The sequence below is a fragment of the Zalophus californianus genome, chromosome 3 (genome assembly GCF_009762305.2).
Source record: "Zalophus californianus isolate mZalCal1 chromosome 3, mZalCal1.pri.v2, whole genome shotgun sequence".
NCBI classification, from domain to species: domain Eukaryota; kingdom Metazoa; phylum Chordata; class Mammalia; order Carnivora; family Otariidae; genus Zalophus; species Zalophus californianus.
Genome location: NC_045597.1, coordinates 168,712,967 through 168,977,022, shown reverse-complemented (window position 1 = coordinate 168,977,022; position 264,056 = coordinate 168,712,967). Strand labels below are relative to the sequence as shown.

Below are 264,056 nucleotides of genomic sequence, written 5' to 3'. Positions count from 1 at the left end.
GCAAGCACTTGAATATTTTTCTTCTTGGTTTCTTTAGTACTATCCCCTAGGTTTATCCCAAGTATTGGGTTAAATCTTTAGTAACTTCCTGTTGCCTAGAGGATAAAATTCCAAGATTATCAAGACACAAAAGACCTTTTAGGAACTTTATCAGTTTTGTCTCCTGGTATTTCTTCTTAATTACTCTTCCTCACAATCATGCTGAATGGTACAGTGCGTAAGAGCTCAGACTTAGGTTTCAATCCTTTCTGTCACATCCTAGATGGGTAACTTTGATTATACAGTACATAAAATGGAAATACTTAGGAAACCCTGCTGTGTGAATTAAATGAGGCAACATATACTGACTATGTAAGAGCTATTTATTGTAAAATATACATAAATGAAATGGTGGTTATTATTATAATTATCACCTCTTAAAACTGTTACGAAAGTTCCTATTTAGAAAAATTATTTTGGGCGCCTGGGTGGCTCAGTTGGTTAAGCCACTGCCTTCGGCTCAGGTCATGATCCCGGAGTCCCGGGATCGAGTCCCGCATCGGGCTCCCCCTTCTCTGTGGGGAGCCTGCTTCTCCCTCTGCCTCTGCCTGCCACTCCCCCTGCTTGTGCTCACTCTGTCTCTCTCTCTCTCTCTCTATGTCAAATAAATAAGTAAAATATTAAAAAAAAAAAAAAAAAAAAAGAAAAAAAAAAATTATTTTACATCGTCTAAGACTTTGCTCACTTAACAGCTCTTCCATTGACCTTTCCTCACTTCATCCACCCGCAAATACCCACCAATGTGTAGCCTGTAGCACCCTATATCTATTATGGTATGTATAATACAGCAAAATTATTTGTTTGCGTTGCAACATATCTGTATCCCCAGAGCGTAAAACAGTGCCTGACACATGGTTGGCACTAAGTAAGTATTTTTAAAAGCATGAATAAATAGATGAATAAAACTACCTCTCATGTCTTCCATCCCCTTAACCTTGAAGGTAAAAAACATGTCCTATTGACATTTGTATCCTGAATGTTTAGTTGAGTAATAAAACTCAATAGGTACTCAATTCATTATAAGTTTAGTAAATGTATTAATGAATTAATGAACATAAGAATGTATTAATAAATGAAAATTCCTACAATTTTAGGTAAGGTAACCCTAAAGTATATAACCACCTTCTAGAACCAGATAGCAAACGGGCGCAAACTCTGATTGGTAGTGTTTGTCTGGAACACCTTTTTTTTAACCAAGATTATGTAGCTGTGCCCAAGTTCAATAGGAAAGAATGCTGTGATTGATTGGCATTAAAAGAATTGTTGTGGGCGCCTGGGTGGCTCAATTGTTTAAACATCTGCCTTTGGCTCAGGTCCTGGGATGGAGTCCCGCATCCGGGCTCCCTGCTGAGCAGAGAATCTGCTTCTCCCTTTGCCCCTCCTACCGCCTGCCCCTCCTACAGCCACCCCCCGCCCCCGTCGTGCTCTCTTTCTGTCTCTCTCTCTCTCTCTCAAAAATAAATAAATAAAATCTTTAAAAAAAAATTATTAAACAAAGAAAAAGAATTGTTGTGAAGTCTTCCGTAAGATAGGTTGGGTAAGTAGCAGCATGCATGCCATGAATTTGCTGCTCCTGAGAGTCTAGGGAGTTTTCTTCATCACATCAGTCCATTTCAATGTCAAATATTATAAGGTCAATACCGAACTGACCACATTTTAAAATTGTTCATTTGGGCCCTGTTCTATCTAGGCACATCAATGAACAAAACATAAAAATACAGCAGTCCTCATGGATTCACATTCTGTTGGTGGGAAAATGAACCAAATATGTAAATAAATAATATAGGAAGTTAGAAGGCTATTATAATGCTATAGAGGAATCTAAAGTAGGAAAGAGGGAATGGGGGGGAGGACAAAGAGAAGGGGAGGGCTGGGGACACAAAGACCAGGGAACACCCGAGAAAGTTGAGAAAAAAGCTCAGAATAGGTTAACCCAATGATTTCATGTCTTTAATTTCAAAAAGGCTTTCTTCTCCGTTGACAACTAATCCAAATTACTGCTGTATTTTCCCTTGCCAATATATGAGTGCAGAATTTATCTGTCAAATTCCTTAAATTGTAACCCCTGAACATCACATGGCAAATAAAACCTACTAGTACTTAATCCTGTAAAATTAGCGCATCTCTGCAGTTGGATTTTTGTCTCAATATTCCAAGTTCAAGTTCTATCAGTTTTAGCAAATCAAACACAATAAAACTTTATGCTACAAAATATACACACACACTCAAAAGGTTAAGAAAGAGGTGCTATTGATGTTTATGTAGACAGATATAATAATGAGATTTTTGTTTGTTTGCATGTTATCTTTATGTAGGCATTCCTAACTTTGCATAGCAGGGGCATATTGCTTTTGTGATTAGTAATTAAAAACAAAATAAATGTTTCTTTTAATTTTGAAATCACATAATGGTAGTGGAACTAATGTCAAAAGGAAGACACAGTAACAAAAACACCTTTAAAAGACAGTTTACTTGCAAAAAAGATTGCAAGGAAGTTTAGATTTTAAAAGGAATGGGTATCCATCTAAAAAAATCAATATTTAATGAAAATTTCCACATAACTACCAAATTACCCAGTTTTCATTTTTTAGTGGTTTATGGTTAAAAAAAAAAACTGCCACCACAACAACAGCAATTTTCTCCCATGATTTCAAAAGACAGGGAGGAAGCCATTTCTGTTAGGAAGTACTTTGCAAGGAGGTTCGTTTTCATGTCTTTTGAGAACTATTGCTAAACAAGGGGTTCCAGGTTTGTTGGTCTCTTTGCTTAGCTCTTGCTCTCATAATGTGATGTGTGCACTATCCGAGATAAAAGTAAAGTATCAGACTGCTTTCACGTAAAACCATTTGATCTGCTTTTTGCCTTGGCAGTTAGGAAGCTCAGAACAAACTTAATATTTTACAATTCTCCCCATATAATGATTTTTTTTCTCTTCTTTACACCTTTTTTACCTCAATTTTTACCTTTACTTTTAACTGCCCTATTGAAAGTGCTTTTATTTTAAGCCATATCACTCTGTTTGGAAAGACTGGTGGCATAAACTATAATAACCATATTGATAGACTTCAGGGTTTCATCTTTCCAGATATAAACTTTATTTACTATCCATGAAAATCAACTTCCTGGATCAAATAAAAAGATGATAAAATGGCTCATAAGGTTTCTGGACATCAAGCATTTTCTACCAAATAATATTTCAATGAATAATGTATAACGAAATCAGAAACAGATTTAATTTCCCTTGAAATTCACATGGCTTTAGGCTAAGAGTTTCACACATATTATTTGCTGAGTTTGCCAAACCCAGATAAAAAGAGAATTAGCTGAAGTTTTCTAAACAACCAAAATTCTAATTTTTTCCTGTTCCAACTGAAAAAAAAATCAAAATTGACAAGGGTCATAATAATAGAATAGAAATTATAAAGACCCCCAAGAGAGTAATGATGACGATAAAATGGACTCTCCTACTGTGGGTGTCCTTACTTCAGAGACCAAACTGGCACTTGAAAGTCCGTTTATAACCACCTACATGTAACCAGGATTGAAATTAAAATCCCATGCCCTCTTTCCTTGATTGTGGCACCATCACCTCCTCATGTGTGCCATTTCTCTTTTGAACTATGCTAAACTTGGATACAAATTTAAAAAATCCGTACCTAATACAAACTTGTTTCCAGACTCTTAGGTAGGCTTAGAAGTCAATCTTGCCTTTGTGAAAAATGTCCGTACTTTATTAGAGAGCTTGTAAAAAACAAGAAACAATTACCCCCATTGACGATACCTTTCCAAAATGGCATCCTCTTGACTCTTAAAGGGAGAGACATTAAGGATTCATATACATGGGTTTTCTCAATAGAGTTTTTTCTAATTTCATGACACTGTAAAGCCTGTAACTGATTTTTTTTTTTCTCTCTTCCATGATCTATGGGACACATTTGCAACCCACTTCCAGCAACTGTGCCAGGACTCTGTGACAAGAGTTTCTGTGTATGAGTCTTTGAGGTTCAACTTTTATACAACTTATTGTTTTTAAACACTATTCAGTGACATTCTTTAACCACTTCTCATATGCTAAATTAATGGGGTGGGGGTTTTGGGGTTTTTTGTTTTGGTTTGGTTTGTTTTTGGGTTTTGGCCACTCGTCAAATGGCTGTCTCCACTTGTCTGTGTCATTTCCTACCAACTAACAAGTTTACCCTTGGCCGGCAACACTATCTGAGTTTGTGCAGTGGACTGCCTGCACCTTTGTCTTTCTGGAATTATTTGTATACTTTTTGCATTTTGTACATATTCTATAAAAATGAGTTCAAAACTGAAAACTCAAAGTGTTTATGATATTGATAAAAAGCAGAGGTTCCATAAATTTAATACAAACCAACAAAGATGGAAATTAGTAAGTACACCAAAGCAGCAAATCAGCCTCAATTCCATACTCATGTGTTGGCTGACTAGATATTTGATTATAAAGTAAAAGAACATGTTGAAATACTGGAAACTAGTACAATGCAAACACTGTGACTAAAAGGCAAGGAACATTCCTTTTATTATGTAACTCTTTTGGGTCCATGCTTGCAATATGTATAGCGTTTGCACACACTTTATAGTAACTTTATCTCTTTTGATTCACCTATTTTGCTTTTTTTTTCCCTGTACCTAGTATTTTTTTTTCTTTGATAGCCTATTCGGTTTACTATACTGGCTTTGATAAGCTTCCTCATCCTTTCTGGAGTGAGGTAGAATACACAATTATAAATTAAATATTTATTGAATAAATGATGGCTTGCTTACTACTAAGGAAAGTTATTTGCATTTGTTTTGCTCTTTGGGCAGGCTGTTGTGTTAAAAGGTTATGGGTTAAAAATCCAGAAAGATTTAGATATGAAATTACAGGCAAGCTACTTAATCATGCTGAATTTCTGTTTCCTTTTCTATAAAAACAGGGATAAAACTACCTTCCAAGGAATGGTGAGGCTTCCGTGATCTTGTCTGCATTTGGCATATACAGTAGCTTACACTTACAGTAATTACTCTGTAAGTGTAAGCTACCATTCTGATGACCATGTGTGGCTTATGGCTCTATGTTGTACATTTTGCTTTAGGTAATACATGTATGCTTTATAGGTAATATAATATACCATATCATATAAATATGACTAGAGGGCAATATATATCACAGCAACCAGCTCTAATTTCTCCGGTTAACTTTTCTTCAAATATTAGTGATGAATTCTCTCCAAAAGCTCTCTTTGGATTTGAATATAAAACATTTTAGGGCATGGGGATGCCTGGGTGGCTCAGTTGGTTAAGCGCCTGCCTTCGATTCAGGTAGTGATCCCAGGGTCCCGGCATCACCCACATCAGGCTCCTTGCTCAGTGAGGAGCCTGCTTCTCCCTCTGCCTGCCGCTCCCCTCTGCTTGTGTGCTCTCTCCCTCTCTGACAAATAAATAAATAAAATCTTTAAAAACAAAACATTTTAGGGCATGAACTATTGTGGCTTTTACCTTACTCACCCACATTTAGGGAGTCACCAGATGGTCTGTCATCCTAAAGATACATGTTACTATACTGACAGAGATAAAATAATTTTGGAAAGGAAAATATAAGAACTGGGGCGCCTGGGTGGCTCAGTTGGTTAGGCAACTGCCTTCGGCTCAGGTCATGATCCTGGAGTCCCGGGATCGAGTCCCACATCAGGCTCCCTGCTCAGCAGGGAGTCTGCTTCTCCCTCTGACCCTCTTCCCTCTCGTGCTCTCTATCTCTCATTCTCTCTCTCTCAAATAAATAAATAAAATCTTAAAAAAAAAAGAAAATATAAGAATTGGCCTCTTAACAAATACCTATAAAGGCATTACAATGACCTATGTGAAAACAGGAAGAATTGAAGTTGGTATCTAGAGACTCAGCGTGGTATATAGCAACAGAGCCGAGCTGAGCTTGCAGGAAGAGCAGCGGGCAACTCTCTGACAATGTCATTGCAATGACCCAAGCCTTTGAAGTGGAGGAGAGTGGAAGTGGCATTAGCATGTTTCATAAAGTAGGATAAAAGCCCTCCTCCTCAAAGGAAAAAGTCCCAATTTACTTAATTACTGACACTTATTATCTCACCTTGCAAGCTCTAATTATGTAAAGCAAATGCATTGGTGGTCCTCTTTTAATACTGTTATTTTGGAACAGGACAACCATTAAATAATTTATAACTGGAAATGATCTCTATTAGGAAGACTCCTCTGATCCAGTGCACATTGCCTCAGACAGGGACAAAGTCAACAAATGAAGGGATCATTTTTCACAACTTCCGATTTCCTTGTTCATTTAACTAGACCACTCATGTTTTGTGTAATGAGATGGAGGAAACTATATTTGGTAGGATTTTTCTTGGGAAGAGTGCTGTATATGCTTTTTGCTTTAATATACTGACTGAAAGTAACAGGAATGTTTTTATTGCATAAGAGGGGCTGGAAAATCTATCACAAGTGGAGGATTTGATCCAGTAGGGAAGCCCTTCAACAGAGAGACTCAAGAAGAGTAGTGAGGCTGAATGAAGCTGTCTCCCACTTGCACCCCACCAAGGCCAACCCTCTCAAAAGCATGGTTATTTTTGGACTGTAATTCCTTGTTATCCTACCTCTTTCCCAGAAGACGACGATGATGGCTGTGTAGCTAGGCCGGTGCCTTTGTACTGAGGCACGCCATCTCTTTGCAAAATTAATTACTAAACCAAATACCAAAAGAACTTTTCTAAGTGATTTTCTCACCTCCCAAAAAGTCATTTTCCTCTTCGTTGAATTTGACCAGTCAGTTAAATTCTAAAGCCTATTATTCGTGCATCACTTATGCAATGAGCCCCCCCATCACCTCCTTGTCAATTTGCACCTGTTCAGCTAGCTTGCTTTTATTAAAGTTATTTATGGGGTGTGGAGGATCATTCCTTCTTATATTAAGAATTAATTACAGGATCAGTTGGATATGGCTTGTACAAAAGTACCAAGCCTATCAAATTTTCATTCCCAGAAAAGAAAAATATAATATTCCGGTAGGAATGAAACTGGGCCAGATATTTTTTCTAAAATTCTTTTAATGTTTGGCCTCAAGCAAAATATTAAGGATGAGCTGCATTAAGGAGTGTATCTCTAATGTTTTATTTGTGTAACCTAAGTTACTCCAGGCTTCTCAGCAGATTGTGGGAACAGATGGGCAGGCAGTAATAGCAAAAACCCAGATATCACTAATGTTTCCTACCCCCCCAATCCCCACGTTGTTAAGGCAATACCTCTAAGCTCCTACCCAGGGTTCTGCCTTACTCTGCCTTACTCTGCCCCCAGCAAGTGCTTCTGGAAGTCCCCAGGACTTTTTCACAGATATGCATGCAAGTCCTTCCTGCTGAGCTTCACCACTGCCTTACTGAGCACCTAGTACAAAGCACCATGCAACTTAGCTTGGTGGCATCTGCTAAATACTACCAAATCTGTTGTGTACTTGCTATTTTCCACAGGTACCTATTGGGCACCAGTCTGTCTGTTGGACACCTACAATTTGCCACTGTGCATCTGCTGCATTTGGCCATGTCTGCTGGGCACCACTATCCCTTGCCCCCACTGAGTCACTGAAGTCTCTTAATTGTCAATGCAACCCGTTTTCTATTTAGAAGTAGGAGACAATGCCACTCTCCCCTTATGTTAAGTTCTATTTAAGGGTCCCGACACACTGCTGCTGATATGGTCAATATTCTGTAGTCTAAATGAAATTAGTTCTTATTATAACCTCCCCAAATAGGGCCTGTATGGGGGACTGTATAAGAGAATACAATTTGTGCCAAATGAAGAGTTAAGTAGGGATTGTTAGAGCAGGCATTTCCGACCAAGCTATTGGTAAGGGACTATATCTCCTTGGAGGATGAGGAGCCTATTTCTTCCCACAAAGGCTATATCACCTTGCTGAGCTGCTGAGCCTTGTCCTCCTGGGGCCTCATCTGACCACAGGAGGTACCTTTTCCTAGTTTGTACAACAGTGCTACAAGGGCTGGCAGCAGCCTGGGGCACATGCGTCTATTTATAGTGGGGGTGAGGCAAGGAACAAAACCAAGTCAGTGACACCAAGCAGTTTCAGAATCACCCTTCCCTCCACCTTCTCAGAACCAAAAATCATGGCTTTTCTACTTAATCAAACTTTCATAACCACAAAACTTCCTCTTGCTACTCCTTTATAACCACTCACTTGTCCCCCCCGTATCTCCAACCCTCAATCTCTATAATTGTGTTATTTCAAGAATGTCATAAAAATGGAATCATACAAGATTGGCTCTCTTCACTCAGAATAATTTCCTTGAGGTCTATCTTGTTATATGTATCAAATTGAGTTTAAAATCCAAATGAAGTCATCATTCTTCAGATGTCTCCTTTGAAAGTCAGTCCATATAAATATAAATGTTTATCCTCATTTGGTAGAAAAAAAATTCCTTTTAGATGAGGCAACTATTTTTCAGATGTGATCCTATTATTTCTGTCTTATTTTAAGTAATACTGTTCTTTATCTATTCAGATAATTATGCTCAGAACATCTGACTAGCTACAAAAAAAATCTTATTTTCACGCAAGCTTTCTAGATCAATTGGTTCCATGTCTTACATTACAGTTTATTAGGGTATTCAACTAAACTTTCTATTGCCAAAAATCTGTGCTTCATAAGAAAAATATAGGTTACTTCATAAACATTTCATCTGAAGTTAATGTAGCAACGATGGACAGCAACATTCTCAAAACAGTTTGTGATAGAATGAACTGTTAATCCCTTAAAAGGAAATGCATTTGGGGAGGGTGAGAAAGTATATCCTCAATCCCTTTAAGCTCCCTTCATCTTCTTGCTCTAATCAAAATTTGACCTTCCCCTGAGAACACTATTTCCCTGCAAGTAGTATCTATTTTCTTTCCACATTGAATCACCTATACAAGGTCTACAGACGGGGTGAGCCACTTCCAGAACATTCTCTCTCTACCCTAGAACACTCCAGCTTTTAAGTTCTTGCTATCAAGCCATGCCAGCTGCTGTCTCTCCTTGCTATAGTCATCTACAGATCCCTAGGTCACTCCCTCTCACAAGTATTGAGGATTCATATATCTATTCAAATGATCCTTCTAACAATGTGACCTCACAGAATCATGGTCCTTTCCATGCCAAAGATCTTGTCCTCTAACACTGTCTCAGCCACCTACTCATACCAATCACTTACACACCCTCCAAAATCTCAAATTCCAACTTCCTAGCCCTCCCTAACTTTCTACCTCACCCTCTTTGGTAGCTTGACCCCAACAACTCCACAATCCACAGATGATATTTCCATTTGATTTTCCATTGTCTCTCACCCTTTCATGTCATCACTTCACACTTTATCCGGTTTAGCTTCCATGATCGCCATCTCTCTGCAAAATTAATTACTAAACCAAATACCAAATATTTTTTTTAAGATTTTTATTTTAAAGAGAGAGAGCACACACAGATGAGCAAGAGCAGAGGGAGGGGCAGAGGGAGAGGGGCAGAGAGAATCTTCAAGTAGACTCTCCACTGAGTGCAGATCCCAACGTGGGGCTCAATTCCAGGACCCTGAGATCATGACACTCAACCGACTGAGCCACCCAGGTGCTCCTCCATGATTTAGAATTATAATTACACCCCTGCAGACCTCTTCAATTTCCACACCCTTTTTGTTGTCTATAGTACTTACATGGCCAAACCTCAATCTTGGTGAAATACATCACTCAGCCTACTTTGTGACACCTTGCACAGTTGAGAGTGGCTGGAAAAACAGTGTGGTGACTGGGCTCAATGTAAATTCGTACCTACATGCCCTTGGTTTAGCAAAACTATTACATTTCCCTCACACATTTACTTTCTCACTCTTCTAAATGATTGTTTCACACTTCTTCCTCTCCTCTCAAATCTGGAACACTTCCTACCTCATCTCACTCTCAGAGAATGCCTTTGCTTCCTATTTCACTGACAGAATAGAATAAACCAGAAGAGAGCTTCCATAAGCTCTCCCCTCCTTTCTACCAGGCTACATGCATCTGTGCCCATACACTCTGCCTTCTCTCCAGTTACCATGGAAAAGCTCGCTGTGGCCCCTTTATTCACTTGTACATGGATTCCATCTCCTCTTGACTCCTCAAGGACATAGCTTCTACAATCCCTCCACAACTGGCATTATTAATATTCACTCTCTACTTGATCATTTCCATCAATACACACACTTGTAATATCTCCCATGATTTGTTCTGTTGTTGTTGTTTTAAGATTTTATTTATTTATTTATTGAGAGAGAGAGAACATGAGCGGGGGGTGGGCGTGGCGGCAGAGGGAGAGGGAGCAGCAGACTCCCCGCTGAGCAGGGAGCCCGACGTGGGGCTCAATCCCAGGACCCCGAGATCATGACCTGAACCGAAGGCAGACGCTTAACCGATTGAGCCACCCAGGCACCCGTAATATCTCCCATGTTTTTAAACAACCCTCCTGATCCCACTCTGCCCTCCAGCTCTTCCCCCATTCTCTGCTGCCCTTTACAAAGAAATTTACAAAGCATTGTTTCCACTCATTGTCTTTAATCTCTCACCTTTAATTCTCCCTTCTGAACCCACTATGCTTTTATTCCCATCACCCCACCAAAACTGCTCTGATCAAAGAAACAATTTACCCTCACTTCATAATTGAATTCTCAGTCCTCAATTTAATTGACGGATCAGTTGCATTTGACAAAATTATCATTCCTCTTTCTTGAAACACTTATTTCAGGACTCTGCATGCTCGTGGTTTTCCTTCTAGCTCCTAAAAGTTCACATGTTCTCATAATCTTAGTCATTGGTTTTTCTTCACTCACCTCCTAGGGGATCCCATTTAGTCTTATAAAACCCTAACTTTAAATACCATCTATATGCTAATAATTCCCAAATTGATTCTCCAGGCCAGTTCTCTCCCCTGAACTCCGGGCTCATATATCTAAGTTCTGGTCAACCTCTTCATGCGGATGTTTCACAGTTACCTCAAACATGACGTATCCAAAAATAAAATTCTGATTTCTCCCTCCAAAGCCTCCTCCTCACACAGTATTCCCCATCTCAGTGAAAAACCCTGGAATCACCCTTGATTGGTCTTTTTCTCTCACTTTTTGCATCCAATCTATTAACAAATCTCATCAACTCTATCTTCAGAATAGACTCAAATTCTGACCTCTTATCATAACACCTTTAATGCTAGCACCCTGGTTTTCAAGCTACCATAACTCAACTGGATTATAGCAATCGCCCCTGAATTCCTCTACCAACTTCCATTCTTACCCATCTTATAATCTGTTCTCCACAACACAGCCACAATTATCTTTTTTTTTTTTTAATATAAGTGAAATTATCTCACCCCCTGCTTCAAGCTCTCCAATCCATTTCCAGCTAACTTGGAGTAAAAGCCAATGACCTTACAAATACCTTGTGTCCCACTTCATCCCTTAATAATTTTCCTTTTTTTGCATTCTCTTCTTGCTATGCCGGTCCCCATGCTGTTTCCTGAGCATGGTAAGTACATAGGGTCTTTACATCTGTTATTCCCCTACCTGGACAGCTCTTTACTAGTTACATTCTTGGCTCACTACCTTACTTCCCCTGAATCTCAGCTCCGATGAACCTTATCCCTAACCTTGACCACCTATCCTTTTTGTTTTGCTTCATTTATCCCTTTAAATCTCACCATCTTCAGATATACCGTCATTTGTTTATGAATTCTTTCAGCACCTCCCTCCCCCAGCAGAAGTTAAGCTTCCTAAGGGCAGGGACTATGTTCAGCACTTTGAACAGTGCCCAGCACAAAGTAGATGGTCGCTATTTACTGAAAGATATTTGTTGTTTTATTTATGGTACAAAAAATATAATAGCCATCCAGGTTAACTTTAAATATAAAAGAAATGTGTTTTATTGGCCTTTTGAGTTAGAATTTGTTTGAGTTTTAAGGAATTTTAAAAGAAATTTTAAGAGTTAAAAGTTGTAAGACTTTTCAGGTGGCTGGGTGGCTCAGTCAGTTAAGCATCTGCCTTAAGCTCAGGTCATGTTCCCAGGGTCCTGGGATCAAGCCCTACATCGGGCTCCCTCTCCCTTTTCTCTTCCCCCTCCTTGTACTCACGCACACTCACTCTCTCTCTCTCAAATAAACAAATAAAATCTTTTTTAAAAAGTAAGATTTTTAAATCATATTCATTGACATTCATGGAAATTTATTTGGGCATTATCCTCAACACAAAGAACTAGAGGAAAGATACTTATATCCCAGATTAACTTTTTAAATTTATTATGAAACAATTTCAAGCCTACAGAAAAGTTGCAAGAATAGTACAAAGAACTCCCATGTATACTTCACTATATTTGTACTCATTAACATTTTTCTACATTTACTTTATCATTCTCTCTCATGCACACACACAAGGGACTAAGTTGCCGCTATCATACTCTTTTATTCCTGAGCACCTCAATGTACATACCACCTTCTCAATACCTACTAATTTCAAATGGAAATAATAAGTAAACTAAAAATACCACTAATTGACTACATGGAACATTACAAACCCACATTGCAATTCTTTCTAACTTTATGAATTCAGATTATTAAAATAACACATATACTGCATTATTGTGACTCAATTTCTTCATGAGCAATGTACATTCTTTACTTTATTCCTCTTATTAAAAAGTATAGAGGGGTGCCTGGGTGGCTCAGTTGTTGGGCGTCTGCCTTCGGCTCAGGTCATGGTCCCAGGGTCCTGGGATCGAGCCCCACCTCAGGCTTCCTGCTCAGCAGGAGGCCTGCTTCTCCCTCTCCCACTCTCCCTGCTGTGTTCCCTCTCTCGCTGTGTCTCTCTCTGTCAAATAAATAAATAACATCTTTAAAAAAAAAAGTATAGAAATACCTAATAATATGAACTAACTTAATGAGCTTGAGCAATAAAAGGACATGTCCTGTAGAAAATATTTGAATTGGAGCTGTTAGTCTTATATATTCATATTGCTACCAGAAAAATAAGTACAGATAGCATATTTTGGAAGCAGTAGGGGGCAACCACAAAGTTCTAGGGGGAAAAAAAACAATAACAGCAATCCTTATAGGAATTTCCAAGTAGAGGAAATTATGTTGTGCAGAGGCAAAGGGGATCAGAAAGAAGGAAGCATTTGAGCTGAACTGAGTGGCTTGGGTTTAAATAAGAGAAGGAGAGGAGGCCACAGGAGGCCACAACTCACAGAACACATAGCAAGAACAAGGGCCCAGACACCTGCACCCCAATGTTTATAGCAGCAATGTCCACAATAGCCAAACTATGGAAAGAGCCCAGGTGTCCATCGACAGATGAATGGATAAAGAAGATGTGGTAAATATATACAGTGGAATACTACTCAGCCATCAAAAAATGAAATCTTGCCATTTGCAATGATGTGGATGGAACTAGAGGGTATTCTGCTAAGTGAAATAAGTTAATCAGAGAAAGACAATTATCATACGATCTCACTCATATGTGGAATTTAAGAAACAAAACAGAGGGGGCGCCTGGGTGGCTCAGTCGTTAAGCGACTGCCTTCGGCTCAGGTCATGATCCTGGGGTCCTGGGATTGAGCCCCGCATCAGGCTCCCTGCTCCACAGGAAGCCTGCTTCTCCCTCTCCCACTCCACTCTGCTTGTGTTCCCTCTCTCGCTGTCTCTCTCTGTCAAATAAATAAATAAAATCTTTAAAAAAAAAAAACAACAGAGGATGATAGGGAAAAGACGAAAAAATAAAACAAGATGAAGTCAGAGAGGGAGACAAATTATAAGAGACTCTTAATCTCAGGAAACAGACTGAGGGATGCTAGAGGGGAGGGGGGTGGGGGGATGGGGTAACTGGGTGATGGACATTAAGGAGGGCACGTGAAATAATGAGAACTGGGTGTTATATACAACTGATGAATCACTGACTTCTACCTCTGAAACTAATAATACGCTATATGTTAATTAATTGAATTTAAATTAAAAAATCAAATCAAATCAAAAGAATAAACTGCCCAAGAGAAAAGAAAACAAAAAAAGAACAAGGGCCAAGAGGTTAAAAAAAAAAAAGGTGAAATGTGTACCCAGGGAGCAGCAAAGAGACCAGTCTGACTGGAACAGGTGTGTACTGAAAAAGAGCAGCACAAGAAAATGAGGATAAGGGAGGTGGGGCCTTAACTGAAGACCCCACATATTGGCTTATGGGTTCTGAACCCACTGAAAGTATTAGTGAAAAGAAAACCACTGAAGGTATTCAAACAGAAACATAAAATGCTCAAAGTGGGGCTCTAGGAATATTTTTAGAACAAGAAGACACTGAAAAGCAATTTGGAGCGTACCACAATGATCCAGCTATATACTAGAGCCATTGGGAAGGCAAAGTATTAGAGACTTGGTCAAACGAATGAGAAGAAATCAGCTATTATTTTAACCTCTTAGTTCTAGATATCATAAAAAGGGTTAACAGTATTATAATAAATCAGGAACCTCCTTAGAGGATAATCTTTATGAGAAAGGAGAGCACATCATCTTTGTTCAACCATGTATGTATCCCTTGTGGCTAGTATACATGGTACCTGGTGATCATTCAGTCCATATGTGTTCAAAAGGTGAATAGGTTAATTTAGGAGAATAATTAAAAGATCACCTCAGGACAAAATAAATTTTTGAGAGCATGTAGAAATAACCACCAGACAATTAGAAATAAAGAACTGAATCTTGCGAGTTTGTCAAACTGAATTGATCTAAAGCTTATTGGATGTTTTCAAATATGCTTAGCTCTAGGGATTAAAAATAATAATAAGATACTGTTTCCCACCTTTGATGTGTTAATGTTTAATAGATTAGAAATCCAAATTTTAGATTGTTTTCCTAGATAGGAATAATCATTTGATCAGATCTTCAAGGAAAGGAATGCACAAAAAAAAGTTGTTTTTTTTTTAAGATTTTCATTTTTAAGCTCTACCCCAACATGGGGTTCAAAGTCACAACTCCAAGATCAAGAGTCACTTGCTCTACCAACTGAGCCACCCAGGCACCCAAGACAGAAGTTTTAGATCAGATCTGAGAGCACCTATTTAATGGGTGAAAGGAAGAAGAAGCTAAATAAGAAACAGACAAAGCTTTTCAGAGAGGTCAGGAGAATGAAGGGAATAGAATGTCACAGAAGCCAGCAAAAGTGAAAGTTTCAGTGTGTATACTATTGAGAAGGCAGCTTATTGAAAAGAAGGCTACTGGTGAGCCAGAAAATGTTAGCAGTAAAAATGGATGCTAGAAGAAGGTCAAGAAACTAAAGACATAAAATGTAAGTTACCCTTTTAAGATACTTGGCAATGAAAGAAAAGACCCGGAAGAAAAGGACAATTAATTTAAAAATCAAGGGAAAGTAACTGCCATTTAGAATCATGCAAAACTGACTTTTTTCCAGCATAGAAGGGATTAAGTACAGAAAAATTGGCAATCACCTTCCTTTTTGCTACTTGTGCTCTTTGCATATTTCCCTTGCTGTCCAAATCACACCACAGTATAATTCGGTCTGTATTTTTGTCTCGCCTTCTTGACGGCACCCCTTGACTACCTCATTCTCTTTTGTGTCCCTAGCTCCTGGCACATCAGGGACACTCAAAATCTTGTAGAGCTTGAACTGCAAATTCAAGACACAAGAGGATCAATTGAAGGAGCATGGTCCTAAAGGAAGCAGAAGAGTTTAAGTGGAGGAGAAAGCCTTGGGGGAGGAAAAAAGGACACATCTGCCTTTGAGACAAGGGGAGAGAACCAGATCTGAGAAGTAGAGGCAAGGTAGAGAATAGAGAGGAGGGGAACTGAGGAAATCCCATCAGATGAACAAGACCTGATTAAATAGAATTGGTCTGCTGAAAGGTACAGGAGGGAAAAGTAAGGAGAATGGAGCCCATTTGCAATAAAGCTAGAGAAAATGGGATGAGAATTAAAAGGACCAAGCTAGAACTGCTATTCTCACTAATAACGCACTCACTAATAATACTTAGTTTAGTCGTTCTCAATCCTAAATGCATATTAGAATCACCTGGAAACACTTTTTTTTTAAGATTTTATTTATTTATTTGACAGAGAGAGAGATAGAGCAGAACACAAGCAGGGAGAGATGCGATACGGGACTCCGTCCCAGGATGCTGGGATCATGACCTGAGCCAAAGGCAGATGCTTAACCAACTGAGCCACCCAAGCGCCCCTGGGAACACTTTTTAAAAGATAATTTATTTTCCTGCCTGCAGAAATTCTAATTTAAGAAATCTGGATAAGACTCTGGCATTTTTAAAACCCTCAAGTATCGATAAAGTGCAGCCAAAGATGAAAACCCCTGGCTTGGTAGAACTTTGGTATTTAGGGGCGCCTCGGTGGCTCAGTCGTTAAGCGCCTGCCTTCGGCTCAAGTCATGATCCCAGGGTCACGATCCCAGAAGTCCTGCTCAGCCGGAGGCCTGCTTCTCCCTCTCCCGCTCTCCTTGCTTGTGTTCCTGCTCTGGCTCTCTCTCTCTCTGTCAAATAAATAAATCTTTACAAAAAAAACTTTGGTATTTAAATGGAAAGCACTTAGCATCAATTATTGGTCTGTCTGGATTTCAAAGAGAGGAAAAAACAACAGGATACAGGTAATGTCACATATATAAAGACAGTGAATGAGATAATTCTACGTACTAAAGTTAATTGACTCTATACTTTAACTGTGATGAAAGAAATTATCAGTAATGGTGCTGATTTCTCTCTACAGTCTCACAGACTTCTATGAAGGCAAGTCATCCTTAATGGTATTTCTCTCTGTGCGTCTCTGTCTTTGTCTCTGTCTCTGCCTTTCTTTCTGTCTCTCTCTTTCAAGTTATAGGTTGGAGCCCCTTTACTGATCTGAAAGCGGTTTGTTATTTTATGCAAATTAAAATGCAAAACTTAACCTATTCCTATAGAGTACCAGATAGCTCAGGTCCAGCAATGGAAAGATCTCTGTTTATTGATATTTTTACTACCATCACTGACACAAATAAAATCACTTCACTTCACACAGTCCTACTGTATAAAGGTATAATCACATCATCAATGAGTATGAGTGGAAATGAGCTTGCATTTACTTGACAAACTGATTAGAGGAGACTGAATGCATTGTGTTAAGGATAATATATCTGGCAAAGAAAGGAAAACACTCTAAATAAAACACCAGATCCTACCTAGTCTGACATAATGGGAATAGTTAAAGTCCACCATAAATAGAAACATGCAACCTGTTCTTGGAAATTTTTATTTCTTCTATTTTGTTTAATTATATACTAATAAGCAACCAAAAATGTCTGACATAATTTAATGGTTAGTATTTTTTTCAAAACTACAGCTGACCCTTGAATAATGTGGGGGTTAGGGGCACTGACACCCCATGCAGTCAAAAATCTGCATATAACTTTTGACTCCCCCCAAACTAAATTCCTAATAGCTCGTATTGACTAGAAGCCTTACCATTAACATAAACAGTTGATTAACACATATTTTAAATGTTAGATGTATTATCTACTGTATTTTTACAATAAAGTAAGCTCTGAAAGGAAAGAAAGTCATAAGGAAAATACACTTACAGTACTGTACTGTATTTACTGGGAAAAATCCACACATAAATTGACCTGTGCGGTTCAAACCTGTGTTGTTCAAAGGTCAACTGTACAAGGCAAGTTTCTTCCATCCAAATTTAGTGGGAAGAATAATAGCTAGCATTTTTTAGCTTCCTATCACATGCCAGACACTGAGCTAAATGTTATTTCATCTAATCCTTACAATATCACCACAAGATAACAGCTACTATTACTCCTATTTAACAGAAGAGAAAATTAAGTCTCAGAAAGAAAAACTTGCCCATAATCACAGAGCCCGTAGATGGTAAAATCACGACGGAACCCAAAGCTTTTGGCAAGCCCAAGTACATATAGTTTATGTTATATTACACCTCAGAAATTAAAGTGAAAGCGGGCGCCTGGGTGGCTCAGATGGTTAAGCATCTGCCTTCAGCTCAGGTCATGATCTCAGGGTCCTGGGATCGAGCCCCACATCGAACTACTGGCTCAGCAGGGAGCCTGCTTCTCCTTCTCCCTCTGCCTCTCTCCCTGCCCATGCTCTCTCTCTCTATCTCTGTGTCTCAAATGAATAAATAAAATCCTTAAAAAAAAGATTAAAAATTAAAGTGAAAGCAATTAATGCAAGTCTCTTGATTGCTCTCCAGTGTGCTTTCTCCAGAGAGTCTTCCCTCTTGTGTTCTTACAGACTTTTTGAAATGAAAACTTGCCTGGCTCAGAAAGGGTCCTGGATATTCTTTTGCACAGAACAAGAGAATGCTGATACTCCATAAGGTTTTATTACTGACTTTCTTTTCTCTTTCTTTCTTTTTTTTAAAGAATACATTTCAGTCTACTTGCATTACAAGTTATTTGCAGGTATTTTGAGACAAAGTTTGGAGAAGTAGTCGATATAAGCGTATTGAAGGACAAAATCTACATGGAACTACATAAAAGGTCTCTGCTGTTTAGATTTATGTTACTCTATTGCCATCTTCTGGTTTTATTCTAAAACGCATTTTATAAATGTTAATCTCGTTGTGCAGCTAGGAGATAATCGCCGTCATAGCATTATGTATTAATAGGACGTGAATTCTGGAGGTTGCAACACAGCATGGCTTTAAATTAAGCTCTTCACCTTATCTATGAGTTTACTTATTTGTTAACATATTAATTAAACAAATTTTAATGAAACTGGGACTGAGCTGAGTAGCCTGTGATAGAACGGCCATGGTCATTCCATCAGGAAAAACCAGAGTCTTAAGAAAAAAAAAAAAGGCTTAGTTGAAGCCACCCAGGTGTTCCACAGACATATGGCTTCCAGAATTTATCAGCACCCAGTTACATGTATTCTTTAGTGTTATATGAAGCACTTAATTAGCACTATTGGAATAGACATATAAAGCAATACAAGAAAACAATATCTTGCCCTTGTCTACACCCTTCCACTCTTACACCGCACCATTCTGCCCTTTGAACTTTATGCCCAGCATTATTGACACATTGTAGGCAGCTGCACACAAGCCGGAGAATGTTACCTATTATCATACTTAAAACACTACAGCTATAATGCCACACAATAAACCCAAATGTATCTACAGGGCTCATTCCTTCATGAAAAATTTTTAAAAACTGAAGTTGTACAGTCATGCTTTGTGAGACAAACCAGTGAGATGAAGCCGGCTCAGACCAGACCGGAGCAGACACCACAACCCACATGAAGATGCTCTTATTCAATACAAACAGCAAAAACGGTAAATGCACTGAAACTTTCTGGGAGTCCTGGCTAGAGTCTGACTGACCTATCATTCTTTTCATACCACCAGGGAAACAACAGAACTCATCTGCTAATGCCAAAAATTGTAAAGCTCTTAATCCAGTTAGAAATGACTACAACTGAGGACCTTTTCTCTAGCTAGCTGCTTCCCCAATTCAGAACCGTCTAGCAGGTTAATTTCAACACTACAGAAAGTTTCCTCTGGCTGGCCGCACCATGGAGTGGTGACAAGGACAGCTTGAATGTGTTCTGTGCTCAGGCTGCTGGACCTCCTGACTGCTTGCACCCTTCTGTGCACCTTGGTCCTGAGCATGCTGAGACTCAGCCAGCTGAGGATAAAAGGGACCTACCAGCCAGTTGAGAGGCATGTTGTTAACAAGATAATCCATCACATCATCTAAAGACTCCCTCCTGTTCTGCAGCTGCCCCTTGCTGGAAATGAGGAGGCCGTCAGATACTTCCTTAAAGGAGGCAGCATTGCAGAACCGTGAGTCAATGTTAACCAGCCATCACCCCCAAGTGACTGACCTGATCTTGGATGTTCTGTGGTAACCTTGGATATTGGACATCAGGGTGTGGCACATGGTCTGGAGCGGCTGAGTCAGGTTGTGGGCAATAGCAAGAGGACGCGACCCAATGTGTTCAGCACAGTGGGATTCATCTGTATCATCGTGGCCAATGCTTCTCTTCCACTCCACTCAGGAGACAGAGAACTTATCCTGAGCACCTTGAATTTTCTGGTTGGCACTATGCACATTCCTCCTGGCAAATTCAATCAGATTAACAGTGGAATGGAGCTGAGAAATGGTCTCTTTGCTTTTTTGCTTGGCTTCCTTAATCCTGTTGGAAGCCTGCTGGTGGGCACGTGAGTGGAGCTTGATAGACAGGGACCCCAGTCTAATGTAATAACTTGGCTTCTGAACCATCTCAAACCCTTCAACTTTTTTTGCTTCTTTTTCTAGTTCTTTCTCAGTGAGAGGGAGGTACTGGTCCACCAGCAATTCTGATTTGGTGAGCACGTGCTCTATTCTGCTGCTCACCAGCTGCATCATCCCACTTCCCAAGACTGTGTTAATGCTGCCACTGACCATAGACTTGGTCTTCTCTACACTGCCAGTGGTGGTGCTGGCCATGGAATCCTTGGCCCCGGTCACAGTAGTTGTCACATCATCTTTTGCCCTGGTCATAGCACCTCTGGCATTGGCAACAACCTGATGTGTTGCCTGATTCAGAACAGGCATTTTCTCTTCAATCCTATCTAGCCCCTTACAAGCAGAGGTACTGGCAACAGCAATTTGTAGCTCTAGCTTCGGGATGATGGGCAGAGCACTCGTCACAGCCACGGAAATGATGGTCTTCACACCCTTCTCTGCCATCTCTCATGCAGACTTCAAGCACAGGTACTGCTCCTTTGTACTGATATAAGCCAAGAAGACGAGGTCGGATGTGGAGCTCACCAAGATGGGCTACCCGAGTCACCACACTCGGCTGTGGATCAACGGCAACAGATGCCATTTTTCTCCCTGGAGAAAGAAATCAACCAACAGCAGCCCAAATGCCAAGGTCCAGCGAGTCCCATGCGGTCCAAGTTTTTTTTCTTATTTATTTATTAATTTATTTGAGAGACAATGAGTGCAGGGGGGAGGTGCAGAGGGAGCCGGAAAGAGAAAATCTCAAGCAGACTCCCCACTGAGTGCAGAGCCCACCAACCAGACTTGATTTCAAGACCCCATGATCATGACCTGAGCTGAAATCAAAGAGTTGGATGCTTAACTAAGCCCTCCAGGTGCTCAAAAGCAACTGAATTTTTAATATCTACCTCATTTACAGTAAACTTTATGAGATCTTATTTCTAATACTTTGTCCCAGCATTCCTGTGGATTTTTTCACAAAGGCAATCTTTATCTGCTAATAATAATAACTTTTGTACCTCCTATTCAATCTTTATAACTTTTATTTCTTTTCCCAATTTTACCATTCTTTTTTATTTTTAATATTTTATTATTTTTAAGTATCTCTACACCCAACATGGAGCTTAAACTCAGAACACTGAGATCAAGAGTCCCATGCTCTACTGACTGAACCACCCATGCACCCCCAAATTTTACCATTCTAATAACTAGAATTTAATTTTGGATAGAAGTGATACTAGAAAGGAAATTAAAGGCAATACTTCTGAGGTTTCAACATGTATTGTAATATTTACTGCAGATTGTATTGTACACACCCTTTAATGGGTTTATGATGTTCCCTTCTTCTGGTGACTAAAAGTTTTTTATCATGATTGAACTTATATTTTATCAAATGGCCCTTTTATTCTTAATAAATTTTTCCTTACTTTGTTTCATATTGATATAGCGTCATTAGCTTTCCACTGGTTCACTCTTAGCTAACATATTTTACATGTTTTTACTTCCAACCTTCCTAGGTCCTTATGTTTTAAGCATGTCTCTTATAAACAGCTTACAGTTGTTTTTTTTTTAATTTTAGGAGTTTATTTTTGTTTTAGTGGTTTTAATCCAAACAGATAATCTGTCTTTCAACTGGCAAGCTTAACTCATTTACATTCCCTAAGATGTTGTTCATTTATTTGTGTCTTCTTTCCATCTTCTCAAAATATTTTTTCTATTGTTTCTTCAAACTACTTGTACATATATTTGCATAGAAAAAAAATCATTTGTTCATATATAGGAAAATTATGCATTTCTTTTCACTATTTTTTCCCTGCCACCTTACTAAATTGTTGTACAAAATAGTTTCTTTAGGTGATTTCTTAGGTTTCTAGATATATAATAATATCTGCAATTAGTCTCCCTTTCCTTTTCAATTTTTATGTTTATTTATTTATTCTTCTCTTGACTCCAGTAAAATGTTAAATAATAATGGCAATAATGGACAGCACTGTCTTATTCTTTTAAATTTTAGCCATTCGTGTGGGTACATATTTGAAACCTAAACCCAAGTAAAGTCAGGTCAATAGTTATAAATCCTCAGGAAAGTATTTTGTTTTGTTTTTTTTTTAAGATTTTATTTATTTGACAGAGAGACACAGCGAGAGAGGGAACACAAGCAGGGGGAGTGGGAGAGGGAGAAGCAGGCTTCCCGCAGAGCAGGGAGCCCAATGCAAGGCTCCATCCCAGGACGCTGGGATCATGACCTGAGCCGAAGGCAGATGCTTAACGACTGAGCCACCCAGGCGCCCCATTAGGAAAGTATTTTTCTCATACCCAGAGCCAGGTTGAGATACAAAAGCTTCCTTATCACCTACCTGCTTGTACTTGCGGATAAATTTTTTTCTTTTTCTTTATTTTCCTTTTCTTCCTTCTCCTTCTTCGTCTTCTTTGAGATATAATTGCCATAGAACATTATATTAGTTCCATGTGTCCAGGATAATGATTTGCTATATGTATATATTACAAAATGATCACCACAGTAAGTCTAGTTAACATCCATCACCACATAGGTACAATTGATGAGAACTTTTAAGACCTACTCTTCAAGCAACAATAGGCATTTTCTTTGCCTTTTCACTTAGCATGGTAGCCCTTTGAGGGTTCCAATTTAATGCAGGATCTCAGTTTCAACTTCCCACCTTTTAGTTAAACACTTAAATTCAAGCCCATAATTACCAAGATTAGGGAAGCTCCCTTCCTACCTCCAAAGGCAACTACATTTCCAACTCCCACTTACTGTGTTATTTGTTTTCCTCTTCATTTTAGATGGCTGGGCTTTCCTTGACTTCCTTGTAATTCAACTATGAATTTTAATTTAAATTTTTAAGATGTGATATATAGCATAACAAATTTTAAATAAGCCATGAAAATTCTCTTACCCAGTCCATCATCCACCCAGTTCCCACCATTACCCCTCCCCACAAATAACCCCACAAGTAACCACTACTGCTTCTTGTATATCTTTCCAGACTTTCTTTATACTTGTACAATCAAATAAAGGTACCATACCATATACATTATCCTGTATCTTGCTTTTTTTCTCACTTAATATATCTTGGGAGCTCTTTCCACATTAATACATATAGTGCTTCCTCATTTTTATATGGACATGTCACATTATATTGCATGACAGAACATAATTTAATTGATCAATTCCCTACATTTGTAATATTTACATTTTTCCCTATTACAAACTATGTTGCAAAGAATAATGTACCTATAGATCATTTACCGGGTATACCAGTATAGCTATTGGATAAATTCCCCAAATTGTATTACGGGGTCAAAAGATATAGGCATTTGTGATTTTGACAATTATTACTAAATTGTCTTCATTACAGGTTGTAACAATTTGCATTTCCCACCAACAATGCATAATCCTCTTAGAGATACTGCTGCTTACTTAGCAAAAGTCCATGGTGGCAAACTGGACAGGCATGATTAGCTCTGAGTTTGGGCTATATACCAGCTTGTGTAGAGCCACTAAAAAGTTCAGTTGGTTTCTCCTCGCCCTGGTAGACTTCTCTGATCACCCGGCTTCCAAGTCAACTGCCCCTGGGGCTAGAAATGGCTGCAGGTCTCTCTGATGTGCTGCCCAGGTTCTCTGTGGCTCACCCCTTTCTCAAGTTCAGTTTATGCAATGTTCTTTATGTCCACAGTTCTTCAAAAGCTCTAAACACAAATACCATTGCTTTTTTGCCTGTTTATCCAGGTTTCCTCATTAGAGATGAAACAAGGGTCTTCCTCTTACATACCCTATTTGAAAGCTTTCTTGTCTTCTTCTTTTTTTTTTTTTTAAGATTTCAGTTACTTATTTTAGAGAGCATGTGTGTGTGCACGTAAGCAGGGCTAGGCGGGGCAGCGGGGGAGGGGGGAGGGGGGAGTTTCAAGCAGACTCAGCACTGAGCATGGAGCCACTCCAGGGCTCAATACAGGGCTCAATCCCATGACCCTGAAATCATAACCTGAACAGAAATCGAGTCTGGCACCTAACTGACTGAGCCACCCAGGCGCCTTTTCTTATCTTCTTTTTGAAATGAAATGAAATACCTCTAGTGCTTCCCAATAATCATGATACTGGTTTGGGGGCTGAGATAGGATAGTTTATAATTTGAGGGAATATCCATCAATCTCTACTTTATTGAAAATTTTTTTATTCATCAATGTTTGTTGATTTTGTGAAAGACCTTTTAGTATACACAGAGAAAATAAGAAGAAAAATTTTGGAATATATTAGGCATTCTTATGCCAAAGGGAGTCAAGACTGAGGATGGTGCCCAGGACTTAATTATGAGGGTGTCAGAGGTACAGAGGAGATTATATCCTCAATTCTGGTAAATCTAACCATTCCCTGATTAGAAAGGACTGAGAAGGGGGTGCCTGGGTGGCTCAGTTGGTTAAGCGTCTGCCGTTGGCTCAGGTTATGATCTCCAGGTTCTAGGATTGAGCCCCACATGGGGCTCCCTGCTCAGCAGAGAGTCTGCTTCTCTCTCTCTCTCTCTCTCTCTCTCCCTCTGCCCCTCCCCACTGCTTGTTCTTTCTCTCTCTCAAGTAAATAAATAAAATATTAAAAAAAAAAATAGAAAGGACTGAGATCCTGAGCATGAGATAAGAACTTTGGTTTGATGCACTCAAAAATACTGCATCCTGGGGAGCCTGGGTGGCTCAATCGGTTGAGCACTGGACTCTCAGTTTCGGCTCAAGTCATGGTCTCATGGGTCCTGGGAATGAGCCCTGCGTTGGGCTCTGCGCTCAGTGGGGAGTCTGAAAGATTCTCTTCCTCTGCCCCTCCTCCTATGCCCTCTCCCTCTCCCAAATAAATGGGTAAATCTTAAAAAAAACAACGGGGTGCCTGGGTGGCTCAGTCGTTAAGCATCTGCCTTCAGCTCAGGTCATGATCCCAGGGTCCTGGAATCGAGCCCCGCATCGGGCTCCCTGCTCTGCGGGAAGCCGGCTTCTCCCTCTCCCACTCCCCCTGCTTTGTGTTCCCTCTCTCGCTGTGTCTCTCTCTGTCAAATAAATAAATAAAATCTTTAAAAACAACAACAAACAACAAAAAACAACAACAACAACACACTGAATCCCAAATCCTCCCGAATCCTCTGGGCCCGCAGAAGTGGCCCACTCTTCAGTTAAAAACACTAATACTTAATGAAAAAGAGGCATTTCTGTAGGCCTGACTCACTGCCCTCCAGCTCATCTACTCTCTCTCCACCCTTCCTCCCTCCTTAATTCACCCTTTATAGCTTCCAGTCCTGCATTAAATCGTGGGGAGTTTACAACACAAGAGAATGACTTTCTTCCTGTGTGAAGAGAACACTAATCCCATTAACTGCTGTTTAAATAATGTCACTTGTTATTTAAGAGTAGAATGACTCATTGAACCAGCCTTACAGACTTAGAATCCACACCAGATCTTAACGGTTCAAGGTAGAAGTGACAAGAAATGACAGATTTTTCCATAAACTATTTCATGGCTATTTCATGACTGTAAAGTGACCATATTTTCAACCACTTAATGAGCCATAGCTTCTATCAATATTCAAGTGAGATGTTGCTTCCACATCTAATCTATTGATGCTGTGGTCTGAATGTTTGTGGCCTCCTCCCTCCACAAAATTCATATATTGAAATCCCAACCCAATGTGATGGTAATAGGAGATGGGGCCTTTGGGAAGTGCTTTGGTCATAAGGGTGGAGCTCTCATAAATGGGATTTGTGCCTTTATTAAAAGAGGCTCCAGAAGGATCTCTTGTCCCTTCCACCATGTGAGGATAGAATGAGAAGTCTGTAACCTGAAAGAGAGACCTCACCTGACTGTCCTGGCACCCCCATCTTGGACTTCCCACCTCCAGAACTGTGAGAAATAAATTTCTGTTGTTTATAAGCTACCCGATCCATGGTATTTTGTTATGGCAGCCTGAACGGACTAAGATAGTTGGCAAACCCTGTCAATTCTATCTCTAAAAATATATATACTGAGAATCCATTCATTTCCTTCCATCCCCACTACATCTGTTTCTGGGCGGTCATCATCTCTCACCTACAAGAGAACAGTAACCTCTTAACTGGGATCCACAGAACCACTCACCAATCCCTTTGCCACAAATATAAAGAATCATTCCACTCCCCTGCTTACAACCCCTCCCTGGCCTCTTCTTCTTTTTTTTTTTTCTTTTTAAAGGTTTTATTTATTTGACAGAAAGACACACAGCAAGAAAGGGAACACAAGCAGGGGGAGTGGGAGAGGGAGAAGCAGGCTTCCCGCTGAGCAGGGAGCCAGATGCGGGGCTTGATCCCAGGACCCCGGGATCATGACCTGAGCTGAAGGCAGACGCTTAACGACTGAGCCACCCAGGCGTGCCCTGGCCTCTTTTTGATCAAATCTTTATCCTGGGTTCAATTAGCAATAATCGCCCTGCCTGACTTGGCCACAGATTGCTGCCCCCTCCCTCCCATCTCACACCACCCTCTCACTCACTCATTACATTGCATTCCAAACACGCCAAATCTTCAAGCTGTTCTCCCTCCAGGCGTTCCCTCCAGGCTTTGTTCCTGCTCTTCTCTCTGCCTGGAAGGTAGAGATGATCCACAAAAGGAAAAACCGTCTGCTACTCTATTTTGTTATCTCATATATCTTTTTACTTTAACCAAGAAATAATGTATCCATTGAGAATCCACATCTCAAAACTAATGGGATAGGTGAGAAAGAAAAATGGGAGGTGGAGGAGGAGTACTGTAGACCATGCTGTATCACAGCAGGCTAATGAGCATGTATTTAGTATTGGATGGGCAAGATAAGGAGCAAGAAAATAAGCCCCTACCCCTCCAGCCTCCTCTTTTTCTCACTTGAGAGAGATTTAAGAGCCGTGAACTACAGGGAACTTCTCTTCAGGCTAAAGTGCTAGCCAATACATGACTGTGCTCCCTCATTTATAAATGTACACATTTTAAAGCTGTCATGTTTAATGTCATTTTCCTGCTAAAATCAATGATGAGACCACTGGTAAAGAAAATAAAAAAAAGAATTAGACCAGTGGTTGGTCTAATAATGGAGTGATTCTAGATGATTCTAGATGGAGCAGGAAACTGAATTAGGCATGAATAGGTTTATTCACAAGCATCTACCTTCCTAGAACTATGTTTCAGGGAAATGCATTACTTAACCCTAATTATTGGATCTTTATAATTCTGACAGCTTTCAAAACAAGAATTCTATAGCTTCATATTTCAGGAACAAAATCTGCATTATTTATTTTCTATAGCTGTAATTGCCGTTTTACTCTTGATTCAAGTCAAAAGAAAGATCATACAAGTGCGGAGCATGAAATAAGAAGGCACACTTCTAGCCTGGCCAGCTTGTTGAGTTCCCACTGAAAATGAGTGAAGCAAGTACCACCAGGATTCTAACAGAATTCTAAATTTTCAGTATATATTAAGCAGGTTCTCCAGAGAAATAGAAACAGTAGTATGTATATCTATATCAATAAGAAATAGGCTCATGTGATGATGGAATAGAAGGAAACAATGGAATAGAAGGAAAAGTAGATAAGCACCCACTGTAGATATTCAGCATTTATTCACTCACGTAGTAAGTATTCATTGAACACTTAACCATACACAAGACAAATGTGGCAGTGAATAAGACAAGACAATGCTGCACTCATCAGAATTCTATTAAAAAAGATACTTTATAAGTATAATGGCTAACATTTCTTTGCTACTGATTATGCACCAGATCCTATGATAAATGTTTTATTCACATGCATTTCTCATTTACTCTTCACCAGTGTAAATTAATCCTCATATTTTAAAAAATTACATGTGAAGGAAATGCAGTAGGCTAAACAATGGCTTCCCAAAGATGTCCCTGTCCTAATCCACAGAACGTGTACATACGTTAATTTATGTGGTAAAATTATTGCAGAAATGATTAAGAACAGTGGATTCTGGATTCCAGGTGAGCCCAATGTAATCACAAAGGTCCTTCCTTATAGGAAGGAAGAGGATCCAACTCATTAGTAGATATAAAGACAGAAGCAGAGTGCAGTGGATGAAGAGGCCACGAACCAAGAAATGAAGGCAATCTTGAGGATGAAATAGGTGAGGAAACAGATCTCTCCCTAGAGGCTCCCATGCCTGTCAACATCCTTGAATTTAGCCCAATGAAATTTACTTGTCTTTGGACTTCTGGAAGGGTAAGGTAATAAATCTGTGCTCTGTTAAGCCACTAAATTTGTGCAAATTTGTTATGCCAGCAAAAGGAAACTAATACAGGAAGACAGAACTTTAAGGAGGTGGGTGCTGTAAACCACTGGTTCTCGATTTGGGCTCTACCTTCCAGTGACCAATTCATGAAATCTTCTATGGGAGCAGGTTATTTTGAATATGTTCCTCAAGTTCCTCCAATACACATTTGAGTAAAAGCTTTTGATGGGTAAATGAGAGCTCAGCACTCTCTCTTAAAATTTCGTGCAGGACATAGACCTTCCAGGCAAAAACAACATTCCACTGCATGCGTTTCCCTGATTATTTATAACTTCCCCTACCAACTGCCTTTAAACATTGTAACTAAGTATACTGAAGAGAAAGTCAAAATTCTAAAAAGTGCAATTTTACAAAGAGGTTTTTACCACTTCGTAGATTTACCTCTTCATAGATCACAGATGGAGGCACATTGCCAATGCAAGTTTCCCCCCACTTTTTGTGTTTGCATTAGGCCACTTGGCTTTTATAAAAGACCCAACATCAGTACTTGTTTTCACTAACTGAAAGAAATCAGAAAAGGATTTTCACTTTTATGATGAAAGGTGAAAAGCGAAAATAGCATTGTTTTGCAGCGAGCTGTGATTGAACAGATGCACACCCCATGCAGCTAGAGAGCTCCCCAAGTTCCTTCCCCAGGGATCACACAGCAGCTCACCATCAAGTGCTATAGATTTGAACTGCGTCTGTGAGCATCTGTGCTTTATCACAATGTATTTTGTGCATCCTTTAGCAAGGTGTGTCCTAAGGTATCAAATAAGCCTAAGAGAGGTTATTTTTGGGGGTTGGGGAATGCTCAAAATTTTTTGCATATAAATTAATAGTTATTGCTTCTATCTCGCTCATAGGAATATGCTATTTTTGAATAGTGGGGGAAACTTGTATTCTTTAAGACTTTTTGACTTTGCATTTTATCTTTTGTACATATCTAAAACTCTCAGTCTTTTTGTATGTTTTTTGATATTTAATTACGAAAAAACAAAACCCCCCTATCTGTATAGGTCCTTCTATACTCCACCTCTGTATATCTCAAAGTCCTTATGAATCCATTCATTCTTCCTTTATTAGATCACTTACTCACTTGGACTCAACGAAATCATCGAATGTTTAGCAAGTGCAAGACTCCCCTCTACACATTCTTTGTACTCGTGGAGATAAACAGACAAATAAGAACTAGTCCTTACCATCAAGAAACTTATTTCCTGAATGGTTTATCTGCAATTTGTAAATACTTTTATAGCTGCACCTTTTACATGAGATTACAATTGTTTATCTCTGTGTCTCTCCTAAGACAGCTCTTGTGGGTAAGGAGCAGGTCATATTCACCTTTATATCTGTGGCATTCAATAACTATGTGCTTTCATATGTTCCTGATTGAATGAATGAACCTAAAAGGAGACTAAGGTAAACACACAGAAAATCCACTCTACACATCAAAGAGAATATGGAAAATCATATTTAATTGGGAGGATTTACCAGATGGAGATGGTGGATATGGCAGTGTCAGGGCTGTAAGGTCACTAACCTTTTTTTTTTTTTTTTTTTCCACCTGAACACAAAGGAAGACAGTATTTTCTAGCCTTCTCAATCTTGATGGGGAGATGTGAGGCCATGTGGGGTCATGTGACTAGTTATGGCCCATGGGACATGAGTCAAAGGAATAGGCTACTCCCAGGCTCAGCCCCTGAAGTCAGTCTCCACTTAAATTTTCTGCTCCTTTTTTTTTTCTTCTTCTTCTTTCTCAACAACCCTAGAGCTCACAAATCAAAGACCCTGGTGTTATAAAATGGAAAGATCTGGGTACCTAAATGTCTGCATGTAGTCAACCGCCTCTCTCCTTACCACTTTCATTAAGAATTGTGATATAAGCAAACATTAAACTTTTATTGTATTGAGCTCTTGAAATGTTGGGATTGTTTATTAAAGTAGTTAGGCTCTGGCTCATACAGAAAAGGATGGCTTTCCAGGCAAAGGGAGCCATGGAAACAAAAGCAAAAAGGAAGGAAAAGATATTAAGTGGTTGCAAAGTTTAAGAAAGAAAAGAGTCTCTCTCTCTCTCAAAAAAAAAAAAAAAAAGGAGGGGAGAGAAGGGCACCTGGGTGGCTCAGTTGGTTAAACGTCTGCCTTTGGCTCTGGTCATGATCTCAAGGTCCTGGGATCCAGTCCAGCGTCGGGCTCCCTGCTCAGCGGGGAATATGCTTCTCCCTCGGCCCCTCCCCCCACTCATGCTCTCTCTCTTTCTCTCTCTCTCTCTCAAAAATAATTTTTTTTAAAAAATCTTTAAAAAAAAGAAAAAGAAAGAAAGAAGAATCAGAAGAAATCAACCCTAATGAAAAACAGAGTCAGATGCTAGGAGGGCTTTGACTGATGAACTAATCTGAAAGAAAATGAAGAGCAATAGTTTTCTAAAAGTGACACAATCGTGACACAATCAAAATAGTATTTTAGGAAGTATAACTTAGCAGCAGTGCAATCTGGATAAAACTTTAAGTTCTTTTGATGAGATGAAATGACGACTCAAGTTAGATTTTCAGAAAAGAGAATTTACTAACTCCCATAGCTAAGAAGTCAGGCATAGCTGGATTGAGGGGTTCAACAAGACTCTGGACTCCATCTCTCTCTCTAGATTACTCAGCTTTCCCCTCTAATGGTTTTATTTGCAAGACATGATGTTCCCCAGTGACTCCAATCTTACTTTCTATTTACATCAAGTCCAGCAGAATGAGATTCTCTTTCCCAACTCAGAAATGAGTTTATTTTTAGAAAGCATGATTAACATGTGCAGCTCAAAATAAACCCTGTGCTTGGGTCCAGAGCACATGCTCTGGGCTGCAAGAGAATAGAAACTGTTGGTGAGGAAAATTTGGGGGAGGAAAATTTTTCCTTTTTTCCCTTCTATATTCTTTGGCTGATCTAATAATTAAACTGACATAATACAGACCAACAGAAGAAAATTTTAATTTCATACATATGGGAGCTCATAAAAATGAGACTCAAAGAAGTAACCAAAGCAGGCAGCTTTTATACCTTTTAGACAAACAATAAACTTGTGAAGAATCAACAATAAAAAGAAGTTGGGGTTTGGGGTAGCACCTTAATGAAGCAGTAACAAGGCCTGTTTATACAGCTTTCTCAGACCTGAATTTCCTACCTCGGACAATAAGGATGCTTTCTGGAGGCACCTTCTGGCTGCAGGGAGGGTAGCCTTCACAAGAGAAATTTATTTCCTGCTTTCAGGGGGGCAAAGGATGGTCAGGGTGTCCTTCTGGTACCAGCGGTTTCAGTAACTTTGACTCAAAATAATCAATATGCTGGGCACCTGGGCAGCTTTGTCAGTTAAGCCTCTGCCTTCGGCTGAGGTCATGATCCCAGAGGCCTGGGATCCAGTCCTGCATTGGGGTCTCTGCTCTGCAGGGAATCTGCTTCTCCCTCTGCCGCTACCCCCACTCATTCTTTCTCTCTCAAATAAATAAATAAATAAATAAAATCTTTAAAAAAAATCAATATGCCAAAGCATATTTAGGGGCAGCCTGCCCTGAACCCTATAATATCCATTATTCATTGCAGCAGTAATGCTGTGTAACAAAGAACTAAAGAGCTTCAAAAGCCTACAATGATAAGCATTATTGCTCACATGCCTGGGGTCTGCTGGGAGTTGGCTGTAGGAAGGCTCTGGTCCTTCTCAAGGGCTTCCATGGCATAGCAGGAGTGCAAAAGAGGAATCAGAAACATTGAAAACTTCTTGAAGCTTTGATTCACTTTCTCATAATTCTATTGGCCAAAGAAAATCACATAGGTTGGGGACATAAATTTCAACTTTATAGGAGAAACCCCAAAGTTACATACTAAAGGGTATAATACAGAGACCACTGAAGCAAACAATCTACCACACCCATGAATATCCCATGGGCAGAGTGGGAGAGAGATGGTATTCCAAGGAAAACATGAATGCTATTAATGGAAAAAGTGGTGGATAGATTGTGGTTAGCAAAGTCAACAGATGACCACTTCTGGCATGATAAAATACAAACTAATACAGAGTTTTTGAAAGTGTGAATGTAAAGAAAGCAATGTCTGAAAAATGTTAGAAGTAGAATCATTAGTATTTGATGACTGTATTTAGAAGTGAGAGAAACTGGGGGTGTCTGGGTGGCTCAGTCATTAAGTGTCTGCCTTTGGCTCAGGTCATGATCCCAGGGTCCTGGGATCAAGCCCCACATCAGGCTCCCTGCTCAGCGGAAAGCCTGCTTCTCCCTCCCCCACTCCCCCTGCTATGTTCCCTCTCTTGCTGTGTCTTTCTCTGTTAAATACTTTAAAAATATATAAATTTTTTAAAAAGTGAGAGAAAATGGCCCACAGATTCACACCTAAGTGGACTAGAGAACATGGCACTTGGGAAAGTTGCAGGGGAAGGGGAGTGAAGGAAATGGTAAGTTTGGTTTTAAACATAGTGAATAGATTGGTGAAGTAAAAGAAAAGAAAACTGAAGTGGAAGGGGATAAATGGAATATGTTCATCTAGCTGAGTTTGAAGTATAAAAACTTTCCTTTGAGTCCAAATTTTCAGAAGTGCACTTTGAATTTCATCTCAGGTCTGTATAGCCAGACCTGAGATGATACTAATCATTTTTATTCCAAAGATACCTTCTGGTATCTTAGAAATGAGTTTCTAGAAAAATCATTAGTATTTTGTTTCTACTAACAAGAACAATTATGCTCCACCAGTATCATAATATCCTGAAGCGCCCAATATCATGTGATTTTTTTTTCAGGATAGCAATAAGAAAATATTTAACTCAATTCAATTCAGCATTCATGGCATGTTTATTTTGTTGGTGTCTGATTCCCTTTAAATGAGAAATCAGGGTACAGATTTTATTGTGAACCTGTATTAATCAGGATTTTTTTTAACCAGAACATCTCTACCCTGTGACCATCAAGATAAGTGGCAATCTGATATTACCTTTTTAAAAATAGATGTCTTTAGTTAGGATAGCTTTCTGCGCATTCTACAGTTAATACTCTAAGCAGTTTCTTGTATCAGATTTTCTTTTCTCTCTTCTGCAGGTGTGATTTCAGCCTCTTCTTTTTAGTTCTACCCTCAAAGCAGTAGATCAACTTGCTTCTAGAGAATTTATCAATACAGGTAGTTCAGAGAGATTAAGAGGAAGAACATGGGATGCAGAATCAGACAAGCTGGGTCACCTGCTAGTTATGTGACTTTAGGGGAATCACTTAATCTTTCTGTGCCCCAGTTGCATCAAAGTACTTCTGCCTTTCATGTCTCACCAAAGGGCTATCAAACCCAGATGCCTTCCTAATCAGCAAAGTGAATATCAGAAAAATATTTTCATTGGTAAAATTAATGACTTGCTCATCATCATAATCATTAATCAGATATCATTGGGAAAATTAGTGGTGTTCAAGATACTTATGGCTGAAATATATCAGAAGTGCTTCCCACACTTAACAAAGAGCTAGCTTTTTTATTTTGTAGTATGAACTGTTTTGTCCTTGCTTGCAAATACATGTTTAATAAATGTCTGTATAAGGGGTAAAATTTTGTCTAAAACTTGCTTTTATTATAATCTATCATCAAAGTGTGGGGAAATGGACAACCTTCACCCACCTCAAACTTTTCCATGGTTACTGTTATCTGACAAAGAGAATGTTAAGGGTTGTATGTGGCCAAATAAAGTCCATTTGCAACAGTAGTTACACTGAGTAAATATTTTCGAAATAAAGTATAAACAATTAGTTTCTAGTTTCAAAAGTCATAAAATAGAGACCATGTTTAGTACCCCCAATAATACTAATTTTATTTTATTTTTTCTTAAGATTTTATTTATTTATTTGAGAGAGAGAGAATGAGAGACAGAGAGCATGAGAGGGAAGAGGGTCAGAGGGAGAAGCAGACTCCCTGCCGAGCAGGGAGCCCGATGTGGGACTCGATCCCGGGACTCCAGGATCATGACCTGAGCCGAAGGCAGTTGCTCAACCAACTGAGCCACCCAGGCGCCCCAATAATACTAATTTTAGATGATGAGCCAATATTTGCTGCTATTGTAATTTTAAGGGACTTTACTTGCCAGCAATTTAAATATATTATTCGTGATCAAAGTTCAGTACAACAGGTAGCATAAATTATTTTAGCTTTTAAGAACCAAGCAAAAAATACATATGGCTAAATTCATCCCTTGACTGTATTCTTGTTTAAATTCTAAAATCTGGGGGCAGGTGGGTGTCTCAGAGGGTTAAGCATCTGCCTTCGGCTCAGGTCATAATCCCAGCGTCCTGGGATCAAGCCCCATGTCAGGCTCCCTGCTCAGAGGGGAGTCTGCTTCTCCCTCTGCCTCTTCCCCTGCTTGTGCTCTCTCTCTCACACTCTCTCTCACTCTCTCAAATTAATAAATAAAATATTTTTTAAAAATAAATTCTAGGCTGCCTGGGTGGCTCAGTTGGTTAAGTGACTGCCTTCAGCTCAGGTCATGATCCTGGAGTCCCGGGATCGAGTCCCACATCAGGCTCCCTGCTTGGCAAGGAGTCTGCTTCTCCCTCTGACCCTCTTCCCTCTCGTGCTCTCTATCTCTCATTCTCTCTCTCTCTCAAATAAATAAATAAAATCTTTAAAAATAAATAAATAAATAAATAAATTCTAAAATCTGGGATCATAAGAATGGGGTATTAACTTAATGGAATAATGATTTCTTGTGCAACTCCCAGGGACCAGGAAAATTGCCCTCCATAATAGGAAAAAAGTTCAAAGGTATTAAAAAAGAAAGAACTCATATTTTTCCCCACTGGAATTCAATTATTAAACTCTAGGGATGTTTTTAGTAGAGCTTTAATTTTGCAATAGTACGCTAGGAGAAATGTCACCTCTAAAGCAATTTTATACAGCTTTGGATCAAGGTATGATATGTCTTATGTACCTTAGACGTTGAGATACAGAGATAGATCTTATTTAATTGAGTGAAACTTCAAATCTAATTACCTTCGTATTTATGGCTTGCTTTATATATCATGAAGATACTTTGCTAAATATCCCCAAAGGTATACTTTAAATTGAGAAACTGGGACAATATTTACCAATTCTTTGACTGTCAGTCTCAGAAAGTAATGTGCTAGAATTTTTATTAGCTGCAAACACCACATATTGTAGCATAGATAATCTGTATTTCACCCAGAAGTAGCTGGGTGAAAATGTCACAACGCAAAGATTATTTTCTCTCTCTCTCTCTCTCTCTCTCTCTCTCTCTCTCTCTCTCTCTGTGTGTGTGTGTGTGTGTGTGTGTGTGTATAATAAACCACTTTTACCCTCTAGATAATCAAAGAAAATCCCTGGGATTTCTCTCTGCTGTTTTCTCCCTTTCAGCTAGGCCTAACAACCACCATCGATCTGTAGATTCTACCCAGTGTGACTGAGACAACAGCAAACTACAGACCTTAAGCAACCAGCAACCAGTCAGAGTTCAGGAAGCTCTCATTAGCGGGCAAGTACAGAGTAACTCCTGTAGCTTATGCAAGCTTTGGGGGCTCTTCTTCCTCCATGAGCACTGCTAATGAAATTTGTCCTGGGATGCCAGGATTTACCCCTTGAATCACAGCAGGCAGCTCCTAGGAGATATTCTTTTATCCATTCTTCTCTCTCTATGCCACTGGCTGGTATCAAAGTCCTTCACATATTCTTTCCTTCTTTCTTCAGTGGAAAGAACCCTAATGTCCCTGGAACAAGGAAGGCCTGGGCTTGCATTTTCAGGCAGGGGTGAGCCGTTTTTTTTTTTTTTTACCACTTTTCCCCACAACAATGAAGTCTTCTTCATCCACTCAACATTTCCAAGCCCTAGCCCCAACACAGGCCATAGGTTCTAAAAATTCCATTTTGGAAGACAGACAGTTGAATGTTAGGAGGCTTCAGCTACCCCCAAAATGAGAAAGTTAAGAAGAAAATGTTTTAAGGATAATAGTGTTTACTATGAGCCAGGTGATTTATAAACATTTCATTTAGCTTCACCAACAATCCTCTGCAGCATCCCTATTTCACAGTTGAGAAAACTGAGATCTGGGATAAGCAACCTGCCCAGGGTTCTACAGATAGTATTTTCTAGAGTAGATAGAGCCCATTCACTCTTCTATAGTTTCTCTTAACACACTCTCCACCTCTCTCTCTCCTCTGTCTTCCCCTCAAGGTCCCCTAGCCCCAATCTCCTTTTCAAAATCAAAGTTCAAGATAATTAAAACAGTAGGTAATTACCTCATGAACAGACACAGGACTTATCTCCATTTCACTATCAGCACCTGATTTACTTTTATTGATTTATTGTTTACCTCCATAGACAAGAACCACAGGGTTAAGAAACATGTTTTTTTCATTTTTGTCAATGAATGAATGGACAAGCAGAATAATGGACTAGAAAGTCTAGAAATATATCCAAATATGTAAGGGAATGCAAATGATACAGGTGGCATCAGTAGAAAAGATTATTATTCAATAAATGGTCCTGTGAAAAATGTTTAGTCATCCGAGGAAAAAAAACGTAGCATTATGACAAAATATAGTTTTCATAGAGATCAAAGATTTACATATGAAGAAAACGAATCTATAAAAATTCTAATGAAAACCATGGAAGAAATTTTCTGGGGTTACAGATGGGGGAACTCTTATCTATTCCTTTAAGACACTGCAGTTCTTTGCTAGTTAATAAAATGGCATTACACTCTATTGTTGGGAATGTGTATATGTTTACGCGTATATGTGTACCTAGAGTAAAGGGAGTGGGGGTCAATCGATAAGTAAAAACATGAGAAAGGGGTGATAATTTCTTGAACAGGAGACAGATGCCTCTCTTAGATTGAAGGGAACAATGAACAGGCATGACAATAAATTTGAGAAGGGACATAAAAAGTTGAAGGAGTTCCCAGAAGATGGAGGTTAAGTGCAGGACTGCCAATTTTATAAAAATAAATAACGTTCTTGAGGGACGCCTGGATGGCTCAGCCAGTTAAGCATCTGCCTTTGGCTCAGGTCATGGGATGGAGCCTTGTGTCAGGCTCAGCAGGGAGTCTGCTTGTCCTTCTCCCTCTGCCCCTCCCCCCACTTATGCTTTCTCTCTCCCTCAAATAAATTAAATCTTTAAATAATAAATGAATAAATAAATAAATCTATCTCTTGATTTAGATGCACATAATTCATGGTTCAAATGGTTTCAGTCCATAAGCTGACACTCAACACTATTAGTTTGCAATTATAGATTAATTTGACCAAATATTTTCTGTTAAGATTCCTATCCCCTAAGAAGTGTATGCTAGAGAAGCAACCTTCCCAGTTTAAGATGAGGCTTTAGCAGAGATATTCTCAGTCGTGATATTCAGGTTTCTATAGGAATTATGTCACATTTATCTACAAATAAAGCTTTAAAAAGTTGTCAAAATGAAGGGCATCTGGGTGGCTCAGGTGGTTAAGCATCTGCCTTCAGCTCAGGTCATGATCTCCAGGACCTGGGATCGAGCCCTGCATCAGGCTCCCAGCTCAGCGGGGAGTCGGCTTCTCCCTCTTCCTCTGCCTCTCCCCCTGCTTGTGCTCTCTCTGTCTCTCTCTCTCTTAAATGAATGAATAAAATCTTTAAAAAGAATTGTCAAATTGAGACCAGGTCCAGTTACTATGGATATATATATTTTTAAATTCAAGTTAGCTAACATATAATGTTAGTATTGGTTTTAAGAGAACAATTTAGTGATTCATCACTTACATATAACACCCAGTGCTCAACCCAACAAGGACCCTCCTTGATGCCCATCACCCTTGATGTCCATCCCCTCACCCACCTCCCGTCCCTCAACTCTGTTTGTTCTCTATATTTAAGAGTCTGTATGGTTTGCCTCCCCCTCTGTTTTTATCTTACTTTGTTTTTCTTTCCCATCCCCTAGGTTCATCTGTTTTGTTTCTTAAATTCCACATGAGTGAAACCATATGATATGTCTTTCTCTAACTGATTTATTTCACTTAGCATAAAACACTAGTTCCATCCACCTTGTTGCAAATGGCAAGATCTCATTCTTTTTGATCGCTGAGCAATATTCCATTATATATATATTATGTGTGTATGTATATATATACATACACACACACACACATACATCTTTATCCATTCATCTGTTGATGGATATCTGGGCTCTTTCCATAATTTGGCTAATGTTGATAGTGCTGCTATAAACATTGGAGTGCATGTGCTCCTTTGAATCAGCATTTTTTAAAATTTTTTTATTTATTCATTTGAGAGAGAGAGAAAGCATGAGCAGGGGGAGGAACAGAGGGAGAAGCAGGCCCCCAGCTGAGCATGGAGCCTGATGCGGGGCTCGATCCCAGGATGCTGGGACCACGACCTGAGCCGAAGGCAGATGCTTAACGACTGAGCCACCCAGGCGCTCCTAAGCCTTCCTAATTTTTTTCTAAGCTCCTCTAGCGCCCAGATCTTTAATTCCCTTCTGCTAAGTCCCAGACCTCCAAATTTAAGGTATATGCCCTAACTGGAACATTCCTTGATTACTCTGGCCCTAATTTACATTTCAACCCAATTAATAAAAGCATGCCAAGGAGAACTCTCAAGTAAAAAATGTGACTTATTCGTGCCAGGGAGATAAAATGACTCAAAACCTTCATGAAACATTTGGCAATCTGACTAAATTAGTTCTGCATTCAGAAGCACGTTTTTCTTATTTCACAAAATGAAAAATACTAACTTATGAAACATTCTAACTTTACAGTGGAGAGACCTGTTGGACACCATCTTAACCAAGTTAAAATATTAAAATTAAGGTGATTCAAATTAACCTCACCAAGAATGGCACAAACTAGCATCGGGGATGTTCTAATGCAATATACTGAGAAGGACATCACATTACTTATGTACCCATTCTGCCATAAGGAAACCTCAAAAACCAAACTAAGTTATTTCTAAAAATACCTGGCTTTTACTCTTCAAAAAATGTCAATGTCAAGAATTATCAGACAAAAGGAGCTGTGCCAGGTGAAAGAGTAGTAGGGAGACAAGATAACAAAATATTCTGCATTAGACTTACCAGAAGTTCAGAAATAACCAAAGCAAAACCAGTGAATCACTGAAGTAATTAGTAAAAGTTTCTTCTGCACACACGAAAAACAGTTCACAAATGGGAAGCACTCCAACCAAAATATGGAATGAGGCTCAGGGATTTCTCACTATAAAGCAGCTTAACAGTAGACACCCCCTGATCCAGTGTCACTTTCCACAGTTTCAGTTGCCTGCAGTCATCCCCAAGATCCAGAATCAGACCATTCTCCTTCTGACAGTTCCTCAGAAGGTCAATAGTAGCCTAATTCTACATCACAATGCCTCCTGTCATTCACCTCACCTCATCTATATTACATAGGAATTTTAGCATCTCACATTGTCACAAGAAGAAAAGTGAGTACAGTACAATAAGATCTTGAGAGATCACAATCACATAACTTTTTTATAGTATATTGTTATAATTACTCTATTATTTTTGGTAATCTACTATGCCTAATTCATAAGTTAGGCTTTATCATAGTGAAAGAGGACTTTAACTGCCTCCATTTTGACCTCAAACTTTCTAGTTGGGTTCTTCTTTTCAGCTTGTCTCTAGGCTCAGGCAGAAGACCCTGGGAGCAAAGCATCTCCTCATGGGAATCCAAACTACCCTCTCAAAAATAAGGACTGCCCTGAACCAGCAAGACCCCAACTGTGATTGACTCTTAAGAAAATGATCATTTGGTTTACACTGCTACCTGCAAGTACCCACCCACATTTGCCCCACATTTTCCTTATATAAACCTGGGAAGTATTTTCAGCACTTTGGAGACAGTCTTTAAGATGTTAGTCTGCTGTCTTCCTGGTGTTGGCTTTCCTGAAATAAATTACTTTGTTTCACCATCACTAGTTTCTCTGCCTTTGAATTTTGTCAGCAGCAAGTGGATGAACCTGGTCTGTTTGAGTCGCCAGGAGCCAAATGCTCTGGCAACCATGCATTCTGGGGTACAATAGTATGTATAGCAAACAAAACAAAGCAAAACAAAAACATAGGATATATATATGGTTTGGTGCTTCCATGGTTTGGGGCATACATTGGGTGGGGGTGGAGATTGGGGGGCTGGGTCTTGGAACGTATCCCTAGCAGATAAGGGGGTTGGGACTACTGTATGGTGAGGAAGCCAGTAATTATTCTTCACAGTGATTAGTTATTAGTTATTAGAATTTTTCTAAATGAGAGGGAACTGGTCTTCATATCAATCTTGGGGAAGTAGTATAAGTAAGAAATGACCCAGGTCAAGTTAGTTTTGCAGAATAAGCTAAATTCAGTGATGCAGAACTGTTGGAGTTTGGAGCCAACATGGCCAAGAAAGAATTCTTGAGGGGTCTTCAGTGCAAAAAAGGTGGTTTTATTAAAGCATGGGAATAGGACCCATGGGCAGGAAAGAGCTGCACTGGGGTTGTGATGGGTGACTGATTATATACTTTCAAATTGGGAGGGGGTTAGGGCTAGCCTAAGTCCCTAAGGAATTTTGGAAACAAGGTTTCCAGGACCTTATGGGGGCTAGCTATTGTTAGGAAAAGGTCATTTATTACTGTTCAGTAAACCCTCAGTCATGAGACCCTTCAGATGAATATCGGTGGGCTTGGAGGATGACTAACATGTATCTTGTGTTGGTAGAGCTAAAGAAAGTTTCCAAAGGAATTTTTAATATGTTAAAGAAAACTTGGGCGCCTGGGTGGCTCAGTTGGTTAAGCGACTGCCTTCGGCTCAAGTCATGATCCTGGAGTCCCGGGATCGAGTTCCGCATCAGGCTCCCTGCTTGGCAGGGAGTCTGCTTCTCCCTCTGACCCTATCCCCTCTCATGTGCTCTCTCTCTCTCTCATTCTCGCTCTCAAATAAATAAAATCTTAAAAAAAAAAAAAAAGAAAACTTACAGGATCCTGGGGTGTTGGGAACATGTTGAGCTAAGATTGCCTTTTGCCCTTAGCAAAGTTTTTGTTTTGTTTTTTAGGGAACGCTTCATGAATTTGTGTGTCATCTGTGCACAGAGGCCACACCAATTTTCTCTGTATCGTTCCAATTTTTGCACAAGGGCTGAGGAAGTGAGCACGCCCTTAGCAAAGTATCAACATCTGGGCGGCTGAACTCCCAGAGGAAAGTCACTCTACCTATTTCAAGGACTTGTCAATGAGCTGTAGGCAGTAAGGAAATTTAATTTTTTTCTTTTGCTTTTATTTCCCACATCATTCAGCTTTGTGACTGAACTGGTTTTGCCTGCTCAGGCAATTTGCAGGTGCATCTCCATTTTTTATTTTATCAGATTTAATGGTATTGAACGGAAATTATTAGGACATTTGTTGAAATTAGAATATGGATGGTAGATTACTTAAGAATATCTTTTTAAAGATTTTATTTATTTGAGAGAGAGAGAGAGGAGGGGGAGGGGCAGAAGGAGAGGGAGAAACAGACTCCCCACTGAGCAGGGAGCCTGATGTGGGGCTCAAATCCCAGGACCCTGGGATCATGACCAGCTGAAGGCAGTCGCTTAACTGACTGAGCCACCCAGGTGCCCCTATTTATTATTTTTTAAAGTAAACTCTACTCCCAATGTGAAGCTTGAACCCACGATCCGAAGATCGAGTTGCACGCTCTATCGACTGAGACAGCCAGGTGCTCAAACCCTGATATATTATTCTTAAATAGGGGTGCCTGGGTGGTTCAGTAGGTTAAGTGTCTGCCTTCAGCTCAGGTCATGATCCCAGGGTCTTGGGTTCGAGCCCCACATCGGGCTCCCTGATCAGCCGGGAGCCTGCTTCTCCCTCTGCTTGTGCTCTCTCACTCACTCTCTCTCAAATAAATAAATACAATCTTTAAAAATAAATAAATAGGACACCTGGGTGGCTCAGTTGGTTAAGCGTCTGCCTTTGGCTCAGGTCATGATCCCGGGATCCTGGGATCAAGTCCCGCATCGGGCTCCTTGCTCGGCGGGGAGTCTGCTTCTCCCTCTCCTCCCCACTTGTGCCCTCTCTTACTATCTCTGTCTCTCTCTCTCTCAAATAAATAAAATCTTTAAAAAAATTTTTTTAAGTAAATAGAATATTATATCAGGGTTAAATTTCAACATTGGATAACTGTGCTATAGCTATTAAAAGAACTCCTTTGCTCTTAGGAAATATACACCAGGAGTGAAGGGGCATGATGTATCCAATTTATCCTCAAATGACTCCAAAAAAAATTATATATAGGGCAAATGGGGCAAAATGTTAACAACTGGAGAATCCGAGTAAAGGCCATATGGGAGTTATTGTACTGTATCTGCAACTTTTCTGTAAATTTTAAATTATTTCTGAGTAAGAAGCTGAAACAATTTTGATGAAAAATTAGTAAGATGACCCAAAGTGCTCAAAGAAATTTAATTTTGAAAAACAAAAAATTAGGGATGCCTGGGTGGCTCAGTCAGTTGACTGTCTGCCTTTGGCTCGGGTCATGATCCCAGGGTCCTGGGATAGAGTCCCGCATCGGGCTCCTTGCTTGGTGGAGAGCCTGCTTCTCCCTCTACCTGCTCTGCCTGCCGCTCCCCCTGCTTGTGCTCTCTCTCTCTGACAAAAAAATAAATAAAATCTTAAAAAAAAAAAAGAAAAAATTTTAAAAAGACACTTCCTCTAAAGGTAGGAGGCTTGGGGTTTCCTACACTGTTGTATTTCCCAGGGATTTTGGCAATAATTCTAAAAGTAGAGAAACCTTGCCTTTGTCATCTACATGGGCACCCCTGGCCCTACTCAGAGACTAGAAACACAGCCAGGCATATGATTTGAGGAGTGCCACAAAGGCCTGCTTGCTTCACATAGCTCCCCCATAGTTCTGCCCTGGCACTGCTAATTCCTCTTGGTAGATAAATGAATTTTTATCTTTTTCAAATCTTCTGCATCTGAAATTTCACTCTTAGAGCTAATTATTTGAATTAGAAAAAAAATCTAAGTTTTGTCAAATTGATTATCAAAGGCATTAAAAGTGACCATCAGGGCACCTGGGTGGCTCAGATGGTTAAGCGTCTGCCTTCGGCTCAGGTCATGATCCCAGGGTCCTGGGATAGAGCCCCGCATCAGGCTCCCTGCTCTTTGGAGAGTCAGCTTCTTGCTCTTCCTCTGCCTTTGCCCCTCTTCCCATGCTTGTGTTCTCTCTCTCTCTGTCTCAAATAAATAAATAAAATATTTAAAAAAAAAAAAAAAAAGATAACATTCTTGGAGTTCTATTCTTCTCCCTGCCTATTAAGGAGTCAGATCATCAACTTTTTTTCTAGGTATGTCTCTCTTTAAAGATTAGGCCCATGCAAAAGGAAACCTGCACTGGCCAGTGGATCAAGTTCAAAGGCATTTGTCACCATCCGGAACTACAACAGCCAAAGTTGGTTCTGGGTGTGCTCCAAGGAGACAGCCTTTGCCACATGCGGGGCCACGGTCCTGGCCCACCTCTCCTCCATAGACACAGAGCAGTGAGGTTACCAGGAGATCAAGATCAGCAAGCCCCACACCATCTCTTGAAATGTGACAGGCCACTGTGTCTCTGCGCTGGCATGCCTCATCCCTGCCCCAGAAGCACAAACATCATCTGGACCCAAGAAGCTGCTGAAGATAACTACTATCGACAACTGCTACACCTAGACTAAAGGTTGCACTGCCATCCGGGGCAACTTAACCAAGGCCACCTTTTATGCCATCTCTAAGATCTATAGCTATCTCACCAAGACGCCTCTAGAAAGAGACCCTGTTCACCATGTCTCCCTATCAGTTCACTAGACCTTCTAGTAGAGACCCACAGCAGGGTCTCCGTGCAGAGGATCCAGGCTCCAGTTGTTGCCACCAGTGTTTTTATACCAGGAAATTAAGGTGAATTAATAAAGCCTGTAAACAAACAAACAAACAAAATCACCCGAGATGTGTTAACTTCACAGAACCCTGAAGCTCATCATCAAAAGTTACTTCTGCTGTGGTTATTCTCAGACCACACTGAGGCAGACTGAAGTAGTATTTTATTATCATTTTTTAGACCCCATACTGGCAGGTAACTCCATCAGCCAATTATCAACTTGAAAAACCAACAGTCTGAAGCTATTAAGTACTCTGGCACAGACTCATAATGGTGGAGGTCCTAAGACCCCCAGGCGTCAAGTCTAGAATTTTGGCAAGCCTGCATGGAGACCTGCGCTCCCCCTGCCAACACATGCTTCTGTTTGGAATTAACTTCCTTTTTTTTTTTTTTAACTTCCTGATATTCTGCATTCAGTTAGAGTTCTTGATTCCTAACGCAAAATCTCGTTTTCAGGCCTTGATAACTGTCCTCAACTGTTAGAATGGCCTGAATGTCCTGCCTTACCTCCTTAGAATTCCACGCCGCAAACTACTTGAGTTCAAAATCCTTCAGAGATTTCCTATCCCTAAAAGACCAAGTCCATAAATTTCAATAGCTCAGACTATCATTCCGTCGAAATGTAAATTATTAAACGGTATTTGATAACTTGAGGAAAAAGGAAATAGCAAGTCAGGAATTCAAATCAAATACTACTTGGTTGGCAACGACTCAGAGAGGAGTGCCACAGCCCCTGGAGACGCTCCACCCGCCTGCCCCGGAGGAGGCGGGCTGAGGGAGGTCGAAGCAGTCTTCAGGCTTCCGGCTTGGCAAAGGCTAGAAGGGCGGTTTTCGCGGGGGACGAGCCAGTAGGACCGTCCGGCGGACAATCGGCCCGCCGGCGCCAGGCCCTGCAGTCTCGGAGGAGTCGCGTCCGTCGCCCCTGCCGCCCTAAGCCGCCGTCCCAGCCATGGCTGCACGCCTGTTCCGCGGCTCCCGGCGCTGGTGGGGCTACCGGTGCGCCCTGCCGTCGCGGCCCGCCGCGAGGTGAGACCCCGCCGGGCTCCAGCTGAACTGCCCAGGGCGGGCTGCGGAGCCGTGGCGGGCGCGTGCGCGGAGGAGGGACCCCGGGGGCCCGGAACGTAGTGGCGCGCGCGGCGCGGCAACCTGGGCTGGGCGGGGCGGTGGGCGCTGGAAACTCCGAGGGTGGGGACTGACCCTCGTCCTGCGACGCGGGGTACTGGATGGGACCCATGTCGACGAGGGCGGATGCGGGCCTAGGTTGTGTCCCCCGGAGTCGCGGGAAAGCCCAATGCGGGGTTCGCCAAAGGCTCACTCTCTGGCCCCAGTCCGGCCCGTGAGATTCTGGCCGCGGGGTTGCGGGGGAGGGGCGTCAAGCCTGGGTGCTCTTACGGGGACTCGGGCTCCTATCTTTGGACCCAGAACCGTGGCTAAAGGCAGCGTAGTGTCCCAGGCGCACTCAGGGTCGTGAACCTGGAGGTGGGACTCCCGCCTCGCAGGTCCGGAGAAAGTGTCAGGCGTCTGCGAGGAAGCCTACGTGCAAGAGTGCCCCGGAGAAAGCAGCCCAGGACAGCAAAGACCTGACCTCAGCCCCATCAGACAAGGACATTGAAATTTATTGAACAAATCCTTTATTTAGTTGTTTGTTTGGCATTTTTTCGGCACAAACTTTATAAAGAACAGAAGAACACTTTTTTTCACAGTGTACTCAGTCCTACAGAGCCCAAGCTGTGGGGCTGGTGCTCTTAACAATCAGTAGAGGCTTCAGACTTTGCCACTTAGCACATTCTCCACGGCTCTGGTTACCTAATCAGCACTAAAGCTGTTCAAAGAGACATTCTTCTCTTGGCCAAATGCGTAGCGGGCCCAGAGTTTGGGCTGCACATCAGAACCCTCGCGGATTAGGATGGGCAGGCCGGGGTTCGCCTTCTTCAGCTCCACATAGTTCCCTGATGCCCTGGCCTGGCTGCCGGGCGAGCAGTGACTCAGGTGGACGCGAATCTCTGCGTTCGCCAACTTTGGCCCCATCCCGCAACTCGCTGCGGCCCGCCGCTCTCTCCCGGGGTGCCTAACTCCCCGCCCTAGGACTTCCGGCCAAGTTCTCCCTGAACAAATCCTTTAATTAAATTCGGAAGAGTTAATAGTTTCTAAGTGGCTCTGTGGTGATGAAGGTAGTGTTTATGAGAGCAAAAGCTTTAGATATAAAATCCATTCATCGGAAGCGTCCAGGATTCACCATTTAAAGAGTAGGACACGAGGGGCGCCTGGGTGGCTCAGTTGGTTAAGCGGCTGCCTTCGGCTCAGGTCATGATCCTGGAGTCCTGGGATCGAGCCCCGCATCGGGCTCCCTGTTCGGCAGGGAGTCTGCTTCTCCCTCTGACCCTCTTCCCTCTCGTTCTCTCTCTCTCTCTCAAATAAATAAATAAAATCTTTAAAAAAAATGAGTAGGACATGAATGATAAATTAGCTCGTTACATTAGTAGAACTCCTCTCAGATGCTATGGGAGCAGAAAAATACCTGTTCCTCCTGAGGACAGTTGTGAAGACTTCACTGAGGGGGTGACTTGACTTTAGGATGCACATACTTTTCTGAGCTCTTCCCTAGAACTTCAAAAGACTGTGGTCCTCAATTTCTTTTGTTATCGGGACTCTTAATTCTCTTAAAGTTAGAGGACACCCAAAGACCTTTTGTGTGTGTGTGTGTGTGTGTGTGTGTTGTATCTATCCATCTGGATATCAATAGATAACTACAAAATGAATTTTACAAATATTTAGTTAATTAAAAGTAACAATAGAAATTATGGTAAGTGAAGTAAGTCAGACAGACGGATACTGTATGATCTCATTTATATGTGGAATCTTAAAACAACAAATGAAAAAAAACTCATAGATACAGACAAAAGATTGTGGTTGGTGGGGAGGGTGTGGAAATGGGAGAAGAGGGGGTGCAAGCTTCCAACTCTAAAGTAAGTCATGGGAGTTTAATGTACAGCATGATATTTCAAATTTGCTAAGATAGTAAATCTTAAATGTCATCACAAGGAAAAAAAGTATACGTATGTGGTGATGGATATTAACTAGACTTAGTGTGTTGATTATTTCACAATATATACAAATATTGAATCAGGTACATCTGAAACTATATGTTATATGTCAATTATATCTCGATAATAAGTAAAAGTAACAATAATAAACCCATTACATGTTATCATAAATATCATTTTTGTGAAAAATAGCTTTTTCAAAAAAAAGAAGAGAGACATCGTTTACATTGTCTGGCTTAGTAGAAGACATCCCAAGTCTCATATCTGTTTCTGCAGTATGTCTATTGGGATAAATTATTTTGGTTGAATTATAGGAAGAAAATCTCATAGAGAATTTTGGAAAAAGGAGAACCTGAGGGACCCTCTGAATAGGTCAGGGACTACAGTTTTATTATGGCAGGCTTCTTAATGTACAAATGAATCATTCAGGGAATTTGTTAAAATACGGATTCTGATTCACTAGATCTGGGGTGAGGTCTGAGATTGTGTATTTATAACCAGTTCCCAAGTATTGCTGAAGGTGCTGGTGGAGACTTGTCTCCCTTTATAATGTAAATGATTTTTTTAAAAAAATAATAGAGCCTGGCCTGTTAAATTAGTAGAAGTTTATTTTTGTTCAGTACAGATTTCCTGGTCTTTATAAGGAAAAAAAAAAGGCCAATTTATTCAGTAAAGTTTTCTTGGTCTTCAAGAAATGGATGTTCCAACATACTGGCTGTCAACTCTTTGGATTTTCTTCTGCTTATTCTCTCTTGAACACTTTTAACTGACCTGAAAATCTTTATTCTCTCTGGCACTTCTTTCACTTTCTATTGTCTTGGTGTATTTTACTTAGAAATATTCCAAAGGTTTCCTTAAAGTAATATACGATATAAAATTTTAAGATAGAGGCAGACTGGAATATAAATTTGCTAATTATGTTGACAAATGATTCAGTGTTTCAGAGCACTGGTTTCTTAGCCTCAGCACATTTTTTTCCTGAGGAAAAATTCCAAGTATGGAAAAGCTATATGGACAAATGTGTGCATAATAGTTTTATTTCTACTAGCAGGAAATTGGAACCAATCATTTTTGTTACAGGATTTTTCCTTTAGTGCTTGCTGTTCTTGATCACACCGCTTGGAAGAATGAAGAGGTAGACCAGACCTGCAGAGTGGTGGGCAGCAAAGCAAAGTTTACTGAGCAATAGTAAAGTTCATTGAGTGATCATACAGGGGTCCCGAAGAGGGAGGGGCCTTGAAGGAGGGGACCGAAGAGGATTGCTGCGGCTGGAGTTTCTAAGTCTAGGGGTTTTTATGGGCTTGTTGGAGGACTGTTTTAATCTGATTAAGCCTCCCTGCGCCTGTCATCCAATCAGGTTTTTATCACATGAGAAACGGTGGAGACCTCCTTCCAGGGTGGTGTAAAACCCTTTTAAGCCTGGTTTCCTCTTAGGGCGGAGGCCCCTTGCCCCTGCCTGCCTTTCTTCCAACTAGCCTTCATCAATTTCAATTATGGGATAAAGTAAATTTTGGCCTATTTGGTATAACAGTATAGTGGTATGTAAGACCCCTGCACCCCTCTGACTTCATCTACTACTGTTTTCATTCACTCCACATTTGGCCTCCTTGCTCTTTATAGAACAGACCAAATACCATCCTGCCTGACACCTTTTGCTCTAATTGCTTTCTTGTCCTAAAATTCTTCTGTTCCAGAAATCTGATTGGCTGTCACCTTGAGGTGTTTGCTCAAATCTCATTCTTCTGACTTAACCTACCCTGACTGCACTATTTCCATACTGCAGCCATGGTCCCTGCCTTGTCCCACACACACATTCTGATCCTTGCTCCACTCTTCTTTTCCATAGAACTTACCATCTCCTCCTTTATTCTATAATTTGCCTCTTTACTATATTATTTATCATTATTCAGTCTCCCCTTCTAGAAATGTGAGCCTGAAGACAGGGATCTTTATTTTGCTCACTCTTGTTGCCCAAGCTACCTGAACAGTGCCTGGTACATAATGGGTACTCAGAAAGTATGTGTTGACCAAATGAATGAAAGAGCCATTAAAAATAATGATTTAGATGACTGAGTAGTAACCATGAAGGCTAAGGCAGACTTAAGTATAAAAATTGTAGTATTACATGTTCATAACCAAAGATTATCATTTAAATGTCATCTCACATGATATTAATAAATTCCACTAAAAGTTGCATATAAAAGATAAACCTAAAGCAAAATGACAGAAAATGCATATTAAGTGTATTACTTAGCTTATGCTGTCATAACAAAATACCATAGACTGGATGGCTTGAGCAACACATTTATTTCTCATGATTCTAAAGGCTACATAATTGAAGATCAAAGTGCTAGCCAATTCAGTTCCTGAGCTCTATTTCTTGCTAGTGGGTGGCTACCTTCTCCCTATGACCTTTCCTTGTTGTGTGCACACAGGGAGAGAGAGAGCTAATTCTCTCTTCCTCTTATAAGGCCACAAATCCTCTTAGATTAGGACCCCACTCTTATGACCTCATTTAACTAATTACCTCCTCAAAGCCCTATTTCCAAATACAATCACAGTGGGAGTTAGAGCTTCAACGTGTATTTGGGAGTGATGCAGCTCAGTTCATAGCATTAAATAAAAATACATAAGCTAAAACAAAATAATTCATTACAGGGGAAAAAAAAGTTGAGACAACCTAATTGCCGATAAACAAAACTGTCTTTTAAACAAAAACACTAAGAAGAAAGAGAGGAGGGGGAAAGGAAAGAAAGAAAAGAAAGAAAAAAAAAAAGCAGGGTCCATCTAAGGAAGAGAGAAACCCCAAACAGAATTTCGTGCAAAACAACCTTTGCCAAAATTTGGATATATGATAAAAAGTTTTTTAGATATGAGGTTGAAAATATACAAAGTGATACACAGATTCTCATACTCTTCTCAGGAGTGCCCCAAGAGGGAAATAAACCTGAAGACCACAGAACTAAAGGAACTACAGAGCAGTCTTATTTTAAGGCTAATATGGGGGGACAAGGAGAAGGAAGGGTCAGTTTCTGAAGATCTTGATTAATTCTGTGCTAATCCTTACAGAGATTCATGGACATTTTTATTTATACCCAGGTTTCCTCTAATATGGGAATAACATCCCCATAATTTATATCTTACACACCGGCCATTTCAAATTGTATGATTCTGAATGAAATATTAATCTGGATTCCGGAAAAATGTTAATATTATCTTAAACATCATAGTGACATGAAAACTTACCAATATTACTCTGTGGTGGTATTTGAATTTTACATAATTTAATTCACATCATGTGACAACACTGTTTTACCTCAGCTCAGACCTGTGGTTAGTCATAGCCATGATGTCCTCATTCTGGGTTTGGAAGTGAAGAGTGAGTTGAATAAAGACAAACTACTTGATCTCATCTAGATGAGGTAGATCCTATCAAAAGTGGTGATGCTCAAATTTGAACAGGTCTGTCAAATTTCAGAGTCTTTCTACTTACCTCTGTAGTTTGTCTATGGGGGGGGGAGGGGAATCAGTGTTTTTCCATGTCGTTAAATTGAACTAATCTTCCGTGTTGTTCAGTGGCACTAATGTGGATATGAAGAGTAACAATTCACTTAATTTTCTTAATGTATATGTGTATTTTTAAGATGTTCTCATTCCGGAGGGGAAGAACGTCTAGAAAGTCCTTCTGCTAAAAAATTAACAGATATCGGAATTAGAAGAATCTTTTCTTCAGAACATGACATTTTCCGGGAAAGTGTAAGGAAGTTTTTTCAAGAAGAAGTGATTCCTTACCACGCAGAGTAAGTGGCACATTTTCCTTTAAAGTAATATGCATAAAGGGAACCATAAGAACCACTTCCTAGAATGCTGCATGTTGTTCTACAGAAAATATACTGTGTTAATTGCTCTATTAACATTTTGCTCTCTTAACTATAACACTATCATACGTAACTATATAACTATAAACTTAAGGATTCTTAAGAATCCTGAGATTTCTTGGGGCACCTGGGTGGCTCAGTTGTTAGGCATTTGCCTTTGCCTCGGGTTGTGATCTCAGGGTCCTGGGATCGAGCCCCGCATCTGGCTCCCTGCTCCTTGGGAAGCCTGGTTCTCCCTCTCCGACTCCCCCTGCTTGTATTCCCTCTCTTGCTGTCTCTTTCTCTGTTAAATAAATAAATAAAATCTTAAAAAAAAAAAAAAGAATCCTGAGATTCTTAAGTTAGTTAGCTATTTAAATAAATTTTAAAATATACAATTAAAAATAAGAAAATTTTGAAAATTTGCAACTCATTCTAAGAATAGTAATTTGAATACTCTGGTTAAGTGGCAGTTAAGTAAGTAGTTACATATTTTTTTTCTGCTTCACGGAAGAATTAAAAAACATAAAAGCTCCACAGGCCAGCATAATGCAAATCTTGGTTGGCAATTGGCCACCTTAAAGTACTTCTACTACTGGATCAGATGTTTATTGATTAACTGATTAATTACTGATTACCTGCTTTGTTGACCAAAAACCTGTCATTTCTATGAAAATAGGATTTTGCTTTATTTCTAAAATTCACTCACTGTCAATTCTTTACTACAATTAAAATATTTTTAAAACATTGTTGGGGGGCACCTAGGTGGCTCAGTTGGTTGAGCAGCCCACTCTTGATTTCTGCTTAGGTCTTGAATTCAGGATCAAGCCCCGCCCCCAGCAGGCTCTGCGCTCAGCCTGGAGCCTGCTTAAGATTCTCTCTCTGGGGCGCCTGGGTGGCTCAGATGGTTAAGCGTCTGCCTTCGGCTCAGGTCATGATCCCAGGGTCCTGGGATCGAGTCCCGCGTCGGGCTTCCTTCTCCTTGGGAGCCTGCTTCTCCCTCTGCCTCTCTCTCTCTCTCTCTCTCTCTCTCTCTCTCTCTCTCTCTCTCTCTGTCTTTCATGAATAAATAAATAAAATCTTTAAAAAAAAAGATTCTCTCCCTCTCTCTCACCTACCCACCCCGCCTCCCCAGCTTGTACGCTCTGTCTCTCTAAAAAAAAAAAAAAATTTAAATACCTTCCAGTGAGATTTTATTAATGCTTTCTCAGTAAAAATGACCAAAATTAGCTAAACTTGATGTCATGACTAGTCTTTGGTGAAAAGCAACTTTCTTAAAAGACAAAAGAAGTGCACCTGGGTAGTTCAGTTAAGCGTCAGACTCTTGATTTCTGCTCAGGTCATGATCTCAGGTTCCTTGAATCGAGCCCCATGTCGGGCTGCGCACTGAGCATGGAGCCTGCTTAAGATTCTCTCTCTTGGGGCACCTGGGTGGCTCAGTTGGTTAAGCAACTGCCTTTGGCTCAGGTCATGATCCCAGGGTCCTGAGATTGAGCCCTGCATCAGGCTCCCTGCTCAGTAGGGAGCCTGCTTCTCCCTCTCCCGCTCCCTGCTTGTGCTCTCCCTCTCTGTCAAATAAATAAATAAAATCTTAAAAAAAAAAAAAAAGATTCTCCCTCTCCCTTTGCCCTTCCCCCCACTCACGTGTGCACACTCTCTTTCTCTCTAAATAAGTAAATAATAAATAAAAATCTTTAAGAAAGAAAGTAGGAAAAAGTTTTGCTCTTGGACAATCCTTTTTGTTTATTGCTTTGCTGATTTGAAACTTTGTTCCACAAAAATTGTTGTGAAGATTTGAAGTAAAAATGATGGAAGTCGACAAATTTTAGGTTAATGATAAAAATATTTCCAAAGGTACTTTAGGCAATAATTACATCAAAACATACATGATAATCAAACTCTTAAAATTTCTTGAGGTATCTGTGTTTGCCTTTAATCAATATCTTCAAAAATATACCTCATACTTACTATATCTAACTACCACTTAAAAAAAAAAAAACAAAAGTTCTCAGATTCTTTATCTCTGACTTGCCATCTCTTTCCTCATTATGCCATTCTCATTTTTTAAAGAAGAAAAGCAGAGGTTGCACAATCTTATGCAAATATCTAATCTTTTCAGTTCATTTGACAGCTCAGCTGGAGGATGCTTTTGTTCTTTTATTGCTCCTACTTAAACTTAAGATTGCCTGCTCTTGTCACCTTTTATATATGCTCATCCCAGTAAGTTCAGCACTTTAAGGAAACATACAGAGGGCAATTGCCTTTACAGGACAGTTGGACAAATTCCCATGACTATATGGCACAACTAAGATTCCATCCTAAGAGTACCAGCTGAGAGAAACTGTACCCATGAATATAAATGGATGTAATTTGCAGGTCCAATGAATAGTCAAGGGAGAAGAGAAGTGGCAAATAGGAAGAAGTAAGAAGAGAACAAGAAGGAGGAGAAACAATAAAACAGATGCAAATAGAAAGTTATGGCCAATGTCAACGACAATTACCTCAAATTAAGGGAACATTCCTACACAATATCATTCATAAGTTCAAATTATGACCATTAAAATAATATGAAAAAAATGTTTCTGATTTTAAAATGTTTGCTGTTTGCAGATGGGAGAAAGCTGGAGAAGTGAGTAAGGAGCTTTGGGAAAAAGCTGGAAAACAGGGACTGCTGGGTGTCAATATTGCTGAGCTTCATGGTGGTATTGGTGGGGACTTTTATTCAGCAGCTGTTGTTTGGGAGGAACAGTAAGTATGCAGACATTTGAAGTGGAGTCTTGTTTCTTAAGCACACTGCTCACTTTTCTGAGAAGATGATAAATTATGCTTTCTAATCTTATAATATTGAAAACAGTATAAACTGTGAATGAATAAACCCCTTATATACTCTTGTGCATTTTTTTTAATGTGGGAAGATAAGAAAATGCCCTTTTAAACTGTTAGAATAGATGCTATTGAAAATTGAAGAGATCCCTTCATTTTTAATTGCTTCATGTTTACTTTTCTCCTTTTAAAAAGCTATTTAAAAAAAAAAGTGGAAAAATATTTCCACCAAATATACTTAAAGTTTAATGTATAAGAAGAAATAAAGATTTCAATTGATGCATGGGCACAGGATTTGAACTAACAGTTCATCAAAACAAAATTCAAATATGTTCTTTTCGATGAAAAAAGTTCATCCTTATTACCAATCAAATGCAAGTTAAATTAGTATCATTTTGAGTATTTGCAAAAGTCGGTGAAAATTCAAAATCATAATATGCATTGCTGACAAGGTTGCAGTGAAAATGAGATACTCATACTATTAGTGGCATTATCAATTAGGTCAATCAATACTTTGGGGATTAAAAATGTGGATACATATAAAAAATTGAAAATATTTCTGCTTTTTGATCTAGGATGCTACTTTGGGGAGTTTATCTTAAGGAAATAATTTTGTAGAAAAAAGAGGCAGTGTGTACCAAAATCATTGTCGTGTTAGATCATAGTCCTCCAAATATGGAAGCAATCTAAATGTCTGGTAGTGGGAGAATGAGTAAGTAAATTATATTACATAAACAATTTTGAGTACTTTACAGCTATTTCATATTATTGTTGTGACAACTGTGTTAAAAAAGGACTTTTTCATGTTGCATAATTAAAAAAAATAGTTAAGTACAAATTCACACCATGACTGCAACTATATTAGAATATATCCTTATGGCAAAGGTAATTTGCCAAAATGAAAATAGTTGCTATATTAGGGTAGTACAATTGTAGGTGATTAATACTTTTACATGTTTGATCTTTTAATTCGTTAGGTAAGTATTCATGGAGCTCTGTTAGAGTACTGTTAATTGTGCTAGAGCCAGAAATTAAAAGATTAATAAAAACAAAGAGAAAATCTTCAGGAACTTACTAGGTTTGTGCAGAGAGAGGCTATTACCACACAATGTGATAAGACTTAATAATTTGTTGTTGTTTAATTGAAAATCAAAGACACTAAAAGCAGAACAAAATAATTTTGTGCTTTAAATTTTCTTCTTTTTTTCTCTTTAAGAGCATATTCGAATTGTACAGGCCCAGGTTTTAGTCTTCATTCAGATATTGTCATGCCCTATATTGTAAACTATGGCTCAGAAGAACAGATTAAGCACTTCATCCCCCAGATGACCAGTGGGAAATATATTGGTGCCATAGCAATGACAGAGCCTGGGGCTGGAAGGTAAATCAGCATTCATTTGGTTTTAAAGTTTTGGAAGCAGTGCCCAACAGCAAATATTTTCTTAGTACTCACTTCATACAACCCTTTGAACAATACGCAAGGAGGCATACGAAGATGAACAAAGCATAATTTACAGCCTAAGTGACTTCAAACTCCAGTAGGAAAATAAGGCCTTATCATATATGAATAATAAAACATTATAATATATGCTGTTTTGAGATATTAATATGAGGTAATGCAAATAAAATGGTAGGATATGACTTGAATTTGGAGCGTGATGACTCTTGGATGTGATGGGACATTCACATGGAAATGTCCAGCAGGCTATTAGAAATAGGAGTTTGGAACTCTGGAGGCAGACTGGGGCGCAAAGAATTGGAGCAATGGGAATAAATAAGATCATTTATTCAGTCATTCAAAGGTTACTTACTAAGTGCCTTTAATGTGCCAGTTACACAGTGGCAAACAAAACAGATGTGTTTGTTGTGCTTACTGAGGAGAATGACAAGAAACACATAAATAAATAGATCCCTAATTATAAATTCTGATGAGTACTATGAAGGGAACGTGGTGCTGTGCTAGAGACTAATGGAGCATGTGTGTTTGTTGGGAAAGGAAAAAGTGAATTTAGATATGAGTGCCAGAGAAGGCCTATAAAAAGTGGTTACATATAAACTGAGATGTGTCAGCTTTGTAATATAACTTGAAGTCTGGAATTGTGATACCTCCAGTCTTGTTTTACTTTTTCAAGATTGCTTTGCTATTTCCGGTCTTTTGTGAATCTGTACAAATTATAGGATTGTTTGTTCAAGTTCTGTGAAAAATGCTATTGGTGTTTTGCTAGGGATTGCATTAAATCTGTAGGTTGCTTTGGGTAGTGTAGACACTTTAACAATATTTGTTCTTCCATTCCATAAGCATGGAATGTCTGTCCATTTCTTTGTGTTGTCTTGAATTTCTTTCATCAGAGTACGGGTTTTTCACCTCTTTGGTTAAGCTTATTCCTAGATATTTTATGATTTTTGCTGCAATTGTACATGGGATTATTTCTTTTTTTTTTTTAAGATTTTATTTATTTATTTGACGAGAGAGACACAAGAGAGAGAGGGAACACAAGCAGGGGGAGTGGGAGAGGGAGAAGCAGGCTTCCCTGATCCCGAGACCCTGGGACCATGACCTGAGCCGAAGGCAGACGCTTAATGATGAGCCACCCAGGCCCCCCCATGGGATTATTTTCTTAATTTCTCTTTCTGCTGCTTCATTATTAGTGTATAGGAATGCAACAGATTTCCATATGTGGATTTTGTATCCTGCAATTTTACTGAATTCATTTATCAGTTTGAGTAGATTTTTGGTAGAGTCATTCAGGTTTTCTGTTATATACTCCTGTCATCTGCAAATAGTAAAAGTTTTACTTCTTCCTTACCAATTTGGATGCCTTTTCTTTCTTTTTGTTGTTTGGTTGCTGTGGCTAGGACTTGCAGTACTATGTTCAGTAAAAGTGGTGAGACTGTATAACCTTGTGTTGTTCCTGACCTGGGGGGAAAGCTCTTGTTTTTCCCCATTGAGTATGTTTTAGGTTTTTCATACAAGGCCTTTATTATGTTGAGATATGTTCCCCCAGACCTACTTTGTTGAGAGTTTTTATCATGAATGGATGTTGTACTTTGTCAAATGCTTTTTCTGCATCTATTGAAACAATCATATGGTTTTTATCCTGTCTCTTACTGATGTAACATATCACACTGATCGATTTGTGAATATTGAACCACCCTTGTATCCTGGGAATAAATCCCACTTGATCATGGTGAATGATTTTTTTAATGTACTTTTGGATTTTTTTTTAAGATTTTTATTTGTTCACTAGAGAGAGAGAGAGAGAGAGAGAGAGAACGAGCAGGGGAGAGAGGCAGAGGGAGAAGCAGACGCCCCACTGAGCAGGGAGCCAAATGTGGGGCTTGATCCCAGAACCTGGAGATAATGACCTGAGCCAAAGGCAGATGCTTAACCATCTGAGCCACCCATTCATGTTGCTAGTATTTTGTTGAGGATTTTTACATCTATTTTCATCAGAGATAATTGGCCTGTAGTTCTTTCTCTTTTTTTGTGGGAGTCTATTTAGTTTTGGCATCAAGGTAGTACTAGCTTCATAGAATGAGTTTGGAAGTGTTCCTTCCTCTTTTATTTTTTGGAATAGTTCGAGAATAAAAGGTTTTAACTCTTCTTTAAATGTTTTATAGAATTTGCCTGTGAAGCTGACCAGTCTTGAACTTTTTTTTGTTGGGAGTTCTTTTTTTATTATTGATTCAATTTCATTGCTGGTGATTGGTCTGTTCAAATTTCCTATATTTTCCTGCTTCAGTTTTGGTAGGTTATATGTTTCTATGAATTTATCCATTTCTTCTAGGTTATCTAATCATTGGTATATAATTTTTCATAATATACTCTTACAATTGTTTGGGTTTCTGTGGTGTTGGTTGTTATTTTTCCTTTCATTTGTGATTTTGTTTATTTGGGTCATCTTTTTTTTTTTTTTTTTTTTTGATGAGTCTGGCTGGACATTTATCAATTTTGTTGAGCTTTCCAAAGAACCAGCTCCTGGTTTCATTCATCTGTTGTATTGTGTTTTTTATTTTTAGTTTCTATATCATTTATTTCTGCTCTATTATTCCTTCCTTCTGCTCTTTTGGGGTTTTGTTTGTTCTTCTTTTTCTAGTTCCTTTAGGTGTGAGGTTAGGTTGTTTATTTGAGATTTTTTTTTTGCTTCTTCAGGGAGATCTGTACTGCTATAAACTTCCCTCTTAGAACCACTTTTGCTGCATCCCAAAGATTTTGAGCTGTTGTGTTTTCATTTTCATTTGTTTCCATGTACTTCTTGATTTCTTCTTTGATTTCTTGGTTGACCCATTCATTGTTTAGTAGCTCCTTGAATTTGTGGCCTTTCTAGATTTTTTTCTCATGGTTGATTTCCAGTTTCATAGTGTTACGGTCAAAAAAGATGCATGGTATGACTTTGATCTTCTTAAATTTGTTGAAACTTATTTTATGGCCTAATATGTGATCTATTCTGGAGAATGATGACTGCCTTAGATCCAGGGTATTCTGATACCAGCTGTGCGATTGTGGGCAAAATCTTTGAGCCTCAATGTCTGTATCAGTGATACTTATTTAGTAGGGTTATTGTGAGGGTCTGAATTCTTGGTAATACTAAGTAGTATATTTTAAAACCATTTTTAATATTTCATATTTACCATTCAAAGTTTTTTTTAATTAAACCACAAACTTAGTTGTGTCATTACCTTTATTACCTTTAATATGTCCCTACATAGAAGTATTATTTTAATAAGCCATGTACAGTCTTTAGAAACTAATATTTCATACTAATTTACGATGAAAAAAATACAATAGTGCACAGCTTTAAAATGTTCTTTATAATCATCTCTCCTTTTACTGAAAACAAAACTATATAAGTTTTTGTCATTTAACTCATCTTTCAAACAGGTGGCCTTGTTTCCAATGTCAAGTGTCCCCAGGATCACCTCCAGGTTCTGTGATTTGCTCAGAGTCACAGGATTCAGCTTCTAATTGTATGCACCACTATAATTTATTTCAGGGAAAGAATACAAACAAAATCAGCAAAAGAAAAGCCTCATGGACTGAAATTCATAGAAAACCAGGAGCAGCTTCCAAGAGCTCTCTTTTAAATGACGTTCCACAGGACTTGTTTAATTCCTTTAGTGGCAAGTTGTGAGAATATGTGTGGAATGTTATCTACCAGGGTAGCTCATTAGAGACTCAGTGCCCAGAATTTTATTGGAAGTTGGTCACATATACTGTTAGTCTAGCATGTAACAAAAGTTGAGACTCCCAGAAGAAAAACAAGTGTTTAGCATCAATCATTATTTGTTCAAACAGTTTAGGTACAGTGCATTACCCTTCTCTGTTCTGGGAATGGTGGGAACCCTCCTGCCAAATTCACAGATGCCAACCAAAACCCAAACTTGTAATCAGGCCTTTCTAAGGATAGCAGCCTGAGACCTATTTATTTATTTGTCAGAGAGAGAGAGACAGAGAATGTGCACAAGCAGGGGGAGTGGCAGGCGGAGGGAGAAGCAGGCTCCCCGCTGAGCAAGGAGCCTGATGCAGGACTCGATTCCAGGACCCTGGGCAGACACTTAACCGACTGAGCCACCCAGGTGTCCCATTTGAGATCCTGTTATGTGCAAAGCAATATGCTAGGTGAAGGGCATATAAACTTGATATACAGCATGTCCTCAGAAGGTTTGAGTCTGGTAAGTGGGGTAGGCAAGAAAGATCAGATCTTTTTAATTAGTCACTGAAATACAAGATAAATGCTCTAAGAGAGTGTGTTATTTTCCTATGGTTTCAGTGGTAACAAATTACCACAAACTTGGTGGCTTAGAAAGACAGAAACGTATTCTCTCACAATTCTGAAGGCCAGAAGTCCAAAATCAGTATAAATCCAGCCCAAATGAAGGTATCAGCAGGGCTGCACTCCCTCTAGACATTCTAGGGCAGAATCCATTCCTTGCCTCTTCCATTTCCTGGTGTCTGACCATTTCTGGCCTTCTTATCTTATCATTCCATTCCAGCCTGCCTCTGTGGTCATGTTGCCCCCCTCTTCTGTCTGTATAATTTCTGTCTGCCTCTCTTTCACAAAGACATTTGCATTTAAGGTCCATCCATCAGATAATCCAAGATAGTCTCCCCATCTCGAGATCCTTAAATTAATCACATATGCAAGACCCTTTTTCTATATAAGGTAACACTTCACAGTTCCAAAGATTAGGGTAACTGATGTAGACTCTTTATACATGATGTTACTCATTGTAGGATATTTACAAAAAATTGGAAACTACCTAAATAGAGTGTTTTAAAAAATCATGATAAATCTTACGCAATGAATCATGGAACACTATATCAAAAACTAATAATGTAATATATGGTGACTAACATAACATAATAAAATAAAATTTTAAAAAATCATGATAAATCTATACAATGTAATTCTATGCTGATGATAAAAAAAGATCTTATAGAAAAGCATTAGATATTATTTAGAGGTCAAAAGCATATAGTTTTATAAAAATACATATATGTGTGTATCTGTTTCCATTGAAAAAAATGATGGAAGGATGTATTTTAGAAATGTTTATTCCAGGAGGTAAAATTATTTTCAGTATTTTTTGGGGGTCTGGGATATTGTCTATACTTTTCATATTTCAATTGTGAATATTTTATATTTTGAAAAATAATCTATTCCACTTTTAGAGCAGGCTTGTTAGAGGAAGCATTTGAGACATAGTCTTTTAATTTTTTTTTAGGAGCTTTTTTTTTCTCATAAATAAAATTTATTTATTTATTTGAGAGCATGAGTTGGGGGAGGGGCAGAGGGAAAGGGAGAGGGAGAAGCAGACTCTCCGCTGAGTGGGGAACCAGAGAGATCATGACCTGAGAGGTCATGACCTGTGCCAAAGACTGAGCCACCTCGGCACCCCGGATTACGAATTTTTAATGCTTGGACTGAAAAATCAGAGGCGGGGTTTTTCATAAAGTTATTGGTCCACCTCTGGCAGGGCAAGGATCTGCCCCTCACCCAGCAAGGTCTTGGGAGTGGGGGGAGCTCCTTCTGTAGCATGGGACAGTGACGCCCCAACCAAGAGGCAAAAAAGCAAGAAGTACAAGGAGCACCCACCTGCCAGGCACAGCGCAAGGTACTTTCAAGTGTTATCTCACTTAATCCCCACACCAACCCCATGAGGTAGGGATCCCCATTTTACAGATGAGCATCCTGAGGCTTAGAAGGGTTCATCAAATTTGTCCAAAGTCCTAAATTTTACAGAGTCATGAAGTCTCAAAGCCGAGATGAAGAAAGCCAGGTCTTCTGGTCTTCCCCACTCTGCCACACTGAATTCTTTCTCTGATCCAGCCTCAGTCTCCCGTAAGAAGTTCACTCTTAACATCCATATCCCTGGTCCCTCTGACTGAGGGTACTCCAGTTTGAGCACGGATCTCTTCGGGCGCTCTCGGGGCAGGGTCAACCTAGGTCCCCCAGTGCCCAACCAGTCCTGGACTACGCTCATTTCCCCAAAGGACACCCCAGTCTGGGCCATGCCAAAGGGTCCAGGGTTCATGCCCAGGAAGAGCTCTTCCTTGGGGCCCTGGGAACAGTGGGTCACATAGCTGTGGTGTGGCTCCCACGCATACTCCACAGAAATGTGGATGATGCCCACAGGCTCTAAGAACTTCAGCTGGCTCAGTTCAGCATTGAGCCACAGCTCCTCCTCCAGGAAGCCCTCAGCCACGCTTCCAGGGCAAGGCTGGGGCTCTATCAGGGCACTGGCAGACTCATGGAGGGGCCCCAGTGGATAAGCCTGGGGCACAGCCATGTCACTGTCACCTTTTTAAATCCTCTTTAAAATGACCTTCTACCAGGGAGTCTTTCTCTGTGGACTCCTCCCATTTCTACAGCCCGAGTACACTCAAGGCTCAGCTGCCCACTTTGCATTTAAATTGTTTCTGAGGGTTTTCCAGGCTCTGGGTGTGTTTCCATCATGTCTGGGCCTCCCATGGGGCAGGGATCAGGGTTATTCTCCTTCATGGGACCTCAGGGTTGACAGAACAGTTTGATCCATCAACCTGTTCTCAGACCCTAGCCTGGTTCAGCTCTTGAGACATAGTCTTTTAAATAGCTAAGTTTTCTACTTGATCTTAGCCAAAAGGCTGAGAAGTGATTAAATAGCGAAGTTTTGATCAATGGAGATAGGGGAAGGAACCAAGGTGAATGGAGGCCGGCAGGTCCATGGTGGCTAATAATCTCAAATATAGTGGGCTTTGAGATGTCATTTTTTTAAAGATTTTATTTATTTGAGAGAGAGAGAATGAGAGATAGAGAGCACGAGAGGGAAGAGGGTCAGAGGGAGAAGCAGACTCCCTGCCGAGCAGGGAGCCCGATGCGGGACTCGATCCCAGGACTCCAGGATCATGACCCGAGCCGAAGGCAGTCGCTTAACCAACGGAGCCACCCAGGCGCCCTTGAGATGTCATCTGAGTCTAATATGGAGGTCTTGAATGCTACTTGGAATTTTTATGCTCTGTGAAAGCTGGCTAGTTTATGTAATCTTAATCAGATACATTTAGAATATGATACATCAGACATGATTTTTTCAGTGCATTTGTGTGAACATTTCTAATATTAGAAGTCAATTTCTATCATGGTATAAGCACTTTGAATTATCACATTATAGACATACGTAAGGTCTTTTTGATAATTCAGTTTTTACCAACTAATGAGTTTCTTTTCATTATTCTTCACTTTTTCCCAATTATAGTGATTTGCAAGGAGTAAGAACAAATGCCAAAAAGGATGGAAGCGACTGGATTCTCAATGGAAGCAAGGCGTGTAAAGAGGGGCTTCCATAGCCCTTCCTTCCTGAGTCGTGCCATGAGTAACAGTGTCTCAACCCTTGCTCATTATTGATTCTCTCAAATCTGTGGACTCACGGGAAGAATTGAGTTCACTTAAGTTTACTTAAGTCGTTTTGTTTTGTAAGAATTCTGCAACATTTGTATTACATGAGATCTGTGCCTCTTCTATGTTCCATTTGCCATGCTCTCCTCGCTAATATGGCAAATGTTTTAGCTTCCAAACAACCCTTATCAAGCCACAAAAGAGGAAGGAAAGGCTTGTATTGTCCAAATATTAGACAAATAATAATTAATAAACTTGATATTCATAAAGAATTGGGATAAGATTTTCTTATAAATATCAAGAAGAGGGGCGCCTGGGTGGCTCAGTCATTAAACGTCTGTCTGCCTTCGGCTCAGGTCATGATCCTGGGGTCCTGAGATCGAGCCCGTGTCGGGCTCCCTGCTCAGAGGGGAGCCTGCTTCTCCCTCTCCCACTCCCCCTGCTTGTGTTCCCTCTCTCCCAGTGTCTCTCTCTGTCAAATAAATGAATAAAATCTTTAAAAAAATAAGAAGTTTCTAAAGTTCTTAGGAGAGAAAGATATCTGATAGAATTTGAGAGCCCTTCAATCCTTCTGAGAGTCCCATCAACCCAGATAGAATTGGAAAGCACTCCAATTAAGGTTACAGAGAGGCTTAGGAGTAAATATGTCCCTTAGAATCTAATATCATGATGGCAGAGGATTTTGTTTACCTAAAGCTGTGTCTAGTATAAACTCAGTAAATATTTATTGTCAACTGAGTGTTAAGTGAACGAAAGATGTTTATCTTTTACACTAAGGCGGTCTTTCCAAAAATTGTTTCAAAGCCTGTTGAAGAACTAATTATGTTTATTTTCTTTGAAATTTTTTTTAAAAATTTCTAATTAGTTTTAGACTAATACCCTCGAATTTACAAAATCATAAGTTTGAGTGTTATACTGTCAAATTGCTGTAAAATTTTGTAAACACTCTTAGTTTCTGTACTTAACACTGTCAAGGACTAAGAGCAGTTTGTGGGCTGACATTGGTCTGAAGAACACATTTTGAGTAGCCCAGTTCTAAAGACCTTTCCATAATCTAGTTTCATAGTTGTTATACAGAAAAACAGTATCTGTGGTGTTAAATAAATTTGGAAAATGTGTGCAACTTCTCACTCTTTGATATGCTGATATACGTTGTGAACCTCTAAAAGTTGGAACCTAGGAAATTCTCTTCATAGATTATCTTGAGTCACTGGTGTTTTTCCAAACATACTTTAAGAATTTTTGTCTAAATTATTCGTTCTAAGGATGATAATAAATATGTGCTGATTCCAGTATATGATCACTTAACTCTGTCCACAGAGGGCCACAGAAGACTAGATACTTGGTCAAAAGTAAAATGAGGGGGCTCCTGGGTGGCTCAGTCGGTTGGGTGTCTGCCTTCAGCTCTGGTCATGATCCCAGGGTCCTGGGATTGAGTCCCACATCGGGCTGTCTGCTTGGCAGGGAGTCTGCCTCTCCCTCTCTCTCAAATAAATAAATAAAATCTTAAAAAAAAAAAAAGAAAGAAAGAAATGGGAACCCATTCTCCTATGACTCCAGCTTTCTAAGCAAGTCTTCTGTGCGAACCACCCAGGAAAGCACCACTGACAGCTACCAAATCTCTATTAGACATAACAAAAAATTGAAAGGAAGCAGAAGTAAAGGAATAAGTAAGTAAATATAGTACACCAATAAGATGACCTAATATGCGCCCATTAAGGCATCGATAGGAAGTTTTTAATGGTATAGAAAAATAATTACATTAAATGAAGAGATCATATTAACACTTAAGTGAAAATGCATATAGATTTCAACTATGTTAAAAGAAAAAAGACCAGAAAGGAAATTCATAATGCTTTCTGTATGATGGACTGATGGAGGATTTTCCCCTTTTTCTTTATCACAATATACCATCTGTGTAACATCTACAATGAGCTTATGTTATAATCATTCAATACCAGAAAATAAAAAAATTAAAAACGATGGCCCTCAGTAGGGATAATCCCAGCCCTATTACAAATTTTGATATAAATTTACATATAACCATGTCCCCCTTCACTTGCTGTCATGTAGACAATGCTAGTATCATTGGCTTATTTCCCATTATTTGTATGTACAGCACTGTGGATTTTAGAACATAATTCTTCTTTAATAGTATAGTGCCACTTAGAACAGATTCCTTTTTCTCATCTGCAACTTCTTTCTAGAATACAGTTTATCCTTTTATCATTTTTATAGATAATTCTGTTTTAGTTTGGAAAGGACATAATAAGCTCTGTTCATTATTATTTATAGTATTAATTGTGGAATGAAAATGTACTGGCTTCATTCTTTGAAGCATTGGGTTGCTTTCCTTGTGTTCTTTAATAACCTCATGTAGGTTATTAACACTGCAGATACTTGGGTAGAGTACAAAGAGAGACGTAAAGAATGTCTTGTCTCGTTTAGTCTTCTTGAATACTTTCCTCCAATCATGACTTATACATGGACCTGATTTATTGCAATATATATATCACAGTATATTTGGGGTTTGCAGGTATTCATCACCAATGGGTGGCTGAGTGACGTTGTGCTTGTTGTGGCAGTCACAAATCGTGAAGCTCAGTCTCCTGCCCATGGCATTAGCCTTTTTCTGGTGGAAAGTGGAATGAAAGGATTTATCAAGGGACAAAAGCTACAAAAAATGGGATTAAAAGCCCAGGTAAGTCACAGTATAAATTATTAATTATAAATAATTGAGTTAACTCAGTTATGCCTTATAGAACTATGTAGTTCTATAAGTTTGATATATGTATATCAAATCATGCCTTCTTATGCCAAATTCCTAAGATACGCTTTTCAGAAATGGTAAGAGATTTATTCCATTTATCTAACTGTATCTCTTTCTGTTACTCAGCATCAGAAGTGAATCAAGGTATTTTGAGTATCTGCTTCAGAAATGGCAAAATTAATTATATGTTAATAGGCCTTCTATTAAATTGATTGAAGAAAATTATGAAGTAAGAGCAGAAAATATTTTTCTATTATTTGATAATTATCTGGTAGTTTTTCATTACCAAAAAAGAAAAACATGTTTTACTTAATACGCATTAGAAACACTTAGCTCTTGGTATGTACAGAACTGGACAAGACTGGACGAGACTGGAGCTAGAATGGCAGTGTGTGGTAGTGAGAAAGCCACGTGTTTTTGGAATCGGGGGATCTGAGTTTGAATCCCTGGTTTACCACCTCCTCGTTGTAGTCATTAACCACCCCAACTTGGCTTCCGGTTTATTTTGTTCTTGCTTTTGTTTTCTTAAATGGAAATAATCATTACCTCATTGGCTTGTTGGGAGACTTAAATGAAATAATTGTGTACTTAATTGTGTGATCCCTTAGGATACTGCAGAATTATTCTTTGAAGATGTCCGGTTGCCAGCTAGTAGTCTACTTGGAGAAGAAAATAAAGGCTTCTATTACCTCATGCAAGAACTTCCACAGGTCAGAGTTATTACAGAGTCTATCTTCCGATTAGCAAATGAAGTCGAATGAAATAACATAGAACTGTGTAAGTTTACGTATATAAAACTGGTGATATAGTCAATCATTAACTCAGGGATATGAATCAATGCTTATAAGTGAGTGGGGAAATTAGGTATTTCATAGCTGTAATATCCTCTTAGAATGATTGTAGCTTCTTAACTACAAGTCAAGAATTCTTAGCTCCTTATAAGGAACTGTCAGCCGAAACATTTGGCAGGATTTTTTTTGTAATACCTGAGAATCAAAGGGGAAGGTGGTTGAGTTCATACCCAATAAGGTCAGCCCTCCATCTGTGTTTTTGGAGTGTGCTAGCTGAACGATCATTGAGCCTCACATGCCAGCATATGAGCATAGGTGCATTTGCCTAGTAACTGCCTCAGCCTGGGCTAAACGTAAAATTGGGGACAAGGCTAGAAACACTGCCACAGAAATCACCAGCAAGATGATTTAAAGTGACTGTGGATTGCACTAATAGAATTTAATCTGTACCCTTTAAGATGTTGATTTTCACAGACCTATTAGGACATGTAATGTGCAGAGATCAATAAATAAAAATCAAGAATTTCATATTTTTCTTCTCATAGATGAATGATGAGAAGAAGGAATGAAATAAACTATGTCTGTATATGTAGTGAAGACAGTCATTTATAAAAATAAAGGATTTGTTTTAGAGAATTATGGATATGTCAAAATATTTTTGTAAATCTCTGTGGGAACATTTTCTCAGAGAATTAAGAAATAAATTAATTTTTATGAGTTTTATTAAGATTATTTATAAGATTTATCATCACTGAAATCATGTGAAAATCACTTGTGGAATTAGAATGATTCTTAGACCTAATTTTGTGTTATAGGAAAGGCTACTGATTGCTGAGTTGGCAGTTTCAGCCAGTGAATTCATGTTTGAAGAAACCAGGAATTACGTTAAAGAAAGAAAAGTTTTTGGGAAAACAGTTGCACATATGCAGGTAAGCTTGTCGTCATAGTTTTGTATTAAGTGACGTCAATCTAAATATGAATATGGAGTAATTTTCATAGAGGTAGTATAGAATCCATGGAGGTAGATGAGACCGTTGAGGGAATAAGACAAGAAGAGGTTCTAGGACAGAGTCCTGAGAAAAATGCAGGATTTACAGGTGGAGTAGGAGGGGAAGAACCTGCAAAGACAACAGAGAATGAATGGCTAGAAAGAAAAAAGCAAATCAAGCAAGTAGTGTCCCAGAAGCCAAGAGGAAAGATTTCAAGTAGGCAGGAGTGGGACCAAAGGCACTTAGAGGGAAACTAAGATGAAGGTCAAGAATGCCTATTGGAAGGGCGCCTGAGTGGCTCAGATGGTTAAGCGTCTGCCTTCGGCTCAGGTCATGATCCCAGGGTCCTGGGATCGAGTCCCACATCGGGCTCCCTGCTCCTTGGGAGCCTGCTTCTCCCTCTGCTTCTCTCTCTCTCTCTCTCTGTCTCTCATGAATAAATAAATAAAATCTTTAAAAAAAAAAAAGAATGCCTATTGGAAGATGAATGGATAAAGAAGATGTGATATAGATAGATAGATAGATAGATAGAATGGAATATTACGCAGCCATCAAAAAGATGAAATCTTGCCATTTGCAATCACATGGATGGAACTAGAGGGTATTATGCTAAGAGAAATAAGTCAGAGAAAGACAGTTATCATACGATCTCACTGATATGTGGAATTTAAGAAACAAGGCAAAGTATCATAGGGGAAGAGAGGGAAAAAATGAAACCAGAGAGGGAGACAAACCATAAGAGATTCTTAATCTTAAGAAACAAAGTGAGGGCTGCTGGAAGGGAGCGGGATGGAGGGATGGGGTAACTGGGTGATGGACACTGGAGAGGGTATGTATTGTAATAAGCACTGGGTATTATATAAGACTGATGAATCACAGACCTGTACCCTTGGAACAAATAATACCTTATATGTTAATTAATTGAATTAAAATTAATTAATTTAAAAAGAGTGCCCATTGGACATAGTGATAGGGAAGTTATTTCTTAAGAGCCATTAATGGACTAGGGTGGGGTGGTGCCAGACCAGAGTGGGTAGAGGAGTAAATGGAAATGGAGAAGTAAAGATATTGATAGCAGGCAACTCTTCCTGAGTTCGGCTGTGAATGGTAGTTAAGAGAAAGATAGTCACTAGGGGGTGAGAAGAGGGTGGGGGGCAGAACTTTGGGGTCCAGTGACATATTTAGAGATTATTAAGTTTTTGTCATTAAGATGAGAATGCTGGAGGCACATTTTAATACCTAGAGAAAGGATTTAGTTAAGAGGGAAATATTGTAGATATGAAGAAGATAATCAGCTGCATATGATATTTGAGAAAGTCTTAGGTTGTGGGTGCCAAAGCACATGGAAAGATAGGCCTTCCCACCCCCACAGCAGAGACCTTTCCCCCACCGTAACAGGAAGAAAAGAGGAGAGGACAGGTCTAGGTTCATTCAGATACTTAGCTCTGTTGGTAGAAAATTGCAAAAGCTCTTTTATGAAGGCTTCCATTTCCCTTAAGTAATATAGGGAGACTCAGTTCTTGAAAAACAGGTGAGTGAAGGGGACATGGAAGTGTCCAAGGAGAGGAAGATTTGAAATACGTCTTCAAATTGAGAGACTGAACTAACTCGAAAAATGTAGTAAAGGCTGCTAGCAGTATTGAGCACTCGGATGAGGTTAATGATCATGGTTTATAATGGTACCTTCTGCTTTTTTTTTTAAGATTTTTTATTTATTCATTTGTCAGAGAGAGGGAGAGCACACACAGAGGGAGAAGCAGGCTCCCTGCTGAGCAAGGAGCCCGATGCGGGACTCAATCCCAGGATCCCGGGATCATGACCTGAGCCAAAAGCAGATGCTTAACCGACTGAGCCACCCAGGCGTCCCACCTTCTGCTTTTTCATGTATTAGATTTACTAGAAGGGTTTAGCCATCCAGGGTCAAGCACAGAGTAGGTGGATGATTGTTTAAAGTTGGGTTTTGCAAGGAAGTTGAAGGTATTTGCCAAAGAACTCAGCATATGGTGGCCATAATCACTAACCATGCCAATCAAATATTAGACTCTAGTTTCCTCTTAAATGAACAGCTTAAAAACAAGGCAGTCATAAAATTGGTTAAACATTTTACCAGCAAAAAACCTGGAGTTGGACATCTACTTGGAACAGTGTGAAGTGGAATGACCTATTAGATGATGGACTTTGTAAAGGGCAAGGCAGAAATGAAACACTTTGGTAGCCTTTTAGGACCAGCATTACAGAAATTAACTTCAGGCATGGTTAAGTCCTAGCTCAGCTACTTGGATCTCCGTGGTCTAGTCAGGTTATATGATGGCTCTCCAAAGCATTTTCTTATTTACAAGATGTAAATAATATCTGTAGCTACCTTATAGAATTGCTGTGAGGATTAGATGGTACACCCAGAGTGCTCAGAATATTGCCTGGCAAACTAACCACCGCCTAAAGTTTGCTATTTTTCCCTTACATAATATATTCCTCCATTTTGTTCCAATCAATGAAGGGAACCTTTTTATCAACTTCTGGCTCCTGTTCTGGACCTACCCCAGGCCATTTTGAGAATTATTTGCTACCTGAATGTTCATCAAGTTACCTTTTTCCTGGGTGCCTGGGTGGCTCAGTCGGTTAAGTGTCTGCCTTCAGCTCAGATCATGATCTCAGGGTCCTGGGATCAAGCCCAGCATCAGGCTCTCCACTCATCAGCGGGTCTGCTTCTCCCTCTCCTTCTGCCTCTGTGATCACTTTTGCTCTCTCTCAAATAAATAAATAAAATCTTTAAAAAAAAAAAAAGTTTTTCCATTCTGAAAAAAACTTCGTATCCTGTCTTATTGACATAAAATAGATCTAAAAATAGTTGTTCTGAATCTGAATCTAAAATGAGGCACACACTTTAGAAAACATTTTTAAAAATGGTGTGGTTTGGGATGCCTGAGTGGCTCAGTCATTTAAGCATCTGCCTTCGGCTCAGCTGGGATCGAGTCCCACGTCGGGCTCCTTGTTCAGCAGGGAGCCTGCTTCTCCTGCTCCCTCTCCCTCTGCTTGTGCTCTTTCTCTCTCTCTAACAAATAAACAAATAAAATCTTTTTAAAAAAATTTTAAAAAATGGTATGGTTTGACTTGCCTAAATTGTGATTTCCTTCAAAGTAAGGATTTTATATTTTATATTGCTTTTCATTTATGTATCATTAATTTACACATCACAGTGATTCTCAGTGATTGCCCTCTTCCCCCCAGGTATTTAGAACTGTCAGGAAGTGGGGTACACAGCAATGGGAGGGATGTTTCATATTTGGTGCTCTGGAGGCTGATACCGTTAAATGTCCTGTAATTCAGAGATAGCTTTGTAAAGCAACTAATTGTCTCACTCAAAATGCCAATATTCTCCCTTTGAGAAATAGTGATATACATAATTTATTCCTTTTTGCTTCATTGAGCAAATATGTATTGATTGCCCTCTAAAAGTTGTATGCTGAAATGTAATTTGATAGGTGTGATTCTTAAAATACACACCATAGGCTCCTCCCAACATGAAGTATTACTCCGTGACTTTCTGAACTTTACCCAAAGTACTTTATAGGCATACCTAGAAAATACTGGCCAGTTCTGTTCCAGAATATTGCAATAAAGCAAGTCTAATGAATTTTTTGGCTTCCCAGTGCATATAAAAGTTATCTTTACACTATACTGTAGTCTACTAAGCGTGCAATAGCATTATGTCTAAAAGGTGTACATAGATATGGGGCACCTACGTGGTACAGTTGGTTAAGCATATGACTCTTGGTTTTGGCTCAGGTCTGATTGCAGGGTCATGAGATTGAGCCCCGAGTGGGGCTCTGCACTCAGTGTAGAGTCTGCTTAAGACTCTTTCTCCCTCTCCCTCTGCCCCTTCCCCCTGTGTGTGTGTGCTCTCTCCCTCCCTCTCTCAAATAAATAAATAAATCTTTGCAAAAAAATAAATGTGTGCATACCTTTATTAAAAAATACTTCATTGCTAAAAATGCTAGCCATCATCTAGCCTTCAGTGAGGGGTAATCTTTTTGCTGATGGAGGGTCTTGCTTCGATGTTGATGGCTGCCGACTGATCAGGCTGGTGGCGGCTGTAGGTTGGGTGGCTTTGCCTTTTTTTTTTTAAGACAACAATGAACTTGGCCACATCAGTTGACTCTTCCCTTAACAATCTTTCTGTAGCATACAATGCCTTTTGCTAGCATTTTATCCACAGTAGAACTTCTTTCAAAATTGGAGTCCGTCCTCTCAAACTCTGCTGCTGCTTCATCAACTAGGTTTGTGTGATATTCTGAACCTTCTGTTGTCATTCCCACAATCCTCACAGCATCTTTACCAGAATCTGCTGAACAACCACTTTTTTGTTCATCCATAAAAGGCAACTCCTCATCTGTTAAAGTTTATTATAAGATTGCAGCAATTCAGTCCTGTCTCCCAGCTCCACTTTCTGATTCTAGTTCTCTTGCTGTCCCCACCACGTCCACAGTCACTTCATCCACTGAAGTCTTGTATCCCTCAAAGTCATCCAGAAGGGTTGGAATCAACTACTTCTAAAACCCCCGTGAATGTTGATATTTCCACGTCTTCCTATGATTCATGAATGTTCTTAATGGCATTTGGAATGGTGGATTCTTTGGAGAGGGTTTTCACTTTACTTGGCCCAGATCCATCAGAGGAATCACTATCTATGGCAGCTACAGCCTTACAAAATGTATTCCTTAAATAATACAACTGGAAAGTCAAAATTGCTCCTTAATCCATGGGCTGCAGAATGGATGTTGTGTTAGTAGGCATGAAAACAACATTAATCTCATTGCCATCTCAGTCAGAACTCGGGTGATCAGGTGCATTGTCAATAAGCAGTAATATTTGAAAGGCATTTTTTTCTTCTGAGCTCAACAGTGGGCTTAACATAATCAATAAATCAACCATGTTGTAGACAGATGTGCTGTTATCCAGGCTTTGTTGTTCCAGTTCTAGAACACAGGCAGAATAGATCTAGCATAATTCTTAAGGGCCCTAGGATTTTCAGAATGGCCAGTGAGCACTGGCTCCAACTTAGTCACCAGCTGCATTAGCCCCTGGCAAGAAAGGCAGCCTGTCCTTTGAAGCTTTGAAGCCAGGCATTGACTTCTCCTTTCTAGCTGTGAAGGTCATAGATGGCATCTTCTTGCAATATAAGGCTGGTTCATCTACACTGAAAACCCATTGTGTAGTGTAGCCACCTTTGTTAATGATCTTAGCTGGAATTTCTGGATAACCTGCTGCTGCAGCTTCTGCATCAGTACTCGCTGCTTCAACTTGCAACTTTATGTTATTGACATGGCTTCTTTCCTTAAACCTCATGAACCAACCTCTGCCAACTTCAAACTTCTTCAAATTCCTCCCACCTCTCTCAGTTTTCATAGAATTAAGGAGAGTTAGGGCCTTGCTCTGGATTAGGTTTTGGCTTAAGGAAATGTTGTGGATGTTTTGATCTTCTATCCAGACCACTCAAACTTTCTCTATATCAGCAATAAGGCTGTTTCACTTTTTTTTTTAAAGATTTTATTTATTTATTCATGAGAGACAGAGAGAGAGAGAGAAGCAGAGGGAGAAGCAGGCTCCCCGCTGAGCAGGGAGCCCGATGTGGGACTCGATCCCAGGACCCTGGGACCATGACCTGAGCCGAAGGCAGACGCCCAACCATCTGAGCCACCCAGGCGCCCAAGGCTGTTTCACTTTTTTATCACTCACATGTTCACGGGAGGAGCACTTTTAATTTCTTTCAAGAACTTTTCCTTTGCATTCACAGCTTGGCTAACTGGTATAAGAAGCATAGCTTTCAGCCTGGCTTGCTTTTGACATACCTTCCTCAGGAAGCTTAATCATTTCTAGCTTTTGATTTAAAATGAGTGGTGTATGACTCCTCCCTTTCACTTGGACCTTTAGAGGCCATTGTAGGGTTAAAAATGGGTCTCATTTCAGTATTTTTGTGTCACAAGGAATAGGGAGGCTCAGGGGATGGGGGAACGGCTGGTCAGTGGAGCGATCAGAACACACACATTTATCGATTAAGATTACCATCTTATATGGGTGTGGTTCATGGTGCCTCAAAACAAGAATAGTAATATCAAAAATCACTGATCACCATAACAAATATAATAATAATGAAAAAGTTTGAAATATTGTGAAAATTACCAAAATATGACACAGAGACACAAAGTGAGCAAATGCTGTTGGAAAAATGGTACAGATAGACTTGGTCAACAGAGGGTCACCACAGACCTTCAATTTGTTAAAAATACAACATCTGCAAAGTGCAATGAAGCAAAGAGCAAGAAAACAAGGTATGTCTGTAATAGCTTTTGCTTCTGAAATCCAACCACCACCAATTTCATGCCTTTTAGCCCTATTATGGATACTATAAAAAGTGAACCTTGGGGAGCCTGGGTGGCACAGTCGGTCAAATGTCCAATTCTTGGTTTTGGCTCAGGATCTTGAGATCAAGCCCCACATCGGGCTCTATGCTGAGCACAGAGTCTGCTTAAGACTCTCCCTCTCCTCCTGGCCCTCCCCACCCTGCACACATGTGCTCTCTCTCTCGGAAATAAATTTTTTTAAAAAATTAAAAAATAGGGACGCCTGGGTGGCTCAGTTGGTTAAGCATCTACCTTTGGCTCAGGTCATGATCCCAGGGTCCTGGGTCTCAAGTCCCACATCGGGCTCCTTGCTCAGCGGGGAGTCTGCTTCTCCCTCTGCCTGCCGCTCCCCCTGCTTGTGCTCTCTCCCTCTTTCTCTCTCTCTCTGACATAATAAATAAATAAAATCTTTTAAAAAAATAAAAAGTGAACCCAATAAGCATATTTTCCATCTCCTTGGAAATCTACATTTCCTTTTATGGAATACGTATTAAATGACAACAAAGATGACCATGATATTACCCAGATTGTCTATAACTCAGAATGTTGTCTGATTTGACATTTGACCATGAAGGAAATAGGAAATTGGTATAATGTTTTCCCATAGAAGGAAAAAAGTTTATAATATATGTATTTCATATATTAATATATGTTATATATTAATATGTATTTTATATAGTAATAGAAAATTTATGTATAGTTTATATATATTTCAAAGCAAGTACCGTTTTATTATTGCCTCCTTTCAAATGTAGTTTACCAAAATTTCACTAGGTGGCAGTAGCATTGCTTCTGCCCGTATACTAGGGCTCCCTGTAGTATGGTTTTCTGCATGAACATATGTATGTTTTCAGATTTTTGAGATATTTCTTCTAATCTTTCTGTTTTATTGAAATAAGTACCTTTGAGTAATATTTTCATATTCAGTCTAGGAATGTATTCAAAGAATATGAACAACCAATATATTACTTTCACCTCCTATTCTAGAGCTGGGTACACTATCGTTCTGGTTATTAAAATGAAATAGAAGACCTTTAAATGTCATATTATACTTAGCCAAATGTCATCTTATGGTCATTTAACTATTCAGTTTCCTTCCTTTCTCTTTGTTATCCTTGAATTTTAAACATTTGGGGCCTTTCTGCCATTTGGATACATTCCACCAAAAAAATCATATTCTTTTTAGGATGGAGACCTATCATACTTAAGTGGCAATTATTACAGGATTTTCATTTCCTTTCATTCATACCCTCCATATTTGATGTCAAATCTTATGGTTTTCTAAAGATTAGATAATAATTAGGTAAAACTCAGATATAAATAATGATAGTGACTCATTATTGCATTGTTTCCATGTGCCAGACACTGTGCTAAATGAATTGTCTCATTTTTTCTTCACAACTCTTTATAAAATAAGTTATATTTACCCTCATTTTACAGATAAGGAGATTGAGGCATGGAGAGGTTAAGCAATTTTGCCAAGATAACACAGATTATAACTCCAGAACCTACACTCTTAACTCACACACACTATTTACTACCCAGAAATTTAAAGTAGATAGACCTTTTTTTCTTTCCCCACTTCCTTCACCCATGGGCAATGAAGTGAAAATTCAATGTTCTTTTCTAAGACAAGCTTTAGTTATTTCCTGTGTGGTATCCTCTTGATTGTAAGAGCACAGAATATTACAAAAAGGAATAGGAGAGGAAAAAAACAGCACTTCTTCTTTACATTCCTCCAAAAAGTAATTACCCAATTCTTAAGACCTTGAGTGGGGGGTTAATTAACTATAAAATTAAATGGCAAACCTAACATGTTATATTTTATTTATATATGTATATTTTTTTAAGATTTTATTTATTTGTCAGAGAGAGAGAAAGCACAAGCAGGGAGAGCGGCAGGCAGAGGGAGAGGGAGAGGGAGACTGCTGAGCAGGGAGCCCGATGTAGGACTCGATCCCAGGACCCTGGGATCATGACCTGAGCCGAAGGCAGATGCTTAACCAACTAAGCCACCTGGGCACCCCAATGTTATATTTTATATTTGAGTTATAATATGTTAGAGTACAATTAATGCTTTTGTTTAAATGGAATGTGGGCTAGATAACCTCTTCAAATTGTATTCCAGTTCCACAATTGTATGATTCAAAGAGTTGTGTCTTTCAGAACTCTGAAAGATACTTTGATTCACTCAGTAGGTTTTGAGGATTTTTTTTAAAATGCTAGCTGCAGTAGTATCTATTAGTTATTAATGAATGTTTTAAAATATTGCTACAAGTGTGTTGATCATTCACAAGAAGCACCTTGCTAATAATGTGTGGTACAATTATTCACCACCATCCATTACAGAATAATTTCTGAAAACATGAGGCAATGTCTGCAGTGAAGAGCCAAGACAAAATCTGTATAGTAATGCCCAAAGTGATGTCTAAAATATGCAAATATTTAATCTCTTTATCCCCAGAGAGTAAATTATGTATTCTTGGAGGCATTAATTTCTTCAAACCTGTGGACTTCACTAAACGAATTAAAGCAAGAATTCTAAATGAGCCCATTCTGATCTGAAATTTAACTTCAGCTTCTGGAAGCTCCCAGCATTCCCAGAGAAATAGCTCTCATGTGAGGGAATTGGGCTTAGAGATCTTGATTCTCTCACATTGTAAATAGTGCATAAATTCTCAAGTGCGCCATCACAGTGGGGAGAGGGCAAAAGTATCTTAAGAATTGTCAGATTCTCAGGGCTTCTGGGTGGCTCAGTCTGTTGAGCATCTGACTATTGATTTTGGCTTGGGTCATGGTCTCAGGGTTGTGGGGTCAAGCCCCACATTGGGCTCTGCTCCCAGCAGGGACTCTACTTGGGATTCTCTCCCTCTCCCTCTGTCTCTCCCCACTGCGTGTGCTCTCTCTCTCTCTTTCAAATAAAAATAAATAAATTTAAAAAATTGTCAGATTCTCACTTATTTTCCAAATAAAGTGTTATAGATAATGTCACTGAACTAAACCAGGAATAGGCTTAGAGGGGATATATACTCATCTGTTTTCAATGTATAGAACAGTATTTCCTCACTTTTTTCCATTTCTTCTTCCATCTTTAGGTTTTCTGTGAATAATCTTGAATGTTTGGGGTGGAAGTGGGAAACTTCATGCTGATTAGGTGATAGAGATTTGGCCTAATTAAATATAAATGAATAGAAAGGGAGATAAACAAGGTAAGGGAAAGAGTGGGGCGGGGGAGAAGGTTTTGATGTGACCCAGCATGTTCTGAATCAGAGGCCAGGATACAGAGGTAGAAAAAATGTGGCACCAATCTTCCTATTGCTTGGTTTTGGAACCATTAGGTGCCAGTCATATTGTTTGTTTCTAGAACAGGATGGAGTAAAGCCAAGCGAAATGCAGTCAGTTGGGTTTTTCATTGGCATGGTAGTTATATTGATACACCTCTGAGGAATCGGTCCCTCATAGCACCTACTCCTCCTGACCCTCAGGTCTTGCCTGGTCCCGGGTCTTATTATATTCCTTTTCTACTCTTTTCTGGAAATGGGAAGTACCCAAACTGTCCCCACAACAACGATGCTAAAAGGTTCAGTTTTGTGGTTTGAGAATTGCCCTAGTCAATAGGAATGGCAGGGCCAGCATCCTCTTGAGAATCTGGTCCCTAAAGCCTTCCTTTTGGGGACTCAATCATGGCTTTGAACTTGCCAGTGCATAGGTGGGGCACATGAATTTCTAGTTTGATTTTAACTGTGCCACTTTGTCACTAACTTCCACGCCTTTTATTAGCCACAGCAAAGGTCTCACTCATGAATTCCATAGCAGCATGATCAAAACTCTGTTCTGTCTGAATTTCCGCAAGGAAGACAGAGCCAGCTGACCATAGCTGGGCCTTGAACCTAAGAGGTCAACTAGAATGGGGTGTATTTTGGGGGGTTACCCAAAGTGGAAGGCTAGTATGTCAAATCCAAGCCAGTTTCCTGAAGGAGTTTCAAGAGTTGGTGCCAAAGAGACCAGATGTAAACTCAGAATTCAAGGTATGAGAGCCAAGAAACTGGAATATAAGAAAATTTGATTGAAGTGAAAGCAGTCAAAAACACTTGAGAGTAGAGAGAATGATTTCGAAGGCTACTATAGGTTGTCTATGGCCAGGAGGAGAAAGTATAAAATATTAACATTGGCCATTCCAGATCATTCAGTTCAAGTTAGAGACTAGCTATTGAGAGGGATCGGAGGAAGGGCAGAGAGAGATGAAAGAGGTTGGAGCATACTGGACTTTGATATCTGAGTGCTCTGATGCTGTTATTCTACATTCTGTAGATCTAAATTAAATACTTTGCCATATAAAATAATGTCTAATAAATATTTTTAATGTTGTCCTTCCAGCTTGTTACTTTATTATTTTACTCCAAGACAAAGAAGCAGAATAGATAAATGTGTATACTTAATTTCATTAATAGAGACAAATTCTTTATAAAAAGCAAAAAAAGACATTCTATATGGATTTAGATTCTGGAGGAAAAAGAGGTGTTTTCAACAGCTGTATTAAAGGACTGTACCACCAGATGGTGCTCACCTATTGAAGCCATTGCTGTTTTTCAGGCAGTTTCCCTAACTGGTCTAAATTTTTTTTTTAATCTAAAACATGAGATGTTGTTTATGTATTTATCTCTTTTTTCATCTTTTAGTACAGATTTCTCTAGCAATGAATATAGTGGGTTTTAAATTTAAGTTATTTAGTTTAACATATGCCTCTTAGAGAGGGGAAAAAAAAAAAAAAGAACCGGTAATTCTGCTTTTGTTTTGCTCTAAAGATCTTCCATTACATAATTTTTGATATACTAGGTGACTAAAAATATGCTCTTCTTCTATGCTCAGTTTTTTCCCTTTCATTTTCTTTAAATTCAAGACAGTGCAGCATAAGCTGGCAGAATTAAAAACACACATTTGTGTAACCAGAGCTTTTGTGGACAGCTGTCTTCAGCTGCATGAAAAGAAACGTCTGGACTCTGCCACGGCCTCCATGGCGAAATATTGGTATGCGTGCTTCAGTAATTAAAATGTGGTGTTTGCACAGACTGTTATGCAATTCTTCCAACCTTACACTCAGCCGTGAGGGTCTTAAAGGAAGAAGGCTGTGAAAATAAAAACTACAGTAAGGATCAACTTAAAAAAAAAAAAATGCTGGAAGGTCCCATGAAGCCTATTTATAATGTGCTAAAAATTACTCAAGTGGATTTAACTTTTAGCTTGCTATTGAAAATAAGATATTAAGATACTGAAGTAGGGTGACTGGTTAGTTCATTCAAGTACTAGTTTAATTTCAAATTATCTGATGAGTAGCACTGTAATGAGACCAAACAAGAACAGTAAGACTTAGAATCCTGAGATTGAATCCCAAGTCTTTCATCGAATAACTATAATTAAATTTAATTCTCTCAGGGCCAATATTTTGATATCTGTAAAATGAGTAGATTGGACTGCATTTTTCTATTTAAAATGTTGTCCAGATCTAAGAAAAACGTCTGAAAAATTGATTGTCCCATCAAAAGTGACACATGCTTGATTGAGTGAAAGGGAAAATGTCCTATTAGCCTTGGAAAGACTTTTCATTGGGATTAAAGATGAGTAGCAATGGTATTAAAGATGAATTAATTGAAAAGAGACTCCTATAAGGTTTTTGTGTATTTTAAGATGCAAGAACATAGTTTAAATCAGATTCTGGAAATGGGTTTGGTTTCCTCTGTTTTAAAAACGAACATTCTCACATCTCATTAGCCCAAAAATAACCTAGAAAAAATTCCTGTCATTATTCATTAACTTGTGTTCAGTTCAATCAGAAATAGAATGGGGAAATATGCAGGATACTTCTTTATGTAATGATTCCAAAATAATAAAACTGCCAGGTTGAAATTGATGTGGCATTACTAGGAACTTGTACTTTGAGGGATACATTTTACATTTACATTTATAGCAAGTTCTTTGACTTATTGAAAAAAGTATAAAAATTTTTTAAACATTTTTAGAAAAAGAGATATTTAGATAGCTATTGACCTTATTGTTCTTTGAAAACACTAAGTTTAAAGACATACTGTTACTTCACATTGAAGCAGAGGAAGCAGCTAGTTATAGCCCAGTAAATATTTCACTAAAATACTTGCCAAATACAAAAATGTATAGAATTCCAAATATTGTTGCCCCCTGAGCCTTATCTGTTAATCATTATATTGTTACTGTTGTATTAGGAACATCCTCACCTGTCCTATGACTTAAGTTAAAAATTATTTTACAGAAGAAAATGTGGTTATGCTTACTTTTGCTTTGTTTCCCACTGTTGAAAAATAGGTTGAGGGGCACCTGGCCGGCTCAGTCAGTAGAGCATGCAACGTTTCATCTCAGGGTTGTGAGTTCAAGCCCCACGTTGTGGGCAGACATTACTTTACTTTAAAAGTTAAAAAATAAGAAAAATATGTTGAAAAGCATTTTGAGCTTATATTTTTATGTTAAGTTGAATAAAATCTCTACGAGTTATCTTATGAATTTTAATGATAGTTAAAATTACTGTGATAAGATCAAGAATATTTCTCAAGTATTTCAGATACTTTGGGAATAATAATGCCCAAATAATCTTTAACAAGTTTCCTAAATAATGGTGCGTACCTTAATAGTAGTCTTCCCTCTTAGGTTTTTACTTTTACTTTCAGTTTATTTCTGAAAATCCCTAAAAAAGTTTTTTCACAGTTACTGAAATTCAGAATTGCAGCCTTCAGGTAGAAGTGATACCTTTGGAGAAAAAGACATATTACAAGGCAAAAGGAAATAGATGGTTGTATAACTATATAGTTACTTAGATCATACAAAGAATCTAAATAAATTAGACCAAATTCAGGTTTTTACTTTGTCCTTTTCAGGCCTAAAGTAACCAAAACCTAATAGTCTATGCTTTCCACATTTTATTTCTAGCCTTACCAAAAACCCAGCCAGAACTAATTGATGAGGAAAGTATTCATTATGTGAAAACTGTCAAGAGATTTATTTCATATATAATTTATGTCAGTCTTCTCTGGTTAGCTAATATGTCTAATTGTAATTGTTTGATAATGTATGTCTTTAAGCAGTCAGAAATAATTTGTTTCCTGATTGTAAAGCACCTCGTGAAAATCCATTTCAAATGTTCCTTTTTTGCTTTTTATTTTGGTCATCTAGGGCATCTGACTTACAAAACCGTGTAGCTTATGACTGTGTCCAGCTCCATGGAGGTTGGGGATACATGTGGGAGTACCCAATTGCAAAGTGAGTATGATGTGAAGAAAAAGGAAAATTTCTTTACTGTACTTTGTACATTGAGTGTAGAGGAAAAAGAGAAGCAAAATCTTTGTATTTGTCATCTGACTACAGAGTGTGTTCAAGCGGATGAAACAGCTTCATGTTATCAGCTCGCTACTAGGATTTTATCATTTTTAAAGTGAAGAGACCAACATAATAAAGTTTGGCTTTATTTGAATCATTATACAGAAGGATTAATATCACTTTCTTTATGGTCGAATGATGCTGTATTTTATTGGTTAACCATAGTCACACAGGTTATTTCGACTCTTTTACTATGAGAATAAATGCTTCAACAAAACACCTTTAAACATTTGTCTTAGATACATGTGTTTTTGATTATGACAGGACAGAGTTCCAAAAGTAGTACTGCTGGTTCAAAAGTATGCATATTTTAAATTTTAATACATTGCCAGATTATTTTCTCTAGTTAGTCGCAACTCATATTCAAATGAAAAAAGTTTGAGGCTAACTTACCTTCCTAAACTATGAATGTTCCTGCTTTTTAAACCTTATGCTAACGTAGTGGATAAAAAATAGGTTATTAGTCTTCCTTTAATTTGCATTGACTATTAATTATTTTATTTTACTGTGGTAAGACCATTTAACATCAGATCTACCCTCTTCACAAATTTTTAAGTGTTCCATACTGTATTGTTAACTGAGGTACAACATTCTACTGCAGACCTATAATTAAACCTATTCATCTTGCTCAACTGAAACTTTATGCCCGTTGATTAATAACTCCCCATTTTCCTCTTCCCTTGTTCCTGGCAACCATCATTCTTCTCTGATTCTATGAATTTGGCTATTTTAGATACCTCATATAGGTGGAATCACAGAGTATTTGTCTTTCTGTGACTGGCTTATTTCACTTAACAGAATGTTCAAGTCCATCCAAGTTGTCACATATTGTAGAATTTCCCTCTGTTTTAAGGCTGAACAGTATTCCATTCCATTTTCTTTATCCATTCATCTGTGCATGGACATTTAGGTTGTTTCCACATCTTGGCTATTGTGAATAATACTGCAATGAACATGTGAATGCTAATATTGCTTGGAGGTCCTGTTCAATTCTTTACAATCAGTACCTAGAAATGGGATTTTAAAATCATATGGTAGTTCTATTTAATTTTTTGAGGAGCCTCCATACTGTTTTCCATAGCAGCTGCCCCATTTTGTATTCCCTCCAACAGTGTGCAGGGGTTGCAATTTCTCCACATTCTTCTCAACACCTGTTTTCCTTTTTTTTTTTTTTTAATAGCCATCCTCACAGATGTGAGGTGATATCTTACTATGGTTTTGATTTGCATTTCCCTGATTTTGGTGACAATGAGCATTTTTTCATATACCTGTTGGTCATTTATATGTCTTCTAAAATATCACTTTTTATTTTACTTTTTTAAAGATTTTATTTATTTATTTTAGATAGAATGCACACGTGCATGTGCGCACACACATACACACACACACATGAGCCAGAGGAGGGGCAGAGAGAGAGAGACAATCTCAATTCAGTATGAGCTAGACACTGGGCTTGATCTCACAACCATGAGATCATGACCTGAGCCAAAACCAAGAGTGAGACACTCAACTGACTGAGCCACCCAGGTGCCCCTAAAATATCACTTTTTAAAAGTAAAAAAAAAAATGGCACTTCAGAAAAAAACAAATATGAAAAGGATCAAAGTTTTCATGTCTTAAATATTTGATTATTCATTGTGCTCTAGCAAATTTTCCTCTTATTTAGCAATATTTTCAGTTTATAAAACTTTCTCAAGGAAGTTTTACTATATGGAGAGAAGTCCAGATGAGTTTTGAATTTGATAATGTGAATGCTATGGGCTTCTAAAAACTTTTTCTATTCTAATTTTAATCTAAATACAGACTATCTGAAAGGGAAAATTATCAAACTAGTATTCAAATTGACTTTCAAATTTATCATTTTGGCAAACATAATTGAAAACATTTGATATACTTATGGTCTTCAATGAGGAAAATTAAACATTTTAGTTAAGTTACATTAAGAACGGAAGCTCCAGTATAGATTTAATCTACTAATTTTCTGTAGCCATTGGGGCAGTTCAGAAAGCTTTAATCACAGGGTGTGTATAATTTATAACCTTTTATAAAAACTCAGCAGCAACTAGGGCTTTTCCCTTCTTTGGGAATGTAGACATGAAGTAACTAAATTATATATATACACACACACTCATATATATACTCATTTTATTTTATTTTTTTATTTTTTTTATTTTTTGGTCAATCCCTGGACTTGGATTTTGGCATATATCCTTTCAGAACTACTTCAAATGAGCCTTAATCAAAAGCAGATTTTTTTTTATCTTTGTGTAGTCATGAAATCAGAAGTAAACATTGAGTTATGCTAGCACAAATTAAATCATCACTGGAATTTTTTTTCTGTGCATTTTCATGTTTTATTCACAATATTAATCCATCTTATTCACAATATTCACAATGTAAGAAAGTAAAATCTATATTCTTCTACTTGACTGTGCCATTACAACTGCTGTTGGAAATGTAGACATGTATTGGCTCAGTGTTTGTCTAGTGTAGTTCAGGTTCCAAGAAAGGTGTATGAGGTGAAGAGTTACCATCCACATAGCCCAAGATCAGAGTGTAGAGTAAGTCTTGCTCTCTGTTTTCTTAGAGGCCATTCCTTCAGGTCAGTAGCAAGCAAATATTGTAGCTTGATGGCTTACTTGAAATGCCTGGTTTCAATTTGAGAGACTTATATTTCCTTTCAGGAATAATAATCCCCTTCTTGGCTGGTTCGTTAGTTCAAAGATTGTACGAACTTTTAAACTAGACTGCTATTTTTCTTCCCAAAGACATGGGGAAAGAACTTTTCATAAGTTAGGAAGAGAGAATAGTAGATAATATCAAAAGGCTGATTAGACACATTAGGCAGTATGCGGTTGCAGTGCACAGATTTTGAGAGAAAAAAATCATTCTGATTGTGTTTCTTATATCCTCGGATTAAGCTGTTTTATTTGTGTGTGTGTGTGTGTGTGTGTGTGTGTGTTTTGGATTTGTTGGGGTTTTTTATTTGTTTTGCTTTTTTGTTTTGTCGCTTTTTATTTGTTTTTTATTTGTTTTTAAATAACTGGTCTTAAGCATATGAATATGTTTCAGTCTTACTCATTAAGCTTGGGGACTTTGAGAAGTGAGGCTTACTGAGCTTTGCCATTTCAAGACTCCTCTGCCCTGCTAGGAGGAACAGCCTGAGATACAGAGCTTTGTCACTGTGTGGTTAAACATTCCTTCTGCTGCCTTTCTCTGTTAATTTTAGTTGATGACTTAATTTAATTAGTAACCTATAAAAGGTCTACTGATCTCTGTCATTACCTACTCCATTGGAACTTATTTAATGTGGGAAAAAAAAAAAGCCCAGTCCAAAAATTTCTAAAAGCATTGCTGAAGTAGGCTGAAATGCTAGGTAAGTTCTCTATGTGCAAGTGCTGGATTTTGTGGGCAACAGTGTAATCTGTTCAAAAGAAGAAATATATTTGAAAATGCAAATGTCTTCATATTTCAAGTTTCATCAAAAAGTAGGTATTGAAACTCTAAAATTCCTTTGTAATACACTAAATCCATAAATATTTACTGAGTGCTCACTGTTTGCAAGGTACCATGATGAATATGTAGTCCCAGAACTGGTCATTTTTCTAGAGAGCCGGCACATTTAATTTGTCTCAGATTAAAAACAAAACAAATTAAAAACAAAAAACAGGGGCGCCTGGGTGGCTCAGTCGGTTAATTGGCTGCCTTGGGCTCGGGTCATGATTCTGGAACCCTGAGATCGGGCCCCGCCTTGGGCTCCCTGCTCAGTGGAGAGCCTCCTTCTCCCACTCCCTCTGCCCCCCACCATGCTCTTGCTGTCTTGCTCTCTCTCAAATAAAGAAAATTTTAAAAATAAATAAATATAAATGTAAATAAATAAAAACAAAAAACATTCTATGCTTGAAAAAAAAAATGCCTTTGAATTCGTCTACTAGGAAAGTCCAAAGCTCATAACTAGTCCTGCATGCCTATACCAATGAAAATATTGTGATAGAATAAAAAAGATACTTGCCAAAGTGGCAAGATACCTACCTTCTCATTCCAGCCTGCCAATTAATTATCTGTTATGTGACCAATAAATAGCAACCATTAATTAGTGCATGTATAACTGCTCTGCACTCAGTTCCTTTACCTGCAAAACAATAGTAATATTTATCCTCCCTGATGCTGGTGTAAAGGATAAAGGATATGAGAGGATAAAATGAGATGAGAAAATGAGAGGATAAAATGAGAGGATAAAGTGGGAGGATAAAATGAGATGAGAAAAGGTAAAAACAACTATACAGTTTCCTGGTTGCTATCATTGCTACCAACAGTGAATTCCTCGTAACATTTTTTCTTTTTTTGTGGCAGTAGACTTAGGCACTCAGTATTTTAATGTCATACATTACTGGAGTGACTATTAACCATTTTCAAAAAATAAGTTACTTGTTAACTTTGTGGGAAGTAATATTTTCTAAAGCATCAATTTATACTCCTGATGGCAGCATTGGTAGTGGGACTCTAAAGGGATGTTAGAAAATAGGTACTTTCTTTTCTCTTTTGTTTCCTGTAAAACCAGTAGATTATAACTTTTTTAAGGGAACATTAACGATAACAAGAAATTAAGACATTTTGTCCATTCTAAACCTGAAACAGCCTTTTTTAGAATGCTGTATGTGCTAAATTTTACAAAATTAAATCAATAAAACATACTAATAAATGTTATTTTGAAATTGCAGTCTCATCAAGCAAACTAAAACAAAGCTATAAAGATGACCAGTATCTTAATAGAATTTTATAATTATACAAATCTGGGATGAATGCCATAATGGAAAAAAAGGAATTTATAAAGAACTTTTATTGTTCGGATTCATTAAATAAAGTAACTAATAATTACCTGGTAAGTCAAAATTTGTAATTTCCAATATCTTTTATTTACTCATTCAGTCATCTTCTGATTTATTTAGAGCTTATGTGGATGCCCGAGTTCAGCCAATCTATGGTGGTACCAACGAAATAATGAAGGAGCTGATTGCAAGAGATATCGTCCATGACAAATAGACATCTGCCCACATCCTGGAATCCTGTTACAACTAATCTGGTTTTAAATCTACTCAAGATAAAATGCAACCTGGCAAGGGAGGAAATGCTAAACATGTTTTTATATGCTCTCTTAAAGAGAAATCAAATATGAAATTAATACAGTGGTAGGAGAAACTTTGAATTCAAAGATTCTAAAATTCTCCAGTACGAGGTTTAACTTTTAATTTTTTACATAGCTAAAAGGCAAACATTTTCTGATTCTAGAAACCTTGGTGTTTGGTTCTCCCTAAAATTCTAAAAAAGCATAATTGCTTTCAAATTGAGGCAGCAATAGTTTTGTTACTATTACTATTTACAGTAACATTAATAATAGTTACAGCACATTGACTTTGAAAGGGAAGAATATACAATGTAAATGCTTTCTACCACCCTCTCCTAAACCTCTCTTTTTAGGCCGTGGAATCATTTCCTCAAACAAAAGCTTATGCAGAGTCTCTGAAATGCTGATGAATGAAGTGGAAGCAGGAACCACTGGATTCCTGGAACCACTAAACTCAAGCTGAGCATTTGCCCAACCCCACCCAACTAGAGAATGTGGTCGCTTCTCTCATCTACCAACACCTGGGCTTTCAACAGATTTTATCCCAGTTCCATTTATAGGAGAACACAGAATAATTTATCATCCTTTAGTTTCAATATATTGGTATACCTTATAGGTATCAAAACAGAGACTTTTATTTTGGAGCAGTGTACTTTTAAAAACTAACAAATACTTTGTGTCTTCTATAAGCCTAACTTAAAAATATGATGGCAAATGAAATGCAAGATCCCTGCTAAGAAGTGAATAAACAAATAAATTGCAACAGATAAAGTAAGAAGTAAATAAACAAAATTTCAAATCATGATAAGTGTAATAATAACAGAAATCATTTAAAATAGAAAAGTGAGGGGCACCTGGCCGGCTGGCTCAATCAGTAGAGCATGCAGCCCTTGATTTGGGGGTTGTGAGTGTAAGCCCCATGTTGGGTGTGGAGATTACTTAAAAATAAAATCTTTTTAAAAAGTAAATAAATGGGGCACCTGGGTAGCTCATTCGTTAAGCGTCATGATCCCAGGGTCCTGGGATGGAGCCCCGCATCGGGCTCCCTGCTTCATAGGAAGCCTGCTTCTCCCTCTCCCATTCCCCCTGCTTGTGTTCCCTCTCTCGCTGTGTATCTCTCTGTCAAATAAATAAAATTTCTTAAAAAATTAATTAATTAATTAAAAGTAAATAAATAAGATAGGAAAGTGAGGAAACATTTGATTTGACACTGAAAAGTAATTATTATCAAAAAAGAAGCCATTGGGTGCCTGGGTGGCTCAGTTGGTTGGGCAAAAAAAAAAAAAAAAGCCATTAATTGAATTTGTAATCTGCTAGAATCATTTCAGTACCTTTTTTTTTTTTTTGCATATACCTGTGAAACAGTGAATAAAGACATTTTAATGGAAACAAATAGAGGTCTTCTTGATAAACTTCGAAAACTTAAAACATTTTATTTGGTGTTGTTGGTATTGTTTTTTATTGCAACCATTACAACTGGGTAGAGCAGAGGGAAGAGAAAATACTTTGATACCATTCTTTCCTAGAATTCCACACCTCTTGGGTAGAAGTTTGTATGATTGCGCCCCCGGAATTCTTGTTCATAGGTATTAAATACCGTGCAAAATCGGTTAAAATAAATTTTTATTAGATTACGGTATTTGTAGTTTTCCCCCCATTACCGGAAACCAATATAGGATTAGACAGACTGACCCGCTGCCTCTCAGACCCTTTTCCTTCCTTTCTCAATCTTACAGAAACTAGATTTTAGGAACATGCACATAAAAAGTACACTGGCATAGTAGGAAAAGCCTACTATGTGGAGACGGACAGACCTAAATTTGAATAAATACTCTACCTTTTAGGAGCTGTTGGATCTTGGGCAAGTTCTTTTAATGTCTCAGGATTCTTTCAGGTGCAAATGACAAAAGAAACCTAATTCGTACTATTGTGAACACAATAGCTTAAAAGGATTGTGGAGAGGCAGTTGGGTAGCTTAGTTAAGTGCCCAACTCTTGATTTTGGCTCAGGTCATGATCTCAGGGTCGTGAGACCGAGCCCTTCATCCACGCTGGGCGTGGAGCCTGCTTAAGAGTCTGTCTCTGCCCCTCCCCCGCCCAAAGTAAATAACGATAAAAGGATTGTGGAGTAGTTCAAACAATCTAAAACAACTATAGGAACTAGGGTCCCAGAGGCTTGATTCCAGGGCTTAGGACTGCCAGCACTTAAACTATAACCAACTATGTTATTTATTTATTTTTTTTTGCAAATGGGTCTAATGGACCCTGTAGAGAAATTTCATTGCACACTCTGTAAAAATGACCTTGGGCTTCTCTGGGCCTACAGCCTTCAGCACGATGTCATTATAAGGTAGGGGAAAGGTGCATTATGATTGACAGTCTCATCAGGAATACACAGATGGGGAGAGGCAGTTCCTGAAGCAAGAGTGGTATTATCAAAAGAATGGGAACAGAAAGTCGGCTAGGAAGACCTAAATCATACACACACAAAGTTATTACAGTCCACTAGAGCTAGGAATAGGTTTTGGTAATTTATATATCTCAGAGAGTCAAAGGATTTCTAAGACAGGATATCTTCTTGGAATAATGTCTAGGATTTTTCTAGCTCCTAAACCAGTTTTTTGTTGTTTTTTTTTTGTCTTGGCAACTTCACTTTTCTTTTGGGCCCCTAAAAGATGCATGTGTTATATCATGGGCTTAAAGCTGAAAGCAAGAAAAAGGGGAGTTCAAAATGTGTTTCTTAACCTTTGATTTAGTTTTCATTTCTTAAATAGCTGATCTTTGTGTTTTGCTTGTGTGGTTTTGATTGTTATCCCCCAGGGAGGGCATTTGTCATCATGTGCTGAGTGCTCAAGAAACGATAAATAATAATAATTCTCAAAAGAACAGACTGGACCAACCCAGCAAGAGAGCCACACTGTGTAAATAATTAATGAGCATCAAAAAGCCTGAGTAATTTTGTTTTTTAGCTGAGGTTTTTAGAATCATAATTATTGCTGTAAAATTTTCACCCTTTATTTCTTTGATGGTGTCATTGAAAATGGTAATATATAAAAGAAGCTGTTTCGATATGCTATTTTAAAATCTAACTGCAAATCTTTACTAATCTAGTAATTTTAGGAGTTTATTGCTCAAGGTGTAAGATTTCTAGGAGACTGTTTTTTTTCCATAGGTCAGTATTATTTTTGGCACACGCAGCATTTATTTATTTGGAGTCATTGGAAAGATTTGACATTGAAATGGAAACCAACAGTAGGCCTATCATGTCTACTGCTTTATAGTAAATGTGGAAAGGAAGTTCTACTCTGTTTTTGAAATCTCATTTCCCGTTTTTAAGAAAAATTACAGAAAACTTCAAACATTCTCAAAAATAGTAAAGATCATATAATGAACCACTAGCTTCCACGTTTGCCAATGTATCTCCTCCACTTGTTTTTCTCAATTATTTTAAAGCAAATCCCAGACTTGTTCCTATTTCACTCATACATGTATATCTCAGAATACATATCTAATTGATGAAGTCTTTTTTACATAACCACAAGGCCATCATCATATTTTAAAAATAAATTTAACTTACACTTCCAAATGAACATTAAAGTTTTCTTGGTTGTATCAAGAATGCCTCTTGTAGGGGCGCGTGGGTGGCTCAGTCGTTGGATGTCTGCCTTCGGCTCAGGTCATGATCCCAGGGTCCTGGGATGGAGCCCCGCATTGGGCTCCCTACTTAGCGGGGGGGCCTGCTTCTCCCTCCCCCACTCCCCTGCTTGTGTTCCTTCTCTCGCTGTGTCTCTCTCTGTCAGATAAATAAATAAAATCTTTAAAAAAAAAAAGAATGCCTCTTGTAGTTGGTTTGTTCAAATCAGGATCCAAATAAGGTCCACAAATTGCATTTTTTTCTCTTAAATCTCTTATTTTATAACTGTTCTCCCTTCTCTCTTTTTTCTTTCTTTTTAAATTCTATTTTTTTAATTAACATAAGCAAATTTGCCTGTTTTTGATATACATACATACAGTAAAATTGCCTTTTTTGGTTCTCTGAATTTAGCATGTAAATAGATTCATGCAACCCCCACCACAATCAGGATACAGAACAGTTCCATTACCCCCCAAAAATACCTTGTGCCCTTTATAGTCACACCCTCTTTACCTCTACCCCTGATCTGTTCTGTTACTCTAGTTTTGTCGTTTCGAGACTGTCATATAAATGGAGGAATATGTAACTCCTCGAGAATGGCTTCATTTCTCTTAGTAAAATGAATTTAAGATTTATTCATGTTGTGTGAATAGGGTGTTCCTTGTTTTAGTGCTAAATAGTATGTCACTGTATGGATATACTGCAGTTTGTTCATTCATTCACCTGCGTAAGGCCATTTGGTTGCTGAGATTAAATACCCAGGAAATGAGTTGGAGAGAATTGTTAGGTCATAAAGGTAAATGTTGAACTTTCTAGGAAATGCCAAGCTGTTTTTCCAGAATACCAGAACCATTTGGCTTTCCACCAGCAATGTAAGAGTTCCAATTGCTCTGCATCTTCTCTAGCACTGTATTTTTTATTTTAGTCATTCTAATGTGTATGTAGTGGTATTGCATTGTGGTTTTAATTTGCATTTCCCTAATGCCTAATGATATTGAACAGCTTTTCATGTGCTTATTTTCCTTCCACATATCTTCTTTGGTGAATTTTCTAATCAGATCTTTTGCCCATTTTTTAGTCAGGTTGCTTGTTAATGTCACGCTTTAAGAGCTCTTTATATATTCTGATACTGTCAAGCACAAGGCAAAACCCTGCTGACAGATTCAGCCAGTAAGGAAACAATGAGCCCTTTTTTGACTCAGTTTACTGTTTACATAGAGTGAAAAGATGAGTAGCTTAAAGGTACCAGCTCTCTGTGGTCTTTGTGTGGGATGGCACTGAAACAAAAGAGGCCAGATGACTGTAGCAGGAATGATGGGACACTCTTGCTGAGGATTCCATTCCATGGTGCTGCTCATCACTTTTACAGCTGTATGTGTGCCTTAATGCTTGTGAGGCAGAAAAGCCTCATACCCCATAAAGTTTCAGAACCCTGAAACTATGAGCACTGTCTCATGACAGCCTCCTGGGTAGATAGGGAAGCCAGTGAGAAATGGCCTTGTAGCCGCACCTCTCACGTCTGCCATGGTCTCATGTTCCGGGAGGATCACAAGGCATTCTATCAAGATTCCGCCACTATTCAAGCCTTGCCTATGTGGTCTATGTGGCAATATGCAAGGTGGTCAGGCTCTGGCTCTTCCCCGATAGATACAAGTCCTTTGTCAGATACGTGATTTGTAAATATTTACTCTTTGTCTGTAGCTAGTTCTGAAATGGGTTTCATAGAGCTAAAGTTTTTAATTTTGATGAATTCAAATTGATAAATTTTTTCTTCTATGGATCATGAATTTGGTATCATATCTAAGAACTTTTTGCTCAAACTCAAGTCATAAAGGTTTTTTTCCTGTTTTCTTCTAAGAATTTTGTACTTTACGCTTTTCATTTAGGGGCACCTGGGTGGCTCAGTTGGTTAAGGGTCCAACTCTTGATCTCAGCTCAGGTCTTGATCTCCAGGTCATGAGTTCTAGCCCTACATTGGGCTCCACGCTGGGCGTGGAGCCTACATAAACAAACAGACAAAAAACAATGTATTGTTCATTTAGATCTATGTTCCATTTAGTAATTTTTCTAAGGTATGAGATTTATGTCAAGGTGCATTTTTTTGCTTGTAGTTGTCTAATTCTGCCAATACCACTTGTTGAAAAGAATATCTTTATTTTCATTGACTTACCTTTGTACTTTTGTTAAAAATCAATCAAACTATATTTGTGTGGGTTTGTTTCTGGACTCTGTTCTGTTTCATTGATCTATATATATCCTTCTTTGCCTTAGAGTGGCTTTATGGAAAGCCTTAGGTGATGGGTATTAAAGAGGGCACATATTGAATGGAGCACTGGGTGTTATATGCAAACAACGAATCATGGAACACTACATTAAAAACTAATAATAATAATAATGTATGGTGACTAACATAACACAATAAAGTAAAATTTAAAAAAATCAGATAATGGGATTCCTCTAATTTTATTCTTCTTTTTCAAAACTGTTTTGGCTATTCTAATCCTTTTCCCTTTCCATACAAATTTTTGAATCAACTTTATATCTATAAAATATCCTGCTAGGGTTTTGATTGGAATTACAGTAAGTCTGTTAATCACTTCAGAGGGATTTGCCATTTTTACTATGTTGAATCTTCCAAATCATGAATGGGAATGACTTAATTTACTTAGATCTTCTTTGATTTATTACTTCAAGCATTTTGTAGTTTTATTTTTTTTAATATTTTATTTATTTATTCATGAGAGACAGAGGAAGAGAGAGAGAGAAGCAGGCTCCCAAGGAGCAGGGAGCCCAATATGGGACTCGATCCCAGGACCCCGGGATCATGACCTGAGCCGAAGGCAGATGCTTAACCATCTGAGCCACCCAGGCGCCCTCATTTTGTAGTTTTAAACATAGAGATCCTATATGTGTTTGTTATATTTACAATTTCTTTTTTCTTTCTTTTTTTTGGGGGGGGCAGCTACTGTAAATTGTAGTGATGTTTAATTCTGGCTTGCAGTTTTTCTTGTTTTTGTTTTAAAGAGGGAGGGAGCAGAGGAGCAGAGGGAGAGGGAGAATATTCAGCTAGGCATGGAGACTTACACGAGGCTCCATCTCATGACCTTGAAATCATGACCTGAGCTGAAACCAAGAGTTAGTAGCATAAACGACTGAGCCACCCAGGCACTCTGGCTTACAGTTTTCTGTTGCCAATATAATTGATTGTTGTTTGTTGACCTTGCGTCCTACGATCTGCTAAAAGTCATCTATAAATTTTAGGGTTTTTTTAGTTTGTTTTTTGGGGTTTTTTGTAGACTCCTTGGGATAATCTACATAGACAATAATGTCATTCATGAATAGGGACAGTTTTATTTTTTTTTAACCCGTCTGTCTGTCTCTATGTCTGCCTTCCTTCTTTCCTTTCCTTTCTCTGCCTTCTTTTCTTCTTTCTTCCTCCCTCCCTCCCTTCATTCCTCCCTTTCTTTTTTTCTTATTGTACTTACTAGGACTTCCACTACAATATTGCATAGTAATTGTGAAAATGGACCTTCTTGTTTATTTCTGATCTTAGGGGGAAAGCATTCGAGCTTTCACATTAAATACAGGTTTTAAGTAGATTTTTAGTAGATGTGCTTGATCAGGTTTAAGTGGTTCTACTGTATTCCTAATTTGATGAGAGTTTTTACCATTAAAGGATGTTGAATTCTGTCAAATGCTTTCCTACATGAATTGATATGATCATATGGTTTTTCTTCTTTGGAGTATTAATATTACGGATTACATTGATTGTATTTTGAGTATTGAACCAACCTCATATTTCTGGGATAAACCCCATATGGTCATTGTATGTTATGATTTTTACACATTGCTTGGTTCTATTTGATATAATTTACTGGGAATTTTTGCCTCTATCTTCATAAGGAATTTATGAAAATTATGAAAATTTATCTCTAATTTTCTTTTTTTTCAAAGATTTTATTTATTTATTTGACAGAGACACAGCCAGAGAGGGAACACAAGCAGGCACAGTGGAAGAGGGAGAAGCAGGCTTCCCGCGGAGCAGGTAGCCCGATGCGGGGCTCGATCCCAGGATCCTGGGATCATGACCTGAGCCGAAGGCAGATGCCCAATGACTGAGCCACCCAGATGCCCCAACTCTAATTTTCTTTTCTTGAACTGTCTTTGCCTGGTTTTATTATGGTAATGCTAACCTTGAGAAATGAGTTGGGGATTATTTCTTTTTCCTCCATGCTATTGATTTGTTAGAAAAAAAACTTAGTCATTTGTTTTGTGGAATATCCATTATTGATTTGCCTGATTGATCTTTCATGGTGATTTTTAATTTATTCCTTTATTCCCTATGTTTCCTATAAACTGATAGAGCAAAAGGTTTGGTTAGATTCAGGATCAATATTTTTGTCTGGAAAACTTAATAAATGGTGCTGTGAATATTCCATTGCATTGCACGAGGAGGCATATAATATCTAGTTGTCTCACTTTTAGAGATACTGAGATTGATCAGTGGATTCAGATAGTACTAGTCTGATACTTCCATAAAATTCCCTGTCAACATTTTACCTAATGGTTTTAATATCCACTGATAATTATTTATAAAATCTATGATTTCATTTGGAGTTGTAAAGAATGATTTTGTAATTTTGAACTCCTTTTGCATTGATTAACTTTCATAGAGAAGAACTTTCATCAACTTTTTGGTTAGTCTCTGTGTGCATTGGGTCCTCTAGTAATCAGAAGTGGAGACAGAGGGCGCCTGGGTGGCTCAGTTGGTTGGGCGACTGCCTTCGGCTCAGGTCGTGGTCCTGGGGTCCCGGGATCGAGTCCCGCATCGGGCTCCCTGCTCGGCGGGGAGTCTGCTTCTCCCTCCGACCCTCTTCCCTCTCGTGCTCTCTCTCTCTCATTCTCTCTCTCAAAGAAATAAAATCTTAAAAAATAAAAAAAATAAAAATAAAAATAAAAAAAAAAAAAGAAGTGGAGACAGAGAAGTGCGAGAGGTTTTTTCGAGAGGTAACATCTGTGAAAGATGAAAATGGAAGGAAGTCATTGGACAAGGGGAAGTCACTGGCCAAGGTCTTAGACCATAAAGCAGATCTGACAGTCTTGCAGAGTCCAGTGAGGAACTCTGGGGTAAAGACTGCCCATTAGAAGAGTCCCACATTTGTCTGAAATGGTCAGCCCCTGTTTCTTATGCCCTCATCAGTCATTGTCCAAGGACTGCCTGGGAAGAGTGTGGCCTCAGCTCAAAAGCTAATGTGGATCCTACAGCTACTACAGCTAGAGGCTCAGTTAACTGTGTTCCCTACAACAAAGAGGCAAGTTCTTTCTTGAAGGGAGATGAGTTGTACCTCCCTTCCATTTCAGGATGGCTGCCACATCCTGAAAAAGAATTTGTAAATAAAAGGCAAAGTAAATTCTTGATTTTTGCTTTCCATTTATCAGTTTTCAGAGTAATGAGTGGGTATCCTAAGAACCTCCAATGTCTTTTTAGTATCAATAAGATTTTGGAAATGTTGATGTATTTTAGTTAATTGCAGTCATTATTCTTTTTGATGTGTGAATTGTTTCCTCTTAGGCCAGTAAGATTTGCTGCAAGGTTGTTTCAAATTTTTTCTTTTTTATTATAAAAAATGTCAAATATATACAAAACTACAGAGAATAGTGTAATGAACCACCATGTATACATCCCCCAGTTTTGACAATTATCACCTCATGACTAATCTTTAGTCATCTGTAGCACTATATACCCCCAACTGTCATAGATTATTTTAAGATTTTTTTTTTTAGAGATTTATTTATTTTATAGAGAGGGAGTGCACGTGAGTGGTGGGAGGGGCTGAGGGAGAGAGAGAGAGACTCCTTGAGCAGACTCCCCGCTGAGCATGGAGCCCATCACAGGGCTCAATCCCAAGAAACTGAGATCATGACCTGAGCCAAAATCAAAAGCTGGTCGCCCAACTAACTGAGCTATGAGCTACCCAGGTGTCCCATGTCATGGATTATTTTATTAATTAAATTTAATTTTATTTAAATTCAATTAATTAACATATACTGTATTATTAGTTTCAGAGGTAAAGGTCAGTGATTCATCAGTTGTATATAACACCCAGTGCTCATTACATTATGTGCCGTCCTTAATGCCCATCACCTAGTTACCCCATTCCCCTACCCCCTTCCTCTCCAGCATCCCTCAGTTTGTTTCCTATGGTTAAGAGTCTATTATGGTTTGTCTCCCTCTCTGATTTCATCTTGTTTTATTTTTCCCTCCCTTCCTCTATGCTCCTCTGTTTTGTTTTTTAAATTCCACACATGAGTGAAATCATATGATAATTGTCTTTCTCTGATTAACTTACTTCACTTAGCCTAATACCCTAGTTCCATCCATGTCATTGCAAATGGCAAGATTTCATTTTTTTGATGGCTGAGTAATACTCCATTGTGTGTGTGTGTGTGTGTGTGTGTGTGTGTGTGTGTGTGTGTGTGTGTATATCACATCTTCTTTATCCATGTATCTGTTGATGGACATCTAGGCCATTTCCATAGTTTGGCTATTGTGGACATTGCTGCTATAAACATTGGGGTATAGGTGCCCCTTCAGATCACTACATTTGTATCTTTGTGGTAAATACCCAATAGTGCAATTGCGGGCGCCTGGGTGGCTCAGTTGGTTAAGCAACTGCCTTCGGCTCAGGTCATGATCCCGGAGTCCCGGGATCGAGTCCCACATCGGGCTCCCTGCCGAGTCCCACATCGGGCTCCCTGCTCGGCGAGGAGCCTGCTTCTCCCTCTGGCCCTCACCCCTCTCGTGTACTCTCTCTCTCATTCTCGCTCTCTCAAATAAATAAATAAATCTTTAAAAAAAATAAATAGTGCAATTGCTGGGTCATAGGGAATTCTATTTTTAACTTTTTGAGGAACCTCCATACTGTTTTCCAGAGTGGCTGTACCAGCTTGCATACCCACCAACAATGTGAGAGGGTTCCCCTTTCTTTGCATCCTCACCAACATTTGTTGTTTCCTGACTTGTTAATTTTAGCCATTCTGATTGGTGTGAGGTGGTATCTCATTGTGGTTTTGGTTTGTATTTCCCTGATGCCGAGTGATGTGGAGCATTTTTTTTCATGTGTCTGTTGGTCATTTGTCTGTCTTCTTTGGAGAAATGCCTATTCATGTCTTCTGCCCATTTCTTGATTGGATTATGTGTTCTTGGGTGTTGAGTTTGATAAGTTCTTTATAGATTTTGGATACTAGCCCTTTATCTTATATGTCATTTGCAAATATCTTCTCCCATTCTGTGGGTTTTCTTTTGGTTTTGTCAGACCATTTCCTTTGCTGTGAAAAAGCTTTTTATCTTGATGAAATCCCAATAGTTCATTTTTGCCTTTGTTTCCCTTGCCTTTGGAGACATGACTAGCAAGAAGTTGCTGCAACTGAGGTCACAGAGGTTGCTGCCTGTGTTCTCCTTGAGGATTTTGATGGATTCCTATCTGACATTTAGGTTTTTCATTCATTTTGAGTTTATTTTTGTGTATGGTATAAGAAAATGGTCCAGTTTCATTCTTCTGCATGTGGCTGTCCAATTTTCCCAAGACCATTTGTTCAAGAGACTTTTTTTTCCCATTAGATATTCTTTCCTGTTTTGTCAAAGATGAGTTGACTGTAGAGGTGAGGACCATCATGGATTATTTTAAAACAGATACCAGACGTCATGTAATGCTGAAACATTTTGACATGACCCTGTTATTTCTGACAGTGTCCGTACTCTATGGCACCACAAAATTTCCCATGCCCATCATGTACAAATTCGGCCTTAGAGCTGAAATCAGCCATTTTTGCAAATATCCCTAGTCTATTTTAGTGAGGTTTTTTTCTAGTTTCAGAGTACTACCAAATTTATTTGTTTTTTTTTAATTTTACCTTGTTTAATAAAATCCATCTTGACTATATTTTGATTAGTAAAAATTGTAGTTTTTCTTCTATCTTTTACTTAAATCTAAACTCCTCAGAAGTTTATCTTAACATATACCAAGAGAGGTTATGTTCCATTTTACGTAGAAAATTATATCAATAGAATATTTTCTGCTACAAGAAACAGAAAACCCAAACCAAATTTGACTTAAAAAAAATGAAGGAAGGGTTCATTAAACTGGAAAGCTCAAAGATAGAACAGACTAAAACTGGTTGACCAAACAGTTTAGTTTTGTCACTAAGGACCCACTTTAGGGGCGCCTGGGTGGTTCAGTTGGTTAAGCGACTGCTTTCGGCTCAGGTCATGATCCCAGGGTCCTGGGATTGAGCCCCACATCGGGCTCCCTGCTTGACGGGGGGGGCTGCTTCTCCCTCTCCCTCTCCATCTGCTGCTCCCACTGCTTGTGCTCTCCTGCTATCTGCCAAATAAATAAATAAAATCTTAAAAAAAAAGGACCCACTTTAATAGTTTCTTTCCATCTCTGTTTCAGTTATTTATAGTGTAGGCCTAATTTTCTTTTCTTTCTTTCTTTATTTTGTTTTATTTATTTTTTTAATTTAAATTCAATTAGCCAACATATAATACATCATTAGTTTCAGATGTAGTGTTCAATAATTCATCATTTGCATATAATACCCAGTGCTGATCATATCACATGCCCTCCTTAATGCCCATCACTCAGTTGCCCCATCTCCCCAATCACCACCCCTTCAGCAACCCTCAGTTTGTTTCCCAGAGGTAAGAGCCTCTCATGGTTTGTCTCCCTCTCTGATTTCTCCCCATTCAGTTTTCCCTCCCTTCCCTTATAATCCTCTGCACTATTTCATATATTCCACATATGAGTGAAACCATTTGATAACTGTCTTTCTCTGATTGACTTATTTCACTTAGCATAATATCCTCCAGTTTCATCCATGTCGATGTAAATGGTAGGTATTCATCCTTTCTGATGGCCATTGTATATATATACATATATATATATATGTATATATATACCACATCTTCTTTATCCATTCATCTGTCGAAGGACATCTTGGCTTATAAAGGGCTGGTAACCAAGATCTATAAAGAACTTATCAAACTCAACACCCAAAGAACAAATAATCCAGTCAAGAAATGGGCAGAAATGGATGCAAAAATTCTCACCAAAATACTAGCCAATAGGATCCAACAGTACATTAAAAGGATTATTCACCATGATGAAGTGGGATTTATCCCTGGGCTACAAGGTTGGTTCAACATCCGCAAATCAATCAATGTGATACAATATATTACCAAAAGAAAGAACAAGAATCATATGATCCTCTCAATAGATGCAGAAAAAGCATTTGACAAAGTACAGCATCCTTTCTTTATCAAAACTCTTCAGAGGATAGGGATAGAGGGTACATACCTCAATATCATAAAAGCCATCTATGAAAAACCTACAGCGAATATCATTCTCAATGGGGAAAAGCAGAGAGCTTCCCCCCTAGGGTAAGGAACGCGGCAGGGATGTCCACTCTCACCACTGCTATTCAACATAGTATTAGAAGTCCTAGCCACAGCAATCAGACAAAAAAAGAAATCAAAGGCATCCAAATCAGCAAAGAGGAAGTCAAACTCTCACTCTTTGCAGATATGATACTTTATGTAGAAAACCCAAAAGACTCCACCCCAAAACTGCTAGAACTCATACAGGAATTCAGTAAAGTGGCAGGATATAAAACCAATGCACAGAAAACAGTGGCATTCCTATACACCAACAACAAGACAGAAGAGAGACAAATCAAGGAGTCGATCCCATTTACAATTGCACCCAAAACCATAAGATACCTAGGAATAAATCTAACCAAAGAGGCAAAGGATCTGTACTCAGAAAACTATAAAATACTCATTAAAGAAATTGAGGAAGACACAAAGAAATGGAAAAACGTTCCATGCTCATGGATTGGAAGAACAAACATTGTGAAGATGTCAATGCTACCTAGGGCAATCTACACATTCAATGCAATCCCCATCAAAATACCACCTACTTTCTTCAAAGAAATGGAACAAATAATCCTAAAATTTGTATGGAACCAGAAGAGACCCTGAATAGCCAGAGGAATGTTGAAAAAGCAAAGCAAAGCTGGCAGCATCACAATTCTGGACTTCCAGCTCTATTACAAAGCTGTCATCATCAAGACAGTATGGTACTGGCACAAAAACAGACAAATAGATCAATGGAACAGAATCGAGAGCCCAGAAATGGACCCTCAACTCTATGGTCCACTCATCTTTGACAAAGCAGGAAAGAATGTTCAATGGAAAAAAGACAGTCTCTTCAACAAATGGTGTTGGGAAAATTGGACAGCCACGTGCAGAAGAATGAAACTGGACCATTTCCTTACACCACACACAAAAATAGACTCCAAATGGTTGAAAGACCTAAATGTGAGACAGGAGTCCATCAAAATCCTAAAGGAGAACACAGGCAGCAACTTCTTCGACCTCAGCCACAGCAACTTCTTCCTAGAAACATCGCTAAAGGCAAGGGAAGCAAGGGCAAAAATGAACTATTGGGATTTCATCAAGATAAAAAGCTTTTGCACAGCAAAAGAAACAGTCCACAAAACCAAAAGACAACCGACAGAATGGGAGAAAATATTTGCAAATGACATATCAGATAAAGGGCTAATATCCAAAATCTATAAAGAACTTATCAAACTCAACACCCAAAGAACAAATAATCCAATCAAGAAATGGGTAGAAGACTTGAACAGACATTTTTCCAAAGAAGACATCCAAATGGCCAACAGACACATGAAAAAGTGCTCAACGTCGCTCGGCATCAGGGAAATCCAAATCAAAACCTCAATGAGACACCACCTCACACCAGTTAGAATGGCTAAAATTAACAAGTCAGGAAACAACAGATGTTGGCAGGGATGCGGAGAAAGTGGAACCCTCCTACACTGTTGGTGGGAATGCAAGCTGGTGCAACCACTCTGGAAAACAGTATGGAGGTTCCTCAAAAAGTTGAAAATAGAGCTACTATATGATCCAGCAATTGCACTACTGGGTATTTACCACAAAGATACAAATGTAGGGATCCGAAGGGGTACATGCATCCCAATGTTTATAGCAGCAATGTCCACAATAGCCAAACTGTGGAAAGAGCCAAGATGTCCATCGACAGATGAATGGATAAAGAAGAAGTAAATATACACAATGGAATATTATGCAGCCATCAAAAGGAATGAGATTTTGCCATTTGCAACGATGTGGATGGAACTGGAGGGTATTATGCTGAGTGAAATAAGTCAATCAGAGAAAGACATGTATCATCTGACCTCACTGATATGAGGAATTCTTAATCTCAGGAAACAAACTGAGGGTTGCTGGAGTGGTGGGGGGGTGGGAGGGACGGGGTGGCTGGGTGATAGACATTGGGGAGGGTATGTGCTATGGTGAGCGCTGTGAATTGTGCAAGGCTGTTGAATCACAGATCTGTACCTCTGAAACAAATAATGCAATATATGTTAAGAAAAAAAAAAGAAGAAGATAGCAGGAGGGGAAGAATTAAGGGGAATAAATCGGAGGGGGAGGCAAACCATGAGAGACGATGGACTCTGAAAAACAAACTGAGGGTTCTAGAGGGGAGGGGCGTGAGGGGATGGGTTAGCCTGGTGATGGGTATTAAAGAGGGCACGTTCTGCGTGGAGCACTGGGTGTTATGCACAAACAATGAATCATGGAACGCTACATCAAAAACTAATGATGTAATGTATGGTGATTAACATAACAATAAAAAATTTAAGGTAAAAAAAGAAATGGACAGAAGACATGAACAGACATTTCTCCAAAGAAGACATATAAATATAGGCCTAATTTTATTTACTTTTTAAAAGATTTTACTTATTTGAGAGAGAGAGAGAGAGCGAGAGTGAGCACAAGCAGGGGAAGTGGCAGGCAGAGGGGGAAGGAGAAGCAGACTCCCTGCTGAGCAGGGAACCCGATGCGGGACTTGGTCCCAGGACTGTGGGATCATGACATGAGCTAAAGGCAGATGCTTAACCCATTGAGCCACCCAGGCATCCCATGTAGGCCTAATTTTAAAACTGACTCCTCTAGTGGTCACAGGAAGGACTTTCTTACTCATGTCTAGAGTGAAGGAATGCACTTCTGCCCAGCATTTTGGTCATAAGAGCTGAAATTCACTCTCATGGAGCTAGTTTTACTCACATGCCCACCTCTGAACCAATTAACTGTTCTAAGGGAAATGAAATGCATTAATTGGCCTAAGCCAATTTGGGCCCACCTTGGGGCATGGAGGAAGGTGCAGATTCATTCAGAGCACATAAGCTGGGTGGAGGGCTCAGTACCAGCATGAAAATCAGGAAAATGTTAAGAAAAGAAAATCATGGAATAGAAACCAAATAGGGGAACTAACAAATACCTACTATGACAACTACAAACTAGACCCTGGTTGTTAGGATCAGTGCCTGAAGAGTGTCACATCTCAAATGAGACATAGTCTTATTTGCTGGTGCCATTTAAAATTTTTTTGATGTGACTCTGGTAGTAGAGAGTTTTAATATACATCCATGCACAAACCTCCTTTCTGGGCACATGAGAAATTCATATTCCCTGGTTCTCTTGCAGGTGGGCAGAGCTGTGTGATTAGTCTTTGCCAATGGATTATGGATGGAAGGGATGTAAGTGTCTTACCCTGTGGCAGCAATTGTAGAAGCAATCTTAAAGTGACACAGATCCAACATATGGAAGACACCTGCAACAGGCTTTGTGTGAGATAAAAATAAACTATTTTTTGGTCTTAAATCATTGGTTTGGGGGTTATTTGTTATTGCTTCCTGACCTAACCTCATCATGACTAATATAAATTTCACATGTTCTTACACATGATACATAACTGAGGAAATAGAACTGATATTACAGTAGAAATGTAACACCAGTGATCTCAACACATGCCATGATATTCACATTTCATATGAAATGAATCAGAATGTTGGGACAGTTTTTCAAGTGCAGTAATTTCTGACCAGTATTTCTGGATATACTTCTTTAGTAAAGACCTATGAGGTTAGTGTTCTGAAAACAACACTTTTGTCACTTCACTTACTTATGCAATAATCTTCAATGGTTCCATTATTACCTACAGAATAAACTTTATATTCTTTAATCTTGCCTCAAAGGCTTCTATATTTTGGTCCTAACCTACTTTTGCAGACTTATATACCATATTCTTTCTAATTGCATCAATGTGTTCATCATTTTCAACACCCCTAGACACTGCTACAGGGGTTGAAATGGAAATGTAGTTCAAAAAATCTCTTCTAGCTGCTTTTTGTTTGACACCCTGCTCCCCCTCCCCCATCACCACCAGCTTTGCTATATTTAGCAGCTCTGGTTATAGACATTTTGCTTTGGGAACTGGTGGAAGCTATTGCCCAACCAACATCAATTTTGCTTTTCTTTCTAAGTGATCCATAGGACCAAATTGGAGAATTGTGGAGAGGCACTTCAGGAGAGGAAGAGAGAGACTTAAAGATCTTGTGTCTTTTCTTATCTGCTGCCTGAGAAGTGGATATGGTGGCTGGAGTTCCAGTAGCCATCTGGGACCCTAAGGCTACTTTGAGAATGGAAGTCAGGACTGAGAATGGCAGAAACAAATAATAGAAAGCAGCCTGGGTGCTTCATGACCTCATGGAGCTGTTATATCAGCTTGGGGCGATCTACGTTTAAACTTTTTTTAAAAACAATACTTCATTAACTCTTAAGGTGCATTATTATTTTTGTATTATTTAAAGCCCACTGTCAGTCAAACTGATACAATGATTTCTTCTTGTATCTTTTTTTTAATTTTTAAAAATTTTTTTTAAAGATTTTATTTATTTATTTGACAGAGAGAGACACAGAGAGGGAACACAAGCAGGGGGAGTGGGAGAGGCAGAAGCAGGCTTCCCACTGAGCAGGGAGCCCGATGTGGGACATGATCCCAGGACCCTGGAATCTTGACCTGAGCCGAAGGCAGACGCTTAACAACTGAGCCACCCAGGTGCCCTTCTTGCATCTTGACCAGGTCATTTTGATTTTAGAAATGTTAAATTCTAAAAAAATAAAATGTGTTTCAGAATCAACAAAATATAAGAGAGATAATTAACCCTTGTATATTTTTTTAAGATTTTATTTATTTATTTGTCAGAGAGAGAGAGAGCACAAGCAGGGAGAGTAGCAGGCTCCCTGCTGAGCAAGGAGTCCAATGTGGGACCTGATCCCAGGACCCTGGGAACATGACCTGAGCTGAAGGCAGATGCTTAACTGACTTAGCCACCCAGGCATCCCAACCCTTGTATTTATTTTTAAGGTATCATTATATTGGGCTTTTGGATACATTTCATATGGATTATCTGCATCCTAGCTAAGACAGACTGGTTTTTAGTTTTTCTGCCTATATTTTGGACCGCCATCTAAGAATCCACACGGCAGATGGAGAAAGTGTAGATTAGGCTGTGAGGACAGCGTCCACTCTGGGACAAATGAAGATGGCTCAGTCCCTCCCAGTGTCCCCCAGTCACCACTCTGTGCCTTATGCTGTCTTCTGTCCAGGGCCCGGCTGGTAGAGTGGCCTCTGTCTGGAACGTGCCAGATAAAGGCGGTCTTCATCTTTTTTCTGCCGTGGACTCCTGGCAATTTTGTGAAGCTTATGGACCCTTCCCAGAATGTTTTTTAAATTAAATTTAAATTTAATCCCGTTAAAGTATATTTCAGTACAAGTTAAAAAAAAAATGCTCCTTGAAATTCCTGAGTCAACTTTCATCAGAGTCCTTGTTTTAGAAATCACTTTTATTGAAGTATAATTCTCACACATTGGTATGTACCTGTTTTAAGTATGTTCAAGGATATGTTGTGACAAATGCATTCACCCATTTAACTTCCACAATGATCAAGATATAGAGTATTTCCAATACCCCTTATATTTATCCTGGTAAATTCCCCCTGCTCCAGGCCTAAGCAACTGCTTTCTGTGATATGTTAAACGTAAACTTTCTAGAGCTTTATTTATATGGAGTCATATAATATTTACTCTTTTGAGTCTGGCTTCTTTTACTCATCATACTGGACTTATCTATGTTGTTCTGTGTATCAATTTTTTTCTTTTTTATTGCTGAGCAGTATTTCATTATATGGATGTACCACCATTTATCTTTTTACTGTATGATGGATCTTAGTGTTGTCTCTAGTTTGGGGCTATTGTGAAGAAAGGTGATATCCATATTTGTACACATTAGGAGTCATTTTTTATTCCCCTACAGGCAGGGGCCAGTTCTGACCACTCTTGTATCCTGTCCTGGTTCTAAGAATCTTATAGCTCTTGCTACCTACCCCTGTTCTTTGTCTGCTTGTCTGTTGACACTGGCTAGTTAGAGCTAAATCTATCCTGAATAGGAATTATCACCTTTTTAGCCTTGCTACTTCTCCTGTCCCACTTTTCAAACGCGACCATAAGAAGAAAAAATTAAATATACTAGAATATTAAAGTGGAGGACAGTTGCCCTGGGCATGGAAATTTGAGGAGTAAATGATACAGGCTTCCAAACTAGTTTTCTATTCTAGGAGAGGTAGTGGGGAAAGAACTCTGCATTTGGAGCTGGGCAGGTCTGTCTTCAAATCCCATGTTGGCCACACTTTATTAGTGTGAGAATTTGGGTATATTATTTAACTTCACTGAGTTGTTGCTTTTTTCTAACCTGGAAAATGAATATAAAAGCCACTTTGCAAAATATGAGAATTCAATGCATGCATGCACTCAACAAATATATGTTGGAAATGTACATGTGCCAGGCCCTATCCTTGGTTCTGGGGATACAACAGTGAGTGAAACAGCAGAAGTTCCTGACCTCATGGAGTTTACATTCTACCAACGGAGATAAGACAATAACAAAAAAGAGAATCAAAATCTGTGTTGTTAGATGGTGGTTAAGTATCACAGAGAAAGACAGAACAGGGAAGGGAGATAGAAAAGCATGTGCTTTAACTCCTCCTTGGCTGTGAGCTGCTTAAGAGTAGAATATGATCTTTTTCCTGTATCACTAGCATTTATCATAATGTCAGCTGTATATTAAGTGCTGCACACATGTTTCTTGAATGAAAAGAGTGACTGAATAAAAACTGGTGTTGAGGAGAGAAGTTTATCTCATGAAATCACTGTAATACTGCTTACCTGGACACATTTATGTGCTTCTCGACAGGTAATAATTATGTCAGCAAGAATGGTGCCCTTCCCTTCTCCTTGTTCTTGCTGGTTCTGTAAGTCTCCTGGCCATTGTTATATTTTTCCTAGAAGTCAGAATGCCTTTAATGTATCCTCTTTTTAATAATATATCCTTGATCAAAAAAAATTAACTATGTGCATTTTTTCAGGCTTTTGCTGAATAAGTAATATGGAAAACAATCTGACAAATGGTTCAGTATGGAAATTTCATATTAAGGGGCTTTGGAATTCTACAGTTTCTGGAAAACCAGCATGCATATGTTACAAATATTAAAATATTTAGGGTAATATTCAATGTCAAGAAATAATAATAATATTTGGTTAACTTGGGGTAAAAAAAAGTGTGCAGTGTCATCTCTCTTTTTAAGATTTTATTTATTTATTTGACAGAGAGAGAGCACAAGTAGGCAGAGTGGCAGGCAGAGTGAGAGGGAGAAGCAGACTCCCTGCTGAGCAGGGAGCCCGATGTGGGGCTCGATTCCAGGACTCTGGGATCATGACCTGAGCTGAAGGCAGATGCTTAACCGACTGAGCCACCCAGGTGCCCCTGCAGTGTCATCTCATACATATAAAAGATTGTGCTTTTCTTCTTTGGGCTTTTCTACATTTTTAAAACCAAACCTGCATTATTAATCATTTCCTATCCCCCAAGTTTCTATTATTTTTGAAGTATCAAAAACTGAATATAAAAGAAATGAGAAAATTGTGTTTCTGTGATGGCTTGATAGATTAAAATATTTATTTAAGGTCTACAAATTTGGTGGGCTGCGGAACTGACTACAAGATAAAAGAATTAACCCGGAGAATTGGAAACAGCCTATCTCCTATGGCTGGTTTTTTTTTTTGTTTGTTTGTTTGTTTTTTAGATTTTATTTATTTGACAGAGAGAGCACAAGGAGGGGGAGCTACAGAGGGAGAGGGAAAAGCAGTCTCCCTGCTGTGGGGAGTCTGATGTTGGGCTCAATCCCCGGACCCTGGAATCATGACCTGAGCAGAAGGCAGATGCTTAACTGAGTGAGCCACACAGGCGCCCTCCTAGGGCTGTTTGATGAACAAACTAGATAATGTATGTAAAAATGCCTTCTGAATTATACTTGTATAATTACAAAGCTCAATGCCTGTACCATCCTCTACAAATTCCACCAGGGCAGGAACTTTATTTATGACTGTATCTCCAATACCTATCACAAAACATGTGTGTGATACATATTTGGTAAGTATATGAATACTTTGTTTTAGTAAGTGATAATTATTTCACGGAAGAAAACTTTATCCTCGAGTAATTTGATGGCACTACAATTCCTTCAGGTTAAAATCTGAATTCCTGTTATTCAAGATTTACTCAATCTAGTTGACATGTACTTTTCCAGCCCAATAATATCATAAACACAACCTCTACTCGAACTCAAACATACTATCTCGTTATTGATGCCATCTTTCTTCTCTGCCCAAAGTCTTTAAAAATACCCAGCTCAAATAAAAAAGTCTTCCTTTGAACTATCTCAATACTGATTTGACTTCTCAGACTGTTAAACAATTTTTTTTAAATGTCTTACTCATTTTTGCTTTTCTGTCCCCAGGGACATGGACAACCTTTTGAATATAGTGAATATCCAGCAAATATTTGCTGATTTAACTATTTTCACAACACATCATTCGCTTACAAATTTTATTCCAATTAAGGTAAATCAATTTCCTGAAACTCTTCCCTTACTCCACATGAAGGTGCAATTATTATTCTGAGCAATCTTCAGAAAGTATACTCTGCTATAAATGCATCCTGTCATAAAGTTATTGCAGTAATGTCGCAATGCACTAGAAAAACCGGGAACAAGGCGGTTATTTTCTAATTCAAGTAATCTGTGTCATGCCTTAATGCTTTGTTATAACTCCAGTTCCTTGGATTCCCCTGCCCGCCTCCCCCCACCATCCTGATCTTACTCACTTAATAAGGTTGAAATAATGGCAATTGTCTTTTTGGATCTAAAATTCTAGTGCGCTTTATTCCCTAAATCATTTTATGTGTAAATTAGGTGCTTAAGAAAGCCTGTAGTACATCATCTAAAGAACTACATTTACTGCTCAGTTTATTAAAAAAAAAAAAGTGCGTGGCGGGTGGAAATGCCCGGGTGTCGTTTAGTGGTGAGTGGAGCCAGGTGCAAGACTCTCAGAAATGTTTTTATGTGTCCCTGGTCAACTATCTCCACACAAAATCCTGTTTATTTATTTGCGCTACTGCAGAACAGAGTTAACTCCAACGCCACTCAAAACAGCGTTGTACGGATTTAAAAATGCCTGAGCGGGCGGCTCCTGATTTCTACCATAAAACGACCCAGCTGGATCCAAAGCAGATTTGTCACCCTATTTCAGAGCCTCTCGGGATTTGAGCGCAGAGCACGTATGCAAGCAAACCCACGAAGTACAGATTTGGCAACTGTAACAAAGCTTTGTTAAAACTTGCCCCTGGAGCCGCAAGGCGGGAGGGTCTGGACGCCAGGAGCCGGCGCAGCCCGAGCGCGGGTGGTAGGGCGTAATGCCGCCTGACTTTCCCCTTTTTGCTTTTCCTGTCACGGTAGTACAGAAATAGCAAAGCAAGGGCGGGAAGTCACACGCCCGTATTTTTGTTGTGCGTATGTGTCTGTGTCTGTGTCTGTGTCTGTGTCTGTGTCTGTGTCTGTGTCTGTGTGTGTGTGTGTGTGTGTGTGTGCGCGCGCGCGCGCCTGTTTCCCCCTAGCAAGGGAAGAGGTAAGGAGGAAGCGAGAACGACCCGGAACCCGCCCCCTGGGAGTCGCCGCGCCTCTGCACCAGGGTTCGGGCGTCGTGCTCCAGCGACTTCCAGAACGCTCGCAGCCGCTGCTGCAGACCCCGCCCCCTGCCGGGGTTTCCCCGCCACCCGCGCTCATTTGCATGGCGCTTCCCCTCCCCTGCTGCCATTGGCTGGCGTTGAGCCCCGCCCACTGCCCCTCCACCACGGCAGGGTTCCGTCCCCGAGCCGCCTGGAGCTGCGGGCAGCGGGCGGACTGTTAAACCGCGGCGGCGGCCGGGGCGGGAGCGGGGCGCGCTCTGGAGACGAGTCAGCGGCGCCCCGGGTGGGGGGAGGCGGGCGGGCAGCTAGAGATCACCTCAGCAGCCCCCACCACGGCCGGACCGAAGGTGCGGCGGCGGAGGGGAGCCAGGGCGCCCCAGCAGGCGAGTGGCCGACGTCTCAGCGGCGGGCTGAGGGGGGTGGGTCTCCTCTGCCGGGGACGGCGGCAGCGCGGGGAGGGGAGAGCGGAGAAGACCGCCGGGTGGACTTGCGGGCCAGGCAGCCGAAGGGCAGCCCCTTCGCCCCCCGAATCCTATGGGCTGTTGGACGCCGGATCCCGGCACAGGATCGCGCTCTAGGGCAGGGGTCGGACCGCAGCCAAATTTAAACGGCTAAACCTAACAGCCTTGGCAGAAGCTGAGGGGAGGGGAGAGAGGAGTGGAGGGAGGGGTGGGGGCGGACCTAGACGTGGTCACGTGGGGGCAGGGGAGGGGCTTGGCGGGCCTCCCTTTTGTTTTGGCTGGCGCGTGCGCAGACGGCAGAACACGTGGTCTGGGCCCTCCCCTTGTTTTAGCGGCCGCGCCTCGTCGGGTGCGGTTGAGGTGTCGGCTGTTTTTGGGGAGCTCTGAAGCGGAGCCGTCTGTGTTGGATGTGACCCTTGTTTACTTTTATTTTATACCTTATTTCAGGCAACGTTGATTGGGTTTTTAGAATTAGGTGGGGTGGAGAGGAATCTAGAGAATTATTGAGGAATGGTGTTTCCAAGTTTGTGTCTCTTCGTATTTCGAAGGGACCGACGTTGCTGGAAAATTTGAGGATATGTGGTCATTGGTAGCAAGAAATAGAAGGCTGTTTTCTGGTCGTTAAAGAAAGGAAGAGGTTAGCTTTACATCCAAGAGGGAAGGCACTGGGATGGACCTTCTTGTCTTTCGCTGTGAGAGGATTAGTTTTTAGTTGGTTCCCTGCCCGCTCTGCCGCGCAGATCCACTCCACCCTTTACCTCGGATCAGCTGTGAGGCGCGGCGCTGGGGGGTGGGGGTGTTGGAGATTGATGTTTTTTTTTTAACTGAGAGAAACATTCCTTTTTGATTCCCCAAACTTTAGTCAGCTGGTGAGTTTTAAGACGGTAACTTCTTTAGTCTTACTCAGTTGGCTTAACTTCGTGCTGAGTTTGGTTCTGTAGGAATGTTTTTAAAATACAGGATGGGTCAGTTTTGTTAACAACTAAGCCTTAAGTGAGATATTTACCAATACTGCAGACAAAACTTTTTGACTAGGTAGAAGTGGCACTAAAAATAATTCAGTATTGGAGAGAAACCTGGTGTTCTGGAATGTAGATTGCTTGAATCTAGCATTGAGTGGTTTCTACTCTTTCCAATTCTTAACGGGCCGTTTCCTTGGGCAAGTCACAACCCCTCTTTTCTCAATGTTTGTTTCGTCTTGTAAATAGTTTCATAATGCTGTCCCTGCTTTAAGAGATTGTTATGAGAATTAAATACCTTGTGTTAGTAAAAGTAGTTTACAATCTTTACCAACAGTGCAAAAATACAGTAATTGCTAAGTGACATGGTTTTATAGTAAAAGTTTTTTTTTTTTTTAAATCCAGCATACTGGAAGATTATAAACTGAATGAATCATGAAATAGGGCATATTTGAATATCTTCAAAATCTATTGTAGTAACTATTATCTTTGATTCTCCCTGTTTCCACCCACTTGATCAGTGTCAGGTTACCATCATTTCTTTGTAGTTTTAATCTAGAAAGATTATCATTACTTCTCTTCCCCAGCCCTTCTAGAGTAAGTTTTTACATGAAATTTTTCTTAATCCAGGCCAATTCTATCACACTTATTTTTTACATTTATCGTTTGCGTGTGTATCATATGTGCCTTTTCAAATAACAATTGCTTATTAAATAATCTTATAAAATGGGAAAATAAAGACGAGTGCAAATAGTTTGTATTTCTAAATATGTGTATTTGTGAATTTTTCCTATAACTGGGTTCATGTGGTATGTTTTCATTTAATTCTGCTTCATAAACGTTTCCATGTCATTAGTTATGAAAAATTATATTTGGCTGCTTAAAATTATATCGTAACTATCATATTTAAAATTTTTCCTATTGGCATATGTTTGGGATGTTTCTATTGTTTTGCTAACAAACTTCACTACAGAGGATTGCCTTTTACTTAAATCTTTGAAATTTTTTTTCCCCTTATTTTTGTAAAAGAGATTACTAGGTCAGAGTCTGGGGTTGTGTGTGTTTAAGGCTCTTGAACATCACCAAACTACCTTCCTGTAACAATTTATACTCATGGTGTATGAGCCAGCCTCACATTATGTCCTTGTTCATCATCTAGTGTTAGTATTGAAACAAAAAACCTTGCTTTAATTTGCATTAAGTTATTGTTCCCACAATAACTGGTATATCTACCTTCTTACTGTAAGCTGCTTCAAGGAGAATATATTTCATATTTGACATGTTGCAAATCACAAAGTGGGTGCTCAATGAATACTTGCCAGTTGGCTTATTAATATTTACCTTTTTGACCTGTGGAAGATCAGGAAATGATGTCTTGCTTTTTTGTCTTAGTTTACTAGTACGTTGTTGGCAGTATACCGTTACTGTTTGATTCATTACTTTGAGTACTTCTCCCTTCAGATAGGGGCCTCACTGATCTCAACAGTTGTCTCCTAAAAAGGTCCAGTGACTTCTCATGTTCAACTGCTGCATCATCCAAAGTTCTATCCAGTTTTTTTATCATGATAAACTATTTCATTTCCTTTATTCATTTATCTAGTATGGAATTCACTTACAGATTTCACTTTGATCATTCTAGTTTCACGGTAGCCTTTTCTGTGTTTTATTTATTTATTTTTTGGTGTTATTTTTTTTAAAGCCTACTATCTAAAGTTCCTTTATTTCATTATTCACATTGTTCCATGTATTACTGCCTATAACACCTTTTACTGCCTTTAATCTACCACATAAACCTTACATTTCATCTGTAATTTTTATTTTCATTTATTTGGTTATTTTCCTCTCATGTCCTTTTGCATTGGTCTGTACAGTTTTAGATTGTAAAGGAGGCAGAAACCCATTTCTTTCGGGTTTAGAATTGTGTTCAGGATTGTTTACCAGTTGGGTTTCACAAGTTATAAACTGCAAGGAGTGGGGCTGCTTGCAACAGAAGTGACAGGTCGTAGAGAATTAGCGACCAGTTTACTGACTTTAAAGCATATCATTATACACCTCTATCCTAAAAGTCCTGACTGCATTATGGGACTATAAGGGAATACTGTACATAAGGATGACCCTGAATCATCAGTACAGTCTTACATTACTTTCTGTATGTCCAATTTCAAAAGGCAAGGAAGGTGTATCATTTCCACAAGATATCTATTTGTTTTTCCTTTTAGATGTTGTCTTAAGAGAGATTTCAGTGAACTGGGCTCCTTATTGCATGTAGGATAAATAATCAGCAAATGTTAATAAAAATGGTAATATTGTACTTGCCTGTGGACAGTCTATAATGAAAATCTGAAGACAGTAATGAAAGTCTTCAATACTTGATATGTTTAGGATTTTAGAAGCACATTTTATTTCTATATGGATGTGACAGTTCTCTAAGAATTGCAGAATTGGGAGAAAAGGCATTCATTTATAATATTGAGGTTTTGTTAACGTTTGTAATGAACTTTGTATTTATTGTCTGGTTTCGGTCCTAGAAGACCAAGAATTCTCAAGCATGTTTTTCAAAGTAATTTTTAAAAAGTTTTATGTGTAGATCATTAATCAGTGTTTAACGACATGAAATTGGAGCAAATATGATAGTACACTCTAAATGCAGATGTACACACACACAAAAAAACAACTCTTCATTTATATTCCTATGAGTCATGCACTTATAACTGAGTAGTATTAATTCTGCTTGAAGTATGATCTGTTTGATGTATTATGTGGCCACCCAAGTGGCTTTATCTTTAATTAAATTCCTTTAGTCTTCAAAGAGAATTCCTTTTTAGGGATAGTTTTCAAAGTGGAAGAAGTTCTTGCTGTAAACATTACTGAGTACAAAGTACTGAGCCAACTGTACCCTGGTCATGCCAATTACTGCAGTGTTTTCTGCTGTAAATTGAGAATGCCCATATTTAAGAAATCTTGAAAACATGACACTGTATTTTGTATTTATACCTTCCATTAATTCCTATATTTTTGAGGAGTAAAATTAATACCAGTGTAAACTCTTTCTCATTACTATTGTTTTAATTAGATTTTTCTTTATGAGTTACAAATTAAAATTTTTGAGTCTTATATTTTAGTAATGTTTGAAAGAGCTTTTCATACTTTGCTAAGAGAATTTGTCTTTTTTTCCTATTCTTTGATATTCTAATGGATCAGCTGTCTGAAACACATTTGTTACTGTGGAAATAATTTAATATTTGTCCCTACTTCAGGCTTTTCCCCTTTCTCAAAATGCCATTGGTAGTTTTTACTGTCTAAAACTTAAGGATGAATCTGCCTTATTTGTGATAATGTAATTCCTAGTTCGTGTTACTACATTTAAGGTAACTGGGATTATCCAGATTCCAGTCAGAATAGTAAATTTAATGTTCAGGGTGGATTTGAATAGGGTATTTTCCATGGACTATATGGAATATACATATATGTGCTAGAATATAAATCATAGTTAAAATCTGGAGCAGTACTTTAGGGGGTGGAAAATCAGATTTGGCCTTTAATTTTTAATGTTCATTTTCAGGAGGAAGGGTGGTTTTTATCTAAATTATCTAGATTATCAGTTTCATTTCTGAAGATAGACTAGATTAGCAAACTTTTATTTTTTTTCTTAGAAAAGTAGAAATGCCAAAAATTATTTGGTATATATGATCTATATATTGTAAAGACCTGATCTAAGTGTTGGGATCAACTCAGAAATTATTGACATCATAATTATCTCACTATGTACATGCAATTTTTGAGGGATGACATAATTATTATATCTCATGATGTCTGCAGGACCATTTTATATTTAATTAATACTAAATTCATAAATATGTATGATTTATAAAAAAAGATTATGTCACTAATGGAAACATTTTGTAGACATCAGGGCAAAGCTTTTTATTTGTGGTAACATAACTGATTTCTTCCTTAATTCACAATAAATGTGTTGGATTAGATTGTAGAACAAAAGTTAGAATTTATGATGTAGACTTTTTACTGAACTAATTTGATTTATATAATAATGAGTTTAATATGGACAAAAAGAAAAGACAAAAAGTTTTAATTCTTTGTAGTTTTTAAATGTTTGCAATTTAAAGGCATAAACTTTGCCTGGCTGCAATTTTCTCTCTGATTGGTATTTTTTTGTGAGACTTCTAAGAAAAAGGGATATGTAGTGAGATCTGGACTGTTGACTGTAGGGTTATTTACTTGGTGGATTATCTATAAAAGATTTATAACAGATTAGTTTTTGGTTTTGTTTTATGCCACCCTCAAAATTTCTGGGCCGTGGATGTGCTAAAGAATTTTTTAATTAACTAATTAATTAAAACTGGAATGTAAGTTGAAAACTTTGTTGTAAAAACATAGAAGTGAAATTCATGCTCAGGAAATATAGTTGATCAAGAACATTTGAGTCTTGACAGATAATTAGGATAATCTGAAAGGGTACTGATATGGTTAGTTTCTTAGCTTGCAGATCCTGTTAGTTTAATATTTTAGTTCTGTATTTATGGCCAAAAGGAGTTCAGTTTTTCTCAGTTTTATCCATTACAGCTTCTTTGAAGTCCTATATATTAAACTCCTAGAAGAGGTACCTGTTTTACCTGAGTATCTTAGGTGTATATGAAATAAATGGTGCCTGGAATAGAGTACAGTATTTTAGCAGCTTGAAAGAAATTTCTTAGATTTAGCTAAGATCCAAGTACTTTTTGCACCACACAATTATGTGCATGATTAGAAACTGAATAATTAGAAACTGGAATAATTAGAAACTATTCATAAGATCAAGATGCTGCTTTGAAAGCTTTTTAAGGATTTGTCTTTTCCATATTTTTGAACATTCTGAAATACTTTAGGTGCCTAAAAATACAAAACAATATGTTTGGCTAAGAACTTTGGGGACTAATATTTTAGTTAATGATTGATTCTTGTTTACTTAGGGGGACTATACTTTGTACTGTCCAGTACAGTAGTCCTTAACCACATGTGACTATCAAGCTCTTGAAATGTGTCTAGTCCAAATTGAGTTTGTTAAATGTAAAAAACACTCGATTTTGAGACTTAGCACACATACAAAATATAAAATATCTCATCAATATATTTTTATATTGATTACAGATTGAAATAGTTAATATTTCATGTTTCTTTTTCACTTTTTAAAATATATTCAAGTAGCAGATTTAAAATTAAATGTGTAACTCATATTTCTGTTGGACAGCAGTGTTCTATACTAATATTTCCTAACCATAAGACTCCTATCATAATAAAGTATCTCATGAACCTCCTTCCTAGGCATTTTAAAATATAGTTGACCCTTGAACAATGTGGGGGTTAGGTGTGCTGACCCCCCATGCAGTCAAAAATCTACGTATAACTGATGCCCCCTCCCCCCCACCAAAACTTAGCTAATAGCCTGCTGTTGACTGGAAGCCTTACCTATAACACAAATACCTGATTAACACATATTTTGTATGTTAGGTTTATTATGTATTCTTTTTTTTTTAAAGATTTTTATTTATTTGTTTGAGAGAGACAGAATGAGAGACAGCACGAGGGGGGGGAGGGTCAGAGGGAGAAGCAGACTCCCCGCTGAGCAGGGAGCCCGATGCGGGACTCGATCCAGGGACTCCAGGATCATGACCTGAGCTGAAGGCAGTTGCTTAACCAACTGAGCCACCCAGGCGCCCGGTTTATTATGTATTCTTAACAATAAAATAAGCTAGAGAAAAGAATGAGTACTGTATTTATTGAAAAAAATCGACATGTAAGTGGACCCACACAATTCAAACCCATGTTTTTTAAGGATCAAGTGTAATTTTATTATTTCTTGAAGCTATTTATTGAAGAAATATTTACTAAGGGCCTGCTTGTTATGTGCCAAACAGTATTCTAGGATACAGCACTGAGTGAAAACATTCAAACCCTGCCTTCATGTGGCTTTCATTTTAATGGGGAAAATATGTGATAAATGATTTTTAGATGAACTATTATTTGTTGTAAGTATACTATTGTATATAATTGTATATAAATTATGTAATACAATTTTAATACAGTGCTTCATTTATCCAGTGATATATGGTATTTATTTTTGGCATTTGTCTTATTCATGTTCTCTGAACTTTCTGGATCTGTGGTTTGATGTTTGACATTAATTTGGAGAAATTCTCAAATTAAAGTTATTGCTTCAAATATTTCTTCTTTTTTGTATTCAGCATCTGGTATTCTTGATTTTGGCTCAGGTCATGATCTCATGATCTCATGATCTCATGGTCTCAGGGCTGTGAGACTGAGCCCCATATCAGGTTCTGCACTCAGCCAGGAATCTGCTTGGGATTCTCTCCCTCTTCCTCTCCCCCCAACTCATGCTCTCTCTCTCTCAAAATAAATACATAAATCTTAAAAAACAAAAACAATAACAAAAAACCTCTTCTGGTCCTTTGGCTTTAAATACTATTTATAACCAGTGACTCCCAAAAATGGTATTTCTATGAATTCTTGCTTGAACTCTAGACTTGTTTATCTAACTACTTCCACTTGGATGGCTAATAGGTACTTCAAAGTCAACATATCCCAAACAGAACTTTTTTATTTTTCTCCCTCAACCTTCTGTCTCCTCAATTCTGCTCCATTTCAGAAAATAGCATCACTGACAACTCAGTTGCTCAACCCAAAAACCTAAGAGTCATAATTAATCGCTTCCTTTACCTTTGGCCCCATAAAATCTTGGCTGTCAAAAGTTTTGTCAGTTCTACCTTGAAACTATCTTAGATTCATCCATTTTAATTTCTAGTACTACCTCACTAATCCCAAGCCACTGGTACTATCTCTTGTTTAGATTACTTCAAGAAGCTTTTTAATTGGTCTCCGTGCTTCTCTTCTTGGAAGCCATTTCCATTCTTTCTCCTTTATAAACTTTTTCTTTGTAGAACAGCTAGAGGAATTTTTTAAAAATAATGTGAATTAGATCATGTTACTATCTTATCCAAATACCTTTAGTGGTTTTCTTTTGACTTACATAAAATGTCTTGGCAAACCATTTGCCTCTCTGATCTTACTTCCTCTTAGTCTCTCTGGCTCATTATGTTCTAGATATATTTGTTATTTTTGTTCCACAAACACCAAAATTATTCCTGTTTGAAAACATTTTATTAGTTGGCTTTTTTTCTTGGAAGGCTCTTACCCCCAAGTCTTGGTTGGTTTGTTATTGTCATTTCAGATCTCAGAGCAGATAATCACCAACACCAAGGCCTTCGTTCATTTACAAATCTAAAGTAACTCCTGTCCCAGTGTTGACATGCTGTATCACTGTTTAGTTTTTTTATAAGAACACTAGGGAACCCTTATTTACTTGGTATTTTTTTGTCTGTTTACTCTATCTACCATTTGCTAGAATGTAAGCTCTGTGAGAATGGAAACCTTATCTTTGATGTTCACTGTCATCTTTCTAGTAACTAAGATGGTGTTTGTTACATTCGCTCAATAAATATGTATTAACTGAATTGTTGAATGTTCGGTTTTATATTGAATATATATTAAATGGGGGTTAAAAATCTATCTCCTAACAAAAATAGACAAAACTACATGACTCAAGGTTGGCCATTTCTTCATTTTCTGCTTTTTGAAAGTCAGTTTGTCTCTTTTTAAACTTACTTCTGTAATTTTTGAAAGTTTTCATTTTGTTTTTTTTTAAAAGATGAAATAGGTTTTAAGCTGCCATTCACAAGCACTTCTCTATAAATAACATGTTGTGGTGTGGATAGTCTTTATACTCAAATGAAAACCAGATGACTTTACTTGTAGCTAGATATTTTTACTGTCTTGTTTTTTTAAATTGGCTTCTGAAATACTGGAAGTGCTATAAAATAATTGTGATCATGTGGAATACACTTTATAGAACTAACGGGACTAATTTTTTTTAATGTGTTGACATTTTTTATATTTGGCATTTGTAAGCCTTTAAAATTTTTTATGCTATTTTTTTACTTAAAAAAGGAAAACAATCGTCATTACAACTCTGTACAACAAACATTAGAAATAGATATCATTCCAAAATAGTTGCAAGAAAATTGCAGTTTTACGGTCTACATCACCACATCCTATAATATGTATTTCCAAGGGGAAAAAAGCTACAGTATGTCGAACACTTGACTGACACCCATAGCCTGAAAACTCAAGAACATGGACTTTTGAGGCAAATCAACATCAGTCACCAAAACTTGTTTAGCTTACTATTGAGGTGAATTTGCAGAATTCATTATTTTATGCTCTAAATCAGTATTCCTTATGTATTCTGCCTCTAACCATTTGTCTGTTATGCATAAAAATGAAATAGTAAGTGATTGAAGATAACTACAGTTTAAAACTGTGTAATGGTTGAAGCCATTATGTAGAGTTAACCTGAATGGTAAAATCATTATCTTTGAGGAGTATGGACATTTGATTTCTACTAACTTGAACATGTATTTTCTGCATAAATTGTTATGTTTTAGTTTCTTATGTTTAGTATTTAATTTTGAGGAAGTTCAGTTTTATGAATAATGTTTTTGTTGTCCTATCTAAAAAAATCTTTGTCTAACCCATAATGATTTTTTTCTGTGTATTTTTCTAGAAGTTTTATGGTTTTAAGTTTAACTTTTAGGTCTATGATCCATTCTGTTGGATGTGACTGTTTTTATATAGGTATATCCTATGAGATATGAGTTAAGTTTCAGTGTTTTGCATATGGATGTCTTATTGTTCCAGAACCATTTGTTTAAAGTTAGTCTTTTTACATTGAATTGCCATTACATCTTTGTCAAAAATCAGTTGACCATATGTGTGCTGGTTTGTTTTGGAGCTTTCTATCCTATTGATTTTGTGTTCATTCTTTTACCAATGCCACATTTATTTTGACTAAGTAGATAGGTAGTTTGAGTCCTTCAGCTTTGTTCTTTTTCTTGTTTTGTTTTCTAGTTCCTTGCCATTTCCATATGAATTTTTTTTTTTAAAGATTTTATTTGTCAGAAAGAGAGAGAATAGCACAAGCAGGGGGAGTGGCAGGCAGAGGGAGAAGCAGGTTCCCTGCTGAACAAGGAGCCCAATACGGGACTCCATCCCAGGAGCCTGGGATCATGACCTGAGCCGAAGGCAGACGCTTTACAGGCTGAGCCACCCAGGTGTCCCTCCATGTGAATTTTTGAATCTGCTTTTGATATCAGCAAAAAATTCTGCCAAGATTTTGATTGGGATTGTGTTGAATCTATAGATAAGTTTTTTTAAAAGAATTAACATTGAAACAATATTCAGTAATCCATGAACAGAGCATATCACTCCATTTAGGGTATTCCTTGCTTTTTGTCACCCAGTTTTTCATTTTAGAAATACAAATGATGTTTGTATCTTGACCTTATATCTGCTACCTTTAAAGTCATTAGATCTAGAAACTTTTTTTTCTTTAATAGATCCCTTCGGATTTTCCATGTAGAAAATAATTTCATCTGTGAATAGAAACAATTTTACTTTTTCCTTTCCAATCTGTATGCTTTTTATTTCTTTTTTCTTCATCTATTCCATCGGCTAGGACCTCAGTATGATGATGAATAGGAGTGGTGAGAACAGACACCTTGTCTCATTACCAGTCATCGGTCAAAGGCATCAGTCTTTCATCATTAATTGTAAAGTGATCTGTAGGTTTTTGTGTAGATGCTCTTTAAGCAGTTTTCTTTCTTTTCCTAATCTGAGGGTTTTTTCCTACTCATGGATGAATATTAGATTTTGTCAAATGCTTTTTCTTCACCTATTAAGATCATATGTCACCTGTTATGTCTGAAAAAACAATATACAGTTGACTTTTGAACAACATAGGTTTGAACCCTCTGCGTCCACTTATACATGGATTTTTTTTCAATAAATACAGTGCTGTAAATGTGTTTTAGGATTTTAACATTTTCTTTTCTCTAGCTTTAGTGTAAGAATACACTAATATAACACAAAATATGTGTTATTTGACTGTTTATATTGGTAAGGCTTCTAGTCAAGTTTTGGAGGAGTTAGAGTTATACATGGATTTTCAACAGTGTTTGTGGTTGACATCCCAACCCCTGCATTGTTGAAGGGTCAACTGTACATACCTTAATTATGTTCTTAAAAACTGTCATCTGAGCTTTTGGTCAATCATAATTGCTAATCAAAATCACCATTACAAATATAATAATAATGAAAAAGTTTGAAGTATTGTGAGAGTTACGAAAATGTGACACAGAGACATGAAGTGAGCATATGCTGTTGGAAAAACAGCATCAATAGACTTGCTTGATGCAGGGTTGCCACAAACATTCAATTTGTAAAAGGAAAAAAACCATACTATCTGCTAAGTGCAATAAAGTGAAGTGCAATAAAATGAGGGATGCCTGTAGTTGTTAACAAAATAGTCGAAAATCCAAGCTTTCACAGATTTTTGGAAATGTTAGTGGTAAGTGTAGTTTATGTAATATGGAGGAAGTCAGAAATGGTAGAGTTTAGAATAACCAATTAGGATACACTGTTATATGTAATGATCACATATTTAAATAATTTTAAAAATTGGGATAATGCACTTATGTTTAATGATAAAACTAAACATTAAGCGGGATTTATTCCAAGGATACAAGGGTGGTTCAGTATTTGCAAATCAGTCACCATGATACATCATGTAAAATAAAGACTATGAACATAATTTAATCTTTTATTTATAGGAGACATCTATTTTCATGATTTTCTTTTGGTTGCAATGTAGAAAGACTTTCAGGCTGAGATTTTTATAAGGATACACTTGGGAATATAATATAGAGGAACTTCTTGGAAATCCTAGAATTGGAACTGTGGAATGGATGGGCTTTCTAGAGACTAGAACCCAAAGTCTTCATATCCTAGTGTACTAGTTATCTATTGCTATGTAACATATTAGCCCCCAATTTAATGTCTTTATTTCACAGTTTCTATGGGTCAGGAGTCTAAGCATGGCTCAGTTGCGTGCTTCTGGCTCGAGATTTCACACGAGGTTGCAATCAGTGTGTTGGCTGGGGCTTCTGTTATCTGAAGGCTTGACTGGGGAAGGATCTGCTTCTCAGACTGCTCACATAACTTTTGGCAGGTTTTAGGTAGTTGCTGTCTGTTGGCTGCACACATGAGTTCTTTGCTGTGTGGGTCTTCCAGCTCACAGCATGGCAGCTGGCATCCCAGAGTGAAAGAGGGTGACAAGATGGAACCTAATCTCAGAAGTGATATCCCATCACCTCTCGTGAATTCTGTTTGCTAGAAGCAGGTCAGCAAATCCAGTCCATACTTGAAAGGATTACGCAAGGGCATGAATAACCAGGATATGGGAATTATTAAGAGCATTTTATAAACTGCCTGTTGTACCAAGTAAACCCTAGAGATCTCACCAGAATTTTTGTGTGTGTGTTTTATTCTAGTTCTCTACCATAAATGCCCCCAAGGCAGTCTAAATGTACATTTTTTTTGCTACCAATTATAGTTCTTAACTATTAATCTTTATTTATTTATTTTTGCATCTTATTTTTAGTTTTCCCTTATATTTAGTTTATCCAGGGCCTGAGATGAACTCTACTGCCTCATGGTATTTTATCTTCTGCCTCTGCTGTTAGTCATTTTGAATATGTCCCTAGCACCTTGTTCAAATTTTTGAGAGAGAGAAGGTGGGTAGGGAGGGGATATAGTATGTTTTGAATATACCTCCCTCATCTGTGAACACAGTTTAAGCAGTGTGGATATCTAAATACTATTGTAGATGTTTATTGAATAGAAGATAATAGAATATTTCTCATAAAATTAGAAAACTTTGAGATATACAGACTTTGAGGAGAGAATTATATGGAAATCTCTACTTTTTTTTTAGACATTACACAGTAAAGTATAAAAAAGGCAAACATTTCTTTATAGTCAGTTCTATGCCCATAATGGGGCTTGAACACATGACCTTGAGAGCAAGAGTTGCATGCTTTACTGATTGAGCCAGTGAGGCACCCCCAAACATCTATATTTTTATCACACAGAATTAATAACAATTAACATTTGTTCATTTTGCATTTAAGTCTTTTTCCCCCAGGTAATAAAGTTTGTAGTTGAAACTCAGCTCCTCTTAAACCATCACTCTTAGTTCTGTTTCATGGAACTTACCTGATGTGCAACTACTGTTACAGATTTGGTGGGTATTTTTCTGGTTCATTTTTTATTCTTGTAAAAACACACACACACATTTATGTGGTGTGGTCTTGTGTTTGTATTTTTTCCCCCAAAATTATTCAGCTTTTATTGAATCTTTGAAATATCACAAATAAGTCTGAAAAATCATCTGGTATCTTGCTGTTTCTGTAGCTGGACAACTTAGATCTTATTCATCAGCCTGAATTGTTCCTTTTTCAGAAGCATAGAAAACATCCAACAATTTTCTGATGTCTTTGTTTTTAACTATTGTAGCTTGCTGAGTCAAAGCAGCTGAGTTTGATACAAGTTCAGTGTCACTTTCTTCAAGAATGAACTCATCTTTCTGGACTTGAGATACTGAACAAGCAACACCTGGCATCATCCAAACCCTGAGGATATATTTTTCTTCCAAGAAATTTTCGATTTCGACAGGAGAACCATTCTTCTGAATAACAATATTGATGGGGAAGTGGGCATACACAGACTTCATCTTGTGATGGAAGTTCAGTGTAATGCCCTTGGTCATGTTCTGTACATGACTATAGATAGTGTGAACCGTTGCCAGTTCTTTTCTGTTTCCCCACCATTTGTCATCTTGGAACCTCTTCTTTTTCTTTCCAAGGAGATTGAGTTCTGTTTTTTTTTTTTTTTTTTAATTTTTTAAAAGATTTTGTTTATTTGAGAGAGAACGAGCAGTGGGGAGGGACAAAGGGAGAGAGAGAGAGAAGCAGACTCCCTGCTGAGCAGGGAGCCCAATGTGGTGCTCGATCCTAGGACCTGGAGATCATGACCTGAGCCAAAGGCAGACACTTAACTGACTGAGCCAACCGGGCGCCCTGAGTTTGAGTCCTACATTGATGCTCTGGGACCCTTCACAATAACAGTGCATCCCTTCAGAGTGATGTTGACATTTTCTGGAATGTTGATAGTCTGCTGAGAATGGTCTTCATTCTCACAGTAGATGGAGCAAAGAGAGCTTGTGTTTGTATTTTATTTATTTGGTAGCATACTGTACCATTAAAAAAAACCTTTATATTCTTTTTGAGGTTTGTCCGTATTTGTATATTTAAATTTAGGTCATTCTTTTTAACTGCTGTATAGTATTCCATCGTGTTTTATTTTCCATTTTCTTATTGTTAGATATCTAGATTGCTTTGAAAGAATAGTTTGCTGTTACAATGCTTTCTTGTGCACCTATGACAAATACATTTTCTACATTATTGTCAAATTCCTGAATCAACTTATAGTCCAAATAGATGTGGGAAATCTTGTCATAAGTGATATTTCAGACTTAGAACATTCTTTTCTTTTTCTTTTATTTTTTAAAAAAGATTTTATTTGAGAGGAGAGAGAGCATGAGTGGGGTGGAGAGGCAGAGGGAGAGGGAGAAGCAGACTCCCCACTGAGCAGGGAGTCCAATGCAGGGCTCGATCCAGGACCCCAAAATCATGACCTGTGCCATGATTGCTTAACCAGGCAGATGCTTAACCAACTGAGCCACTCAGGTGCCCCTAAAACATTATTTTCAATTTAGTGATTGGAAAACTGGTCTTTTGCTTTATTAATCTATAATTCCTTCATTACTAGTAAGATTGATTATATGTTTAATGATCTTTTGGATGTCATCTGTGAAGTGTCTGACCAGTTTGCTCATTTGTAGGAGTTCTTTATATGTATTCTGGGTATGAATTCTTTTTTATTATATATATATTGCCTAAGTCTTCTCCTAGTCTATAACTTGCTTTTAATCCTGTGTATTTTTTTTGTAACTGCATTAGAGCCTTTGTGCCTTTTATTCCTTTTATCATTCTTGATAGTCTTTGTAAAGAATCTCCTTTTGGTTTTGTGTTTTCACATAAAAATGAAGGTTATAGAGTTACAGTTAGCACCTGGGACATACAGTATGGGAGTATGGCCATTTAAATGACTATTAACAATCATGTATTGAAACAAAAATTATGGAGTATCATTCCAGAGTATCTTACAAAACTCCTAATTTTTAATGGTATAAAATTTTTTTTCACTATTTAGTCTTCATAATTTTCAGTGATAGAGGATTAACTTTTTCAATGAATCAGACTGTATGGTTTTACACTTTTTCTTTTGATAAGATACAATGAAATTTGTTTAATTATGGGATTTTTAGCAGTCATCTGTTACAGTCCCCACTATTTTCCAGGCAGGAGTAACAGCTTTTGTAATGATAACTTATGATTATCTGTTTGTGAAAAGGGAAAAAAATATTGCAGATACTTTTTCACAAAAAATTTTTGCACATTGAAGATTAAGCAAGTTTTCGCTATCATTATTTTTAATAGTTGTGAAATTATACTTTTTTGCTTGTAGCTCAGTTACATCTTCTGACATTATTTAGCATATATTAGTTAATATTTATACTGTTCAGATTGTGAAATTTGAGAGATGGATGGAGGTTTTGAGCAGCTTATATTTTATAAAGATAAGTAGTTCTTACTTTGGCTAAAAGTATGGGATTGAGTCACATTTTCAAATATAATTCCCAGATTCCAGGTTGGAATTTTTTTCTTTTGCCTTTCACTAAACATTGTCAAAAAAACCCACAAAAAAACTTGAAGTGCAGTTGAGGTACATTCACAAGTATTTGTCTAATACTTATTGGGCTAGGTAGTGTGCAACCTTAATTGGAGTTTTTGGTATTGGGCCCACAGTCAGAGTAAAGAATAGTTTAGTCTTTGTTGAATTCCTTATGAATTAAGAAAGAACAGAGATATTGTTAGGAGTTGGGAAATAAAGGAGGAGTTTGGTTCCATTCACATTTTAATCAGAAGCATTGAAAATGTTGCCCTTAGTAAACGTGTAAGCATGAGCCTTTTTCCTAGATATTTGATCATTTATTTTTACATTATTTTAGGTTTCCAGTAATTATCTGCAGGATTCGCCATGACCCCAGCTCTGAGGGAGGCAGCAACAAAGGGTATCTGCTTTTCATCTTTACCAAGTACCATGGAGTCTGACAAGATGCTATGCATGGAAAGTCCAAGAACTGTAGATGAAAAGCTCAAGGGAGACACTTTGTCTCAGATGCTGGGATTTCCAACTCCTGAACCTACTCTTAACACTAACTTTGTGAATTTAAAACATTTTGGCTCCTCTCAGTCTTCAAAACATTATCAGACAGTTCTTTTAATGAGTTCTAATTCTACATTAAATAAATACAGTGAGAATTACAAACAAAGGAAATTAGGGGAACCCAATTGTAATAAGCTGAAAAACCTACTGTGTAATGGCAGCAATATTCAGCTTAGTAAAATCTGTCATTCTCATTCTGAAGAGTTCATCAAAAAGGAACTTCTGTCAGATAGCACAAGCCAGTGCATGACAGATGTACAAATTATTTTGGATTCAAATATAACCAAAGACACTAATGTAGATAAACTACAACTGCAAAACTGCAAATGGTACCAAAAGAGTGCACTTTTGGATAAAGTTACTGATGCTGAAATTAAAAAGGGCTTATTGCACTGTGCTCAAAAGAAAATTGGGCCTGGCCACTCAAATGTGCCTATTAGTTTCTCAGCTGCTGAAAAAGAGGAGGAAGTGAATGCTCGTTTACTTCATTGTGTAAGCAAACAGAAAATGTTACTTAGCCAGGCTAGAAGAACTCAGAAACATTTACAGATGCTTCTGGCAAAGCATGTTGTTAAGCACTATGGTCAACAAATGAAATTTTCTCTGAAACATCAACTCCCTCAAATGAAGATCTTTCATGAACCTACCACAGTTTTGGATAGCAGTTTACCTAAATACACTGAAATTAAGCCAGAAGTCAGCATGTTGACTGCAGAGAATAAATTGTGGAGTGATACAAAAAATGGCTTTGCACGGTGTACAGCTGCAGAAATCCAAAGATTTGCACTGTCTGCTACAGGGCTGTTGTCTCATGTTGAAGAAGGTCTGGATTCTGATGCAACTGATAGCAGCTCTGATGACGATTTGGATGAATATACCGTTAGAAAAAATGTGGCAGTGTAAGTGCAAAATTATTATTAGACCTTTTACTGTTCTGTATATAGCAGCAGTTTTGTCTTGATTTCATTATACATTAAAAGGAAGTAGATTTTCTAAAATTTTAGTGCCATAACCTTTAAGGTATAAAACTTTGGTGAATTTTTAAAATATTTTGTTAAAACTACTGTGCGTGAATGTATACATACTATTTAAAAATAAGTTATTCAACTGCTCTATCTAGGAAAAACCATAAAGGGATAATGAAAGCTCTTTAGCTAGAAGTAAGCATTTCTCCCATTCTTAAATAGAATAGGCTATGGACAAGGCTTAATATTTTGCTTAAGTGTTTTAGCCAAAATGTATAGCCAAAATTAAAAAAATTTAGTCTGCACATGGGGAGCCCACGTTGGCTTTAGGCTTTAGGAGTTATCAGTTGAGAGTATATCTAAGTTGATTGGCTCTTTTTTTTTCCCTTTAAGTATGGTATTTATATACTCATTGAGTTCATACCTTTCAGCTCTGGTCTTTACCAACTTAGTCAATTTTTGCTAGATTAGTATAACCAAAACAAAATTATAATGTCAGCTATTAGATACCTATTGAATGCTTATTATGTGCCGGATGTTGGGGATTCGGTTGTGGGCAAAATATTCAGTCTCTACTCTCTGGAGAATATACTTCAAACAAAACAAAATAAAACAGAAGTAAAGTAGTTTTGTGTATCACATTGTGTTAATACTCCAGAATAGCTTTATCTGATAGTTTTCTGAGATGATAAAAATGTTCTGTATCTGTGTTATCAAACAGACTCACGTGTCTATTCAGCCCTTGAAATGTGGCCAGTGTCTCTGAGGAACTGAATTTTTAAATTTTATTTAATTTGAATTAAGTTTTTTTAAATAGCCAGATAGAACATAGTTTTTAATCTAGCTTTGGGGAATCTGTTAATGTCCCTAACTTGATGCAAAATACTGTGTATATATTTTGGGAGGAAAAAGTCCATCATTTTTATCAAATTGTCAAAGATGAGAGAATTATTACAGAATTAGAAGCTGAACACACTAATTTTTACTAATAAATAGAAGGTCAGTATATCAATTTCTGTGGTAAAGAATAAAATGTAAAACAAAGTGGGTATTCCAGTCTTTTGGTGTTCTGTTATCACTATGTTTGAAATGTGTTTGAATGTGGGAGCTAATATTGAGCACATATTTTTTTCTGACTGGCATTGTGATATTTACATAAGATATTATTTAATCCTTTCAACAACCATGGGAGGTGATTGTTGTTATCCTTAGTTAAGAAGAAATAGTCTTTGCATGGTTAAGTAACTTGCCCATGGTCAAAAAGCCAAATAATTGATGGAGCTAGGATTATTGTCCATGTGTGGAAGACTTCAAAGCAATGTTCTTGCTATTGGGCCATGCAACTTTATCAACCTAGAATTCACTGATGCTTATAGCCACAAGAATTATTAAGCACATGTGCTCTGAAAGAAGTCCAGAAATTTATCAATTTTTATATTTTTAATGCTTTTGAAGAAATTTAATTTAATAAAATTTAGTAGATAAATTTAGTAAATTATTTACCTTTCGTTGTTGTGGACAGCTAATCGGCAGGTTTGACTCTTTTAAGCTAGAAACAAAAATCAGAAAATCATGTATTCCTAGACTATTTTGACCTTCATTAGGATTTTCTTTCATTGATTTCCTATAGTACTTAATCTGCCATACAATTTATCATTAAATCATATTTTGTCCTATGTGACTTGCTAATATACCTATTAGTCTTAATAACCCAACACCTAGTAAGGATGGAAACCACATTTTAAACCTTAAAAAAAAAAAAATCTTATATACCAAGCATATAATTACTGATTGGTCAAGACATTTTAAGATTTGCATTTACTCCTTTAATTTAGTCAGAGAACACTAATTTTAGACATTTATATAAAACATACACAAATAGGGAGATTCAAACTATTAAAAATATTTTTATACAAAGCATCAAGCAATATTCGTTTCTTGTCAGCTTCACCAGTTTATTGATGAAAATTGACGTAAAGTAGTCTGGAAAAAAATTGGATTCAGGCTTTGAAAGTTTCTTTCTCATTCTTTCTTTTTTTTGTAATCAGTTGGAAGGCTCAGGAACACCAGACATGCATTTTAGGAAAATAATAAGTTTAATATTAAGATATAATATATACTTTTAGCATCTTGCATTATTGACCATTTAATATTAGGTTATTAAAGCTCATATTTATGTTCTAGATTCCCAGGTTATACTCATCTGATCAAATCAGTAATACAAAATTCATCTAATAATTATTTGAATTCTTTAGTTCACTGAATTATTTGATAATTGTTTAGGTTTTTGTTGTTTTTTGCTATTTGAACTCTGTTTGCATTTCTTGATTTTATATACCTCCTGCAAAATTGGATATTAACTGTTTTGAATATTTTTACTAATGTGAATAGATTTCTTGTGGAAAAGATTGTTTCTCAACATTTTATTAGTTTTGATATTTACCGAATTTTGAGAATAACACAACTTTTAAGCATTTGTATCTTTTGATGTAAATGTAAAAAATGGTTTCTGTTTTTTTAAACTGGAATTAGTTCTGTTTCAGTTTAAGTTCATTCAATAATTTAATACATTTATTCTGATACAAGGTTTTAAGTTTCTTTTTCTTTACATTTCTGGAAATTGATTTTTCAAATGTAGATGAATATTTTTATTTATTTATCTTAAAGATTTTATTTATTAGAGAGAGAGAGAGCACAAGCAGGAGGAGTGGCAGGCAGGGGAAGAAGCAGGCTCCCTGATGAGTGGGGACCCCGATGCGGGACTCAGTCCCAGGATCCTGGGATCATGACTTGAGTCAGAGGCAGCTGCTTAACCAGCTGAGCCACCCAGGCATCGCTAGATGAATATTTTTAATGAATGAAGTTCAGAATTAAACCTTAAATGTAAAATAGGTAAAAATATGCATTTTGTGGACCTAAATTTTTAAGTGAGTGCTAAGACAATTAAATTTTTTTTATACCTACTGAATTATGAATAGACTTCTCAATTTAATTATAAGGTCTACAATGGCAAATACTACAGTTGACTTCAACTTAATTTTAAGTAACTTAAGAGCAAATACCACTTTTTCTGTCATTGTATACCCACTGCCTAGCATTGTCTACTTTTTAGTGGTTTTTTTTTTTTTTTTGGTATATGTTGGCTAAATGAATTTTTCTGTATTTGAATATGCAGTTTTGAAGATAAAAAAATTGTGGTTGGCAATCTATGAAATTTCTCTCCATATATGTTTATCTTTTCTTCTTCCGTTCTGTAGTTTATTTTTACTTTATTTCCCCCACTTTCTTCCTTTGTCTCTAGTACTAAACTGGCCACAGTATCTTATAGGGGCTCCTGGGTGGCTCAGTTGGTTAAGCGACTGCCTTCAGCTCAGGTCATGATCCCAGGCTCGTGGGATCAAGCCCCGCATCAGGCTCCCTGCTCAGCGGAGAGCCTGCTTTTCGCTCTCCTTCTGCATGCCACTCTGCCTACTTGTGCTCTCTCTCTGTGTGTCAAATAAATAAATAAAATCTTAAAAAAAAAAGATGTATCTTATACACCTTAGAACCAGCATTGAGTATGTATAGAATGAATGAATGAATGAATGAAATACAACATGACAAAAGATAGGCCTTTAAAAGTAACTATTATAATACTTAACATTTGTAACTTTTAAAAATTGGTAAGTAAAATGTATTATATTTATCTTAAAAATCTTAGATTATATTATAAATGCTTTTTTTAAGTTTAAATTTTTTTTTAAGATTTTATTTATTTATTTGACAGAGAGAGACACAGCGAGAGAGGGAACACAAGCAGGGGGAGTGGGAGAGGGAGAAGCAGGCTTCCCATGAAGCAGGGAGCCCGATGTGGGGCTTGATCCCAGGACCCCAGGATCCTGACCTGAGCCGAAGGCAGTTGCTCAACGACTGAGCCGCCCAGGCACCCCACCATTGTTATTTTAAATATATATTTGATTTGCCCCTTTTCCCTCCAAAAATATAGGCAATGGATTAATTCATAATGCCATTACTAATTATCTCAAAGAATAACTTGTGGTTGAGAGACTAGTGTACGTTAGAAAAAATTTTTTAAAGCCATTTTCCTTTGGAAAGGAAATAGAATTTTAGGGTTTTTGTTGGTTTGAGATAATAATCCTTATACTATAATAAGAACAGAACCACCCCCAGTGTCTGTTCCTTTGGTGAAGCAGCACAGGTTTTGGACCTTCTTGTGTTAGAGTCATGCATGGCTTGCTCTGTGACCCTGAGCAAAGATTAATATTATTATTATTTTTTTAATATTTTTTATTTTTTTTTTAAGTAATCTCTATATCCAGTCTGGGGCTTGAACTCACTGGTATGAGATCAAGAGTCACATGCTCTTCTGACTAAGCAAGCTGGGTGCCCTGAGGTTAATATTATTCTTAAACCTTTGAATCAGATTCCTCTTTGATCTACCTTAAAGAGTTCTGCAGATAATTAGATGAAACATTAAATATAAAGTGTCTGTACATAATAAGGTACTGATTTGAAAGCTAATAAAGAGTGTCTTATCAAGCAGTTTACTATTGTGAGAGACTGGAGCTTAATTATTCCATGAGAAACTTGGGGAGCCATTGTAAAATACATGCTTGAGTTAATTTGAGAGGTGAGGAAACTGGTGTATTTGTACAGCAGGTCATCAGTTACTAAGTGAAGGCTGATCTGGTTGTGTCAAATCCCTCACCCTTTTCTTCTGCCACTTGGGTGACAAAGCAGGCTCAAGCAACAACAAAAAAGCCCTGGGTCAAAGAAATGCAGGTGCTGGCATTTGGAAGTCAGGTCTTTGTGTGCTGAACTGGTAAGTGTCAGGGGATATAGGTGGGTCACTGACAGACTCTGCTACAATTATGTTCCCTCTCATCTGGTGGTAAAACCTTAAGAGTTCTAACATTTCTTTTCATCTGGGAAACGATGATCAGTTACTTTCATCTAGGATACATATGAGAAGACTCACAGATTTTGACACAGACATATTCTGATCCTCCAAGGTTGTCAAAAAGGAAGAAACATGGTTAAGTCTTGTTTTATTTGAGGAAACCTGAGAGTATCTTCCAAATCACCCAGTTGTCTTCGGTGTGGAGAGAAGAGTCTCTTTGTTTCCCCAAATTAGTCCCCATATATTCAAATTTCTTCGAGTTTTTACTTTGGTGTTAATTGGCAGTCTTTTTTTTTTAAGATTTTATTAGAGAATGCGCACGTGCATGAATGGGGTGGAGGGGCAGAGGGAGGGGGAGAAGCAGACTCCCTGCTGAACAGGGAGCCCTCCATCCCCTACCACAGTGGTACTGTATAGACACATTATCACTCAAAGTCCATAGTTTACAGTAGGGTTCGCTTTTGGTATTACACATTCTATGGGTTGGATAAACATATATGACATATATCTACCATCATAGTACCATACAGAATAGTTTCACTGCCCTACAGATCCTCTGTGTTCTGCCTATTTATCCTTCCCTCCCTCCAGTCCCTGACAACCACTAATCTTTTTACTGTCTCCATAGTTTTGCCTTTTCTAGAGTCACAGGGTTGGAATCACAGTGTGTAGCATTTTCACATTGCCGCCTTTCACTTAGTAATATGCATTTAAGTTTTCTTGATGTATTTTCCTGACTTGATAGCATATTTCTAGGGCTGAATAATATTCTGTTGTTTGGATGTACCACAGTTTACTTATCTATTCACCTGTGGAAAGATGTCTTGGTTACTTACAGGCTTTGGAAATTATGAATAAAACTGCTATAAATATTTATGTGAAGGTTTTTGTGTGGACATAAATTTTCAGTTTATTTGGGTAAATACCAAGAAGTGCAATTGCTGGATTGTATGGTAAGAGTATATTTAGTTTTGTAAGAAGTTGCCAGACCGTCTTCCAAAGTGGCTATACTATTTTGCATTCAGACGAACAGTGAATGAGATTGCTATCGCTCCACATCTTTGTCAGCATATGATGTTAGTGATGGATTTTGGTTATTCCACTAGGTGTATAGTGGTATCTTACTGTTGCTTTAATTTGCAATTCGCTAATGACGTACAATGTTGAACATTTTTTAATATGCTTACTTGCCATATCTGTATGTTCTTTGGTGAGGTGTCCAGGTCTCTGCCTATTTTTTAATTGGATTGTCCATTTTATTGTTGAGAAATAAGATGTAGACAGAATTGATTGGGATTTCATTGAATCAAGTTGGAAAAAGCAGGAGATATTAACAATATTGTATCTTTGAATATGGAACATTTAGTTCTTTGATATCTTTTTTTTTTAAAGATTTTATTTATTCATTTGAGACACAGAGATAACAGAGAGCATGAGCAGTGGGAGAGGCAGAGGGAGAGGGAGAAGCAGACTCCCTGCTGAGCCAGTAGCCCGCCCCATGTGGGGCTCGATCCCAGGACGCTGGGATCATGACCTGAGCTGAAGGCAGACGCTTAACCATCTGAGCCACCCAGGCGCACCCGGTTCTTTGATATCTTTCATTAGAGTTTTAAAGTTTTTCTCATATGATCTTGCATATATTTTGTAAGACTTATACCTAAGTATTTCATTTATGGGTTTGCTAATGTAAATGGTAATATGTTTTTAATTCAGATTCCACTTGTATATTGCTGGTATGTAGGAAAGCAGTTGACTTTTGTATATTAATTTTGTATCCTGCAACCTTGCTATAATCACTTATTAGTTGCAGGGGTTTTTGTGTGTAATTCTTTTGGATTTTTCTATAGATAATCATGTCATCCGTGAACAAAAAGTTTTATTTCTTCCTTACACACCTTGTATTTCTTTTATTTCCTTTTCTTATTGCATTAGCTAGGGTTTCTACTATGATGTTGAAAAATGTGAAGTGAGGGGGATATATTGCCTTGTTCTTAATCTTAGTGGGAAAACTTCTGGTTTCTTACCATTAAAAATATGATGTAGCTGTAGGTTTTTGGCAGGTTGAGGAAATTCTCTGTATTCCTAGTTAACTGAGAGTTTGTTTTGTTTTTCTTTAGTAAAACTGGGAGTTTTTATCCTGAATAGGTGTTGAATTTTGTGAAATGCTTTTTGTGTATCTATTGATAAGATGATGTGATGGATTATATTAATTGATTTTTGAATATTGAGCTAGTGTTGCATACCTGGGATAAATCCCACTTGGTCATGGTATATAAGTCTTTTTATACATTGTTGAATTTAATTTGCTAATTGTTTGTTGAGGATTTTTGCAGCTATCTCCATTAGAGATAATGATCTGTAGTTTTCTTTGTAATGTTTTTGGTTTTGGTATTAGGGTAATTAATGCTGGCCTCAAAGAATGAGTTAGGAAGTAGTCCCTCTGCCTCTGTCTTCTGAAAGAGATTTTAGAGAATTGGTGAAATTTCTTCCTTAAATTTTTTTGTAGAATTTATCAGTGAACCTATTTAGGCCTGGTACTTTATCTTTTGGAAGCCTATTAAATATTGATCCAATTTCTTTATTTTTTAAAAGTTTTTTTTTTTTAATCTGTTTGAGAAGGGGAGAGAGAGTGAGTAAGAGGGAGAGGGAGAGAGAATCAGAGGCAGAATCCACGCTGAGCTCAGAGCCTGACGCGGGCCTCGATCCACGACCAGGAGATCATGACCTGAGCTGAAACAAAGACCCTTAACCGACTGAGCCTTCCAGGTACCCATGATCCAGTTTCTTTAATAGATGTAGGGCTATTCAGGTTGTCTATTTCTTCCTTTTTAAAATTTACATAGTTTATTTATAACAAACCCAGGAGTATTTTTTTTAAGTTTTTATTTAAATTCCAGTTATTTAACATACAGTGTAATATTAGTTTCAGGTGTACGGTATAGTGATTCAGCACTTCCATATAATACCCAGTGCTCATCACAACTGCACTTCTTAATCCCCATTCCCTATTTAATTCACCCCTCCACCCACCTCCCTGTCTATTTCATCTTGTATGAGTTTTGGCAGATTGTGCATTTCAAGGAATTGGCCCATTTCACCTAGGTTATCAAATTTCTGGACTTAGAGTTGTTCATAATATTCCTTTATTATCCTTTTAACGTCCATAGGATCTGTGGTGACATTTCCTCTTTCTAATATTAGGAATTTGTGTCATCTTTTTTTTCAATTTAGTCTGGCTAGAGACTTATTGATTTTATTGATCTTTAAGAAGAACCATTTTTGGGCGCCTGGGTAGCTCAGTTGGTTAAGCGACTGCCTTTGGCTCAGGTCATGATCCTGGAGTCCCGGGATCAAGTCCCACATTGGGCTCCCTGCTCAGTGGGGAGTCTGCTTCTCCCTCTGACCCTCCTCCCTCTCGTGCTCTCTATCTCTCATTCTCTCTCTCTCAAATAAATAAATAAAATCTTTAAAAAAATAAAAATAAAAAGAAGAACCATTTTTGGGCACCTGGGTAGCTCAGTTGGTTAAGCGACTGCCTTCGGCTCAGGTCATGATCCTGGAGTCCCGGGATCGAGTCCCACATCAGGCTCCCTGCTCGGCGGGGAGTCAGCTTCTCCCTCTGACCCTCTTCCCTCTCGTGCTCTATCTCTCATTGTCACTCTCTCTCAAATAAATAAAAAAATCTTTAAAAAAAAACCTTTTGTTTTTTGGTTTTGTTGATTTTCTCAATTTTGTATTTTCAGTTTTATTGATTTCTCTAGTTTTTATTATTTCTTTCCTTCTAGTTACTTTGGATTTAATATACTCTTCTGTTTCTAGTTTCCTGAAGTGGAAGCTTGGTTGATTGGGTTTAGATTTTTATTTTATTTATTTATTTATTAAAAAGATTTTATTTATTTGACAGAGAGAGACACAGCAAGAGAGGGAACACAAGCAGGGGGAGTAGGAGAGGGAGAGGCAGGCTTCCCGCCTGGCAGGGAGCCTGATGCAGGGCTTGATCCCAGGACCCTGAGACCATGACCTGAGCCGAAGGCAGACGCTTAACGACTGAGCCACCCAGGTGCCCCTGGTTTTAGATTTTTAAAAAGTTTTCTAACAACGCATTTAATGCTATACATTTTGTAACTTTCTCTTACTGTTCCCCATAAGTACTGTTCACTGCATCCTACAAGTTTTGGTGGCTTATATTTGCATTTTCATTTCTCTCATAGTATTTTAAAATTTATCTTCAGATTTCTTCTTTGTCCCATGCATTACTTAAAAGTGTATAGTATAGTCTTCAAGTATTTGGGGGATTTTTCAGTTAGCGGTGTTTTTGTTTTTAGTTTGTTTGTTTATTAATTTATTTTTTAGTAATCTCTATACCCAACATGGGGCTTGAACCCATGACCTGGAGATCAAAAGACACATGCTTTTCCATCTGAACCAGCCAGGCACCTGTGTTTGTTATTGATTTCTAATTTAATTCCATTGTGGTCTGAGAGCAGACATTATTTTTTATTTTTTTAAGATTATTTATTTGAGAGAGAGAGCATAAGCATGAGAGACAGAGGGAGAGGAAGAGAGAATCTCAAGTGGACTCCACACGAGCGTGGAGCTGAACTCAGGGCTCAATCTCAGCACCCTGAGATCACAACCTCAGCTGAAACCAAGAATCAGATGCTTAACCAACTGCGCCAGCCAGGCAACCCGATTTCTATTTTTTAAAATTAAAGTTTGTTTTATGGCCCAGAATGTAGTTTCTTTTATGTTCCTTGTTAACTTGAGAAAAATGTGTAATCTGCTCTTGTTGCATGACATAGGCTGTCGATGTCTGTTAAGTCTTGTTGATGAATGGTTCAGCTGTATCCTTACTGGTTTTCTGCCTGTTGGATCCATGCATTTCTGATAGAGTGTTATAGTCTTCAACTAACATAGTGGATTCATTTATTTCTCATTGCAGTTCTGTCAATTTTTGCCTCACATAGTTTGATGCTCTTTTGTTAGGCACATACACATTAAAGATTGTTATCTTCTTGGAGGTAGACCTTTTTATTTTACTGTGATCCCCCTCTTTATTCATGATGACTTTTCTTGCTCTGAAGTCTGCTCTTCTGAACTTAATGTAGCTACTACTGGTTTCTTCTGGTTCATGTTAGCATGCCATAATTTCTCCATCTCTTCAATCTGTATGTGTTTTTATATTAAAGTTGGTTTTTTATGGATAACATATAGTTAGGTCTTGTTTTTTGATCCACTCTGACAACCACTGTCTTTTAATTGGTATAGTTAGACCATTGATGTTTAAAGTGATTACTGATGTAGTAGGTTAATATTCTACTATATTTGTCACTGTTTTCTATTTGTTGCCCTTGTTCTTTGCGCCTATTTTTGTCTTCCACACTTTTTCTGACTTTTGGGTTTTAACTGAACATTTTATGATTCCACTTTTTTTCCTTTCTTAGAATATCAATTATACTTTTTAAAAAACTTTTTTTAGTGGTAATGCACCTGGGTGTCGCAGTTGGTTAAGCATCCGACTCTTGAGTTCGGCACAGGAGCCCTATGTCAGCTCCACACTCAGTGGGGAGTCTGCTTAAGATTCTCTCCCTCCTCCCTCTCCCTCTCCCCCTGCTCACATGCGCATATGCGCTCTCTCTCAAATTAATAAATCTTAAAAAAATGCCCTCTTTTTAGTGGTTACATTTATAGTTAATCCAAGTTTTCTTTCAAATAACCCTGTAGGTACCTTATAATGACAAAATAATCCTAATTCTTTCCTCTCATTTTTTGTATCACTTCTGTTATTCCTTTCACTCATACATAGCATATATAGGCATATATAAGCATACACATATGCATGAGCACATTCATAATCTATTAAATTGTTGCTATTACTGTTTTGAACAGGTTTGTTACCTGTTAGATCCATTAAGTGTAAGAAAAATAAAAGTATTTTATCTTCACTTATTCTCCAGTGTTTTTTCTCTCTTTATGTAGATCTGTTTCTGACCTGTGTAATTTTCTTTTTCTTTCTGAAAAACTTCTTTTAACATTTGGTATGTAGGCGAATGATGTCAGTATAATGACAAATTTGATGTGGGTTTTTTTTCAACCACTTCAAACACGTTAATGTTTTGGAATGATCAGGGGCAAGCCTTTCACAACTAAAGAGAAATCCTTAGTGGTATAAGAAAAATGCCAAAAATTTTGTAAAACTACCTTCCTATAGTGCAGTAAGTTGCTAGTTTATTGGCTTAAAATATTCTATGTTAAAAGGTCTGAAGAAGTTGCAAGTTGCTTTGCAGAAGTTGTGAAGATAGTTCCCTTGTGTTTAAAAGAAATTATTGATGAAGAAGGCTATCTCTAGATGATATTTTTAATTTCTATTAAACTGGTCTCAGGGTACCTGGGTGGCTCAATCGTTAAACGTCTGCCTTCGGCTCAGGTCATGATCCCAGGGTCCTGGGATCGAGCCCCACGTTGGGCTCCCTGCTCAGCGGGAAGCCTGCCTCTCCCTCTCCCACTCCCCCTGCTTGTGTTCCCTCTCTCGCTGTGCCTCTCTCTGTCAAATAAATAAATAAAATCTTTAAAAAAAAACTGGTCTCTATTAGAAGTGAATGTCTTTAAGGACCCACATCAAAAGAAGTATGAGCTCCAGGATATGAAACTTTAAAGGGTGGACTGACTTATTCTTGATACAAAACTGCACTAATATTTTTATAAGGATTGTTTTGTTAGAACTCAGATTTTAAAATTCCATTGATTTTGAGTTGTCTGGCTCTAATTCTGTTTTCTCCATAAGTTCAGCTATTTTTATTTTCCCGAACAGAAATATCTGTACTCAATTATAGTTTTGTGGTACTCACTTTGAGTAACGAGGGTAGTCTGATCATTTTTTATCTCATTTCTTTTCAGTGCCCATCATAGTAGCTTGCAAGACGATCACTAGCCCGTTTTGTGCAAAAGAAAGATGTGCTTCTTCTTCTGGGCAGATTGAGATTTGTAGTTGCAGGTTTAAAATGTAGAATTCTTTTTTTTTTTTTTTTAAAGATTTTATTTATTTATTTGACAGAGAGAGACACAGCGAGAGAGGGAACACAAGTGGGAGGAGTGGGAGAGGGAGAAGCAGGCTTCCCGCTGAGCAGGGAGCCCGATGCGGGGCTCCATCCCAGGACCCTGGGATCATGACCCGAGCCGAAGGCAGATGCTTAACAACTGAGCCACCTAGGCGCCCCTAGAATGTTGCCCTTGCCTGCACTGTTGAAATTCATTTACCAGTTGTTCATCTGGTTTTAACACACAAACATTTTTTAATGTCAAGACCAGAGGTTGCATGCATTAGTTTGGCTCACATCTGATTGTCAGGGACCTGGTGACATACTCACAACTAATTGCTGGTGAGACTGGGAAATATGAGCTACCATGAGCTCGGCTAAAACTGAATGGGTTCTTTTATCAAAAAAGAGGAGACTAGATAATGAGGGAAAATAAGCAGTCTGTTCAGTTTGCCTCTTTGGCCACCCAAATAGCCATACACTCCCTTCTCATAGAGAAAACACATCCATTCCTCAAGGATGACAATTCAAAGTCGTATTCAATAGGTGGAGTAATGTCCTTTCAGTCAGGTCTCGATATCGTTCATTATGATGTGGTGACCTATAAATGAATAGACAGGTTTTCCAACCCTCTTAACCTCTTGTTTCTTGTATGTATACATAGACATAGCAGTAAAGACAGGAAAGCTACAATAAAAACTCCCACTGGGGAAAAAAATGAGATACACATGAAGAGGTCCTAACAGTAATTAGTGAGACATCTTTTTCTGGAAGTGCAGCAAGGTCTTGGTAGAATCCTAATTTGGCTTTGTCCTTTGTCCTCCATAGTCTCTTGACTTTGCTCTTCGGGAATTATTCCTTATCTATTATCCTTTGAGTTTATATCTGCAATGAATGTTGGAGAGTGTACCCTGAAGTGGAGGCTGTACTGCATTTTCCCTTTGCTTCCTGTTAGTGCAGATTTGGGCTTCCCAGGTAGAGGATGTTAGGTTTGTGGTATTTTTTGCTACTAGAGTTCCCTCAAAAATGTGGATTTCCATTCTGTTTGCCTCTAGTCAGTTATATGTGAAAACATCACAGCTAAAGATCTCATTTGTTCATAGTTGTTGAGCCTACAGGCTAGTTAATTTACTATTTTCCTCAGACCATCCAACTCTCCTGCATTTGATGACTGCTACCTTGAGACCACCTAAAACAGTACATTTGGGTGGGAATTAATCTTAACTTTTGCTCCTAGATTTGTTCTCAATTGTGTGGCTTAGAACTCTTAAGAGAGATTCTTGAAATAACATTTTTTGTTGCCCGTTATGGAGAAGCAGTTAGTTGGTTTTTGCATTCCTTTAAGGCCCCATATGGGTTAGTTAAAATGTCATTTATTTCCTTTATTTATATGTCCCTAGCTGTCAATGTTTGATGTTATGCAAGGTTTTTTATTTTATTTATTTTCTTTAAAGATTTATTAATTTTAGAGAGAGAGTGCGAGCAGGAGAAGGGGCAAAGAAAAAGAAGCAGACTCCACACTAAGTGCAGAGTCTGTCATGGAGCTCGATCCCACAACTCTGAGATATTGACCTGAGCCAATATCAAGAGTCCCACCCTTAAACGACCGAGCCACTTAAGTGCCCCTGTTATGCAAGGGTTTAAAAAGCATAGTTAACATAGTTAAATGTAGTATTCATATAGTCTTTTACCTGTTCAAGAATAAGGTTTTGGTTTTGGTTTTTGGTGTTTTTTTTTTGTTGTTTTTTTTTTGTTTGTTTTTTTCTACTAAAGGATAATGGAATCTTTCAACAAATGGTTCAGGAACTCAATACCGCCCCACCCCCCAGGAATCTGAATTCTTATCTCACACATACACAGAAATTATCTTTGAATTGGATTATAGATCTAAAAGCCAAAACTCTGAAACTCCTTGAACTTTTAGACTCATGAATAAAATATGACTTTGTGTTAGGCAAAGATCTCTTAGGACATAAAAATATCCATAAAAGGAAAGTTTGATAAATTGGGCTTCATCGAGATTAGAATCTTTTTTGCTCAAAAGACACCATTAGGAAAATGAAAGGCAAGCTATAGACTGGGAATTACAAATATTTCAAATACACATAGTCTGACACAGGCCTTATATCAATAAAAAGATAACCCAATTAAATATGAGCCAAAGATTTGAACAGATAATTAAAGGAAGTCATAATCCCTTGGGAAGCATAGGAAGCATGTAAAAATACCCTCTACATCAGGAATTGGAAAACTGAGGTCCATGTACCAAGGCTGGCCCATTGCCTGTTACTTTCTTTTTTAAAAATTTTTTATTTATTTATTTTTAAAGATTTTATTTATTTGTGAGAGAGAGAGAGAGAGAGCACATGAGGAGGGGGTCAGAGGGAGAAGCAGACTCCCCTTGAGCAGGGAGCCCGATGCGGGACTCGATCCCAGGACTCTAGGATCATGACCTGAGCTGAAGGCAGTCGTTTAACCAACTGAGCCACCCAGGCGCCCCAATTTTTATTTTTTTTAATTGAAGTATAGTTGATGAACAATGTTACATTAGTTTCAGGTGTACAACATAGTGGTTCCACAATTTTATACATTATGCAGTGCTCACCATTGGTAAGTGTTGTTACCATCTGTCACCATACAAAGTTATTACAATATTATTGACTATATTCCCTATGTTGTACCCTTTTTTATGATTCGTTTATTTTAGAACTGGAAATTTGTACTCTTAATCCCCTTAACCTATTCTCCCCATCCCTCCAGCCTCCTCCGCTCTGGCAACCACCAGTTTGTTCTCTGTATTAGTCTGTTTCTGTTTTTGTTTGTTAACTTCTTTTTTAGATTCTACATATAAGTGAAATCATATGGTATCTGCCTTTCTCTACCTGACTTATTTCACTTAGTATAATACCCTCTAGCTCTATCTGTGTTTTCAAAATGGCAAGATTTTGTTCTTTTTTATGGCTGAGTAATATTCCTCCGTGTTTGTGTGTGTGTGTGTGTGTGTGTGTGTGTGTGTGTGTGTGACAGTGACATATTTATTCACCTATCAGTGGACACTTAGATTGCTTCCTTATCTTGGCTATTGTAAATAATGCTATAGTAAATATAGGGGTGCGTATATCTTTTTGATTTAGTGTTTTTATTTTCTTTGGTAAATACCTGGCAGTGGAACTACTGGATCATTCAATTTTTAATTTTTTGAAGAACCTCCATACTATTTTTCATTGTGGCTGCACCAGTTTACATTCTTACCAACAGTGCATGAGAGTTTCCTTTTCTCCATATTCTCACCAACATTTATTCTTGTCTTTTTGATACTAGCCATTCTGACTGGTGTGAGGTGGTATCTCATTGTGGTTTTGATTTGCATTTCCCTTATGATTAGTGATATTGAGCATCTTTTCATATATCTGTTGACTATTTGTATGGCTTCTTTGAAAAAAATGTCTATTGAGGTTCTTTGCCCATTTTTAAATCTGATTATTAGTTTCTTGGTATTGAGTTTTATGAATTCCTTATATATTTTGAACATTAACCCCTTTTCAGTTGTATCATTTGCAAATATCCTCTCCCATTTGGTAGGTTGCCTTTTTGTTTTGTTGATGGTTTCCTTTATTATGCAAAAGTTCTTAGTTTGATGTAGTCCCAATGCAATATTTGCTTTTGTCACCTTTACCTGAGGAAACATATCCAGAAAAATGTTAAGTCCAGTGACAAAGAGATTACTGGCTGTGTTTTCTTTTAAGAATTTTATGTTTTCAGGTCTTATATTTAAGTTTTTAATCCATTTTGAGTTTATTTTTGTGTGTGATGTAAGAAAATGGTCCAGTTTGGGGCACCTGGGTGGCTCAGTCGTTAAGTGTCTGCCTTTGGCTCTGGTCATGATCGTAGGGTCCTGGGATCGAGCCTCGCATCAGGCTCCCTGCTTAGCGGGAAGCCTGCTTCTCCTTCTCTCAGTCCCCCCGCTTCTGTTCCCTCTCTCGCTGTGTCTCTGTCAAATAAATAAATAAAATCTTAAAAAAAAATTGTCCAGTTTCATTCTATTGCCTGTAGCTGTATAGTTTCCCCAGTACCATTTATTAAAGAGACTGTCTTTTCCCCATTGTAAATTCTTGCTTCTTTTGTCATAGATTAATTGATCATATATGCACGGGTTTATTTCTGGACCCTATTCTGTCCTGTTGAGTTATGTGTCTATTTTTGTGCCAAAACCATGCTTTTTTGATTTCTATTGCTTTATAGTATAGGTTGAAATCTGGGATTGTGATCCTCCAGCTTTATTCTTTGTTCTCAAAATTACCCTTTGCCTGTTTTTGTAAACAATTTACAAAACACTGTCACACCCATTCGTTTATGGCTGCTCTCATGCTATAATGGCAGAGTTGGGTAGTTATTTTAAAGAGACCAGGTTGGCCACGAAGCCTAAAATATTTACCGTCTGCCTCTTTACAGAAAATATTTGCTAAACCCTAGTCCGAAGGAATCAAATTCCAGGGAAAGGTAAGCTCTTTCTAGGTGAGCAAATACCAGTAGTGAAGTTTGGCTCAGTTTAATGTAATTAAGGACAAACCTTATATTTTTCTTTTCTTTTTTTTTTTTTAAAGATTTTATTTATTTATTTGACAGAGACACAGCGAGAGGGAACACAAGCAGGGGGAGTGGGAGAGGGAGAAGCAGGCTCCCCGCTGAGCAGGGAGCCTGATGCAGTGCTCCATCCCAGGACCCTGGGACCATACCTGAGCCACCCAGGCACACCCAAACCTTATATTTTTCTTGGGCTTTCCTTGGGATTGTCATTTTTCACAAGTGGATCTTCTTTTTTGATTTTTTTTATAATAGTTGATTCATTATTACTAGTAAGTTAATCTTTATATTAAAGGCAAAATTAATATGTCTCTTTAATCTTGGTGTTTTAAGATGTAATATTAGAAAGCTCTATCTTATTTTGGGAACTGTATTTCAGGGTTAAAGCAGGGATGTAGGTTCATGATGTTGACCAGAAGTTAGTATCAAAAGAAATTGTGCTTAAAATTAACCACTTGATCTAAATAGCCTGTACTTACTTTATTCAGCAAGTTAAGTGGTGACTACAAACAAGCAAGGATGTGGACTGACAGAATATGCAAACAGATTTTATTCAGTCCTATTAAAATATAGGATAAGGTATCCTTTACAGAAAATTCATTTCAAATATTACAAAGCCCTCGGATTACTTAGTTTATTTAAATCTAATCTGATATTACTTTTTTTCCCTGTGATAGTATAATTTAATGTACTATATGAACATGAAAATCATTTTTGTGGACAATTTCACTATCAGAATATTTTTACTAGAAGTACAATAAGATGAGCTCCATAACTTTTTTTTGTTTTGTTTTTTAGCTAATCATGAGGTTTGACCATCAAGCAAAATTGCATATTATAGGGCAAGTTTTCAACTGGAACAGAATTTAATGAAAGAATGTTTAAGATCATCTTTGATTTCCCCATACTTATTCCCACACCATACTTCTGCCAAGTCCTTTCAGCTTTAAAGTGAACCTTGAACCCATCCTCTTCATCTCTTCTTTAACTTACCCTCCCTTCTTAGTTCATGCCATTTTCATTTTTTCTTATTCAGCGTTTTAGTCAGATTGGGCTCTAGAGTAACAAATTAACCTTCTAATCTCAGTGGTTTAACGAGCCAAGGTTTGCTGTGGCTTACATAAAAGCCAGTGTGGTTTGGGCTGTGATCCCCACACATCTTGTAGCTACACTGTCTGCACTAGTGGCTTTGCAGGTTGTCTGATGGACTGGAAATGACTAGGTCACTTTTGCTCACAACCCATTGGTCAGAATTAGTCACATAGCTCCAACCTCAGTGCAAGGAAGGCTGGGAAATACAGGATAGCACATGACATATTTGGAGATCACAGTTATCTGTACCACACACAGATTACTCTGTTTGCATCCTAATTGATTTCCTTATTTCTTCTTATATCCCACTATAATGCTTTCTCTACCTAGTAGCCAGAGTGCTTGGGAAAAAATTTTTTGTTAATGTCTTGATAATAACTTCCTTTTTGGGACACCTGGGTGGCTCATTTGGTTGGGCGGCTGCCTTCGGCTCAGGTCCTGATCCCGGGGTCCTGGGATTGAGCCCCCAGTCGGGCTCCTTGCTCAGCGGGGAGCCTGCTTCTCCCTCTCCCTCTGCCTGCCTGCCGCTCCCCCTACTTATGCTCTCTCTCTCTGTGAAATAAATGATTGGAATCTTTAAAAAAATAAAGACTTCCTTTTTGCATAAAATCCAACACTTTACCATTAACCTGTACAACTGCTATGTGCCATGGCCCTTGCCTTTATCACTAATTTCATGATTGGCAGTTAGTGTTATTAAATATTATCTACGAAGAATGGATATTACTATTTTAATAGTTTTTCATTTTAACAGTATTTATTTCTTTATTTAAAGATTTTATTTATTTGAGAGAGAGAATGTGTGCACAGGGGTGAGTGGGGGCAGAGGGAGCAGGAGAAGCAGACCCGTTGCTGAGCAGGGAGCCCAACACAGGGCTTGATCCTAGGACCCTGGGATCATGACCTGAGCCGAAAGCAGATGCTTCACCAGCTGAGCCACCCAGCCACTTAACAGTTTTTATTTAAAGTTGTATATAAGATTACTTTATTCCTGCATCTTCTCAATTGTTTCTTCCTTGTATTTGCCCTTTTCCTTTCCTACTTGGTGAGATTTGGCTGTACGTTCAAGGATCTTTTTGTAGTCTTTGTCCAGTTTTAGTTTAGTGATAACCACCTTGCTAGGGTGAGTGCCCACTTGGACAGTTGTGCCGTTTGCCTTCTTCTTATACTTATTCAATGTAGATGACATATTTCTTCCTGTAAACCTGGACGACTTTGCCCATTTGCTGACCTTTGTAGTGTCCTCACACAGCCTTTACTTCATCCTTTTGGGTGGGCATGGATCAAATATTGTATTTCTGTCTCAGCGTTTTGGGAAGAGGGGAAGACATAATCTTCCTGCAAATGTGGGAAGATGCATTGAAATGCCTCTTGGTCCTGTCAGAAGTCACAAAGGGATTGAACTTCATTTTGGCTGCTGGCACTTCAACAGTGGCCACAGAAGGGAAGAGCTCATATTATTTTTTTGAAGTTTATTTATGTAATCTCTACACCCATCGTGCACCTTGAACTCAAAACCTGAGATCGAGAGTTGCATGCTCCTCTGACTGAGCTGGCCAGGTGCCCCTCCATTTTAATATTATTTTGAATAGACATTCTCTTCTATCATTTTCATAACTATGAAAATATGATTTAAAACTGTGTCAAATTTAAAAAGCACAATAATGACTATAAACTGAATACATAGTAATACTAAGAGAATTCTTAACTTGTATGAAGGTCTCCTCAATCATATTGTGTGCAATTAGAATCTTAACAAAAGTATCTCTTGGGGTACCTGGGTGGCTCAGTTGGTTATGCGTCTGCCTTCACCTCGGATCATGATCCTAGGGTCCTGGGATCAAGTCCCACATGGGGCTCCCTGCTCAGGTAGTCTGCTTCTCCCTCTCCCTCTGCTGCCCCCCACCCTGCTCATGCTCTCTCAAATGGATAAATAATATATTAAAACAAACAAACAAACAAAAATAGCTCTTAGGGACATTGATTTAATGTAAAATCCTATTACAATGAATATATTCTATATAGTAAAGTTATAGTAATTTATTCTGTTTCTCTAACAAGTGATCTTTTATTTTTGTAAGTTTTTATTTAAATTCCAGTTAGTTAACATACAGTGTATTAGTTATTTCAGATGTGCAGTTTAGTGATTCAGCACAATAGCCAGTGCTCATCACAACAAATGATCTTTTATTTTTTTATTTTTATTTATTTTATTTAAAAAACAATATTTTTAAGTAATCTCCACACCCAATGTGGGGCTCAAACTCACAACCTCAAGATCAAGAATCACATGCTTTATCAACTGAGCCAGCCAGGCACCCCAGTAAATTACCTTTTAGGATAAGTTTTCTCTAGCTAAAGTTTGTATGGGAGACATTCAATTATGGTTAAATGTGTAAAATTAATAAACTTTTTATTAAGAACAGTTTTAGGTTCATAGCAAAATTAAGCAGAAAATGCAGAGTTCCCATATACCCCCTTCACTGATAGAACCTCCCCCACTATCAATATACTGCATACTAGAGTAGTGCATTTGTAACAATCTATGAACCTACATTGACAAATTGTTACCACTTAAAGTGCATGCTTTAGGTGAGGATTCACTCTTGGTGTTGTACATTCTATGGGTTTTGACAGTAAATGTAATTTTTAGACAAGTTTTTCATAAAGTTTGTGTTCTGCCATTAAGTATTTATTGGTTTTCATTTATACCTTCAGTTTCTGTCATATTTTCTTTTGTAATCTGAAGCTCTTAATTAGTTATTCCAAATAACTGTTTTCTAGTTGGAATGGTTAGAATATTTTCATAAAGTAATTAATTTGTAATCTCACAAACTATGGATTAGAGTGGTACCCTTGCCAAAAGATAGAGGAGTAGGGTTCAACCCTTATTTTCAAATATGCATGACAGAAAAGTCTTTATTTAAATTCTTTCTATCTTTGGGCTGTGAATCCTGGGAATCCGGTTTTTTTTTTAAATTTTTTTTTTTATTATTATTTTTTAACTTGTCAGAGAGAGAGAGCACAAGCAGGGGGAGTGGCAGGCAGAAGGAGAAGCAGACTCCCTGCTGAGCAAGGATTCCCTATGTGGGACTTGACCCCAGGACCCTGGGATCTTGATCTGAGCCAAAGGCTCTAGACGCTTAACGACTGAGCCGCCTAGGCATCACCTCCCCTTTTTTTTTTTTTGAAGATTTTATTTATTTATTTGAGAGAGAGGGAGAGAGAGCACGAGCAAAGCAGAGGGACAGGCTGGCTCCCCGATGATCAGGAGCCCGATGCGGGGCTTGATCCCAGGATTCCAGGATTACTACCTGAGCCGAAGGCAGACTTGTAACAAACTGAGCCACCCAGGCGCCCCTGGAAGTCAGGTTTTAACAAGCTGTTTATCTTAATAAACATTTCAAGACATACATTTGGTATACTTCTTTGAAAGGTAGAGCACTCATATTTTCGATATTTTTTGACAATATTTTTAAATTGATTTTAGGGATTTAATTAGCTAAGAGTGACTACTGTTTTAACAAATGAAAATTTGCATATAATAAAATTGAGTATTCTGGTTTATTACATAGATTTAGATCTAGCACAGTTCAAATGACTTACCCAATACTTCTTACATATAGAAGCTTCATGTAACAGTTTTTACGTGGAGTTAGTAGTATCATTCCTGTTTCTTTGCTGGCCCACTCCTATTTCAGCCCTTGTACATATTAATAAAATGTTAAGTAGCAGAGGAGATTATTACTGGATACGTAACAATAAAAACAAGTGTTTATCCGTTAGAAAGATAAGGAAGTTAAATGTTTTTCTTTGATAAGAGTTGATATCAGATTCTTCTTTCATATAATTAGATGTTGTATAAAGGAATTAGGATTATATGACAGGAGTCAAGGAATTTATTAAGTAGTCTGTGAAAACTTGATTGCCTTTGTTCTTTGACTAACAATGTTTGTCTCGTTCACAGTGACTGTAGTACTGAATGGAAGTGGCTTGTAGACAGAGCTAGAGTTGGCAGCAGATGGACGTGGCTTCAAGCCCAGATTTCAGAGCTCGAATACAAAATCCAACAACTAACGGATGTTCACAGGCAGATTCGTGCATCCAAGGTATTGTTTGTATTCTTGTATTTTTTAAAAAATTATTACAGTTTTAGTTTCTCATCTCTCCACACAAAGTAATTGTTACAAGGCTTTATAAAAATGTAGTTAATATTAACATTTTTTATATATCAATTGCTGTAAATTGAAGCTGTCATTGTAATGTCTTTGTATTTATTATGGTCATTTTATCATACTTGAGTTCAGAGCTTCTTCATTGGATTCCAATTAATAGAAATTAGGTACCCTTTTATAAACTTCGATGGCATTTATTTTAACATGTGAGAAATTCTGAGTGTATTTTATTGAATCCCCTTAGAGGTTTTGTTTTAAGAAAAATTATAAACACATAAAGCTCTAGAAAGCAATATAATGAACACCTTTGTTTCCACCTCCAAATTTATCAAGTGTTAAATTTTTACTATTTGGGTTTACGTTTTAGAGTAATAAAGCATTATCTGTACAGTTGAGGCACTTATATAATCCTTCCTGATCCCATTCTCTTTCTGCATGCCACTGTAGCCACTATTTTGATTCTAGCATGTTTTGATATTTATTATATTTATGTATGTTTTTATACTCTTGGCACATAGATAAATGTCTGTGTCTACAACTAGTATTTATTTTTCCATGATTTTACAGTCTGTATTAATGACATATACACTACAAACTCTTTTGTGACTTCCTTGTTTTTGCTCAGCATAAATTTTATAGGTCCTGTATGTTATTTAATTGTATGAATGAGATGGAATTGTATGAATACAATGCAATGTTTATCTCTTCTCTTTTCTACTGGTAGACATACACTGTTTAGTTTTATGCTAGTAAAAACAATACTGTAATGACTATCTTTTTTGTGTTTCTTTGTGAACTGTGGAGATTATTTTTTTTTAATTGGAGTATAATTTTTTTTTAATTAAATAGGCTCCATGCCCCACGTGGGGCCTGAACTCATGACCCTGAGATCAAGAGTTGTTTGCTCTACCCACTAAGCCAGGCAGGCGCCCCATGGAGGGTTCTTGGTATATGCCTAAAAGTGGAAATGATGGATCTTAGGCCTGGCTGTCTTCAGCTTTCCTATACTTACTGATGTGATTGGATAGTTAATATTCCCATTGGCAGTGCATGAGAACTCCTGTTTTTCCACATTCTTGCCAACATTTCATAATTTTTGACCTTTTAATTTTCCAGTGTAATGAGTATGAAGTATTATTTTATTATTGTTTTAATTTAATTGTTCCTTAGTATTGAGAATTGGGCCTCAGCATAATTGATCACCAAATGTTTTTTGCCTAAGAATTAACTACCTTTTATATTCACTGTTTTTGGTGGGGTGGGGAAAAGGCTATGGCTGGTGGAGATGTGTGTCTGTGAATTCTTTTTAAATTTTGGAGACTATTCTTGGTTAGTTATAAATGTTACAAATCTCTCATGTTGTAGCTTGCCTTTTCATTATCTTAGTATATGTAACAGAAAAGAATGCATGTTCTTTATGTGTTCAGTATAGAATTCTTTGTTTATTAGATTTGTTGACTTTATTATATATATCTGTTATATGTTTATACCTCTAGATCTTTCCATTTATGATATACATTTGTTAAAATTTCCCCATCATGAATTTTTCAGTTTTTTTCTGGTAATTCTGTTAGTTTTTGCTAATTACTTTTTGAAGGATTGCCCTTTAATAGATACAAATTTTTTATTCTAGGTATTTCTTTTTATAAACTAAATAGCTAGATTAAAAAATCACCGCTGATTATTTTTTATTTGCCCTTATTCTCCTCTCTTTGTATTTATGTCTTTTTTTTTTTAAGATTTTATTTATTTATTTGACAGAGAGAGCACAAACGGGGAGCAGCAGAGGGGGAGGGAGAAGCAGGCTCCCCGCTGAGCAGGGAGCCCGATGTGGGGCTCAGTCCCAGGACCCTGGGATTGTGACCTGAGCTGAAGTCAGATGCTTAACAAACTGAGCCGCCCAGACACCACATAAGGCTTGTTTTTTTACCTCTCTTGTTGGATTGGTAGAATTTGCTTCGTTCTTTTCCCTCTGCTGGTTTAGTAGCTATTCATTATAGTTTTATTCTTTGTTACTCCTAACTTTTAATATACTTCTTAATTAAAAGTAATCCTAACAATGACTAAAAAGTACTCAGTATTTCTATACTCTTTTTTACTTAAAACATGGATTCTAATACTTTCTAACTACTCATTGAATAGATCTACTACAATCTAGTTCCTTTTTTTATAGTCAATAATTATATTTCTAACTAATTTTATTAAAAATGTGCTTACTGGGACGCCTGGGTGGCTCAGTCATACATCTTCCTTTGGCTCAGGTCATGATCCTGGGGTCCTGGGATCTAGCCCTGCATCCAGGCTCCCTGCTCAGCAGGGAGTCTGCTTCTCTCTCTCTCTCTCTCTCTCTCCCCCTCTTTCCCTCCCCACCGCTCGTTCTCTCTTTCTCAAATAAATATATAAAATCTTTAAAAAAAAAATGTGCTTACTGTTCTTGTGTTCTACCTATAAAGTTAGTTTACAGGTTAAGCTGCTATAACAAAGAAACTCCCAAATATTGCCGCTTTATTAAGGTACATAACACTTCAAAAGTGAGGGAGTGAATACAGGCTGGTGGAGCAACTGGTTTTTTTCTCTTCTGCTGCTTTGTTGTCCTCTAGGGTAATTGTTGACTGCACTATTAAACAGGGTTGTAGTCATTCCCTCATTCCGGCCCCTGGGAAAGGGAGAAAAGTGTAACATAGTTTGTCTTTAGGTGGGATGGGAGGTGACTTGGAAATTGTACTACTTTGTGTCACACTCATTGACCCAAATTTAGGCACATATCTGCAGGAAGGAGAGGTGAATAATACAGCCTTACAATGAGAAGTTGTATGCATAGCTAGAACTCCAGTAGGAGTGGAGTTTTGTTGTAAAAAGAAGAGGAAAGTGGGTATTGGGAAGTTTGCAGTCTCCTCTACACTACCTTTTCTCTCTTGGTTTACATTTTGCTGAAATACATTTTTTAGTAGTTTATGTCTCAAAATACCTTTATTTTACCCTCACTCTTCAGTGATACTTTAGGTCAATATAAAATTCTAATTTGATGGTTATTTTGCCTTTTAAAGATCCTATTTCATTGTTTTGTTTAATACTGATGAGCAGTCTACTGTCAGTAGAATTGCTTTCCCTTTGTAAGTACTTTGTCTTTTCTATCTGGTAACTTAAAAAATTATTTTTGTTTATTTGATGTTCTACATTTTTTTACTAATAGGTCTAATTATGGATTTATCTTTATTTTGTTTATCTTGTTCTCAGAAGACGTATTTTTAGCAATTCACTGAATTTTGACAAATATATGGTTGTGTAAACATCACCACTATCTCTCTTCTTATTTACCTGCTGTTTCTATAGAAGGAAAAAAGTGCTTATTTTATAGGAAAGTTGATAAAAATAAGCTTTCTCACACACTGACTTAAAAGTTCTATCAGATACTCATATTGAGATGCTCTAAAAAGTTGAAAGTAAGAGTTTTTGGAGAAGGCAGGTTTATAGGAAGGTAGAGGTTTGGAATTATTCAGTAGAAATGGCAGTTAAAAAGTTATGTTATTATATTGTAGCAGTTTTTAAATAAAATTCATTTATCTCTCGTTCCTGTCTTATTTTCTGCCTTCCCTCCTCCTTTCCTTCACTCTTTCCCATTTTTCCTTTCACATATAGTTGTTAGCATAATATGTGCTTAAGGTATACAGTGGTGAACAAAACCCACAGAGTTGCTACATTTTTAGGGCTTAAGTCAAATGGGAGTGAAAGTAAGCAAATGATTACACAAATAAATATTGTTTTAATTCCAACCAGAATTAAACCGGAAATTTAACATGGGATTTTCCTAGGTTAAAGACATACTGTTTCCCCCAAATTATAGGCTGTTTGCTTGGAACTCAAAGTACATTTTCCTTTTGAAGCAATACTATAAAGAGTTCTCATTACAACCCCATGAAATACTATTTAATTTAAATATTGCTAAAGATCTTTTTGTAACTTTGTTTTTATGAAAAAGTATATTCTACATCATGAAACTGGACATAATGGAGATAATATTCTAAGGTTGATGGTGATTGGTCTGAAAAGAAAAAGCTGAGAAGGAAAGGAATCAGAGTTCATAATCATATGGTTATCCATGTGGTTAGCCCAACATTACCTAGGATCTGCACATAAATAAAGATAAATTTTAGGCACAGTTATGAGTTTATATTCTGGTAGGGGAGATAGACCATGTAAATTATTAATTGTAATATAATGAAATAGGTGCAATGATAACATGTTTTTAATAAGATATAGAAGTGGCATAGAGAGAATACATAACTTATTTTAGGGGTTAGCAGGTCAGAGAAGACATCAGTAAAAGAGGTGATGCCTCAGTATAATTTTGGAAGATAAATAATAGTTTGTTGATGAACCAATGGAACTGGAAAAGGGCATTCCTTGAAGGTTTGAAGACATGAAACAACATAATATGTTTTGGGAATGACAAAGTAGAATGGTATTCAAAGGAGTGGAAAGTATGAGTTTTGTAAGGATGGGGAGAGGAAACTAGGAAGGAATGAATTGTAGAATTTGGTGGTGATGTCTGTAGGAAGGTGGATAGAAGGATAGACATAAAACCTTAGGTTTACCTGTTCTGTCTGTTGGATTTGAGGGAACTCTGTTCAAGAATAATTTCCTGATGGAAGTAGTTACTGTTTCTCATTTTTAACTGTCTTCAGTGAAGCCTTTAGTTGTAGTGATTTCCTAGTTCTTTCAGGATCACCAGGTAATTTCTCCTCTCTGATCATTTACTTTAAAGGATATAATATCACAGCGTTTTTAATAGTAGACTTCTCAAAACAAGTCAAGTTTAAAACAATTTGGAAATTTCCAGGAAAGTGGATTCCTAGTTAAATTGATGACTAAGTTTTATACTTGAATCTACACAGTCTGCTTTGTATTTTATGACTTGTGTGTTCTAAACACTGCGATATACTTTTTTAAAACATTTTAAAAATTTTGTATGTTTATATAACATCTGGGGAATAAATTATTTTTAGGAAAGAAATCTAAACTTCCCAGTAATAATTTATATGGCCTTACATTTTTCTTGGTTCAGGCTAGATGTGTATCTGGACCTCTGTTTTCTTAAGAATCACATTATGTTTACTTTATGGAAAATGTCATTACAGTATTTCTTTATTTTAGTAGTTTCTCCTTACATTTCTTGGGAATTAATCACGATGTTTAATTGCTTATTTATGTGCAGTTTAGTTGAACTACTATACCGAAGAGAGAAAATAGCACTTTCTTTTCTCTTCTAGCTTCTTGAGTTATTGTAATTAAAAAATTGAGAAGTGTAGTTAATGTTATCTTGAATGACCTTTCTATTTAACTTATCTTGAAAGTTAAAAAAAAAATCCTTTCTTCTCAGTTAAATTAGAGATACGGGAAAGGGAAAGAGGTTGAGAGATGTTCTTTTGTAAATATCCTGTTTAAATAAGTGCTACTTGGTAACACTGGTCAGGAAACACTGAGTCGATCTACTAGTAGATCTACATGTTTTGGGTTTTTAAGCTGTCATTTGCTCCTTCTATGACATATTGGGGTCGTCTAACTTTTGCTAAAATTTTTAGAGAAAAGAAAACCCATGTTAACAACATTCCTTCCTTGTTCTTCCAACGCTTTGCCAACACATTACAACTTCGATGTTTCTCCTTTTCTTTGCTTCAGTTTTCACTAAGAAAATATAGCCTCTTGTCACTTTCAGAAAAATATTAAAATAGTTGTTTTTGGTTGAGAACCTGGCTATCCTATATTAAATGGTTTCTCTTTTAGATTTCTTTTGTTACCTTGTGATAGGGTCTTCTACATTTCAAATTGTAATTTTGTGCACTTAAAATTTAAGATTTGATTCTTTTTTAAAAAAGATTTTATTTATTTACCAGAGAGAGAGAGGGAGTGTATGAGCACAAGCAGGGTGGGGGGTAGTGGCAGGCAGAAGGAGAAGCAGGCTCCCCACTGAGCAAGGAGCCTGTTCCAGGACCCTTGCATCATGACCTGAGCCAAAGGCAGACTCTTTTTTTTTTAAGATTTGTTTATTTATTTTGAGAGAGTGAGAATGAGAGGGAGAGAGAGAGAGCACATGAGAGCTGGGAGGGTCAGAGGGAGAAGCAGGCTCCCCGCTGAGCAGGGAGCCCGATGCGGAACTCGATCCCGGGACTCCAGGATCATGACCTGAGCCGAAGGCAGTCGCTTAACCAACTGAGCCACCCAGGCGCCCCAAAGGCAGACTCTTAACTGACTGAGCCACCCAGGCGTCTTGCATTTAAATTTTTTTAAAAAATTAGCTTTGGTGACTTTATATAAATACTGAAGGTGTTGCTGAGGTAATTGTTTATTTTTTTATGCTGTGTCTTCTCTGTGAGGACCCTGGGAGTGGGGTAAGGATCTCTTTAGTGTTATTATCAGAAACAGTTGTCTTCTCTGGAGCAGTTGACTTGCTTTCATCTTATGCTAGAGTTTTCATTTGTCTCAGTTATTGAAACTCATCTTACTAAAAAATTTTCATGTCTTTGTTATTTACCTTGTTTATCTATGAATAGGCTATTCTTCCTGAGTTTTTTTTTTTAATTCAGCTTTATTCAGGTATGACTGACAAAATTGTAAGATGTTTAAGTGTACATCATGGTGACCCAACACACATATATTCTTTTCTTGATTTTTAAGAACTGAAACTGTCTCTGTAGTGTCTTTAAAGGGTTTAATCTTTTTCCCTTTTTACTCTATTCTTGGCCATTTGTGAGAGTTTAAGGAGAAAAAAAATAGATTATGAACTTGATTATGAATGTCTTCCTGGTTCCATTTTTAAAATACTACTTTTCATTGAACTAACTGTAGCAGGCCTCCTACTTCTAAAAAAGATAGTAGTCTAAAGGTTTGAAAATTGACCTTTTGAAATTCAGAATCAGTTTTTTGGTATGTACAAGATTATTAGGAAGGGTTATGAAACCAGGCTGAATTCATAGCAGCCTGGCCCATAAAATAAAATAATCAAACCAAATGGAATTATAGCTAAATTGATATGATGAAAACTTGTATTTATTTTGCAAGCAGATACTGTTGAAAAGTCTAGTGAGATACTTGTACACATTTTGAATGGACATTTCAGATACTTCCAAGAGCTTTTGAGATTGATGATATTATATCCATCAAGTCTACTTTAACTTTTTAAAAATATTTATTTGATAGAGAGCATAGGTGGGAGGGGCAGAGGGAGAAGAAGAAAGAGTCTTAAGCAGAGCAGGACATGGGACTTGATCTCATAACCCTGAGATCATGACCTGAGCCGAAACCAAGAGTCGTACGCTTAACGACTACGCCACCCAGATGCCCCAAGTCTACTTTAAGTTTTAAAATATCAAATGAAACAAAATTTTTTAAAAAATATATTTCTTTAGATTTCCTGACAGCCATATTTGTGCATTCTAGGAAAATAGTCATTGAGATGGAATCAACAGTTGGATCTCCTTCTTTTTGTAAAAGTTACTAGCACAGTTATAAGTGAAGGTTAAAATTATAACAATAACTTTTTTGTTACTTTTACCACACATCGGTGGTAATATATTACTACAAAATAATAATGTGTGTTTGATGCCATACCTGAATATGTTCATGCTAAAGTGATATATTCTCTAAATTATAGTGTAAATTAAAACTACTCATCTGGGGCACCTGGGTGGCTTAGTCGTTAAGCATCTGCCTTCGGCTCAGGTCATGATCCCAGGGTCCTGGGATCGAGCCCTGCATTGGGCTCCCTGCTTGGCGGGAAGCCTGCTTCTCCCTCTCCCACTCCTCCTGCTTGTGTTCCTCTCTCGCTGTCTTGCTCTCTGTCAAATAAGTAAATAAAATCTTAAGAACAAACAAACTACTCATCTATAACATTATAATTTATAGGCAGTTTCCATCCTATAAATAGCACTTGTATATGATATAAGCTGGCCCATACCAGTTTTTAAATTTGTCCCATCTTAAAATACTCTACACTTGTAATGAAAAATAGACTAAAACATTCTATTTTTCATTACAAGAATATAATATTTTAGCCACATAGGTATTTAATACCTTTCCAACTAGCCTATTAGGAGCTTATTAACGTTTTGCAAAATAACCATATATATATATACACACACACATATACATTATACATTATATGAAAATGCATATAATTCTTTGCAGGGGGAAAAGTGGTAGAAGGGGTAGGGAGGGAAAAAAGTTTTACTGTAAGAACTGATAATGAAACTATTAAGATCATATCTGTGCATTATTTTTCCTTTTTTCTCTTCTGTCTTCATTGCCCTTGAGGGGCATAATGGTAAGAACAGTTGGAGTGAAGACTCTGGGGAATATGGGAGAATATTTAGCAAGCCAGTTGTGAGAGAGACAGAGAGAGAGAGAGAGAGAGAGAGAGAGAGAGAGAGAGAGTGTGTGTGTGTGTGTGTGTGTGTGTGTGTGTGTGTGTGTGAATGGTAGGGAGAACAGGCAGCTAGATCCCTACTCTTTCCTCTAGTTATTTACATTTGAGAAAATACCCCATCACAGTTGAAAACTTGTGTCTTTATTATTAACTCATCTACCTTGTAAGCAACAATTTAACTGGCCTAGAGAATACTTCTCAATAGTGCAGTCCTGCCCATGGTTGCTGGCTGGCAGCAACAGAGCTGGAACTCCTGAGTGCTCTGAAAGCAGTTTAGTATAAAGTCAGAATGTTGTTTGGATGTTTGTAAGTTTGGTATTTTAATTTATGAAACTGGGAGTATTCAAATGGAAATGCTAGTGACCAAAATATCTGAAGATTATATAAGGAAGTATTCTAAATTTCAGTGTGAAATGTTCATATTCTGCATATAAGCCTTTATTTTAAATGTATCATGCTTTTACTGCTAATAATTAAAACCAGTAAGAAGAAAAATAACTGCGTATATACAATTTATGACAATATTTTACAAGCCTAACCCATCAGACATAGATGTTGTTTTAGCTACACATGTTTTAAATCAGCCAATTTTTTACAGTTAGACTCTACTTTCAAGTGTACTTTCTGATTTCCAGGTGATAATAAGAAGCATGGTTTCAAGTGCATTGTAACATTAAAGTTGATTTAGCAGTCAATTTGTTTTCATTTCAACTCTTTAATTGCTGTTTGCCTAGGGGATAGTGATCCTAGAAGAATGTCAACTTCCAAAAGACATTTTGAAAAAACAAATACAATTTGCTGACCAAGCAGCTTCATTAAATACTACAGGGAATCCCCAGATTCCCCAAGAGAGTCAAGATCCTTTACCAGAACAAGATTTTGAAATGTCACCAAGTAGCCCTACACTTCTTCTTCGCAACATAGAAAAACAGGTAATGTGATGGAAGAGTAAGATGTGAGTGGCATGAAATGACTTTTAATCAGTTTTATAGACTATTCAAATAAACCTGTGCGTCTACTTGGGATATTAGTTATTAAGGTTTGCCATTTGACATTAAATACAATTAAAATATGTAGTATATGATGAGTCTTATAACATTGATATAATTAAGATTATTTAAATATATAAAATACTGGTACACAGCCATAGGATGATAACTCATTTATACTAGGATTGGAATATCTTTTTTCTAACAAAACTGCTCGTCATTGGACTGTCTTTCAATTAATAAAAATGGTGAAATAGTACTACATATTTAAAAAAATAAAATCATACATTATTAAGTGAGAAAACCAGGTTTTAGAAAATTGATGTGACATGATTTAGTTAGAAGTGTGTGTGTGTGTATATATGCATTTTGTATACACTCATGCTCACATCTCAAAAAACTTAGTCTAGAAGGATGGATATATACCAAGATATTAACAGTGGTTTTTCTCTGTGTAATATGAGTACAGGTGACTTTCTTTTCCTTTTTTAAGCCTTTCAGTACTTTCCCTTTTTTCTATAATAAACATAGATTGTGTATGTAATGAAAATAGTTGTCATTCTTTTGTAGAAACATACTGTTTCCACTGATGTGGCCTATGTTTATTATAATTGTTATAGGTTGTTTTGAGAATAATTTGATAAGTTTAATATTTATTATGTATTACAAATATATTTTGTATATTTAAGTTTGAAATAAGGATCAATGAAAATTTTGAGTCCCTAAACAAACCTGATATTTTTGAGTTAGGAAAAATATTGAGAAACAGTGTGGCATTGGATTCAAGCCTGAATCTGAATCCTAGCTCCATTTCTTACCAACTTTATAATCCTTATTCAAGCTGCTTAATCTTTTTTTGCTTCAATTTCCTTAGCTGTAATTGATTTTAATAATAATAATACCAGTATTTCTAATATTAACTACTTTGTAGGTTGGTTATGAAGATAAGAAATAATCTGTGTTTAGTGCTTTGTGTAGTGCCTGGCACATAGTAGTAAATTATATCTACGATTTTATTATTAACTTGGCTGCCTTAAAGAAAATATTATGTAGATGCTCTTAGCTAAATTCAAATGTTTTAAGAGGATAGGATGAGTAGATAAAGGAACTGTAATGAAAATGGATATAGAAATGGAGGAGTACTTTAACATGTAGATTTATTTATAATAAGTGGAAAAATTAGTAGTAGTATAAATCATCTTTGTAGGTTAAAATATTTACTAAAATATAAACATTCACTAAAGGTGTGAGACCTAACTCACATTTCTTGCTTAGCAGTAGTAAAGGTTAATTGTTTTTTTGCAGAGTGCACAGTTGACTGAGATCATCAACAGTTTGATTGCCCCTCTCAACTTGTCCCCAACTTCATCACCCCTATCCTCCAAATCCTGTAGCCATAAATGTCTGGCTAATGGCATTTCCAGGAGGTAGGTATCAGTGGGATAGTTTTAAATTTGGCTTTTTAAATTTTATTTTATTTCATTTTGTTTTATTTATTTATTTGATCTTTTAAGTAGTATAGTTGTTTTTTTCTTCTTAAGCACTATTAGAGAACAATCAATAGGACATGGATACATTTTTAGATATCATCACACTTACATTATTAACATAACTATAAACTTGAGAATGAGGGAGAAAGTTTTCCAGGATGTAAAATGTTTCTGAAAAAGAAAAATAGTGATACCATTTGCTATAGAAGTACTACTTTTTTTTTAAACATACCTTCCATTTTGTACAGTTTATATTCTTTAGCTCCATACTGCCTTCTATACAGTTTAAGAAAAAAGACCCTAGATATCGTTTGGGCACACAAGATTGGTAGATATCATCCATAAAATTCAGTTTAAGTTTCACTTAATCATTTTGTACCTCAGCTTTTATAAGGTAAAATTTTTCTCTGAATGTAGTTAGTTTAGTAATTACTGTAACCTTTAGCAATTTATTATATCAGTGAATACACATACACACACATACATGGGATCCTAATTCGTTTTTTGCGAACAGCTTTTGTGTTCTCTTTTATTTTATTTTTCTATTTTAAAGATTCAATTAGAATTAAAGATGCTAATAGAATATTATTTTTCTAAATTTTTTTCAAATAAAATTGTAATGTGGGCTTCTTTACGATAGAGGACTGAGTGTAATTTATTATTGGGAAGTATTTATAGTAATAATTATATAATTTATTGTTAAATTTTGTTTAATATAGCATGAAAGGAAAATTTATACCATGGTGAAAATTATGCTAAGTAGCCATCACATTCTTCATGAGATTAGTGTATATAAACTGAGTCCTAAAATAAATATACTGTTATTTGGGTTTTATTTCTAATTTGTTATTTTGAAAATCTAATTTTTAATACTTTGTTTCATTTGTGCCGGGTCATTAATTCATAGATTTGTCACAGAAGTTCTTCTACTGGTTTTGCTTTACTGTTTGTTGATTTTATATATTCATTCCTTTTATCACTGATATTCACTTTGAAAGCAGAGATTCTCATGTATTGTATAGGGCAACTCATATCTTCGTTTAGGAGAACATATGCTAATTAAGAAAGTCATAATTAAAAAAAAAAAGGAAGTCATAATTACAAGTTGAGCCATTAAACACCATTAAATTGGTGTGGAAACATTGTGATTTGGGTCAAGCCCATTTTAGGTAACATTTTGCTTACCTAACCAGACATTACACTATTACATATATATGTATGTATGTATCTGTGTACATATTTTCATTTTAATGTACGTGCTTATATTTTTGGTTATTCACAGTATTTATTACATAACTATTTGCTCTATGTCTTAGTCAAAGTTCTGGGTTACAAAGATGAAGACAAGTCTCCACTTTTAATTAGCTTGCAGTCTCATAGGTGAAATATAATTATTTAATATATGTAGTAATAAAGGAATTGTGTATAGTTATTTAAATACCTGATTTTATTAGCTTTCATAGTTGAAAAGATGCCTCATAAAGATACATGGTTCCAAATGGAAGAGATGTTAACATTGGCTTTATTTACTAACATAAAATTTTTTTCAGTTATGTTTACTAATAGTTCAGAGGTTCTTCTTGAAATCTGCTAGTAATTGCCATCTTTCCTGATGTCAGGTATTTGCTCCTACAAATTAACTGGAAGGTTTATTTTTGAAAGTTTATAACAGGGGGCTAGGAGGGAAATGAAAAAAGTTTAGAACAGGTTTAAAACCTACTGAAATTCTTTGAAACATTTAAGAAGAGATAAAAATTTGTTCTCCAACTTTTTGAAGTATTCTAAAATTAAAACACACATTCTAATGTGTTTTAATTTTATTAATTTTACTAATTTATTAATATATTTTTGGCAGTAATCACTTTTTTCAAAATGCTTCCTATATAAATGAGTTCCTGTTTCAAAAAGCATTTTTTTCAGAAAGCATTTTCATATTTGTTGTCAAAATATATTTCTCTTGAAGAAAATATTTTCTAGCATTTGCTAGAAAATGTAATATAGCTACTTTTCATCAAAGAGAAGGTGAGCCCGGTGCCCGGTTCGGTCGGGCATCTGACTCTTGCTTTTGGCTCGGGTCATGATCCTCAAGGTTGTGAGGTAATGAGATTGAGCCCTGCCTCGGGCTCATTGCTGGGCATGGAGCATGCTTAAGATTCTCTCTCTCTGCCTCTGTGCACCGTCCCCCACCAAAAAAAGGTGAGCAAATTTAGAATATTTGGGGTTTTGTTTAAAATGTATAATTTAATAACTGTTTTTAAATGTTTTGTTACCACAAACTGTGGGATACTTTTGGTTTCATTAAAATTTTTGTAAAAATTCTCTTTATAATATACAAGTCTATTTAACCAGGAACATAGAAACTGGAATATTTTACAGATAAGAGAGTAATAACTTTGAAGGAAATGTAGAAAATTTTGAGGATTTGTGGTGGTTGTGTCAGATGCTAAAGGGAGGTGTGAAAAATGTCTCTTGGCTTTGCCAGTTATAAACTGAGACCTTAGCACAAGTAGTGGCATGATGGAGAGAGGTAAGAGTGGGCTCATGAGAGAGGTGGAGATGAAGTAGAGAGAAGGAATCAAGATTATACTTTCAAGGTTACTGACTATAAAGGCTATAATAAAATGCATGTACAAGGTCAAGAAAGGGATTTTTGTTTTTAAAATAGAAGGAATGTAAGTATCTTTATTAAAATGTAGGGAAAGAGCTAGAGATGGTAAATGTAGAAATATATCCTAAAGTTACGAAGAGATCTTATATAAGGTGGAAAAACACTTGTTCCTTTAGAGTGGCATGACAGAGATTAAGATGGGTGTAGATAAAGTTGTTTATAAAGTATTTGTAGCCAAGTTAGGAGTGGGAAAGGAAGCTGTAGGAGTTAGGTAAAGGTTTGGATAGACATCGACCAGTCAAACATTGCCTCTTCCCTTCATTTCCCTTCCCTTCCCTTCCCTCCTCCTTTTTTCATAACATGAGCAGCCCACCCCCAGAGAATGATGTTTTGTGGTTTCTAAGTTGTTTTCTTTTTTTTTTAAACCCTTAACTGTATTGCAGAAAGTGTTTAATTGATGTCTGTAAACTAATTAAGAATTTAAAAGTATTCTGTAATTGAAATTTTGTAAAATAAACAAGCACATAATAGTGAAATTCTGTAAATTTAATAGATTATTTTATAGTACTCACACTTGAGAATATTACCATAGATTTTGGAAATTACTTGGAAACACAATTTTATATTATAGTAATAATGAAAAAGTTTTATTTTAAAAATATCTGTATTGAAGGAAGGTGAAATTTATCTATTTATGAGCCTTTTGCTCCTGGGAGTAAAATGTTAAATGAGGCCTTGTTTTATTTCTTATATCTTTGTGTTTTTCCAACATTGTTTTTGTTTTTTTCTTCACATGTAATTATATATGAAGAAAACATCTTTAAGATTCAAAGGTTTTCAAGAATAAGGGCTTAGTTAATGTTACTCAAACTTGACAATTAGAAAACACTTTCTGAAGATATCCTTATTAAGCATATAAATACTATTCATTTTATGTATTTAAGTAAATGTGAAGATAAGAAAATTAATCATTTGAATAAGAACTTTTAAAATCCTGATAAAATGTACATAATATAGAATTCACCATTTTAACCATTTTTACATTTAGTGCATTAAGTACATTCACATTGTTGTTCAGCAATCACCATCATCCGTCTGCAGAGCTGTTTTCATCTTCCTAAACTGAAACTCCATACTCATTAAACAATAAGGACCCATTTTTCCTTCTTCCCATTCCTTGGCAACCACCAATCTACTTTGTGTCTTTATGAATTTGACTACTCTAGGTATCTCGTATAAGCAAAATCATACAGTATTTGTCCTTTTGTGAATGGGTTATTTCACTTAGCATAATGTCGTCAAGGTTCATCCATATTATAGCATGTGTCAACATTCCCTTTTTAAGATTGAATAATATTCCATTCTATGTAGAGACCACATTTTGTTTATTCATTGATCCCTGGGTGAATATATGAATAGCCAGCTTTTGGCTATTGTGAATAATGCTGCTTTGAACATGAGTATACAAATATCTGTTTGAATCCTTTTTTTTTTTCTTTTTGTTTGAGTCCTTGCTTTTAATATTTTGGACATATACCCAGAAGTAGAATTGCTGGATTGAATAAAAATATTTTATTGTTTATTTTGAAAATAAGAAATTAGTGAATATTAATGATATTTCTAAGCCAAAAGCTAAGAAAAAGCAAGAAACCAGAAAAGTAAGCATAGCGCAGCATCTACTTTTGTCTGAGGCCAAATTCTGACAAAATTGAGTTTTGATAGCTTTGTGGGGAGAGAAAGAGAAATCAAAGCCAAATCAAAAATCAAGTGAAGTTTTAATAGCTTGTGGGGTGAGAAGATAAAGCTGAAACAAATCAAAACCTTGTCTGTGGTAGGGAGATGAAAGGAAATCCTCCTCCACCGGCTACAGCCTGAGAATAACTGTAAATCAGAAGGAAAACTGTTTCCCCTTCCCCACGTAGGGCACCATGGGGAGAGTTGCCTTGGTGCTGAGCAGAGCAGAAACAAAAGAAAACAAAACCTATCTATCTTTCAGATAGCTTGACCATGGTGAAGACTTTCACATGGATTTTCAGTTCAAATTTGCATTATTGAGTCATCCAAGGAATCCCTAGTTTAAAATGGTTTTGGAATGGGTGATACTACAAGGTAGATGGCGGAGACAAATGTAGCTTCTCTCTGGAGGAAGGCATTGTCTTTCTTAGCTCCAGGAAATTCTCAGGAATAATTTTTCAAGGCAGTGATCAGCACACAATTAAATATAATCAGATGTGTGAGAGAGCAATAAGAGTAAGGATAAAGAGAAAATAATAGCAAAAAGATTACAAAGTTTTCAGATATTAGGATTATCAAACACTGATTATTTTTTAAAAAATAGTGCTTATTTTGATTTTAGAAATAAAAGATAGGCTTGAAAATATCTGCAGGGAAGAAACTATAAAAGTTAAATAGCACATTTGAAAAAGGTCCAAATAAAACTCCTGAAAAATACTGACATTAAAAACTAAGTATTAAGTGAGTTTGGCAATGTTGACATAGTTGAAGAGAGAACATGTAACATAGAAGATAGATTAGGAGAAAAATTCCAGATTGTAGGAAAAGAAACAAAACTATGGAAAGTAAAGAAGAGTCATTTAAAAATGTGAGAACATATTGAGCAGATCTAATATAAGACTTAATTGGAGACCTGAATGAAGCTAGAAAATGGAACAGAAGCAATATTTGAAGAGAGATTGGCTGAAAAATTACCTGGATTTCATGAAAGACACCAAATTCAGGAAGCTGGATGCAGATTCTTAAGCAGGACAAGTAAAAAGACCCCTAGAAACAGGAAATGGCGGGGGCTTTGGGGCTGCAGGGGTAGGGGTGGAACAAAGACAAATGGCACATCTAAAAGCAATAGCAGAGGTAGGGAAGGAGAAAGAGATCACCAGAACAGTTCGACCAACAGCTGACTTCTCAAGAGTAGTAATAAGAACCACAGTGCAGTGGAATGGTATCTTGAGTGTGTTGAAAGGAAATAACTGCCTAGAAATTCTGTACCTAGAGAAAGCATCTTTAAAGTCTGAGTGTGAAACACAAATGTCTTCAGACAAATCAAAACTAAAGAGTAGGTTACTAGTAGACTGTAATTATAATGATACCCATAAAGGGTGGGTTTCAAGCAGTGGAAAATGATGATCCTAGATAAGTAATTTGAGATGCAAGAGGGAACTAAGGACAAATGAAATAAGTTAAATCACAATCAATACTTTTACCAGTGTCCTGAATAACTCAAGGACTTGAGAACAATGTAAAACCATTTACCTTCCTCCTGACCTGTATGCTATTGTTGCCATCAACTTTTTTTTTTATAGCCCCACTAGACATGTTTTACTACTATTTGTTTAAATATATCCATATAATTATATTTACTTTTATCGTTCTATGCTAAATATGAAGAGGAGGTCCACATGGCGGGGAGGAGGCTTCATAGGTGCCGATAATATTCCATTTCTTGGCTTGAGTGGTGATTATGGTATAGTGAAGGAGTAGGTGAAGCATTGCTTCATATTTACAAGTTAAACATAAGATAAACATTTTATGTACTTATTTATTGGTATCTTACATTTCACAATCCAAAAGTTCAGAAAAATAGGATACAAATTATATACTTCAAAAAGGGTAAGTAGGAAACACAGTGGCCACCATAGGTTTGGAAAAAAAAAATTAAATGGCATTATTATCCTAAACCTGTGAGCAAAATTTGACTAGTTGCACACTGTTTAAATAATATAGAATATCAAAATTTTAAGATAGGGGAAGGAATAGAATATTTAATTTGTTAAAACAAATTGTAACGTGTTTCTTTAAAATTTGGTGATAAAGAATGATCTAGTTTCTATTTTAGAGCCCTTGCCCTTTTCCAGTTTTAGTATATGTGCTGCCGAAGCGAGCACGAACCCTTGCCCTTTATCTGTCAAATCTGTCTTTATCTAGGATGTCTTGTCTTTTTCAATGAAAGCGTTCATACATGTGGGAAGCAAATGAAGAATGGCTAAAGAAAAGGATATCCAGCTGTAGTGTATTTTTATAATTGTCTCCTCTGATCTGAAAACTACTGTTACATGTACTTGTGAATTTTGAGGTGCATACTTAGCTGAAATGTGTAAATTAATACAAATGTCAGACCTAATAATAGCAGTATAATAGTAGGAAGTTACAGAATGTAGTTACAGACAAAAGGTACATTTAAAAGTGATAGGAAATTTGGTAATTTACCAAGATAAATAATATATATTTACTTTATAGTTCTTAAAAGTCATTATAGCATCTAAATATTTATATTCTCTCTGCTCCAAAAATTTTATCAAGTCTTAACCAACATTTGGCAATTATTCAGTTTCCGTTCTTACCCAATTTTTACAATCATACTATCTTAAAAAAGTACGTGTTAGCCTATTAAAATGTATGCCACAAAACAGATCATTGACTGAGAGTTAAATGTATTTCTTGCAGTAAACATATCAGATATTCGGAGATAGCATATGATTGTATGAGAAGTAAATAAGACAGTATATACAGAACTCTTATAACAATGCCTGGCATATAAGAAACAGCCTAATAATGTTAACCACTGATATTTTTATGCAAGGACATATGTATGTTAAAACTATATATTTTAAGTATGTATATTAAAATAGTAGGCATTCTTATTTCTTTCATTTTGTGGCATTATACTAGTCATTGATTTAGAACTATTCTTACTTTTTAAAAAAAAGTTCTTCCAAGTGGCCTGAGTTATGATGAGGATTCTAAGGGATGCCTTGGTGGCTCAGTCAGTTAAGCGTCTGCCATCAGCTCAGGTCCTGGGATTGAGTCCTGCACTAGGCTCTTTGCTCAGCAGGGAGCCTGGCTCTGTGGCCGCTCTCCCTGCTTGTGCTTTCTCTCTCTTTCTCTGACAAATAAATCAATAAAATCTTAAAAAAAATGATAAGGATTTTAAGGCCTGTGTAGGGCCAGCTCTTACTGAACATTCATTATATAGGTACAAGGAATCAGAGGTACCACCTGTTTCTCCATATCTCTTGGGGAGATACAAAGTTGCTGTCCTGCCTTTGGTCTGCCTGGTTGGTAAGGGACCCTATAATTAAACCAACCACTTGAAAATTTGGGGTAAACACAGTGTTGAGTTTTATTCTCAAATTACTTAAAACATCCCTCCTCAAAAGACCATCTTGGGACATTTAATCTCTGCCCCCCATTGTAACTTGTATTCATTTTTAATCAATTATAGTGTTTTTTTATGATTTAGTGGTTTTAGGGTAACTTATGGTTATGAGTATAGAGTGTACATTTTTATATATTTTTTGTTTTAGACATTTTGTGACCTTGAGCAAGTCAGTTAATCTCTTCACATCTTATCTCTTTATCTTTAAATTTACTGGTACACAAATATTTATAAAGTAGTTTTAGTACTAATATTTTTCAATTAAATGTTTATTTTTGAGGAATTCCTTTTTTTTAAACAAGAAAACAATAAAAACAAAGATTTCCAAACAGCCTAAAATGTATCTTTTTGTCATATGACTCTTGTGTTTTGCTTTGGATGTATTCATTTTATGTTAGTTCAAATCAAGAGACTTAGTGAGTAGAGAAAAATTACTTTATTCAACATGTCTTAGTAACTTTAAAGCATAATCTAGAAGTTACTATGAAAGAGGTACTCAAGACAGTAAGAGGAATGAGGATTCTACTCAAGTGCTAGAAACTTTCATATAAACCAAGAATTGTTTAATAAAATTTATTACATACTACCTTTCTTGGATGATACTGAAGTTAATTCAGTTTTTCCTTGATAACTCAGGCTCATGACTGGCCACATCCTCAGGGACTATGGAGATTAATAGTTGTATATCTGTAAAAGAATTTACTTAATAGTAAATGCCTACTGAGTAACCTCAGTGTGCCAGACATTGGATTGGGCAGTGGGGATACATGTTGAACAAAAACACATGTGTTCTCTGTACTCTAGGTGTAGAGTCTGGGTGGGGAAAAATGACATCAACCAAATAATCACAGAAATAAATGCATAATTTTAAACCCTGATCAAGTGCTATGAGAAAACTCATAGTTAAGAGTATCCCTTTGGGGGGTGCCTGTGTTGTGCAGTCAGTTAAGTGTCTGACTTGGTTTCGGCTCAGGTTGTGATCTCCAACTCCTGATCTCAGGGTCATGAGATCAGGCCCCACGTTGGGCTCTGCAGCTCAGTGCAGAGTTGGCTTGAGACTCTCTCCCTCTGCCCCTCCCCCCCCCCACTTTCTCTCTCACATCTTAAAAAAAAGAGGGGTGCCTGGGTGGCTCAGCTAACTGAATGTCTAACTCTTGATTTCGGCTCAGGTCATGGCCTCAGGGTCATGGGAACAAACTTTGTGTAGGGCTCCACGCTCAGCATGGAGTCCACTTGAGATCCTCTCCCTCTGCTCCTCTCCCGCTCATGCATATGCTTGTGCGCGTTCGCTCGCTCTCAAATAAATAAACATAAAAAAATACACCTTTGGGGGGCACCTGGGTGGCACAGTCTGTTAAGCATCCAACTCTTGATTTCAGCTCAGGTAATGATTTCAGGGTCATGAGATCGAGCCCCATGTCAGGCCCCACTGGGCATGGAGCCTGCTTAAGATTCTTTCTCCCTCTCCTCCTCCTCCCCCGACCATCCCCATTTGCAAGCATTCTCTTTCTCTCTCTGTCTAAAAAAAAAAATAAAAAATATCCCTTTGGAATCAGACAAATCTGAGATCAATCCCAACTCTGACATTTGGTAGCATTGTATTGGGCAACTTTCTAAATCACAGTTCAAATGAGAACAGTCTGCTTCCTGGATTGTTGTGAGGATCAAATGAAATAACATGTATGACATTATTTTGCTTTGCTTTGTTTTCTTTTCTTTTTTTTTTTTTTTTTTTTTTTACTTGTTTATTATCTTCCTGGATGAGAATATAAGCTCCATCAGAGCAGGAACTTTTTTAGTCTGAGTTATTAACTCCTTTTCCTAGCATCTAGATCAGTGGGTGTCACATCATGGGCATAAATAGATATTTGTTGAATGAATGAAATGTCTTAAGATTTCTTGCAGGTAATCTTCATTCCATAAAAAATATTTTGTACTCATTTGTCTTTTCTCCCTCATAGTCAGATTGACATTTTCATTATTGCTGTCATGGCTATATTCTGCAGTGCTGCTTTGTCTCATCTAATTTAATGATGGACTAGAAGATCAGATAACCAAAGTGGTAGAAATATTTGTACTATATAATAAGAGACATTTTCTGTTAAGAAAAAAGGCCTCTCCTAACAGTAACAGCAGTGAACTTTTGTGTATGAACAGTGAGGTTTTTGGGTTATTTGAAAGGCTTTTTTTGATTTCATCCATATTCTGTATACTTGGCGTTGCCAGATAAGTAATCTCATAGGTGAAGTATTACAGTTCTTCTAATAAAGCGTACTTATTCTAGCTTTATATCACATTATATCATAATTTTTGTGTATAATTAGGTTAGAAGAAATTTAAGTTTTGAATTTTTAAAAGTTGGCCACCTATTCTGTATATTAATTTTTAGGGGATCACATAGAGCTTATTGTTTGATATAATTTCAAAAAATATTTAAGGTCATTTTTATAATATCCTAATGAACTGTTCTCTCACAATGTCTAAAGTAAATTCACCTGGTTAATTATTTTCCAGGGTACTTGTTTGCCCACTTGTTATTCATTGATTCCCAACCCCCACCTCTTATTTAATGGCAGTATCTCCCAGAAGTTAGAATGGTTTTTTTAGCTTTATTAATCTTGGCAGCAGGGTCTAAGATGAGTCACCAGGAACTGAGCAACTGAAAAAATTGAGTCTTCAAACAAATGAAGCATTATATTTTATCATGATAGAGATATTTGTTTTTAGATCTTATATTCTAAAATAAAGATAAAATGCTGTAAATGGATCCTTGCTTACCCCATGGGGTATTATCTGCTGAGAAAGTGAATTTCTATTTGAAGTAATATCTAGATTTTTATTATTGTTGTTGTTTCTTTTTGCCTTAATGAGACCCAGAACATGATATAAAATTAAATTCCAATGAATCATTGCCATGCTATTTATTTCCACTAATGGTAATTATCTCTTGAAATGCAACCATTCTTTCTAATTGGGTATCATGATTGAAAAACTGCAGCTAAACTGGCAAACTAATTACATAGAAAGTAATTCTTTCATCCTTAATATCTTCAGTAGTCACTTCTCAGAAGAAAACACTTAGCTGCATATTCTAGGCTGAAATTTTCAATATAATTTTGGGTTCATTTGAATGACATTAATTATTATATTAGCTAGATGTTTGACATCAATAAGGAAATAAAATTTCCCAGCTGTGTTTTTAAAGTAATGCCAGTAGGAATTATTTTCTTTTGTAAAAACTTTTCTTTCCCCTTTTTACCTGTAAGTGTAAAACCTAATGTTAGAGGGAATGTTTAAATAAATTGTGATATAAACACAGGATGGAATATCATGTGAGTATTAAAAAAATCATACGGTGATATGCTTATTTGGGAAAGTTAAGTAGAAAAATCAGGATACCAAAATCATTGTATAGTATCATTTCATAGAAAAAAGACTTGAAGGATATAAATCAAAATTTTAATGAGAACTCTTTGTGATGATGGATTTTGAAAAAATTTTTTTCAACTTTATTTCCAAATTTTCCTTTAAAATGAAAAATAGTAATTATAATTAGTAAAATAGAAAGTCTCCATTTCAAACTTTCAAACAAATTATGTAAGAAAAACAGCTCAGAGATTATATTGAAGAATCTGAATTGTATCTCCCAAACTATAGATTAGCTAGAAATGTTTGACAAACTTTTATATCTCGACTCTCAGAAAAAAATAACTGCCATTATTCGCTTCCTAGTCTCTTTGCCTTAATGCTTCAAAAACTATCACTTGAAGAGCACCTGGCTGGCTCAGTAGAGCATGCGACTCTTGATCTCAGGATTGTGAGTTTGAGCCCCATGTTGGGTGTAGAGATTACTTAAAAACAGAAAGTACCATATGAGGTTAAGAGCCAGAGATAAAAATAGCAGATAGCACTACAATAGTCTCTTTTTCTCTTTACCTTTTATTATAGAAAACTTTGACATATAGAAAGCATAGTAAAGTGAATTCACATATTCTCAGTTTTTAAGAATTCCCAAGATTTTTGGGCTAAGTGGCTGGTTCAGTCGGTAGAGCATACAACTCTTGATCTCTGGGTTGTAAGTTTGAGCCCCACATTGGGTATAGAGATTACTTAAAAATAAAATCTTAAAAAAGTAAGTCTCTAATACAAAAAATAAAAAGACTGATTTTCAGATGACATTTTTTGTCTAGAAAAATAGTACAAGCTCATTGTAGGAAAATTGGAAAATTCACAAAATACTAAAAAGAAAGTAGAAATCATATTGCTCAGAGTATATTTCTTTTCTATCATATTTATACATTTTCATAGTTAAGATTTATTAGAAACAGTTTTAGATTTTATTTTGATACTATATCAAAGCTTTTTATACTTAAAATATTTTCCATTTTAATGGCTGCATTAAGATATACCGTATTTTTTTAGAATAGGTATATACCTAATTAGAATACCATATTACATTGTACTTCAACACATTTTCTTATTACAAGAGTTAAAGAGACTTGTATTTTTGAGTAAGGGGTATAGTTCTTCTACTTAATACCTAAGGTAGGGGAAATGGCCTGGTAAAGGTACGGGTTTTCTCTGTACCAGATAATGCCTGTTATCTTGATCCATTGGTCCTTTGAGAGAGTTGTTTTACTTTTGACATTTGGAGAACAAGTAATGCCCATAGTGGGCCATTTTAGTAAGCTTATATTATATAAGCCCTATTTTATTTAATTTCTTTAAAATTGGTTAATGCCAGGCGCCTGGGTGGCTCAGTTGGTTAAGCAACTGCCTTCGGCTCAGGTCATAATCCTGGAGTCCCGGGATCGAGTCCCACATCAGGTTCCCTGCTCGGCAGGGAGTCTGCTTCTCCCTCTGACCTTCTTCCCTCTCGTGCTCTCTATCTCTCATTCTCTCTCTCTCTCTCAAATAAATAAATAAAATCTTTTAAAAAAATAAATAAAATTGGTTAATGCCATCCCAAATGTCATTGAGTTATCTGAGTATGTGATGCATTCATTTCTCCAAACACTATCAAGAGAAAACAAGATAGTAAATTCAACTAGTAGCAGGATATTTGACATCAGGGGAAGTTTGGAGAAGGTTCCTGCTATAGATTGAATTCATCAAAGAACTCCAACTGATGAGGAGGAGAGATTTTTAGGTGTGTATTTTTGTGGATATATTAGTTTCCTAGGGTTGTTGTAACAACCACTGAGTGGCTTAAGATAACAGATACTCTTTCACAGTTCTGTAGGATAGAATTTTAAAATCAAAGTGTTAGGGCCATGTTCTCTATGAAGGTTCTAGGGAAGAATCAGTTTTTGCCTTTTCCTAGTTTATGCTGGTTGCTGGCAGTCCTTGGCATTCCTTGGCTTGTAGCCCAGCTCTCCAGTCTCCACCTCTTTATCCACATGGCATTATTCCCTGGGTGCGTCTCCTCTTTGTTTCTCTGTCTCTTTTTATAAAGACATCGCTGATTGGATTTAGAGTCTCTAATCCTGTATGACCTCATTTTACCTAATTACATCTGCAAAGACTGTATTTCCAAATAACGTCTCATTCTGAGGTTCTTGGTAGATGTAAATTTTGTGAGGGCACTATTCAACCCAGGACAGTGGGTGTGGGTATTCTGTGCGTGAGTGTATGGGAAACTGGGGTTTGGGGGTGGGGCTATCATAATCTTTCTGAGAATGCACACTCTAATTCTCCATTCTCTTCTCCATTATTGATTTTTACCTTTTGTAAATTTTATATTATTTTTTAAGTCATGGAGCCCAATGAGGGCTTGAACTCAAAACCCTAAGATCGAGACCTGAGTTGATATCAAGTGGGATGCTTAACCGACTGAGCCACCCAGGCGTCCCTCTACTTTTTTAAAAGTGTATTTAATATGAGAAATATTCAAAACTACTATTCTTAAACAGTATTTTAAAATTCTATGTTAAATATTCTCTGCTCAGATAAAACTAATCTCATGAAGTCTTTTTTATGCTTTTATGGTTCTAGCATTCTGAACTCAAAACTAGGCCCAAAAGTTTCTTATTTACTAAAAATATTTGAGCACAGCATTATAAGGTTATTATAATATTCCAATTTTTCCTATCCTTCTAAGAACATAATTTGGTTTAGGCAGAAGGTTATTAAATACTTGAGTGATTTACTATGAAAAATTCTGGGTTTGTGGAAAAAAAAAAGGAAAGAAAAGAAAGATCAAAACTAGACTGTTCTTCCACATCCTCTACCATTAATACTGCCACCAAGAAAACACCAAAAATTAGCTAATCGATGCCCCCATATACCCATATTTTTAGATTGTTTTATTTATTAATATAAGTGCATAATATTTGCAGGAATTGATTTTAGTAATGATTTACAGTAGAATATCTGGTAAAAAATAATTGATTCACTTTTGGGACTTTGGTTCCTATAGTAATCAAAGTATAGGAATATACTGTAAAAAATTCATTTGAAGTTTTCCACTCATACTCTGTAGTAGCAAATTGAATGCTTCTTGTTATCATCCATAACTTAACTGTCAGGATTTTCTAGGGTTGTAATAGAAAACCAGTGATTTCAGAAAGTCATTAAATAACTATTAGAGAAAGTAAATAGTGTTAATAAAATGTGAACTCAGAACTTTCTGATTATTTTCTTAAACTCTCAGTTTTGCACTTTTTAGATTAGAAGAAATTTTTAGACTTGATTGATGCCCTTTTTATAAATCAGAACATATTATAGTTCTTATCTGCTTATTCTAAATTTATGATGGACATACTTGACTATATGATAAAATAAGATACATCATATCTTACTTCCAAAAGCTACCTTTTGTAAACGAGACTTAGAGATTTAGAATGAAATGCAAGGCCATGTCAATATATATCTTACCTTCTAAAAGCTCTCTTGTAGCCTTCTGTTTAGAACCTCTTTTGGCTTTTAGGTTATTTAAAATGTTCAATGTTTACTCATTCACTAAACTAATTATATAGGTATAATGTATTTTATATAGGCACTATACAAAGCACAGAGCTGGAATGATAAACCTGACAATATATATGTGTATATTTCTCTATTCATTCAACAAATATTTATGGAGCATCTACTGTATGCAAGGTACAATATCAGGAACTTCTTGATACAAGGGTGAACAAAACAGACACAGTCCCTGCACCATTTATAGTCTAGAAAGTAAGACATTAATTAGATAGTCATACAAATGAATGCAAAATTATCACTATGAAAAATGCTATGAAGGACAGATGAACAGTGCTATCAAAGGTCAAAAGGGGATTTGAGTAGTCTTTGGAGAGATGAAACAAGGGCTGAAAGACTTCTCTAAGAAACTGACTTTTGAATTGAGAGGCAAATGATTATTGGAAATTATGTAGTTGAAGAGGAGGATGTGAGAAAGTTCCGTAAAGCAGAGATAACATATAATAAATCTTGTACTGTAGAGAGTGTGAGTTACTTGAAATGAAAGGAGGTGGTGTGGCTGGAACACAGGGAGCAAGGAGGAGTGAGATGCAAGATAAGGCAGGAGAGTGATGGCAGGTGCCAGGCCAGTCAGGGCCTTTTAAACTTGAAGTCTTTTTCTCCAGAGCAATGGGAAGGCTTTGAGAAATGGTAAGCAGTGTGGGGATGGGAGAAAAGGGCATGAAAGGATAAGATTTGTTTTCCCAAAAGATTGGTAATAGAAGGGACTGAAGAGGGAAAAGTGTGAATGAGGGAGATCAGTTAGAGGCTATTGGAGTATTCCTGGACAAAAAAGCTTGCATTAGGGGAGTGACAGTAGAAATGGAGAAATTACGTTATGAGCGTATACCACACAAAGGATCTATCCTTTGAGGGATTTTTATTATTCTCTGAGCAAAAGTTTCCAATTGGAGATCGAAAGAAGTATAATTTGTTGCCTCTCCTGGCAGTTATCCCACTATCCTACTGTTCCACTTGTAAGCTTGCAATTTCAAAAGTTCAATGATAATTATATTATTGGTACTTATTGATAGTTGTCTTGATAATAGGATAGTACTTGATGGTGACCCATGACATCCTCCTTTTCTGGGGTCGCCGGGGTGTACCTACAACTTGATGTGAACACTAAACCCTTTCTTACTGAAATGTTATTTTCCCTCCTGAGTTTTCTCCTCCTCTTCCTATTATTATTATAGCTTTTTTTTTTTTTAAGAATGTGATGTAATGATGGTGTCATGGTATCTTATATTGGTTTATCAATGATATATTTAAGTTCTTGTTTTCCTTAATGCTTAATTACTAGATAGCCTATTATCTCCTGAGGAAAAAGCTTTAGGTTATAGAGTTACATGAGCAGGGTTGTTGTCTTCCAAATTCCCTCATTTTTCTCTTGTTGTGCTTTTCATTGAAGTTGATTGATTACTCTCTCTTTAGTGTAAAACACTGTGGAAAATAAGTGAATTTATCAGTGATTTGTAATAACTCTTTACAGTAACCTCATCAGTTATTTATGAAAGTGGTTTATGTACCAAATGAGCTTTGGTGAGAATAATGTGCTTTATACATTGATTAGTTATGAAATAAACAGATTTCACATCTTTGAATTTCAGTACATTTCCCCATTAATTTAGGATAAATTTTGATGACATTTTGCAAGGACCCTTAATAGCTAGAGAGTGTTAGAAGTCATGAAGGAGGAATTGCAGCTGGAAACTAATATTAAAGTTTAAAAAAAAAAGAAAACTTTTTTTCCTCAATAATGTGTCAGTCACTTTAGAAAGTTGAAAATACAACATTCAGTGAATAAATGGCACATTTTCTATTTATCTTTAACCCCACCTATAAGCCTCTAGCCAATTCAAAAGCCGTGTCCTGTCCATCAGTAAAGAGATGGTGGCTCACCTTCTTTAGGGCTAACTCTTCTGTGGGGAGGGGAATAAGGGCTCATTAACAACTAAAGAATTATAAATAGAGGGCAGAGTTAACTGTGCTTCAGAGTTAACTCCTGGAATAAAAAAAGCTTTTCATTTTCTCAAGATGCTATGGAAGCAATGTCTTTTTTAAGGAACCAGTATATCTGCCTAAAGGTGTTTCTAACTTGCTGGGAGAACCTCTTTTTATGCTGGATCTACTCCTACCTTCCTGGATTCTAGCATCCTGACTTGACTTCCTATATCAACCACCTTCTGAAACCTGTCTTCTACCTGACCTGACTTACTTCTCTGCCAACCACCTGCCCTACCCGGTGCCTACTTTGATATTGTCTATCATCTGTGCCTTCTGCTCACCCTTGACAAAATAGCCCAACTCTATGGCTCTTTCTCAAGAGCCGACTGTTACTTAGCACTGATACACCTCTTACAGAAAATAGCATCCAGGATATGAGATTGGACCTGTTAGTTTGAGAGTCGTGTTATATCTTAAACCTTTCTCAGATCTTTAGAATGCTTACTAACTGGGACTTAAGGTATTTTTGACTAGGGCTCTCTGAAGACTAAAGTTAAGATTTTAGGGGCTCCTGGGTGGCTCAGTTGGTTAAGCGTCTGCGTTCGGCTCAGGTCATGATCTCAGGATCCTGGGATCTAGCCGGGTCAGGCTCCCTGCTCAGTGGGGAGTCTGCTACTCCCTCTCCCTCTGCCTGTCCCCCCACCTTGTGCTCTCTCTGAAATAAATAAAATCTTAAAAAAAAATAAAGTTAAGATTTTAAAAGTGGAATAGTTATTATCACTTTTTTTTCCCTGTACTGGTCTGGCCAGTAGTACATACTCAAGTATTTGTTGATTGTATTATAGTCACCAAATTCCATATTTAATTCTCTTTGGTGTCACTAACAAAAGCCATTCAGCAGCCTTTATTTCTGATTTCTTATTACTATGTAAAGCACTCTTAAATTACTTTCTTTATCCACAAGCTAGCAGAATATTTTATAGCAGCAATAAATATGATTTAAAACCAATGATACTGCTATAGAAAAACCAGATTTCTATTTACTGTTAAACACTAATTCTACTTAAGTCAAATAACATACTTAGAACTTACGTGTTGATTAGCAGTACAATGTATGGCAGTTTCACTTGATATTAAAATACTAAATTGACTAGTTTCTGTCTATATAAATAAGGTTGAAATCGGTACATTGTAGTACCTGAAAAACTTAATTATTTTATATACACATTGTAGTACCTGAAAAACTTAATTATTTTATATATAATATACTGGTATAAATGAAATAAAATTTATGTGGCACTGAGCATTAACTTCCTCCTGATATTATGATTTTTAAAAAAATATTTAAATATGTTTAAAAATTAATATGAAGAATGTTGACAGTGTGTTTATTTTTATGTATAGTTTGTGTAATCTATTTCACTATTTTATAGTTGTGGCTTCTATATTATCAGAAGTTTAAAAAAACTCCTAAGACATAGTAGGATTGCATCTTTGTTTCAGAATTCACTGAAATGGTATGTAGTGTTTATTTTAGAGCAACTAATGATACAGTATGGGATTTTAGCCTTTTGTAAGCCTATAATCTTAATGTAGTTTCACCCATATGCAAAGAGAATATGATGTAAATAGTTACAGCGCTGAACAACATGCATGAATTATTGATTTACAGTGAACATGTACATTGAACCAGTGAACTCATGTGAGCATTTCTAACCTATGGGATATTTGTTTTACAGGAGAAAATAGAAGTAGAAATTATTTTTACAACTTGAATATGTAAATCCCCGTTATACCAATTCTTTTGCCAATTGTTACCACAAAATTGGCTAAAATTAATACTCTTCTGTCATAATAGATCAAGGCAATTTACATTTAGTTTTCTTTGTCTTTTTTATTTGTTTGTTTTGTTTTATTCTCTCCACTCCCCAATTATTTCATGGCATTTCAGTGCTTCAGAGAATTTAGATGAGCTCTCTTCCTCCAGTAGCTGGTTACTTAACCAGAAGCACAATAAGAAAAGGAGAAAAGACAGGACAAGATTGAAATCTCCATCCTTGGCTATCATGAGTACAGCTGCTCGAACAAGGCCACTTCAGAGTTTCCACAAACGAAAACTCTACCGATTGAGCCCTACTTTTTATTGGACACCGCAGGTAAGGCTGCCTATGGGAAAACATGAACAAAGATTTTGTCATCAATGTATTTCACATACAAGAGGATATGGATTGTTCCTGATTATTTAGAATAATTACATCTAGAAAGCTTTAAATATATAGTTTATAAATGACATAGGTATTGACAATATATAAGTGGAATTTAATAAATTTTTTAACATGACAATGTATTAAACTCACATCTCCATTTTTTTTTAAATGCATTGTTATGCTTAAACTAATTTGAAGGAAAATTACATATCGTGGTGATTTTAAAATTTTACTGGTAAGGGTAATAAGGAAAATACAAGTGTACTACATATTTGTCTTGCTTAGTAGAGAAAAAAGTAAAAATCTGCATAGCTGCCAGTTACTTTGTAAGAAATGGCATCGCTCTCCTTTTTCGGTTTGGTATTTGTTAATCCTGGAGAGCATGTCTTTTCCTTTGTCTGGAATATAAGCAATGCAATTTTATATATCCATGCTTACACTTTTTACAATTAAAATGTACTTCATTAAAACCATGCATTTTAAAAAGCATATTTTTCATTTGTTAGCAGAATGTTAAATCTACATCTTTCAATACATATCTAAAACTGATAAAGGGCAAGATAAGTTACCTCTAGTTTTTGTTATATGACATGCTTTTTAGGAAAGTTTTTTAATAGGAAAATATTTTTATTTAAAATTTTTATATAAAAATCGTATTTTTAATGATTTTTATTTAAAGATGCTATAAGAAATAGATAAATAATACTTTTGAAATGGAGTGTAATTTCATAATTATAATAGAATTGTTTACCTAAAATATTGAATCTTATGAATATGCCATGATATTCTGACTGGAAGGAATTTGCTTGAATAATTTAGGGGATTTGTTAGCTGTTATTAGAATACTTTATATGCCCTGAGATTGTAAAGATTGGCCTTCATTCAGCAAACCAAGGAAGAAACGAGTGTGAGATTATTGTTACTAGTAGACCATATACTTTATCATATTCCAGTCATTATGCTAAGCATTTTCAGTGCATTGTTTTATTATTATCTCAAAATATAATTGTGAGATGTTGTTAATCCCCCCTTGAGATGCAGAAATTGAGGTGCAGAGAGATTAAGTAATTTGCCCAAGGTCACACAGCTTGTAAGGAAAATGTCTGATTCCAAACCCCATGTTCTTACTCATTGTATTGAGAATGACAAAAATAAACCAAATCTTTTTTGTTTTTGAAATCAGTTAAGACAGTGTATTTGGGGGTTGGGGAAGGGGCTTATCTGGTTAGAGGTATTAAGATATGCATCATAAAATAAGGGCTTTGAAAGACAAACGGATTTTTGAAAGGTTATGGGAAAGTTAGAGAGAGAATTTTAAGTATATAGGAATAGCGATGATAAAAATGATGGAAAATAACAGATGTTCTCACCCCTAACTTATCCCCCAAATTGCCAGGATATTTAGTTGCCAATTATTTACCTTTCTAAACTTAATAAATGTCCTTTCTCTCAGGAAGCCTTCCTTGACATCCCCACTATGGGATATTAATATAGCGCCTTGTTATAAAAATAACTCATTATTTTATTATTATCATTTATTTTTCTGTTTTTCTCATTACATTGTAAGTTCTTAGAGAACAGGGACTATGAATTTCTGAACCTACAGAGCTTTGCACAGTAACTGTCCCAATAGTATATGCTCAATAAGTAATTGATGTATGAAAGAATTAATGTAGTGGACACAGAAAGATATTTAAAAGGTAATGGAGAGTGAGAATTTACAAGTTGTGTGTGTGTGTGTGTGTGTGTGTGTGTCCTCAATTCACTTCATGAAAAGATCTGTAACAGTAAGTAATATCTAATAGAATTTTCTTGTAAGGATGGAAGTGTTCCATAAATACCTGTGCTATCCAATACAGTGGTAACTAAATATATGTAGCTATTCAGTACATGAAATGTGGCTAGTGCAACTGAGGGACAGAACTTTCTATTTTATTAATTTTGATTTAAATAGCCACATACGGATAATGGCTACCATACTGGATATGACCACTCTAGACTCATACTTACCCTGAGAGCAGTGAGTACATAATGGTACTCATTCTTGTTTTCTAATACCATTCATTCCCTGTTGAAAGGAAATAGGGGTGTTTGAAAAAATGGCTGATCTCCAGATGTGGGGAAGAGAGTGTATAAGATGAGCTTGGAACATCTCAATGTTACCAGAAGGCAAGGTAGTGTTAAAAAAAATGATGGGGGGGGCATATCAAAAAACCCAGAAGCTAGTTTGAAGAGGCTGCCACTGGCCAAATTTAGGGCTGTTTGAGCATCTAAGGACAGTAATGAACCATTGAGAAAAGGAAACCATGCATCCATACTGCTGACAGTTAAATTGATAGATAAAAAGGAGAAAGGGAGGACTTTCCCATATAGTAGAATGCTGATTAATAAATATGGAGTGAGCACAACTACAGAATTATTGCAGTGATCATGGTAAAGACTGATTAGTAAAGAATCATCAATGAGTGATCAAAACTAACATAGCCTATGAGAAGAAGAATACAGTTTCAGTATGCCATATTTTGGCCAGGGATGGATGGCTGAATTTAATTATAAGAAAATATCAGACAAAGCCATAACCAGCAGCACGTTATTAAGAAACTGAAAAGTGGCCTGTCTTCTTCAAAAAGAAAAAGTCACTGTCATGAAAGTCAAGAAAGACTGAGGCAGATTGAAAGAGACTTTAAAAAGATGTATGACAATTAAATGAATATTTGATCCAATCAGAATTCTTTTAGGGGGGAGAGGGGATTCTTGGGACAATTGAGAAAACTGTGCCTTTGGTGGTAGATGATATAAAAGTATTGTATCAATGTTGAATTTCTTTTTTTAAAGATTTTTTTATTTATTTATTCATGAGAGACAGAGAGAGGCAGAGGGAGAAGCAGGCTCCCAAGGAGCAGGGAGCCCGATGAGGGACTTGATCCCAGGACCCTGGGATCATGACCTGAGCCAAAGGCAGACGCTTAACCATCTGAGCCACCCAGGCGCGCAATGTTGAATTTCTTAAATGTGATAACTGTTTTGCCATTATGTAAGAATATGTCCTTATTTTAGGAAGTACACATTGATACATTAAGAAGTAAAGTGGCTAAGGCATCCATTTTATTTATTTTTAAAGATTTATTAATTATTTTAGGGAGAGGAAGAGGGAGAGTGCAGGGGTGTTGAGGGGCGAGGGGGGAGAGAGAGAGAGAGAGAGAGAGAGAGAGAGAGAGAGAGAGAGAGAGAGTCTTAAACAGACTCCAGGCTGAGTGCAGAGCCTGGCACCTGGCTTGGTTTCAGCTCAGGTTGTGATCTCAGGGTCGTGAGATCAAGAGTCGGATGCTTAACTGACTGTGCCACCCAAGTACCCTAAGGCATCGTTTTATGTAATAAATTAACTCCTATGCTTGTGGAATGGTACTAGTTATGTAGCATCCTTGGTAGAATTGAGAAAATAATAATTTAAATTATTTTCTATAACGCTTAACTCTCTAGCAAAGTACTGGCTGAGAAAAGCTTATATTAAAGGCAATGGAGAGGTGGGAAGTTCTGCTACAACGTAGCATATAATAATTAGCTGATCATCACTCTCATTGCAACAAGTACATGTATAATTGCAGGAAAAAAAAATCATCATACTAGTAAAGACATTAGTAAGACGTCTGGTTTCAGCTCCAACACATAAAGAGAAGTCATCACTTCTACCCTTACAATAAGAAAAAGTGAACAAACTGAAAATCCGTGCTTTTCATGGACCCATCAAAGAATTGAGGTTACAGTACAAACTGCCACCCTGAAATATGGGCAGAAAAGTAACTCCAGAGAGCCACAGCCAAGATGTGCATACTTGGAGCAGAAGCCACAGCAACCATAAACTTAACTGGTAGGAACACTTAACTGGTAGTTTTGATGAATTACTGGGGGCTGAGTATAGACTAGACTAGCTTGAGAGTGAAAAACTCTTGGGGACTATAGTCTTAAAAGTCCCTCCACACATTCATGGACTTTACTTCTAGGCACCCCATTATCTTCTCACAATGAAGATCCTCAGTGGCTGTGGTGTGGAAGGGGAAGGGATAACTTTTATGAAATGAACCCAGAAATTGTAACACAGCTTTTTCTTCCAGGGAAAAGACTTTAGTGAAGTCTTAGCTTACCTGTGAGAGAAGCACTTTTTCCGCTGCTGCCCCCTGTAGCCTTTCTGTCTCACCTAACGGGCAGTGAGGGTGGAAAATAAGAAACATTTGTTGAAGTCACAGACCCACTAAAAGACTAAGATTTAATCATAAGATTATAGTAAATTATGCTACTGTGGTAGGTATGCTTCCTTTCTTTTTCTTTTTTTTAGAGTAGGCTCCATGCCTAACATGGAGCATCAACTCACTGCCCTGAGATCAAGAGTTGTAGTCTCTACTGACTGAGCCAGTCAGGCACCCCTGGTGTGCTTCCTTTCCTCCTCCTTTACCACCACACCAACAAGATTCTGGTACTATTAACAGTAGGTTACAGCTGCAAAGTATAGACTGTGAGGAGCAGTGATTAAGGAAGTTAAAAGTCAACAGGGAAGACAAAAACAAAGATGCTAGAGGAATTTTGAGTCCTCTGGCCCTTAAAAATATAGCAGATATTATACACAGCCCATTCCTAGCCATATTAACATAATGCCTCACAATAAAATTCTTTTTACCTCGGGGTGCCTGGCTGGCTCAGTCAGAGGAGCATTCAACTCTTGATCTCCGGTTGTGAGTTTGAGTTCCATGTTGGGTGTAGAGATTAATTAAAAAAAAGATTCTATTTACCTCAGATCCTGTTACCAGATACATCATATACAGCTTTTAACAAAAAATTACAAGGTATGGTAGGAACTCTGAAGAGACAAGGAAACCATCAGAACCAGGCTCAAATATGACAAAGACGTTGAAATTCTCTAAATAACTATGATTAATTTGTTAAAGTCCTAAGTAGAAAACAAGTAATGTATGGGTGCTATAAGCAAAGAGATGTAAAGTTTTTTTTTTAATTCAGTTAACAAATAATGTATTATTAATTCAGATGTAGAGTTCAGTGATTCATCAGTCTTACATAATAACCAGTGCTCATTATATTACGTGCCCTCCATAACATCCATCACCCAGTTACCCCATTCCCCCCCTTCCTCCCCTCCCTCCCCTCCAGCAACTATCAGTTTGTTTCCTGTTATTAAGAGACTCTTATGGTTTGTCTTCCTCTCTGATTTTGTCTTGTTTTATTTTTCCTTCTCTTCCCCATGATCCTCTGTTTTGTTTCTTAAATTACACATATGAGTGAGATCATATGATAATTGTCTTTCTCTGATTGACTTATTTCACTTAGCATAGTAACCTCTAGTTCCATCCACGTCATTGCAAATGGCAAGATTTCATTTTTTTGATGGCTGAGTAGTATTCCATTGTGTGTGTGTGTGTGTGTGTGTGTGTGTGTGTGTGTGTGTACACATATGTATGTGTACATATCTTCTTTATCCATTCATCTGTCAACAGACATCTGGACTCTTTCCATAGTTTGGCTATTGTGGATGAACATTGGGGTGCAGGTGCCCCTTTAGATCATTACATTTGTATCTTTGGGGTAAATACCCAGTAGTACAATTGCTGAGTCATAAGGTAGTTCTATTTTTAACTTTTTGAGGAACCTCCATACTGTTTTCCAGAGTGGCTGCACCACCTTGCATTCCCACCCACAGCGTAAGAGGGTTCCCCTTTCTTTTCATCCTCACGAACATTTGTTGTTTCCTGACTTGTTAATTTTAGCCATTCTAATTGGTGTGAGGTGGTATCTCATTGTGGTTTTGGTTTGTATTTCCCTGATGCCGAGTGATGTGGAACATTTTTTTCATGTGTCTGTTGGCCATTTGTATGTCTTCTTTGGAGAAATGCCTGTTCGTATCTTCTGCCCATTTCTTGATTGGATTATGTGTTCTTTGGGTGTTGAGTTTGAGAAGTTCTTTATAAATTTTGGGTATTAGCCCTTTATCTGCTAAAACATTTGCAAATATCTTCTCCCATTCTGTGGGTTGTCTTTTGGTTTTGTCAGACTGTTTCCTTGGCTGTGCAAAAGCTTTTTATCTTGATGAAGTACAATAGTTCATTTTTATTTTTGCCTTTGTTTCCCTTGCCTTTGGAGACGTGGCTAGTAAGAAGTTGCTGCTGCCAAAGTCATAGATGTTGCTGCCTGTGTTCTCCAGGATTCTGATGGATTCCTATCCCACATTTAGGTCTTTCATCCATTTTGAGTCTGTTTTTGTGTATAGTGTAAGAAAATGGTCCAGTTTCATTCTTCTGCATGTGGCTGTCCAATTTTCCCAACACTGTTCGTTGAAGAGATTCTTTTTCCATTGGGTATTTGTGTCTGCTTTGTCAAAGATTAGTTGACGGTAGGGTTGAGGGTCCATTTCTGGGTTCTCTATTCTGTTCCACTGATCTCTTTGTCTTTTTTGTGCCATACTGTCTTGATGATTACAGCTTTGTAATATACCTTGAAGTCTGGCACTGTGATGCCACCAGCTTTGGTTTTCTTTTTCAACATTCCTTTGGCTATTTGGGGTCTTTTCTGGTTCCATACAAATTTTAGGATGATTTGTTCCAGCTCTGTGAAAAAAGTTGATGGTATTTTGATAGGAATTGCATTGAATGTATAGTTTGCTCTAGATAGCATAGACATTTTGACAATATTTGTTCTTCCAGTCCATAAGTGTGGAACGTTTTTCCATTTCTTTACTCCTTCCTCAATTTCTTTCAAGAGTGTTCTATAGTTTTCTCAGCACAGTTCCTTTCACTTTTTGGTTAGGTTTATTCCTAGGTATCTTATGGTTTGGGGTGCAATTGTAAATGGTATCAACTCCTTAATTTCTCTTTCTTCTTTCTCATTGTTAGTGTATAGAAATGCCACTGATTTCTGTGCATTGATTTTATATCCTGCCACGTTGCTGAAATGCTGTATGAATTCTAGCAATTTTGCAGTGGAGTCTTTTGGGTTTTCCACAGAGTATCACATCATTTGTGAAGAGTGAGAGTTTGAATTCTTTGCCGATTCAGATGCCTTTTATTTCTTTTTTAAGTTGTCTGATTGCTGAAGCTAGGACTTCTAGTACTATGTTGAACAGCAGTGGTAAGAGTGGACATCCCTGCCGTGTTCCAGACTTTAGGGGAAAAGCACTCAGTTTTTCCCCAGTGAGATTGTGGGCTTTTTGTATATGGCCTTTATGATATTGAGGTATGTTCCCTCTATCCATATGTACTGTGAAGAGTTTTAATCAAGAAAGGATGCAGTATTTTTGTCAGATGTTTTTTCTGCATCTATTGAGAGGATCATGTGGTTCTTGTCCTTTCTTTTATTAATGCAGTGTATCACATTGATTGATTTGCAGATGTTGAACCAACCTGGCAGCCCAGGAATAAATCCCTCTTGGTCATGGTGAATAATTCTTTTAATGTACTGTTGGATCCTATTGGCTAGTATCTTGGTGAGAATTTTTGCATCCATGTTCATCAGGAATATTGGTCTGTAATTCTTTTTGGTGGGGTCTTTGTCTGATTTTGGATCAAGGTAAGGCTGGCCTCATAGAGTTTGGAAATTTTCCTTCCATTTCTATTATTTGACACAGCTTCAGAAGAATAGGTGTTAATTCTTCTTTAAATGTTTGGTAGAATTCCCCTGGGAAGCCATCCAGCTCTGGACTCTTGTTTGTTGGGAGATTTTTGATTACTGCTTCAGATTCTTTGCTGGTTATGGTTCTGTTCAGGTTTTCTATTACTTCCTGTTTCAGTTTTGGTAGTTTATACGTCTCTAGGAATGCATCCGTTTCTTCCAGATTGCCTAATTTGCTGGCATATAGTTGCTTATAATATGTGCTTGTAATTGTATCTCTTTGGTGTTGGTTGTGATTTCTCCTCTTTCATTCATGATTTTTGAATCCTTTCTCCTTTCTTTTTGATAAGTCTGTCCAGGAGTTTATCAATCTTGTTCGTTCTTTCAAAGAACCAGTTCCTAGTTTCGTTGATCTGTTCTATTCTACTCAATCTATTTCATTGATTTCTGCTCTAATCTTTATTAATTCTCTTCTCCTGCTGATTAAGCCTTTATCTGCTGTTCTTTCTCCAGCTCCTTTAGGTATAAGTTTAGGTTGTGTATTTGAGACCTTTCTTGTTTCTTGAGAAAGGCTTGTATTGCTATATACTTCCCTCTTAGGACTGCCTTTGCTGCATCCTAAAGGTTTTGAACAGTTGTGTTTTTATTTTCATTTGTTTCCATGAATTTTTTTAAAAATCTTCTTTAGTTTCCTGGTTGACCCATTCATTCTTTAGTAGGATGCTCTTTAGCTTCCATGTATTTGAGTTCTTTCCAAATTTCCTCTTGTGATTGAGTTCCAGTTTCAAAGCCATGAAAATATACTTTGAATGATCCCAATCTTTTGGTACTGGTTAGACCTGATTTGTGACCCAGTATGTGATCTAATCTGGAGAATGTTCCGTGTGCACTCGAGAAGAATGTGTATTCTGTTGTTTTAGGATGGAATGCCCTGAATATATCTGTGAAGTCCATCTGGTCCAGTGTATCATTCATAGCCCTTGTTTCCTTGTTGATCTTCTGCTTAGATTGTCCATTACAGTGAGGGGGGTGTTAGAGTCCCCTACTATTATTATATTATTAACAATGTATTTCTTTGATTTTGTTATTAATTTGCTCATATCATTGGCTGCTCCCATGTTAGGGGCATAACTATTTACAATTGTTAGATCTTCTTGTTGGATAGACCTTTTAATTATGACATAGTTTGCTTCCTCATCTTTTATTACAGTCTGTGGTTTAAAATCTAATTTGTCTGATATAAGGATTGTCACCCCAGCTTTCTTTTGATGTCCATTAGCATGATAAATGGTTTTCCACCCCCTTACTTTCAATCTGGAGGTGTCTTTGGGTCTAAAATGAGTCTCTTGCAGACAGCATATTGATGTTTCTTGCTTTTTTATCCAATCTGATACCCTGTGTCTTTTGATTGGGACATTTAGCCCATTTACATTCAGAGTTACTATTGAAAGTTACGAATTTAGTGCCACTGTATTACCTGTAAAGTCACTGTTTCTGTATATTGTCTGTTACTTTCTGGTGTGTGACTTTTGGGATCTCTTTGCTTAATGGATCCCCTTTAATATTTCCTGCATGGTTGGTTTAGTGATCACGTATTCTTTTAGTTTCTGTTTGTCCTGAAAGGTTTTATCTCTCCTTCTATTTTGAATGACATCCTTGCTGGATATTGTATTCTTGGCTGCATATTTTTCTTACTTAGCATCCTCAGTATATCATGCCAGTCCTTTCTGGCCTGCCAGATCTCTGTAGATAGGTCTGCTGCCAGTCTAATGTTTCTACACTTGTAGGTTATGGACCTGTTGTCCTGAGTGCCTTTCAGGATTTTCTCTTTGTCTCTGAGATTTGCAATTTTCACTGTTATATGTTGAGTTGTTGACCTATTTTTATTGATTTTGAAGGGGGGGTTCTCTCACAATCCTTCTGGATTTGAATGCCTGTTTCCTTAACCAGATTAGGGAAGGTCTCTGCTATAATTTGCTCCAATATACCTTCTGCCCCTGTCTCTCTTTCCTCTTCTTCTAGGATCCCAGTTATTCTAATATTATTTTGCTTTATGGTATCACTTATCTCTTTAATTCTCCCCTCATGGTGCAGTAGTTGTTTATCTCTCTTTTTCTTAGCTTCTTTATTTTCCATCATTTTGTCTTCTGTATCACTAATTCTCTCTTCTGCCTTATTTATCCTAGTAGTTAGAGCCTCCATTTTTCATTGCATCTACTTAGTAGCTTTTTTTATTTTGACTTGATTAGATTTTAGTTCTTTTATTTCTCCAGAAAGGGATTCTCTAGTGTCCTCTATGCTTTTTTCAGCCCAGCTAGTATCTTTATAATCATTATTCTGAATCCTAATTCCTACGTCTTACTTATATTCATACTGATTAGGTCCCTGGCAGTCAGTACTGCGTCTTCTCTTTTTTGAGGTGATTTTTCCATCTTGTCATTATCTCCAGAGAAGAATAGATGAATGAGAGAAGAAGAGATTAAAATGGCAACTATGACCCAGAGCAATATACACTAAACAAATCAAAAGAGACCTGAAACCAAAAAAAAAAAAAAAAAAAAAGAATATAATCAGACAGGTGAACAGAACAGAGCAATACACTGAATCCTGGGTGGTTTTTTTTATCTGTTTGTTAGAAGAAACTGCATCCCAAAATTGTAAAGAAAGAAAACCTTATACAAAAATAAAGTTAAATATATTGAAAGCCTAGAATCTAACTGTAAAGATTAAAACTTAAAAAGACAAAAAAAAAAAAAAAAAGAATATCACACAGGTGAAGAGGACAGAGCAGTACATGAGATTTCGGGTGTATTTTGGTCTGTTTATTAGAAGAAACTACATTCCAAAATTGTAAAGAAAGAACACCTTATGTATATGCAAAAATAAAAATAAATACAATGAAAGGATAGATTGTAACTATAAATATGAAAATTAAGAAAGAATTTTAAAAAGCTGATAAATTCGTTGAAGAAGGAAAGAGAAAAAAATTAAAATCGTAAGACTAAGGAATTGTGGGAAAAAAACATGAATTCTGCATACTATTTTCTGTTAGCACTGAAGTTTTGCAATTCTGTGTGATCAGTAAACTTGGTCTTAGCTGGATGTTCTTGCTGATCTTCTAGGGGAGAGGACTGTTGCGCTGATTCTCTGGTGTCTTTGTCCTGGGTGGAATGGCCCTGCCGTTGCCAGGGGCCAGGTTAAGTAATCTGCTCCACATTGCTCTATGTGGCTTTTGTTCCCTGAAGGCTTTCTGTGCTGCTTTAGAAGATATGAATGAAAATGGCAGCCTCCCAGTCTCCATCCCTGGCGCTGAAAGCTCGGGGCCCCACTTCTCAGTGCGCCCTCTGTGAAAAGCATTGAGTCACTCCTGTCTCCCTGATCTTTGTCCACACTCTGTGCTCACCCAGCCTGTGACCATGCATTTCTATCTCAGGCCTGCAATCCCGTTTTGAATCTCCAAACCCTGAAGACTCCTGCGGCATGCACTGGTGCCACTCCACCCCCCCGGGATGGTGGGGGTGTCTTCCTGTGGTTCTGCTGCTTGCTGGGCGCCTGCTCAGAGAGCGGTTGCTGGACCATGCCGTGGTTCACAGTTCATGGCATCCCTGAGTTGAGAGTCCACTCCTGGACTCACTAATTGCAGCCAGCTTCCCCATTTTGATGCCTGAGAGCTTAACCGCTCTCAGGCACCCCCAGTCTTCTTGTCACCCTGAGGATCCTGAGACCACACTGTCCTACCAAGGATTCTGTCCTGCTTTGCCACCTGCACGCCTTTCAGGCAGTGATGTCCCTCGCCAGAGCAGACTTCTAAAGTTCTGATTTTGCACTCTGCTGCTATATAATTTTCAAGTAGTTGGCTTAGGGAGGCTCCCCTCCACCGCATGATTTATCTTCTGATCTATTGCCTCAGATTTACTTCTCTGCACCTCCTACCTTGCAGAAAGTGGTCTCTTTTCTATTTGTAGAGTTGCAGTTATTCTTTTCTTAGATCTCTGGTTGAGTTCGCAGGTGTTCAGAATGTTTTAATAGCTATCTAGCTGAATTCCTGGGACCAGACAAAACTAAGGTCTCCTACTCCTCCACCATCTTGGACCTCTTGAGAGATGCAAACTTTTAAGAATCAAAAGTAAATGCTAGAAATCAAAAACATTGTAACCAAAATGAAGCATAACTTTCATAGCCTCATCTGTAGACTAAATATGGCTGAGGAAAGAAACTTGGGTAAGGCAAATAAAAAACTTCACAAACTGAAATGCAAAGAGAAAAATGAATGAAAAAACAACAATATATCTAAGAATTTGAGGGTATTTTCAGAATGCTATCAGATTTGTAATTGGAGTACCGGGATGAATAGAAGAATGGAGCGGAAAAAATATTTGAAGTAATAATACATGAGAATGTTCTAAAATAATACATGAGGATGTGGTTTAGCAAGCGCTAAACCATATATCCAGAAAACTCAAGCAGGAGAACATCAAGCAGGACAAATGCCAAAAAAACAACAAAAAGTAAAATACCTATGCAAACAAGTTCAACCTGCAAAAAACCAAAGACAGAAAATCTTGAAGAAAGGCAGAGGGAAAAAAAAATCTTACCTATAGAGGAATAAGTATATGAACCACAGCTGACTTCTCATCAGAAACCATGTAAGCAAAAAGAGAATAGAATGAAATATTCAAAGTGTTGGAAGAAAAAAAAAAACACAAACAACTGTAGTGGACATAATTCCGTCTCTCCCACAAAGGATATGTCCATGCCCTAACTCCTGGTACCTATGAATGTGACTGTTACGGATTGAATCGTGTCCATCAGAATTCATATGTTGAAGTGCTAACCCCTAGTATTTCAGTATGTGAGCTTAATTGGAAATAGGGTTGTTGCAGATGTTATTAGTTAAGATAAGGTGATTAGGATGGGCCCTAATCCAATGTGACTGATGTCCTTATAAAAAGGAAAATTCAGAAGTAGAGGCACAGGGTGAACATCATGTGAAGATGAAGATTGAGATCAGAGTTATTCTTCAATTAACCAAGGAATGTCAAAGATTGGCAGCAAAAAAAACAGCAGCTAGGGGAAAGGTGTGGAACAGTTTCTTCCTTTTAGTCCTCAAAAGAAACTGACACCTTGAGCTGACTTCTAGCCTCCAGGAATATGAAACAGTAAGTCTGTTGTTTAAACCACTTGGTTGTGGTACTTTGTGATGGCAGACCTAGCAAACTAATACATTGACCTTATTTGGAAATAGGGTCATTGTAGATGTAATTGAGTTAAAGATCTTGAGATAAGATAATTTTGGATTTAAGGTAGGCCTATGAGCCTATAAAAGAAGTAGAGAAATTGGAGGCATAGAGACACAAAGAAGAGGACTATGTGAGGATGGAGGCATAGATTGGAATTATGTTAGAAGAAGCCGTGGAACACCAGGAGCCACCAGAAGCTGAAAGAGGGAAGGAACAATTCCCCCATAGAGCCTTCACAGGAAGCTCAGCCCTGCCAACACCTCAGTTTTGGACATCCGGCCTCCAAAACAATGAGAAATAAATTTTGTGGTTTGAGCCACAATTTTTTATGACATCCCTAGGAAACTAATACAGAGTTTGTTACAGGAGTTGAGGTCCTGCTGTAATAAATGATAAAACTGTGGAAGTGATTTTGGAATTATGTAATGTGTTAGAGGCTGGAAGAATTTTGAGGTGAGCCTAGATTCTGATGAGAATTCAGAAGGAAGTGAAAAGAATGGAAGACAAAGGTGTTGTCATTTTTTTTTTTTAAGATTTTTATTTATTTATTTGACAGAGACACAGTGAGAGAGCAAACACAAGCCGGGGGCAGGGGTGGGAGAGGGAGAAGCAGGCATCCCCCTGAGCAGGGAGCCTGATGCAGGGCTCCATCCCAGGACCCTGGGATCATGACCTGAGCTGAAGGCAGACCTTTAACGACTGAGCCACCCAGGTGCCCCAAAGATGCTGTCATCTTAGAGAATACATACATTGTCATGAACAGAGTGTTTCTAGAAATGTGAACATTAAAGGTACTTTTGATAAGATTTTAGAAGGAAATACTAGAAACTGGAAGAAAGATGATCCTTGTTATAAGGTTCTAGAAAACTTGGCTGAAAATATTCTGTTGAATGGAAAATAAAACTTCTAAGCATTGAATTCTTAGATATTTAGCTGAGGAAATTATCAAAGTTTGGAATTTACAGTGTAGTTTCTCTTTATAGTAAAATATTAGAGGATATAGATAAATTGGGGAAGTAATTGTTAACCAAAAAGGAAACAGACCTTGATAATTTGGAAATTTTTCATCCTGTTGCCAAAACCAAACAAAAACCGTATAGCATACTCTGAAGGGAATCCAAGGGTGTGGCTGGACAAACTTTTGCTAGAGAGATTAGGCATGTGATGCAGAGATCCAATCAACCATGTTAGTAGAAGTCAAAGAATAATAGAATTATCCAGAAAAGACCTGGGGGGAACCCTCTTGTCTAATGACATGGATCCTCTTGATATATAGGCACAAGTCTTTTGAGAATCTTATATTAACAGAAACAGTACCAGCTTAGACTAAAAGGGGCAGAGACTGGATGAAATGAAAGAAAGTTGTTGGATAACCAAAATTTTACAGGCAGGAAATGGACTAGGAGAGCTAACCACTCAGCTACAAATATGTACTGACCTTCACAAAAATGGAAGGTGACTCATAGACCTGAATATGAAAGGGAAACAATAAAGCTAGAAGAAAACATAAGAGAATACCTTTATATTTTTGGGATAGTCATTTATTTTTTTTCAAGATTTATTTATTTTAGAGCATGGGAGAGGGGCAGAGGGAGAGGGATCATCTCAAGCAGACTCCTCGCTAAGCATGGAGCCTGATGCAGGCAGGGCTCGATCCCATGACTCTGAGATTATGACCTCAGACAAAATCTAGAGTTGGTCACTGAACCACCTGATTCACCCAGGTGCCCTGTAGTAGTCATTCTTAAACAGGACACAGCACTAAAAGAAATAATTATTAATTTGGGCTTTGTTAAAATTATTAACTTATTTATATTAAAAGCAGCAGTTTGACTTTATTAAGTCAAAATGTACACTGAAGACATTTGCAATGGATATATCCAATAAAGATTTTGTATCTTGAATATATATGTATACATTTTAAATGCCTAAAAAAACAAAAAGACAAACAGCCCAATTAAAAATAAACAGAGTTGTACACTTTAAAATAGTTCAAATAATAAATTCTTTGTGTATTTTACCACAAGAACTTTTAAATAAAAAGCATTGGCATAAGAGTAGAACAAATCTTTCTTAAAAGAGGATAGTATGGCCAATAAGCCTATGAAAATGTTTTTAAAATCATTACTCATCAAGGGAATGCAATTAAAATTACAACAAGATATCACTACATGCATCTGCCCTTCTAACTTAGAAATTCCACTTTTAGGAACTTTCCCAGGAGAAATGAATACATATGTACACAAAAAGACTTGTATAAGAATGGTCATAACAGCTTTACTCATTATAGCCCCAAACAGAAAGCAATCTAAATGTCCCATCACCTGGGGAGCCTGAGTGGCTTAGTTGGTTAAGCATCTGCCTTTCGGCTCAGCTCATGATCCCAGAGTCCTGGGATTGAACCCTGTATCAGGCTCCATGCACAGTGAGGAGTCTGCTTCACCCTCTCCCTCTGCCCCTCCCCCTGTTTGTGCTCTCTCTCAAATAAATACTTAAAAAAAAAATGTCCATCACCAGGAGAATTGTGGTATGTATACATTTAGCAATAAAAAGGATGGACTACTGATAAATATAGATATATCTCCTAGACATGTTGAGTGAAAGGGAAGTCTATGATAAATACAGACAGTACTTACTGGTATTTATACAAATTATAGTTGTGGTGACTTCAATTCAGGGGGTGGGGATTGATCAGCAAAGGATGTAACCAAGGTTTCTGGGTTGTTGGAACTGCTTCATATCTCAATCGAGGTGGTGATGGTGGTGGTTACCAGGTATATACATATGTAAAAATTCATCATGTTATTACACATTAAGAGTTACTCCATTCTTTTTATTTTCATCATCTACCATTGTATAATAAACCATCTCCAAATTTAGTTGTTTAAAACAGTTATCTTTCATGATTCTGTCAATTGCCTGAGTGGTTCTTCTTTCAGTTTAACCTAAGGTCTCATACAGTTGCAGTAAGATGGTGACTGGGATTGGAGTCATTTGGAGGCTTGAATGGGCTGGTGACCTGGGCTTTTTTTTTCTCTTTATGTAGTCTCAGGCTTTTTCATGTGGTCTTTTCACATGGTTTCTTTAGCAGGGTAGTTTTACATGGTGGCCCAGGGTCTCAAAAATGCAAATATGAAAGCTGCCTGTTTTTCTTAAGACTTAGGCCTTGAAGTAATATAGAGCTTTTCTGTTCAATTTTATTGGGTAAAGCGAATCAGTATGGGATTTAATATGGGAGCAACTATTCAAGAATACTGGGAGGGAGACGTTCATTGGAAGCCATCATTGGAGGCTAACTACCACAGTCCGTCCATTCTCTTTTTCCCATTTATTGACCTATCATATGTAAAAAATACTTAATCTCTTTCCTGAAGTCCTCTATGTCTCATACCATTACCTCATTAAACTCAGGCTTAACGTCTTGAATTTTATCATATTGAATCATGCCCAGGTATCTGAAATGAGACTTTTTCTTTTTTTTTTTTTTAGTTTTATTTAAAAAATTTTTTAAAAAGTAAACTCTACCCCTAATGTGGGGTTTGAACTCATGACCCCAAGATCAAGAGTCACATTCTCTACTGACTGGGCTAGCCAGGCACCCCTGAAATGAGACTTTTAAGGTGTAGGTCCCTCACATATGGTTCTTTGGGTATAGATCTTCAAATATGGTTCCTCTGGATTGAAAGACTGTGACTCGTAAACTAATGTAATTAAATTACTTCCTTTACACATACCCAGCATAACATAGTGAGATAGGGATAATCAGACACTGCTCAGATGGGGAAAGGGAGGAATATAGCAGTTCTGAAATACACAGTTAGGCACATGTTACAGGTTTGTTGATGTGGGTCTGTTTCTCTAGAAGTGGTGTTTGTAGCTGTAATGTCTGCCCTCTGAGCTCTTGGCTATATTCTGTCATCTTTTCTTTTCCATTAAAAAGATCCCCTTTTTGCATGTTTTAGTTTTCTCGACATGCTTCCTAACTGAAAAAGGCTGAAGGCCCAAAGTCCTTTTAATTTTGAACTATTTCTTAGTCCAAGTTCAAGTCGTTAAAACTTTGTAGACTTCTTATGTATCACATTAAAATAAACTCCACTGAACAGAAGTCATATCTACAAATCTCTTCAAGACAGGTCCTTCTCAATTTTGGACTTTGTGTGGAGGGCACAATGGATGGTATGCCTAAGATACTTAGAAGCACTTTTGTCTAGCAGACAAGATCATTGAAACTTTCCTTTAAGATTCTTGGAAACCTCAGAGCACCTGGCTGGCTCAGTTGGTAGAACATGTGACTCTTGATCTCCGAGTTGTAAGTTTGAGCCTCATGTTGGGTATAGAGATTACTTAAAAATAAAACCTTAAAAATTCTTAGATAGAATTCTTGATCGATGCCAGGATTGATCACCATGCCTCAAACCCTTCTAAGCTTTTAACAAAGGGTCTTGCAGTCCTACCCGTGAGATCTTGATACTGAAGCCAGTTTTACTGGCAGTTCCCTGGATTTGGTCTGTGCATTGATAGCATTTCTTACTCTGTGAACCCTTTGCTCTCTGGAGTGGCCAGAAATGGGAAACAATCTTATTTTTTGAACCAGCAAGTCTTGGTTCTGTATTTCCTCTAAATTTTGTTTGAAAATTTAACAGCTCCATTTTGATCTCATCCTATTCCATCCATAATTTATTATAGGCAATTAAATGAAACTAGTTGGTACTTTGAGCATGCTCTGCCTAAAAACTTACTTAGCCAGTTCTATGAGTTCATTATGTACCCTTTTTATCCTCCACATTTCCACAGGCAACTGTTACACTACTTGTTCTGCCGGAGCAATAAAGATGAAAGAAAGGTATAAAAATTGGAATGATTATTTAGAATTCTTATTTGTAGAGGTTATGATCCCTTGGCTGGGCAAAATTAATAAAAAGCATAAATGAGTATGCATTTTTCTTGATTTTGCCCTTTTCACAATACCCATCTCTTTGAGAATGTCAAATAATCATAGCTAATATTTATTAAAGAATTATGTGCAAGACATTGTTTTAACTTAAAAAATAAATTTATTTCTTATTTAATATACCCCATCTTATATGGGGAAACTGAAGTGCCACGTGGAATGAAAAGATAAACATATTTAGCACTACTTAAATAAATGGAAGTACAACTTTGTAGTTTTCTTTTAAATGTTAATGCTGAATCTTAACACTACTTCTTGTATGAGTTTCAGCAAAGTTCCTCCTTTCTATGAAATCTCGGCCCATAGCAACAATTGTTAAAATCCATGTAGTTTCTAAAGCTATTTTAATTTTTTTTGCTTTCTTATTCTTCTAGCCGAATCACATTTTGCTGTCTAATCTTATTCATTACTATAACACTTTAGTTTATTCTTGCAGAATCTATGCCTTTTTATGCTTGATCTAATATTACTTGATCTACCCAAAGTATAGAAATATCTTCAGATTCAGGAAAATGCATTGGCAGGCATTGATAAGATATGATTATGTTTTCCAGAATAATACTGTGGTATAAATCTTAAAATGTAAATGTGGCCACAAGCTTTCTTTAAAGTACAATTTCATTTTCAATTAAGAATTAAAAAAAAATGTTTATTTGGCCATAATATGCTTCTTCAGCTTCTTCTTGATAAGAGTATCGATCACCATGCAACCTCAGGCCCTACCCTGTTAGTGTCTCAGCCTTAGGTTAACAGGAGCCACCCTGATTAACTCCTGGCAGGGGAATTCTTTATCCCAGTGGGGCAGAAGGACATAGAGGCTTCTGGCATCCAAGGTTAGAATTCTGGGTACAGTTTTTTATAGAAACAGGTTGTGGGAAATTGGGCACAAATTGTGTATATAGGATGCTAATCATAAAAATAATTCTATTCTAATCTATTTTTTTAATTTATTTATTTGAGAAAGAGAGCCTGTGAGCAGGGGGAGGCACTGTGACACTGTGAGAGAGAATCTCAAGCAGACTCCCCGCTGACCTTGGAGCCTGTCGCAGGGCTCAGTCTCATGGCCCTGAAATCATGACCTGAGCCAAAATCAGGAGCCAGATGCTTAGCCAGCGGAGCTACCCAGGCACCCTAATAATTAGGCCTAACATGTTTACAAATTGAGGTAAAATTTATAATTAAGAATAAATATTATAACCCTTATGAATAAGGAAGAACTGTTCCTTTCCTATCTATCTATCTGTCTATCTATCTATCTATCTCTCTATTTATCATCTATCCATCCCTTCACCTATTTTGCTCATTCTCCCCACTCCCTTCCCCTCTGGCAACCATTAGTTTGTTCTCTGTATTTATGAGTCATTTTTGTTTTTTCTTGTTCATTTGTTTTTTAAATTCTACATATAAATGAAATCATATGGTATGTGTCTCTGACTTATTTCACTTAGCATGATACCCTCTAGATTCATCCATGTTGTTGCAAATGGCAAGATTCCATTATATTTTTCTGGCTGAGTAATATTCCATATACATATACATACCTTATCTTTATCCATTTACCTATCAATAGACACTTAAGTAGCTTCCACATTTTGGGTATTGTAAATAATGCTGCAGTAAACATAGGGATGCATATATCTTTTTGAATTAGTGTTTTTGTTTTCTTCAGCTCAATACTAGGGAAGTGGAACTACTTGGTTGTATGATATTTCTATTTTTAATTTTTTGAGAAACCTCCATACTGTTTTTCATAGTAGCTGCAACAATTTACATTCCCACCAATAGTGCATGTGGGTTCCCTTCTCTCCACATTCTGGCCAACACTTGTTATGTATTGTCTTTTTTATACTAGCCATTCTAATTGATATGAGGTGATAACTCATTTTGGTTTTGATTTGCATTTCTCTGATCTTGAATATCTTTTCATGTATCTGTTGGCCATCTGTGTGTCTTCTTTAGAAAAATGTCTATTCAGGTCCTATGTTCATTTTTTAAAGTTTTTAATTCCAGTATAGTTAACATAGTGTTATATTAGTTTCAGGTGTACTGTATAGTGATTCAGCAGCCCCATATATTACTCAGTGCTCATCACAATAAGTGTCCTCCTTAATCCCCGTCACCTATTTCACCCATCCCCCACGTACCTCCCCTTCGGTGACCATCTGTTTGTTCTCCGTAGTTAGTCTGTTTTATGGTTTGTCTCTTAATTTTGTTTGTTTTGTTTCTTAAATTCCACATGAACAAAATCGTATGGTATTTTTCTTTCTCTGGCTTATTTTGCTTAGCATTATACTGTCTAGATCATCTATGTTCTTACGTTCATTTTTAAAACCATATTTTTTTGTTATTTTGGTGTTGAGTTGTATGGGTTTTGTATATATATTTTGGATATTAACCCCTTAGAACCATTCCTATTACAAATTCTATTTTTCTGTGTTCTTTACTATATCTCTCTAGGCAAATTTGTACAAGTAGTGTTTCTTGGTATTTGATAGTCAATTCTCATCTTTGTGATTTTATAGATTATCAAATCATAAGATAGTTGGCTTAATAAAATAATTAAGTTATATAAGTTAAGGTATATATAATAATTCCATTTTCAAGTTTTCATTCACTTTTTAAAATGTGGAATGATTAGGTTTATAAACTTTAATGTGTGTGTAGGCTATTTTTGTGAGGAAATAATTTTTTAAAAAAATTTTTTAAAGATTTTTATTTATTTATTTAACAGAGAGAGAGACAGCGAGAGAGGGAACACAAGCAGGGGGAGTGGGAGTGGGAGAGGGAGAAGGAGGCTTCCCGCTGAGCAGGGAGCCCGATGCGGGGCTCCATCCCAGGACCCTGAGATCATGACCTGAGCCGAAGGCAGTCGCTTAACCAACTGAGCCACCCAGGTGCCCTGTGAGCAAATTGGTTGAGGATTTTCTCACCTTGCTGCAATAGTTCTGTGCACTGGGGACTTCTTTGGGTTGACTCAGAGGTATATAGAATGTACGTCATTATTTCTTTGAGAAAATAGGCTTTATGTATTGTAGATACATCTGGAAGGTATCAAATTCTAAAGAGCCTAAAAATTATTTCCTGTGGGGAAGCAACACGTTTTAGTAGTTTCATGTATGAGTTCTGGAAGACATATTGTTTGGATTGAAATCTTAGTTCTACTTCTTAATAATAGTGTGTAGTATTGTCTAAGTCAGTCACTGCCTCATTTTCTCTACCCATAAACGTAGGGCTATTTTCATGTGGCTACATTCAGCTGGAGGGTCAGTTGAGCTGGAAGAAACTAGCCTCACTTACTCATCTGGCAGGTAGTGCTGGCTGTTGCCCGAGGAGGTTCAGTTCTTCTGTGGCCTTTCCCTCTGCACTAGCTAGATGGCTTTCTTACATGGCATTTGAGTTCAGTGTTCCAAGATGACAAAGAGGAAGTTGGGAAGTCTCTTGAGGCCTAGGCCCTAGGTCTCAATAACATCTCCACTGCATTCTGTGGTGGAGCAAAGAAAGTCATATGGCCAGCCCAGATTCAAGGAGGTGGAGAAATAGAATTCACCTTTAGGAGAGAATTGCAGCAAAGGGGCATATATACATACAGGAATGGGAGGAATTTGTGACCATTGAGCAATCTTCCACTTGAGGTCTGCCTTGGGACAGTGAGTAACCTCAAATTAAGACATCAGATGGATCAAACAGTGAAGGGGAAAAAATAGGATTACCTTATATAGTTGTGTTGATATTAAATAAGATAACACATTGAAAGGTACTTAGCTCAGTGCCTGGCATGTAAGTCCTCATCAAATGTGAATGATGATGACGATGATTCAAATGATCATGACAACTGGGGAATCAGTGATGATTGTAGTGTGGGGAAGTAAAATGATTAAAGTATTATTTTTGAAAGATTGACTTGGTGCCTTTGAACAAGACAGTTTACTCTGGGAAGGGATTGGATAAACAGAGATCAGTTAAGAGGCTATTATCCTAGTCCAGATGTAAGGTTGTAAAGAGTGGAATGTAACAGATATAAAAAAACATTTCAAAGGAACAATGGCTATTCTTAACTGATCTGATATGATAAAAGAAAAATTTGGCACAACAAATTATGGTATTGCTGAGTCCATTTTGTAAAATGCCAAGTCATATAGTAATATATATATATTATATATGTATTATATAATATATATATTTTTTAATTAGTATATCTGGCCCTCAACTTAATGTCATCTGATTCATAATTCCATAAACTCCATTGTTAAGTGGATGAGTGAAACCTATCTTTCACAACACAAATAAGCAGACCTGAAGTCATTTGCTTTAAACTTGTGTGGTCCTTGATTATATGTTTTTTTCTTTATAGCTCATTCTCCTTTATGTGGTGTATGTATTCTTTCAAGCCACTGAAGAAAGGCAAATATTCTCCATCTCTCTCCTGCCTACTGCAATTGATTGGTAGTGGCTGTTGGCTATCTAAAGTGCTGTTTGAGAGAGTTTGACGTCTGGGCTTGGGAAGGGAATACTATGGCTAATTTTCAATGTTTGCCATAAATGAGGGGAATAATGGTAGCAGACATGCTATATTATTTGCCATTTCTGTGTTAAAGTGTCATTATGTCAACATTAACGTATTCCAGTGACTGATATACTTTCTATATCACTTAGAAGGTAGAAGGTATCACTTAGAAGGTAATATTTTAAAAAGAAGGTAATTTATAAATATATGCAGTGCTTTTTTGTTTATAGGTCACTTTCATAAGGAATTCAGGAATTGCTTAGCAAATGGAAATAATCTATCTTTAGTTTCTTAAAAATATTAGGAAAACTGAGCCAGTGCTAGTTTGCACACTGCTTAATAATACTTATCTAAAAACATCTGTTAAAATGTTAACTCTTACAGTAGCTTTGTTCACTTTCATAAAATTTTTGGCAAAAGAACCTCAACTTTTAAGTTTGCTGATTTTTTTTAAGCATTTAAAACATTTCTTTCTAAAGAATGTAACATTTTGTTCATTATATCATTAAAAGTGTTTTGGTTTTTTTTTTTTTTTGGACCCACAACACACATTCTTATTATTCCTAGGCTGCTTTATTACTCTCTTCTTGCCTTTTCTCTAGAAGGGCTATGTAAATGAATAATATGGATGTGTAACCAGTCCTCCTGCAGATTTCTTTGAAATTAAAAATATACTCTCCTTTTCATGACCACAACTGAGTCCTTACAAAGATTAAAATATTTAAATTATCTTATTTTTTAGATAATTTACCTAGAGTTTCAGTAATATAGAGTTCTGACTTTTTAACAATATCTTCAGAAGGAAAAGATGCACAAGTTTTCTAAGTTTTCTACTGTTTTTTAAGAAAGACTTTGACTTTTAGGGATTCAGCTGTGATTCTACTGCTAATGCTACTGTGCTTTACCAGTTATATCAGTACTACTGCTGATAGACCTTAGAGCTGGTCATTTTCCAGCTTTATCAGTCAAGATGGTTCTTACTGAGTTCTGTATATACCTCCTAGCTTCTTGCTTATGCAATGTCAAGTTTACCTTTCTTCCTTAAAAATAGAATTCTCAATTATACACAGAGTGGCAGTGTGTCCTGCTAAAAATACACATCTTTATAAAAATAATAGAGAAAAACAGGGTAACTTTATGTCCTTAAATTTGAAAAATAATATGAAATGGATAAAGCCCTTAAAAATATATAGCATATCAAAGGTGAATAAAGAAACAGAGAGCCTGAGTAGTTTATAACCTTTAAAGAAGTTGAATCCATAATTAAAATTGTTCTCACAAGAAAACTTGAGATTAAGATGACTTCACTAAACATCAAATGCTACTAAATAATCAAGGAAAATATAGTTCCAAACTTATGCAAACTCAGAGAAAAGAAATTGAGTCTAGTGTACTCTTTATATATACAGCTAACAAGGACAGTAAGAAAAGGAAAATTTTAGGCTGATCTGTGTTCTGAACAGAGATGTGGGAATTCTAAACCAAATCCTAACAACTCAGCAATATATAAAACCCAGCAATATGTTAAAAAAAAAATGACATCTTGACAAAGTTGGCTTCATACCAGGAAATGCATGATTGGTTTAAGATTAGGAAGTAAATTTGTTTATTGCTGAGGTAAAAGTAGACTTAGATAAAAGAAATCATTTGATTAAGTAGTACAAAAAGCAAGATTTGATAAAATTACTTGTATTTTCATGATAAAAACCCTGGAATAGAAAGTTACTTTTTTTTCTTTAAACATTTTTTTTTTTAAAGATTTTTATTTATTTGACAGAGAGAGACACAGCGAGAGCAGGAACACAAGCAGGGGGAGCGGGAGAAGGAGAAGCAGGTTTCCTGCTGAGCAGGGAGCCTGATGTGGGGCTCGATCCCAGGACCCTGGGACCATGACCTGAGCCAAAGGCAGACGCTTAAAGACTGAGTCACCCAGTCTCCCCAGAAAGTTACTTTTTAAAAAATATTTTTTAAATTTTGTGTTCCTTTTTTAAAATTAAAAAAATGTTTAAGTAATCTTTACACCCAGTGTTGTGCTCGAACTTGTAACCCTGATGTAAAGAGTCACATGCTCTACCAACTGAGCCAGCCAGATGCCCCCCAAATTATATTTTTTTAAGAGAGAGACAGTGGAGATAGGGCAGGGGTGGGGCAGGGCAGAGGGAGAGAGAGAATCCAGGCAGATTCCCCACTGTGTGCAGAGCCTGATGCGGGGCTTGATCTCACAACCGTACAAACCTGAGATTGTGACCCACACTGAAATCAAGAGTCGGACACTTAACCAAGTGAGCTACCCAGGTGCCTCCCAAAAGTTACATTCTTAATCTGATTTTCAAAAAGTTATCTACAAAAGTATGTATTAAACATCACACGTAATGGTGAACACTGAGATTGAGGAAGACACAGGGTGCTTGCTATTGCCACTTGTATTCTACCTGTTACCACAAAGAACATCCAGTACAGTTGAACAAACAATAAAAGATATAACATTCAGAATCGAAGAATTAAAATGGTCATTTTTAGATGGTTTATAGAAAATCCAAAAGATAAATTATTTGAATTAATAATCAGTTTATAAAATTATTTTCCAGCAATTAATTTTTAAAGACATCATTTATAGCCGTACAAAAAATTATCAAACACTTTGTAATATATCTAGCCAGAGACGTACAAATCCATTACAGAAAAATTTATGGAACTTTACTGAGAGATATTCAAGAACATCTAAATAAATGGTAAAATATATTCATAGATAGGAACACTATCTTATTGCAGAGAAGTCCATTCTTTCCACATTGACTCATAGCTTTAATACAGTGCCTATCAAAATCTCAAAAGATGGTTTAAATGTTTGGTTTTTGCTTTTTTGTTGTTTTTGCTTGTTTTGAAACTTAACAGATTCATTTTAAAACTTATATGGCAACACAGAGGTCAAGAATAAATAATGACACTCTCAAAGAACACATCTAGAGGACTTGTTCTACCAGATACCAAACAGTATTTGAAAGCTATGGGAATTAAGACTTGGGTATATTGGTACAGGAGTATAGGGCTAGACAAATAATGAAATAGTAGAGAGCTCAGAGACAGAGTCACTGTATATGGGCACTTGATTTAAGATAGGTAGTACTGGAGAGCAGTGAGGAAAGAGTAATCTTTTAAGTTAATGTTGCTGGGAAAATTGGTTATTCATATGGGAAAAATGCAATTGGGTTTCTATCCCTTACTATATGCAATAATCATCTAGAGGTGGATTATAAAATTAAATATAAAAGGAATCATTCTTAGGGCACCTGAGTGGCTCAGTCAGTTAAGCGTCCAACCCTTGATTTCAGCTCAGGTCATGATTTGAGGGTTGTGAGAGCGAGCCCTGCGTGTGTTGGGCTCCACATTGGGCATGGAGCCTGCTTAAGATTCTCTCTCTTTTCCTCTCCCTCGCCCTCCACCCTACTCACGTATTCTCTCTCTCTCTAAAAAAATAAAAATAGAAAAAAATGTAAAAGGAAACATTAGAAGACATTTTAGAAGATACTAGAGAGTATATGATGATGTCAAAGTAGGAAAATGTCCTAATAGGCCATTAAATTGCAAAATTAGCTACATTAAAAATGAAGAATTTCTATTGAAAAGTCAGAGTAAAATACAAGCAACCTTATGGGAGAAGATAATTTGCCACACATACAACCAACATAGAACTTGTAGTAAGAATATGAAGAATTACTAAAAGAAAAAATAGTCAACCAGTTAAGAATGTGCAAAAGAGTTGAACATACCACTTCAAAAAAGAGATTCTATCCATTTAAGAAATACAAAAAAGCAGCTACTTCACTGATAATTTGAAAAAAAAAAGATTAACACAATGAGATACTACTTTATGCCCACTAGATTGGGAACATTTTTTTTTTAATAAAATAATACCAGGTCTTCGTATGGATATAGAACAATGGAAACTCTTCGTCCTGGTGGGAGAATAAGTGGTACAAGCACTTTGATAAAAAATTTGGTATTTTCTAGCTAAATTGAATATAAACATACTTGTAATTTAAGATTACACTTCTAGAAAGATACCTGAGAACAGTGTATGATTTTGTGCATCAACAGGACATGTATAGTAGTATTCAGAGTAGCTCTATTTGTGATAGCTACAAACTGTAAACAGTCCAGTGGTCCATCAATAATAGACTTGATGAATAACCTTGATATATTCATATAATGAAATTGTTTATCACAGTGTATTCAGAAAAATGCAACAACATGGATGAATTCCATTTACATTAAGTTAAAAGCAGGTAAAAATTAATACTGTTTAAGGTTGCATAAAAGAAGTAAAAGTATAAAGAAAAAGAAGTGAGTAGATTATAAATTAAGATAGTGTCTACCTCTGGTGAAAAACAGGGGTTTACAATTAATTAATACCTTTGGAGTGCAGGCAGTATTGTATTGCTTGATCCGTTTAAGTATTACATGTGATGACTTTATAATTACTTAATACATTTACGCTTAGTTTTAGATAATTTTCTTTTTGTATTATATTTAATCATTTTAAAAGCTTAAAACTTGCTAGAGACTTTCAAAAAAGTAACTTTAATGAATACATATGATTCAAGATGAAAAATTTGAAAAGGTATAAATTGAAGTCTCCCTCCCTGCCTATTCTGCTTATATCTACCTACCTACCTTCCAACAAGGTAACCAGTGTTACTAGCTTCTGCGTCTTTCCATCTATTTGTATACATATGTAGGTGAATATATAGTGTATAATTTGCCCCCACATTTTAATAGAAATAGAACTATATTATTTTAACTGTTCTGTACCTTCCTTTTTTCCCCTAGTAAACAGTAAATCTTAGAGACCTTTTCACCTCAGTTTGTATAGAGCTTCCTTATTCTTTTTTATGGTATTCCAGTGTATGTATTTACTGTAACTTAGCCAGTCTGCTGTTGCTGAACGTTTGGGTTATTTATAGTGTTTCCTTTTGCAAGCAATGGTGTAATTCATTATTTCATATCACCTATCAGTTTGCATTAAAAAATAATTTATCAAGGTGAAATTCACATTACAGTTAACCATTCTGAAGTGAATAATTCAGTGGCATTTAGTACATATACAATGTTGTGCTACCACCATCTCTGTCTAGTTCCAAAAAATTTCATCACTCCAAACTAAAACCTCCTATTCATTAACCAGTTTCTCACCATTATCCCAAATCCCTAGCCTCTGGCAACCACCAATTTCTCTTGATGGATTTATCTATTCTGAATATTTCCTATAAATGTAGTCACACAACATGTGATCTTTTGTCTTTTTTCTCTTAGCATAATGTTTTTGAGTCTCATCCAGATTGTAGAATTGGTACTTCATTCCTTTATGGCTGAATAATATTTCATTGTATGTATACACCACAATTTGTTAATCATTTCATCCCTTGATGGATATTAGGTTGTTTCCACCTTTTGGCTAATATGGATAGTGCTGTTAGGAACATGTATGTACATGTACTTGTTTGAATAACTGTTTTCAGTTTTGGAGGGATATACCTAATAGTGGAGTTGCAGGGTCATATGGTGACTGTGTTTAACTTTTTGAGGAGCCACCAAACTGTTTTCTGCAGCCGCTGAACATTCCCACCAATGGTGTATGAGGTTCCTAAATCTTCTACACTTGTTATTTCTCAACAACACTTGTTCTTACCCTTCCCTCCTCTCCCCTCCCCTCTCCTTCTTCACATCCTAGTGAGTGTGATGTGGTACCTCATTGTGGTTTTGATTTGCATTTCCTTAATGATCAATGATGCTGAGCATATTTTCATGTGCTTGTTGGCCAATTGTATATCTTCCTTGGTGAAAACTCTGTTCTTCACCCATGTTTTAATTGTGTTGTCTTTTTGTGGTTGAGATTTAAGAGTCCTTTATATATTCTGGATACTAGACTCTTATCAAATATATGATTTGATATATTCTCCCTTATTTTCTCCCATTTGTAGGTTCTTTTTTTATTTTCTTGATATTGTCTTTTGATGCACAGTTTTTAATTTTAATGAAGTCCAATTTATCTGTTGTTTGTTTTTCATGCTTTTTTTTGTAATGTCTAAGACTCCATTGCCTAACCGAAGGTAATAAAGATTTACCCCTGTGTGTTCTTTTAAGATATTTATGGTTTTAAGCTCTTATATTTAGGTCGTTGATCCATCTTGAGTTAAATTTTGTATATGGTGTTAGATAGGAGTCCAGCTTCATTCTTTTGCTTCCTAATTGTGGATCCCCAGTTGTCCCAGTGTACCCTCTGTTAATGAAACTATTTTTTCTTCCAATGAATGGTCCTGACATCCCTGTTGAAAATCAGTTGGCCATCAAGGTATGGATTTAGTTATAGACTCTCAATTCGTCCATCAAGGTATGGGTTTAGTTATAGACTCTCAATTCTCTTCTGTTGGTCTATATGTCTATATACCAGTACCATAATGTTTTGATTAATGTAGATTTATACTAAGTTTTGAAATTAAGAAATGTGAGTCCTGCAACTTCATTCTTTTTTTTTTTCAGTATTGTTTTGGCTACTCAGGAGCCCTTGCATTTCCATATGAATTTGAAGATTGGCTTTTTCAGTTCTGCCAAATACCTAATTTGTTGAATATTTTTATCATAAATGGGTGTTGCTTTGTCAGAGGCTTTTTCTTCATCTATTGAGGTGGTCATATGATTTTTATCTTGAATTTTGTTAATGTGGTGTATCACACTGATTTGTGGATATCGAACCATCCTTTCATCCCTGGAATAAATCCTACTTGGTCATGATTTATGATCCTTTTAATGTATTGTTGAATTTGGTTTGCTAGTATTTTGTTTAGACTTTCTGTATCTGTGTTCATCAGGGATATTGTCCTGCAATTTTTTTTGTAGGATCTTTGTCTGGTTTTGGTATCAGGGTAATACCAGTCTCAGAATGAATTTGGAAGGATTCCTTCCTCTTCAGTTTTTTGGAATACTTTGAGAAGGATAGATACTAGCTCTTTAAATGTTTGGTAGAATTCATCTGTGAATCCAGGGCTTTTGTTTGTTGGAAGTTTCTTGGTTCTGATTCAATTTTGTTAGTAATGATTGATCTGTTCAGATTTTCTGTTTCTTTCGATTAGGAAGACTGTATGTTTCTAGGAATTTTTCCATTTCTTTTAGGTTGTCCAATTTGATGGCACAATTTGTTGGCATAATTGTTTGCAGTAGTCTCTTATAATCCTTTGTGTTTCTCCACTGTTAGTTGTAACTTCTCTTCCATTTTTGATTTTGAGTCCTCTCTCTCTCTCTTTTTTTTTTTTTTTTTAGATTTTATTTATTTATTTGAGAGAGAGAGAGTGAGGCAGAGAGCGTAAGTGGGGAGGAGAGGGAGAAGCAGGTTCTCCACTTAGCGGGGAGCCCGACGTGGGGCTAGATCCCAGGACCCTGGGATCATAACCTGAGCGAAAGGCAGATGCTTAACCAACTGAGCCACTCAGGCGCCTGAGTCGTCTCTCTTCTTGATGAGTCTAGCTACAGTGTATCAGTTTTATCCTTTCAGAGAAACATATCCTGTTTTCACAGATCTTTTGTATTGTGTGTGGTTTTTTGTTTTTAATCTTTAGTTCATTTATTGCTGCTCCCAGTCTGTATTTCGTTCTGCAAACTTTTTGTTTTTCTTTCTCTGATTCCTTTGGGTATAAGGTTAGATTTTTTGAGATTTTTCTTTTCTCTTGTGGTAGCCCTTTATCTCTGTAAACTTCCCGTTTGGAACTGCTTTTGCTACATCCTGGAGGTTTTGGAGCATTGTGTTTCCATTTTCATTTGTCTCAAGGTATTTTTTCATTTTCTTTTTGATTTCTTTGTTGACCTGTTTGTTGTTTAGTACAGTGTTGTTTAACCTCAGTGTGTTTGTGTTTTTTCCAGTTTTTTTTTATTTTTTGTAATTGATTTCTATTTTCATACCATTGTCATTGGAAAAGATGCTTGATGTGATTTATTCTTCTTAAATTTATTGAGACTTGTTTTGTGGCATAACAGGTGATCTGTCCTGGAGAATGTTCCATATGTACTTGAAAAGAATGTGTGTTCTGTTTTTGTATACAGTGTTCTCTCTCTCTCTCTCTCTCTCTCTCTCTCTGTGTGTGTGTGTGTGTGTGTGTGTGTGTGTGTGTGTGTGTGAAGTCCATCTGTTCTAATGCACCATTTGGGTCACTTTCCATATTGATTTTCTGTCTAGATGATCTATCCATTCCATCTATGTAAGGATGGTGTTAAAGTCCCGTACTACTATTGTATTACTGTCAATTTCTCCCTTAATTTCTGTTTATATTTGCTTTATATATTTAGGTCCTCCTGTGTAGGGTGCATACATATTTACAGTTCTCATATCCTCTTGTTGGATTGACCCCTTTATCATTATGTAATGCCTTTTTTTGTGTCTTTCTACAGTCTTTGTTTTAAAATCTAGTTTGTGGGGGCGCCTGGGTGGCTGTTGTTAAGCGTCTGCCTTCAGCTCAGGTCATGATCCCAGGGTCCTGGGATCGAGCCCCACACTGCGCTCTCTGATGGCGGGAAGCCTGCTTCTCCCTCTCCTACTCCCTCTGCTTGTGTTTCCTCTCTCGCTGTCTCTGTCAAATTAAATAAAATCTTAAAAAAAAAATCTGTGTGATATAAGTATTGCCACCCCAGCTTTCTTTTCATTTTCATTTAGATGGAATATTTTTTTCCATCCCTTCACTTTCAGTCTGTATGTGTCTTTAGGTTTAAAGTGAGTCTCTTATAGGCAGTAATAGATGGGTCTTTTTTTGTTCTTAATCCATCCAGTTACCCTGTGTCTTTGATTGGATGATTTAATCCGTTTCAATTTAAAGTATTTATTGATAGCTATGAACTTACTGCTATTTTGTTAATTGTTTTCACATTGTTTTTGTAGTTCTTCTCTGTTCCTTTCTGGTTCTCTTTATTTCTTCTTCACTTCTGAATGACAGTCTTGCCAGGTAAAGTATTCTTGATTGTATATTTTTTTTCTTTCAGCACTGTGAGTATATCATGCACTATATTTCTGCTGAAAAATCAGCTGATGGTCTTATGAGTATTCCCTTGCTGTTCTGTTGTTGCTTTTTAGAGTCTTTCAGTTTTTACTATTTTAATTATTATGTGTCTTGGTGTGGAACTCTGAGTTCATCTTGTTTGGGGGCTCTCTTTCCTTCCTGGACCTGGATGTCTCTATCGTTTTCCCAGTTAAGGAAGTAATCAGCTATCATTTCTTCAAATGAGTTTTCTGCCCCTTTCTCCTCCTTATGGACTTACTATAATTTTAATGTTAGTATGGCTTGATGTTGTTCTAGAGGTCCCTTAAATTATCATCATTTTTAAAAATTCTTTTTTTCTTTTTGTTGTTCAGCTTAGACGATTTCCACAATCCTTTTTTCCAGATTGCTGATCTGTTCTTCTGCATCTTCCAATCTGTTGTTGATTCCCTTTAGTGTAGTTTTCATTTCAGTTATAATGTTCTTCAGCTCTGATTTGTTCTTTTTTAACTTCTGTCTCTTTTTGGAAATTCTTGCAGTGTCCATTATGAGTTCAATGAGCATCTTTATGACTGTTACTTTGAAATCTTTATCAGGTATGATTGCTTATCTCCACTTCGTTTAGGTATTTTTCTGAGGTTTTGTCTTGTTCTTTCATTTTAAGCATATTTCTTTGTCTTCTCATTTTGCCTCTCTGTGTTTATATGTATTAGATAGATCAGCTGTGTCTGTTGATCTTGAAGGAATGGTCTTATGCAGAAGGCATCCTGTTGGGCCCAGAATCCTAATCTCTAATGGTCAACAGAACCATCTGCTCCAGGGTTGTCCCATTCTTGTGGGGGGTGTGTGCCCTCCTGTGTGGCTAGACTATAAGTGCTCTGGGTGCATTTGTGGGTGGGGCTGGCTCCCTTGGCAGAAACCATTTTGGAAGGGTTCTTGTCCTAGCTGAGGCTGCCTGCTATGTATGCTGGGGCAGGTGCCACTTTTTTTGGGATGCCAGTGTCAGCTGAGGCTGGCAGGACAGGAACTGCTTTGTTATGGTTTCCTGCTGGGGTGGATGGGTTGCTATGGGCAGCTCTGCAGGGGAATGCCAGGGCAGAGGGAGCAGTGCTAGCAAGGTAGATGGAGAGTATCTGAAATGGCACAAGTCAGCTTTGGACTAGCTAGGCAGAAAGAAGGCAAGAAAAATGGTACCTGCCAGCAGCATTTCTGTCCTGGAGAAAGTTCCTACATATCCCTATGTGTACATTACACATCCTAAAATTAGTCAGTAGATCTCCTTCACATATGGCCCAGAAGCTTTTCACATGGCTGCCTCTGTAGTGGTTCTTAGAGAAAGTGAATTTGTGTGTGTGTTCTTTAGGGTGAGAGTCTTGATTTCCTGTAGCCCTTTGGCTCTCCTGAAATAAGCCCCATTAATTTTCAAAGCTTCCAGAATTAAGCCCTGCTGATTTTCAAAGCCAGACATTATGAAGACTTGTCTTCTTGGTGCAGGTTCCCAGGACATGGGGTGCCTGATGTGGGGCTTGAACCTCTTTACTCTTTAGGGAGTATCTTCGTGCCTGTGATATCCCTCCTATTTGTGGGTGCCAAGCCAGGGTGTGGGTTGTGATTAAACCATGTCTCTGCCCCTCCCACCCTTTTTGATGTTGCTTTTCCTTTATGTCTTAAACTGTGGAATAGCTGTTCTGCTAGTCTTCAGATTGTTTTCAGAGATAGTTGCTGTATATATAGTTTCAGCCTTGGTGTGTCTGTGGTAGATGAGCTCAGGATCCTCCTCCACCTTGATTGGGATCTCTTTGGCTGTTGGTATTTTGGTAGGGATTTCTTGAATTTGTAAATCACTATAGCAGTATATATCATCTTAACAGTAATGTCTTCTAATCCATGCGCATAAGATGTCTTTCCATTTTATTTATGTTCTCTTTAATTTCTTTCAGCAGTGTTGTATAGTTTTCAGGGTATAAGTCTTTCACCCCCTTGGTTCAATTTATTTCAAGGTATTTTATTTTTTTTTGATTCTATTATAAATGTAATTTTCTTGATTTCCTTTTTGGATTGTTCATTGCTGATGTATAAAAGTGCAGCTGACTTTTGTTTGTTGACCTAGTAACTTTGCTGAATTCATTTCATAGCTATAGTGGCTTTATTGTGGGCTTTTTGCAATCTTCTATATCGAGGAGCTTTTCATCTGCAAATATATAACTTTACTCTTTCTTTCAAATTTTTATCTCTTTTATTTCTTTTCCTTGCCTGATTGTTGTGGCTGAAGTTCCAATATAATATTGGATATCAGTAGTGAAGGTGAAGAAGACAAGAACACCCTGGTCTTGTTTTTCATCTTAAGTGGAAAGTTTTTAGTCTTTTATCATTGACTATGATCTTAGAAATGGATTTTTCATACATTCTTATTATCAGGTTGAGGTAGTTCAACTTACATGTTTATAAGTATATCTGTTGGAAAGATTCTCAGAAATTGAATTGCTAGGTCAAAGAGTATGTATGTTTATAAATTTAGTTATCTGGGGCACTTGGGTGGTGCAGTCGGTTAAGCATCCAGCTCTTGGTTTTGGCTCAGGTCATGATCTCATGGTTGTAAGATCAAGCCCTGCTTTTGGGCTCCGCACTCAGTGTGGAGTTCACTTGAGATTCTCTCTCCCTCTCCCTCTGCCCCTCCTGCTCATGTTCTCTCTAAAATAAATAAAGAAATCTTTTAAAAAGAAATTAATTAATTTTCTTTCTTCTTTTTTTTTTTTGTCAAGTTGCCCTCCGTATGGAGATGAACTAGTTTGTATTCCTACCAGCAATGTATGAGTGCCTATTTCTTCATATGTTTATAACAGTAAAATTTTAAACTTTTGGTCTTTTTGTTTTTAAAAATTTTATAGGTAGAAAACATGGTATCATGGTGTAGTTTCCATTTACATTAATATGAGACTGATCATTTTTGCATATGTTTAAGAGAGATTTTTATTTGTGAACTGACTTCTTATATCTGTTGCCCACTTTTCTGTTATTTGTTGCTTTTTTATTGATTTTTAGGTGTTTTTCATATATATTAGAAAAATATTTTATTATATATTTTTCTCACATATACTTAATGTATATTTAGAGAAATTTTCCCTTTGTTATGACTTGCTGGTATCTTTCCCCTGTTTTTCCTTACTTTTTTGACTTTTTTTTTTTCCCATGGAGAAGTTTTTAATTTTTATTGGTGAATTTATCAAGCTTTGTATTATGGCTTCTGGTTTTTGAGTCAGAGTTCCAAAGTTTTTCCTCATTCTGAATCATAAAATCATTCTGTATTTTCTCCTTATTTGGTTATTTTTTTTCTACTAGAGATTCCTTAATATAGACAGTCTGTAATCAAAATGATATCTCACTCTTTAATAAAAGTAATTTAGGGATGCCTGGGTGGCTCAGTTGGTTAAGCATCTGCCTTTGGCTCAGGTTATGATCCCGGGGTCCTGGGATCAAGTCCCACATTGGGTTCCTTGCTCTGTGGGGAGCCTCCTTCTCCCTCTGCCTACCTCTCTTTTTGACAAATAAATAAATAAATAAAATCTTTTTAAAAAAAGTAACAATTATTTTCCCATCAGACTTTACTCAAAGTTACCTAATAAAAGCACCATATGTAGCCACTTAAATGGCTACAGTTCTTAGAATGCTCCCATGCTTTCATTTCTTACTGGCTTAGTACAAGGTTAGTTAGAAGCTGCTAAACATGAATGAGACTTGGGGGATGCAGAATTCCTTTAAGTTAAGCCTGCCAGTTGACAAGTCCTATCCATCTATGCAGAACTTCTAATCTTTGCATTCAGGAAGGAGTCCTGTTGGGGAAATAGATGTTCTTGTGCAATAGCAGAGGCATATACAGCTATTTAGAATAATCTACTTAGTATGTTCTCCCTATTTTTCTTTCTTCTCTCTCTCTTTTATTTTAGAAATACAAACTACCCATCATGTGCCACACAATGTGTAGGGGATAGCATGGTGAACACAATAGAAAAGGTTCTTGCCTTTATGGAGCTTATATTCAGTTTTGGGAGAGATAAAATGTAAATTTTAACTAATGATGGGCTTTGGAAAAAACAGCCAACTGAAGTAAGGACATAGAGTTCTGGGGAAGAAGATAGTCTCTTTTAGATTAGATAGTTTCACAAAGGCTTTTCAAAATAATTGGCATTTCAATAGAGATTTGATTGACATGAAGAGGAAGTACACCATACAAAGATCTAAAGGTGAAGCATTGCATTGTATCCAAGTGGTTAAACATAGGAGGAAAAACCAGCTGCAAGAAAGAAAGGCCAAAAAAGTAGCTAACCTTGGTGGATATAGATAATGCAAAGAACAGAATATAATGTCAAGAATAGCCTGTTATAAAAAGGAGCAATAATAGAACCAAAATTTTCCTTTAAAAAGTAAAATTTCAGTATAAAAATTAGAATATAAAGTCATAGAAATCTACCAGAACACAGAAAAATTATACATGAAGCGTTCCCATCGTTAAAAAACAACATGGTGCTTTCAGTTTGAGTACTATTTGAGCATTAAGAGTTATATAGCCTACACCTAATCACATTTTAATGAAATTTTTGAAGATATTGGTTGTAAGATCTTAAAGCTTTTTTTTTTTTAAGATTTTATTTATTTGACAGAGAAAGACACAGCGAGAGAGGGAACACAGGCAGGAGGAGTGGGAGAGGGAGAAGCAGGCTTCCCACTGAGCAGGGAGCCCGATGTGGGGCTCGATCCCAGGACCCTGGGATCATGACCTGAGCTGAAGGCAGACTCTTAATGACTGAGCCACCCAGGCGCCCCAATCTTAAGGCTTTTGAAAGGAAAACAAAACTAACCACAAAAACAACACATGACCTGTAATGGATAAGAATGGAACTGCTGTTGAAATTCTCATCAGTGACTCTAGATGCCAGAAGACAATGTAACAATATCTCCACAAAGTTCTGAAGGAAGATTATTTTGAACCTAGGGATGAGATAAAATTGCCATTTTTTTTTTCTGATGAAATAATTACATAGGAAATCGAGCAGAATCAAAGGTTATTAGAACAAATGTAATTTCTCCACATAAGTAATAACCAACTAAAAATACAATAAAAACAAGATATATTTCCAAAGGCAGACTGTCAAATACCTCATAATTAACAAAGAATATATAAAATTGCTATAGAAATAAGCTTAAAGTTCTTATTACAGGGTATAAAGTAATATCTTAATAAGTGGGAGACATTCATGCTTCCTGAATTAATGGTAATTGTGATCAAAATTTTTGCTGGATTTTTTGAAACACCTTAACTTATTTAAAAATATATATCCATAAATAGCTAAGTATACTTTTAAAAAAATGGTGGGAGGATGGATAGCTGGTAGGACTACCAGAAACTGATTTACAATAATGTAGTATATGGGTTGGCACAAATGCAGACAAATGGATTCCAAATAAGATCTCTATGATAAAACCATTTAAGTAAACAAATATTAAAATTACAGTGTGTTCCACAATAATGCACACACACACACAAAGAGATCCAAATACATTAGAATAGAGGTGAAAGGAAATAGTAGTGGAGAATGAGGATTAAAAGGGGATATAGGAACACCTGTGTGGCTCAGTTAAGTGTCTGACTCTTGAGTTCAGCTTAGGTCTTGATCTTAGGATCGTGAGTTCAGGCCCCACGTTGGGCTTCATGAGGGGTTTGGAGCCTACTTTAAAAAAATGGAATATAAAACAGAATAGTATTACATTGTATGATATCATAGTTGTGACCATATCACAATTTTTAATACATTCATCAGCTCTTGGACATTTAGGTTGTTTCTGGGTTTTGGCTATTATGAGTAAAGCTCCTATAAATACACAACTTTTTGTGCCATTGTTTTTAGATGGTATCATTTCATGTTACCAATTTACCAGAGTTCAAATTGTTCCATATTCAACACAATATTATCAGTCCTTCTTATGTTAGCTCTTCTACTGGGTATGTTGGTATCATAAATAAATGATGCTTACTTTGGGTTTAATTTGCCTCCATCTCTTTTTCTAACTTCTTTTCAGGTAGAAGCTTAAAAACATAGATTTTGTCTTCTTTTCTAATATAATCATAGAGAGATATAATTTTTCTTTTGGACACTGCTTTAACATCCTACAACTTTTGATATGTTTTAATTCAAAATATTTTCTAATTTCTCATATGATTTCCTCTTTGACCCTGGATTATTTTCAGTTGTGTTTAATTTTCAAATATTTCAGGGTTTTCCAAATATCTTCCGGTTACTGATTTTTTATTTAATTCCATTGTGATTACAAAACATACTGTGTATGATTTTGGTCCTTTTAAATTTATTGAGATTTGTTTTATGGCTCGTCATACAGTCTGTCTTGGTGACTATTACATACTTGAAAAGAGTATATATTCTGTTTTATTTATGGGGTTTTCTATAAACGTTCATTAGGTTTATTTAGTTGATAATGCCAGTCAAGTCTTCTATATCCTTACTGATTTTCTTCCTGTTTGGTTCAAATCTTCAATTATAAGTGTGGATTTGTCTATTTCTTTTTAGTTATTTCCATTTTTCCTTCATATATTTTGAAGTTTGGTTAGTACCTGCATAGATGTTTAGTTTTATTTTTATGTCTTTATGATTTGACCCTTTTATGTATTTGTCCATATTCCTGAAATCTGCTTTCACTGATACTAATTTAATGATTAGTGCTTGGGTGGTATATCTGCTTCCATACTTTAACTTGTAACTTATATATGACTTTAAAGTGGCTTTCCTGTAGACAGTATATGTTTAGGTCTTTTTTATCCAATCTGAAAGTTTCTGCCTTTTGATCAGAGTAGTTAGACCATTTACATTTAATGTAATTATAATATGGTTAGATTTAAATCCAACATTTTGCTGTTTATTTCTCTCATGTGTTGTTTGTTTGTTCTTTTTTCCTGCTTCCTCTGCCACCCCCAAATTAATTGTTCTTAGACTGACCTTTTTGCTTCATTCCATGCAGGTGTAGATTATTATTTGACAAATGATTAAGAAGCACCCCATATGGATTTCTGGAGCCCTTTCTCTGGATAGCTTCCCCTCTTAGGGTACTCTTTTCTATAAATTGTAGCTACCATTCTTCCCTAGACTTCAATATCTGTCACTTCAAATCAGATAGACTGTCATACTCTATTTGGACCCCCCTCCTTGTGCCAAAATCGTAGGAACATATCTCCATGCAAAAAGCTGTTAGATTTATAGGATCACCTCATTTTTCTTAGAGATAACAGTCATATGCTGCCTGTTGTCCAAATTCTGAAAACAGTTGTTTGATATAAGTAGCATAGCTGTACTTCTTCATGGACAGAAATGGAGATGCCGTTTTTTTCCTTTCAAAATTGATTTTTTTTTTAATAGCATATCTCATTTAGCTATTATTTAATCTCTTTCTTCCACAATAAGTTTGAAAGTGTTTGTATTTATCTCTTTCAAATGTTGGGTTCCTTGAGAAGCACTGCAGTATCTCTGGTTTCTTATTTCATTCTTCACCCTACTACAGTATGGTGACCAGCAAAAGCATTTTATTGAAATATTTTTTTAAAGGTCAGAGTCACCTTTTAGTTGCCAGATCTAATGCAGAACTTCTGATCCCAGCAATGTGGTGGAATAGTTCTTAGGAAAGCCTCCAGATACAAAATATTAGAATGTAAAATGTAAAAAAATATTTTATACAATGCATGGTTAATCTGCCTAGAAAAATGGAAATCCTCAGAATTGAAAATGAAGGAAGGACGGGAGAGGGAGGAAGGGAAAGAGAGAGAGAGACATTTTTGCTTAATAGTCTTGAGATAGACTGGAGCTGAAGTCTAGAACTGGGAGATATGAGGAAGCATATTAGAAATCCTGCATAAAGCCAAGGGCCTTTAAATGCTACTCACTTTGTTAATGGGTGAACTAGAACTCAAGCCTGCTACACAGAGATGCAAAGAGCTTGCCTTTGTCTGCCTTAGGCTCTGACTAAAAATGGAAAAAAGAGTGTCTGCGTAGAATTTATAACAACAGATTAGGCCTTTTATACTGGATTTAGCTGCTAAGGACTTTAAAATGACTGTGATTAATATGTTTAAAAAAATAGAGAACAAGTAGAAAAAATAAACAAATAGACTGTTTCACCAGATAATTGGAGTCTACTTTTTAAAAAGACACTCCTATGAACATTTCAAACTGAAAAATACAACATGTGAAATTAATACCTCACCAGATGAATTTAACTACAAATTAGATTACAAATAAGAGCAGAAGTCAGGATTAATAAACTAAAAGACTTATTAATATAAAATACCAAGTGGAAGCATAGGGATTAGAAAGAATTTTAAAAATACAAAAACCACAACAGACAGAAGTGTGCGACAGTGAAAAAAATCTAACCATATATGTCCTTGGAGTCTAGGAGAGAAAGAGAGAGAATAGGGTGGAAGTAACATTTCAACAAACAATAATAGAGTGTTTCCCAAACTAAAAAGAGACATTAACCTGTAGATTCCAGAAGTTCTGTGAACCTCAAAAAGAACAAATATTTAGAAGTTACATAAAGACATATTATGGCAAGCCTGCTAAAATGAAAAACATAGAGAAAATTTTAAAAGAAGTCAGGGTAAAAAAGACGTATTACTTTTAAATCAGGGCAACAATAAGACTTAACTACTAACCAGAAACAGTGGAAGCCAGGTAAAAATGAAGGTATCCTTAAAATGTTGAAAGAAAAAATGAAAAAAAAAAACAAAACAAAAAACCTAGAATTCTATAGTCACAAAAAAATCCTTTGAAAATGATAATATACAAAAGTTTCAGATAAATAAAAGTGGAGAGAATTTGACAGCAAATCTACAGTATAATAATAGCAAAGGAAGAAGAAACATGATCTCAGCTGGAAACAGAATTATAGGAAGGAGCTAACAACAACAGAAAGGATAAGTATATGGGTAATATAAATTTTGACAGTAATACTAATAGTAATATATTGTAGTGTTTTGACTATATGTAGAATTAAAATGGCAACAACAGTAACACAGAAAGAGGAGAGTAAATGGAGTTAAAGTGTTCTAATGTCTCACTGTTTTCAGGAAATGGTAAAAGGAAATATTTGTATTCTCTAAAAGCAAACAACTTAAAAATGTACATTATAATCTCTAGGGAAACCACTAAAAAGTAAAAGAATGTATAAATCTGATTAAGCCCAAAGAAATCAAGATAGGAATCAATGAAGTATAAAACAAACATACATGTACAATAAATTTTATATACAATGTAGAAAGTAAACAAATCCAATTGCTGGTTCTTTGAAAAGAAATTGATAAATTCCAGCAAGATTCTTCAAGAAGAATCCAAAGTTGGTTTGACATTTAAAACTTTGTTAATATAATTAATTCACCACATTATTAAACTTAAAAAGGAAAATCATGTAATCATTTCAGCGGGTTCACAAAAAATATGATTAAATTCTACATTAATATATTTAAAAAATACCTTTGGCAGCCTATGAATATATTGATAAAGAGTATGACCCCCTCCTAAAGAAATCTACAATTATTCTTAATCCATATCATTCTTAATTCTTAGAAATTAAAAGCATTTCCTTTATAATATGGACCAAAACAGTATCTTCTTTGGTCATTTCTAATCATTACTTAAACTGGTGAGCCCATCTAGCATGGTTGGAACCCCATGAATAATGATAAAATAAAATTTTAGGATTGAATGAAAGAAATTAAACTGTCATTATTTGTAGATAATATGTTTGGATAATAGAAAACTAAAAGAAACTACAAACATATTAGAGTAAGAAAGTTTAGTAAAGTTGTGGGGTATGTTCAAAATATAAAAGTCGATTTTATTTTTTAAATTCATTTTACAATTGAAAAAAATAAATATTAAAGTACCAAAAAAAATACAACTAACAAAATATGTGAAGACTTTTAAAGAAGAAAATTATAAAGTTTTGTTGAAATTAAAGAGGACCTAAATAAATGAAGATATATGTTATATTCATGGATTGGGTGACCTTTAGTTATGATATCAAAATCAAAAATCTCCCAATTGATTTACAAACTTCAGTGTAGAAAAGCTCTACAGGTTTTTGATGGAAATTAAGCTGTTTCTAAAATTTATGCAGAAGAGTAAAAGCCAGTAATAGCCAAGACACCCCTGAGGAACAAGGTAGAGAAACTTGGAATATCATATATCAAGATGTAAATAATGTAGTAATTAAGGCATTGGTTATTAGCATAGACACAAATGGTACATTAGAGATTCCTGGAATAGTCCCATACATATATGGAATGTGGTAGCATGTAGATCAATTGGAAGAGGATGTTCAATGAAAGGTATTTGGTGAGTAGATGATCCATATAAGAAAAAAAATTAGATTGAGATTGGTTTCACATCATGCACCAAAAAAATCAATTTCAGGTAAAGACCTAAGTACAAAAGGCAAAACCTTAAAACTTTAGGGGGGAAAAAAGGTGGAAGAATATCTTTTGACTTCAGGGTAGGGAAAGACTTTCTCATAAAGATACAAAGTGCAAACTATATGTAAAGGAAACATTTAAGTTAACATCTGTTGATCAAAAGACATTGGAAAGAAAGTGAAGAGAAGCTCAGAGGATTTGTAATTTTCTAGAATGTGTAAAGAAAACTTTAAAAATCAGTAAGAAAAAGACATTCCAAGAGAAAAATCAAAATACGTATTTCCCAAAAGAAGGAAAAGTGAATGGCCAATTTTAGGTATGAAAAGGTGGTCAACTTAAATAGTAAGCAGAACAATGCAAGTTTCAACCATGAGATAATATTTGTATGCTCTGAGATTTGCAAAAATAAAATCTGGCAGTCTGCATGTTGGCATGAATCTAAAGCAGTGAGAGCCAAGGTTGGCTTGATTGGAGTGTAAATTTAGTTACAAGTACTTTGTAATACAATGTATCATCTAGTGAAGTTGAATGTGTGCGTTCATGCGTTTCTTTAACCTAGCAATTCCATTTTTAGCAGTATACTCCAGAGAAATTCTTACACCCATGTACCAGGAGACAAGATACTCATACTAGCATTGTTCATAATAATAAAAAGTGAGAAACAGTCCAGATATTTATAAACAGGAGGATGATGAATTGCATGTACATAAAATGTTGGGTAATACAGCAGGCAAATACATTTAACAGTATTCTGTCTATATACATTTTAAAGCATACAGATTTTAAAAGTTATGTAGAATTACATATATTCATGTGGAAAAACTATAAAGGAAATCAAGGAAATGATAAAATTCAGGATAGCAGTTACTGCTGGAAGTATAAAAGAAAATATGTGATTAAGGAGGCACATTGTTAGTTAAGATACAGGTTTTTGACAGAAAACCCACATAGTGACATAAACAAGATACAAGTTTATTTGTCTTGTAACAGGTTGAAAATATCCCAGGCATGACAGTTACGTTCTACATGGTTATCTAGGAGCCAGGCTCCTCTTTTTGGAGCTCCTCATCCACATGGTTATGATGGCTCATCACCAGAGCTACATTTCAAGTGTAATGTGGAAGAATGGAGGAGTAAGTGACCTTAAAAAGGAAGTTGTACATGAAGACTTCTCTTCATGGTCTTCTGGCTAGACCATATCCATTGTATAGTAATTTTTAGATCCAAGGAGGCTTGAGAAATGTGCCTAGCTGAAAATCAGGAGTTCTAGAACAGAGAGAAAGAAAGAGAGCACAGGTATTGGGAGGAAAGTAGCAATTTCTGCCATAGGCTCATGTGGCTAGGGTAGGAGGGGAAAGCATAAAGGTATTGGTATTGTTCTGTTTCTTGAAATAGGATGGTGAGTATAGTTGTCTTTTTAAAATTTTATGCGTTCCCTATAAATTATATGCTTTTGTATATATGGAATGTTTCATTATTAGAGCTAAAAAGTTTAGTGGATATTTTTTAGCTTTATTTTGCTTGAATTTTATGCAGCATATGGTACTGTTGTTCACACCCTCTAGACATACGAATTTTTATTGGCAAGAATCTCCTGGTCTTTCTCTTATTTTTCCATCCATTCCTTTTCAGCCTCCTAGGCTTCATTTTCTCTGCAGGGAACAAAAAGGCCTTTCCTAGATGCCCCTCACTTGTCTCCATAATTATTTAGGATAGTTTCAAATTGGCTCATGGGTTTCCTGGATTTGGAAAAATTGCAAGAGAAAACTAATTATATGGTAAATATTCAGATTTTATCACCTTTTATTCATTATGCTCTATCCATATATGGAAAAGGGAGGTTAGCACATTTTTTTCTTTGTAATTTTAAATATTTTTTATACCTTTCTGAAGTACATAATAAAAGGGCAAATAATTCTAGGGTGAGTCCAGAGAACCCAGTGTATCTTGTAAAGGTAAGAAACAGCAACTGTTCTCATAAGTATATACATAAAACATCATTAGAATAAATCTTGGAAATGACTCATTATTATAATCATGTATAAACATGTGGTATCTTTTTATAAAAACTCAGCAGTTTACTTGATCTCCCAGAATGACTGCATTTCCTAACCCTCCTTGCAGCTATCTTGACCTAGGGCTTGGCTAATGGAATGTAAACAAAAGTCACTAAATGATAAATTTTAGCATATGTTAACAGGAACTATTTTTTCCCCAATGAAATAGTCTCAGGCATACATGCATTTGAGAATTTGTATTCACTTAAATTTTTATTAAAGTAAATAAGATAAAATTCAGTTAGCATTCAAGTTTCAACCATACGTCAGGGACTATGTCAGGTTGTGGGAATACAGGATTGAGCAAATTCTAGTCCCAACCTTCAGGGAACTAATAATAGTCCAGAGGAAATCTAGGTGAATGCTATGTTATAGATAGATAATGCCTAAGGTGCTGTGGAAACACAGAAAATGCCGAGGTTAGCTGGGAAACTCAAACTCAAGACAGTTGACAAAACCTAATGTAAGTTTATAAAATAAAAGCATTTAAAAATAGCATCTAAAGATCTCAGTTGTTATAAGCATTTTAAATAGTTACATTAAAAAAAATGAGTCCAAATGTTATTATAGGAGGTAGAGGTTGGGGGGAGGGAAGGAGTACAAATGAGCTCTATTAATTTTTAAAATATTTTATCTATTGTATAGATCTTTTCTTTGTATACTAATTTTATAACCAGAGAAAATAATTTAAAATCCAGTTTTTAAACAGAATATGTATTTCTTAATGTAGCAACGTAACTTTTTTTGATTTAGCAACATGGTTTTCTTAAGATTCCTGGAGTCTTTATTTTCAGAAACACAAACTCATGTAACATTTATAGTATGTGTTTTATACATATCTTTTTTAATGTATTAAGTTAAATCTTACTTAGTGTAAACATGTACAATGCTCATAGTACTTCACAGTAATTCCAGTGTAGATATCATCTGACATTGGAATTTAAGGCAGAGGTTCAAGTTTCATTCACTGACTAACAGATTGCAAGGAGAACAGTATGCACAATTCTTAATCTTAACATAGCACCTGCTCTTACAGTTCTCACCATTATGGGATGTTGTAGCTATTCTCTTTTAACCCAACATTCCTCAAACTCATTTCTCTTTATGGTGATTTCATAAGGCGAGGGAAAGACCCATTTTCACAGACGTTGCTCTTCCTTTTGAAAAACTGAAAAGGGATTAGTAAAATCTCATCACATTTATGGCCTTTAATAACTTCTCTCATAAACCCTTTGTCATTTTCAAGCTTTTTCTCTAAGGTGATTTATTAAGCCAGGACTTTCTAGTGTCATTCAGATACTGTACTCTGTAACTGTTACATTCTCTCTGATTCAGTTTTTAAGCAAAAACGAAATCTTTTTTTTTCCTTGCAGACTTTGCCTTCAAAAGAAACAACGTTTTTAAATACTACACAAATGCCTTGCTTGCAGTCAGCTTCAACTTGGAGTAGCTGTGAACACGATTCAAAATCTCAGATATTAAGAGAACATGTATCAGAATTGGACTCTTCTTTCCATTCTGTCCTATCATTGCCATCAGGTAAGCCTACTTATAAAATAATTTCTAAGTAAACTCAGTATATTCTATGGTGAAGTCTAATCCTATAGATAAAAGGAATCTAATAAAAATGTTATCAATTATTTTGCCACTGGATATTAGAACTAAACAGTTTTCATAGAGGAATTAATCCTGTGAGTTAATCTTCTACTTTTGCAAGTTGATTCTTAAATTCCTTGGAAACCATTTTGAGTTATATTGGGAAATACTACGTTTTGATCTTTTCAGTGTTAAAATTTAGAATTTTATTGATAAAGTGACTATGCCATTGAAATGTTTCTCAGTGGGTTTTCTTTCCTAATATGTTGTTTTGCATGGAGTTTTCTCTGCTATATAATATTCCTCTGTTTAAAATCAGCATTGAGTTTCTTTGGGATAAGAAATTGCCTTTCTTTGGGATAAGAAATTGCCCATCTTTAGGTATAGTCAACTTTTGAACCTCAAGAAAATCTATAATCTGTAACTGAGTGAATGAGGCACGCATAGCCCCACATCCCTTTAAGTTTCTAGTTCTTGGTTTTTGTTGGAACCGTTCCTGTTGTTTCTTTTTTTTTTTTTAAGTTTTGGGGTTTTTTTTGTTTGTTTGTTTGTTTTTAGTAATCTCTATGCCCAATGGGGGGCTCAAACTCACAACCCCAAGATCAAGAGTTGCATGCTTTTCTGAGCCAGCCAGGCACCCCTCCAGTTGTTTCTGTATTGAACTGAAGTAAATATTAGGGTAAAAAAGGAAACAGTCTTCACACTGGTTATCTCAGGTTCTTCTCTTTAAGGGAAGACATCTCAAATGGGCTTTTGTTTCCTTTTCAGCTTTTGGTTTTTATCATCCAGGGACTGCTCCTCTTTGTGAAGCACTATTTTCTGTACTTATTCTTGCCCTGAATCCTGAATCTTTGTTTTCTTACCAATTTTCGAGTGGTTTCTTAGCTACACCATACTTAGAATTAAGTTCCTGGGGGCGCCTGGGTGGCTCAGCTGTTAAGCATCTGCCTTTGGCTCAGGTCATGGTCCCAGGGTCCTGGGATCGAGCCCTGCATCAGGCTCCCTGCTCGGCGGGAGGCCTGCTTCTCCCTCTCCCACTCCCCCTGCTTGTGTTCCTTCTCTCACTGTGCCTCTGTCAAATAAATAAGTAAAATCTTAAAAAAGAAAAAGAAAAAGAATTAAGCTCCTGGCAGGAACTATGTTCCCATCTTTGAGGAAAGCTTAATAATATAAAGAAACAATAATAAATATAACAATGGTAATGCAGCTAACATTTGGGCTTAGCATACCTGTAAGCACATTACATTTTCTTGTTTAATTCTTCCAGTTTCCTCTTTATCTTACACACAAGAAAACTGAAGCTTACTATTCTAAGATTATACAGCTAGTAAATGATGGAGGCAAGATTTGATATGAGGTAGTCATACTCCAGAGCCACACTCCTAACCTTTACTCTTCACTGCCTTTCTGTTTTCTCCTGCTACATTTTGTCTCTGATATAACCCTGAGAGCTGGCATTAATTATCCTTCATTTAATCCTCTTATGTCCCTTCCAATAAGTTAAGATTAACTTCCCCACCTATTAATCAGGTTTTTCATGTCTTCTTGCATTCATTTAATAAAAATATGAGTACCTACTATTTACTAGGTACTAAGAGTATAAATACAAATAAACCCTCAAAGTACTTGCATTCTAATTTAAGACAGCTGAAATGTAAACTAATAAGTGTATTAAACTGTTATGAAATAGTCTTATAAAAGCCCAAAGGTGTGGGTACTAAGGAAGGTATATGGGTGGAACAAGGGCCTTCCCTAGTTACATCATGTTTTCTCACAACTCATGAGGAACAGTGGTAGAATAGGTGATATTTTCTTTATAAAAGTAAGTGATATTTCTTTGGAGAAATAAACTTATAAAAGTTTTGGCAGTTGGAAAATACTGGATTCCTGAAATGCTTAAATAACATATTTAATTTGTAATCTTAGTTTCATTTTATAGTTTTTGTATGATCATAGTATATAGTGTTAGGACTGAAATCTTTCCTACCTCTGTTCTGTCCCTTTGGGATAGACTCCATGTTGAAACTCATGAACCTTTTTTTTTTTAAGTGTATTTTTCCACACTTGAGTATGGATCTGAATTAAAATATATCATTTGAGGGAGAGATACTTCTTTGTTTAAAATCCAGACCTGTTCTGGGTCTGTTCTGATTTATGTGTTCATAATTAGTTTTTTTTCAGTAGCAAAACTTTCAATACACCAACAACTTTTAAAATACTTCTTTGTTTCTTAGGGAGAAGTTTAGGTGTCTCTATTAAATACTTTTGAAGATGGTTTTGTTTTTGCATCTTGAGGAAAAAACTTTAATAAATGTGAAACACATCTACTTTATTATTTAGCTCCTCTTTTGGTTGTGAGAATATAGAATATAAATATAGTGAATTGACATATCAGTCTCTATTTAAAGGAAGAGAGCTAGTCTGTAAATGTGTTTTAATCTTTGTAAAAGTATATTTTATGATTCATAATATTAGTAAACTAAGGGAATATGAAACTTGGTTTCATCAAAGGTAGCATCTGAATTATAATGGTTTTCCCTCAACTAATTAAAACATATCTTTCAGAAACCTCATTATTTCAAATGTAAAATTTGTGGGGGTGGGGTGGAATGGACTTAGACTCAGCCAGGTTTGGCTGTATGTTTTATTCAAGACCTTTGGATACGTTTGTTTTATCTGGGAATAGTACTTACTAATACTTACAATTTTGATCATCTTATCTATTATTTTGGTTTATAAACTTATTCATCATTAGAGTTTTTATTTATTTAGTGCATATAAGCAGTAATTTCCAAAATACTGCTGTCTGTATGCTTGGAGAGAGTACTTTGCCACTTCTGATAGTTGTAACATTTCAAGTTTTTGCTTATTTTTCTAAGCTTATGTGCTACTTAGAGAAAGAAAGCAATCTTAATATTAGAATCTATAAAAAATGATATTCACTAAAAGTACTTTTTTTTACTTTATTTTTCCAGATGTGCCTCTTCATTTTCACTTTGAAACACTGTTTAAAAGGACTGAAATAAAAGGAGATCTTGCTGAAAATAAATTTATAGGAGACTGTGTCATAGCTCCATCACCTGGTATGTCATTTACAAATCTTGTACTTTATATGCCTTTTACATCTTTCAGATACTGTTTTTGCTTTCTAAGGGAATAAAATTTAACAAAGGAACAAGATGTAAATCCTTAATTTTTAATACTCACTTTTTACAAATCACACATAACACACACATGTAGAAAATACACAGGAGTGATCTTAACAAGAAAGGTGATACTTATAGAATGAAAATTACGAAATATTGATAAATATAAAAAGAAATCTAAATACACATGGAGAATACAGGATTCCTAGATGATAGGATTAATAAGGATATCAATTCTTCCTATTGGTTTATATGTTTAATGCAATGTAACTTGAAGTTCTAAAAGAATTTGGTTAACGTAACAAAATAATTGTAAAGCCCATTGGGAAGAATAAATGGGAAAATACAAAACTAACTGCTGGAAGAAGTATTAAGAGAATCTATCCTAGCCACATATGGAAACATAACAAAAATCTGTAATAGTTACTAGCATAGATTTTGTGTATACATTTAGGAAAGTAAATCCATGAAGCAGACTATATAGCTTATACTTTATAAGGGAAGAATTGTAAATCAATGAGAACATGGAGAACTATTCAATAAATAGTATTGTTAGTACTGTTAGTCTTTTGGGGGAAATTTTGTTTACATACTTGTTTCATACCATGTATCAGAATAAATTCTAGTTGGTTCCAAGAATTTGAAGAATTAAAACACTAAAATTACAAAATAAAAATAGAAGAATTATAATGAAATAGTTATGAGTATTATGGGGGCGGGACATTGTGCTTGGAAACAATCACAAGAAGAAAAACATCATGTTTTGACTGTCTACAAAGTGAAAATCTTAGTATCAAAAAAGTCATACAAAGAAAAATTACTTCCAGATGAAATAATCATCTACCTCAAAAACTCAAGAATCAACTCAGTGCCTGTTAGAATTGGAGTTCTAAAAAGTAGCAGATTTTAAAATAAACTTATAAAAATCAGCAGCCTTATAAATACCAGTAATAACCAGTTAGAATATGTAAAGGAATTATACACATTGACAGTGAAAATATAAAATACCTAGGATTAATTAAACTTAGTAAGGACCTACATGAAGAAAACTTAAAAAGTTTACTAAGGAACACAAGAATATGTGCCTATAGAGAGAAATAACCCTATTCCTATCAGAAGACAATATTGTCTGAGGTGCCTGGGTGGCTCAGTCAAGTGTCCAGCTCTTGATCTCAGCTCAAGTCTTGATCTCAGGGTCATGAGTTCAAGCCCCACATTGGGCTCCACGCCCAGCATGGAGCCCACTTTAAAAAAAAAAAAAAAAAGGACAGTATTGGAACTTAAGATGTTATTTTTCCCCAGCTTAATTTTTAATGTAACTCTTAATTAGAATCATAGAGGTTTTTTTTTTTTTAAGATTTTATTTGTTAGAGAGACAGTACAAGCAGGAAGAGCGGCAGGCAGAGGGAGAAGCGATGTGGGACTCGATCCCAGGACCCTGGGATCATGACCTGAGCCAAAGGCAGATGCTTAACCGACTGAGCCACCCAGGGATCCTAGTATTCTTTTCTTTTGGAACAAAGTTATTCTCAAGTTTATCTGAGAGAATAAATGTTGAATAGCTAATAAAATTTTTAAAAAGATCAGTAAGAAGGAGGTGCCAGGTAACAAAACTGTAAAGCCATAAGCATTATTTTATTGTGTTGTTGATGGAAGTCAGATCAAGAAAGCTAAATAGCCTAGAGATGGACCCAACTGTCCATTATATGATAAAAAGGTGGTTTTTCCTATCAGTGTGGGAAGGATGGCCTCATCAATAAATAATAACAATAATTCTTATGAAGCATTCCTTACACGCCACTACTGGTTGAAGGGCTTTATATTTGTTGATTGCTTTAATCTGTACAACCCTGTAAAGTGAGTATTATGATTTTCTTCCTTGCCTGATTTTCCCAAAGTCACATTTGAGTAGTGATAGGGTCAGGATTCAAGTTCAAGCAGTCTGGCTCAGAGTCCATGTTTTAAACAACTAAGTTTCTTCTAAAATCAGTGGATTAAACAATGACTTTTTGGGGAAAAAAAAGATCTCTACCTCATACAGCACATTAATGTTCATCCATCTTAAATTTATTTTAAATACATTCCAGATGGATTAAAGAGTTAAATGTTAAAAGTGCTGTCTTAAAAGAATTAGAAAAAAAAACATGTATTTAATGATGATATTGAAAATAATAATCATAAGTAACATTTATGGAGTGCTTATGTGTAGACACTCTGCTAAATATTTACTATTTTTTTCTGATTACATTAGGACATTTAAATGTTACAATCATCAATTCTGGCAAGATGTGTGTAGTAAAAAGAGGACCCTCAAATATTTTAGAGAGCATTAAGAATACAGACCTTTTGGGAAGTACTGTGAAATTAATTACAATGCCTTTAAACTAGGTATTCTTTAAATAAGCTCATTGAGGAAAAATAACCATTTACTTGTGCAAATGTTTACTAAACTGTTAACTGTGTATTTTGACCCAGTAAATCCATTTCTGGTAACCTAGCCTAATGCTTAATATAAAACCACCTTTATTTACAAATCTATTCATTTTACCATTATTTGTGTTAATGAAAAACTGGAAACAACTTAAAAGAGTATAATTGAGATATGGTTAACACAGTGGAACATGCAACTTTTAAAAATATCTTTAAAGTTCATGTAAGGATGGAAACATCAAAGAATGTCAAGTAATAGAAAAGGACAAACATGTTTTACTTCTATGTATGGTACGATTATAACCATGTAAAAATGTTCATTCTTCTATCAACCAAATGCAATGTGTGGGTCTTTTGGGGATCATGATTTGAACAACTCAGCTGTACACATACACACAATTTTTGAGATAATGAAATTTGAACACACATGGCTGTTGAATATTAATGAACTTTGTTAGATGTAATAATGCATATGGTTACATAAACACACACACTCTTTATGTTTGTTAGAAATTCAAGCTCACATATCTGTAGATGGGATTTGCTTTAAAATAGGTTAGCAAAAAAAAGTTGGGGAGAGAGAGGAAACAAGGTTGGTCACTAGTTTGTAATCGTTGATAATGAATGATAGGTGTAGGGGAGATTATTCTTCTCTTCTTCATTTGTGTTTGTTGAAATGTTTCCACAGTAAAAAGTTTTTTAAAAAAAATGAAAGCACTAAGGACAAGGAGCTATTGTCTATGCTTAGGGAAAAAAGACTGAAGAAATACAGGAAAATATAGGGTTATGTTCAAATACTTTTTCATGATATAATTTGCCTCCTTGGAATTTATACTGAGACTAATTTAAAAAAAAAAAAATGCATGCATGAAGGTGACTGTTTTAAGAGTAACCCTAATAGGAATATCATGATGATAACAACTAGCTCTAACAGGGGATAGTTAAATGATATTATCTCTAACCAGAAGAATATTAGGTAACCATTTGAAAAAATAACAAGTGAATTAATCAAATTTGAAAAATACAGTTGTACATATATTTAAATGAAGTTACATTTGAAATGTGAATATAAAATGTATGCATTTGTTTGAAAGGAATATACAAAAATGAAATTATATGCTGTTAGATAAGTGAGATTAGGTGATTATATACAAAAATGAAATTATATGCTGTTAGATAAGTGAGATTAGGTGATTATATTATTTCTATGTTATTTATCTGAAATTTAAAGAAGATAGAGCAGTGTAATAATGTGTTAGGCACAGAAGTAATAGTAACTTATCAATAATGCTAGTAATGGGGGAATTGAGAGCTAGGAACAGAAGATATTTGAGATGAATGCTGCCATATTATTAGGCAAATCAGTGAAGTATATTCTATTGTATCCCAATCTCTCCTCCCTTATTTTCTTTCCCTACCACTCCCAACCCAAATAATTAAGCATTAATTAGATTTCATCCTATGTAACCATGTCTGAAATACTGGTCATTATTATTCGTTGTTAGTTATTTCTGTAGAATTAAATAAAACTAGAGTTCAACATTTATTGATCACTCACTCTGTACCAAGGCAGACTGAAGAGTCAAAAGTGAATCACAGGGAATCAAAGAAATTATAATGTAATAAGAGGAAGCAGACACACAAATAACTATTAAAATGATGTGGGCACAGATATGATAAAAATATTCTAAAAAGAAGAAGGAGTGTGTAACTTTGCCTAGGGGAAGGCAAGAGGAAGGGAGGGGTCAGGATAATGGGGAGAGGGCAAGAGGAACTCCAGAAAGATGGTAATGCCAAGTATGGCTTTAAATACTTAATTGGAATTTAGAGGAAGAAGAGTAAAGTGTTCCAAATCATTGTTTCTCAAACTTTTATGTGCAAACAAACTACTTGAGGGATGTTGTTAGAATGCAGTTTCTGATTCAGTAAGTCTGGAATGGGGTCTGATTCTGCATTTCTAACAAGTCCTAGGTGGTTCAAATGCTGTTGGCCCATATTGATTTTAAAATGGAAACAAACGTGATTTGTCATGGAGACATAAAACAGTGTGATGTATTCAAGTATATACAAAATGCCTGGTATTATAGGGTAAATTGTGTGAAGGTAAGTAGATGGATGTTTGTGTGCTTTGTCACAGAGCTTTTATTTATCCTCTGTTGTCCAGAAGAATTTTAAGAATGCACAGCTGACTTCAGGTAACAAGTAGGGCAAAGACAAATTGTAGTGGGATGAAGAGTAAATGATTAGTTGCCAATTCTGAGGAAATACCAGGCAAAGCCAATTAAGGGCCTGTACTCATCAAAATATGCAGTCATGAAAGACAAGACAGTGGAACTATTTCAGATATAAGAAAACTTTAGACACATGACAACTAAATGCAAAATGAACAGAATTTCCTATAAAGAACATTATGGGGGTGGGCGGCGCGCCTGGGTGGCTCAGTCAGTTAAGCGGCTGCCTCCTGGGATCGAGTCCCACATCGGGCTCTCTGCTCAGTGGGGAGTCTGCTTCTCCCTCTGTCTGCTGCTCTGCCTACTTGTGCTCTCTATCTCTGTGTCAAATAAAAACCTTTAAAAAAAAGATTATAGGAATAATTGGTGAAATTTAAATCAGTCCATAGTTAATAGTATTAAATTTGATAGTTGTGTGGCTATGTAAGACAATACATGTTGACAAATTTACCGGGACATTGTGTCAGCAACTTAATCTCACTGGAGTTCAGAAAAATAAAGCAAGTAAGATAAACTTAGTATTTGTGGAATCTGAATAAAGGGTATATGGGACTTCTTTTTACTATTGCAAACTTTCTGTTAGTCTGAAATTATGTCAAAATGAAGTTTATTTTTTAGAGTGGACAGATGAGAGAGGAACAGTGGCACCACAACCCACACAAGCAAGCCAAAAGCTAGGGCTTAGGCTTCTCCACCTATACGTCCTCATATCTAAACCCATTATCAGTATGATCTGACTCATTTGTTTCAAATATGCTCCTGTCTTCATTTCTACCACTTTCAGAGGCCAATCTAATTATCCCTTATCTATACTGCTGAAATAGCCTAATCAATTAATTATTTCCCTCCAATCCCTGTAGCTAGTGATCTTTGGAAAATGTAAAACTGCCTACGTCACACCTGTTCCCCACCCCCATTCCTTAAAATGTCTGACAGAATATTATAGGAGACCCCGAAAGTCCTACCTACCTAGGATGACTCCTACCTGTTCATGGTTCTTTTTCACTATACTTCCTTACTCTATACTAACTGCTGTTCCATTGTCAAATTTATCTGGCTCCCTGTTGCTTTGGGCCTTTGTACATACCATTCTCTCTTCCTTCCCCTTGGCATCAGCGATTTCTGTTCATCTTTGAAATCTATCACTTTGCCTGGGTACTTTTCCTAGAGCTGTTATATACTCCCACTAACTTCTCTAAATAGTACTTCTCTTTTCTGTTACACGTTGGTTGCAGTTTTTGAGATAATGTCTATAAACTCCATTAGCGGCAAGGATCATGACTGCTCACCAGTGTTCCCAGGGTCTAACACAGTGCCTGGTGTGTAATTAGCTCTCTCTGAAGTTACTGAATGAATAAATGAAAGGGAAGAAAGGGAAGGCAGGAGATAGGAGAGATACCATGTCAAGGGGTGTTTTAGGATAGAATCCGGGAGAGGATTTTGGAGAGCAAGAACTGAAAGACTCAGAGGGTTATAAGGAGGTAAAGAGAATGTGTAGTTTGATTTTGAGTTGTCATATATTTCCTACTGTTTCAAGAGTCTGTTGCAACCTTACAAGATACTAAGGAAAAATAAGCATAAAGAAAACTCAAGTAAAATTCAGTAAAAAGTACCACCTTAGGGAAGGTTGAAGTTTCTTCAAAAAGGTATTTGCTTTTAGAAAACAGGAAAGGTGGTGAATTGCTTTTAGAAGAGAAGGGTGAGTTGACTGGAATTTGTTTTAAAATACTCCAGAAATGTTTCCATTAAAACAAAAGAGAGGGCATTATTAGAACACCTGCATGTATGAGGCATATTATATATTTTAAGACCTCTCACAATTCTAGTTACCCCTTTCTAGAAATGGATTTAGAATTATGACTGCCAGTTCATTTTGTTTTCTATTTATATTTAACATCTTTCTCTGCATTCTTTTGGGTGGTTAAGAAATCTTGGGGGCCATCTTAGAATTCTGCCATTTTCCCTGAGCTCTTTTTCTTTTAAGATTTGAGAGAAAGAGAGGCAAAGGGAAAGGGAGAGTCCCAAGCAGACTGCGCTGATCTCACAACCAGAGCTGAAACTGAGTTGGGCACTCAACACCTCCCTGAGCTCCTTAAAGTCACTGTTCTGTTTTCCAGCAGCTAGTTTTGCTTTGTCAATTTGATCTTCATTACTTTGCAGTAATCCTTTTATCCCTTTTCTGGTAACTTTTAGGATATCTTTGTTGTGATGTATGATTCAGATTTTTTCCCCCACTTGACACTCAAATGAGTTCTTGAGATCTTATGGAAAAATTTTTGTCTATCATTTCTTCAACATTACCTCGCATTCTGTTCTGTTGCCCCATTTTGGTTTGCCCTTTTCTCTCCCCATATTTTCCACCACTCTGAGTTGTACAGTTCCTCTGCCAACCCACTGATTGTCATGTTCAGCCACGTCCATTCTGTTACTTAGCCCAATTAGTGATGGTTGTTTTTAAATATGAACAATTTTATTTTCCATTCTGAGGTCTCTCTAAAGGAACCTTTTGCCTGTTTCTTTCGGCAATGTTGTTTTAAAGACTTGTTATTTGTATTCTGTGAATCCATCCACTGTTTCTTGAGATGGTTCATTTGTACTTCATTTTTTATGGTGTTGGTACTCAGATTTTTGGAGATTTGAGTTCTCAACTTTAAAGTTGATATTCACTATTAGGACTGTTCTGCCACTGTTATGTATGAAATCCTTTTCTCATGGATAGGGTAGAAATTTGCACTCAGTACTATTTTCAGAAGCAGTTAGGGACGGGCAGGACATACTTCAAAGTGAGGCGCTTGGGCATTGCTTTCTCTCTACCCATCCATTTCTCTGCCCAAGACTCAGATTGTTACCTATTAAGGCAGATAATCTCAAGGAGCGTAGCATGTGTAATCATCCTATCAGATAACTATCCATCTAGGTAATTACCTAGATTACCATCTAGGTAATTGTCCTGCACCATTTCCCTTCCCTCCAGGTCTAGAGCACCTTTCATGATTCTATTTTTGTGGTAGCACTTTCCCATGTGCTTTTGCAGTGTTTGCTCTTCAAATTCCCTATGATAGCAGTCTTTCAGAGATTCCTCACAAATTCTGCTTTACTTACAAGTTCCCTTTTATTGCTTGCGATTGTGGATGTATATGTGCAGATCTTTGCATATGTCTATGTATAAACCTTTTGTCTATTATTTTTAGGGTGTTTTGTCATCTTGAAGTCAGAGTCCCAGTTATTGTTAGACCATCCTTTTTTCCCCCTCTGTGTTGGTGAGAAATTGGCACTTCAGCCTGCATTTCTTTTTTTTTCTCCAAACCCTTCAAAAAAGAAGCCAATATGGTTACTAAGCCAGTACTGGAAATATGGGGTTCAGATAGGCAATAATCATGATGAAACTAATTTATTGAATACTTATGTCAGATATCCTTCTAATGACTATTACAGGGATTAATAACTCATTTAATCTTCATAAGCCCATGATAGCTGCTCTTATCCCTGTGTTACAGATGAGGCAACTGAGGCACAGAGATACTAAGTGACCTAAAAGTTTAAGAGAATTCAGTGCTTTTAAAAAGTGTAAGAATGGTGCTGGGTACTGTCAGTTTGATGAAATCTGGTTCTTGCTCTCAAGAGGTCCCTGTCTATTGTGATTTTGTAGACTCTTACTTGATCCTATGAATTACTTTCAGATTTAAGGGCGAGTGGGGAGCTATAACTTAGGGATTCAGATCATATTCAGCCAAGATTTACAGACCTGAAACAACTTCCTAAGATTTTGTAATTTAGAGAAGACTTTGAGAACAGGTAACCTTTTCTTTTCATCCCCTTCAAGTAATGGAGCAACTATAGGAAATTGGGCACTTCTTGAAGATGTTTTTAAGGAATCTTATTGGGGTATTTTCAGTTTAGGAGCATTCCATTTTGATATGTATTTCTCTCATTGTATGTAATTTTGAACTGGTGAATTAATGTTCTACAATGTTGTAAGTAAACACAAATTAACATGTTCATTATGTGTTAAGGAAAACTTCACATTTCCTTTCTGTTTTAGTACATAATACTTCTCTGAATCAATGGAGAAATGGATATTCTCCTACATGCAAGCCTCAAATAAGGTCAGAATCTTCTGCACAGCTGTTCCAGGGAAGAAAGAAAAGACACTTGAGTGAAACAGCATTAGGTAGGTTAAAATGAGGATATGAGCACTAGTAATAAATTGAAACTAAAAACTGAAAATGATCTTCAAAGAACCTCTGCTTCATGGAAATTTATAATCCAGAATAGTCCCTATTACACAAAATATCCATGGTCCTATGAATGTTAAACAGCATATTCACGTAGTCAATTCAGGACTGTGTGGACTGGGCATCCATCCACTTGAGGGCAATTAAGGATTTCCTTCCTATATTCCCTAACTAGAGTTATCTTCTATGGACTGTCCTCCTGGACAGAACTTAAGCCAACGCTGTGTTCTGGACTCAAAATATGTCAGTACAGAGGTGCCTTACAGCCATTTCTGGTACTTACGTGGAGGTGTCAGTTCAGTGAAGCTTCCTTAGAATTTTGAGAAATTGGATGAGATTCACCTAACATAACTCAACCAACTAGTTCAATTTCCCTTAGGAACTTACAGTTCCAAGATGATCAGTAGACATCTTTGAAATCAGAACTCTTCTAGTAATACAAAATGGGGTTTGTTGTGGGGATTTAGGACTATCGGTTTCCAGAGTTACTGCAAATAACGATTAAAAAACTTACCAGAAAATATACATTTTAAATGGCAAATTATTTATGTTTTGGTTCTTGTTCATTGTTCCAGTGGACAGAACACTATATACATTAGTCAAGTATTCCCCAGATGTAGTATGTCAGTATACCCAATAATTTAGAAATTGCATTCAAGATGTACTGGACTGTAATTATACTTAATGGATTTAATATGTTTATCACTACTATCTCTAGAAATGCCACCATATCAGCCCAAGTCACTACCTGATAATCACTACCTGATGAGCTAGTGTGGCACGAAATTAAATGCCTAGCCACAACCAGAGATATCATTGTGCTTTTTAGTACCTCAATCTTAAAGACAACCAGGAGTCACCTTAGCTTTTGAAGAACTTACATACACATACAGATCTTCCTCTTTTGACTTATGACAGGGTGACATCCCAATAAACCCATGGTAATCTTGAGTCAAAAAAGTATTTAATACGCTAACCTACCAAACACCACAGCTTAGCCTTAAATGTGCTGGGAACACTTATATTAATGTAAGTTGGGCAACATCATCTAACACAAAGCCTATTTTAAAATAGTGTTGAATGTCTCATGTAATTTATTGAATACTGTACTGAAACAGTATAGAATGGTTGTATGGGTAGAAAATGGTTGTTAAGTGTATCGATTGTTTATCTTTGTGATCACATGGTTGACTGGGAGCTGTGGCTTGTTGCTGCTGCCCAACATGAGTATCCTACTGCATACTGCTAGCCCAGAAAAAGGCCAAAACTCAAGGTATGATTTCTACTAAATGCCTGTCACTTTTGGGCCATCATAAAATTGAAAAATCCTAAGTTGAACCATTGTAAGTTGAGGATTGTCTATCAACACACAGGAAAACTTGTATCTCTTAATAAGATCCATTATGAAATTCACATTACCTAAGATATAAAATGTTTCACTTGACTTGACCTAACTTCAAGTTTGATGGAAATACAGAAAGAGAACAAGATCCTATACTACAAAGAAGTAACTAGATAACTCCCTAGAGTGCAGAACACCTTAACATATGTCATGAAAAACAAACTTCCAGATTGCAGGAAACCTAAAAGACAATCACCAGTTTCAGTATATGGATCCTGATTTGAAGAAAGTACTAACCATAAAGGACATTTTTTAAGAACTAGAGAAATGTAAATATGGACTGGGTATTAGACTTTACACTACATAGGAAAATACTTTTTAACACCAGAAGTAAAAGAAGGGTGGTAAATAAGTGAATAAATACATATTCATAAACAGGGAATCAAAACAAATGGGAAAAGGAAACATGGAAGAAACACAGAAAATACCAAGAATAGTAGCAAAGTTCTAATCAAGATCTTGAGAGAAAAAGAGAAATTCCATCCATGAAATAAGAATAGGATAGTATAAATGAGTGACAGACCAGTGACTTAGTAGAAAAAGTCTCAAGTAGAATGGGTCAGAAGATCAAGTTAAGGAAATCTCCCAGAAATTAGAACAAAAAGTCAAAGATATAAGAAAATGAGAAAGTAGAGAAAACTAAGGGGATTAAGTCTTTGGAGGTTAACATCAAAATAACAGGCATTACAGAAAACATGAACGGAGTAAAGAGAAGGGATGAGATGTACTGGATAAAACTTGCCAGGACCCCTGAAAATGGAAATAACTGTGACAGAAATGTGGGTAAGATTTTTTTCATTTCCTTAATTTTTTGATACATAAATTTTAAAAAGAAAAAAATTAAACAGATAGGGAATCATGTTACCTAAGTAGGAAAGTAACTTTAATACCTGTCAGTCCTGTTTAATGTATGACATTCTCAACGGTTCTTTCCATGGCAGGAGAAAGAACTAGATTTGAAGAATTTGCTTTTCAACGCACAGAACCAGGATCCCATAGCAATTTTACTGCTGTTACTAATGTCAATGTTATATCAAGAACCCAGAATTCATCATCACAAGTAGGTTTTCTTGCATACTGAACTCTAAAATTGCTTTATAGATTTAAAACTGACTGATAAAAAAACTCGCAAAATCTATAAACAGCCTTACTTTACTAGCACATATCGGCTTATTTAGTAGTATCTTACTAGGTAACAATAAATCTGATTAAACTTTTTTTACTAGTGAGCTAATAACTCAGTAGTCCTTGATTATGGCTTTCTTTTTTTTCCCTGTGTGAAAAACTACCATAACCATTCCTACTCCTTACCAGGAAGCTTAACAAGAATCCAGCACTCGTGTTGTTCTTACTATTTTGTCATCTGGTCAGAGAAAAGAGGTTAAAAGGTAAAAGGGTTTAGAAAAAACTGTAAAGCTCAGGGACCAGGAACACATAAATGAAGAGTATAAAAATGATCTTTACTAAATGTCACACCAAATATTTTCATAGTCCTTCCTACTAAGGAAGTGTGTTTGTTAAATGATCATTTTCTTGACATTTAGGGTGCTTTATGGTAACCTTTGGTAAGCGTTTTGCAACTTAAGGCATTCATGTTTTTTATGGTCTTAAAAATAGGCTTATAGGTATGCACACAGAAATGTACACTGCATACCTGCCAGAAGGGCTTATGTTGTTTTACAGGAGATAGGTAGCTTTCTTGTTTTACCTAACATTTTATAGTCAGGCCTAGCACAACATGGTTATAAAACACGTAGAGTAGGCCTCAGGAGAGGAGGGCGGCATCGCAGCTAACTAGACACTGTGGTAACACCGCTGTGATCCCCCTTGCAGAACACCGCACGACGGAGGCTGAGAAGCGAGAGCTCCTATGACATAGATAACATTGTGATTCCCATGTCATTAGTGGCCCCAGCTAAGTTAGAGAAACTCCAATATAAGGAAATACTTACTCCAAGGTATGTATACTTACATCTCCTTATTTTCTCGCTTCCTTCGTTTTCTTGAATAAACTTAAATAATTTAAGTTAAAATTTTAATTAATTAAAGGAAGATGCTCCTCTCTCCCTTCCATTTGTGAAACCATGGAGGAAAAATGGTGAAAGAAACCTTACTCATGCTGAAAAAAAGTGCCATATATTATCACTTTAGTTGTCAACTTTTATTACGAACTGGGAATTCCTAAGACTGACTTACTCTGCACTCTTATTCTTTTATACAGTGATATTTAGTTCTCTGTGTGTGTGTGTGTGTGTGTGTGTGTGTAGAGAGAGAGAGAGAGAGCACAAAAAGGTACTTTAGGGATGTAAATCAGTAACAAATGATCCTTGCTCTTTAAAATGGAGTTTTGCACAAGACTGCAGAGTGTTCAAAGAAAGCAACTACCTCTGCAAGGAATATTCACATTGTAAGACAGTAACACTTGTAACAACAAAAATAAGAATTTGATGTGTTGTTGCCAATAAATAGATTAGCAGGAAGATTTGGGAAGACATCATGAAGGAGGGAGAAAGAACAATTTATTCACACAGGGGAAACCACAACAAAGGCACAAGCTATGCCAGAGAGATTTTTGTGTAGGATGATAGAGGTATGGCTAGAAAAGGGATTAGAACCAGATTATAGAGGTCCCAGAATGCCATACACACATCTGCTTCCTACTGGCAGTAAAGTTATTCAAAGTTTCTGTTTTTTTAAGCAATGATGAAAACAGTTTTTTAAGAACGTGAATCTGGTACCAGGAAGTAGGTAGAAGAGGTTGGAAACAGATACAAGCTCAGTGACAACTACAGTAATTCCTACCCATCTCTATTCTAACTGATTTCAAATCTTATTTCTAATTACTTTGAGGTATTAAGAACTCTTACTACTGTAGGAGGTATTATGAGAAATCCTACAGAGAATCTTTTGGGATCTTCTACATAAAAGTAAGGAGTAACATTTGTGATTATGATGTTCTGCAGCAATGATGTTTTTCAATTTACTTTGGAAGGCTAGAGCTGGCTGGTTGGGTTGGTTCTTTAAATACAGAGGAATTCTGTGATCCAGTAGTTAAACCTGAGAGGCCATGCTCTCCCCTCTCCCTTCCTGCCAAGCCAGTTTATCAGCATCTACTGACTTAATAAAATTGGTACATTCTTAGGTACAGAATGCAGCTATGCAGAAGAGACCGTTTCCTCTAAGGCCAAAAGTAAAGTCTCACCTTCTTGTCTTTTTTTCATAACACAAATTGTTCTCTTAAAAAAAAAAAAAAGTATGAAAATACAACCATTTGAATTAATGGAAGCCCCAAGGAAAGAAAACATTACTGCATTAGCTGTGTGTGCTCAGAGAATAAAACTGTTACACTTAGTTAACAAAAGCTGAAATTGGTTTGTATCTTCAACAGCTGGAGGATGGCTGTTCTTCAGCCTTTGGATGAATATCATGTAGGTGAAGAGGAGGTAAGCTGCCTTTCACTTATGGACAATTGCACTTTATATATTATGAAGCCTGCTTAATTTGGTGTTTGAGGAACTAAAGGGAATCATAAGCCCCTTAACATGCACTGATTTTTTTTTTCACTTATGAAAACAAAATTCTTCATTAAGGATATTCGTTTCATTAGAAAAATGTTTTCGTGCAAATTTGCAAAGACAGTAATCTGTAAAGAAATGTAATAAACACAAATCTTTTGCTTACATGAATTGTTGAAATACTGAATTTACATGAGTATCTATATTCATTCCCAGTATTAGTCATGTTTTTCTGCATGAAGACATTTAGTTTTAATATTCAAGTCTACAGTGCCACATTCAAAACGTTGGGAACAAATGGCTTTTGAATTGGGAAACCTTTGGACTTGAGAAAGTAATGTGAATGTGATGGATACATCACATAAGACATAGAGGGAGTCTAGGATAGTTCTCATAATCAAATAATTAATGTTTCTATAGAAAACAGTTCTAGAATTTGGCCAGATCAGGCTATGTTACTGAATGAATTAAGAACACTTGTTGTTTTAGAGTTTCAGAATGCGGGAAAGGGACTGTGAGCCTGTATGGGTAAAACTTACATTAAGACAAGAACAATTTCAGGGAAAAATACTATGTAACCAAGCACTATTATGTAAGACATTTTGTGTCATAATCTTTCTAGGTCCACTGACTGTGTTTTTAACTATCAAAATTTTTTTAATGCCCTCCCCTCTTTTAATGTGCTTTTCCCTAGTTTAGAATGATCCTCGCCAGGAAACCCAAATTCTTAAACAGTACCACCAGTCTTAGAACTCCAGATTGTCATTAGTTAATTTTCATTTTTCTCAGTTTTACTTTGCTTTGATATTAAATTCCTAGAACAGTAAAGGGCAATCAATATAAATCTTTGAATGAATTAAGAGAATTTTTTATGCAAAGCACTGTGAACTTATCTGTAATCTAGGTAAGTCTTCAAAGATGACCGACCCAATAGGAAAAAAGTTGTACAAGAGGAGGAAAAAAAAAAGTTAATCCCTCTATTTTGGAATTTGAAGCTCATCTCATAACACTTGTTCTCTCAATTTAGATTTTAGAATTTTCTTCCTATATTGTTCTCTTGATGAGGAATTGACACCTGTTCTCATATTTCAAAATGTTTCTGATAAAAGAAAAACTTTATTTCTAATTCCAGGTAGAAGATCTTTCTGATGAAGTCTTCTCCCTAAGACACAAAAAATATGAAGAGAGAGAGCAAGCCAGATGGTCACTATGGGAGCAAAGCAAGTGGCATAGAAGAAACAGCAGGCAGGTGTTACCAATTTAAAAGCCCAAACCATGAAATCCATGAAGAATCAACAAAAATTCTTCATGAGTAATGAGAGAGACCCCTAAAAAGGAAGAAAATATACTGCAGACCATCAGTTATTTGTGCACTAGAAGTGAAACACAGCATTTACTGAGTACATTCCAAATAGATTTTGGCTCTGACTGATGAAATGCATTTCTCTATTTTCCTCCACTATTTCCTCATGCTTACTGTCAGCCTGAGAAACAGATTTAACTCAGCAAATGATGTGAAAATGCTCCCTAGATAGAGTAGGCCATTTCAGTGCACTTTAATAGCAGCCCTAACGTTAGGAATTAGAATCTGGGTGATCAATTTTAACATAACCACTTAAAAAACATGTTGTTCTTGGGCGCCTGGGTGGCTCAGTTGGTTAAGCGACTGCCTTCGACTCAGGTCATGATCCCGGAGTCCCGGGATCAAGTCCCACATCGGGCTCCCTGCTCAGCGGGGAGCCTGCTTCTCCCTCTGACCCTCCCCCCTCTCATGTACTCTCTCTCTCTCATTCTTGCTCTCTCAAATAAATAAATAAATCTTTAAAAAAAAAAACAAAAAAAATGTTCTTAAAAAAAATTTCTCAAGAAACCTGTCTAGTCTAAAAAGCAGATGGTCTAAAATAATTCAAAAATATGACTTTGGGGGAAAGGAAATTAAATCCTAAAAACATAATTAGTAATTATATATTTGAGAAAGTCCATGGTATTTTATATTTACACTGGGTTTTTTTTTTTTTTAAAGATTTTATTTGAGAGAGAGAATGAGAGATAGCACAAGAGGGAAGAGGGTCAGAGGGAGAAGCAGACTCCCTGCTGAGCAGGGAGCCCGATGTGGGACTCGATCCCGGGACTCCTGGATCATGACCTGAGCCGAAGGCAGTCGCTTAACCAACTGAGCCACCCAGGCACCCTGGATTGTGTTTTAATATAGCCAGAACTCACAAAGCAAGATCATGTTCAAGTCTGGTACTCCGCTAAATTTAGTGTGGGGGCATCTCTCATTTGCTTAGTACAGCTGACCCTTGAACACAGGTTTGAACTATATGGGTCCACTTACAGACTTTACAGGACAGCCCTTAAATGTATTTTCTCTTATGGTTTTAATAACATTTCCTTTTTTCTAGCTTACCTTATTGTAAGAATACAGTACATAATACATATAACATACAAAATGTGTGAATCAATTGTTTGTATTATCGGTAAGGCTTCCTAGTGAACAGTAGGCTATTAGTAGTTAAGTTTTTGGGGGAGTCAGAAGTTACATGCGAATTTTTTTTTTTTTAAAGATTTTATTTATTTATTCATGAGAGACAGAGAGAGAGAGAGAGAGGCAGAGGGAGAAGCAGGCTCCCAAGGAGCAGGGAGCCTGATGCGGGACTCGATCCCAGGACCCCGGGATCATGACCTGAGCCGAAGGCAGACGCTTAACCATCTGAGCCACCCAGGCGCCCTACATGCGAATTTTTGACTGCATAGGGGATTCGGTGCTAACCCCTGTGTTATTTAAGGGTTAGCTGTATTTTTGTTGTGGTTTTTTTGTTTTGTTTTGTTTTGTTTTTTTTAAGATTTTACTTTTAAGTATTCGCCCCACACCCAACGTGGGGCTAGAACTCACAACCCAGAGGTCAAGAGTTGCAGGCTATACCCACTGAGCCAGCCAGGCACCCTTCAGCTGTATTTTTAAAACTCATTTCTCTGTTTAGGTCTCAAAATATCCAGATTTGTTCTAGATCCTTATTCCAAGAGCTGTAACACACATGAGACTCATTTCTCATCTTTCTCCACATTCCAGGACAGAACTTTACAGGAGTAAAGAGGAAAATGTGAATCGAGTCCTAGATGGATGACATCATAATATAGAATACTCTGGAACTCAGAAAGACTGTAGAGATCGAGTAACTGTCCTTTCTCATTCAAAAACAAAATAACAGCAATAACAAAACCCCCCAAAACTCAAACCCACTATTATAATTTGGCAAATTCACAAAATATTATTTCTAAAATACTGTTTAAGTCTTTGAGATAACATCAGGAAGATCGGCAGACAAATTTTTAAAAATCTTCTGGGCAAGACTGTTTAAAGCTACCAAGTTAAATAGACTTAGTGATAACTTGGGGTTGTTCATAAAATGTTAAGACCTGAAGAAGTAACAATTAAATATTTTCTTCATTTTCTTGCTAGAGCCTACAGTAAGAATGTTGAAGGACAGGACTTGCTTTTGAAAGAATACCCTAATGACTTCCGTGGTGGTCAGCACGGTGCTGCTGAAAGTCCTGCTGAGCTTCCTTCAGAGAGCCAGGATCTGAGTGCACAGGGCTCACCTTCATTAAATGAAAGTCAAGAAACCAAGGTAAGTGGAATATATATGACTAGTTAAACCTCCTTTTAAATGCCTTTTTAACCTTTTAAAAGCCTGTGTGTAGAAAGTGCTTGTTAAAAAAGAAGTTAAAGAGCAAATTAAGGATTCATCATTACTTAACAAATCAGTATAAAATGCTGGGTACAAATTAGAGAGGGTATGTATTCCAGCATTCTAGTTTCTATCACTAATAAACACTTTATCTTTTCATGTAACATCTCAGTATCTAGTTTTACCTACTCACTCCTCTGTTAGGAAATGGGGATTCTATCCAAGTTTCATTAAAAAACCAATCTGATTAGAGAGAACAGCACCTGGCACACAGTAAATGTTAGCTATTTCTTTTTCTAAGAGATTTTCACCTGTCTCCCCATAGATCCAGTTCTTACCTCAAGGGGAGTGTTTTCTAACACAGCATCTATACATTTTTGCACTGTTCTTCATAAGCAGGTGGCGGAAAAGAACGAGATCTAGAACGGAGAGCAGAAACTATAGAAATTAATTGGCAAGTCATAGAAAGCATGGGGAAGGAAAAGTCAATAGGTGTCTGTAGTAATTATGGGCTGAAATCAAGACACTGAAGTAGGAGGAGATGAAAACACTTTGAAAGGGGCTTTCCGAGCGTGCTCTGATGCCCAAAATGAAGGCTGATGCCCGACAGCAGCGTCTCCTCTTTGTGGAAGGGCAAGGGAAATGTCTCTCAACAATTCCCAGCAATGTCCCATTTGCGTTGCTAGATACTCAGGTCAAAATGAAAGTTTGGGGCGCCTGGGTGGCTCAGTTGGTTGGGCGACTGCCTTCGGCTCGGGTCATGATCCTGGAGTCCCGGGATCGAGTCCCACATCGGGCTCCCTGCTCAGCGGGGAGTCTGCTTCTCCCTCTGACCCTCTTCCCTCTCGTGCTCTCTATCTCTCATTCTCTCTCAAATAAATAAAATCTTTAAAAAAAAAAAAGAAATGAAAGTTTGTACATTTATGCACTAGAGAACAAAACAGTAATTACAAAACTGACATTAAAGGATTATCTGATACATGAATTTAAACAAATTAGTTGAAACTTAACTGAAAATGTTCTTTCAGTCTTTGTGGTGGGAACGACGGGCTTTTCCGCTGAAGAATGAAGACACAGAAGCCTTACTATGCCAGGATGAAAAAAAGGATCACAGTGAAAGTTCGAGCCCAGCCTCCTGTGGTGAAATCTTCTGTACCAGTGCACCAGAGAACGGTCACCATCCGAAAAGGCAGGCAGACGAAATGGAAGAGTACAAACCTTTTGGTCTAGGACTTACTCATGTTAAAAAAAATAGGTGACAGGGAACAGGTTAAGAAAAGTACGTAAGTGAATGGAAGACAAGAGAAAAAAAATAAGCCCTGTTCTCCATCCCCTACCCCCTTCAGTCACGATTCCAGAGTAAGAGCATGTACTGCATGTGTTAATCTTTTATGCTGTTATAAAACAGGCAAGGTAGGTCTCTTTTTCCTTCTTGAACCACAGGAATAACTAGCTTTTCACCTACAGACAAGTGCTAGTCTTTTGTGTTTATGACGCAAATCACAAGCACCAAAAAATTAACTGCTGCAATCTGATGTTAAATCACATTACTGGGTAAATGGTTTTTGAAAGACGTTATACCCACACATACATATATATACAAGTATACCTGTGCATCAAATGACAGCTCTTTTTCCTATACATTTCTATGTAATTTCTATGGTTCCTTAAAGTTGCCTCAGAGGTATATTTGAATATACAAGCATGTGTGTATAGAGTATACATTCATATCCACACATGTTGTTTTAAAAAACACTGGCAGTGGCCACTCCACTTGAAAATGCATGTATGAGCTATGCCATCAGGTGTAAGCCACACTCCAAAACAAAGCACAGGCCCCAGTGATAGTGGGTATCTACAAGTCTTGATGATGGGGAGGGGATTTTTTTTAAAAAACATGTTTAACCAATAGAAGTTATTTATGGAAATTTCTATACCAGGTAACACAATACACCTTTATCTAAAATCACCGTTATCTGTTAGACTAAACACAGGTTACTTTCCATTTGCTCCTAACAGATTAAGACAAGCAAAGTAGAGTTAAATATTGGTCTCTTTTAAAACTTGAACTTTATCTATTTTATGTATCTTGTAAAGAGAAGACACCAACTTAAAATAAGCAACAGGAAAGTACTATCAGTATAAAAAATGTATTTCTAGTGAATTTGGTCATTCCTTACTATAGCTCACTCTATTTAAATAAGCATCTATTCTTGTATTCTAGAGTGAGTGTACATTAAGGAAAATTCCCTTTGAAGCTGTCACTTAACTTTTTCAGTGTAGAAGTTGAGGACAACTCTCATGTAAAAAAAAGAAAAAAGGTTATTCAAGTTATAGTACCCATGTAACTGACAATCCTGGCCATCTGGCCTAGTCTGGGGGGTCTGACACTAAGGTTTTTGTTAGGGATTGGAAATTATACTAATCCCTTTTTAAGGAAGGAAAAAAATTCAGATTCAATACTGACAAATTTTTGCTTGTAGTTTTACTGTACATTTATTTTTAAAGAAGAAAAAAGCCAGACAAATCCAAGTTGTCTAGGCAAATAAGCTCAAATCTTTCTGTCATGTCTGACATTATAATCTTCTATGTAAGTTTTTTAATTAAAGTTATTTCTATATGCCTTGTGTTGTCTGATCTGATTAAACACCACCTATTCATGGCACAAACCTTTCCTAAGTCAAAATAAAAACCGACAGAATTTTACATTGTAGGATAGAAAAAAAATAAGCAAGCTCTAGTCTACGCGGAAGTGTTAATGTTATTTTTCAAACCTTATTTCTCAAAACTCATAGTAGTCTAAAGAAGCTTAATGACACTGGTCTGTTTATTTCTTGCCATATGTATTATGTAGCAAGAGTGGTGGCAAGAATGAAATAGCGGATACATATCGTCGAAGTATAATTTGGGACACAGTTTTAAATATTTAGTTTACAGATTAACTCCGTACCTTGTCATCTTTTTGGCCTACCTGGTCTTTGTTGGATTAATATAATATCTATCCTTGGGGGTCAAATCCATAGTATCCAGAATATCCTCAGCCATCTGGTCTGCTACATGGTAAAATTAGATTGCAAGTAAGACAGTGTTACATAAAAGAGGCTTCCTTTGCCTAATCTACCTTCTAAGGGCTCCAGTTGTAAAAAAAAAAAAAAAAGTACAAACCAGAACTCCTGTGCCCTACTGGATTCTTTCCATGGTAACCAGCCCGTTGCTGAGCTTTAGTATCTTCATTTTTTAAATGGGGACAAAAGTACCTGTCCTACCACTCGTAAGAGTGATTTGTGGATTTAATGAGCTTGTACTGAAGTACTTTATAGGCTACAGAACATAAATGACAGCTACTTTGTATTGAGCATCCTCAAGTCTGTAAATCTGGGAATAGTGGAAGCTTTACATATAGCATGATTCTTTTAATGCTCAACATAACCCTGCATGGTTATTATAATTATATTCAATGTATAAACCAGTTAACAGATACGCAAAGAGACTGGTTGATTTGATTTGCTAAAATAAAATTAGATGGAAAGGAGAAGTGTTCAGATTCAACTCAAATGAATTTGTTTCCTTTCCTCTTCTCAGAGCTAGCACGGTATTATTTCATGTTCTTAAGAATGGTGAGTTAAGAAAAGGGACAGGTAGGGATCACTGTATAACCTGCCCCTCCAGCAGAGCTAACAAAGAAAACACCTCGATAAACATCTATACTTTAGAAAAGACCACCTGAAATCCCTGGGCTTCATACACTGTTTTTACGTATCAAATATAAGGTGCAAAGTAAAAAATGGATGTTTAAGAAGCAAAAATACAGTGTGCCATCCTAGCCTGATTCAAACTTAGATTTTTCACAAGTTCCATTCTACTCATATTGTCATGCGCACACACAAATTAAAAATGACACACGGAACAGGAATAAGGACTTCCTTTGCTTTGGAAAACCAAGAAACGAGAAGATTTAAAATGCAGAGAAAACCATTTCTTTGTAGTAACTAGTACACCTTCATTAGGCTTTAAGACACATTTTTGTTTACAACCTTAATACAGCCATATTTTTACTTTGTAAAAATCAAGTCTCCCAGTAAAAATGGTATTTTGCCACACTAATCTTTAAATTCCATCACTAAAAATGTAGTTATACACACCAATTTCTAACCTCTTGGAACATTCTGCAGAATAGATTTCAGTCACTGAAATGAATAGCTCCTCAGAAAAACAGCACTGCTTCAACTGTGATGATAGGATTTGATAGTCAATATTCTTGTCTTCCAGTAAAAAGATTTCATGAGCATCAACTCCTTGTGGTTTCATCGATCAAGAGAACGTTTCTGAGCAGCTTCTGAGCAAACATTTCGTAACAGGTTGATCACAGATCTGGGGTCATCGCTCCTCATAATGGCACTGCCAGACACAATCATGTTAGCTCCTGCCTGGAAGAAGTAAACATTTAAGTTATGCTTCAAAGGAAGGTGCACAAAAGCTTAAGACAATTTCCGGACTAGAGTTTCTACCCTTGCATCTGTCAGCACTTTGTACGAGAGCTACCTAGAGATGAACAGACTTAATCTAGTTCAATGAAGACATAAGTTGAAATGCTTAACAAATGAAGATATCAAATTATTTTGAAATGTGTTTAAGAAATCACGGACATTTTTGTAACCACCTTTAAAATAAGCTACATTGTTGCAGCTTTGCTAATATTTAGAAAAAGCTGTAAAAACCTTTAATCTTCAATTCTATTATATAGATATTATATAACATATAAAACATATAGCTATAATATAACATTATGTAGATATGATATACAGATATATATATATTTGCATATCTTGGAACATATAATATTCCAAAATATGCAAATGTTGACAAGGCTACTAAAAAAAAATTATCTTTTAATCTTTATGTAGTTGACCCTTGAACAGGGTCAGGGGTACCAACCCTCTGTGCAGTCAAAAATCTGCGTGTAACTTTTGACTCCCCCAAATCTACTAATAGTCTCCTACTGACTGGAAGCCTTACCAATAACAGTTGAGTCATACATATTTTGTATATGTATTACATATTGTATTCTTATAATAAAGTAAGCTAGAGAAAAGAAAATGTTAAAATCATTAGGAAAATAAAATTACAGTACTGTAAAAAAGGACCCATGCAGTTCAGACCCATGTTATTCAAGGGTCAACAGTGTATGAATTGGCAGACAATTACTGCTAAAATGTGAAACTATAAAATATGGCAACATTAAATAATCCTCATTTTGATGTCAGAAAGAATGAAACGCTTTTTAATATTATGCTTCACTGCATTCCAAAAAGGCTTTGAGGGGCTTCAAAAAGATGATTTCAAGAAACTTCTAAATGTGGAAGCAAAGAAATCAAAGAGAAAAGCAAGAAAGGTAAGTCCAAATTTAGCTCTAAGCTTCCAGAATTTGACTCGAGGAGGGAAAGCCAACTGTTCTGTGATCTCCTACCAGAACAAAGTCGCAGGAGGCTACTGGGAGAGGCCCCAGAGGGGAGGAAAGTCCCAGGAGACACTGTCACTGTGATAAAGCACACAGCATCTCCAATGACATTCCTCATAAAAATGAAAAAAAAAATTAATTTTGTAGGGTTACAGCTTGACGCGTGTTTTAATGTAAGCAGGAAAAGCCCAATGGCACAGCACAGTTCAGTAGAAAGAATTCCCCAAGTGGCCAAAGGATATATGCTCACTAACTGTTTGGTCAGCTCCTCTTCCATCTCACAACCAAGCTTTTGAGAAGCTATCAAGCAAAAAAGTATGGCATTTATACAAACAACTGAAAGTGCAGATCAGACTGTGCTGCTTAACAAAAATGGGCCACAGAAACGGTCATGGCCTGCAATGTTAAAGGAAGGGCTGGGACCCCACCCCTGCCCCCCCCCCCATTTTTAAGATTTATTTTTCAGAAAGCGAGAACGAGCAGGAGGGGCAGAGGGAGAGAGAGAATCTCAAGACGACTCCACATTGAGTGTGGAGCCCAATGTGGGGCTTGATCTCACAACCGTGAGATCACAGGGCTGGCACCCTCTTAGGAAGGAAGCTCAGGGCCCGACCCAGCTCAGCTCATTACTTGGGAAAATGCATCCCACCCACAGGTATCCAGAAATCAGACCGAGATTTCCATCAGAAATGGCTCTAGTCAGTTCTTGCAAGGGACAAACTAGTAACTAATACACCTCAGTCACACAGAACTACCACCTTTCCACTTTGTAAGCGGGTATGTTTTCTTTCCCTATTTTGGAAAAATGTCCTACTCCAAGGCCTAGAACTTAATGATCTCCAAAATGCTGGCATTCACCATATTCTTTAAAAAAAAAAACTTCCTTCAGCATTACTCAGATAACTGGGACTTACTTCTTAATGATGATGTGATTGCTCTTCATTTTCATAGTTCTACATTTGAATAAGAAAAATACTCTTCCCAAAAAGAAAGGAAATTCAGGAAATGGAGGGGAAATCTCTTTGGTGCACAAGACAATGTCCTAGACACATGTGAAAGGAAACTGGTCTGGGTCATAGCTGAGGAGCAGTCTCACCTCTGCACATTTATGGATGGTATCCGGACCTACTCCACCATCGACTTCTATGTCCAAGGATGGGAACTGAGTCCTCAACCAATGAACCTAGATATACATGAAGAAATAAGTGACTCCTATGGTGGATATGTTGCGGGGGGCGGGGGGGGGGGGGGAATAAAACCAAATAAATAAAAAGTCAAATAGCCAATATCAGCCACCACAATAGAACTCCAAATATCTCACACAATATTTTATTTGTTTACTTAAGTTTATTTATTTAAGTAATCTCTATACCCAACGTGGGCCTTGAGCTCAGGACCCAGAGATCAAGAGTTGCATGCTCTATCAACTGAGCCAGTCAGGCACCCCATCACACAGATAACTTTTTATTAATACAAACTATGACTGGGGATACCTTCCTTTCTAGTATACTGAGACAAATTCAGTTTCATAAAAGCAAGGCTTGTTCTGTTTGGGAAACAGCATTCAATTTGTCATGGCTTGGCAGAGAATATACCTCATGCAAATAAGACAAAGACAAAACCCTCAATATTCAATGAAAAGAGATCTCCCAAGAGATCTAAAGGCTACAGAGATTATAGCTTTGAAAGACAAGATTAAGATGTAGTATTTTTCCTGACTTCCAAACCTCAATCTCTTACAGCATCTGTGTTACAGTGTTGTGCAGGCATCCCTCCGACACCACCTTCAGAATGAAGACAGGTCTAACTACGCAAGCGGTTCAATGTATGGTTACTGAATGAGCACAAATAATAAAAGCCTCACCCCCAAATGAAATATTTCTTTACCTTTGGCATCATATCTTCCATGAATTTCTGCCCTCCAAACCCAGGTTCCACTGTCATAACCAAGGCCATATCTATCTGATTAGCCCATGGTGCCAAATACTCAACTGTAGTTCCCGGTTTGATGGCAAGGCCAACCTATAACAGAGACAAATTTGCTACATCACATTAGCAATTATTTCCATATTATTGTGGCAGATCAGACCCAGTAGAAATACCTATTCTTAAAGAGTAGAACAGACACAAGAAATGGAATGCATAAATTATTCAGACTATAACTACTTTTTTAAAAAAGTCAACAAGGCCACCCAAATGTAAATGTTTCTAAAAGGCAGTCATTTTCAGGAAATATGGGTGGAATCTAGAAATCCTAACAAACAAGTTATACTTAAATTCTGGCTTTTGGGCTGAAGAACAACTGTCCCAGTCTGGGCTTGTGTGCCTATCACTTCCTGTCTTCCACCCAAACTTCCACACTGACAGTGAATGGTAGAAAACATTACTGTCACTGCTGACCTCTCACCTTCATCCCATTCTCCCGAATGTCTTTAATCAAAGCCCCTGGGTTCTCGGTAGACTCAAGATGAAAGGTGTATTGATTGGCTCCCGCTACAGCCATTGGTTTTACCCACTGTTCCGGCCTGGACACCATCATGTGCATATCTAGAAAGAAAAGACACATCTCCTAAATATTACTGAAAGGAAAATACCTGGCTCAGATTACTGAAGCCAGCCTACCGTTTTTGCTGTTTTGGATAATAAACTACTTGGCATTAAGATAATTCTTAAATAATTACCCTTCTGTATAACTAGAGCTAGCCTCCTTTGATCTTAAAGATAGGGTTTGGGTTAAATTCACAAAAAAACCACATTTTTCCATACAAGGCATATGGTGTTGTATATGACAAGTAAGGACTAGAATTCAGGAAACCTAGGCCCAGGAAATGTCACTCTAAAAAACTTTAAGAAGTCCTATTATCTATGCAGACTTAGTTTCTCATTTATAAAATAAGAAAACTAAATTAAATGATTCTACCAGTATCTTATGGAGCACTTACTGCACCACTAACTATTCAAGGCCCCAGGGACAGAGCGAAAAACAGACAAAAGCCTCTGCTGACATGGGGATTACATTCTTAGTGGGGGAGACAAACCACAAAGAAAAGCAGTAAATACAGTACACACTGGGTTGGTAATTAATACAGCCAGTGTGGCCAGGTGGGGGTGGGGGGGCGGTCAGGGGGCGAGGAGGGTGAGGAGACTCGGGACAGAGCTCTGGAGGCCACTGGGCTTTATTCTGAATGAGATGGGGGATGGACACAATGGGCTCTTGAGTTAAGTGACCAGATCTCACTGAGAGATGGCAGTCACCCAGGGGAGCAAGGCTGACAGCAGCCGCTGAATCTGGTGAGAAGCGGTGGGCTCCTGGCTCTGCAGCTTGGGCCAGTGGGAGTGGCCACGGGCTGGGCGGGGGGTGGGGGGGGTGGCAACAGGAGCCAGGAAAGCGCAGGAGGAAACTGTAGATCTGACCACATCCTAACTGGACAGCTCAAGTCACAGACATAGGCTGGGGAAAGGGGGGTGGCCTTCTGTAGGATCCTGACTTAAAACATAAGACCAATTAACGAGAAGGTGGCTTAAAAGGGGCTGAATCAAGAAATGATGCTGTCAAGAAGGAAACAGTAAATATTCCTGTGCTGGATGGATGTGCTAAGAAGAGTTGTGAGTTTGTTTTTTTGCTAGCGGAAGCATATTTCTGATACAGCTGAGCTATAGTGAAGAAAAAATTTCTAGTATTCTAGAACTCAACTAAGACCATAGAATGCAATAAGGCTTTGAAAACTATCAGGAAAAAGAGAATACTGCTTGACAAATGAAGCTAAGGTTAAGGTTTATATTTCCAAACTAACAAAAGTAACAAAAATAAAACCTAGGTGAATAGGTAAAACATTGTTTTTAAAAGATAGACAATTTGGTGTTTATTTCTTTGTGTTCTGAACAAAGAAAAATCAATCTGCCTTAAAATATCTTGTTTACTCATTCCGTAAATTACCAGACTGCCATGCTGTTCAGTCTCCAGCACGCAATCCCCACGGGCAGCCCTCCCTAGACGATCTCGTGTTGAGAGAGCCACCGGTCAGTGAAGCTGCCTGTTGTTACGTACTGAGGTCAGCAGTTCTCAAACATTCGATCAGCAGCCTCCCTTTACACTCTTAAAAATTACTGACCACCCCCCCCACACACAGGGCTGTTAATGTGGGCTGTATTCATCGATATTTAAAATGTATTAGAGATTCAAACTAAGAAATTTTTAAGTGTCTACTTAATTCATTTAAAAATAAGCACTAATAAATCTGTCACATGTTAATATTAAGAGTGACATTATTTTACACTTTTGCAAGTTCCTACTGTCTGCCTTGACAGAAGACCTCTGTCTCTGTATTCTCACATGTGCTCTGCATTCAGTCTGTTGCAGTATGTTGTTTTATATGAAAAAAAGAGGGGAAAAGTACAGGGAAAAGGGAGGGGTACATTAATAGCCTTTTCAGACCAGTGAGGATATTCTTCTATTTCTACCCCAGAACCCAACAACTAAGACTTTTATAAAGGTTAGCTGCAGTGTGGGATCTGTAAACTCTCCCAGGGACCCGCCTGTGCTTTGTCACACTGAAAGCCGCAGGCCTTTCCTAAAACACTTTGAACAGATCTTCTAGGTACCAGTTCACTGAATTACACAGCTCTTCCAGTGACACATTTCATTATATCCTATCAGAAAAATCACACTTACTAAGATCACTACAGATTTTATCGGAAAAGCTATAAATAGAAAGCTCACGACCTCACAGAGGCAGACACGAGTTTTTCAAAATTCAGATTTTCACTTGCAAGCTCTAACTTTATCAGTGGAAACAAAAATGAGGTATCTTCCTTGAAGTGACAGGCTAACTTATTTTAAAGAAAATGTCCGTAAGATCCCCGAGTGGGATAACCATAGTTCGTCTCCCAGTTGTTCATTCAAGTGAAAATAGTGGTGGTGAGAAAGGCCACCAGTCAGTTCACAACTCAGGGTGGTGCAAGTGGTTTTCCCCGAGAAAACCATCACCATATGTACTTCCCCCTCTGCACACCCAGTAGTGAAAGACATGCACCCAAGGATCAAGATTTATTGTAATGAATAATCTGCACTGATTCTTCAAGGGTATTTACTATGAACAACAGGGTGACGAAGAGTAACAGTAACTCCTTGCATAGTTCAATACTATTGCTCGGACGGATTTGAGCCACGCACCAATAAACTCACCACTGTTTTTGTACCAGTACAAATAATGGCAAATAACACTGTCTTATGAAAACAGTGTTCACCTCCTGTTCCATCTGCAAGGGACTCCTGTGGGTCCTCAGACCACACCTGGAGACCGCTGATTTAGGTAATCACAAAACAAAAACAAAACACAAAAACAACAGATTTTCCCTCTCACTTGATTGCTTAATGGTTATTTCCACTCAATACTGAGATTGAACAGTTCAGAACTTTAGCAGTTGTAAGGCAACTTGTGAATTACTTCTTAGAATATACACATGAATCAATTATCCAACAACCAAGATCCAAGAATTAAACAAAAAACACACTTCTTAATATGAAACAAAGGTCACAAAACCTAAATATTAAAGGATTGGAGTCCATTCATCTTTACTGTAGACCAACTTCTAGACAGACTGATTAGCGAGCTACTGGCAAATAAACGAAAAACAGAAAGAGCAGACTCTCTGTGTGGTTGCGGTCAAAAGGGTTGGTAAGACAGGAGACACAGACAGCAATGAGAAGTGATGCTAGGAGTCCAGATAAAAGAGAAAAAAGAAAAAAAAATTCTTTTAAATCCATACAAAGCCAGATGCGGAGGACTCTGTGGCCACTGAACAGTAGGGGCAAACAAGGTTACTTATTTCATTCACCTCTGATATTCCTAAGAACAAATTTATCTTGGAAAATTCATTTTCTAAAATGTAATAAAAAAGTTTAGATCGTAAGAGGCTTACATTCCATTATTTGACAATTTCAAAACGGTGAACATGCCAACCGAACACGGTTTCCCTCCTGCTACATAAATTGGTAAGGTACATTTTCTTTCGTGCAAAGTCCATGGATCCTAGAAAAAGGCTCTGCCCAAGAGACATTTCTTTGATGACGGCAATGATCCATAGTGGCATTATACAATACAGTAGTCACTAAGACTCACGTGGCCATCGAGAGCCTGCGATATGGTTAATGCCATTGAGAAGCTTCATCTTTCATTTCATTTAATCTGAACTAACTTAAATTTAAATAGCCACATATGGCTAGTGACGACCATATGGGACTGCACAGCTAGAATCCTTCATAAAATTGGTCCACAATCTGCCAAAAAAAAAAAAATCTAAGTTTTATAATTCCAAAAGTTACATAGGTACATATTTATAAAAATTTGTTAAATTTCTTATGTACAAGAGGTTTGTCAGGTTAAGCCATCACTAACTTAGTTTAAAAGAGCAATAACAACATGTGGACTGAATCCATGTTCACGAGAAATAACTTCCAGGTCACTGTGTCCTTTTAAAAAGCTTACCTCACCTTATCCTACAATACCACAGTGGAGCATACAGAGGCCCCACTTGCAGAAACTCCAACTTGCATGAAATAATTGGTTTCGCTTCTAGACCATAAATCGGCTGATTTATAAATTCATTTAACAATTACACTAAGCTCCAATCTTGTGTCTATGCTTACCTTTAGGAAAACCACAGTAAACAAAGTGGATTAAATTACTGCTCTAAAGGAGTTTATAGTTAGATAAAAGTAATCTGATTGAAGGGATTTCTAGAAAGAAAATTCAGAAGGTGATAGGATAACTGGACAAAGGTTAATTGAGGATGGGGTGCTTAGAAAGGCCTCTCTGAGGAAATGCCAAAAATTCAGGGCCAAAAGATAAGGCAGAGCTGGCCAAGTGAAGAGTGTTCCAGGCAAAGAGATCAGCGAAAGTGCCAAGGCCCTGAAGCAAGAAAGAGTTTGGCTTATTACAAGCAGCCAATGAAACCTCGGCACAGAGAGCAGGGGAAAGGGTTCAAGATGAGATTGGAAGTTGAGAAATCAGCCATCTCCTTTTCCTCTACTTGAGCAACACATCCGGCTTCCGACAGCATAACACCCACTTACCAAAGAAAGGGTCCTGGCCTAGCTGCTTTCGGAGGCTTTCTACCACAGGGTGCCCAAAGGTGATGTTGGGAACAAAATGCCTATAAGACAAACAAAATCTTACTCTGAAAATGTTTTCAATTCAGTTTCTGTATTTATCTCAAATGTATTCTCATGGGGGTAAAGGGGATTGTCTGTGATTGCAGTATTTTTCAATGCAATATTTAACATCAACAGTATTAAACAATACCAAAACATCTTGGTAATTTCAGTTTTACAAAGCAGGATTTCCTTGATATTTCAACAAATCATAACAACATCACAAGACAAAATCAAAACCCAAGTTATGACTTGCCCAAGTCACACACTAGTTAGGAAGTTCTGGACTCCGACATGGGTCTCAAGCCCTCACCTGTCAGAGGCTGCCTGTGGTTACTACTAAACCACCTCTATCACAGGGCACTAAATGACAATTTATTTAACATTGCTTAAAGATTATCAATAAAGAAGCTTGATGTGTACTATTAATAACCACCATTTCCAGAGGGCTTACAACATGGCAAGTGTTGTACCTTCTTTCATTTCATCTTCACAACAGCCTTATGAGGGAGATGCTGTTCCATCCCCCACCTGAAGAGCACAGGATACAGAACTTCCTGAAGTCACCCACTTCATAATCTGTGGAGGCAGGATGCAAATGAGGTCTTCCTGACATCTGACCCAAAGTACCGCACACCATAACGTACTCCAGGTGGTCCTTCTATTGGACCAGCTCACTTAAATATGGAACAAAACCCCCTCTATACAAGGACCAGCCTAGGTTTTACACAGAAATATGGGAGTTCCTGCTTACCCATAAAAGTTTACCAACTCATTGGCAAGAGACGGCTAAGGCAAGAGACAGAATCCATGACCTACTGGTACAGCTGCTGGTGAGAGCCAACTCCCTCTCCCTCCATACGCCCAGGTGGCCCGTGCAACTCGTTCTCACCAAAGCCTGTAAATTTAAGTGATGGGTGTCACTGCAGAACCCAGGAGATTAAGAAGTATCCCTTTTTTGCTCTCACTTTACTTTCCTATCAGTAGAGAAACCCTTAAGGAATGGCTGAGTCACAGGATGGAAGCAGACGATGTCCCTGAATTTCTTCACGGAACAACATTCACACTCAACTGTGACATGACTGAAAACTACACTTTATAATATTAATCCACTGAACTCTGGGCTTTATTGGTTAGAAGTTGTAGGTATTACCCTATGTGAGGATTGCAAGAAAAGCTAATCAATAACAAGTGGGCAACCTGAGGTAAGTAATATGGCACAATAAAGGGGGGGAAGATCACAAGATTTACAGAACAAACAGAATTTGTAAAGATGGGAAAAGAAATGAAGCAAAGGCAGAAATAAGCATGTTACATTCAAAGAAGGGGAGAGGTGGTGGTGTTCAGCTTGGCGAGTGTGAAAAGAACAGGAGGTGGACTGCGTCACATTAAGGGTATCAAAAGCCAGGCTCAGTGGCTGGACTCCATCCTGTGGTAAATGTGAAGTGAGGTTTTAAAGCCAGAAGCAGCTGGCTCAGTCCGTAGAGCATGTGACTCTTGCCCTTCTCGGAGCTGGGAGTTCGAGCCCCACAGTGTGTGTAGAGATTACTTAAAAAAAAAAAAAAAAAAGTATTAAAGCAAGAAGCAAGTAAAAAATAAGGTGCAAATAATAAAACAGGAAGATGGACTGGGCAGTACATTGGAAGAAAGGAAGTAGGTGTTGGCAAATGGCAGGGAACAGTGAGAATGGAAATGAGGACCAATACACGTGACAGGATTGTTAACTGATTAGATTTGCAGAGCGGAAAAGAGAATAAACCATGATTAAGATCTTAAGCTTAGAGGACAGAAGGAGTGCTAATAAAAAATTAAAACTGACATGGACCAGCCACCATTCTATTCTAAACACGTTCCATATGTTAACTCATTAAAACCCACAACTCTATGGGGTAGGTACTCCTATCATCTGTATTTTACAGGCAAGGAAAAGAGGCTCAAGGTCACACAGCCAGTAAGTGCTGGAGGCAGGCATTAAGCACAGGCCATCCGGCTCCAAAGTCCAGGCTCTTAACTATTGTGCTCACCCGCCCATCTATGATAATTAACAACAAAAAAAGAAAGTTCAGGGGAGGAGGAGAGGTCAGGATTCAGGGCAACTCTGAGAAGGACCGGGTAAGGTGAATGAAGGTGTGGACACTTGCACTTGCAAACACCGTGGTCCTTGGAGGTTGGGTTTCCAGTATTTAGAAAATCATTCTACCGTTCACCTCAGAGCAGTGACCGCCTGTGCTATGGATAAGACGCTTATTGTGTTTCCTTAGAACTTGGTGGTGAGGATCGGAGAAGCAGACAGTGAGGCTTACTGGATACTATACAGCTCTGGAATGAAAGGTTTGGATTTCGTTCGTTGTTCTTTTAACTTGCTGCATGGCCTTGGGAGGACTTTTGTTGCCTCAACCTTAGGTTGCCTTTATAATGAAAAGAGAACTGGGTCTATTTTCACATCCATCTAACACACACATCTTGAGAAAATAGGAGAAAAAACCAAATATACCTTTACTTTATTGGGAAACAAGAATAAAATATCACTAAAACTACTCATCCCCAAATTGTAGGACTAAATGCACTGATGATCACTGCAATGCACGGGTTCACCACAGCCGCTGGAAGAATATAAACCTACCACTGCCCTCAAAAGAAACCAAAGGCTTATGGTTAAGCCGGAACAAAAAAAGGCAACAAAGCCAAGCATGAAGTCAAGGGGTCCTAAATTTGCCTGACAAGAGTAACCTTGGGAGCTCTTGTCACAAAAGGATTTACAGGCCCTACTCCAACCCTAGGACACCAAAGAGGACCTGAGAATCTGAATTCTTGACAGATGCCCTGGGAGTTCTTATCAGACCAGCTTGGAAAATACCAAATTATTTCACTCTAATGAAGAGAAACCTCATCAAGGAAATCTGTTGCATCATTATATTATTCTTTTTTTTCCCCTTAGAGGTACTTTCTGAAGTCTGCATAAAAGAAAACACAATAATAAAAAAGTATCTTTTCTTCCCCCAGAGACTTACTGAGATTAAGCTATAATTGTTTCCAACACAGGTATACAATTATTTTCTCTCTCATCATGTATCATCATCAACCCTAAATTGTGTTTACAGTTGTTATACCATCGATTTCAGACAGATAAAACCTTTACCAGATCTCTCAACAAGGCCAAGATGGTAAGGAGATGATTAAGGCTGATCTAAAATGTGGCAAGACTTTAACCAGAAAACATTTCCTGAGAATCAGGCAACACAATTTCATATGCCTACAGGGGCTGGCAGAAAACATGGAGGAGCACAACAGGGCAGACGGGGACCTGAGACAAATGAAGAACATCTGTTAGCCTAGCTAATGGAGGCTGTGGACCCAGTACAGGCAAATCTTTGGATGTTTGTCAAAGGTCAGCAATCGAGTACTCATGTGAAATCTCCCCAGTTTTAAATCCTGGTAACCAATTTAGAAACTGCCTATTTCCTCTCTTCCTACACTTAGGACCAACACACTTCTGGTCACTGTCCTATCAGGACAGATGTATATGTTTTCCAGTTTTCTTTTCTAGAGAACTCACTTGTCCTTTTTTTCAAGTATCCAACCATGCTAATGCACCGCCCTCCACCCCCCACCCCCGCAAAACAGTCCCCAAATTTGTTCATGACTTTCAAGATAAAGACATTCAGTTTTAATCAGGAGAGAAATTGGGGGCCTCAGGGAGAAAGGGGAAACAACAGGTGCATCCAAATTGTAATCCTGGAGATTTTTTTTAAAGGGACCAGGAAACAGAAAAGCACGAAGGCAGTATCTGGAGGGAAGGTAAGTGGTGGCTGACCACCTTGGACAAGGGAGTCCAGGCCCCCACTTGCATACACCTGGCCCAGGAAACAAGGCAGCTCAGCCAGCTTTGCCTCTTCTGGCGGGACATCAGGAAGAGGTTGACCCTCCCTAAACTAGTTTCCTCCTTTGCAAAAGGGGAATAAAAAACACCTCGTAGCTCAAAAAGTTGTGAAGGTTAAATGAGAAAGGGTTTTAAAACAGTGTTTGGAGAATTTAATTTTGTCAAACCAAGAGGTTACTTGGCAAAGGGGGAAAGGAGTCAATAAGAAACAAATACTTTTATCTTAATAAGCTCCGGTCGGCCATAGGGCTGGGAGGGGACAAAAGTGATTCATTAGAGATCTATTATGACAGATCCAACCATTCATTCAGCCAATTATAACTAAGCCTGTCACAGTGCTTTACCTGAGGAGGACTGAGGTGAGCCAGAGACCCTGCTTTCAGGGAGTTTACGCCGTAGCAGGGGAGACGTGAAATAACAAAAAGAAGTGTAGAGTTACTCTTCAAGGAAAAAGAATGTGTTAATCATTCTCTCTAAGCCCAGGTCCCACAGGAGACATTAGTTTCTGAGACATCACAAGCTGCTGCCTGCTTCTTCTAATCCTTGCTCCTCCATTTCCTAAATAGGAGACTTCAGACAGGTGACTTAACCTCTCTCTACGTCCAGTTCCCCACTGTCAAATGCTGGTGCCAATAACAGCACCGGCCTCATAAGGTTGTATGAGTTAAACCACACAGAGCGTCAGAACAGAAATAGTTAAGTGTTCAAAAGTATTAGCTATTACTGTTATCATTAATATTCCTGACCTGTGAACAGAAAAAATTTTTTTCCATTCAGTTACTCAAACAGGGTACAAGACTTATTTAAAAAACCAAACCGCTTTCCCTGTTAAAAAGACTACATACATATACACGTAGCCTGCTCTATCCTGAGGTAGGTGTCTCAGACACAAAATCTGTGACCCGGACGTGAAAATGTACCCATCTCTGAAGTATACACTCCATTCAGCTACATGTGAAAGTTCAGAACTTTCCGGAAAAGCAGAATTATGTATATGATAGCACAATAAAAATCAAGTTTTTGTGAGAGATATTTACTAATCTTACACACTTAGTCTAGAATTCTAAGGTCAAGATTTTGCCATCATCAGTTGGGATACTGATAACCGAACAAGACGCAAAAGGAAAACAGCAGATTTAATCAGACAGAACAAAGGAAGACAAAACTCTTGTAACAGGAGTGACATAAAAAAAGGAAGTAACTGACCATCTTTTGTAAATAACACAAATTTGCATGAGGTCACACAGGAACTTTACCTATTTGAAATAAATTTTATTTTTCTACCCCAACCCAAAGTAATGGCGGTTATTACTTTAAGGCCAGTTATCAGCAGGGCTCAAAAAAACCACTTGGCCAATCCAAGAAAATACAATTTGCAACTCTGTCACAATGTTGTGTAATCCTGAGAGTCCTACTGTTTTCTCCAGGTTCGTTTCCACATTTTAGAGCCAACTTCAAAAAACTAGCATCATCCTGATTCTGAACAATATTGATTATGTGCTATAACTACAGTGCTTAAAAATTACTTACAAAAAACTGACCTCCCTGAAGAGCAGGGTGCCTGAAGAGAAAATAAACAAGAAAATCAAAATTCGAACAATGATACAACTAATAATTACAGAGAATTTACTTTAGGTCAGGCACTGTATACTTATCGTGTTAGCTCATTTCATCTTCCAAAGTTGCCTAAGCGGTAGGTTCTATTATTACTCCCATTTTTCACATAATGAAACTGAAGCTCAATGAGGTTAAGTAGCTTGTCCCGGGTGACCCATCAAATGGCAGAACTCGGGCAATCTCACTACCGGTGCCAAGCTCTTCATCGTTATGGAAACCTTTCTCCCCAGCTTTGCCACTAACTAGCTATATGAGCTTGGGCAAGTCATGCCTATCCCCTTGGGCCTCAGTTTCTCTAACTGAAAATGAGAGACGTATCCTAGAGGTTTACGATTGCGACCGGGTCCCAAGTGCTAGGAGACCACACGTTACGTGGGGGGAGGGAAGGTGGAGGTTTGGGACGCAGTCGCAGTCCAGCATTCGGCCTCGGGGGTTCGCTCCAGGAAGGGCCTTCAGGACTCATCCCAGTCCCTTTTTCAGTACCGCGTTTACAGTGAGGCGCTCCGCGGTACAGGGACGCCGTGCACCCAACAGGCACTCAATAAAGGTGCGCCGAGCCCGCCCCGCGCGGCAACCCTGACCCGAGCCCCGCGGAGTTACCCGTCCATTACATCCAGGTGCAAATAATCGGCCCCAGAGTCCAGCATCCGGAGGCACTCAGCCCCTAAATTGGCCAAATCGCTGTTAAGGATGGAAGGGCCAATCTTGCAGCCAGACGCCATGGTGCTGGTTCCCAAGAGCAATTTACCCACGAGTCCCCCGGTAAGACGAAAGTGTCGCCCCGATTGGCTGCGCAGTTTTAGCCCCTTCCCGGTAGAGTCTTCCGGACTCTACCGGAAGCAGCTGCCTGGGGGGAGGAAGTTCCGCCTCCCCGGGGGCGGGCTGTCTGCCCAGGGGCTTTGGGGCGGGGCCTCGCCTGCAGGCCCATTCTTCTTTCCCTTGACCTTCCTTCCGGAAATGAGCGTTTTAGGTTTCCCAGTCCTCGCAGGATTCGAGGAATTTGTTAATTTGCTTTACATCCCCTGCAGTTCCCTCTCCTCAGCTCTTGTCCTCACTTCACTTTTTGCTTCCCTATTGTTTGCATCTGTGCTGCTTTCCTCTCCTCTTGGGCTCTTGTGCTTGTCTTTAAAAAACAAAACAAAGGGGCGCCTGGGTGGCTCAGAATGTTAAGCGTCTGCCTTCTGCAGAGGTCATGATCCCAGGATTAAGCCCCGAGTTGGGCTCCCTGCTCAGTGAGGAGTTGGCTTCTCCCTCTGCACCACCCCCACCCCGCCCCACG

The 264,056-nt window shown here is 37.1% G+C and overlaps 4 protein-coding genes, 1 non-coding gene and 4 pseudogenes across 16 annotated transcripts; 2 read left to right on the top strand and 7 right to left on the bottom strand.

Annotated features, from left to right (window-relative positions):
- Positions 1-19,531: 19,531 nt before the first annotated feature.
- Positions 19,532-20,943, bottom strand: LOC113920308 (annotated as a pseudogene).
- Positions 20,944-41,682: 20,739 nt separating this feature from the next.
- On the bottom strand, positions 41,683-41,789 carry LOC113921161. The gene has a single exon (XR_003519560.1). It is a non-coding gene; the product is annotated as a U6 spliceosomal RNA (small nuclear RNA).
- Positions 41,790-45,326: 3,537 nt separating this feature from the next.
- ACADL (acyl-CoA dehydrogenase long chain) lies at positions 45,327-87,648 on the top strand. 2 transcript variants are annotated; one of them, XM_027588208.2, is made up of 11 exons: positions 45,327-45,571; positions 51,234-51,389; positions 54,057-54,194; positions 55,486-55,650; positions 63,003-63,069; positions 65,679-65,843; positions 66,521-66,622; positions 67,519-67,632; positions 78,994-79,121; positions 81,291-81,377; positions 86,444-87,648. In XM_027588208.2, exons 1-11 carry the CDS (start codon positions 45,495-45,497, stop codon positions 86,535-86,537), a joined length of 1,293 nt encoding a protein of 430 aa, XP_027444009.1. In that variant the 5' UTR covers positions 45,327-45,494; the 3' UTR covers positions 86,538-87,648. The 2 variants fall into 2 exon arrangements, with proteins under 2 accessions (XP_027444009.1, XP_027444010.1); XM_027588209.2 differs by lacking the exon at positions 86,444-87,648 and adding an exon at positions 80,430-80,487 and having other exon boundaries at positions 81,291-81,367.
- On the bottom strand, positions 45,737-46,861 carry LOC113919327 (NADH dehydrogenase [ubiquinone] 1 alpha subcomplex subunit 2-like). The gene has a single exon (XM_027588210.2). It carries the CDS (start codon positions 46,571-46,573, stop codon positions 46,352-46,354), a length of 222 nt encoding a protein of 73 aa, XP_027444011.1. The 5' UTR covers positions 46,574-46,861; the 3' UTR covers positions 45,737-46,351.
- LOC113919518 lies at positions 61,516-62,075 on the bottom strand (annotated as a pseudogene).
- A 21,837-nt stretch (positions 87,649-109,485) lies between the features above and the next one.
- On the top strand, positions 109,486-246,469 carry KANSL1L (KAT8 regulatory NSL complex subunit 1 like). Of its 4 annotated transcripts, XM_027590550.2 has the most exons (16): positions 114,825-115,065; positions 121,901-122,912; positions 125,802-126,918; positions 148,565-148,706; positions 157,929-158,126; positions 159,489-159,610; positions 178,310-178,514; positions 223,796-223,961; positions 226,994-227,101; positions 235,868-235,996; positions 238,404-238,522; positions 239,296-239,420; positions 240,851-240,905; positions 242,110-242,222; positions 244,441-244,609; positions 245,698-246,469. In XM_027590550.2, the coding sequence occupies exons 3-16, from the start codon at positions 125,831-125,833 to the stop codon at positions 245,926-245,928; spliced, it is 2,970 nt and encodes a 989-aa protein (XP_027446351.1). In that variant the 5' UTR covers positions 114,825-115,065; positions 121,901-122,912; positions 125,802-125,830; the 3' UTR covers positions 245,929-246,469. The 4 variants fall into 4 exon arrangements, with proteins under 4 accessions (XP_027446353.1, XP_027446352.1, XP_027446350.1 ...); XM_027590552.2 differs by lacking the exons at positions 114,825-115,065; positions 121,901-122,912 and adding an exon at positions 109,486-109,664 and having other exon boundaries at positions 178,349-178,514; XM_027590551.2 differs by lacking the exons at positions 114,825-115,065; positions 121,901-122,912 and adding an exon at positions 109,486-109,664 and having other exon boundaries at positions 178,346-178,514.
- Positions 123,099-125,832, bottom strand: LOC113920310 (annotated as a pseudogene).
- Positions 145,583-146,006, bottom strand: LOC113920248 (annotated as a pseudogene).
- A 2,327-nt stretch (positions 246,470-248,796) lies between the features above and the next one.
- RPE (ribulose-5-phosphate-3-epimerase) lies at positions 248,797-263,594 on the bottom strand. 8 transcript variants are annotated; one of them, XM_027590558.1, is made up of 7 exons: positions 263,378-263,472; positions 262,691-262,721; positions 257,203-257,282; positions 252,535-252,674; positions 252,015-252,149; positions 251,224-251,310; positions 248,852-249,096 (listed from the first exon to the last, which is right to left on the bottom strand). In XM_027590558.1, the coding sequence occupies exons 4-7, from the start codon at positions 252,670-252,672 to the stop codon at positions 248,974-248,976; spliced, it is 483 nt and encodes a 160-aa protein (XP_027446359.1). In that variant the 5' UTR covers positions 252,673-252,674; positions 257,203-257,282; positions 262,691-262,721; positions 263,378-263,472; the 3' UTR covers positions 248,852-248,973. The 8 variants fall into 8 exon arrangements, with proteins under 8 accessions (XP_027446360.1, XP_027446361.1, XP_027446359.1 ...); XM_027590557.1 differs by lacking the exons at positions 262,691-262,721; positions 263,378-263,472 and adding exons at positions 257,754-257,859; positions 258,035-258,178; XM_027590559.1 differs by lacking the exon at positions 257,203-257,282 and having other exon boundaries at positions 248,797-249,096; positions 263,378-263,556.
- Positions 263,595-264,056: the final 462 nt, after the last annotated feature.

Excerpts from the sequence above, each read along its gene's own strand:
- LOC113919327 (XM_027588210.2), bottom strand. The coding sequence starts at position 46,573 with ATGGGGCCAAAGTTGGCGAACGCAGAGATTCGCGTCCACCTGAGTCAC.
- RPE (XM_027590553.1), bottom strand. The coding sequence starts at position 263,499 with ATGGCGTCTGGCTGCAAGATTGGCCCTTCCATCCTTAACAGCGATTTG. Across the intron at positions 252,150-252,534 it reads TTCGGGAGAATGGGATGAAG|GTTGGCCTTGCCATCAAACC; the intron begins GTGAGAGGTCAG and ends TCTCTGTTATAG. Across the intron at positions 249,097-251,223 it reads CCATCCATAAATGTGCAGAG|GCAGGAGCTAACATGATTGT; the intron begins GTGAGACTGCTC and ends TACTTCTTCCAG.
- ACADL (XM_027588208.2), top strand. The coding sequence starts at position 45,495 with ATGGCTGCACGCCTGTTCCGCGGCTCCCGGCGCTGGTGGGGCTACCGG. Across the intron at positions 54,195-55,485 it reads GCTGTTGTTTGGGAGGAACA|AGCATATTCGAATTGTACAG; the intron begins GTAAGTATGCAG and ends TTTCTCTTTAAG. Across the intron at positions 81,378-86,443 it reads TGGGAGTACCCAATTGCAAA|AGCTTATGTGGATGCCCGAG; the intron begins GTGAGTATGATG and ends TGATTTATTTAG.
- KANSL1L (XM_027590549.2), top strand. The coding sequence starts at position 125,831 with ATGACCCCAGCTCTGAGGGAGGCAGCAACAAAGGGTATCTGCTTTTCA. Across the intron at positions 227,102-235,867 it reads TGTCATAGCTCCATCACCTG|TACATAATACTTCTCTGAAT; the intron begins GTATGTCATTTA and ends TTTCTGTTTTAG. Across the intron at positions 239,421-240,850 it reads AAGGAAATACTTACTCCAAG|CTGGAGGATGGCTGTTCTTC; the intron begins GTATGTATACTT and ends TATCTTCAACAG.